The 288,358-nt window shown below is 40.4% G+C and overlaps 5 protein-coding genes across 13 annotated transcripts; 1 reads left to right on the top strand and 4 right to left on the bottom strand.

Moving 5' to 3' along the window:
- Positions 1-760: 760 nt before the first annotated feature.
- On the bottom strand, positions 761-143,675 carry epha3 (eph receptor A3). Of its 7 annotated transcripts, XM_037789169.1 has the most exons (20): positions 143,535-143,675; positions 138,878-138,986; positions 107,654-107,900; positions 99,912-99,976; positions 92,341-92,352; positions 90,875-91,535; positions 51,889-52,044; positions 47,409-47,768; positions 42,285-42,409; positions 35,753-35,915; positions 35,517-35,622; positions 34,983-35,047; positions 33,639-33,764; positions 27,155-27,340; positions 23,250-23,311; positions 19,770-19,979; positions 17,131-17,280; positions 16,699-16,892; positions 9,748-9,903; positions 761-3,923 (listed from the first exon to the last, which is right to left on the bottom strand). In XM_037789169.1, the coding sequence occupies exons 3-20, from the start codon at positions 107,745-107,747 to the stop codon at positions 3,818-3,820; spliced, it is 2,997 nt and encodes a 998-aa protein (XP_037645097.1). In that variant the 5' UTR covers positions 107,748-107,900; positions 138,878-138,986; positions 143,535-143,675; the 3' UTR covers positions 761-3,817. The 7 variants fall into 7 exon arrangements, with proteins under 7 accessions (XP_037645097.1, XP_037645101.1, XP_037645098.1 ...); XM_037789173.1 differs by lacking the exons at positions 138,878-138,986; positions 143,535-143,675 and adding an exon at positions 5,347-5,464 and having other exon boundaries at positions 107,654-108,171; XM_037789170.1 differs by lacking the exons at positions 138,878-138,986; positions 143,535-143,675 and having other exon boundaries at positions 35,517-35,619; positions 107,654-108,172.
- Positions 143,676-216,938: 73,263 nt separating this feature from the next.
- c13h3orf38 (chromosome 13 C3orf38 homolog) lies at positions 216,939-220,594 on the bottom strand. 2 transcript variants are annotated; one of them, XM_037789260.1, is made up of 4 exons: positions 220,328-220,594; positions 218,513-218,688; positions 218,072-218,298; positions 216,939-217,803 (listed from the first exon to the last, which is right to left on the bottom strand). In XM_037789260.1, the coding sequence occupies exons 1-4, from the start codon at positions 220,452-220,454 to the stop codon at positions 217,434-217,436; spliced, it is 900 nt and encodes a 299-aa protein (XP_037645188.1). In that variant the 5' UTR covers positions 220,455-220,594; the 3' UTR covers positions 216,939-217,433. The 2 variants fall into 2 exon arrangements, with proteins under 2 accessions (XP_037645188.1, XP_037645189.1); XM_037789261.1 differs by having other exon boundaries at positions 218,072-218,251; positions 218,526-218,688; positions 220,328-220,591.
- Positions 220,266-232,965, top strand: zgc:152951 (uncharacterized protein LOC569013 homolog). Of its 2 annotated transcripts, none has more exons than XM_037789259.1 (12): positions 220,266-220,318; positions 221,963-222,033; positions 224,511-224,750; positions 224,878-224,995; positions 226,156-226,308; positions 226,419-226,604; positions 227,713-227,786; positions 228,153-228,350; positions 228,636-228,773; positions 228,889-228,978; positions 229,087-229,230; positions 229,885-232,965. In XM_037789259.1, exons 3-12 carry the CDS (start codon positions 224,511-224,513, stop codon positions 230,011-230,013), a joined length of 1,470 nt encoding a protein of 489 aa, XP_037645187.1. In that variant the 5' UTR covers positions 220,266-220,318; positions 221,963-222,033; the 3' UTR covers positions 230,014-232,965. The 2 variants fall into 2 exon arrangements, with proteins under 2 accessions (XP_037645187.1, XP_037645186.1); XM_037789258.1 differs by lacking the exon at positions 220,266-220,318 and adding an exon at positions 221,797-221,880.
- A 153-nt stretch (positions 232,966-233,118) lies between these two features.
- On the bottom strand, positions 233,119-244,393 carry LOC119499945 (zinc finger protein 292-like). The gene is made up of 12 exons (XM_037789257.1): positions 244,220-244,393; positions 242,243-242,388; positions 241,744-241,825; positions 241,364-241,499; positions 240,475-240,677; positions 240,052-240,188; positions 239,642-239,783; positions 239,177-239,461; positions 237,904-239,073; positions 236,814-237,595; positions 235,143-236,206; positions 233,119-235,030 (listed from the first exon to the last, which is right to left on the bottom strand). Exons 1-12 carry the CDS (start codon positions 244,343-244,345, stop codon positions 235,026-235,028), a joined length of 4,278 nt encoding a protein of 1,425 aa, XP_037645185.1. The 5' UTR covers positions 244,346-244,393; the 3' UTR covers positions 233,119-235,025.
- A 4,457-nt stretch (positions 244,394-248,850) lies between these two features.
- htr1fa (5-hydroxytryptamine (serotonin) receptor 1Fa) lies at positions 248,851-270,942 on the bottom strand. Its single transcript, XM_037790905.1, has 3 exons — positions 270,791-270,942; positions 251,881-251,995; positions 248,851-251,412 (listed from the first exon to the last, which is right to left on the bottom strand). The coding sequence occupies exon 3, from the start codon at positions 251,409-251,411 to the stop codon at positions 250,209-250,211; it is 1,203 nt and encodes a 400-aa protein (XP_037646833.1). The 5' UTR covers position 251,412; positions 251,881-251,995; positions 270,791-270,942; the 3' UTR covers positions 248,851-250,208.
- Between the last annotated feature and the right edge of the window lie 17,416 nt (positions 270,943-288,358).

Genomic DNA, 288,358 nt, shown 5'->3' on the forward strand with positions numbered 1-288,358 from the left:
ATCAACATGGTTCGTCAACATCCCTTTTCAAAGTTTTCCTGTGCCAAACCCACTTATCTGCCCTATATATGTTGTGGCAGCACTACAATATCATCATTACATTTTCCATTTTTGTGTGAATGAAATTTTAATACAAATTTGAAAATCTAATCCTCATTTTTTGTGCTAGAAAATGCAATGTTTAATGACTTTTATGTCATTTTTGCCATACAAAATTAGATATCAGATAGATAGATATAGATATTTAACAGATTTATTTTTTTATTTTTACTGAGAATAAATTCTGATCTTCCTTTACTTTACTTTAAATGTTGTATGTGTCACTCACATGTATATTTATAGTCTTTTGTGAGTTATTGCTAAATTTGAATAAAATAATTGAGATATTTTTCTACTTGGATTGTATTTGCTGGTTCGTAGACTGTGGTCATGGCTGATGAAGGCCTTTCTTGGCTATGACCTTTCTATGGGCTCCGTCTCTGTTCATGTTGATTGCCCTGTGAACTCAGTGATTTGAAACACATGTCCTGTTCACTATATATGTCCGTCAGATGATTGCTGGCTTTTATCCTGAAGAAGACAAGATGTGCCAAAAGACTGATCTATGGAATGTTGAATAAAAAAGATGACATGTGAGTTATGAGGTTTTCACTTCCACTTGTGATCTGTTAAACATATGGAAATACGCTTGCTGTTAAAAGAAAAGCCAACATTACTTGTTGTACTGCGACATAATAGAATAAAAACACAGGAGCAGGTCTATCATCATCCATTTTTTGGAAAATATTTTGCGAATATTTATTATAAAAATATAAATGTTTCCACTACAAATCATTTTACATTAGTAGACAAGGCCATCTACATTTGCACACGTAAACTCTCACACAGACACACGGGTCAGTCTTGAGACAGAGAATGAGGGATCTGGATATCGGGTGCATAACAGTATTGCTCTCTCGGATGTCCCAGGTTTATAAAGTAAGTCAAAAACCAAAAACACAGATAGCACTGACACATAATTTACTGTATGCTACAAAAAAAACATCAACATTGCGTCGTATAATGTTAACAAATAAATAATAATGTAATCATAATTGCCTTTTTATTGTAGAAAAAAAAAAAAAGCAAACAAATATAATCCAAAATAAGATAAAATATAATACAGATGATTTTTGTCTCTTTTTTAATTAAAAATGTTGCACAATTTTTTATTTATTTCTTTTATACATACAAACATTTGTACAAAGAGGGATGGCCATGTACATATAGTGGGATCTGTAGCGCTAGTTGCTATCATTACGATGGTTTACATTATGTACATGCTAATTAGAACACATAGCAGCAACAGCAGCATCCACAGGTAGACCGAGTAACAGAGGACCGACTGACGCACTCAACAGAGATGGGTTTCCCAAAAGCACCAAAATCACCTTAGTCCATACCAAGGCAATAACATTTCTAAGGGTGCTCCGATCAAGATTTTTGGGGCCAATCACCGATCACAAGAAAACACATATTATACTTTGCGCGTCTGCGAGGGTACGCGTGACGTGAATTTCGTCATCAGAAGGTGTACGGATAGGCTCTGTGTGGACGTTCACATACCGGCAATTTGTTGTGACCGCATGTACCTGTCCGTGCAGCCAATACTCTACAATTGGTAGCGTAGCGATCTACTGTGCATGTGGGGAACGCGTCCTCCAAGCAGACAGTATAAACAGAACTACTCTTCGGCGATGGAGCAACACGGAATAACGGCGCAACAGTCCCGCCTTGAACAGTCTGCAAAAGGGGCTTTAGAGACACAACTTGCAACTCCGGTGAAGTCATTTTAGTGGCGCATATAAATTGTTTTGCATGTTTTGCGTCATCTGATCAGCCTTTATATAGACCACCAATGAAACTATTTAGAACGAATATCGGCCAATAACGATCGGTGGCCGACAGATCGGAGCACCTTTAAACATTTCCATTCAAAGTGCTCAAATATTGTCTACTAAGTGCTTGGAAGAAGCTTAAAGATAACACCCTCGTGGTTAAATATTACCCATCCAACAGCACAAAGTACCAAAGTGCCAGTTTAGAAATAACTGGGTATGTGTTGCACTGAGGGATTGACTGGGTGACATCAAAGCAGGAGACTAACATCTGTAAGGCTGTACTTCACAGTACAAAGATCATCTTAAATTCTAAGGTGCCTTCGGGAAATCCCATCCTGGACATATATTGTACTAGAAACTATCTCAGAAAGCAATCATTTATTGGAAGTGCTCCATCTCTTTCAGGGCATTTTCACACCTTGTTAGTTTAGGGCAGTGTTGAGAAAACCCCTTTGAGAACACAGAAAAAAGACTTTGTTGAAAATAAATGGAAACTGGAGCTTTTTGTTTGGTGATCCCACCCCGATCCAACCCAACTAGAGGAGGCACTCTACTTTTTGCATTAAACACACCAGGATTTCATGGATTAATTTCGTACTGGAACAACGTTCTCGTTTTACAGCAAATTTCAGATCCCGCATGGCTTTTTGTTGACAAGTTACGGACTTGGACTAAAACGAGACTACAACACCCTCAGTTTCGCAGTGTCGATCTCAACCTTCCGAACAAATCCCACTCCTTAGAAAGAAAATACCTGATGTTGTGTGGGATTGGTGATGCTAACCTGTCTTACCTGAAGAAGAAACTCAAACCCGCTTCTAGTTTCAAACACTTCCGCAACACAACAAGAATGTCTGAGGCCTGAATGACACCACTTCATCTCTTTTTCATTCTTTTTCCTCTCATAAATTTCTCTCTTACAGTTTCCCCCTTTTCTATCTTTCTTAACCTGCACTCTCAATTCCTGTCTCTACTCCCTCCGTCTGTTTCCCCTTGTTAGAACGAATAACGAATACATCCTGAGATTTCACACAAAGGGCGTTGGGTTGAGGGAACGGCACTATAACTGTACAATATCTGTTCATAAGCACATAGAACATAGATGTCACCATAAAGAAAAGTCTGTGTGTGAAGTGTGTTATGGCCCCCGTACCTTCAGAGCACAGCGTTCGATACATGTGACGGACTCATGGCTTCCATACAATGAGACTATTTAACTGATTATCATAATTATTGCTTTTATGTGACATGAATGCAAATGCTATATGTTAGAGCTACAGAAGTAAAATGGCTCGGTTAGGTGTGTCCATATACCAGCTCAGTTCTCTCATGGATAGAGACTGTAAATGTAGGTAGTTACAACAAAATATCACGCCGCAGACCTCATTAGTCCAGGAAGGGTCCAAATCCGGGTGAGCTGCTGCTGTCCGCCGTGCTCTTCCACGCAAGGCGTCTCAGCCGTTTCACCGCCTCGTTCCACAGGCGTGGTGGGAAGAGACTGTGAGCATTCCCGTTCCCTTTTTAGCCGTAAAGGGAAAGCTATGCTGTCAAGCTAAGCCAATATTGGAGAGCTCCGGCTTTATGTTAGTCCAGTCCTTGCCCTGTATCCCAGTCCAGTCCCAGTTTGTAACCCTGGGCAGGTCTCCTTGGCTTTCCTCTGTTCTCTCTACCCCCCTATTTGTCTGTAAGGCATCTCAACGTGGGCATGGAGGGACGGAGGGTTCGGAGAGTCAGCCGGTTCACTAGCTGAACTCTTTCCTGTTTCTCTGTCAGGACTTGACATCGTCTTTCAACGAAACAACGGAAGCCCTCGTTTGAATCACATCATATTTTTCCATCCGTTTCCAGTTTACATACGAAGCCACTGTGTTAGACTGTGATTAGCAACCACACCGACGGACAGGTCTCTGGTGTTTCTTACTCGTCGGGTTCATTTCTTAAACAGGTACTGGGCCATTCTTGGTGTGGGAATCTAGGGCTTTGAGGCTGCTCACGATCTTCTTCTGCGGTCCTACGATAGTCACTCCAACCTTTTTCAGATCCCTGGTTTGTGAAGGAGAGGGAGGTAGAGAGAGAGAGGGGGGAGGAGAGGTCGAAAACCCAGACACAATCAGGGAGGGAGACGTGATGGAGGGAAAGAAAAAAAGATGGAAAGTGTGCATTAGTGATGGAGGATGTGACACCCATGTGACATTTAATGACATGCTCCCAGTGCTGCTCCCTTCACTTTCCCCATGCATCTGTCCTTCACAAAGGACTGCATTTCCCAGAAGGCCACTGGGCTGCCACATCTCTGAAGGGGGTCTAGGGGTGGAGGGGGGGTGTTGCCACCACTTTCCATTACTAACAAACACGGAGGTGGGCCTGTGAGGCTACACTGACAGCTGCTATTATGACCCTGTCAGTGGAGGAAATGGCATGGGAGGACCACGTGGCATAAGAGACCCAGTTTCCCGCATCGCATTGAACCAGATTTCTTTGACAGGGTAGGTATAAGTATGTGGAGAGGAGCAGCACCGGTACATGTTCAGAATATTACACTGTGATTCAGATAAATCTGTTAACTTGTTAATACTCTTAAAGATTAGTTACATGCATCCAACTGTAAGAAAAGACCATTTGTATAGGAGCGTCAGGATCACGTTATGCATCATATACATCAAATAGACAAGTAGTTAGTCAGCTGAATTAAAACATCAAGCCCTTTTTGAAACATACAGTACAGTAAAACAACCTTAAACCACAGATAGAGCATTACACACAGATTATTGATATTATGGGTACAGAAGGAGTCACAGAGCATGTTAAGACTCATCTCTTTAACCCATCTAAGAGTAATAACAGTGGTATTATATTAGTAGAAGCAGAGAAGTGGTGGCATTACTACAACAAACACTTTTTGCTATTAAGACTTTTAGTGTTATTCAAACATGGTCACAATTTGTTACGTTGATGTGAAAGTTTGTATTATTCAGATGCAAGCAGAGCATTTAGTTCTTCAGAGCAGCCACAACAGCAGACATCAAGAAACATCTCGACCAGCCAGAAACTGAAAGTGACAAAAAATCACAAAATTGCTTCACTCTGTGCTACAATGTAAAGGGATAGTTCACTCAAATTAAGAAATGCTTTAAAGCTAAACTCCATGAAAATTACAATGAACAAAACCAAATGATTTGTTGCCTTTTGTTGCAGTAACAAGCAGCTCCAGTATGCCATAGAGTTGGTTTCCATCCATACACTAATAATGCATTATCTGTTTTTAGGGAGCCTGTTGTTAAATTTTGCAGCATTCCAAGTGTATTTTACTTTTGTTTGGAGTTACAGCTGGATGGAAACTATTGAGTTATTACTGAATATCAACTAACTATCCCTTTAAAAGTCAGACAAGTGAAAGCCCATCAGTGATTGTGGGGGAAGGTTAGTGCTCCCAGGTGGGGCCTGTAGGTTTTTGTCCTCCACCCACCATCCAGAGCCTGAGGAGGCGGAGAGGAGCTGGGCGTTAGAGAGTGGTGATTCCCATGGACGGCTCCCATTCTGGGCAAGTGGCCGGTGTGACGTGGACCTCCGTCAGAACCACTCTACTGAGAGACAGCCATGTCCGGCAACATTAACAACACATTAAACTGTATATCATCAACATGTTCTTTCTAGTCTAGAATTGTATCTAAAGCACATTTTAGTTGCAATATATCAGGCTGAGGCTCTACCTATACAATGCAAATCAAACATCTATGTCACAGTCAAGAAAGGAAAATACTTTAAGTAAGATGGACAGTAATTGTTTGTGAACATGGTAGCAAAAATGTTATGACCTCAAAATATACAGAAAATCCCATATGTATTGGTCACTTGTAGCATTTTAGCAAAAATAACAATTCTCAAATAAAAACTGTCAAATCTGACAAATAAAATAAAGCCCAAAAGCATAAATCAATATCTCTGCAAATACAATTGATATTAACTATATTTGTGGTTGGTTACATACGGAGGTCATAATTCAGCCTTATTTGATGAAACACTATTATGACCCTATGCTTTTGGGATATAACTATAAATCATTCAAAGATGTTAAATCGTGTTTTTAAACAATGGTGTAGGACCAAAAGGGTAAAGGGGCCTTCTAGTCTCATAGGCTGTCCAAAAGTGCAATGACATTTGCAAAGCAAACAAAATATAGGACACAGCATGAACTCATAATACAACAGTGTTATGTTACAACTCAATATAATTTCATAGGGAGATGAACTTAAAGTCACGTTCAGTAAAGTTGTTCTTTAACTCATATATAATATAATATTGTGTATACATTTGAAACACTAACACACTAAAATGTATCTCTGTTGTGCCTTAATCCTGTTCTACTGAGAGTCAAAGCAGTTGAGTTGTCATCTTCTCTTTGCATCAAAAAAGCTATTTGCATTTTTGAGCCAACGTGCTCGGCTCATAATTCGAGTTGCAATGAGAGTAAATGAACCTGTTCCTCATCTTAATCAGATGGGCCTGGAAAGCCACATGGATCATCTCAAGGAACAGACAGTGATGAAATAAGAACACATTGAACTACTGCGACATGAAACACATGCGGTATGGTTATAAATCTTATAGAAACTTAAAAAAAACACACACCATCACATGAAAAAGATTAACAGCTGAAAGTTTCTTTCTACAGCGTGTCACAGTGTTAACACAGTAAATTCCATCATCCCACAGTATAACCTCTGCAGGGTTTCATTTCTTAAGTGTAGTTGAACAGAAGACAACCATTTTTAACCATTGCATCACTTTACCAATACACATGGGCACAAGTCATTGTCTCATTTGTTGTGTCACGTTTTGAGTTGCTGAAAGAGAGTTGATGCTGGGTAAAGTTTCTTTATGGGTTGATGGGTCTATCCTGTTTGGCAGAGGAGCAAAACCCTGTGATTACACTATCATATGTGGTTGTACAAGAAAATGTCAGCGTCTTGTCTCTTCAGATTGCTTTCCTTTGTCTAGCAGTTTAGGTCAAGTTCATCACTTTCTCAATCCAATACCTGAACTGAACTTTGCATGCACTCTGTCTAGATGAAGAAAAAAAAAAGTCCGAATGATGCGGTATTTCCTCGTCAATCCATTCCATCCTGTCTCACAAAAAGGACTTCAATTACTCCAGCAGATGAGTCAGCACGCTGCAGCCAAGTATGATTACCGTTCCTCAGAGGTCAGAGCGTTGCCAAGCCTTGTGCTGAATATCAAGGACTAGATTAAGACTGTACAAATCAATAGAGCAATCTATACTGAGCAGTGCATAGTCTCAGTCAAGGCTGCTAGCCTTGTAGCTGAGCTAGCCTTGAGTGCCTTATAGCCTCAGCCTTCAGTGGATTAATACTGCAGTGATCCAATTTAGCATCTAGCTACAGAAAAGGCATCATGATTTCTTTAGTGGGAGGTTACAGTGAGGTTTATCTGAGATGTATTCTGTCAATACACAATGTGGATTTCCACCAAGGCTGCAGTGAAAGCTTTCTTTGTCTTGTAAGGTGTTGATTGAAGTGAACTTTTCATTGATTAAACATATTCATTAAATAAATGGCATGAGCAATGTCAAGAGAAAAATGTATCTGTTGTGTAGTAACCCTGAGAAAAGAGACAAGAGAAACAGAATGGAGCTACACCAGAGAAAAACAAGCTGAGAAGGAATGAGAAAGAAAATCAATATCAAAAAGTCTTATTATGATCATCCAAAAAATGCCTCTCTCCAACGAAAGCTGCACTTTGCCTCCTGTTGCTTTGGTGTCTCTGGTGTCAAGCACCACTTTTAATTGTAACCTCATGATATGATGAAGTTCTAATACATTTCAGTTAGGAGACATTGCAATTCATAGCTGCCAGTGCGGGACATTTTATTCTCCTCATGGTACTTTAAAGGGCCCCTACTGGCCAACTAGAGACTATCAACTCCACCATTCATCATTATTTAAAAGGGCACACATTACACACCGCTTCTTTCTAACATATTAAGCCCTAACACGGTTAATGACTATCTGGTTTGGTAAGTTATTGACAGCTAGGAGTTACAGCTCACCGCAGCACTGACCACCGCTCTCTTATCGCCCCCGCTGCTGCCATCACCACAGTGAATGGCCGCTTTGATCACAACGATTAGAAATGTCCAATTATTTACCCGGTCACATTCCACATCAATTAAAGCAGCAGCAGGCCAACAGAGCGAGGGACAAAGAGAAAGTCAGAGAAAAAGGGGACAGAACATTTCTGCACTCTGACTTGTATAAAACTAGCCAGCTGGCCTTCATTTTCTCCAAGTAGCTGCACTCTGACCTGTAACGTCTAAAGGTGGCTTGTTCATAATCTCTTATTATCACTGTGCTTGGGATTCATACTTCCTTTGAGTCTGCTAAGCACGGGCCTCTTGCCAGAACCTGATCCACTATCTCAGAAGCTTTTGTCAGCCTGAGGATCCTGTCAGCAGAGTCAGACCTATAATCTCTGTCTCTGGTGCTAACTCTCCTTCATCCAGGGGCATTGATTTACTGAACCCTGTGCTGTGACAAATACCCTCGGGAATCATTGCCCGAAAAGCTCCTCATACTACAAATACTGGATTACATTAATTTAAGGGCTGTCAATCGATTAACATATTGTATCACGATTATTTATATGATTGTCCATGATTAATCGCACATATTTTATTTGTTCAAAATGAACCTTAAAGGAAGAATTGTCAAGTATTTAATACCCTTATCAACATGGGAATGGGCAAATATGCTTTCTTTATGCAAATGTATGTTTATATTTATTATTGGAAATCAATTAGCAACACAAAACAATGACAAATATTGTCCGGAAACCCTCACAGGTTCTGCATTTAGCATAAAAAATATGCTCAAATCATAACATGGCAAACTGCAGCCCAACAGGCAACAACAGCTGTCAGTGTGTCAGTGTGCTGACTTGACTATGACTTGCCCAAAACTGCATGTGATTATCATAAAGTGGGCATGTCTGTAAAGGGGAGACTTGTGGGTACCCATAGAACCCATTTCAATTCACATATCTTTAAATCAGAGGTCAAGGGACACCTTTGAAAATGGCCGATTTAGTGCAAGTTTGGAGCGTTATTTAACCTCCTACCATCTGTAACACCATGCCTCATAACATGCTAAAATATCTGGGTTGTTACGTTTACTACAACAAGTATTTGCAGTTGCAAATAAGTTGTATATGAACATACTGTATATGTCAGAAGATATGACCACATATCTGTGAATAATGGAACAATGGCTGACCAGGCTTTGTCATAGAGTCAGTGTGACATAGATCGTCATACTCGACTACAGTGTGTGCTCTCCAAATGTGATTTCTCTACATGTGGCTTCCAAATCTGACAATCTTTGCTCTGCATTTTAATGCTTCACAGTATAGAGAGCGCCATGCATACCTATTTGACAGCTCTGCCTTTATTTGCTCTTTCAAAGGCCCCTCTCTCTACCTTTTATCTTGTCAAACCTCCCCTCTCATCCCCTCCCTCTGTAGTTTCTCTCTTATGCCCTCGCCCTTATGGAACTCACAACTCTTCTCCTCTCTCTTTCTTTTTAACGCTCTCACCTTCTCCCTCTGTGGTCATACTTGCAACACTGAGAGCGTGGCTAAAGGCCTGTCATTATGAATTACCGTGACTCTCATCTGGACACCTTTAGTAAGGGCTCTATAGCTTCCTTTACTTACTGAGAACAAGAGTATATGTGTGTGTGTGTGTGTGTGTGTGTAATTCCTAGGCCTTGCCACGGGTACTGGGGCCCTATAAACACTGCTGACATGAATGGGCAGTGAAGTGTGTGTGTGTGTGTGTGTGTGGTGGCCTTACTCGGTGGAGGTCTTGGCCAGGGTGTCACAGGAGCTGTAGCTGACCCCAGAGAAGGCCTCTTTGCAAGGCAAGGTCCTCATTCCGTCCATCCAGTCACCCAGCGTCCCCATCGAGGGAACCTCTGAACTGCTCCTGTCCAACAACAAGTTGGCCGGCCTGAGGGGACACGGGAGAAGGAGAAACATTAATGGACGATGAATAAACAAATTTCCCTGGGTAATGACCTGTAACATAATCAGATGAATAAAATGGAGTTTATAGCGTCATTTCAGAAACACAGAGGCATTAGCGGCGCCCAGATCATCAGCTCTGGTAGAGGGGGTTTATTATGATGTGAATACTAAGTATTTACACAGTTGGTGTTTGGAATATAAACTCTGATATTGTCACTCCCCACAAGTCAGCACAGACTGGAATGGGGAGTGACGATAAGAAACTTCCCCCCCCAGGGAACTCACAGCCTATAGGTGGACACTATGGGGGGGCACTGGGCAAAGCTCATGAACTGCTACGTGAGCAGCACAACCAAAGCGTAGGCAGCACTGTCAGCAAATAGACTGCCTCTCTATGTTTTGCAGATGGATACATATGTCATGTGTGAGTGTAGTGGTGCGAAATGGTTAGCAGGCTTTGCTCTGTTCACTGGCCAATGGACCACTCTCCATTGCATATCACCCAACCCCTGCCTTTACCCATGTTATTCTGTTTAAACCAACCATGTTGATTGCTTATCTCTGCCACTATTGCTACTAATGTAACTCGGCAGCATCCAGTGCTTAATTCCAAGCTGTGTGAACAGATCTGTCATCATCTAGTTGTTGTCATGTGTGCACTGATAACACTAAGTAGCAGTGGCATGATGGGCTCCAGGGTCGCACTGATCATACTCAGATTTAACCGCAACACTTATGCACATGACATACAACGTTTCTTGACTAGTGATGTTAGTTGTGTACAGTCGATGCTACCAAATATTTTACCATTGTCTTCATTGATCTTACAATTGCTGCTTGAAACCTTGATAATGTCCCTGATTTTTGGTATATGCACAGTCCTACTGGCTGAGTTGTTACTTTAATGGCAACACATGTTGCATATATCTGTTATAACCAGTGAAATTAAATAAGCAATGGTGATTGGAATGGAAGAAAATTAAAACATTAAACTTTTGAAAAATATATTATATAGCGTGTAATTATGTTTATACACTTGAACTAGATACTATTCTACATAGGAATGCACGATATCGAAAAAAAAATGATATAATTGTGATTTTTTTTTAGTGATACTGCAATTGGGATGTGATTTGCGATATTAGATGGAATGATAATTTTTACATCATTATTCTCGTTTTCATTGAAAAACCTTTGTGGTATCTTCTGCAGGGATCTGTACCAGACAAAGATGATTTCTTAAGCCTGCAGAATACAATGTGTAGGCCAAGACATCTCTGCAGCATCAACATATTCAATTTAAAATGGTATTGTGGCACATATTTTGCCTTTAACAAATATTGTGATTTTAACAAATACTACAATTCGAAAATTGCAGTATAGTAATTGCGCAGCCCTAATTCTCCACGTTCCGTGCTTGCATACCTATACAGAACTAATGTAAACCAGACCTCTAGGTCTGATTGAGCGGCGCTCATCAGGGAGCCACACACACACACACACACACATACACACACACACACAGGCCATATGTGTCTTTTGCATATAAAGTTAACCTACGCAGTGCCTTTGGGCTTTGAATACAGGGGGGAAATCAAACCGCCACCCAAAACATTTCCATAATGTATTTAACATATTCAAGAACAAGATTACTAACAAAAGCGGCATCAGTTTCTGTCCAATGTCATTACCGTTTCCCGCAGTACATGTACGGCGCTGCAAAATGCAACATTAGATTTGATTAGACTTGATGGTTTCAATTGGATCAAATCAAATTAAATGCTCCGCGTTGGGCTTTAGAGTGCTCAGTCAACAGTAGAGGGTGAAGGAATGGCTGCAGGCGCTGTTCTGACTCACTCTGATTGATGGTTGCCGAAGACGGGGGGGAAGAGGATGGACGAGAGAGGTAGAGAGACATGCAGAGAGAGAGAGAGAGAGAGGAAGAGAAGAGAGTGGAGGGGAAGCTGTCCAATCTCTGATCTCACTAGCTATGACTTATACAAAAGTGGTATACTTTGCTGTTGTGAAACCTGATCACATCAAGGCAGGACACAGGAAACCAGGTCAAACCACATTAGGTCAAACTGGGACTCAAAACACAATAATCAATAGATAAATAAGGGATCAGTTAGAGCACTGTGTGTTTGTGAGTGGCATTTAGAACTGGGTTGCAAAGGTACTCTTCTTTTATAAGGACACTGCATCTGTCTTGCAGAGTAGACAAAGGCACCTGTGTTAAGACACACACACATGCATGCACTGCACACACACACACACATACATGCACACATGGGAATAGAGTCTTGAGAACAAGGCAGGACAGGGCAGAAAGTAAAAAGGGTAGTTCTCCCACAAGGAATACTATTCATAGCCTTGTAAATAAACTCATTAGAATACCAGGAAGTCAACGTCCGCCTGACTGATTTGGATTGGCAGGGAGGTTTGGAGCCGCTGTGTGTGAGAATCTGGAAAATATTACCCAAGAATATAAGCTACCTTCAGGGAATTAGGGAGGTGTGATTCCATAAGGCAGGTAAAAAATATTTTGACTGAGAAGTAGCCTGTTTTGTCAAAGGAGCATTGGAATTCAAAGGAATGTATGTACATTTATGAATTTAAATAAATCAAAAATTCCTCAAATAGAGAGTGAGTTTTGCTTAAAAGTGGAGGAGGATGCATCTTAATGTGCCCTCTACATGACTCTTCAATTTAGTTGTAATTATTCTTACAAGGATAACTTGTTTTTCTGTTGTTTTCCCCGCCAGTTTGAGATGAGATGCGTCTTGTTGCACTAACAAGATGGAAATATTCTCTGTACCCTTCATGCTGATGAAATATATATCTATATTTTTATATTTAAAGAAGTACAATCAAAAGAATGCTACAATAGAAAATCATCAAGCTGCCATCAAGCAACATAGACAAAAAACACCATAATAAGCCGTATGGAGCGAGAAGAAAAGCGAGATGACAACTCAAACAGAGACAGAAAAAAAAGGGGGAGAAAAAAGATTCAGTGGAGTGGGTGTTGTTACAATGATTGAGTCTTTCCCTGCCAGATCAGAGGCCTGTCAAAATGCAGAGGGCCCCCCAGGACCCCCTGGAGAGACTGGTTTGTAGGAAAAGGAGGGAATAGGGGGCTCGAAAGTGGGGGTGGTTTGCATGAGGGGAAAAGAAGGAAGTGTGTGAATCTCAGTAGACAATTTTTCATGAGAAAAAGAAATGCAAAAACGCTTGTACTATTTTTTTTATGTAGCGTGAAAGAATTATTGTGATGGTTATGACTTTGTCCCAATATACATTTTCTGAAAAAAGTTGGGACAAAAAACGTGGTTATATCCAAAATGTCTTAGATTAACTTTTGGGCTGCCAGGATACGAATGTTCGGCTTTTTTTTGCAGGATTATTGATCCTCTCCTCTCCTCTCCTTTCCTGTACCACTTTTCTTCCTTTTCTCCTCTGATCTCATCCTCGCCTTCATCCTCGGCTTTCTCTCCCCATCTCCTGTACCCTCTGAGAGATAAACTGCAAATGACCTTGTTTCCCCACCCTTATCATTTTCTTTGTTTCCTTTGTTGTTACATTTTCAGCAACATCTCACGGCAGCTCGAGAGACAAGATGATTGGAGAGGAAACCGAGAAACAGAGGGATGCTATGAAGGGGAAAATAAAGAGAAAAGAAAGCATCTGTCTGACGGCAGAGGGAGGGGGTTTAAAACCCCTCCTGGACTTAACACCATATAAGAACGCAGAAAACAGAAGGAAGTATAAATACACCGGAGAGAGAATAAAGTCTACCCCCCTTCTCGTTTTCATTTCCCTTCCCCTTTTCTGCTCTATCTTTCATTCTTTTGACCTCTAAATAACCAGGGCTGTGTAGTGTCTTGTTTTTAGAGCTCTCCAGGGAGGAGCGAGGTGGATGAGGAGGAGAGCTTGAACAGATACATGTGGGCAGGACGGAGTGGGAGGAATCCACCTCTCGCTGTGTTACTGGGACAATTCCCAGGGTGTCTCTGGGAGGGGTTAGACCGATGTACTGCATAGGCCCAATATCAGGTGGTTGGAATTGAAATTTTGATATGTGGCCATTTGGTATCCTCTGCCTCAGTTGGGTGTGATGGATGTGATGTAGTTTTAATCAATACTGCTCAGGTGGTCTGAGGGAAGCTATTAACCTAAATTGATTCAAGTGTGACATTTTGATTTGATTCCAGTCAAGCATGCATGGCTCTTACTCTGAACTCTTAATTTGTATTACTAGCCAGCGTTTCAGAGTCGACTTTTAGTTAGTTTTAGTCTAGTTAGTTTTTAAATGAGCTCACATTTGAACACATTAAATGCAAATCTCATTTAACGGTATTGGTCTTCAATGCCCTGTATCTCCAATCTTGTATCCCCCATACGGTTTTCTATACTTCCCCACTTACTCAGCTTACACATTTGACATTTTTGATTTACTCAACTGATGGATGGTGTTGCCCTACTATCTGCCTTCAATTTCCACTCCAGTCTTTTCAAAATAAACTTCCATCTTCACAGGAAACAACTTTGTTAGGTTTAGGCGAGAAAACCACTTAGTTAGGTTTAGGAAAATATCAACTTGTTAAGGTTTAGGCTAGAAAACCACTTAGTTAGGTTTAGGAAAATATCAACTTTGTTAGGTTTAGGCGAGAAAACTACTTAGTTAGGTTTAGGAAAAAATCAACTTGGTTAGGTTTAGGCAAAGATCAACTTAGTTAGGTTTAGGAAAGATCATAATGAAGTTTCGCCACACTGGAAGTGGTTACATGACACCAGAAGTGGCGCTACTTAGGTATGGAAGTTACGTGACAAATAAATCAACATTGACATCTGGTTAAACACGAGGTATGAACACCGGTCTCCTTGTGTTTTTTGACCTACCCATCCACCCTAGCTTCCTCCCTATGCGGCTTTTGCCTTACTTTATCTTTATGGATTACATACAAATGGATTTTGTGGGATATATACAAATTACAGAGCATTTACTTTTCATAGGTATAGCTATGAGCGGTGTATGAAAACAGCCTGAATAGAAACCTTTTTTTTTTTCCATTTCCATTCCCAGTCCCAACCCTACAGGCCAAGATCCACACCAACATAGATCTCAGGTCTGTTCCATCTGCAGCCATGGCCCCTGGCCCCAGTCACTTTCTCCCAAGCCCCTCACCAGGGAACAGGTTGTTTCCAATCCAACCCCATTTCCAGTCCAGCACTAACTACTGAAAATGAACCAGAGATCCTTAATCTGCAGACAGCGTTTGTTTGAAAATGAATTACAGAGAGGAGTAATGCAATATATTTGATTTGTTGCTACAGGTTCACAGAGGCTTGTCATTATTCATTTTGCCTTGTATGGCTTGGGGAAAAAAGTTTATTATGTAAAAAGCCCAAACCAGCTACATGTGTAGCAGTGCATTACTGAGCAAAGCACATAATGTTGAATGACATGTATTTAGAAGGAGTAGTTGTATTCCAGCACTTTGGTTGCAGCCATTGTCATGTTTTGTTGAACATAAAGAGAGACATATATTTTAGTTTGAAGACAGGATAACCTGTGATCTCATATGTTTTAGAAAACCTAAGCCAATCGGAGAGACAGTGGCCTCCAACCCCGACTGGGCTCCTGTTGGCCCATAATTAGTCTCTGACGGCCAACCTTGGCCAACTGACCCCAGTTCCTCTCCATCCACATGCAGGGACAGTAAACTCTGACCAGGACCCACCCCTGAAGCCTCCAGATGCTCTACTCCGGTCCCAGGCTTTGCTCTGGGCTTTGAGGAGGAGGAGGAGGAGGAGGAGGAGAAGGAGGAGGAGCGGGGGGGTGCTCCATTAGCTAGCCAGGACAGCCCTGAGACAAACGAGGTGTGTGGAGCTGAGTGCAGCTGCTCCCGCTGTGCAACTGCCGCCACCACACACACACACACGCAGATACACACATCTAAACACACACACAGTTCTCATAAATCACCACAGCCGCCTCTGTCGGCCAGCCTGTGCTCGCCCGGTGTTAAAAGCCAATCAGGGAAATTACATGCAAACTCCAAGGGACCTATTTTCACTTTCTTAAGAAATCATTAGTCAATGTTATGAGCTTTGACGTCTCCATAATACCGCGGCCGTCTGCCGCAGACCCAGCGCCTGTCCCCCTCCCTGCATGCGCAGAATTGTCAACTTTACATGGGCTGCCCTGGTTACCCTACGGCCCCCTGGGAGAGAATGGTGGTCCCAACAAAGGAGCAAAGTATAAGGGAGGATAAAATGTAGCATAAGAACAAGAGAAAAAAGTAGATAGGAATATGACATTAAACTGTATGGCAAAGGGAAAGATGATATGTGATTAGTGATAATGTGTGATAAGCACTCTGCAAACACAGGAAGCAGAAAGGCAATGTTTGCATCCAGCTCATGGACTGCCTGGATCCAAAAAACAAACAGGCGTGCACCAGGGGGGGAAAGAAATTGAAATCTAATACAAAACTCGTTTTTTTACCAACTGCATATTTTTGTCTTTTGGTTGTCCAGGACATTATCATTACTGTCCCAATGCCCTTAGATCCCTTAGTGCATGGAAGGTATAATGGGAACTACTTCCAGTGTTTGAGTGCCTGGAGTTAATCAGGTACATGGGAACCAAAGCTGGAGAAAATAGCAGCCACATTCTGGGCTTTACCTGCTTCTTTTTTTCAATTTTGTGACTCAAAGTACCTCAACCTGCAGACAATGAAAACAAATAAAAGGTGCCAAATCCTTCTGATACCTGGATGTGGTGTTGGCCGTGATTTTGAGGCTGCCGGGGTTACGGATGAGTTTATCCAGGATGCTGACGATCTGTTCAAACTTGGGCCGGTTGTTCCTCTCTTTCTGCCAGCAGTCCAACATCAGCTGGTAGAGGGTGGCCGGGCAGTCCATGGGCGGGGGGAGGCGGTATCCTTCATCTACAGCCTTTATTACCTAGATTTAGGAAGGAAAAGACGAAGACGATGAGATATGTTCAACATAAAAACAACATCTAATATGCTCTAAAGTGTTCAACTACATCTGTGGGACAACATTCCCTTATTTCCCTCAAGGCTCTTCACACTACATATAAACCAGCGGTAGTTGCTGGTACCTTCACTCAGTAAAACTGGTCAAACGTGTAAAGCTGGCAGCACTGCTGCAGTGGTGGGTGCCACATGGCAGTACTCACATCCTGATTGGACATCTCCCAGTATGGCCGTTCGCCATATGACATCACTTCCCAGAGCACAATGCCATAACTCCAGGCATCACTGGCTGATGTAAACTTCCTGTAGGCGATAGCCTCTGGAGCTGTCCACCGTATGGGGATCTTACCTCCCTGAGAGACAGAGAGAAAGAGAAAGAGTCATCAGTCATTCAGTCAGTAAGAGTGGCACTGTGTGATATTACCACCATGTACTTTGGCTGATCAGGTTGTTCTTCAAATTCACTTTTGTGCATAAAAAAAGACCACAGATCAGAACTCACAAAATAATATCCTCAAAAATAGAAATGGATTGAAAGGACAACAATGTGTTAATGTCACTTCTATGTGTACATTTATTTGTATTAATATTACAAAAATTACTGCAAGTCACTATGCATATATGTAATATTGGGTGTATTACACGCCTACACGTAGGTTTGGGTCACATGCAAAGGCCTACATATCCTGAAACATTCAGGCAAATGTATGAGCTGTTCTGAAACCCTTTAACCCCGATGGGCTCTGTGGTTTGGACCGAAATAATTATCTGAAATATTATTATTATGTGGTGCGGAAGCATTTAAAGAAGATTTTTAATGTCACATTGATTAATTCGCCCTTCCACACTGTCAAGTATAAATATTTTGATAAAAATATAAGATATAGAAATATTTTTCAAACCATTCCGGATTCGAAAGTAATCATACAAAATGACATTGAACCTTATTGTAACAAGAAATGAATGGTCATATTCACTTTCAATCAAAAAGTGTCGGCATCAACCGTAGAGAAATAAAGAATAAAACGTATTAATCAAACCATAATGCAAAGTTTCCTGCATGACCTCTCACTGTAGTGTCTGCTGCATTTGTCATTCTAGCTGAGAAGCAGGACAAATGGAGAAAATGGAGCTGAGGAAAGGAGGCCGACGGCAGCCAAAGCTAACAAAGACATCGGCCAAGCTACTCAGCTCTCGCCTGGTTCTGTGCAGTCACACACACACACACACACACTGCCCACTCGAAAACACACTCTTATACTGCGTGATCCGTAAAGAAACACTGTGAGAAGGTATGAGACACCAAAAATAATACACAATCACACACGTGGTTGTACAAATGAACACAGGTATACACAGAAGCATACAATGCAAACACACTGCTCTTACACTCATACTGTACCCACCTGCTCCCCCGAGAGAACAAGATGTGTGAGCACTACACACACACCAGACTTACATGCACAGAAACACACAAACAAAGTAAAACTACATATTTTGCCTAAAAAATCGAGGCTAGAGAAGTAAAAAAAAAAAAAAAAAAAGAAGAAACTTCCTGAGGTGCTGGATGATGGAAATCTGCGTGCATGTGTGCAGCGTTGTCAGTTACTGTAACATGGGAGAGTTTATTATTCCGTCTTATTATTTTAGATTATGTATTTCTGGGAGAAAGGCAAACGGCACACTGACTGTTTATTTGACAAGCAATTCTCAGCCAGCAAATTACACTGTGTTTAAAAGGGGCTGCAGCATGACCGAGACCACAGGATCCCATGATGAAAATGACCACACACACACACATCCACACCAACACACACAAACACACACACACATCCACACCAACACACACAAACATGCAGCAAAAAGTATAGATGAAAGCCTGAAGTGTGGTGTGCCTACTGATAATGTTTCATTATGTGACATGTGCATCAAGTAAAATCTCTGTCATCTTTTCTTCCAAGATGTTGACACTTGTTTCTTGACAACAACTCACCTACTGGGCGACCAGCTTTGAGGTTTTATTCTTCAGGTATCTCTTAAGACGAACATGTATTTCCTTGCCTGAGCATTGTGTTGTAAGAAATATCCTGAGCAAATTTCTAACACTAAAGAGATTTCCCACAGTTTGGTAAAGTTGCTGTGGAAACACATTTTTCAGATGTTACAATGGCATCATCGGAAAAGTTGAGAGAATTGAGGCCAAGTGGTAAAGTAAAGTGATCTGAGAGCATCACGTAGGTTTGAAGCAATAAATATGGCAAGAGACAATGGGCATGAACATGTAAAAATAGGATTTTCCACGTCTCAAACTGTCTCCTTAGCACATACCATTTTTCAATTATAACAAACGCCTAAAAATGAGCTATGTTGTCATTAAAGGTAGGTGCATGCACTCCCTTATTAGCTTATGCTTAGGATATTTGTGCCACAAAACTTCACCAAATTCTGTAGGGTCGCAAAATGCATTTGACCATACAACTTCTTATCGATGTAATGCGTCCCTTCAGGGTACGTGGTGCTTGGAGTGGTCCTCTCCATGACCTCCCCAATCAGTGCATTTACTGTGATCAAGGGAGGCCAAGCTCTGTGGATTGATGTCGGTCATATCAAAATTCTGCTTTAATTTATGTGTTCTTGTCCCTTACCATGGTAGGAGAATGGAAGAGGGCATACAACATGTGTATGTGTATGTGTGTGAAACAGAGAGGAGGAGAGGATGGAGGTGTAAATGTGCAGCCCATTGCATAATACAAAAATAATTATGTGCCCCAGGACAGTGCCCAACAGTATTTGTTCATTGTGTCATTTCTGTCCTCAGATAGTGTGTTGTGCTCCAGCTCACCCTGGTGGTGTACGCAGCCTCCGGGTCGTCCTCCAGGACTCGGGACAAGCCGAAGTCTGACACTTTACACACCAGGTTGCTGTTGACCAGGATGTTTCGAGCTGCCAGGTCTCGGTGAACGTAGCCCATGTCTGACAGATACTTCATGCCAGAGGCGATGCCACGCAGCATGCCAACCAGCTGGATGCCAGTAAACTGGGCATCGTGTTTCTAAAAAAAAAAGGAAGAAAAAACAGACACACACTATTAAAGCCACATTTAATGTATATGATAGAAAACACAAAGGGAGTCTGACCTTTCTGACTATTTGTGTAAAATGAAAGTGTTCTGCATTAGTATCCACAGCATTTGCATTAACCTTTAAAAAGCACCTTTGACATTATGTACCTCATCTTCAGCTTAACTGTGAAATACCAAAGCAGAGACACAGTAATGTATGGAAATTACTGTAGGATTAGACCAATATATAACTGAAATGCTCTTTGTTTTTCAATGTGTCAAGTTACCGTTATCCACTACTGATATGGTATTTCATACCATATCCATTATACGATGGCCAATGTCATGACTAATGAGAGCCTTTTATCTTGAGTTGACTGACTCGATTTCTGTGACATTTTAGTTTGATTCTTCAAAAAACCCATGAATAAGTCCAATACAGTATTTCAATGCTATTGCTCTCTGACAAGTTTTTAGGTGGAACCCCGAGTGCTTAAAATGCTTAACTGAATACATAACACACAAAACATATATCAAAACAGTTCAGTTCAAAGGTATGAAATATGGACACGGTGGTATTTAGAGGCATATGGGTGTTGCTCTTCAGAAAGCCATATCAGAAAATCCTTAAGATCTCAAATTGGTGTTTAGAGCCCAACAAAATGTTTGCAAAGCAGCATTCAAACACAGACTGGACAAGATATAAACACAAAACATTCTTCTCTGTTTGCATTGGCAAGCCGGGGTGTTTGCACTAGTTTACAAAGACAAGTGTTTATGAGTAAATATGTCTGAATGGGAAAGAAATAGAAACAAAGAGTAAGCAGACAATAGCTGTGTTTCCATTCAATTGTTGAGAGGATTTTAAGCAAACTGTTGAAATGTCGGCAACAAAGAAATGCGAATTAGGTGTGTTTCCATCAATTGGTTTGGGGCGAATAAGCTCAGCTACAGCGTAGTTTGGTCAGAAGTTGGCGCTATAGGCTACGCATGGCTGTAATCGGCTAGTAAAAGAAGAAGTAGAGTAGAAGTAGAAGAAGAAGAGGTTGTGAACCGGAAACGAGACAAGTCGCGAGAAGGTCTTCAGAAAGTTGTTTTAATTGGGCAAGTCTTAATTGTTCTTTCATGTCAGCTTGTATTGGCCATGTTTCATTCTGTCCAGAGATGAAGACAAACATTCACGTTATGGAAATATCCGAGAAGAGGCCGACAGCAGAAACAGCTGATCGGTCACGTGAGTTAAATGTCAGATGTTAAATGTCGCTGCGTCAGAGTTTATTCAACAAAAGTGTTTCCATATCCCGTTTAGCTTATCAACTCTTTAATCAACGAGGGCAAAAAGCACCTCAAGCGAGCGTAAAAAACTTTTTTTTTCGCAATTGAGGACGGTTTATCGAGCTTTTCTAAGGTGATACGTGTGCATAAATATATGTGAATGGAAACGTGGCTAATGTTGAGCAACACAGTGTGTGTTCTTACCTATCACCTATAGCATGTGAGTGAGTAATTTGTCTGTCCACTTGCATTTCCATCCATTGCTCTTCACATGCACTGGTTCACTCTGTGTTTGTCAAAGACCGCGTCATTTGCGAGATGAGTGTAAGATGAGTGTGTTTTCCTTCGCCTGGGCCCACCCCACCTCCCATTTCGTCTGGAGCAATTAGTGGCCAGACCACCTGGCGTAGTCACTTCAAAGCTTTGCAGATTCAGAACACGGATTTAAGCTACAACGCAGAAGCTTCAGTATGTATCTGCATGTGTGTGTGACACATTTTCAATGAGGAAGAGCAGGCCTCTGCGAAAATGTCAGGAAACAACAGCTACTCATCTGCTCTTTAAGTGTCTGGATACTGAGCAGACACATGTGGAAAAGGGCTAAAACAGGCTTCAGGATACATGCTCTCATGCCAGTGTTGTGGTTTGGCTGATGTGCTTTGGCTAATTTCAGTGAGGCAGGTCAATTCCTCTCTAAGAGACAGAGGCATGGCAAGAATCAAATTCACTCCTGGCCAGACGTGCATAGGGGATACAGTTCATCAAACCTTGTCATTTGATTAGTCCTGTACGGAAAGTTTAGCTCAAACAGTCAGAACTGCTAAAATCAACCTGGTTCTCAGGTGCAGTATTTACTGGAATCTATAGAGAACCATTTTTTCTTTAAACAAGTGAGGAAATTTGCTGGTGGACCAATTGGGTTTCATTTATAATACTGTAATAATAATAATAACACTACAAATTCCAGTACTAGTACATTTGTATCAGGTCTTACTGTATAAATGATCTCTCTTCTTTAATGAAAACAAGACAGAATAAAAAATGTTTGCTGTGTGAAACTGCCATGACATGAGACTGTTTCACGCAATGTCTGTTAGCATTAGATTTAATCAACGCTGAAAAACATTATTTTCATTTTTTTTTAATATTATTTTATTCCCACTCTGATAACACTCTCTTACTCCATAGAGTCCACATACAGTCCTGCACTTGTAGGGTTGAAACACAGTCTCACAGCTGGTCACAACATTTTCAATAATGTATTTTTTGTGTATTTTCCTATGAATGTCCAGCAACACATGACGCATGTGTCAATTTCCGCTCCAGTATTTTCATAATATAACTACTTAGTTAGGTTTAGGAAAAGATTGTGGTTTGGGTTAAAATAACATCGGAAGTGGCACAAATTAAATACGGAAGTTATGTGCAAAAAACTACTCAGTTAGCTTTAGGAAAAGGCCGTGGTTTGGCTTAAACTAACTAACTGGTTTCTCACGGGACACAAACAGCTTTCTCCTGGGCAAAAGTCTGGTATTTTTTGATCCACCCATCCAATCCAACCTCCTCCCTACGCAGGGTTCACCGCTCTCTATACTTCCCGGTTCACAATTACATGGATTACATCAGAATAGATTTCATGCTTACCATCATGAAAAAAAAATGGGAAATTCATGTCTATGTACATAAATCAAAAAAGTTTGTAACACCTGTTTGAACCAAATGTCGCTGTTCAGCATTTGACAAATGTAGACAGATGTCATTCTTAAAATGGAAAAGCAAAGATTTACTGTGCTGCTGGACAGAGTGACCTGATGTTTGATGTAGACGGTGTTGTACAGGTGCGAGACCTTTTTTTCAACGCATTAAGGTCTTTCCTGGCGTGTATTTCTTAATCCTCAGATAGCTGTCAAGTATGTGTTCCATCATGATCCATTCTACGTGTGTGTGTGTGTGTGTGTGTGTGTGTTTGTCCGTGTTAATACTTACTCTCAAGAAACTGTCCAGGGATCCGTTCTCCATGTATTCTGTGACAATCATGACGGGTTTACCTGCGACAAAAAGGGGATGTTTCAGTCATTGGTCACATCATATCAGTTGTATCATGCACAAAGTGAGAGCAACGACTCCTGTTGAACTATCAGCCAAACACTCCACCAGACAAAAGACACTCATAGCCCAACATCATATTCATTTCAGATTTATTCTCTGAAACTGGCAAAGTCATAGGGAGTCAACAGGGAGGGCTGTAACTTGACTTAAAGCAGACGTACACGGGCCCTGATAGGGACCAGGTTGAGCTCTTTTCTGTCTGTCTGTCACACACACACACACACACACACACACACACACACACACACACACACGCGCACACACACACACACACACACACACACACTCAACAGAATAAAATGATCCTAGCCGTAGTTTAAGGGTCCCAGCAGGTCAGCTGTCAAAGTGTGACATCTTTATTTCTGTGGAGGATCTGGCTGTAAATCCACGCCGCCTGCTATCATCTGTACCTGATCAGACTACGGCCAGCACAAGGTTTATTACAGGAGGGGAAAAAAGAAAAAAAAAAAGCCTTTAAATCAGCCATTGTTAAATGAACAGCGTCGGTGTCAGGACTTGTTTGTGTCCCAGATGGCTTTGTTCTCCCCGCTTCACTCTTGACTTACCACCAGCCGTATGCTTCTTCTTCTCCCTTTTATTCTGATTAATGTGGCCTCCTCCCTCCTCCCCCTGCCCTCTTTCATTCCCGACCTACCTTCTCTCTCTATCATCCCTGCTGCCTCCCTTTTCCCCATCACATCACCCCATCCTTCCCTTTTCCTTCCTTCCCTCTTGCATGTATTAATGTGAACCCTCCCCACATCTGGCAAGACAGAGACTTTTTTTTTTTCTTTCAGGAATGACACAGGGCTGAGTGGAGAGCGTGATGGAATCGGTTGTTTAAAGAAACAAGTCTATCAAACTCATTGGAAAAAAACACAATTTCCCATTAGTAATGATGGAAGTTTGCTGGCTCAATGTCTTTAATTAAATCAAAGTAGATCTGGTCCGAATTACAATTCAAAATGCTCCCATGAGTCAATCAGACTCTCACAGAAAAAGTATTTTTTGGCACAACAAACAGCTGAAAGTAAATGAGCCAAGACAGAAAGTGTGCTTGAGTTAAATCAGGGTCGTAGAGATTAAAAAAATAAACTTCCAGTTTGTGATCATCATAAAGCATAGAGTACATACCCCAATTTAAACTAACTCTTTGCTTCTCGGTTCGATATATATGCTTTTGTGCTTTTTTGCCGCTGTAAAAGAAAAGAGATTCAACACCCCCAACAGCATGGATTGTCTCAATATAGTTGCAACACTTTCTCTTTCAATTACAGTAAAAAATCTCTCATCATCTAAACACAGTCGCAGCTACAATGAAACACCCTCCGCCCACACCCTCCCACCCCTAAAAGGCTGTGATGGATCGCTCCGTTTACCAGCGGACGGCTTTTATAGTCTCAGACGGGAACACACACACCCGGCCCTCCCTCCTGTCCTCCGCCCTCTTCCCTTCCCTCTTTCTCTCTATTCTCAACATTGGCAGCAAAGATAAAGGCCCCCGAGCCCCTTTATTCTGTGAACACAAGCGTGAGTGTGTGTGTGTGTGTGTGTGTGTGTGTGTGTGAGAGAAAAGAGTACATGCATGTGTGTGTGTGCGCGCCTACAAATATGCGGCCTGTGGATCAGCCAAAAGCAGCAGCAAGGTAAATGGGGTGTGAAAGTCTCAGGATTATTAAGAATTAACAGGAGCAGCTTAATAAATCACCCTACAGCAGTGTGTGTGTGTGTGTGTGTGTGTGTGTGTGTGTGTGTGTGTGTGTGTGTGTGTGTGAGAGCATATCAAATGGACCTCCTAAAACTATGCCCTGCACTCATGCTGCTTCAGCTCACGCACATGTGTTCAGGGTATCCCTCCAAATGTCATGTACATACACACACACACACACACACACACACACACACATACACACACACACTCGTAGTACTGAATATCGGGCTTCCCCTATTAGTCTAAAAGCAGCAAATGAAACCACAGTCATGTGTTATTGCAGCATTTTTCACCGGCTGGACATTAATAGGAAGAGTGGCGTATACTGTAAGATGTATTAGGCAAACAGTCTCAATGATGAAGGATCACACACACACACACACATAAACAGTCTTTCACTTTCAGCCTGTACGTTTTCAAGGCTGAATAACAAGGAGGTAGGAACAAAGCTGAGTTTGTCAGTGAATTTGCTTTCCTTACAAAAGTTATTTTTAATTTTTGGTCCTCTACAAAAAAAAATGTTTGATGATTTAGTGACAAGAAGTGATTTTTTTGCAAATAAAAAAATGTTTTCTAATGTAAAAATGATATACTGTGTCCAAAATCTCATTCTTTGCTATTTTTGGCTATTACCAAACATTTTCGCTTTGCTTCCCAGCATTTTTTCTGAGTCCCAGAAATCTCACAGAAAAAGTATGAGGTAACTTAAAAAAAAATCTGATTTTGTTCTATTTTTGTTAATGATTTAGTACTATTTAACCACTTTCATAACTTTATGGTCAAATTGTTTTTCACATTTTTATCATGAATAAATGACTGAAAAAATAACATAAAAAAACAAAACTAAATTAAATAATAATAAAAAGAAAAATTCAATAGCATGTAAATTTAATTTAAAATCCAACAATGCAGTGTTCATCTTTGCTCAAGAGAAGACATATGTAAATTATAATTGTGCAGCTTTATTCCGGTCAGTGGTGACTCAAAACAATGAATCATAAGTGTGTCTGAAATATCAATTTGCAGTTTTCATCCACTGGGGATTTTTTTTTGCAGTTGCCTGACATGTCTGTAAAAACTACCAGAGAAAGTAATAGAAAGAGGAAAAGAAGTAGCAATAAATAATTAACGCAAGATGGTTTGAATGTCATGCCTGTTGCTGTTTGTACATTACATTTTGATCCCTCTGCGATGCTGTTTTTCATTAGAAGTCGTCGTGCTGGTGAAGTCTCTGAATTCAAATGAGTGAAATTTAAGAGGCAGGGAGCAATTAAAGCACTGCGATTACACAAAAGAAGGGGAGATGAAGAAAAGAAGAACAAATGAGACAGAATAAGAGGAAGCCAAAATTGGGGACAATAAAGTGAGGGAAGTTCTCCATGTATTTTATTCTACTCTTTAGAATAACCACACTGGCAGAGCTGCTTAACAAGCCTGGTGCCGCAGGGAGAGATGGAGGCCAGGCCCGTTTCTCAGCGACAAAGTTCAGACTCATTATTTCCTTTTTTCTGCAGTCATTCCTTTTTAAAGAGGCCTTCTGTGTGCTAATGATAGTCTTATAAAGAGGCCCAGAGGGGAGCGACTCAGAGATATGGATTTATGGATTTATGCCCGCTTTGGACACAGGCTTTGATCAGAGCACATTGATCTGCAGAGATTTACACCACGGCAACTCAATAAAACTCCTGCGCTCTTTCACAGAAGTGTCGGCCACTTTAGAGCCATTTGTCAAAGACAATTGCAAATCCGGAATCGGTAAAAAGACTCTCTGGAGATGCCAAATCTGTGACGGCATGTGAATGCAAATCATATCTGTTCTCGCTTACTCGAACATATTTTATCTTACTCTAGCCTGTCCTGTTCTTGTGCTTAAACTTTATTTGTTAAGCATTGTTGCCAATTTACTAACAATCATAATTTATAATTTTTTTAACAGAATACAACGTAAATATGAAATCTTCCAAATAAAAAAATAACTTAGAGGACCTTGAAGTAAAACCTTATATAATTTGATTTTCAGAAAGCCCTCCCTTCAATGTGCCTTTAAATGATGAGTCATAGATGCACTTACTGCGTGTTACCACCCCCTCCAGCCTGATGATGTTGGGGTGGTCGAACTGTCCCATGATTGACGCTTCAGCCAGGAAGTCCCGCCTCTGCTTGTCTGTATATCCTCCTTTAAGAGTCTTGATGGCCACGCAGATCTCTTTCTTGCTGGGCAGCTTCAGGCGACCGCTGCACACCTCGCCGAACTCACCTACAGATGACATCATGGAAGATGTAACAAAATGAAGAGCTGCTGTATTTTTTCTTTTATCTCAAACACATACAGTACATGTCCCGATTTCACTTAGTAATATCAGAAACCCTGCTTATAAAACACAGTGGTTAGTATTTAATGCTATGAGTTTGTATTGTCTTATGATGATATAAACGTAGGTATAGATATAGAAATGGTCCAAATTTCAAAATCCATGAGAAATTAAGATGTATATGCTTAAAGGAAAGCGATAAGATATGAAGATTCATATGCTAATTCCCCATAGAACTATTTCCGTCTTTAATTAATTATTCATGGTTCAAACATGAACTGACTCAATCTGTAGAAAATGTAGCAAATGCTTTAAACTGTAAGGGAAATTCTGCTATTTTTCAACCCGGGTCTTATTCTCATAGGCTAACTGTGTCCTTTAAGACTAGGGTTCATGGTTACTGTACTCTTGCAACCTCCATTGTAGAGATGAGGTAAATACTATGACTAAACATGTAGGCCTACAGGATATTAGGATAAGCAGCTTTCCAAAAACCTTACATTTTACATAAATCATTTCAAACGCTTGTCTTTGAGTCCAACCAACAGGAAAAACAGAAATTAGCCCTTCACAGGGATCTACTTCAGGGCAACGTACTGGGTAACTAAACTAACCGCCTTGTCTGGAAAACTCAGAGTATATTTTTATATTGAGCCAAAAAGTTAAGTCAAATGTCATCCATCTTTTAAAGGATGTTTGAATTCACTTAAAGGTCCATTGTGTGGGATATGGTGGTATCTAACGATGAGGTGAGGAGATTGCAACCAACTGAAGCCTCTCCCGTGTGCAAATCGTATTGGAGAGCTACAGCGACCGATGCAAAAACCCGAATGGCCCTTTCTAGAGCCAGTTGGAGTAGAGCCAGTGCGTAAAGTGTGTGTGTGTGTACGTGGGAAGTGAGTGGTGAAGCAAGAGAGAGAGAGAGCGGCGGCGGCGACGGGAGCGAGTAACATTATTGACTCCGGCCCAAACAGGAAAAGTTAACAGAGTTTGGTTTGTCCGTTCTGGGCTACTGTTGAAACATGGTGGACTCCGTGAAAAGGACCCGCTCCCTATGTAGATATAAACGACTCATTCTAAGGTAACGAAAACACAACAGTTCTTATTATCAGGAGATTATACACTAAAGAAAACATACTTATTAATATTGTATTCAATTTCTGCTAATAAATCCCCGTAATTGTTACACACTGGTCCTTTAACCCGTGGCTATAGGTCGGTTTCACCATTGAGAGCATTGCTAACAAGCTTATAGGCAGAGGTTCTGTTTGTGCAGTTCTGAGAAAAGCTGTTGTTTGAGCTGCCACAATTTTAACAGATGCAACGATCAAAGAAGATCTCAATGATTACCCCTGTCATTACTTAACTCCCATTAATCAGGAAAAGCATTTATTGATTTTGGAGGGAGATCATTGCATAATGATGTGTTACGACCACTAATTATAGTAATGGCACCATGTGTAGTAATAAACTTTGAAACTGATCCGCCCGAATCCACAGTCCAAATAACAACTCAGAGAAGCAAAGTGCTCTTTCAATTTTCCTTCAGTGTCGTATTATTAAAACATCGCAGCGTGACTCAACATCCACTCTGGGAGAGATCAATTAGCATTCCTCGCTGGTGTGTTTACCTCAGCGCATGTGTTTCGTGAGATTCACCAGGTACTAAGCTCTGTAGGCAGGCTGGCCACTTCAAAGGCAGCCAGCCATGATACAGCTGGTGACGGGGATTTGGCTGGACTGTGGAAGATGAGTGGGATGTGTATATCTGTGTGTATGTACGTCTGAGTGTGTGTGTTTTACCCAATAATGTATATGCATATTGAATGTACTCATGCGAGGTGATGTCACAGCTAAGACATGTGCAGATCTCGCTCGGTCCAGTACAATCATTTCCCATAGCAGCTCCGGATCAGAGAGCATGGGTCAAACCTTGGACTTGAAGCGGTCTGGAAAAACTTAAGCCAGAATAATTACAACCTATCTAAATACCCAACGCACGCCTGTTCTTCTGGCCTTCGGCGGTGGACGGACAAGCCAGGCCAAGGCACCTTTTTAATGTGGTCACTCTGAGAAAGAAGATCTCGGTCTAACAAGGCTTGATTAGGGACGCTCCCTCCTTTCCTGCTCTGAGTAGAGCTACGTATCCCACTTTGATGTTAAAGTCTGACCCATGTAAGCAGAGCGGAGCATGTGTTCTGTCTTTTAACACACAATCACCGATTGGCAAGCAGATGAAAGTCTGGTTTTAATGGAGACATATGGGGATTGAGCCAGGGATGGAGAAAGAAGAGGTATGTTGTGTGTTGTTCAGAGTGCTTATATGGTTTCATAAAAATCACACAGGTGGGTGGTTGTATTCAAGCTGACGGACAGAACTGTTGACATCACCTCTAGTGTTCACTTTGCATTTACTTGTTTTACAATAGATTTAGAGTAGAGAGCTGAATATCCACTCCCTTTCCTATATAACCTGCGTTTCAAGAGCATCTATAACTCAATGGGGTTTTCTTATAGTAAGTCTCATAATAGCGCATTAACGCAAATTTGTTTTTAATGACACTAATTTCTTTAACGCATTAACACAACTTGAAACTTTTAGGTTGTAACAGGCTCAGTTTTAAAGCTAGATACTGGCATCATATAAACTAGAAAAACTGAAGGTATCCATTTGTACCAACCATGTCATACTAGCTTGACACGAAAGAGGCTAAAAGAAGCTCCAAACTTCCGCTAAATTTTCACAAGGAAAAACATGCATGGCCATTTTCAAAGGGGTCCCTTGACCTCTGACCTCAAGATATGTGAATGAAAATGGGTCCTATGGGTACCCACGAGTCTCCCCTTAACAGACATGCCCACTTTATGATAATCACATGCAGTTTGGGGCAAGTCATAGTCAAGTCAGCACACTGACACACTGACAGCTGTTGTTACCTGTTGGGCTTGAGTTTGCCATGTTATGATTTGAGCATATTTTTTATGCTAAATGCAGTACCTGTGAGGTTTTCTGGACAATATTTGTCATTTTTTATGTTGTTAATTGATTTCCAATAATAAATATATACATACATTTGCATAAAGCAGCATATTTTCCCAATCCCATGTTGTTAAGAGGATTAAATACTTGACAATTCTCCCATTAAGGTACATTTTGAACAGATAAAAATGTGTGATTATTTTGCGATTAATCGTGATTAACTACTGACACTCGTGATATTTTAATCGATTGACATCCCTAGATAAGATAGAACTTTATTAATACCAAAGGCAATTATTTTGCCAGAGATAGCTCAAAAATTACAACACATAAGAATAAAAATCACAACAGAGTAATAAATATAAAGTGTATAAGAAGTAATATCAACACCAGTGCCTGGTAGAATAACCATAAAAGTAAGATAAATCTAGTGAAATAAGTTAACTAAAATAGAAAAGTAATATTGCACATCGACATTCTGCCATTGTGTTACTTATGGATGCAATTTTGGTGAAAATAAATGATTCCCCTTTTTGCTGGGGACCCCCTGGAACCCCCTCAAGGACCCCTAGGGGTCCCCGGACCCCACTTTGAAAACCACTGTTCTAAGGTATGTTTTGTCTTCTACTGTACTGGTTGCTAAAACGTGATCATTTTGGTATTTGAATCACTGTAAAACTATTATTTCATTAGCACTCACATGTAGCAACAACACTGCATGTCCCAGAAGCAATTAGTGTGAAAGCCTTAAGGGAGCTGCAGTTGCTGAATGCTAACAAAATAATCATCATTTTGTGTTAAAGGTATAAATGAACAGAAGGTGTGATTCTTAAGCTAAGTGCAGCGTTGGACTATCCAAAGAGAGTTGGCCCCGAGTGGCTCCAATCATCTAACACCTACAGTTTGTTGTTGTAGAGTGAAAGCGAGGCAATTATTTGGCACTAAGTAAGATGTAATACCTCCTGAGCATGATTTCACAATTGCTTTCCAGCATACATAAAAATAGAAGTAAGTATGGAGACATACTAGAATAAATATTATTTTGTCTCGGCTATGCTCTGTGCACATTAAAAATGTATAGTGTACTAACTGTAGTGTAGCCTTCTTTGGTGTGAACTCAACTGCGTGTGATAGTATTAGAGTTCAACTGATATTGGTTTTAGAGGGATGATACACATACTGGTGTTAATTATCTATTGTATTATTAATACAATATTTTCCCTCATGTTTTCCTTTCATTATAATTTTTTTATCTTTTCTGCAGCATTGCTTTAAATCTAAATTTAATGCAACATGCATTGCACATGTCCCTGTAATTGGCCTGTAATTAATGCTTCATTGTGTGAAATCTAGGGGTGTCAGTCGCTTAAAGTATTTAATCACATATTTGTACCTTAAAGGAAGATTTGTCAAGTATTTAATACTCTTATCAACATGGGAGTGGGCAAATATGCTGCTTTATGCAAATGTATGTATATATTTATTATTGGAATTCAATTAACAACACAAAACAGTGACAAATATTGTCAAGGTACCCTCACAGGTACTGCATTTAGCATAAAAAAATGTGCTCAAATCATAACATGGCAATCTCAAGCCCAACAGGTAACAACAGATGTCAGTGTGCTGACTTGACTATGACCTGCCCCAAACTGCACGTGATTATCATAAAGAGGGAATGTCTGTAAAGGGGAGACTCGTGGGTACCCAGAGAACCCATTTTCATTCACATGTCTTGAGGTCAGAGGTCAAGTGACCCCTTTGAATACGACATGCCATTTTTTCCCCCACCAAAAATGTACCTTAAGTTTGGAGCGTAATTTAGCCGACTTTGTGACAAGCTAGTATAACATGGTTGGTATCAATGGATTCCTTAGGTTTTCTATTTATAGTATAGTATCTTCACTCTAGCTACAACCTAAAAAACCTAACTTTTAATGCGTTAATGTGTTATAGAGAATCAGTGTAATGTTGACAGATTCTAAAATGACTAAAAATACAAATACTTCATATCAGAAGTAGACACTGACCTGTCTGTATCTGATTTCAAATAAACAAGTGTGTATCATTGTAGCCCTATAGATATTTATATGCTATGTGCAAGCTATGTAGTATGAAAAATGCACTGTGGAGTGTATAGCGTAGTCCAGTGAGGAGTCAGGTATTAGACTCTCAGGCCGTCCTGACAGCTTTACAGTGTGGAGGGCTGCTGGGACTCTGGAGGCCGGCCTGCCGTTATGTGCTGTGTGCTTTAGTCTCCATCTATTCTGCCTGCACTCGACATGAATCACAATGCATTACCCTCCCGTCTGCACTCCTGCTCAAGTTATCAGGGAGTACACAAGGGGAGGAGAGGGGAGGAGAGGAGAGGAGAGGAGAGGAAGCTTGTTTCACTGTAGCGATCATCAGAATCATACAGCATCAGTGGGGAAATGTATAGAAGAGAATGAATAGAAAAAAGTAAGGAAAGAGGAAAGGTAGAAATGAACCAGCTGAAGTTGAGCAGAACAACTTGTAATTTCACCATCTCTCCCTCCATCATAGAGGAGGGCTGGATAGAAGGGACCTCAAGCTGGGGCATTAAATGCATTCTCATTCCCAGCTGTGCGGTATATGGCACACAGTTAAACTAGCCTGCTGCTACGAAAATGTAGATATATGGGAGCGCTACATGCGCCTCATTTTTTTTCTGTATGTGGTCGAGCACTTGGTGCGTCTTTGTCATTTAAATAGAGCGTGAACGAGTAAGAAAGTAAAGTTACTGTGAGGTGAGAGTGGGGAATGAAGAGGTCGGCGAGAGGAAGAAACCATTTCTTTCTCTTAGTCTACTTTCTATTTTTATACGTTTTGATGTGGAATGACTTTTCAGCATCTGCTTTCTGCACTGATAAACATTTCCTTTGATGACCCAATCAAACCAGTGATCTGTGCCCATGTATTACAATTTACGTCCCTACGTTACTCAGTGAGACAATAGTTAATTGCTAATACTTCAGAGAATTCAGTGATGATATTGAGGTAGTGAAAGTCTAACATAGTCTGCATTTTTCTAGGGTGTCACTGATACATTACGTCACAGACTGGCAGAAGTTGAGACCTTTTTCCAAAAAGCTTTTCAGAGGGTCAATGCTAGAAATGAAATAAACTGAATTTGTGATTTTGCAATGTAGCTTTAGTCTTAGTTTGACTTTGCCTGCCTGAAATAACCTGTATGGTTTCTGTGTATGCAGCAAAGTCAAGCATTGTCCTTTGTCCGTTCTCACCTGCTCCCACCACTTTGTCGATGGCGATGCAGGAGGCGTCCAGCTCCTTCGCAAACTCGTGCACAGCCTGGCTCGGGTCCTCGTACGTGTGGGGGTCCACGTAGGTCCTGATACCCGGCAGACGCACTGCAGCAGGAGAGAACAGGTTGCATCAGTTAAAAACACAGTGCCTCCTTATGTGTGTCCTTACATCCATATGTCCTCTGAACATTTTAATGACTTTGTAAGGACATATTGCCTGGCTAGTGCTCAGCTTTACTATTAAAAAAACAGCACTCAAAACAGATCGAACTCTGGGCAACAAAACCAAATCTTTGAAGATGATGTAGTCTTCATATAATTGAGTTTTGGTAAAGAATTTCCGAGCAAACAGGAGCCAGTAAACGCAGCGAATCTCGAGTTAGAATAACAGATGCTGCTAAGTTGAACAATATGGCGTACCTCCAAGCCATGACGCACACACGCTGGTCAATGTGCAGCTGATTTGTGATACACACAAATTAACTAACAAAGAACCACTCAACATTTTTGTGTGAGATATATGTTTTAAGACAGTCTTTAAAAAACACGTGAACCTACCCCTTTAAGCAATAAAGTTGTACTTTATTAGTCCCTGAGGGGAAATTCACGCTCTACATCTGACCTATCCAAACTATTCATGAAGCAGTGGACACACAGTTTGGTGCCTGGGGAGTTTGGGGCTGATACCTGGGTCAAGGTTAAAGGTAGGAGTACTCCTAATAAATAACACATCCTATTGGAATAAAGGAGAACAAGCAACAAAGGGGAAGCAAGAACATAGGAGTTCATTTTAAACATGTTGTCCCTTTGTGTTGGTCATGTTAGTTACCTTACACAATGGTCCAATCTCACACAGACAATTTCAACTTTACAAAAAGCCACGTGAGACTTTGTGTCACTGGTCAAAAATGTATCAATGGAAAGGACTTTTCTTTGGAGTAAACCCTATAATCAGAGACAGTTTAAACCCTGAGTCTCAGTACTCGCTGTAGCTGGCTAAGGGAACAGTCTCATCTTGTTCCTTATCCAAATGAAGCCTCCAGGATTGCTTCGCAAATGGACCGAGAAACCGTCATCTCAACATGGTCTCGGTCCGATTACTGTCTTCTCATATGACCAAATGAACCGAGGTAAAGGGGAAACCACTTCCAGCTTGGAAATAGGCCGCTCTGAAACAACCGCCGTCGGTAAAGATGCTCTGAGGAAAAACATCTCCTAGATGTAGCTATCAAACTATCGATACTGTATTTCTGCTGTGTGAATAGTACAGTGCAGAGAGGATAGATCGAAACAGGCCTCACAAAAGCAGGGTGCAGTACTTACAGTGGCCGTTGCCAAAGTGCAGTCTTTTCTCATCAGGATGTTTGGATTTGCTGTGGCAACAAAACCTGCCAATACAAACAGAGAAAGGTCATAAGTAGTGCCACATCTCCCAACAAGACTTCACCCGTTGGCCCAGCCTGAAGGCTATATAGTGAGAGTATGTGTATGTGTGTGTGTGTGTGTGTGTGTGTGTGTGTGTGTGTGTGTGTTTGTAATCCCAGCTCTTATAAACCAAGAGAGGATCAGTAAGTCTTATAATGAGCCGTGGATTTATACTCTCTCTGAACACTACTGACTGCCAATTTCAGCCACACACACACACACACACACACACACACACAAACATGCAATTCTTAGTTTCCTCTTATACATTATGAGGTATTTGGTGAAACATCAAAATACATAATATGCGCCCATTTTGAAAAATACAAATACAATCAACTTTCAGGCTTTGAAGGGAGAGAGCACAAGCATCTCTGTGATTGGAGGAATAAACACTCAGTGGGAATGGAGTCAAGTGAGCGGCGGACAGACCTGCCAATCAGGACGTAGAGAAGCACAGTGAGCAGGATGATGGCCACGGCGGAGGAGATGGCGATCAGAACGACCTGGCTGCTCTCACTGGAGATGGAGAAGGCTGCTGAAAGACGGAGAGCAAAAGGTAATGAGCAGTGTCAAACTTGGCTCCATAATCTCAGTATTCATCATCAGTTATTTCTCAGGACAGAACTGGCTCTCACTATAAAACTTGTATTCTGAGCTGAACTTACAGTCGGGGCTGGTCTCAAACTGGAAGCTGGGGCTGCTGGCTCCGTATCCGGCGGCTGTGCGAGCTCTGATCTGCAGCAGGTAGGCCGTGTTGGGCTTCAGACCGTTCAGAGTCACGTTACAACCACGAGCACGGAGAATGGTGTAGCTGGTCTCCTGCTCCTCCTGTAAAACAAGGCGGACAATGGAAGAGACAGAAAGGAAGTCAATATTTATGAGACAGTTATTTATTTATTTTTAAATACTACAATTTAGTCTGGGTTGGAACTATTAATGATAACAATATACAGTTCATATAATGCAACAGTTTATGCATTAAGTGCATGTACACACACCCACACAAACATCCCAGACAGTTTGGCAGCTTTCTTCCCAATCTGATGAATTATGTCCTTCTTATTTTATGACTTCTCTCCTACTGATCTCCACTGATAAAACAACAGGAGGATTTACACACCAGCGCTGCTTTCGGCACATTGTTTCCAGATGTGGAAGGAAGAAAAACGGTGGGGAAAAGATGAGAGGACAGGAGGTAGGTGGAGAAGAGAGAAGATAGAAAGTAGCTTTTTTTGTTTTGGCTCTGTGCAGTGATATTTCCACAGTGAGGTTAACAGGCGGAGGATGTTTATGTCTATTTTTCGTGCAGTAGTATACTCCATTATTGTCAGGTGTTACTTATATAGAAATATATAGACTTCATAGATGAAACAAAAACAATCTGTTACTAATAAAAAAAAATTGTGAAAAGAAAACGGACATTCACAAACAAAAATGTTCATGTATATTTAGTGAGTTGATGTGAAACAGAATCATGTTTCAGAAAAACAGTTTTGTCCCTTTTAGTTTCACCCCATTTCCTAATGTGCACCACACATTTTATAATGCATAAGTAATCCACAACATGCATAAAGCATTCTATATGCAGATTAGTATTTATTTTAGTTTTTTATGTGTGTAATATTATTAAAGAAAAATATATTAAGTGTGATTAAAATGCATTTTTTTTCAACCCTATGGCTTAAAACAAAGATGTGAAAGTAGAATACAACAGCAACTTTACATTTCCACTGGTGGATTTTTGAATTACCAGCATCAATTTCTGCTCCAGTCTTTTCAAAATAAACTTCACAGGAAACAACTTGGTTCAGTTTAGGCAAGAAAACTACTTTCAGCATCAGGACAGCATAACGTAACATAAATTCAGAACCAGTAACACACCAGTAACTTTTTTACTTTACTATAATTAAAGAAAAATGAATATGAATGAATCATTTCTTCAACAAAAATACACTTTATGTCAAATGTTGTGTTTGAATTGTTGAGCTGGGTGAAAATTGCTGAGCCAGTCCGTGCTGCAGAAACACTTCCAATCACATGATTACAGAACCAGTTTGATGCTCTGAAACAAACTGCTAAATAGGACGGAAAATAGGACGAGACCGATCTTAAATCTTAATGACAACCTATAACAGATGACTTCAACAATCCTGAAAATGAGCTACATGTTTTTGCAACGTGGCCAAGCTCATAAAAATCATCCAAGGCCAAATCGTGTTCAGGCATAGTCAAATCATTTTATAGACCCAGTTATAAAGAGGCGCTCATTGGTACGGGCAATAGCATAAACACAAGTCGACATTCACTCACACACACACGAGCAGCGTCCAAAAGAAACTTCAGTCCCATTAATGGAGTGGATCAGAGTTTTATGGTGCACAAAGCTTTTTAAACTGCTCGATGTGTGAGGAAGTAACTGATACACCAGACCTGCGCTGGGACAACTCTTCATCACAACTATAAATCTACTCGCAGCTTGTCACCGTTCCGCGTCCAGGACAGCATGTGATCCCCTGGAAAAATCACACACAGGTGTGTGTACAAGCATCTCTGTATGTGTGTGTGTGTGTGTGTGTGAGAGAAAGAGATACAAAGAGACAGAGAAAGAAACTCAGGTCTGACGCCTCTCTTTTATGGATTCTGCAGTCCGACAAGCTGTGTGATTTTGAGCTATTCACTTGTGTGTGTGTCACCAGAACTCTGCTAGAATTTAATACGGCCTCTGTGCTGCGTTCTACTTTGACAATCTAAACAAAGCTGTAGGAAATTATAGCTTGTATAACACACACACACACACACACACACATATAGATGCAAACTCATGCAGACCCCAAAACAGGAGATGTACAGCAGAAGTCTTGTAAATACAGCGTTTGAGCCAGCATTCCTTCCATCTAAGACTAAATAAACAGCCCAAATTAAAGTGGATCTGAAGCTCTCTCTCTCTCTCTGCTCTTTAGATTGCAGTGATAAAACATGCAAAAACAATCAGCCAAGTGTATTCCCACAAATTCTATTTTCACAAAGTGCACTTGGAAGTGCCTTATCGGCCGTAGAGCGCCCCAAAGCCGGTTAAAGCGTCGGGAAGATCGCACAGTTAGCCCGGGATTTCCAAAGATGAAACACCTCTCTTCTTCTGGGAAGTTTTCTGGTTGGGAATTCCCGAGAATATCACCAGATATTCCCTAAGAATTCCCATATATAGGATACACAGTTCGGGAACAGCCCTTGCACTTTTGGAAACTTGGGCCTCTGGTTTCCTGACCGTGTGACACAGTGGTATGTGTTGGCCGAAAGAGCGGTGTGGGCCAAGACGAAGGCAAAAGATGGTTAGGTTCATTCAAAATAAGTAACTGCAAAGGTTTTCTTGTCAGCTACTGATATAATGAAACTCTTCATGTCTTCACCTTTCTTAAGTGGTTTATATACCACCTAGCCATAACCTAAATTTGTTATTCATTACTATTTATATGTCATAAAAGCAATAGAAATGGATTACTTAGCAGGACTCCATGGGAAATGTATTACTTAATATTAATCTTACAGTAATCCAGGCTGTTCTCATACACTGTTCATAGCTATACCTATGAAAAGTACATGCACTCTAATTCATATGTATCCCAGAAAATACATTGTATGTAATCCACGTAATTGTGAACGAGGAAGTATAAAGAGCAGCGAACGCTGCGTAGGGAGGAGGTCGAGGTGGATGGGTTTCAGGGTAGATTTCGCCCAGGAGACAGGTGTTCGTACCCTGTGTGAAACTAGAAGTAAACGTTGATTTATTTGTCTCGTAACTTCCATATTTAAGTTTCGCCAACTCTGGTGTTATCTTAACCCAAACCACGATCTATTCCTAAACCTGACTAAGTCATTTTTGTCAAGTAACTTCTGCACTTAATTTACGCCACTTCCGGTGTGGTGTTACTTTACTACGATCTTTCCTAAACGTAACTGAGTAGGTTTCTTGCCTAAGCCTCACAAAGTTATAAATTAAAGCTGGACATTCGTAGGAAAAAACACGAAACATGAGGAATAACTTTTCGTATGTTATCATATGAACTGTTGTATGATAATATGTTGAGTAATTATATCATCATATCTGTCATATATCTTAAAATGTATCATACCATATAGTTGCAAATAGTTTGTTGTAGCTACTCAACAGTAAATGTATGATATTCTTCTCCCTTGGTATCAGTGTAATGTAGAGTCTGTCAGTGCATCAGTTCATTGTTTTTTCCTTTTAAGTATAAATTCCTTTCAAGCTAAAAATCCATCAGTAGAAATGTGATCATTCAGTCGTTCCCAGAGAAGTTTATATTTCATGTAACTTCGGAAACAACAGATGCCATGTGCATTGAAGGTTATTTATGCTACTGGAGCCTCCGATGACTCGACATAATTTATGTGCTACGGTAAATGATCCATTGGATGCACATGGACGATTATTAAGACCATGTTTCCATCAGTTGGCAGGAAACGTTACGAAACTGGTGCACCACTTTAAGTATGAGAAGTCCAATCAGCACTTTACAGGATTTACAGACTAAATGACTTGTGACGATTAATATTTGTGTTCTGCCTCGCACTATAGTGCTCTCACTGGAAAAGCCCCAAACTACATAAATGGAATAAATCAAGTTTTAAAATGCCCCTCTTTAACACTTTTCCTTGTCCTGGTCTTTGGTTTTTAAACCCCACAAAGAAAACATAACCGTAATGACTTCCCTTGTCGCCCATTGGTTTGACCCAGAAATCTATTGGTCCATCGAGTAATTCATCTGCTATACAGAAGTAGTTCTGCTTTGAAGGATGTTGTGTGGTTGTTGGCGAGATGTTCCCTTTTTCTACATTAAGGGAAGCCAGAGTCGTCGGTAAATTGCTATTGAATTACATGATAATGTACACTGTGTGTGTCTGTTTTAAACTTGTGTAAATAAAGACAGAGGAAACCACAAACAGAGAAGTTTGGCTTGATGCTGCAAATCTGAACATCTTCTTCTTGCTAAAAGCTCTCTTTTAATCTCTCGGTCTGTTTTTGTGCTCCGTTTCACCATCCTGTTTATGTGTGCATGCAATTATATCTGCGTGTGTGCGTCTCTAAAAGCCTCTTTCTGTCTCATAAGTGAGTCATGGTGTGGTCTTGGTGTGGGGAATTTGTGCTCCAACTCTTGTCCTCCTACGGCCTTGATCGTTGGCATGCTAGAGGCCCTCAGCGTCCCTCCGCCTGCCACACGGAGAGGCCTCTATCCTGGCATGTTACGGGAGGTCTCCCCTGGGTGTCCCAGTTTGCTCTTCTGCATGGAAGAGCCTTTTGTCTGGGGTTTGAAATCCCTGGGTATGTATGGCTGCTGTGGAGAATCCTCTGGGAACCGTATGTGTTTGTGTGTCTGTCCCTGAGTGTCTCCAGTAATTCCTGAGAGACGATGTGATTAACAAGGATCAGCGCAATAGCCAAGAGATTATTCATTACAAAACTCTGTCACACAGACTCTTCCTTATACCCCACCCTTTCATTCTTTCCCCTATCTTCTTATATGCATTTGTAATGTGTGAGCTGAGAATTAGACCTGCAGTGAGCTCTGACCCAGTATTAGTCATTAACTTTTCCTCTCGCTGTTCTCCGTTTTAACATCTTAGGTAAGGATGGCTGAGCAGGGAACAGAGTTTAGAGAGGAAACAGCTTCTGTCTGCCTACTAATCAAGAGATTAGGGGCCACTGCTGGCATTCAAGCAAACTGGGATCTGGGACACATACTCATACACACACATATACACGTTGAATCTGCCAGAGTGATTAAACTTGCATCCACGGCTAATTTCACCATCAAATGTCAGCCATAGCGCAGCATTGGTCCTGAAAGCCAGTGTAATTCGTTCTGCACTAATTTCCCTCACAGAGGAATGAGCGACCCCACAGACGCGTTTACTGTCTGCCATAAAACTTGTCTCCATTAAGGAGAGGAGAGGAGAGGAGAGGAGAGGAGAGGAGGACAGGATGAGACATAGAGGGAGAGATGAAAAGAGGAGATGAGAGGTAAACATTATGGGAGGAGTATAAAGCAGAAGAATGAAGACATAAAGACAAAAACGAAGAAGAGACGATAGAGGTAGTAGGAGAGGAGAAAGGTGTGGTGAGAAATGGATGACAGGATGCAGGACGAGAACACAACATGAGGATATTTTGGGCTTGTTATAGTAGCGACACTGGGCAAAATCAATTTCACGGCAAAGATTTGAACCCAAACCCCAAAACTTTTTGGGGTTAAGGGAAACATGATTTCAAAACTGTTTTTTGTAATGTGACTTTTGACTCCATACATATAACAAGACGGAAAAGATCGTAGATTAACGAAAGTAATCCAAGGAAACACTGCATTTAAAGCAATAGTTTGTCATTTTGGAAATCTTTTGGAAACGTATTCACTTTCTCGCGAAGAGTTTGATGAAACGATTGACACCATTCTCAAAAGTGCCTTTCCTTAACTTGCATGCCTGGAGGAGGACTTTAGTGTGCATGCTCTATAGGCCCAAACACGTGGAAACGTGAGGAAGCCTGCAGAGACTCTTTCAGAGTATGCCCACAGTAAGCACATTTCAAATGCAATCTTTGAAGTCGGTCTCCACTTCTCCTTAATATACTGCATCTATAGGCTCTGTCCAAAGGTAGAAAAATCCAACCACTAGCAACTCTAATGGCACCTACACACAATACAACTTCCAAAGTCATCAGATTGCTGTACTAATCTCATTACACGACTATCTTGGGGTATCATTTGTTGTTGTTGTGGTCTCCACATTACACGAGGGATTGACGACTGGGGGTCACACATTACAAGACGTTTCACAAGGAGGAATCCCCGACAAGTCTTTCTGGTCTCCAAACTACAATTAGTCAACAAAACATGTGAGAAGTGATACGGGAAAAGACGCAAGACCATGCATGAGACAGAAGTTCTTTCCTCCAAAAAGGATGTCCGTAAGAAGTTAGCTATCAAAATAGTTTGTGCAATAATTTGCAGCAAAAAACCAAGGAAGAAAAAGAAAAGAATATGTAGGAGAGAATGGTTGGGGAGACATGAGCAGCGAGGATTGTCTGTCTTGCAGAGAGATTTGCTGATATTCTGTTGAAGACCCGAATCTCCGAACACTGTCGACGAGTGGAAAATCAGGGCTGACAGATTCTGCACCAACCTTTTCGTAGTATTTGATCTCATAGTCGAGGATGATGCCGTTGGGTCTCTCTGGCTGCTGCCAGGACAGCGAGACGCTGTTTCGAGACGTCTTCTCCTTTCTGATCACTGCGACCGGGGATGGAGCTGCGGGAGAGACATGGACAGACAGACAGAGTGAGAGAGAAAGAGAGTGAGTTCCTTCGTAGTGAGGTTCAGTGGAAGTTCAGTCCTCCGGTGTTGCATCCTGGCAATTGTCTATGGTTCCTGTTAGCCTAATTCAGTTTGCTGCCCAGTGGGGCCGCATTAAAGGCTCTGGCCCAGGAACGAGACCATGTACACTGATGCAAATACTGGCTAGTGCATACAGTATACTCACACACACACACATACACTGGCTCAAAGACTTATAATACTGACATCAGTGCACTTCAACTATGTGAGAGTGATGCAGTAGATAGTGCTTATAGATTAGATGATTCATCTTTAACCCTTCAAAACAAAACGTTATACATTTTACTAATGAAGTTGCCATGAACCAATATGTTAGTGTTTTATAATACTGGTATAATGGCGGCATAAAACCGTGTCAGTGGTAGTCATATTGTCGCCTCCACACTCTTCTCCTTCAATATAAACTGAGAAACCTTTACAGATTTAACCCAACCTTGAACTATTGACATTTTCTTCTCACACGAACAAATAGCCTATTAATCTTTCTACTGTTGATAACCAGTCTTATAACTCAAGCAATTAAGTGAGTGAGTAAAAGCTTTGACATGTGTATATCTGAAAGGAATCACTGAGTAATGTCATCAAAATGAAGAAAACCACGCTAAGTGACTCTGGAGCTGGTGAGAATATCAAACTCCCATTGAGTCACATTAGTTCTTGTTTATGTTGCTTATACAACGCGGTACATTTGCATGTCCTTTAGCGTTTCATTGTAGCGTCTATTGTTCCTCTGCATTTCTCAGCAATGTGTTTTAATTTGAATATATATAAACCATCTCTTCCCCTTTCTCTCACTGCTGTCCCTTTTGGTGTGGCTCTTTCTCCCTCGCCAATCTTCCTCGCCAATCCTCTTCACCCATGCATCGCCTTGCCTCGGGGAGTTCACATGGTCCCAAGTAATTCAGCACGTCCCTCCCTCTATCAAGCCCTGCGCCCCTCCCTCCCTCCCTCCCTCATTCCTTCTCTCTCTCTCTCTCTCTCTTCACTCCCTTTCTCATTTCCCTTTTTTACTGCTCTCTAATTGCCAGGCAGCTCCGGGGCCAGCCCGGCATCTGAGGCATCGACTTTTAATTTTATTAGACCACAGGAAAAAACATGTTTGTCTTTGAAATGTTCGAGCCTTTCTTGATTGTGATTATATAGCAGAGTGTGTCTCCGTATGTGTGTGTGTGTGTGTGTGTGTGTTTGTGTCTATCCGTGCATATACTCGTGTGTATTTCCGCGGGAAGTTATTTTTTCTCTTGTAATGAATCCAGATGGGGAGAATCTGTTTCTATACCCCCTGCTCCTCCTCTCCTCCTCTCCCTCTGGTTCTGATAGCGGGGTGAGGCTGTGCTTTTTATTGGCTCTGTGGTTTATGGTGGTAATGATTTACTGTGTCTGGGCCGCTTGGAGGCAGCTTCAAGTTCCTCTCCTCCTCCTCCTACTCCTTCTCCTTGCTTCTCTCTCTCTCTCTGCATGTCTACTGCCAAGCACTTAATTTGCTGTCACTCTCTGTTTCTGTCTGTGGTATAACTGTAAAACCGATACAGGACACCAGGCCCATAATGGCCTTAAAAACTGGCCTTCAGCGTCATTCACCTGTGATGTGAGGGACACGGCACAGCTGCTGGAACACGTCTATTTATTCCGTCCAACACTGGTGGACTTATATTGGTAGCAACACTTTAGATTTCAATCAGAAGAGATGCTGTCCAATGACTTAAAAGCATTGCTAAGATCTGATATTGGCAGACTGAATCACAGACTAAACAATTCTTCTGTTCTTGTCTTTTGCAGAGAAGTTGTTTTCAAGAAGGTCATTTGAGTCGGTCCCCAATAAAAAGTTTTGACAAATTGTAGTTTTGTGTTTGATTTCTGTACTTCTTAACTCAGTTGCTTTTTTATTTAATAAACACAGCACGTCCCCTGGATGGTTAAACATCATTGGGCCATCATCGACATAACTGAATACAGCATTGATCAGTGGCCACAAGAGTTTATTTACCAATACCAAGTTTGTAGCCGTGATTGCTGAATGAAATCTGGTTTTGTTGCAGCAAGGACATTTAGTCTCTCCCACGATGATTGAGACTATGAATATGGGATCTCGTCTGTGATAGATAGATGCTAACGGTAAGAAAATGGTGACTGGTCAGTGTATTATTATTTTCTTTCTTAATCTCAACAAACAAAAGAAACCTCAGCTCAGATTTGTTGTTCACATTGTAGCATTTTCAGGGAAAACATAGAGTCTACTGCGTCCTTTCGGATTTTAACGCACCAGAGAAGCTTTTGTTTGCTTGTCATCTCTCTCTCTCTTCATTCCTGTCTTCTATTCACACCATTTTGTTTGTTCATTCTCTTGGACTGCACAGTTATTGATCCTTACCACCTTCAAACTTTGGAGGAATACATTATTGATATGTGAACACATACTGAGATGAAATATTAATAAGCCTGAAGCAATGTTCTCTCTCTATGTTCCATTGTGGTCACCAACAACCACATCATCATATCAACAAGCAGATGAGGAAGTTATTCGCCCAGGCATGTACAGTATATACTGTATATACTGTATGTGCCTGTGTTTTGTTCTTGTTAGAGCCACTAGAGCCAAGTTCAGCTGCAGTTCAGACTGTTGATATTAGACTACTTTAAATGTGGATCACAGTTACTCTGTTGTTTGCATAGTTATGACAATGAGTGGAGGGCAAAGGATGTGGAAGGAGGAGAGCTATCTGACAGCACCTTGACAGCGCAGCCAGGACACACAGCTCCTTCCCAGGGAAACACTTAATCCAGCTTTTAACAGCTTTGGCATCTGTACGTGTGTGTGTGAGTGTTTATGTGAGAGAAAGTGTACTGTAGACGGGTGGGGCTAGTGCACTGACATACCTAATCCTTGTAAACTCTCAGGGCTGATGGAGAGTGTGCAGCTGCAGGCGGAGATATATGTGGGTGTGTGGTACAAGGGAAGGTGGGTATGTTTGTGCTTCTATGTGCTTGATCTATGATATGGAAAGATTCATCTCTTCTGATGATCCCTCAAACATTAAAGATGTTTTTTAATATTCAGATCACACACATAACCCTCTTAGCGTTGATAAGTCCTCTTCAAATCTAATATGTATGCCGATCGCAGAGAGATTCCCCCTGACTAACCACGCAGATTATAACGGTTAATAATAAAAAAACTCATGCTAAACCTTTCTCTATTTTTCATTTCGAAGGTCTTTACTTCACATGTGTAGTTTTGAATCCCCTTTGCCCTTTCCCCCTCATAACAACATATGATTTGAGTCGTGACTTATCTGCAGCCTGGGCACGAGTGCACGTAGAGTATGTGAACACACACACACAAAATCTATATTTACCTCTCATCCCTGCCCTGTCACTTTAAAGACGTCATGTCTGGACCTTGTCACTTTTAATACAGCCAAGGTGTGACAACAACACAGAGCAAACGCAGCAGACGTCTCTCTGTGTATAGTGTGTACACACGACCTTTCGCATTTGCATATTCATCGCACCGACTCAGAGAGTTTACATATGTATGATTGAGTGTATCTATCCTTACAGTGTGTGTGTATGTGTATGTTTACCCTTGAGTCTTTCCCCAAGGAAGATATATGCTGTACGATTATCACACAGAAAGAGAAATCTTCTTAATTATGCCTTGCCTTGAGTTAAGAAAATGTGACATGTCCTGAGTCACTGCGTTGTCCTGCCTCACTGATTCGACCTGAATAATGCCTAAACACCAACAGTGACATGTAACTCAAAGCAACTCTTATGATCCTGAAATAAAGCAGGTACAAGGAGGTGCTATGTCGGCATTCAAATCAAAACAAACAACGGGCTGGAAGCACAATACTTCACGACATACCTAGACCAACCACTCTGTTGAAATTCACAGCTATTGCCATCTGCCTATCATCAACGACGTGATGTAGTGTCTGACCTCGCCGTATGACAACTTATGAGAGAAACCCCCATCTGTTCACTCTGCTCTAAAACCACCTTCCAAGTGCTAAATCACCTCACAAGGTTTGGGACCCAAAAGAAAAAAGGCCTACAGAGAGTTGTAGAAATGCGTAAAGAAGAAGAGAATAAGGGAGGGTGTGTGTTGAGTTTGGAAGGATCCTGTGTCCAGATGAAGAGAGAGATAATGACTGAGTGGAATAAAAACAATCGCTGAACTGCAGACACAAAAACATTACAGAACACAAAGGCAAACAGTGTAAGAGAACAGTGAAGGGAACGGGAATAGGGAACAGAATAAATCGATGCGCTATACGGCCAGACCTTTGCACATTCCTCGCTAGAGTCAGGGATTTCTGAGGTTTGGCGCTTTCTGCAGCAGCTAGATTTATTTTACTCTTGGAATTTCACAACACCGCTTCCTTTTGCCTTCATATTCATCTCAGGACTTGATGTGTGGAGAGATATTTGTATAAAAGATTGATGGGAGTTTTGGGTGCCCATCTTCACGTTAAAGGCGATCTGTTAAAAGGATGAGATATTTTCCTTTTATTTTTTGCGAAGGAGGAAGACATTCGATCTCTGTCGTTAAACAAGAGAACAGCGGCCTGGGATCGCCTTGTAAATGTCCAGGGCTGATGGTTGGAGTGCATATGTTTGGAGCACATAAACCATAGACTATATGATAGGGATATTTAGAGGGAGAGGGAGAAAAGGGGTGCAGCATAGAGAGAGGTATGTAGCTCTTCTTTTTTATTTATACACTTGCGGTTTTATCCACAGTAAAATTCAAATGATAGTTTTCTTCATGCATTAGAACCACACACCCATATACAGTTTATATATGGTGTCTGGACTCTTGTGGTTGTGTTGTAGTTAACCTCCTATATCTGTCTGATTATATGAGTGCATGCCTTTATCCATCTCCCCATCTGTTGTGACAACTCACCAGCTTGGTTGGTGGTGATGGTGACGGCGGCGTACTGCCTCATCTTGGGTGCCAGCGATGACACACCGTTCAGCGCCTCGATTTCAAAGGTGTAGTTGGTGTGGGCTAGCAGGTCGCCCACCGTCACCGTGGTGTTGTGGAGGCCCGCGGCCCTAGGCAGAAAGTGAACATTGCTCCGGCAGGGCTCGCAACGCAGGTTGCCGCCGTTGCTGCCGTTAGCGGCCTCGCCGCGGCAGCGCTTGCAGAGGACGGTAAAGGTGACGTCCCTGCGCCCGCCGGCGTCCTCCGGCCAGCTCCAGTCCAGGATAACGGAGGTCTCGTTGATGGAAGAGATCACGTTTCGAGGAGCTGAAGGGGGTCCTGGTAGAGAAGGAGAGGAAGTGGGATGGAGGTGAGTAAAGGAGGATGAGGTCATTAGATAAATAGGATGAGAGAGACGTTTGGATTGGGAAGAAAAAAGGTGGAAAGAAAGGTAATTAGTAGAAAGAGGCAAATAAAGGAGAGGTTGGAAATAGAATCAACTTCAAGCAGCACACTGATGTTAGATGGAATTAGATTTAGCAGCGGAGTCATTTGCCAAGTACAATACACACAGCATCTAAGATCTTCAAGAATTTAATAAAGACCATTATACACTATAAACTAATGGGGTTATTAAAAAAAAGAAAGGGGCAAGATTTGTCGAAAACATTGTGATGGATTTATCTGTTGCAGTGTGTATTAAATGTTTTCTGTTTTTCCAGGAAGTGAGTTTTCCAGTAAGAAACGAGCCATTTAATGAGGTCTTTAAAGTGCAAAAGTAGTGCACCTACTTGGTGATTTTCACTCAAGAAAAAATGTATTGAATGCTGCACAATGTAATTGTGGTTTAATCATGGTAATATCAGGGTTGAGATAATATGAGTCTGTGTATGTGCTGTAAATTGGATCTGTTTTCTGCTCTTTTTTGGATCAGTAAAAGAAGAAAAGGGCATAACAGCCTCTTCCACAAAAAAGCCTGTCAAACTCAGACTGACATATAAAAGTAAAAACGTCTTATTGCAAACAGATCCCTCTGAATATTTCCAGATTTGTATATCAAAGCTATGGCTGTAATTACATGGAGAACAAAACAAAACTGCCAAATAACTCTCTGTTGAGAAGTTGCAGGAGGAGGAGGGAAATGGGCTTAGCGGATCGTGTCTTGAGATAAAATGCTTTGTTTGGTTTGTTTGACTTGACAGGAATTTACTTCACTCCCAAACTATGCACAGCTCCTGTCTCGGTGATCTGCATTATAGACTTTGTGTTTGTGCACGAGAGAAATCAGAAGAAAGACACACCAAATGCTTTGGAATCAGAAAATGCCATCAGGGTATCTGAAAGGCTCACAAATCTAAATTGAAGACTTCTTAAGACATGTTTGATGTTGAGACGAATCTAACGGGACTGATGTTTAAGAGCAGTTTTGTTTCTCCTAGGTTGTATAATCTCTCTAATAGAGCTCAACGGTGACCGCCCACTTTTTGAACGGCGCTGTTCCAGAAGTGAATTTCCCATCCATTCAATCCATTGACATTTCAGAAAATCCTTATATAAAGAGTTTTAAGCATGAAGCCAAGTCAACCAGCTATGAGATGAATCATGGCCATAAAACATCTGATTCAGAGCAAAAAAATAAAATAAATTGAAAAATGGAAAAAAAAAATCAGAGGTACAAGGGAACTACTCATCCCATAAAGCATTAAGAATGGTGACTCGCCGTCTTTGGAAACTCCCGAAAAACTTTTAAACTAACCATTGTCGATCTAAAATGAAGAGAGATTCAGCAACTGCATGTATATTTCTCGTCTCAAATGTTTTCAGAAACACATTTCGGTGAACTATTTTCGTAACATAAGAGAAAGTTACAAAATGAGCCTCCATGTTGGTCCGGTTTGAAATCTGGGAGCAGATCATGTGCTGAACGTACGAGTGCGTACGAAACACGTACCCTCACTACCTGTTTGCGGTTGCGGTAAACATTTCTATGATAACAGCGAGTTCCACCAATCAGAGACGTCGCTGTTACACCTAGGATTGTGGGTAGTGTAGTACTTGTCCATGACATTGTGAATAAAACATGTTTTTTTTTAAAACAAGGTTGATATCATACAGACTTGTTGCTTCTACAGGAGCATATACCATTGTTTCACAATATCATTGCTCATGGTAAGTCTACCTTGGATGGTTACGACATTATAGCTAATAATCAAATCCACGATTCAGAATATGAATGAGATTTTCACTTTAAACTCACTGTTGAGCTCTATTGAAACCATAAAACTAAATGAGTTTAATGCACAATAAGGACACACTGAAGGGGCAAAATATGCTATTACATTAGGCATATAGTAAAAGAACACCGTTCATGGTTTTAAGTCTCCTCCTCAGCCTCAACAGAAATCACTCAATGCAAAGAATTTGACGTCCTGTTACTGTCATCAAAATTAAATCTGATTGGAAACATTTGATTCCAAGTGCGATCAGGCAGCACATCTCATAGCCTAATAATTGTGAAATCTTTCTCTACCACTGAGACCAGCGCTAACATTCAAGGGGCTCTCAGCCAACTCAAGTCAAGCAAAAAGCACAAAATAATTTGTCAAGACCTTACTGTCAAAACCATTACTCCTTTCACTAACGCAGCGAAAGCCTCCTCCGAGAAAACAGCTTATGACTGGATACTGTCGTCAACAGTATCCATTATTAAGAACGTATATATATCAACCTGCTCTGTGTGCTCTTAAAAGTGAGACTGTATTATTTTCTTTGATACTAATCTGACCCTGACAGTCCTCTGGCTCACCTATACAGCTCACTCCCCTGTCCACATCAAACTCCTAGACCTGTAATTCATACACGATATTACCTGCACAGGCATGCACACGCACACATGCAGGCAATCATGCACTAATTCGAGATGTCAAAATAATGCATTGACATCGAGATTAACATGTGACATGAATTATGGCGTGTAAGAACCGAGGATGTGTGCGTAATCTCCGATCCCTCACAAAGAGACGTATGTATTGGTAATTCTCTTTAGGCTCGTTCCAGCCTCCTACATACTGTATCACTGGAGATCACTTGATTTGGAAAAAGAAAGTGATTTGATGGTGATGATCAGCAGGACGGACCGGCACTTCTTGTGCATATTTGTGTTAATTTGGAGGAGATGCTGTGGGCTGTATGGTATGCATTGATGCATTTTTAAGTGGTGGAACTGAATTCTTGGAAATACATACTATACTTTATACACTGTTAGGACAGCTGTTACACAACCGTCCCACGTTGAATACAGCAGGAAATACCATACTGTTGGAAGAATATCTTTTTTAGTTTTTCTTTAGTTTCTCATTTTTCTGCCAACATTTTCAAAATTTCCAGACTCAGTTCTAAACAACCTCTATCCCACCGCTAACAGTATAATCAAGATCATTATCTCCTAACAACGTATCTATTCATTTGCAGCCCTCGCGCCGCTCAATCTGTCCCACCGAGGTGAAATTTGCCTAGTTGACAAGATGGCGTTGAGATAATCACGACGGGGACCTGCCGTGACTGTCTTTCTAATGAGGATCCTGTCTATGGCTGTGGGCATCGATTTGTATTTTCTACTTGCTCTCAACACGGTGCGAGACTTTTTTTTTTTTTTTCTTCCTAGCCCATTTAGTAGCAGATGTATCCATAACCTGACATCAGGGAATGCAGTGATTTATAGTTTTATGGGGAATGCATTTTGGAGGGCTCGCAGGAGGCATCAGCATCTGCAATCCATTTGCATCAGAGGGAGGCAAAAGAGAATCATGTAGGGAGCGGAAAAGGTGATAAAGAGTTCTTGGGCAACCGTGGCTTTGGTGACCTTTAAATAAATAAGGAATGTTAACGCTCTTTTGTCTATTAGTGAGCCATTTTGTACCGGTGAATCAATCTTTAACTCCATTATGTGTATCCAACTATAAATTAGATTCTGCTGACTAGAAAAATACACTGTAAACACTGTTAGACTGTTTACATGAGAAAAACAACAAGCTTCTGGATTAAATGTGCATGTATAGGTTTACAGTGTGTATCTTTTTCATCAAATATCTTTTTTTGTGTTGTACAAAAGTACGTCTATAACAATGTGGAGCACCGGACGAACATAGTTTTCAGCACAAATGATTTGTGTGAAACACATCTGAAAGCATTTTCACCATCATAGGACACTAAAACTCAGTGACAACCAAATGAATGGGTTTGAGCATCTCTTCAAGGCGAGGGTAAGACAGGTTTCATTGCATGTTTTATGGGCTAATGAGAAAAATCCTCCCACACCACATTGGAGGGCGTCTCTGGTCGGATACCTGATAGAAAAATAACATGCCGTGCAGAGGAGGGAACCTGCATCACATAAGGATGCCACTAAGATATATAGTCCCAAATGTAATGCTAAGTGTAATATTAAAAGCACACTTACGGGTACAGGCCATGGAGGCAGGGTCTCCCTCGGCACGGAAGTAGTTCTTCTCACAGCCGCAGTGCAGCGACCCCTCATGGTGAGAGAAACTGTGAGGCGGACACTTTGAACACTCCATGTTTCCCAGCGTAGATTTGTAGAAGCCGGCCCTGCACACTGGAGACAAAAGAACACAGACAGATGCATGAGTGTCATGCTGAAGCAGCACATCGATAGCTATCTAATACAAGTAAGAAATGAACTCACTACACATATAAACAAACTGCAAGAAGAGGAGTGAATGTAAATCTGCTGAACCCATTGACTGCTAGTAAAAAAACAAAAACAATAATTCTCTGAAATGTCTTTGTCTCTGTTTCTCGCTCGCTTCATCTCTCAGAAGGCACAACATGAATAATGCAAATTGTCCCCTCAGATAAAAGGACTGTTCTCTTTAAATATCAGTGGTGTTAAATCTGCACTCAGCAGCTCTTTTAACTCCTACTCACCACAAATCTGTTGCAATCTGTGCAAGTAGGGTGACACTCCACCTGTGCAAAATATATCACATGTGTATGTGTGTTTGTGTGTCTGTGTAGGAAGGAACATCAAACGTAACTTTCCTTTATGTTTTTCTCTCCTTTCTCTATCAATTTAGTTCCACTGCACTCTTGTATTCTCTTTTCTTCTTCTTTATTACATGGTGTCATCTTGATGATGGGATACAAAGCTTTTACTGCCCATAGACAGCAAGGTTTAACACCAAAAGTACTGATGTATTTCGACTGTCAGTACACAGTAACTGCAAATTCAAATAACACAGGTCACAGGACTAAAGCAGCATTCAGCCGGTATTTTACAAATATTGCAGGAATTCAATATCTTTAGAGGAGATCAAAAACTATTAAATGTTTTCACTAAATCTAAAGGTTAACAAACTCTTGCAATACTGGGAAAACATGGATTGCGTTTATGGCCTCATGCAACACATTCTCACTCCCAACTCGTCAAATACCACCATTTGATCAGCGCCCCTCGGCATCGGAGACCGACACACGGGGTACCCCTATTAAGTTACTTTTGAACTGGCATGTATTTCCATCAGTATAACGTTTGTATAAATGCATAGGTGACTAACCGTTTGTTCTACTTCTTGTATTTCTATGTTTCTTGAAAAGGTTCTTTCAGATACTCAGGTGCCCATGACAGATATACGGTTCCTAATAGCATTAAACAGACTACAAACCCATAGGCAAAACTGAAACACTGGTTTTTAGATAAGGTACTCCTGTAAAGACAGTAGGGAGGGTTGTATGTAGCTCATTTAATGGACCAGTTTGAGTATAATAGGAAGTGTGTATTTTAGCCTGTTTTCAGAATAATACCTGTTAATGCCTGATGTGAATATGTTCTGATTATTGATGTTTTGTTTGTGCTTTTATATGCCGCTTATGCAATATTCAACTATCTTCACATGCAGGTACACACACTCGCACACACCTCTATGACATCTAACTACAACAAAGACCACAAAGGAAATAAATCCTGTGACTTTTTGTGTTGTGCTTGATGTTCTTTTAATTGTGCATGTACAGTATTGGTGCTGCAACCATTTAAGTTACGAATTAATTAAACAAAGCATGGTAATTTTTATTAAAGAAATTGCAAAAAGTCTTCCCACAGACAAGTATGGTTTCATTATGCATTACATAATTAACCAATCACCTATTTTTTTTTTATCAATGTGCAAACATGGAACTTTTACAGTAATCTGATACTGTTGCAAACATACACAGACAAGAAAGCTCTCTCTCTCTATCTATCTCTCTCTCTCCCTCACACACACATGCACACACACACACACACACTAGATTAAAAAAATGGCCAGCACCAATAGCAGCGAGCCAGCAGAATGTGTGGGCTCAGCAGAACAGGTCTGACAGATCCCAGTGGTGGACAACATACTAAAGCAAAAGCCAACACTGCTGATACTACTGCCATATTCATCACTGACACTGGCACACCAAGGTCCCATGCTGCCTGAAACACTCCTCCAGCTCCCCTTTACAGTGTGCATGTGTGTGAGAGTAATAACATGTGAGTCGGGTTTAAACAGCCCAATATAATCCTACTGATGGAATGACAACCACAACACTTGCTGACACACACAAAACAGACCACCCCGATTGGAGGACGCGCCAGGAAATTAGACCTGACAGCCAGCGCCCCCGGCCAATCAGGTGAGAGGAGCAGCGAGATAGCCGCTGGGTCAGCAGAAAGGCACGAGGAACATAAAACAGGAGTGTGGATAAACAGACAGAAGTTAGAATGGATTAATCTCATAACGGTGGCAGACTGAGATCTGATCCCCTCGATCCATAAACAACCTTTGACGGAGTGCACATGCCCCCGAACACTTCACCTCTGGATAACACCAAACAAAGATCCCTTCACTATATACACGGGACAGTTAAAGCACCGCATGGCTCGAGTCCAACTAGATCTGGTTCCATTTATATATCGTCTGTGCGAACTCCTGGCATCGCTCTTACGGCGGATTAGAAACTAATCAATTATGGCGATATTCATATTCACAGGAAAGCTGTTGGCGAGATTTGATTTAGTTTTCATATTAAGATATTATTTAATATGATATCATTGTGGATTATATTTTTTTCTTTTTCTTGCACTGCTAGAATAACAGATTAAGACAAATGAGACGGATCAAGACACTTAATTTATCTCAAATTGTACAGCTATAGGCATTATGCATTTGGAGTTTCCAAATCTGTCTGTGGCTTTCGGCCCAAAGCCCATTGGTTCCTACTGAAGACTAACTCTTTTAAAATGGGTCACAAATATTGATTCATTTTGGAAAAAGGCTAAATAATTTCCTCTAACAGCTGGACATTTTAGTTTTTAGCAAACATTACTCACACAGGAGTGAATGGTGTGTTTGTTGGTGACCATTTTCAGCTGTGGATTATTATACATTTTGGGCGTTAGTGCATATTTGTGGTAGCGGGAGTTTGTTTGTTTAATGGTGTGGCTCACTGGTGTGGTTTTATTAGATTTGGGACAACAATAGAGGTAATAGTACAGAGGAATGTGCTGTATAATTCTTTAGCTACACCACAAATCCTTTCTAGTAGGATCAATTTGTCAATATTACGAAAAATATTGAATATCACTAGACTTTATCCTTTAAGCTCGGCGCTCTAAAACTGCTGGCAGAACTTAACATCTCACCAGACTTGGACGAAGGACTCTGGCAAGTCAACACTCCACAAACGTCAGAAAAACAGCTTCATTTCCACTTGGAAGTTAAAAATATACGGGGACTTTTTCAGTGCGCAACACAGCCGTGAAACTTATTAGGCACAGAGAGGATCCCATAAACTTGCAATGTAAAAATCAATAACCAAAGCTGCACTTAACAGTATGAGGTTTTCATATGACAGTATAGTGATATGTTGTATTTCCTCGACCGCAAACCCTAAAAATATTTTTTTATAACAGTTGGAAAAGGATAATAAAGGCCCCGTTTCTTCCCTGCATGTGTCTGCCAGGATAGAAAGTAGCTCTGACAGAGGCTGATGGTAAAATCAGATTCGGCTCGCAGGAGGTTAACTACTCATCTAGAGGAGAACCGAGTTGTGTTACACTGACATTCACCAGCAGTGTGTGTATAGTGGCATGAGTGGATAGCATGATACCGTGTGTGGTAGCATGTGAGTGTGTGTGTGTGTGTGTGCCCCAGGAGAGGAAACGCAGCACCTCTTCAGATGACAGAGTATGTGTGATTAATTAAAAGATGTGTGTGTGTGTGTGTGCGTGGATATAACATGTACAGAGACACACACACTTCAGAAGAGCATCACTTCCTTGACAAATAGAGAGAAAATGAAATATTTGCCGAAGAGAAAAATATGAAGGTTATCCCCCTGAATCATCTTTTATTTATTTTCAAATCAATAACAGCAGCAGGAACACCATGTAAGGAGTGTATCACTGTATCCCTGTAAGTAGTCCTTTGTGATACACGCACACATACACACACACACACACACACACACACACACACACACATCTCACACACACACAAACATGCATTCAAGTTGAAATTCTTGCAAATACTTACACGCCCACAGGGGTATAACACAATGTCTTGCTACTTTCGACATAATGACAGCTGAAACACAATCTCTTCATTCACTTTTAAAGAGCACTACACACTTTTACACGTTTACACACACACACACACGTGCACACAGACACATGTGCACACATGCAGCTCCAGCAGCCACATGATACGGTGGTTGTAAAATAACTGGGGCTGCAATTTGCTCAATCAATAGTCTAGGTCATGGGACACCCTCATCAATAATTAACGTGACTGCTTGATGGTCTAGTGGTCACATGCAGTCCCTCTTTTTTACTACGTGTTAGTGGACAACCTGACCTGACCTTGGTGATTTTGTTACTATGCATCTTTTGAATGGGACTTATTGTCTAAAGGCCTTTTCTGTGTGATTAATTTGCACCTTAATATATTTTTTTGAACTGTGAATACTTTCATACAGAACGGCAAAATTACACGGCAAAAGAGCGACCTATATTTTCAGAACAATGTTGATTTTTCTGAGCTTTTGCACTGTGAGTAAAGGCATCAACCAGTTGAGCCTATATTTCAGCCCAATCGCACAGCAGTTTGTGAAATAGTCCCGAAATTTGATGTATTGATTTTTGTAAATTAATTTCGTGATGGTCAGCACAAAATTAATTTGTATGTAATCCACGTAATTGCAAACCGGGAAGTATAAAGAGAAGCGAACGCCACGTAGGGAGGAGGTCGGGTTGGATGGCTGTGTTGAAAAACACAGGACTTTCGCACAGGAGAACAATGTGCGTGTCCCATGTGAAACCGCAAGTCAAAGTTCATTTATTTGTCATGTAACTTCCATAATGAAGTTACAGCACTTCCAGAGTTATTTTAACCCGCAAACTGTGCTATTTTCCTAAACCTACCTAAGTAGTTTTATTTTGAAAAGACTGGAGCGAAAATTAACACGTGCGTCACGTGTTGCTGGACATTCGTAGGAAAACACACAAAAAATGTTGTTAAAAGTCGTGCTGAGCGTCACGAAAAAAAGGGAAATTTGTGTCCATGTACACAAATCAAATACATTTAATTTTGTGACTATTTCACACACTGCCGTGAGACAGCGTTGGATTATAAAACAACAACACAGAGGCTCCAAGGTCCGACATAGAACTTTAACGACGAACAAACTTTATTACTCCTTTCAACCTTGACAAAGGCAGCGCAGACCACCTCTTCTGTTCTTTCTTTACACAGTAAAAGCCCTAGGCATATAATATTCACAGGCGAGTATGTCGCATCTTCGTGTCTATTTGTCACGTCCCCGGTGTGTAAAGGCCTTAAATTGTTGATTCTAAAGCAGTGATATTACACAATTGCATGTGGAATCTGTCTGTGATTGATAGCTTAAGCTGAATTATACAAAATGTTTTACATTCGCGGTACCTTAATCATTAGAAAAATGTGACCGAAGATAACACCCAGCTTGTTATTTCTCACATGACTTGTGTCCTCTTGACCTTGACCTCAATGGTTACTTGTAAATTGATTGGTGTCACGCGGGGAAAGTGGGAAAGTACCTTTTCCCTTGACCCCTATCTTCGTGTCAGCCTAACCCGAAGCTTCAGTTTGTTCTCCATCTCTCTTTCATTCTCTCTCTCACCCACTCCAAGGTTCAGTGTAGCTGCAGCCGGAGCAAAACGCCAACCCAACAATTGATTTCCTGTTTCCATACCACCTCCGCCTCTTTTCCTTTTCAATCCGACAACATCCCAATGACTTTCACTCCCTCTCTCCTCCCCTTCCATCTTCCTCCGTCTCCACCTCCCCCTGCCTTCATCCTGCCCACCCTCCTCCACTTCTTTTCTGTGGCTTTTGCCTTCTCTTTCTTTCCCCCCATCCTTCTTTCCTTAATTGGAATAGCTCTCTTTGAAATGGAAAAGTTATTTACTTTGACAGCTCAGGCATTTGGCTGGCGGTCTTATCCGGAGCCACTTGTAATGTTACTGGAAACATGGCAACAGTAAACATCTCGCCCCCTGCCATGAAATCCCCCTATAGGCCAACCAGTAACAAGCTACAGAAATCTGGAAAAGGTCAAAGTCTTTTATGAAACCATGGTGCATTTTGGTGGGAAATTTTCACTGCCTGATAATTATGTTATTGTTTCAAAATAGTGCTTCATGGTATGACACAGGCACAGTAATGAGAAAGTACATAAAAATGCAAGCGTAGCTATATTTTCAACAATGCAGTTATGATGTCTTATTACCATCCATCTGAGTATAAGTGGAGAGTTTAAGTGTTGAGGATTTAAGGCATATTTTCAGATTTCAAAGACCCTCAATTTTGGCACAAATTATTAGATATCTGCAGCTACAATACATAAATACTGTCAGCAAAATGACTTTCCTAAATCATGTAAGACTTAACCCAGAGATAGCTATAATAGCAGGCACATATGTCACAGAAAAATAAAGAGACATTGATATAATGAAGGCTCCGGTTCTCTCTAACAGACAAAGTGATACAGACATCCATTATGCTGAATTACTATCAATTTGTTAAAGCTAATATGTCCGTAACCCGATAAAATGAACTCATTTTTGTCAGAAATATAAATGAAAGCAATCATCAGAATTGATAGGTTGTGTCTTGGGGCAAATCGCTACGCATTCCATCTCTCTTATGTTCAATTATTGCGTCATTTACCATGATAATCGCATTGGGAACATATTGGAGTTTATTCATATGTCAGTATGGTGAACCAATGTGCTGTTGTTTGAATAGAGAAAGGATTCTGTACAGCTGCAAGTTTCCAGAGCCAGTATCCATCAACTGGAGGACACATTAACTGTCCAAACTAAACTTTTTAAGTCATTCTGATGAGAGCTGCCAGAGCTAATCAGAATATAACAAAAGCCTGTAATGGGCTCTCTGCTGATGATTTTATACTGTGGTTGTTTCAGTCTTGTGCTGGCAGTTAGAGGAAGGATCAGGTGGGATATAGCAGCAACATCTGCAGTATTTAGTGGTTTCTTTGTTGATTTGTTCGAGATGTGTATGTCTGTACAGTTCCCAGTAACTGCTCAAATGCATCACTCCTAACTGCACACTGCGTAGATGAAGGGTAATTGATAAAAGGAAACGTCTGTAATCTCAGACAAAACTTGCAGCGTTTCACAGAATGAGCTCATAACTGACGCATGAAAATGGAATTGCCTATTCAATATCTTGCCTGCTTTTAGGAAATATAATAGTGAATGCATATGGAGATTTTTTTAATTTCCGTTTCCATCCAAGAAAGCCAAAATCTATATAATGACATGGCTAAAAATGTAACAATAAGGTGACGTTTAAAGGCTCCTGGTTTATTCCAATACGATGCCTCACTAAAACTATAGCACTAAACCAGCTCTGTGGTAGGAACACAAGCAACAGTGTTTATCCGGCTTTCCCAGAGCTTCTAAAAATGGGCCACCGGATCAATTTCTGACCGTGATCAGTTCAGTTATATCACTGCCATGACCTCATAAGCTGCATTTTTAGCAGCCATAGAAACGAAGCAATTGGCTCCATCGGCTGCAGTGATGTGGAGGGCCAGATTGGAGTTTGTGATGCTAACTGCAGGCTAATGGCCTGGAGAGACCCCGCTATTCAAGTCTGTTTATCTATACACACTCAAAGAGACTCTTCTGCTGCTGCCTAGATGCACTGTGTGTGTGTGTGTGTGTGTTTGACTGAGTCCAGAATACTAATCATTATACCACACAACCACCAGCACTTTCTGTCTGTGTGAAAGAAAGTTACCATGTGTTGGTGTGTGTGAGCGGACGGGCATGTGAGCGGGCGTGCGTGTGAGCGCGCAAACTGGCGCGGTAAAGCTTAATTAAGTGATCTGATCCAACACTGATTTGCATAATAAAGCAGCCTGATGAGGAGGATAAGAGGAGGACGAAAGGAAGTAGAGGATGATGAAGGGAGGAGAGAGGAGGAGGATGTGAGGAGGTGAAATAGAGGTGGAGGAGGAGGAGGAAGGAGTGCAAGGTGAGGAAGGCCTACATTGTATTGTAGCAGACAGGAAAGCAGAAAGGAAACACGTGTTTGGAAGTAAAAAACACTGCAAGCCACACAAGCGCATTATCATAACAGACTAAATACTGTGTGTGTGTGGTTTGTGCGCTTCAATGTTTTATGATTTAAGCAACCCATGTTGTGTTTCAAATGATTCCCGTTTTATTGTTCAAAAACATAATTACTGTTCAACATTAAAAGCACAATTATTTCCGGTAGATGAGGAGTGTGTTAGTGATTCATATTATGTAATCATCAAACAAGCAGTTTAGCCAAAGCGTGCTGCCTGCACTAAATTAGATTTTAATAGTAGCAAATATTGGCTATCATATTTCATCCTAACCGTTGTGATAAAAAAGACTCCTCTCTTTTGTTTCCTCCCTCTCTCTTTTATATTCACAACAGCTCTGCTCAGTTCAAGGGGAATTTAGCCGAATCAACACATCAGATGTCTATTAGAGTATACGTGTTTGCTGAGCTGCTGCGCTGGTATCAGCCTGAGACCCTTTAAGTCTAATAAAAACACTGAGGTGCATGACTCAGTTAATGTCTCAAGATACTTTTCAATTGCAGATTCATGGGGATTTCAAAAACACCTTTATGAGTGCCTCTAATGATTCCATTACAATTTCCATCCATCCAATATCATGTAAAATGACAACAAGCTCAATGCAAGTCCAATTACAAAGTACCCCATGTCTCTATTTAATGGTCCAGAGTGTAACATTAGGGGGATCTATTGGCAGAAATTGAATATAACATGTATGTTTTCTTCCGTGTATAATCACCTGATAATAAGAGTTGTTGTCTTTTCATTACTTTAGAATGAGCCGTTTATATCTACATAGGGAGCGGGTCCTCTCTCCACGGAGTCCACCATGTTGCAACGCCATGTTTCTACAGTAGCCCAGAATGGACAAACCACACACAGTTACATTTCCTTTTTGGGCCGGAGTCGATAATCTTACTCGCTCCCGTCGCCGCTGTTCTCTCTCTCTCTCTTGCTTCACCACTCACTTCCCACGTATACACACACTCTAAGCAGTGTACTCTTACAACAACTAGCTCTAGAGAGGGCCATTCGCGTTTTTGCGTCAGCCACCATAGCAATCCTGCGCGCTTGGCACACGGGATGAGCTGTAATCTGCAACCTCACCACTAGATAACCGCCAGATCCTACACACTGTTCCTTTAATATATGGACTGTCATTGTGGCAGTGTGGAAGGATAGCACATGTGGTGCCCTTCCTTAGAACTAAATAAATGGAGCATGTGAGAGAAACAGCGATTTTATTATAATAGCATGTTTGTGTGTGCGTGTGCGTGTGTGTGTGTGTGTGTGTGTGTGTGTGTGTGTGTGTGTGTGCGCAACGCTGCTGTTGTGTGAAGGACAATAAACTGGGGCAAGTCAGGGCAAGTACTGTACAAACCCCACACACGCAGAGGCATGGATCAACTCCCTGCTGTATCCATCAAGGATGCAATAACTGTTTCCTACATCCTCCACACTCCGGAGATCAGCCAGGTCAGTAAGAAAATCCAGGACGAACCAGCACAAACACACTCTCCAAACACACACACACACACACACACTGATGTGATGCTAATTCCACTGCTATAGATGTGGGAATACTGAACTTTACCACACACATAAACACAAATGAATCTGTCCTCATTACATATTTGTTCAAGTTACATATTGATCACTTTGTTACACCAAACTGTGCGTGTGTTTTTGTGTGTGTGTTTGTGTGTGTGTTTGTTTGTGTAATAGATGAGGAGATGGAGAGGAAAGACAGGATGGAGGTTGAAAAGACGAGAGCATATTAGCACATTCCCACACTAACCATGCACACCCACTAACAATAAACCTTTGTCTTGGTCCCATCACACACATTACAACTACCACTGTTAGCATTCTCACGAAGCCAACCCACTAGTATGTGGGTGTATCTGTGTGTACATGCAGTCATTGTGTTGTGTTTGAAGATGGCACTGACCTCTTAATGCCCTCTCACTTGCTCAAACACACACATACACGCATACAAACGCACATTCCACTGTTACACTCCTTGGAAACACACACTGCACAACCTAACGGGCCTTAAACCCATTTGCCTCCGCTCATCCTTTACAGGACTATTGTGCTGCTTTGAATGCGGCTGATAACCAGCCATGTACACCAGGCACACAAACACACTCACTGTCGTCATCTCGGTGATTTAGAGCCAGGGCAGACCATTGTGCCATAATCCCACGTGTGACAATAGTAGCCGGTGGCAACCGTGTCACCATTGCCATGCTGATATGGGAAAGTTGGTGCGGGACTGGGATTTCCATCCTTTGCTTGGTTTTCCATCAGCAACTAGGGGATTTATTTATTTATTTAGTAAGTATTGTTACTGAAATAAAAATCTAAAGTGACGTTATTATATATAAGTAATCCCTTACGGTGCATTTGATTCATGTTATAAGTCCCATAACATTATCTCTCTACAGTGAAATCCAAATCAATCCAAATCGAGTGATTAATGGACAGATGCATAGATGGAGAGTTATGTAATGAATGGATAGATAGATGGATGAATGGATGGATGGATGGGAACACTGGAGTGAAAAGGTAAAGGGTAAAAAAAAGAGAGAGGAAAAACGGAAAGGGGGGGAGTAAACAAATGGAAGAAGAGCTCAACATAGTTATTCCAATTCCATATGCATCTTTAAACACGAGGAAATATGTGTCTATGTATGTGTGTGTGTATGTGTGCCAGGTCCTCTTTCTGTGCCCCAGGACAATTTTATTGACCAGTGCCAGAGAGGACACGCTCTCTACTTTAAGGGAAAATAGGCCATCTACAATGCTGCTGGACACACTCACACACACACACACACACACACACACACACACACACACACACACACACACTCACACACAGACACACAGAGAATGATGGTGACCCACTTCACTCAATGTGCTCAGTCGGCAAGACTTAAACAAAGCTACTGATGTTAGGAGCTTTTATAGTCACATTGATGCAGGACAGCTCAAAAACGCAAAGAACTACACTATTCTAATCTCTGATATTATTAAATATGTTTTAATACATACAGAATTTATTATAAAACTGATACAAATTGGAGATTCTTGACTGGAATTGAGTATAAAGCAACATTTTGTTGAGGTGCAAATTAATTTAAAGTAGGGCTGTCAGAGTTGACACATTAATAACGCATTAACGCAAATTTGCTTTAACGCTACTTATTTCTTTAATGCATTAACGCAATCGATCTTTCGGAGGTTGAAGTGGGCTCAGTTTTAAAGCTAGAGTGATACTGATATCATATACAAAACTTAAGGAATCCATTGATACCAACCATGTCATACTAGCTTGTTGCAAAGGAGGTTAGAAAACGCTTCAAATGTGCTCTAAATTTTGGCGAGGAAAAACTGTCAAGGCCATTTTCAAAGGGGTCCTTTGACCTCTGACCTCTGACCTCAAGATAAGTGAAAGAAAATGAATTCTCTGGGTACCTACAAGTCCTAGATAAGTCACCACACTAACAGCTGTTGTTGCCTGTTATGATTTGAGCATATTTGTTATGCTAAATGCAGTACCTGTGAGGGTTACTGGACAATATTTGTCAATGTTTTGTTTTCTTCATTGATTTCCAATAATAAATATATACATACATTTATATTAAGCAGCATATTTGCTCACTCCTGTGTTGATAAGAGTTTTAAATACATGACAAATCTCCCTTTAAGGTACATTTTAAACAAATAAATGTTAATTAATTTGTAATTAATCGTGATTAATCATGGACAATCATGTGATTGACAGCCCTACTGTAAAGTATTTTTAAATCATCATCTTGGATTTTATTGAGTTTTAGCGATGATGTAAATGCTATTTTCAGAAGCCTTTCAACCATTGTAGTAATATTTTTCAGCTTTTTTCAATTAAATGTTATTGCATGTGAGCATAAGCTACATTATGTTTAATCTACATCTTTTGCGAATAAACTCATCAAGTTTATCTCTTATAAACATGACTGCTGTGTTCTTACTCCAGTTTGAGGTCCCTATAGCGTCTAATGTAATTCACATGAATAGGTGTCCATATGGTTGCTGACATTGAGCCCCAGTCGGGGAGAAGCTACTCTGCCTGCTGAGGTCTGGGTGGAGAAGTGTAGTAAAGCCCTCTAGGGAAGACCACTTTCACTGCTGGAACACCTGAGGACGACTGAAGGACACACAAGCATATAAACACACACGTATATGCATACGCTGACAGGTAGCTGCACACAGGCCTCAGTACGTGGCTGCTGCCATATGCTAAAGAGCCCCCAGGCTCCTCTCACTTCAGACAACATGACATTCTGGCTTCCATATTGCCCACCGTGTTACTCTCACTGTCTGTACTATCCACTCTGGAGAATGGATGCTGGGATGAACTGAAAACTGAAGGAAAATAGAAACATTTAGTTCGAACTAATAACTCCTGGCTGTCGTTTTCTAGTCCTAGCATCATAATCGTTGGGGGATTATCGCAGGATGGAATTTCATGTGTCAGTTTTGCATGTTATTTCTCTCACTCACTCTCTCTGTGCTGTCTCTAATTCAAATCGGATAAACACACCTTATTGTTGGCTTTCTTGTCAAATATCGTGTGGCCTATAGATGATTTCATTCTGAAAGAAATACCGGCAACACTGGTGCTCTGCAGTCCGAAATTCCAACATCTGGTTTGCATCTGTTGCCATGGGAGACAACATAAACTATCGTAAAAACAGGGATATGATCCATAACGATTTTATCCACTTTTAGTTTCCACTGTTCCACTGAAGTTAAAACTATTTCTTCAGTTTTAAAGACTCTTAGTAAAGCCTTTGTTCAGTTCATCCATTCTAAAGGAATTATATAATATAAAGAAAATAAAACTGGTTCTTCAGCTAAAAGTGGTTTTCTAAAAATATTTTCACAACCCTATTATACCATGTTCCAAAATAGCACACCTTAATATATCTCATTACATCACACCAAACCAAATATTTCACATGTATCTCATTAGTTCTCACCTTGAAAGTGAACATCACCCTATGAATCTCTGACAGAAGCGGGAAGGTCAGAATCTATTAGCTAAGGTCTGAGAATTCCTCTGTGTAGCCGATGCCCGAGGTGGCTAATGGGATTCTCCTGCATGCCGCGGGGGATAAAATGAGAGGCAATTTGATCAAGGTTTCGTATAACAAAATAATAATCACATTCACAGCTTCATGCCAATGTCGCAGCCTCATCCACTCGCAGTGATGAGCATTCAAATTAGCTCTATCTCATTTGATGCCTTGTTATGTTCCCCGGCGACGCTCCCAACCTGTGACATTCTTTTGTGAGGACAAACAAAAGAGAGGTATTTTAAACAAGAGCAAGACACGGGAAGTTGCAGACGGGGATGTCCAAATTTGATCTTGATAGTTGTTTTTCTTTTGTTGCTGTTGTTTTTTTTCTTATCATTGAAATAATAATAAAAAACCTGAATCTCAAAAACATCCCTGACAGGAGCCTGAATGACACTTTCATCCAAATGAACATTTGTGAAAAATTAGTTGTTACTTTCTTTGGACTTCATACTTGGAACAGCAGCCACTACTTGTTTAAACACTGTCAGGAAAAAGCTCAACTGCTGGATGGAAAGAATTTAAACATGGAAGAGACTTCTTTTAGCTGCATAACAAAAAAAGATTAGAACACAATTTCCACTTTAAATATATTTTATAAGTTGTCATGGTGGCTCAATCATAAAATAAAATACAGAAAAACCCCACTTACTCACGCATCCTCAACTCAGTCTGGCCTGTTACAAAGTCTTTGCTCCACACATAACTGAAAGCAGCTTATTTTACAGTATTGACGGTCTATGAGATTTGCTTTGGCTACAGTGTGACGCCTACCGGGTCTATAATAGTTAATAATATGAGTTCTATGTTTTGGTTGGATTCTCATGAGAATGTGATCATGTGGTGTTGGTGGTGGTGAATGCTCAGGGGCGTTTCCCTCCCTTGAACCCGATGCATGTTGGGATAGCGTCCAGTCCCAGTATGCATCGGGTCCCTCTGGAAAGGATTAAGTGGGTAGAGAAAATTCAGGAATTCATAACTGAACTTCTTAGTTCGTGATCCACCGAGAGCTGGTATGCGCTGCTTTGCGGAAATGGCGAAACGGGGTCTCCTCAGGCAATATAGGGACTATTGGTGTATTAGGAGGGTATGGTGGGCTACTAGTGTGTGTCTGTCATGTGCACATGTACGAATGCATCGGTGGGTATCCGTAGAAATATGTGTGTGTGTGCAGCAGGATTCCTAGGGCAGGTGTCTCAGCAGTGGTTGGGGCAGAGCAGCACTAAATCACTCCTCAACTGACACACCTCACCACAGGGTGTCCCGCCATGTGTTACTGCTGAGAGAGAGGGGGGGTGCAGAGGGAGACCCAGGGGTAGCGGTTACTGGGTCACAGAGAAAGAGATGAACCTCTCTATAAATCAGCATCTTGTGATTTAGGTTTAATGTGTGTGTGTGACAGAGGGAGAGACAAAGAGAAAATACTATGCCCTTGGAAGTGTGTGTGTGTTACTGCATGCATGTGTGCACCCAGTGTGCCAGTGTGAATGCGTGTGTGTGTGTGTGTGTGTGTGACAGACCAGCGCAGGTGAACTACAGACAGAGCCAGACATCCTGGCACGATCCAAGCACACATCAACACTCTCGCCTTTCCTCCTCCTCCTCCTCGACTCTCGTCTAGCTCCTACTCTGCCTCTCCCATCATCCTCAGCTGCTGCAGCCATACACACACATGCAATCACACACACATGCAAGGGTGTAAACAACTCAGTGCTAATGTGTCATTAATTTCCCTTCACTTGTATGCTTTATATCAGAAGTAGTTTTGGATTTCACACTATGTGTTGTCGTATGTTACATATCATCCATATGTTCAGAGAAATGCAACCCAGATCAAACACACATGTACACACACACTACAGTATATTGTGTACAAACGCAGGCACAGAATCCCGCTGAGTGTGTAAACAACACTTTTGAGTGCATAGTGTGTGTGTGTATGTGTGGAGCGATGAGTCATCACTGACGAACCAAGCATGGATAGTATTCACATGGGTCCATTAAAAACAAACCTTCTGTACTAATCTTAGAACACACACACACTCACACACACACACACACACACACACACACACACACACACACACACACACCACGGAGGATGCTGTGGAGCATCCATTAGAGCTTTGTGAAACAGCGCATTAGAGGCCAATTAGAAACAACAAAAATAACTACAACAATTAAATATATGAAGATTATTTCTGATGAGAGACACTCCTGGGCAATTCTGATAGATAAAGAAAAGCTACAATGTAAATATGGTTTGAAATAGAAGTGCAGCAATTGGTAGCATCTCAGCACCATGGGAGCTGTGGATCAATTCACCAGTGTAGTGTTGTGGAGTGACCATGTGTTGTATTTCATCTTGAAATGTTGGATTAAGAGTTAGGGCTGTCAATCGATTAAAATATTGAATCACAATTAATCGTATTTTTGTCCATGATTAATCGGGATTAATCACAAACTAATCGTATAATCGTATAATCGTATAATCGTATAATAACGTATGAGGGTGTGCAAAATAAAAAGTAGAACAAACTTATATAATAATACAAATGTACAGTATGGTACACATGTATGAAAATAATTTGGTTTAGTTTTGGCATTGCAAAGTCAAAATAGAGCAAATGAAAAAATCCCCGGAGTATCACATTCCTGTATTACCTTTGCTCAGGAATGACTCAGTCATGACTTTCTAAACTTTCATTTCTGTGAGTTTGTGCCCTAGGGGGTGTGGTGGAGTGGTAGAGTGGGGGTTGGGGGTGTGGTGGAGTGGCTGTTTGGTGGTGGTGGGGTTGAGACACTTGGAGAAGTGCAGGTTCAGCAGAAGTGTATTTCCTGTGTGGAACCCTGCAGAGCTAACGTTAGTGGGAGTCTGTGGAGCCCCAGCTCATCGCAGTGGGAGACAAAAGTTAAATAACCAGATTCTGGTCGTCATCCTCCCAAAGCAATGTATACAGATTTCACAGGAGCTGCTGTTATGTGCAAATACAGCGTGCTCGGTCTTTCTTGCTCACACACACACACACACCCGCACACAAACTGTGCCCAAAATTGTATGCTCAAGCACTGTTGGCCTCACACATTGCCTTGTTCTATTATAACCACTCTTGGATGTTGTAAAACAGGATGTGTGTACTGGTTATACTGATACAGCTAGAGAGGTAAATACACAGCTTTCGGAGTGCATCTGTATCACATCAACATCAGTACGAATACAGTAAACACACACACATTCATGCACACACACACACACACACACACACACACATCTGACCATCAATCTGAGGAGCATTTCTTTGTGCAGCAGAAACCAAAGCCTGCTCTCATTGTCAAGAAGATATTGGCCTTTTAATAGAAATCAGATACTGGCCAGTCTTTGTCATCCAGAGCTTCCTCCCTGACCACAGCTAGTGAAACTGAACTCAACACTCTGTAAAACCCGCAATGAAACCGGCCTCACCCCTTCTTAAAAAGCGAGTAAAGAGTTATATAGTGTCTCGTGATGGTCTAAATGCTGCTTCAGAAGCTTTACCAGCTCCGGGAAGAGTCACATTGTGTGGAAACCCTTTCAAACCTTATTATGTTACTATTGAGTTATGCAAAAATGAATGCTTATTATTGCAGCATTTTAGACAAAATCTTTTCTTCCCACAGTCCGTTGAAAGGCTAACAGTCTATCTGGCAAACTGTCAACAAGAATGGAACACCTGCAAAACCAATCAATTAACTCTTGTTCAGGGAAATTATCCTTTCGTTTTAGCATCGCTGGTTAGCGTTACTGCAGGTTCATGTTATGAGGAATGGCGAGAGCAAGAAAGGCTCTCACTGCCGCCATTCATCAAGGGGGAAAGTGGACATTCATCATAGGGTTGCCAAAGAGTCCCGTAAAGAATGGACTGCCACGGCCCATTTAAGTCCGAACCCCAATTTGAAATGCCTTTGTGTATTATTTCAGAATTAAGGAGCATTATTAAGGAGCCAAGTATATTGTTTCTTTCTATTTGAGAAATTATATTCAATTAGTGTAATGGCGAATATTTGGAAAAACATTAAACTGGATCTCTCTTTCTCACACACACACACACACACACACACACACACACACACATACATGTACTTGTGGTGTCCCCCTTAATACTGGGGCCAGTGACAGGCTGAAAGGCGAGAGTGATGGATGGGCAGGGCTTAATCACCTTTAATCAGCTCCGTCCTTGAATAATGATGAACAGCCCCTTTTACACGCACATAATGCACAGAGAAAGAGGAAAAAGGAGGGAGAGAAGCTTTGAGAAAAAAAGATGCATACTCTTTGTTGAATTCATGAGTAGCGGCAGATGCCGACCCTCCTCCTCTGCTTTCATTCCACGCATCCACTTACTCAATGCAGCAGATTCACCTTCTACAAGGAACTGGCTACTGTGTTCCTCTGCTTGGCTCGCACACACTCATCCGTGTATCTTAACGTACAACAAAATAAAGTGACAACAGACGATGTCCTCATTTAGTTCGGCGAACGCTAGAAGGAGGTGTTGTTTTGTGACTGACACGTTACTATAGAAATTCTACGGAAAGCCAAGACGGAAATATACTGCGACTCTGAGTGCCAGGCGCTTTGCATGCTAAAACGTGCTCTCGGCTCTCCAGGTGTGAAAAGCACGCTGGCACTCAAAAGTGAAGCTCCTGTTGAACACAACAGCTAATCATTTTCAACCATTTCACAGTTGAATGCAACTGAGTACATCTTTTTCTCTGCTGCCAGGTTAAATGTTTCATCTTGAGCTTCTATTGGAAATGAATTGATGAACTGCACGGCACACTTCATATACAGTATGAGAAAACCAGCTTTCATCAGACGCTGGTGAAGGTGATATTTTACTGTATAAATAAAGTATTTTTTGGTAACTGAATGTTGAGTTAGCCCCAGCCCCAGCACCAGCCTCCTGACCCCTCCCATCAACCACCCCGGTCTCGGTGTGGCTGACAGGCAGCTGAAGGGCAGCGCTGTCAGGGAGGCCAAAGGCTGAAACGTGGGGGGCCTGGCGGGGCGGCTGAGCCCCAGGACAATGCCATTACAGTGGGGATGAGGACTGCATGAATGACCTGAGGAAATCATGGGGCCAGAAGGAATGTTCTCCTGCTGGGCGCACACATGGTATTTCACTCTGCGGCACAGTGATAACCCCCACTCTCCCCAATAACAGCCACCCAGAGCAGTCCATCATTAAAAAGAAACCCGGTGACGGGTCCTCATTTCTGGCAGATGCAGAATGCGGTGTGGTTACGTGCATGCAAACATATGAAAGAATCACAGAGCTCACAATCTTTACAGACTCTGCAGAGCTCATCAAACATGTACAGTACCTGCACACTTGACCTTGCTCTCTTTTTAGATGGCTGTCTCACTTTATATACATTGTAAACAACTTTTTTTTCACAATGATCTTGAGTCTTCCTTGAAAAGTCTTTGAAAACAGTTGAATACAAACACACACTGGCAGCTGAAACCCGTTGATGCATTTACTGAATACCTGTACAAACCGATTTGTTTATCTCGTTCCTCTCATCCTCTACTGCTCAAACACAGAGTAGCCAGCCTTCCATCACATCTGAAAACAGTGTGTGTGAGTGGCCTCCCAGCTGAGCTCCATGCAGCCTCATGTGGCCTCATGTTATAAGCCTCAAAGGAGCCAACAGCAGCACGTTACAACCCCATATAGACTAGTCTATAGTGTCTGTTACATACTCTTCATTGACAGCAGCCACAGGTCACTATAGTTCACCGGTTGAGAGGAGTCCTGCGGTCCAAAGTCCTTGAGGCTCAGTACTCTGAAGGACACACGGTGTAGGAAGGACAGGCCAATAGGCAACAGGTTATGGAGACAGATAGCTGCAGTCACTCACAGCAAAGTCATGAGTGATCAAACATAGCTAGCTGACAAGCCAACCCCACAAAAACAACATTGGTATATTAGTAGAATAAAGTATGTATGTAAAAGTGAGACAAACCATACCGTTATTTGGGTTTCCAATTGGATAACAAAGTAAAAGCTTCACTGATATAGAGCATTTATCTGCTCAGAGCTGAATTTTGTTCAACTTGAGACACTGAAATTCACAAAGAATGGATTGCGGCCGCTGATTGCACCATGAATTGTTCATCACTTGCAACGGCTATCTGCCCCGTCTCAAGGTCTGATCCACAAAAGATATTGTGCTAATGATATTACAGTTGTTGCCTTTGTGCCAAAAACACAGCAGGCAGAACAATGGCAGAAAGAAAAAAAAGAAAAATTCAGACCGTGAGCTACAAGTCCTGACCGACGAGGTGCAGAGGCTTTCTTCAAAACTTCAAGCAAGGAATTTAAATATGACAGAGAGAAACCGTATTTGGGATTTAATACTCCAGTCTGCCAGTATAAAAGCGCTTCAGTTACAACCAACTCTCTGAAGACACTAATAATTTCACTGCGTGTGGCTATTAGCGTTAATCATTGTGAATTGGACTGTTTTTGCAATGAGGCTCATTGCCATAGAAAGGGACCAATTTTGCACCAAACGTCTGCATATTACCTCATTTAAATACATGCAAATAGCACAGGAGCACCGAGACACTACTGTACTTGCTTGGCAGTGCAGTTAGGGGTGCATTTCACCTTTTGCAGGTGCTTTGAGAATTACAACGATTATTTTTGTCTTATTTGTGCAGGTTTAGCAGCTGCAAAAGCTGCACAATCTTGAATCCTCAATCTTGTGAATTCGCCTCTCAATACCCTGCTCCAAAAAGGTGACACATGCTGGGTGGATAAAACAAGAGGTGAAAAAACACATCTAGTGTGACTGTCACTTTAAGTAAGTAGCACATCTGATGAGACAGCAGTTCGGTCTCTCCACTTGTTAAAAGTCAGTCTGCATAGATTGGCTTAATTTCCACTTATGTTCCGAAACATAGGACGGACTATCTGTGATATGTCAAAGAACATACCGCATATATGAAAACATCTCACCAGATGTTAAGAATCTAGTGCAATTAACTGAAAGTGATGTGGTATGCTCCATCTAGCTCAACGGGCCTCCTCGTCTTTCCCATGCGCTGGAAGCGTCTGTCGTGCCAGTGGAACCCTTCTTCTCTTTCCTTATTGTTTTTATAGGCCCATAAATAGCAGGCTAAATTAATGAGGCCACAGAGACGGTGATGGAGGAGTTTGGGGATAAAGGAATGGAGAGATGAAGGGAGTGATAGATGGCATCATTATAACACAGCACATCTCACTTAAGAACTGTTGGCTTTGGAAGTTGCATGTTTTAGCATGGGCCAATTCTTGTCTCGCCTTGCTTGAATGTACAAACATACACACAGACACACACATCAATACGCATGAACATATACACAGACATACACACAAACATACAATATGCAAGCTGGACCAATGAGCTCCACCACATACTGTATTTACAAAAAACCTTCCCATGCACAACTCAGCTTGCACACACACACACACACACACACACACACACACACACACACATACACTCCACCATAATTAGCTCAACTGCAGCTATGTGAAATGAAGATAGCCTATTCTTTCCCCACCTGGGGACAATTTACTGAGTATCTCAGTTAAGCTGAGCACACTGGTAATTAACATGGAACCCCAGTCAGTTAGCTGGCTGATAGCAGAACTCTGCAGTACCACATTGTTTTAAGTAAAAAAGACTTTAAAGGGACCATTTTCTGCAAACCAGAATGAGCCATTCTTTGCAATGCTGCGGCATCCTCACACTAGAAGGAGAACTCAAAATTCACATGGAGTGAAAGACTAATTATTGCAAAACTCAAATGCATTTCAAGAGTGCAACACACTGAACAGTTCTCCAGCTCTCTGTTCGACGCAAACACATTATTCAGTTCCTCACTTCCCAGAGTCTCCAACTTTGGTTTTAAAGTAGTTTAAAGTTGGATTTGTGTGTGAAAACTTTCAAATGTCTGATAGAATATCAAATATTTGATTGTTCCTTAAAGGGGACCTATTATGCATTTGTGTAGTTTCCCTTTCCTTTAGTGTCTTACATAGTTTTTGTGAATGTAAAAGGTCTGTAAAACCCAAAGTCCAGGCCAAAGGGATTTAATCTCTTCCACAGAAACACTGAACTGCCTGAAACACTTCGCTTGAAGTCACGCCTTTTCTTCCGCAACGTGGTGATGTCACCAAGTAACACACTTTGCTTAGCGGCTAGTTTGGCACGCCCTAAAACAAAGCTAGAGCGGAGCTGTCCAAAGAGTTTGGTTTGGTTGACCAATTATAACAGTGTGCCAGCTGACCAATCAGAGCAGACTGGGCTTTTCAGGATGGCGGGACAAGAGCTCAAACAGAGCGTTTCAGACAGAGGGTGAAAAGAGATGCTACAGCACAGCCGGTATTAGAAAAGTAAAGCGTTTTCGAACAGTAAATTATTCAGGTAGAAACCCAAAATACAAGTATGAACCTGAAAATACGCATAATAGGTCCTCTTTAACTTAGGGCCTGTGTGCTACAAATTTCAACAGCACATCTAGTTTCTGAGACATAATGCTGGCAGACAAATACATGTACAAAATCATTAAAACAATGACCTATTTGGCCTCTGAGAATTTGCTGTTTCCCACACAAATGTACTACTATCAAGGAGGAAATGCAAGAGCAAGAAATAGATCATTATCTTTCTTAATATAGGAATTGAATGACAAATTAATGGACTAATTAAAGAAGTTAAAAAATAAAATGTAGAGATAATAGAAAAAACAATCCAGAACCACTGAAGTGCAGGGTTGTGGGAGGAGATTGACACACTGGATGAAAGATGTTTGCTTCGTAATTAAAAGGTGTGCACTCCCCTGGTTAATGTATGGCACCGTAATTAACACCTTATTTTTGCTGTTAATGAGATGCAGAGCAATTTATCAAGGATCAAGCAGTCGCGTCTCTCTCTCCCACACTTTTCTGTCTCTCAGCCCCTAAATTTCTGCATGTGTTGAGGGTGTCACTCAGCACGACATTAGCATGGTAAGTACATGCAGATGGCAGCCACAGCCAGTAACCTTTCAGGAGCCATTTACATGTAAATCGATGGATTAATTGGCTAAAGCTCATTAGAGTTGGGGTCTCATCAATACCGCATCCCTCAATTAACCCTTTAGCACTGAGCTGTCATCCTCAACCCATCCATACACACACACCGGCACACACACTTGAGAACCAGTGGTGTACATGAGGCCTCTTGATCAGGAACTTGCAATTGCCCAAAAACATATTATTTAAAGTTATTTTATCATACAGATTGTTACAAGTTATTCAGTTTAAACCAGATGAAACATGGCTACGTATTGTGTAGTGATTGAATAAATAAATATATCATATCAGCGGTGTAGAAACTGGTATCCAGGTTCACATCGGTATATCTGTTTGCAGCAACAGCAGGGAATCACGCAGGAGGTCTTTGCATTAATCAGTGAGATTCCTCTAACGCTCCTTGAGGCTTTGCACTTTGGCATCGCCTCCAGGTGCTGAAATTGAACACTTAATAGCAAAAGACCAGCAGAGCGGAAGAAATGGGAAAATTGGTCGGTTGTATCGCGAGGCGTGGGCCGCGCTACCTTCACCTTGACAAATGCCTGGTGCCATCCATTTGAACAGGGAGAGATGAAGGGAAATGAATCGGAGGAGGTGGGAAATCTGTGGATGATGAGTACAGTAATCTTGTTGGACACCGCTGTCTACCATTTCTCTCTGCTCGTCTTCAGACCGCTTCTAACCTTCCATGCATATTTGTGTGTGTATGTGTGTGTGAGAGAGAAAGAATGTGTGAGCGAGTGTGTGTAATTTGTAAGAAAGGTCAGTGCTCATCTCCACAGTATCCCCCAACCTTTAAAGGTTGGATCCTTTATCCTGGTATAAGTGACACTTTATTCCAGCCTCTTCAAGAGGAGAGCCTGGGACAAAGACAGAGAGAGAGGCCTCTGTAGCATGAAACATTTTTGGCACTCAAACACTTGTTGACACACAGTGTTGGTATTCATAAAGCCAATGTGGGGCTAAAACAGTGGGGCTTACTTAGAATCATTGAGCTTTCCCTTTACCAGAAACAACTCATTGATATCATGAACACAGCCTCTAACATTATAACTTTATTTCATACCAATTATTTTTAACATCACCATTGAGACCCAGCAGTCTCCAAACAAAACAAACCACATTTACTCAGGCCTTCAGCTCTGGGACGGAAGATAAAAAAAATAGGAAAGTAAGGAGCAACAGATTTGAAATACCGGCTCAATGATAAGGAGATGTTTCTCATTTGTAATTTACATTTATAAATCAACTTGCATGTTAATTAAATATGTAGAAACCTAAGGGAGGTATAGATGTAACTTATGTTAAAGCATCATATGTAACAAACAGATAAAGAAAACAACTCCTAAGAGGTTTGTATGTGAGAGAAAGACACAGACAATGCATAGATAAGGTTAATGCATTTTCCATCAGAATTAATTCAGAAATATGATTATAGATGCATAAAGATTTATAGAGAATTGTTCATAATGTATCTGTACATGTATAGTGCCCCCACCCCATATAAAGATCAGTTGAGGTGGCTTGGCACTGGAAAACTTTAAAAAGGGATGTTGAAGAACCAGGTTGATAAGCAGGAGTAGTGCAAACAATTGTTATTTATTAATAAAAAATGTCCTGAAACAAAGGACAAAATGAACCCGAGAATTCCAATTGAAAACTAAAGAAGAAGAACACCAAACAAAAGAAAGCTGCAGCCTCACAGCAAGATGCCAACTCCATTTCCCTCCTTCCACTGCACTCTAATGAATGGGTGTTTATCTTCTCAACTTCACCTAATTAGAACCACCTGCCCAGGTAAGTAAAGGGTGAGCTAAACTGAACAAGCATCCAAATTCACACAGAATAAAGAACATAACTTTAATACAAGACCCCTAAGTTACTGCTGACATCTCAGTATGGGACCCATCCATACCAATGAGCACACCAAACATTATAGAGGTAATGGGTGCTAAGAGGACATAATGAGGCAGGCATGTTAACACTCTCCTCGATTGAGCTGCTGAGCCGCTGGTCCAGCTTGTGTCATTAATACACCTTAATTGATAATGCATCAAATAAACTGAAACATTAGACTGAAATTAATAAGTAAACAGACACAAAAGTGCTGATCATTTTGGGGGAACAGGGGCTAATGAAAAAGGAGAAAGGCATCCTTTTCACAATGCTTCTTATTATGCTGACACATGATGTCTAATGATGTAAATCTTGTGTAAATTGCATTTTTTCTTGATATCAAATGCAAAGGAATTGCATTCTTTGAGTTGTAGAAATTGGATGATTTAAAGGAGTTTGGTTGACAATTAATAAAGAAAGCATTTGAAGCAGTACTGTATCACACAGTAAAAGTTTTGTATAGATGCTGGGAATTGGTATTGGCAGGTGGAAACTAGTCTATTCAATTCTTATCTAGATTGTTTGATATGGTCAAAGACAGGCAAACACAGAAGTGGGGAAAGACACACACACACACACACACACACAGCTGCAGAGCGTTAAGGTTGTCCGGTGTGGTCTAGCGGTGCAGTCTCCATGCTTGGCTGCTCTGGGCATGCTCTGTTGTGTTTGGCATTCAGAGTGCAGGGAGAGCTAAAGGCCTGATCACTGAGGCCTGACCGCTTTTAATCAGCGCACACAAACTGACACACACTCATATGCATACACAACAGAAGTACATATCTGGCACTCAAATGACCCTCTTCTCTCTCTCTCACAGATGCATACATTCACAGGCGTCCACTTTGCACACACCAGAGGGCATGTCATTCCCATCTGACACCATTTCTAAGTCAACCGCTGTGGCTGAAGGTAAAATGTCACCACTCTGCTTCTTGCTGGGGCGGCTAGGGGATAGCTGGAGTATGCAATAAATGAGTGCAGGGACCTTTTCCTTTATCTCTATCAAATGTGGGAGTAGGGAGAGTCAAGGATGCATGTAGTCTGAGTCTATGGATCATTTCAGAGAGACGGCACACTTCTACGGGGCCACAAGCAGAGAAATACTGTAAGTCCTCTTGAGATGGATTACTTCATTGAGTGTCTGTTCACATAACGGTGTGTGTGTGTGTATGTGTGTGTGTGTTTTAGCAATGAGTGAATGGAGTCCACTGACATCAGATTGCTTAATTTCTTTGCAGTTAAAGGAGGTACAGTCCTGCATAATTCATGAAAGATATATGTTTTTTGTCCAGTGCCTCCAAGCCAGCGGAGAGAAGCACAGTCTATACAGCTGATGTAGGTGTCCCAATAAACTTTGCAGTCAGATGTGTCTTGTGCCCATGAGCCATCTTTACTCCAGAGTTCACTTCACTGAGCTCCGTCACTGGGAGTGAAGCCAGCGACCACAAAAAGAAAGGTCACTCCAGCTACTCGTCTCCACTCCATGGCATCATTTTTCCAGGCACAAGTTAAGGCTGAGGTCACATTTGATGGTCACAACAAAAATTGACCTGCAACTCAAAGACCTTTAGTGGCTCAACTCTCTCCTTACAACAGCCTAAAATAGCCGGTGCAACAAACGGGTGCTCACATTGACCCTTGTAACCACAAAAGGTGAAACAGTCCGCCTTCTTTCCTGTAGAGAACTAAAATGTTTACCTCCATGACACCCTTCATTAAGCTGCAAAGTCCAGATCTGTAAAAGCCTCTGTATATCCTTACAGGTGTTTTCAGTTAATGTGAATGATGAGACGTCTTCTCAGGACTGTGTGGGCGTGTATAGACGACTTGAGGGACATCTTCCTGAGTCTCTTGTAAGCTTTGCTGAACCTGTTAGGGCGGAACAAATTATACCTTTCTCCTCCTTATTGGTGGATGAAGATTTGTGACCAAATAAATTCCCATCAGTGCTCCGGCCCACTTTCAACCTGAGCAGAGGTCTAATCAGCCTGAATAACTGAAAACACCTGGTTGGGTTTAAAATGAAAACAGAAGGTGCATCTTGGCCACAGGGAGTCTGACTCCCACCATAAACAAACCTGAATTAATGCCAATATACTTCTACTACTTTCACTGTATGAAGCCCAAATAGATCGGAGCAGCTAGTACCCCACACTGCCAGAGAGTCTCCTACAGGATGCAGTCAGTCATAGTGTGCATGAAAAGAGTGCAATAGAAATGTGACCACCTTAGGGCCTGTAACTGGACCTGAAAACTCAAGTGCAGCCTTTTCACAGCCTTTCATTCCAGTCCTTGAAAAGGCAGGATTTTTAAAACTCGCCTCTGACCAGGTTCCTTTGATCCATTCCAGCCTGCTCATGGGTCAAAAAGGGGAACACAGTTGACAGACAGCCAGTTCACCCCGAGGCTGTGCCAGAGCAAAACGTACATACAGTTTGGGAACTCTAGAAGTTGATGTCTTAATGGATAAATGGAGACAGGAGGACATTTGAATGTACGAGTGGTCGGTGGAGGATTGGTTTGACAAACGTAAGTGAACGCACAGAACGAGTTAAAGCACATTTCAGCATCATAATATGTGTGTGTGTGTGTGTGTGTGTGTGTGTGTGTGTGTGTGTGTCAGTGAGAAGCGGTTCCTGCTGTGGTAAGCACTTTATCTTCCTTTCCTCACCTCTGCTCACTTCTGGTTTTCTAATGACCTGTATATATTGACAGACATGTCTCTCACACTTATGTCGTGCACTTATTCTCTCCTTCCTTCTCTCTCACACACACACACACACACACACACACACACACACATGCAAACCCACACAGATCCCAGAGGAGCTCAGAAGCTTCACTTCCTGCAGACCTGATTAAGATGGAGGACGCAAAACAATAAAAACACCAAGGTTGCTAAAGCAAGGTCAACAACAGACACAGGTACAAGGGAATAAACATACTCCAAAAAATAAAAAGCAGCTGAGGTAAACCACGGATCAGTTGATTAGTTCCCAGCTTCCTCTTTTTTTAAGGTTTCTGGAGCTTGCTGAGACCTACAACCATAAATATACACCATACTGCACATTGATATTTTGTATATAGGGCAGATGCAGCATGAAAATGTATATGAATGAAACGATAATTTGCAAGACATTTAGCGTGCAATGAGAACACTCTTGCTTTTAGCGTGTAATTTGTACGACACGTAGTATTGACTGCAACGTATACACATCCGCGTAAATACGCTACGCTCAGAGCTAGTGATGTAGAATAAAAAAGTGAGAAAGACAGCTTATGATGGGCGAGAGAGGAGGTGGATGGGTACAAAAAACACAGGACTTTCAAACAGGAGACCGGTGTTTTATTTTGTAAGTTACGTTAGTGGCGTTAGTGACACGTTTTCCGTACTTATGTTACTTTGTTTCCATACATATTTTACTTAATTTACATACTTATTTTAAGCCCAACCATGCTGTTTTTGCTAAACCTAACTAAGTGGTTTTGTCGCCTAAAATTAAGTATGCACAAATGACGCACAGAAAGCCTAAAATATGTCCTTGTGACATGCGGAATGTCCTTGTAATGTCTTGCCATTCATACACCTTCCTGTGATGCCTGGTGTGAAGATGTGTTGCATAGTAAATTATGGAGCTAACTTTTGACAAAATAAAAATCTCAAGTGTCTTTGTACATCACTAACCAGTAATCTTAACTTATTTTGCACTCTGGGCTGCATTAGTGGCTGGTCAAAACAATAAGTGATGCCTTAGTATCACCAACACTATCTTCATCATTTAAAACGTAAAGGAATGTCAGACTTCAAATATAATATGAGCATGAAAAATCACCCTACAATACCCCAGCATGTTAAGTTTGTGGGTGACTGCTTGGACTTTGATTGATTTGTGTCAGATCATTTAGCATTAGAGCAAAGGGTCGGTGCTGTCAATGCAGAAATTGAATAGATAAAAAATCCCTCAAAAACACAGTGACAATTTTTGTTTCTTTCTACAGATGAGTGCAGCAGTTCTAACGTGTCACTGCATCAATGGTTGCTGTCTATGTGGTAACTGGCTAAGGCCTCGCTGCAGCATCGCCGCTAGACTTCCATGCTGTGCCCTGACTCTCAAAAGCGCTAAAACAGACATCGCTTTGCTTTGCTTGGCTGTCATTAAAGAGTGCAGTGTTTGTTGAGACGGAAAGGTTGTTATACGCTGACATCTGTGATGCAGCAGCACAGCGAGATCAGACAGCTGCTGGAAGACAGACATTTATGTGGCGACGCTTGGGTTTTTCAATCTGAAATGACACTGAACGCATCGCAGCCGTACAATGAGATGATGCTTGTGACAGCTACTCGCAATGTCACTATACATGCCTACAGGACGTGTTTAGATAAGTGAGACACTTGACAGCCGCAGCCCCTAGATGTGTCTGAGGTTACAGCTGAGGGCATCTTCAGCACCAAGGACAGCAGACATCACACACCATAGATTCACAGTAATAGGCCTGTTTTATATTATTCAAAGGGTTACACTGTATACTAGGGCTGTCAAGGTTAACGCGATAATAACGCGTTAACGCAAATTTGTTTTGACGCCACTAATTTCTTTAACGCATTAACGCAACTTGTGATATTTAGTTTGTACAGGACTCAGTTTTATAGCTAGAGTGAAGATACTGGCATCATATGAAACTAGGAAAACCTAAGGAGTTCATCGGTACCAACCATGTCATATTAGCTTGTCACAAAGGAGGTTAAAAAACCTCCAAACTTATGCTAAATTTTGGCGTTTGCCAAACAAGTTTGCCATGTTGTGATTTGAGCGTATTCATGCTAAGTGCAGTACCTGTGAGACTTTCTGGACAATATTTGTCATTGTTTTGTGTGTTGTTAATTGACTTCCAATAATACATATATTTGCATAAAGCAGTATATTTGGCCACGCCCGTGTTGATAAGAGTATTAAATATTTGACAAATCTCCCTTTAAGGCACATTTTGAACAGATACAAATGTGTTATTAATTTGCAATTAATCGTGATTAATTATGGACAATCATACGATGAATCACGATTAAATATTTTAATCGATTGACAGCCCTATTATATACAATGTAATATAAGCTTACATTGAATATATATATCTTATAGTAGTAGTAGTGAGTTGAGTAAGAGTAGTGTTATGATTAGGTTCTTTAAAAGGTTATGGCTGCATTCTATGGCCCTCCAACTACCTTTGTGTGCCGTCATTTAAACTCCATCCCCTGCTGAAGACATCAAAGCAATAATACAGGCTAGAGAGTTGTGAAATGAAACACTGATAGTAGAAAACGGCAGTAATAGAAAGTGAGGAGAAAAAAGGTAAAATGCAAATGAGCTGTTGATTATGATGTAGACCAGCCAGAGTCTCTAGAAGTAATTGCAAGAAATAACTGATGAAGCTGTTCGCCCTACAAAATAATGTTTTTAGAATCAATTATTCAAAAGCAGTTTTGTAATGTTTCATGTTTTCATCTGTTTTAATGTGAAATAAATGTAAAACTGGGAGGAATAAGCTCAACTGATGACTTAAAATCACTACTGCATTACAGTAACACTAAATATTTATATACTATTTATTTATTTCTGTAAATTATTATATACTATTTATATTTTATCTTGTGATTTGTGTCTTCAAGTTGTGGTGGAACATTTTCTTTTTTCCATCAGCCAACTTACTGGAACATTTAAGAGTAATGCACTCAGGAAAAGGATTAGCGGAGCACCGCTGACAAAAAAAAAAAGAATAAATAAAAAAACAGACATGTCAGCCTCTGCGGATGGTGAATTGATAGCGGTAACGTCACAAATCACAAAACAGGCACTCTGCGCCAGAGAGTTTTCAGCGGGGGTCTGTATCCCGGTGACAGCTCGCTTTCTTACTCTCTCCCCTCTCTCCTCTCTCCTCCCTCCTCCACCTCCCTCTCCAGCTTGCTCCCTCTCATCTATCAAGAATGATGGAGTGACTCCCCTGTCCTACTCCCCTGTTACATTACATGTGTATCCAAACATCCACCGTGTCTGTCAAACAGGACGTGTCCCGCGGTGTCCATCCCTCTGTCCTTCCCTGTCCACCGACACGCACGCGTTCACACACATGTACGCACACACTAGTGATGTCCCAAGGTGATCGTCCGTCAGTGTTAAGCTGCGCTAGTCAGCTGAATGTGTGGAAATGCACAGAAGCCCACAAACACATATACGTATAAATTATATATGTGTGTTCTTTTCTTTTTCTTATTTTTATTTTTTGCATACTGCATGCACACCATGTCTTTGTGTGCAGTACAAACCCTCGCAAGTACACACACATACACAAAGACTGACCACTGTGAAGTGGTCTTGTCAACTGGCAGGGGCCTCTCCAACAAATAAACACCCCATCTATCTATCCCCTCTCTTTCTGGCATCGGCCTGGCTGGGCGTGGGTGTGTGCGTGCATGTGGGTGTGTTTGTCTGTGTGTGTGTTAAGTTGAATTCCTGAGCCTGTGGTTACCAACAGCTTTGAAGTCCTAACAGCACCAGGGCCCCGGGGTGACGGGCTCACCCGCCACCCCCAGCCTGCGCTGGAAGGCCCATAAAGAGAAAAGCAAACAGGCCATAATACCCCGAATGAACAAACCTTTCCTGCATCTTTGGCCGCAGCCTCCTCCTTAGCCCTGCATGCCAGGAACACACACACACACACACACACAGGCACACACACACTGACACTGCATCAGAACACTACAGTATGAGATACAGAAGTACATGGTTTTAAGAAGGACTGAAATACAAACATACATACACTCATGCAGTCCTTCAATCTGCATGCACAGCAATGGATGGTCATATGAATACGCTCTCTCTATCCTCTTCCTCACTCTCTTGTGCATGAAGGTATACTCTCTCACACCAAGCTGTTCTCACACACTGTCCTAGCTATACCTATGAAAAGTAAATGCACTGTAATTCGTATACATCCTACAAAATCAATTCATATGTAATCCATGCAATTATGAAGGAGGAAAGAGTGGGGATCGCCATGTAGGGAGGAGGTCGGGTGGATGAGTGGCTTAAAAATCACAGGACTTTCACCCAGTAGACCGGCGCTCGTACCCCGTGTGAAACCAGAAGTCAATGTTGATTTATTTGTCACGTAACTTCCATACTTAAGTTACGCCAATTCCGTAGTTATTTTAACCCAAACCGCAATTTGTTTCCTAAGTAGTTTTTGTCGTGTAACTTCTGTACTGAAGTTACGCTACTTCCGGCGTGGCGTAACTTAACTACGAACTTTCCAAATCCCAACTAAGTAGTTTTCTTGCCTAAACCTAATTTAAGTCATTTTCTAAACTTAACTAAGTGGTTTCCTGTGAAGATACAAGTTTATTGGAGAAACTGGAGAGGAAGTTGACGCTGGACATACATAGGAAAATGCACAAAAAATGAGGAATAACTTTTTGTAAGATATCATACGAACTGTTGTATGAGGATATGTTGCCCACACATACAGACACACACACACATGCATACACTATACATATATGAGCATACAACATTATTGCTGAGTTGCCTTGCTTAGTGAGTAATTCCTGCCTTTGGACTACAGCTGAATGGTGTCTCTAATTATCTCTTTCTCTCTCTCTCTCTCTCTCTCTCGCTCTCACTCTCTCTCTCTCTCTCTCTCTCTCGCTCTCTCACTCTCTCTCTCTCTCTCCCTCTCTCCCTCTCTCCCTCTCTCTCTCTCCCTCCCTCCCTCCCTCCAGTCAGATTTCCCTCCCGGCTGCTGTGTTGTGTAGTGGGAGTCAGTGTGATTGCTGCAGGCATCTCGGCATGCTTTAATTAGCTCAGGTTTTTTTTCTTTTTGCACATCAAGGTTATGGAAGATCCTCAAAAAGTCAAACAGTACTAGGGGGACTGAAAATTCGGGCAACGGTGGAAACAGTATGAAATAAAAAAATGAACATAAATAGATCAGCTTGAACTGAGGATGCACTTCTAAACAGTAACTGCATGCACACCTTGAGTGCATGGATTCCCTTTTGCCCTAAAGTATGTTCAGCCACAACACGTTTGCTTACAAGTGAATAAAGGCGGGGTAACAGAGGGAGATCCAATGCAGCTTGACACATATGAGGTGAATGTCAGAGGTGGGGACTCCCCAAAAATCCCAAAGATATTCCCGAAGAGTTTAAACTTTCTCCAGAGAGAGCGCTCAGTTGCCGCTGCCAAAGAATTATGCGCCTCTGCTGTTTGAGATGGGACACTATGATTTCAGGAGTAAAAAAATTAAATAACGTCTGTACTTTTGCATTCAGCAAATGTTGTATGGTGTAGTGTTAACATCATAATTCAAGACCTTTCTCACTGGAGCACTCAATCCAGGCCTTGTGCTTTATTCTAGCCTCTCCTCTCCTTTTCAGCTCCAAAAAGGCGAGATGCCAGGCAGCACACAGCCAAAAGGCTGCGGCAGAGAAAGCCTCCACTCTAAGCTAAACTGACAACAGAGGAGGAGACTGATGCAATGGAACAGTAGTGTTAGAGCAGAGCCGGGTACAGTATAACACTTCATGCACCCAAACACACACACACACACACACACACACACACAGAGGACAGAATGAACTGATGTGATCGCCTGGATTGGCTATGAAAATGTGTGTGTGGCGGAAGTATGTATGAGTAAAACCGGCTCTCAACAACAACTATGGAGGTGAACTGAACGCCTAACAGTAACAAGCTATTGTTATACTCTGCTAGACTGTGCAGCTCCCATTGTGAATGTGTGCAACTTCGGTAGCTGTTGTGTAGCAGGGGGCCGCTGGAAAAAGAAACAATGGCTCAGAAGACTGGATAAATAAAGGCTACAATACACAAGTGCACACACTGAGAAACAAATATAATAATGCAAAAACATACATTATTTGGCAACAAAAAAAAAGGATCTGTGATGTACATTAGCCTGTTTCTGGATTAGAAATACTGTCATTGTAATGGAGAGGATGTGGTGTGTGTGTGTGCGTAGAGCTGACATGTTCTTGTGGAGAGCCCGGCAGTTATATAATGGCCAACACAAACAAACAGAGCTCTTCCAAGGGACCAGAGGAGAGCCAATAGCTCCATGAATTCACAGCACTCAGCCTCAACAGTCTGGCAGAACAAATATACAAAAAACAATGTGGGTGATGAGAAAAATAAGAAGGAAAAAGTAAGTAAGCATAGCCGTGGGGCTTCTACAGTGCTGCTGGATCTCCTCTGATTTTATTAATTGGCCTGAATGGGTATTTGATCAATGAATATTCCAAGCAGAAACCAAATCCAAAAAGTTTAGCATTGAGTTTCATTTGTCTGGAGAAAGAAGACAACATATGTGGCTCACAAAATGATTCGAATCCCAACTTGAATCCCTTAAAAATACATTAACTGTAAAAAACATGGGTGTATAATATTAATAATAATAATATTCATTAATAATATTCATTGGATAGCAGCAGTGTCTTTTAAAATAAACAGTAAGTTGCATTAAAGGGTCTCTGATCACTAGGGGGCAGATACCCCAAAACAATCTTACAAAAACATATCTAGCAGAAACAGAGCAACACTGGCATCCAGAGCTGTGTATTGGCAAGAATCTGGCGATATGATACATATCATGATAAAGGGGTAACGATTCAATATATTGCAATAGTGTAAGCAGGGCGTTATATTGCGATTTTTTAAATAGAATTTAGGAAAACTGTCATAGTATAAAGAACACCCAGAAATACACCATTTTAGAATAGGCTAAAACAACAAATGTATACTGCATGCAGAAAAATACATGTTTTTTGCCCCACACTGCATGGGATTAGCATAAACGGGGCATGTCTGTAAAGTAGAGACTCGTGGTTACCCGTAGAACACATTTTCATTCACATGTCTTGAGGTCAGAGGCCAAGGCACTCTTGTTAAAATCATCATGCCAGTTTTCCCTCGCCAAAATTTAGCGCAAGTTTGGAGCATCATTTAGCCTCATACAGTGTTTTGGAGAATCAATGCACTATAAAATAATATAATATCACAATACTCCTACCCTACTGGCATCCCTTAAGTTCAATATTTACTGGTATTGTAGCTCTGGTGTGGTCTGACCACTCCTTTTTTGCACAGCCTGCACTGGATTTCCATAATTCTTCCTCAACCCTAGGGACCAGCAGACCAAAACAATGAGATGAAATCGTGATAGAGACTCATTGGCAGTTTCAGCAAACCCCAATAACATTACAGGGAGACATTTATTTCATCGTTGAAGCTGAATACTGCTTTGCTTCAAATCAGAAGATAAAATGGATGCTGAATCATCCAAGAGACCTGGGCTTATAAGCATTTCATTGGTCAGGTCGACGTAGACTTGCGTGACAAAGCCAATGAAAGATGTATAATGTGTCTGCTTGAAAGCCAAGCATGTCTGCGCATGAGGGCAGCAGCTAAATCACTTAAGCGAGAGAGTGAAGAGTGATATAAAACATTCGACAGGAGATAGACGGCGGCGGGCTTTGAACCGGCGGCCAAGACCATCAGCGACGGGGGTGAGCGGAGAGAGAGAGAGCGAGAGAGAGAGAGAGAGAGAGAGGAAGGGAAGAAGGAGAGGAAGTAAACAAGGAGAGAAAGGCCATGCTATTTGGAAAATGCAATCATCATAAACAAATCATTTTAGAACGTGTATCATCAGTGCAAAATTGTCTATTAGAAATTAGAAATCTTTACGTTATAGTGTCTTAAAACTTGGCAAAATAGCATTTAATGTCTCTTCTTCTACTTATAATAAGATATGGTAACTAATCCAGCAACTCAGGCTTAAGTAGGCTTGAGTATATGTGTCGCTGCGTCTGTGTATATGGATTTACTGTATATGTGTCATTATAATAAGCATTATGGTACTGGCAAGTTTGAGGATTGTGTGTCTTGATAAATCCAGTAAGAATGTAAACCTGGGTCTCTCCGCGACGTACAGCAGAACAGCTGCCTGCATTTGCAAAGCACACACACACACACACACACACACTGAAACTCGACAGACAGACATCCGTTTGCTGTTTTAGGATCAAATTAGGGTTGCAGGAATTTCACACTGATGGTAGATAGGAGTTAGTTCACCTGCTCCAGTCCGTTCTAATGACAGATGAAAGACTGACTTAGCGAGATTAGATCTGGCCTCACATTCTCCATGGAAAGGCCGAAGCCCGCTCACAAAACATACAGTAATCCAGACGATGACGGACGCGTCCATTCGCCTGAAAAAACGCCACATCCACTCGCTGCGTTTCTCGCTGACAAAAGATCCGATGACATCTGCTCTGATATGGATGATGAAATATCCAAATATGCTCACAGCAATATACACTGCATCCTGTGAAATATGTAACGCAGCCACACACACCGACACACATGCAGACACACTCTCATAACAGCAGCTCACACACGGTGTCCCCATTGCCGAAGCCAGACAGAATTTGTGTGTTCTTTTGAAGGCGCCACTGAAAAAACATCCTTGCGTTCACAAACAATTCTGGCTATACACACAAACACACACACACACACAGAGCGAGATAATGACAGTCTAATACTAGAGTGTATTCTATTAAAGCCCTTAAACACACTTCGGAGTCTGTGTAAACAAAGGCAACTGCTCTCATACTCTCTCTCGCTTCCTCTCTCACTCACAGACACACACATACTCATAGAGCAGAGCCTTAGGTAAACGGAGGATGCTGCTCCGAGGTGTTCGGTCAAAGAAAACAAAGCATGAAATATTCAGTGAAGGCGCTCCATCCATATCTGATTTAGAACAGTCAAAGCCAGCGACACCCAGTCCAAACACCAAACTCTGGGTCTTAAATCGACCTAACTGACAGCCTGCATGTTTAATTACTACATTATTCATTAGCTGAAATTGATTGTGTCTGTTTATTTTAAAGCAACAACAATGTAGGGAAGAGTATGTACATTTTCTTTCCATGTACAGCCAATGTAATACTAAATCAACAACCTTCTCTATGGAGTCATGGGGTAAAATATGACCAAGTGGGTCTGGGGCCCAGTATGTATCTGTGACATGTAAATACTTGAGAAACCACAGTTGAGACATCTGTTTCATTCTGTTTTATCTGGCTGCAGCACTGTAAATATGTTTTCATCATTCTTGCTATCTGTCTGTTCGGTGACCAAGCCCGCTTGCACTCATCTATCTGTTAACACAGAGGGCCTGGAGAGCGAGCCGCGCGCTGGGGCCCCCCGACGGCTGCACGCGGGGGCTATGGGGGCCTGTTGGTGCAGCTGTCCCACTCCGGGGTAACACAAGACCTTATTAGAGTCCATTAGACCTCTCTGAAACTAATAAGAGATTGTCAAATACATCCAAACATTCACACAATTCACAGAGGGGCAGGAAGTGAAAGGAGGGTGGTACGAAGGGGCGACAGGGGTCTGCCATTTGTCCACCCATTCTTGTATCTACAACTGTTGTCCTATCAAATTTGGGGGAAAAGGCTATATTAGTGATTGAAGCTGCCAATAATTTGTATTAAATTATATGATAAAATTGTATTTTTTCCATTTAATTTATTCATATCATTTGGATAAATATTTTTGGTATGTAGACATTGGACACTTAGAATTAAGAGTTCTGTGTCTTCAACACATCTTTTCAAGGAAAAAATAAGGTTGCAAAGCAAATGGTATCAGTCCAATGTCTGTCCCAATCTGTTTGCAATTTCTGCTCTCATCTGGACAGTGAGACAGGCTCGTCTGCAGTCCACGGCCCCAGAAAAAGAGCTTCCCTTGGCCCTGACAGCAGGCTCCTGACCTGGGACACTGCCTTTGATCTTTAATTAACACTGGGCAGTGGGCATGGCTCTGGAGAGGACAGAGCTGACGAACATGGGAGCATTTAGGGCCAGCTACAACAGCTATAGGACTAAGAGAGCTAAACACAAACTGCTTCTTTCTCAAACTTCCAACACGATTTCTAACTTTAAAGTCATTGTGGAACAGCCGCAGTGCAGAGGTGGCTGCTTTCAAACAGATGCTGCGTCTGACTTCTAAAGCAGAGTGAGGAGCTCACTGAAACTGTGAAAAGAGTAGTTCGATATGGACCACAGAAAGCAGCCACAATAAAGAGAAGGTGGGGGATTCATGGCAAACGCAAGAGCCTCTGTCTCAGCAGTTTTCTCTTTTGCATGGACAAACACATAAATAAGTGGAGCATTATAAGCAAATATATATCTCTTCTATGGTAATTTTATTATAGGTATCATTGTATATAAATACAGCATGTACTTTTACAACATTTACTTGAAGCAATAGTTAAACTACACACAAATGCGGCACACTATGAAAACACTTTTATGGAGCTGCTACACAGGATGAAGTACTGTACAGATGCAAAACATCTTGTTGCAGAAACGCTGATGAAGTAACTGCAACTGTAATTGATGAAAGATGTTACACCGGCCGCAGAAGCCACACACAGGAAATTTAATTTTGCAAAGTTATCTAGTTATGTTATGTCTGTGTGCATATACATGCAACTCTTTATAAAGAAAAAAAGTCAAAAATAAAGATACTTTTGGGAAGTTTATAACCCATTACACTGTGGATTTTAAATCAATCAATCATGCAAGGCTTTTTGTGACACTTAACCTTTGAACCCACTGGTTGCATGATCCCAAAGGGGATATAAAAGTTGTTTATTAAATGTCTAAGTAGGGGGGGTGAAATAAAGTGAAATGAAGAAGAACAAGGACAGTCAAAGGACACTTGGAATCAATAAACAAGTTGTCTGGAAAAAAAGCTGCATCTGGTAGTAGAACCCTCAGGTAATGGGTGTTTCACAGAGCTAAGTGTCAGTCCACTTCTGGAGCACCAGGAGACCACACAAACATCTTTGAGACTTTTTCGATTCTTTCCAATAACCAACCGGCTACAACTCAAATCAATCCCCCTGCAAAGCATGTGTGATGATGATGATGTCGCAGACAGTCTGAAAATGAAAGGCAAAGCCAGGCAGCCAGACGTATACTTTTTGGGCTTTTCCAACCACCTTCAAGGCGACAACAGGCTTTGGGGTGAGATCGAGTATCTCCAGACTCCAACGTCTGCCCACTCATGACTCCGCCAACACCCGCAACCATCACCGCAAATATTCCATTATTCACCATCCACTCCAGCCCACTCCTTTCTTCTGGGTTATCAGTCCCATCCCTGCTACTCTGGTTAAGATCTTCCCATAGCTAATGATGTGTCACACAGAAGATTACTATTGAACTACTGCACGCTGGCTGCACCATGCAGCTCAAAGACCTGGAGAACACATCACACACATGCATGGGAATACACATGTACAACACTGTGGGAGTCTTGGCTTCTTTTGAAGGTATCCCACATACACACACAACCACACACACATGTAGGTTGGACATCTGACATTAAAGATTCTGGGCTGACAGATATGAAGTGTGCCGGTCTTCTCATCAAACACGTAGCACACTTTGCGGCCTTGCAAACTTTACATTACATCACACTGTATTTTAAACAAGGACAAAAGAAAGTATGAGAGAACTGAGATATAAAATGCATGAAATAAAGAAGTGCTGTCTTACTTTGGCAGGTGTTGCTTCTCTCCTCGTACCCAGCGTTACATAGACACTTCCCAATAGGCACGAGCCACTCCCCCTCTGTGCTGCAGTACATTCGCGGCGGCTCCTCCTCTTTGGAGTGATTGACACATGAGCCTTTGACCTCCACCAGCGACTGGGAGTCCATGGGCACCGTGTCAGGGAAAGAGGCTAGATTCTTCACAATGTGTGGGCATTTCTTGAAGTAAACCCTCACTGAAACTAACGCTACGCAGGCGCCCACGTCCTGGAACGCCAGGTAGAAGCCCTTCTTGGTCATGGGACCCACCTCGCGCACCTCAGTGTTGAGCTTGAGGATGCGATCCCCGAGGTCCATTTGGGTGAAGCTCTCATCGGCGGCGATGGTGTCGATCTTAGTAAACTGGTGTTCTCTGAAGTGGCTGCCCTGGTCGTCGTCCGTCTCCAGGTAGAGGAGGTTGAAGGTCTCCTTGCAGGTGCCCAACACCAGCGGGATGGAGTTGCAGTCCCTCAGGGTGAACTTCAGCTCCACGTAGATCTTCTGGGCCGACTGGCGGGCGATCCAGTTGGTGCGGAGCCAGTTGTTCTGGCTGTACTCCATCACGTTGCAGACCTGGAAGGTCCTGATGGGAGTGTAGTGCTCATCCACCCCGCTGATCTCCTCCCACTGAAAAAGATGGAGAGATGGAGAGGTGGAGGACAGAAACAGAGGGAGACGAGACCACGTGCAAGAGAAAAAAGGTGGCAAATTTAAGGTAAAAGGAGAAGGAGGGGGTAGTGGAGGAAGAAGGTATATAAAAAAGATGCAAAGATAGGAGGAACAATTAGGGAGACAGGGAGCAAGGGGATAGAGGAAAAATAGGATTTAGGGTCAATGAAAAAAAGACCCAAAACATTGGAGAATAGAAGAAGAGGAAGGGGAAGGAAAGAGGGAATTTGGAGTCAGAGAAGGAGGAAGAAAGAGGAAAGGAGGGGCAGATAGCAGAGAAAAAAAATAAAGTTATCTCCACCCTGTAAGCATTACAGATGAATTATTTAGATTCACATTCACTCTTGCTGAATACTAAGCATCTAATAAACACTTAAGGGTGAAAAATCACACTACCAGATCTCTTGTAAATTACTCAAATTAATTATAAGCAAACTTGCTGCCTTTGCCAAATTGTCTCGATTACAACGCTGTGAAAATATCTCAGAGTAAAAGTGTGATTTCCCATCTCAATCCTACTGAATTTGCGCGAAGCTGCTTAATTGCTGTTAAATATTGGCAAAAATCTAATAGTGTATTTTTTTCCACCCTTTTACTAACATGTTTTATGTTCTCTACAAGTGAGGACTTTCAAGCTGCTGGTTATTTGCATCACAGTACTACTGCTACTGAAGGAAACGTGCTGAATCCACTATGGAACAAAAGAAGCTACGGAGTATAGACAGATGTGAGTGTATACCAGGAACGTTCGTGTCTATCTTACATTTTCCCTCCACTGGGAGAAAGCAATGAGAGGAGAGGAGAAAAAAAGAAAGCGGGGTCATTCCTTTTGAATTCAACACAGCGGGAAGACTCATTGATCATGCGCTTTGGCTTCGCTGTCCAGGCAATCAACACTGAATCGGAGCGATGATGAATGGGCAAACACCTGAAACACTGGGCTCATTGTGGTTAAAATGACAGTCATTAGAACGAATGGGCCTAAATGTGTAAATGTGTTTTTGTTTTTTTTTTCAGTCCGTGAAAATTCAGAATGGATGTATGTCTGAATGAGCAGTGCTTTCTTCAGAGAGAGAGAGAGAGAGAGAAAAATGCTTTCTGGGTAAGTGGAAACTGAATTATCGCTCCTTTCACACAAGCATTAATGGAAACATAAACCCACACACACATATACATTCACATAAGGCTCATGTGAAGTGTTTAAAGTCCCATAGCAGGCGGACACAGCAGGTGCTTTCAGCCTGAACACAGGAATTAATGACGAGCTAAGAAAGTGGAGGTTCTCTATTACATGGTTTTGTGTGCCTGTGTGTGTGGGTGTAAAGCATATCTGTGAGTGTGTGGCGTTCAAGGAGCTCTCAGGCTGAAGGATGGCCACTTGCTTTTCATCTCACAGTAAAGTTAATGAAACACCCCTCAAAGAGAGAGAGAGAGAGAGAGAGAATAAAGAAGGGAAAGGTAGAGAAAGTAAAAGAGATAGAGCTGAGAAAAGCAATAGGAAGAAGGGAGGGAGATAAAGTGAGAAGAAAATTGAGGGGAGGGATTCCATTGGTGTTTAGTCTCCCCCGTCATGCTTTCCCTGGCGTCACCTCATTCATCAGAGTGTAGTCGGAGCTCTCTATAGGTCTAACAATAACAGGGGAAAGTAGACACTATTGAGTGGGGCTAAATATAAAGAGGTGAAGCTAAACTTAACATTTCACCTCGCTTTACCCTCGAGTTTAATAACTTCACTCCAAATACATGTAGGACTAATGATGTGGTGACATGCAAACAAGATTTGATGATAGACTTTGACACAACAGAGAGCAGAGAGCTGCCACGATGATTAGTGACCCTGTTGACGTTATGTTTGATAAGACGATGTGCTTACATGAAAGTAATGAAAAGAAAGCATCCTAATCTGCTTCAGCTTTATATTTATAGTCATAGTTAAACAATGTGTTTCTGCCAGGATTCAAAAGCAGCATAACTGGGAATCTAACTTTTTTTGTGCAGATGTGATGCGTCACTGCTGTTGGTTACAAATTTTACCTGCTAAAAATACTCAATACAGAAATATACTGATTTACATTCTGTCTGGAAATACATGAAAAGGGCAACACGTGTCAATGAAGGTGTTTATACTCTAACCGTGTCACACAAAGTTGAAATGTGTGTGCAGAACCAAGATGTACAGCATATATTTAGTTGCAACTCCGTCTCATGGATATTGCATTTATACACTACTAATTAACAGCAGAAAATAAGTTTGAAGAGAATCGTAATGTTGCACAAACTATGTTTTTAATGAGGAAACATTTTAATGAAAGTATCTGTAAATTCGCAAAACTTTTGTTTTCCCTGTATATATCTGTTTGCGGCATTGAAGCTTGAAGCATGCTTAACGTTTTTTATGGTTATGTTCAGGCACACAAAGCGCTTGGCTATGATTAGAGAAAGATCTGGATGTGTTTACTTGTTTCTGCATTTGCCCAAAACCACAATCTTTTTCTAACCTTAACCAAAGTTCCTCTGAACTTAACTAAATGTGGAACTCAGGATGCATACCAAAGTCTTGCACTTTTTACAAGACCATACTTTAAAAAAGAAAAAAAAACATCACCAGTGAACATAATCCAGGCAACAATTATGTTTCTTCCAAAATATATTTGGCCAAACAAATGAAATGTGATTTCTGGAAGACAGGGTTGTTCTTTGCCTCTTACGAAAATGTACAATTTGATTACAAGTTATGTTTTATAGTTGAAACACGATAATGGCAAATAGCAGCTTGGCCATGTAAAAATGTGTAATATTATATAGCTGAAAAAATGCAATTTGTATTCCATTATATATAAAGCACACAGCATATGTGCAGTTATTGGAGGACCGGCTCTTTCTACCTCTGTATGATCTGCCATCTAATGAAAAACTTAAGAGGACGGAGCAAATGTAAATTGAGCAGACTTATAAGTACATACTCTGAATTGTACCTCATCTCACACCCACATCTGTTTCAAGAGCTTCTCCACTTATTGAGAACATTATTGTTGCATTTCATTGTGCCACATTTGATTTTCCGTCACTCTGAAAAGTAAAGCTACTCTGGCTAAATTGGTTTCTAACAGCACAAGTGGCCTGAGGGTGGAGGGCACAGTGTGTGCATTACTGTATATGTGCCTGTATATATTGAATTTGAAAGTGTGTGTGGACATGAACCATGTTTCACTCGCTGTCCTGTGCATGTGCATGTTGTGTTTCTGCATGAATGTGTGTGTGTGCATAATACTCAGTCTTTGCAAGCAGATGCCTGTGAGAGCTGCAGGATTTATGTCTTATGTACTTTCATGTCCACCAATATGATGCAAAACTGGGCTAAATTAATCTAAAGCGACTGCGAGTGATTGCTGATCTGCTTCAAAGCTGTCTTTGGGAGAGGTCTGAAGTTGGCCGAACACAAACACAGGGTTTCAAAATCAAACCCAGGTGTGTGTACACGTCTGTATGTATGTGTGTGTGTGTTAGGCGTACTATATCCTATTCCAGAGAAGATGACTTGACTTGAGCAAGTCTCTGCCAAAGTAAATGAGACCTCTGCTCCGACTCTGGAGGATAGCATCTATTACATGGAGCTATATCCTCTTCCTCATCTCCAAACATTACATCATACGAATGAACACTCTTGAATCACTTCCCTGGGTTAGTTGGCTAAGGCTTGTCTTCTGTCCTTCACTCGACAAGGAAGAAGAGAAAGTGAGGAAATAAATAGAGAATGTCTCAACATAATTATCCAGATCCAGAAAGCCCTGTTGCATATTGCATTGTATTGAATGGGCAATTGGGCAAAACTTTTTGGGTTATTATTTTTTACATTTTACTCGCCCACCAGAGGCAACTCCCACAGTGAATGTGTGGAACTGTTTGTGTGTCAGCCAGGATAAATAAAGGTCTAGTAAAGTGAGCAGCCACCCCCTTGTTTCTCTCCAGGGGGCCGTAACTCCCCTCTCCCTGCCCTATAATTGATATACAACAACACCAGCACCCTACACCAGTCCTTGTGACCTCTGACCCCGACCCCTGATGGTCACAGTTTGGTGTGATCTCGCCCCTGGTTTCTCTGATCTGTGCTGTAGGTATGGTGAAGGAGCTAAAGGGACAGTAAAATGGAGTATGGTAACTTGATCTGCTCATGACATTACAACTACGGCAACAGGCACGTCTCAGAGTCACTGAGTCAGCACACCGGTTCACCCACTTCAAAGAAACGAGGGTCAATGGGAGGTAATGGACCAGTGTAGGGTAACAATGCATTTAAGACTAGATTGAGAACGAGTGTCCTCTACTCCAAGGTTTAACAATAATGACTTCTTTTTTTTTTAAGACAGTGTCAATGACGGGGTTTTGGTTACAACCTAATATTAAATATACTAAAATATATATATTATATATTCAGTCCTACCAGCGTCTATTCTAGTGATGTCTGTTAGCAATTCATTATGGATAGGAATGCTGGCCAAAGTGTGACAATAATTAGTAAAGTAAGTACATCCAGGTTTTTTTTTTATTTAATGATGGGGATTTATATCAACATATGATAGGCTATATGACATAATAATATGAACAAGTTAATATTTTAGATTGTTGTCCTTTTTGGACATGGAACTACTAAATGGGGCTTTATAATACAATGATTGGGAGTTCATATATAGTGTATTTACAATAGTCCATTATACTGCTTCAGCTGGAGAGGGTTAAATCTAAAAACTGGAGCGCCCACAACAACAAGTGCAGAGCTCTCGGGCTCCACAGAGGTCAGTGGGGTCACAGACACGACAACTGCAGCATATCAGTCAGAGCACATTTCATCAGCCGGTCTAACCAAAGGGAAACCTGAACACACACTTCATACCTTCTCTTCTCACTGGCTTTGAGCAGCTCCGAGCTAATACTTGTTAATGCTTTGCTCAAGGACACATCAGCAGCAATTGCTGAAGGAAGATTTTCAATCAATTCCAAAGAACCACGTCTGCAATACATTCATAATACTGTCGGGTGCAACGGTTTGTTTGTGCTTTTTAATTATGCCGAGGTCTAATATGTTATTTTATTGTTTTGGGGAATATTAATACATTTCTTGCACTAATGGGTGTATTTGATATAATTTTGAATATGTTGAATATGTCTTGCCTTGTGCATGCTGTCAGTCAGAGGGTTTGCATCAGCTGGAAAGTAACTACTAACACACTATATACTTCATCCTCTTCCTCCTCCTCCTCCTCCTCCTCCTCCTCATCTCTGGTCCCTTGCCCTCCCTGCTAATCCTCGTTTATGGACGGGCTTTCCTCTGTGCTCTCTTTCTTTCTGGGGGGCAGGGGGAGCGTTTTATGCTGGTCAGGCTGATTTCGCAGATGGAGTGGCAGCGGTGCACGGGGGGCTTTAAGAGCCCTTGGGTGACTAAAGAAGTTGAAACAGCAATCTGTACTCTGACAGCAAAAAAAAAAAAAATAGAAAGCTGGCCGACTGAAGTGGTGAACCTAGTCCAAGATAAAAAAAAAAAGCCATGCCATTATACTGTGCATGGCCCCCACCCCTCTTCCAGACCTGAGAGTTGGAATGTGAGATGTGAATGAGCCTGTGTGAGTTAAATATTTCTCATAATTGCTGACACTATATGCAGAGTTCACTGCTGGGTTGTTTTCTATAGATGTCAAGCATTCTCTTCACGATAGAAAAGCTCAGTCAACCCCATTGTTACTTAGCTTTTATAAAGGGTCTACAGTCCTTTGGACAGTCTAAACATGTAAAAACTGCACATACAGTACAATACAAATTCTACATTTTCTTCTTTTTTAAATATTTCTTATTCTTATTGGATCCTGATGTTCCGATAAGGAACCACGTTTTGTGCCATTTGACATATTTTATTCAAGCATAAAAAAAAATCTATTGTGGAAAATGTTGCAAAATAAGTAGCGTTTCGATGTGACTCGTTAGTAGAATTGAAGCAAATATAAGAGTTTCATTTACTTTATTTAACATTTAAAATATGTAATATTTCAGCATTTCAGTTGAACAAAATAAATCAAATTGTACACTGTAAATAATAACTAGCTAAATTAGTAATCCTAGCATATACGGCGATGCCGTTGTATCCCCTGTTGGTCCCTATAAAAAGAATGGACTTCACTTTGTATGTGCCCATTAATTCTATTTTGCATGCACAGCCAGCGTCTGGGGTGTTGGTTTGTTGCTGAAGAATGCTTTCATAGCACACAAGAATGTAATCTTTAACACTCTTTAGTCTTGTGAAGGGCTAAGCCCCCTGGACACTGCTCAGCAATCAGCCTGCCTCCCAGACAGATAACAGTATATCTGGATCACACGCACACTACACACACACACACACACTTGTCAGTCTAGCCGGTGGCTCCGGAGTGAACATCCTGGGGAGGCTAAGCTCTTAATTTGTTCTGACCGGAGCGCGGTGTGTCTCGGTAGGCCAATAGCCGCGGCCTCTCCATCAATGTGAATGAGTGTTTTTGTGTGCGTGTGTGTGCGTGTGTGTGTGTGTGTGAGGGCTCAGTGCCACTGCCACATTATGAGAAATCATTTGTGAGCAGCAGTCTCCCAGGGCAGGCTGCTTATCGGAGCGCAGTCAGTGGATGACGTGAGTAATTACAGATGATTCACCTTGAGGACTTGATCATCAGCAATATCTGTCTCTCTCTCATCCTTTGCTGTCCTTCCCTCTCTCTTTCTTCCTCTCTCTCGCTCTTCATCCCTTTTGCCTCTCTGTCTCTCTCCCTCTTTTTGATCCTCTGCCATCCCCTCTCTTCCTCTCTGGAGTCATTCTCATTTAAGAATGACATTGGCTTCCATTGCTGCAGCGTTTTTATGAACTGTATAACCACACGTCTTTCTTCTGAACTCATTCAAAGCAAATAACATTGAAATAAAGCAGAGCTCGCTGCGCACACTGTGTAACCTCTGTCACACATTCCAATGTCCAGTGCTGGATCAAGTCCCCCGTTATCGGAACGCATTTTCCTACACGTGAATAACTCCCATCAGCACAACATCAATCTCGCCCGTGACATGGTCACGCAATTGTCCTCTAGTCTGCAATTGTCTTTGGGCTAAATGCATTTTAAACAGCCTGCTGCACTTTTTCCTTTGGGTCATTTTTGCATTGTGGTTCAACCTCGTGAAGAAACTGAGCGTTCTGACGGTGCCAGCTCTGTATATACGGCCGAGGGAAACAAGGTTTGGCAGCTCCACGGAACAAATGACTGGATTACCTTAAGCCACTGCCAAGGAGTAATTCTAACACTTAATAAAGAAAAAAACGAGGAAGTGTGGTATGTGTGTGTGTGTCAGTGGGCCAGCCCCGAGGCACAGTAGTCTAACTAGCTAGACAAATAAACACTGAGTGGGAGCCCACTGGAGGGACTGTGGTAGCAAAGCGAGAGAGGCTGATAGATGAGGCTGCATGATTTTTTTTTTTTTCCCAGAAGTATGGAACTATATTGCTGCAACATTGCTGGTTGTTTTTTTTATTGAAGCTGTACAATTCTCCCATGTAATAGTATTGTTTTGTTGCGGTAGAAAAAGTTATAGAATTTCAGCACAAAAATGCATTTTTAAAATGATTGCTATACGTAGATTTTTGCAGTTACACAGTGAATAAAAGTAACAAAACAGAGACTAAATCAGAAGCTAAAACTTTGATTCATATTTCATTGTTTTCTTTTTTTTTTTATTAATGCATAACGCTCACAAACTTGAAACCTGTGTGTTAAAAGAACTGTGTTAAAGCATGTGTGACAGACAGAATGAGGTGGCGTGTGTTTTCATTGAAGAACAAATGGATTAACAAGTGAAATCTCAACAATGGAATTACAATGTTGACATGCAACAGCAGTAAAATGCTATGTCTGTTGTTGATGTAATATTTACTAAAAAAAGGAGCTTATCGACTATCGCGTGTGGATGCTTTAGTGTCTACAACCTAAAATCCTTTAATGCCTTAATCTTTCCTTAAACACATGCACACTCGGATACACAAACACCCACACGGTACATTTTCCCTTAAGCATCTTGACCATATGGCAAGCTCCGAATGCTTAACCTTTGACCTGAGAGACGGAGAATGGACAAAAAAACGTCTAAAGAAATGTGGGTTAATCTGCACTTGGCTCATTGGGTCAACATGACATAGTGAGAACCACGGGAGTCCTGATTTCATGTGGAGTGGAGATGAATCCAGTGCATGTTGGTGGATCTGCCCCCCCCCCAAATGTAAGCATATTGAGACATGATGTGGGTAAATGTATAGAGATAGAGGGTACTCACCCCATGCACTGGGTAGGAGATCCATCCTAACTCCCCTTGGCTTGCTTTAGAGTCTAACAGGTTGACTGTGGTGAGGAAGAGAAAGAGAGAGAGAAAACAAAGAGAACATACATGAGTGTCTAGTCCTTGTTAGCCCCAATTAGCCTTCATCTAATCCCACAGGAGGGATCGCCAACCTCAAGCACTGATCATGACTTTATTTACTCAGCTGCCACTCACACACACACACACACACACACACACACACACGCTACACATATCCTATGCTAACCAACAGTGAGAGTCTTGTCGTGTCGAGCCTTGTCTTGCTGTGTAAAGCATCAAAGCAGAAGTTGGCCAGGCAAACTGGCTACAACACAGATATCCTGAAGAGATATTGAACTAAAGTCGAGCCAACATTGAAAAGAAAAACATTTATTTTCCAAGTCTCATGCTTTTGACCCGTGTAACCCCCGTTCTACTCAGCCACACACACCTATGGTGATTGGAAGCAAAACCGCATCAAAAATTCAGATGCAATCGCCAGTTTCAGAGGCGGTCTGAAATGCAATTGGCCTCACCGGAAAACAAAATCCATTTATAATGAATGATAATACAATTTGATGTGCGTGTCCTGCCAACAATTCTTTCATATCAAACAGAAACCAAGAGGTGGAGAGGGAAATCCATGTCTGATAGATGGAATATGACAAATCAGACAAGGAGCTCCATTAGTGTGATGGTGAAAGTCAAGGCTTTGGGTTTCATGTGGTGAATGTTAATGGTGCCAAAGCTTCAGCCATGTCAGTACTTACAGTATGGGGCTTGGTGCCATGACTTTCTGGTGATTGCATGTCTATTGCCTAAATCCTCAGACCAAGAAATATACACAGTGCAAAGTGCAGGTCACTTTTATGCACACATAAACAGATTCTGCTTCTTTTATATGTTGGCTAAATCAACTCTAACATACAGCATATTACTCAAGCACAGAATATATTAACCACAACATTTTCTATTCTTAGGACACGCTCATGGCTGTGCTGTGAATTATTGTCATCGAACACAACTGTCAGTATGGACCATGCCATATGGAGTGGGGAATGTGAGGTCAGCCTCGTGCTGTATGGATTCCCCACTTCAGGCAAACTCACTGTGTTTTGACACCAGATTATGTTCAGGGTCAATCCAGAAACAATAGCTAAATACAGTTTGTGAGTACTTCCACTTCACATAAAATAACAGAAAACAACTATGTATGTAGCAACAATCAAACTGATGGTAATGAGTTGGCAATATTAATTTAAATCAATTACATTTTGAATTTATTTTTTATTCGATTTTATTCTGTTTCCCCAACAGCGAAAACTATATTTTACCGTGAGATGAAGACATAAACTTAGTGGGTGGAAGTGTGACAAATGGTGATACAATCATTGTTAACAAGACTCTTAACAAGAATTTGTGCAGATTTAAAGAGGGGTGTTCAAACCGACTTTTCTTTCTAAAATTGCCTTTTTGGGTACAAATCTTTAAAAGTATATTGGAGTAATTCATTTATGTTTACTGTTCCACATTTTGACTTAGTAATCTAAAAAAAACATGAATTGACATGTTGCTGTGATCCCTAGCATGTACAATAAGTGACCTATACGAGAGAGCAGAAGATGAATGATCAGCTATAAACAGATGGTAGAACAATAACGTTTTGATGGTCTCTTCCTTTAAGGTTGAACCTGAAACTGACTCAGCCTCTTCCTCATCCTGCTGAGAGCAAATCGGTCCACAAGTGTACACTTACACACACACACACACACTTACCCAAGCGAGCGCGCACACACACACAACAAAGTGAAGCAGCAGTGCAGTCAGGCCCTGCAGCTGTAACTCTATTCACTGTGAAAATATGAGGAGTACAATCTCCCTGTACTCCCCCATTCAAAGCTTCAGTAAGCAAGAGAGTACACATCTCCAAGGACAACCAAAAAGAGTATTTGTGGGTCACGAAGGACTGTGAAAACTATTTTAGTCAGGCAAAATGGAACCCTCACAAGCAGCATAAACTACATTTGCAGAGAAAAGTGATTCCGCCGCTGCATGAACTAATTGTTGTTTCACACTAGAATAAAGGTTGAGATGGAAATCATCATTTTCCTCAGGCAAGTCTGATAACTATCAGCCAGTGTGGCAAAAAAGAGCCTGGAAGCGGAGAAAGGAACACACACACACACACATAGGGAGACTTATTATCAAATTCTAGGCTCAAGCAGCTCCTGAATTGAGGCTCACCTGAGCTGTAACCGTGCTAAGCCACTCAGCCAGTTGAGTGGCAGTAGACACATTCCTATTAGAGTCTAATGAAGCTATCTGTTCATGTCAGATAATAGCAGCTCAGCATCCAGGGCCATTGCTTCCAATTTACATTTCTCAACGAGCCGAGCCCACCACTCAAATTGAGCCGAGCGGGGGAATTTGAGAGCAGAAAATTAGACGGCTCTCATATCGCAGGAGGGAAAAAAGCCCCCTCCAGCTGCACTTGGCTGGGGAAATCAGCACCCCCACACACACAAACACACTCACAAATGCATGCATAAACACTAGCACTGTTACGAAAAAGACAAAATCACACCAAAAGATGCACCTAGAGGAGTAAAACACACATCGAAACATGTGTATGTGTACTAAAGTGTAATAGAACACACATCCACACTCTAGATAAAAGCTTTACAAACACACACACCTGCATATTGCCCACCAAAAAAATGCACATTTTCCCACACATGCGTACTCAGGCACAAAATAAGAGCATACACAAACAGTCTTTCTCACTCTCGCTCCCTCTTACACACACACACACAGATAGCCTACGTGGTCGGTTAGCGAGCTAGCGTCAGCCAAGCATATAGCCCCTACCCCATCAGGGAGTGCCTCTGAACGGGAACTCGGAGTATTAATAGCAAACTGAGCCAGCCTGTCTGGGAGGGAGCACAACATCACAGAGGTAGAAACAGGTGAATCAATATATAAACACATACCTATAGGCCACACCAGCATCAAACAACACACACACACACACACATGAACTGACCCCAAACAAAACGGAAGTATGAGAAGACTCCACGCCACAGGCAACCAGAACATCCTGCGAGGTTCATAAACTGATGGGAATGCATGAATGGTGGTGTGTTTACTGTATCATCAAGCCAGTAAACCTGATGAGCACCTTGCAAATACAATCTGAGACTTGTCACGTAGCAATGATATTCTCATTTTTTTTTCACTTGCTAGTGACCTACTATCGCTTGGCATAGCATATGTTGAAATATTAACATGAAACATTGGAGCAAAGATCTACAGGGGGCCTATTTTGATGTCATAATTTAACAGCTAAGTTAACCATTACAGCTTAGCACTTCAATTCAACAGCCCCTCACTTCCAGTAAAATATGATGAAATGAAAACACAGCAAGTGGAAATGTAATCCTCAGCCACAGACACAACGAAAACGTTGGATGAGTGGAAGACGAAGCTGTCAGTGTCTAGATTCAACACATGGCTTGATCAGTAAAGCGGAGACACTTCCATCTGGACTGAGTCACACCAATCAGAATAGAATAAAAAGTGGCACGTTTGTGTAATATCTCCCCATCTAGCTGTGAACACAGCAGAGAGGGCTTTGTCTCTGCAGCCTGGCTCTGTGCATGTGAAGGTTGGCGGGCCGCAGTGCAGGCAAAGCAGGGCGACTTGTGTCTGTGTTAAAGGGTGAAGTGTTCACCTCCCATTATGAATTATTCAAGTGCAGAGTCGCTCTGTCTGATGTTGCTGCTGCTTGCCCAACCCCTCTGCCCCCATTCCTCTTTCTTTCTTTCTTTCTTTCCTTCTTTCTTTCCTTCTTTCTGTCTTTCTTTCTTTCCTTCTTTCCTTCTACACCTTCTGCCTCATTTGCCTTATATACACACATAGACTTAAAACACTCACAGCACCCCTACACACATAATCTCTATATAAACCTACACACACTCACACACAAAAACCTTATTTTTTTGTATCTCAATCTAAAGCCCAAAAACACATGCTGTTAAATTGAAGATGGCACTCTCCATCTCTATCTTCAACTCAATGTCTGGCCAACACATATACATAGGCCTATAGTATACAGTATATAGAGAGAAAGGGGGTTTATTTTTAAAGGAGGGGCACATGTGTAAGCACATTTCCAGCACCTCTGAAAGGTACCATCGCTCACAAACGCCCATCGGTCCCAGCGGGGCTGCAGCGCCGAGCTCCCCGGACCAAGCCTCCCCACCGCCGGCTAAAAATACCCGAGGCCTCCCGGCGCCCTGCGGAGGGCCAACATCACAGCACGCAGCCACGCAGAGGGAGACGCACCACCAGCAAAAAGGAACTTTATTTATGTATTGTTTCGATTAAATATGGAAAATATATTTTCAAACAATATCCGATATTTCATATCCGCCCAAAGTTGTATACCCAATAATATTCTCAGGGATTTCCTCCGTATTTCCCTCAACTTTTCCCAAAAGTTTTACACAAGATCATTCCGACCTAATGAAAAACAGAATGCTGTTCTATAATAAAACAATGTTGGTGGAGGCACGGAGCCGAGATGGGACAGACGATTACAAGAAATATAGACCGCTGGTTTCCTTAGAAATGGGGAGGAAAATAATAATAAATATGAATATAATAATAAAACAAGTTTGCTCTCATCTTGATCAAAGTTGAGGTTTGTTTTTTTCATGAAAATGTGTTTTTCTTTACTTTTTATCTAAGGCTAATGAATTAATTAATTTCATTAAAGTTCAATAGCAAGTTGGCAAAATGTCTTTAATTAATTTCCTAATTTCCTGATATAATATAAACTATATAAATCTGTCAGCTAATTTACAGCAGATCATTTTATGACGATGGATTTTCTAGTTTACTAACAGACGTCCTTTGTTAACTCTGAGAGCTCGCTCATAATCTGCTGCGCGCATGCAGGCTGTATATATGTGATCAGAGAAAATATCACTTTATTCTTCACTCGTGAACACTGACTTAGGTTTTGTGATTTGTCACTGTGAATTATTATAAAAATGAATATAATTTAGAAGTAAAATACATACTTCCCGGCACGTTTAGTGACTTTTACAAACTCTAGAATCTGGAAGGCTACTTTCGATAGTGAAAGTTCCAGAATCCAAATCTGGTAGTTCCAGTTCGAGTTCCAGAGATCCTCTGCTTTACTTTATTCCACGAGGAGAAACGAGGCTCAGGTCAGAGAGTTTATAACTTTGTGATGTTTTATTATCTGCTTTGTTACTCCACCTCGACCCTGTTTTTCAGATATAGCAGCTGCATGTGATTGAGGCTGGGAAGTGGAGAATAATCATATTGATAAAGCAAGACGTCCTGTTTGCACCAACATATAATGTTAAACATTTCAACTGGATAAGATAAGTTCTCTTCTTCTTTTCAAAGTGTGTTTTTTTCCTGTTTTTTGGGGGGTCATATAGCAGTCTGTATGGATTTCTATAGAATAATGAGACGGAGCAGCTCGATACTGACACTCTCTGGCAGATTTATGTCTTGGAAAGGTGAATTTAATCGCTCGATTTGTTTCTCGATTTGAAACTTTGCCCTTTTTTCTATTACTGCTAACTAGTCAACTGTTACAGGATTTAAATCCCTCTCTTTTTTTTAAACTTATAACACTTTTTAAGTCTCTCTCTCTCACTCTCTCTCTCTCACACACACACACACACACACACACAAAACACACACTCTCTAACCAGCACACTATTGTATATTTTCTCAGGGTTGATGTGTATTTTATGTGGTTTGCTGCTAATAACTATCCGTCAGCTTTCTACCTCATTAAACTAATTAAATCTTAACTTGTATATAATAAGTGTTAAAAAATAAAACTTTTAGGTGTCAGAAGCAGTTCACAGATTCACAGAACAGATTTGCTGTATAGGCCTAGTTGACCTTGACACAGACACTTTTACTGAAGTGCACTTTCCCCCCCAGATTTCCAATTCGTCCACTCATGTTTCCATGTCAAGTACCATACATGAAACCTAAACTAATCTATTCCATTACAGAGAGCAGGACTGAGATATTGGCTTGATACATGACATTGCGCACGAAACGACAAAAAATTGCACATTTTCGCGGAGAAGATTCATTTTGATTTTAGGTTCAAACTTTCTTAAAGAGTTGTGTTTGACAAAGAAACCTCCAAGTTTAGGAGGAAATCATGGATTAGAAATTAAACACACAGTTGATGGTTTATTAGGTATTTTTTTTTTGGTGCAACTTTCCCTTTAGACTTTGTCTATTAGATAAGGACTGCTCTTCTGACCTATAGACCAAACACTTCACCAAACTCATCCTGGATCAGCGACTTTCCTACAGTTCTCTCTCCATGGGCGGCAGAAGGATCAGGACCATGGTCTGTATCTGATCATTTAATTACCCTAGAGTCGATTACGTCTATCAAAGGCTAATTCCGGTTCAATTAATGACTTTATTGGTATTAAGGTTTTAAATCACTCAAATCTGTGTTGATAGCTTCCTTCACGTGAAACACCATTTCAGAATAAGAGCATCCCTACAATCAGTATTTTATTTATTTCTCATAAGGAATAACTGTAATTGTGAGTTCAGTCCCTTTAGACAGTTTGATCCAAATGTATGTTTTCCCTCCCTGTGGGCAGTTTGAACCTTTACAGAACTCAGAGCACCTTTTCCTTTTTTACTTTGACCCATGACAAGTATTTACTACACGGGGCGTGAAAGTGGCGAAGCTTTAAAAAAAAAAAAAAACGGGTAAGAAAGTTGCAAAGAAAGTGAGTAAATGTTGAGGTAAAGGAGAGATATTCACTTGTTTCCACGGTGGTTTGACATGTTAGGAGAAGCGACTTGCTAGAAGTGGAGCGGTCTGTTTTATTCTAACATATCGCCGCATGCTTATTATGATCGCTATAAGAAGTGGCCGAAACTCGCAACTGGAATTAAGTGAAATTAAATCGTCATTTTTCACCGTTTTAAATGAAACGTCGGATTTAAATATAATTTCAGTCATTACATGACTTCATAAGAGAGAGAGGAGGTTTACATAGCAGCCCAAGCGCAATTCAACTGTTTTGGATGTATTCAGGTCAGAGCCATAAAAACAAGACATCCACGTTTTTACGCACAATCGCAATTTGCGCTCATCTTCTATGTATTGCCTTTAAATCAGCGTTATAACTGGGGGCTTCCACAACCAAATGGATTCTTGGATTAAAAACGGAACCTCAGATGGAAACACGGACACCGGAGGAGTTTTCTTTCCATGTCTTCTTCGTCCTGTAATAGAACTCATCGATGGGGCGCTTTGGAGGAGCTGCATGTCTCCATCGCTCAGTTCACTCATCTCCCTTTAAATAACTGTTTAACGCGAGATGATCCGAAATGAGGCTACACTGTCTGGCTCTATACTTCCAAGTTTATTGTCTAATTATTGTCTGCTCGCGCTCGTGTCCTCGGTGTCACCACCACACGCGCTTTAGTTCATCTTGTTATTGTTATCATCAGAATGTTATGTTCGAATGTTATGTTCGAATGTTATGTTCGAATGTTATGTTAGAATGTTATCAATTGTTATCAGAACAGAATGTAGAATGTGCCGTAGAGCGCTCCATTCGCACACACACACACACATTACCAGTCATGTCGGCAGACTGAGAGAGAGAGAGAGAGAGTTCACTCACCTTCGTTGGGGGGGTAGATGACGGGAAACGCAGGAACAACGCAGGAGAATAAAAGAGGTAAAATGAAAAGGAGTGATCGCGGATTGCAATCCATGGCGGCGGATCAGAGGTACATAACTCCATGAAGCCACTGACTGATCTGAGAGCGTCTTCTCTTCTCTCCACTCAGCTCTCTCTCTCTCTCTCTCTCTCTCTCTCGCTCCGTCTCCCTCCGGCTGGAGCACTTTTCCGCTGGGTCCTACAGAGTCTGACAGACAGACAGCACAAACACAGCGCTCAAGTTCACCACAGGTCACTTTAGATGCATCAACGTCTTTCTTGACGTGGAAGACAAATTCAGCTATTCAGCATATTCTTTACAGACTGAGTCGATGTAAAGATGTGATTACATTCAGTCAAATTGTGAGCAGGGACTGAGATGATTATTATTATTTTCATGGTTTATTTCATAGGGACCAATACAATGTACATAGACAACTTAAAAACAGCTATCTGATGCCAGTATCATAGTGCTTATAGCGGATGCTAATTTGCAACACCTGTCCCTAGAAGGGCTTTTTGTGAAAATACGAGATTAAAACAGGAATGGGTACAGGAAAAATAAATAAATACAATAAAGCACACATTTAAAAACATTACATGAAAAACCAGACATGAGTACAGGTTGTGTAATTTAGGAATAGGAATCTATCTGGGAACAAAAGGGGTAACAGTGTGACCTATAACTCAAATCACATTTACCAAATCTATACAGTGTTTCTTTTCTTCTGCTTTATTCAAACAGGAAGTTACATCAAAAATACAATTTGATTTGAACAGAAAATATGTGACCTATTATCACATCAGAGTATCACTTTATATGGCAAAAATTACAATGACAGCAGCTCGGTCCAGGATCCACAAGCCTTTATTAGAGAGTGTAAATCAAATTTACTTTACTGCCAATAAGAATTTATTTTTTTAAAACAAGACCATGGGACAGTCAAGAGGAACCTGATGTTTTCAATACAACAGCCAAAGGTGGCCTGTGTTTTTTTGAATGTTACACAAAGAACATCTTGGTTTTAATTTAGACTGCGGAGCAAACCAATATGCTCACTTGTTTTGCATCAAGAAATTGGAACAGCCAACAGGATTCCCGTCATTTTTAATCCAGACTCTGACATGGCCATGAGGGACATGCTTTTTTACCCTTATTTAAGTAAAATAGAACCCAGTTGGCTGTTTTATTGTCACAGGGGAAGTGATGCAGATTATACGAACAGTGAGTTTTTTTTTGTTTTTTTTTTTAAATGAATGTAAGCCATTGTTTTTTGTTCATATTACAGCAGCTGTGCCTTATGAAAATCACACATTGTAGTCATAATTAACTTGTTTTTATGTTTAAATACTTCAGTTTTGTTATGACTCTACTCACATGCATGATACATTTAAGGTATAATTGTAACTAATATGTGAAAAAAGCAACATACATCTTTATCTATACTGTTCCCATGTTTCCACAGTTGCATTACTCATTGTTTAGAGACACAGACAGCACAATGCACATACTAGACCCAAATACAAGCACATACTATTAGTTGTATTTGGGTCTGGTGTGTGCATGTTTCTGTGAGGGCCATTAGGGCCCCCTGACACCACAATACTTGATCCGCAGTGAAAGGCTGGGGTGGCGGTGTAACGTCAGGGCCCTCGCTGAGACGCCAGCTGTTGTGGTGGGGGGTTGCAGGCTGGAGGCTGGGAAGGCATCTGACGTATGGGAAACGTTAAAGAACTCAGCACACGCAAGCCAGCGACGCAGCTACACTTGGATTTGGAGAAACTGCTACCAAATTATAATTACTTTATAATTTACTATGAATGTGTTTTATACTGTGGGCTGCAGCAGGAGGTCTCACTCAGAGATAAAAGACATGTCTGAATACATTCCTCTTGCATTGAATAAGACAAGATATTTTCTGTTATGAAAAAACTAATTTATTGAGCATAATTCAATGGTTGGGATTTTTTCCAAATCTGAAAAAAACTGCAGGGGATGCCAAAAGTCACAGGAATGCTAATGTTATGCTCCTACTGAATGAACTTAATGAACTTTCTTCTAGAAGAACCAATGCGACACGGTAGAAAACATTGCTAAATTTGTGGAAACGTGTCTAAGCCTTTGCAAATTACATACTGCACTTTGAAAAATGGCTACATGTGTGGAGCATTACTTTCACACGCTGCTGCATTTTCAGGAGGAAAATCTTTTTTTGATTTTATTATTTGTCTTGCTCAGTATATTAAGTAACTGGCGGTGTGTTCAAAAGTCCTTTAAAATTAACTGGGGCATTTTACAATGTAGATATTTTAGAACAAATGACTTAACAGCAAACTCAGAGCAGCGTCCTACTCGGAGAGATTTATTAGTCTCAGGTTGTCGATGGATACAGTGAAGAATGATGCCGGGAGGTCTCTGGCCACATTATTAAGAGGCTGTGGCATGTGGATTTACAGCAGGTTTTAGACGGGCCAGCCTTCGTCATACATCATCTGCTACATCCCACTAATTCACTTATTACACAGTGAAAGAGATTAATACGAGAGGCCCCACAGCTAACAATCAATTCAAAGGCTGCTCCTTCTGGGCTTACAGTTTACACATATGTAGAGGTTTCAGAGAAAACAACTGCATTTACAGTATTTTCAAATACTACATATTCATGGGAAATTGTCAGAATTATAAATAGACTAGAAGTTATAAAAGAAAAAAAAAATTATGAGCATAATTTGAACAATATTACACTTTACATGCATTTTTCTATAAGTTTAAAGTACTCAAAAAAGTAGCTAATTAACTTTAAAATAAATGTTAACAACAGAACAGGTCAACTTAAAAATATTTGCACCAATACAGTAAAAAAATAACGAGTGATAGTCAACAAAGAAAAAGTGATCACAAGCATTCTTCATATTAAAGTATTAATACATATGATTATATTGTGCCATATGAAGGACCTTGTGACAGTCATCAAACGTGATCAGTAGTAATCGGTTGCATTTGGTTGTGTGGAGGGCGCTGTCACTGTGTTTTTAGTTGATAAACCTGCAAGTTGGTTCAGACTAATTGTTGGAAATCTGTTTCTGATTGTGGTGAATTGGAAAAATGTGATGGGTCCCTCCCGTCTGTCCGCTCCAACATTTTTTCCCTCTTCTTCTCAATGAGCGCTTGCTTGTCCATTCTTGAACTCTTGCCAGTGGAACAATCCAGTATGAGATGGAGGGAAATATTGATTTAGAGCCGCAATTGGAAGTCATGATGTGTCCTGACATGGCTGTATGGGGCCGCAAACTCACAGAACAGATGTTGTTTAGGGGCCGCTCTGAAGCCGCCAAGGCCCGGCTGCCTAGCACAGTAACATACAAACAAACAAACAGATAGGCTGCCTGTGTTTACTGCTTGCTGTCAGTACCCTCTTCCTCCCTGTGGTTCTCAGGCGGCACATTCCTCCATACTCGCAGCGTTCAGAAGGAGGAGAAGCCAGCGGGCTGCTGGCATGTAACACTATCCCCCCACACCAAACATCATACCATGGACGCCAGCACCACCGCTCTTCGCCCTTTTATTTTGTTGCAGCCCTACAGGGGATACTAAAACTGAAGAAAATTGCAATGGCCTGGTTATTGTTCTAAATAAAGCACAATTATAGTTTCTTTTATGTATATTATACCCATGTGCATTCTAACAATACAACATACTGTATGTGCCCAGTCAAGAGGGATAATGATAATTCTTATAATAATAATACTACTAACAATATTTTTTGTGAGACAGCACCATTTATTTCATGTCCCCAGACAATATATATTTATTAAAAGGATGTACAAACTACCAGCCAACATGTACTGGGTACCATTTAGTAGAGACGGTACTCCAAGAATTCAGTAATATTGTCACATAGATCAAAATCAGAGAAAGCCAGTTCCTATGATTACAATTTCTGCATGTTTCACACAGTTGCAACCAATTTCCAGTGGAAGCAAGTTTGTGATTTGGCATCAGGCCTTGCGTTTGAAACATGTTAATGTCAGCGTTCATTCTTATCTTATGATGAATGTGTCTAGTTGAGCGTGTCGAGATGTTTACACAAAGAAATCAAGTGCCCCCCTCCCCTCTATTTCCTGTATTTGCACCCATGATTAATTGGGTCATGGTTCATGTGGCAAATTCTCCTCGTCACCCTCAGAGAGAGAGAGACGGCTCTGATAGGACTGACCGAGCTGCCATAACAGGGTCCTGCATGTGAGATGGAGCTGGGCCTCCTTCCCACTACAAACTACTCTCTCCCTCTCTCTCTATGTTTCCATATCCAGTCACAGTAATGACCCATCCAACAGTGCTGACAGGGATGAGAGTATAATGGAAGCAGATTTATAGATTTGGTTATATTATTATTTTTTTTTAAATACGAGATAGGATTGAAGATAGGATTATTGATTTACTGATTGTTAAAGAAAGGACTGCCCCCCATTTAATTTTTTTTTTTTAAATATAATAATAAGGGAAGTCATTCTCTAAAACCTGGGAAAAAAGTTGCAGTAGGCCATAGTTTTCCATGATTTATGGTCTATAAAATTCTTGTTTCTGCCATGGTAAGAACATTGATCAGATCTATGGTCACACAAGCAGTGTGTTGTGTTATTCCTTGAGTAAAGCAACAACATGACAGAACAGAACCCAGCGCTGAAAGCAGTACTCAAGTTCTTTACTGAAGTAAAAATAGCATTACTACTGTAAAATACTTCATTACAATACTATACTCAAAATGTCGGCCAAATATCAGTGCATAAAAGTGTTCATGGTAAAGAAGAGAGTTTGGTTTGGCTGACTGGTGAATAACAGGATTTGAATGATTCCAAATCAGCTACTAGTCAGGAAGCCTAAAGAACAGAAGGAAAGGAAAAAGAAAGAAAAGGTAAACTACTGTAGAAAGAGAGGAAGGGAAGGACGGACAGAAACAAAGATGTGATGTGAATGTAATATCTGAATGTGAAACCAGTCACCAGACAAGTGTACTGGAAAAAAAAAGAAACAATTCACCTCTCTGAAAAAGAGGAAAGGTAGAAAATCTCCCAAAATTGGACTCAAGTACTATAACTGAGTTAAGGTACGTTGTTACTTTCCAACTCAGAGACATTGTTGCTTTGATTATGCTCCAATGAACTGGCCATGTACCAAAACTTTTTAATAATCTTCTTGAGAAAAGAAATACCTCACAACAATGACGTCCAACAGAAGGATTCTGTTTGGTTTGTAAAACGTACTGTATCTGCCTGAGAGTGGTAAACTCCCTCCATCTGGGTGCTATTTGGTGTTTTTGTGCTACACCAGTCAGTTAAACGTTGCGGAGGACACGGTTACTCTTTTTCCTGTGGAAGTAGCTGGAATTTCTGTTAATGGTGCTGTGTTCTTTGTCTGTTCAGGGTGGATATTGTTGCTCATCCAAACCGACCAGATCAAACCAATTAACTAGTAAACTGTGGGACACATAACTTCCCTCATTCCTGAGGGTTTTTTTTTTGTTCTTTTCGGGAGCGACTGACCAGAAGAGCAAAGCCTTCACAAACCGGCTATAGGTTACATCACTGCTTACTCTCTCTAATCTACAGTTTATGTTGGAGATAGAGAGCAGTACAACAGACGCTTAACTTGATGTGAATGCAAAATGCCCTGAAACAAAACAGTCTGACATGAGGGTTTATTTACTAGAGGACTGCTAAACAAGGCTAAACCATAAGTGCTGGTAATTAGAGAGGGAGGAAACAACATTGGGTCTCCTTGATGGCATTGAGGTTTTGTTACAAGGAGACACACAAAAATACAAACAAGCAGATAGAAACTCCCTCTCTCTCTCTCACACACAGCAGTAATCAAATCATGAAATCAGCTGTAATTTTGGATCTTGAAATGTGAAAAATGTATCATTTTAATTGAGGAAAAAAAACAACAGTAGCAGAATACTAAATCACTAATTTGTCTGTCATAATAATAAACCCATTTCATGGTGTTGCAACAGAACAGTCATGGCCAAGTACTGCCTGAGATAATTAGCTAAAGTGAGAGGAAGTGTTTTGTTTTCTGGGAAAGAGTTCTGTCCTAAAACAAAAAGACATCCGTCACAGAATCCGCTCTCATCAATCTTTGAAGGACAGCGTCGTCTTAACCCCCATCTCACTCCCTCTGCTGTCCCTCTGCCAGTATTGTCTTGGATATTATTCCTCCTCCATCTGCCGTAGGATTAGATTCACGCACATGCATGCACACACACACACACACACATGCAGACCAACACACACACACGGTAACTCAGGCTTTAGAAAAAATAAGACCCCGGCAGCAATGCACTTGACTTCTAAAAAAAACTACAGTGACACAAATGCAATTTTTGCATTTTTCTTCATAAAATCAACTTTCAAAATATATTCACAAACAATGAGGAGAATGGATGGATGGGACATATCAACACAACATATAAATAATCAATGTTCAAAACCTCACAGTTTAGTAACTAAATCAGCAGTGGGTAGATTTGGAGCAAATATGATTAAAAAAAGTTATTTCTGTAAAGTCACTATATCCTGACAACACTGCATGAGACAGGTAAGCTGAAAAAAATCATGTGCCTCTGTGTCCTCCAGTGCTCCTAATGGCATCTTCTAGATTTCACAGACCGGAGGAAAACAACCAGTCAGAGCCGAGCTGGAGCCTGCTGTCTATGAGCAGCTGTCAATCACTCGCAAACTCTGATCAAACGGTCAAACTAGGCAGCGCTGATCAAATATGAATCAATATTCTGTTAATATAAAGCCTATTTCTCACCTCAAATGTTATCAGAAACATCTTGTAGTGTACTGTTTAGCTGTAAAATGAGAAAGTTTGTGACCCAGCAGCCATGTTGAGATCTGTTACCAAGCACCGCCCACAAGCCGGAGCACAGCCAATAGGAACGCTCAATAGGAACACCCTCTCTGAAATGACCTGTGATTGGCCAAAGTCTCCCATCACGGGCCAGATCTTTTAAAGACTGAAACAGAGCCATGAGGAGGTGCAGATGTCTAGTTTTCTCTCAGTACACTTGAATTACAACATGCTGAAAGGTTATTATGGGATTTTTGGCCAATGATGCAACAAATTTACTGCCTACTTAAGTTTTAAAGGCACATTTAGTGGATTATTTGCTTTGGAGTGTCTTCAGCTGTGATTATTTATTTTGTGTGTTATTAAAGAATTAAAAGACAATAATAGTTCCAAATGTGAGAACAGGAAGTTCTGCACATCACATCAGAAGTCATAAAGGCGATATTATATGAGGCGCTGTAATAGTGTGTGTGTGTGCATGTCTGTATGCTTTCTAATGGCCCCGCTGTCGGAGCAGCAGTCTTCATCAGGAAGACAGTCTGGTCTGTTGCTGTGCTGTTGCAGAGACATTTAACTAAAATATTCAGGAGAAAAGCACCTTAATTATACAGATGATGGAGTACAGGCCCTGAAGTCGCGTGTGTGTGTGTGTGTGTGTGTGTGTGTGTGTGTGTGTGTGTGTGTGTGTGTGTGTGTGTGAGTGAGTGTGTCAGTATCACACAGCTTCCATAATAGCATCTAATTGGCCTATGGCTCCGCAGATCTCTCACTCTCATTGGGTGAATCTGCGTTGTCTACGCTGTTGCTGTACTTTTTTTCCTGAAGAGACACATTTTACATGTTGCAGATACACACACACACACACACACATATGTATGCATGCATCTTTGCACAACATACATATGCAACACACACATACACACATAGACAAGCGTGCACATTCACTCACTACGCACGTCCACACAAGCAACGTGAGGCGTGTTGTGACAGACGTTTGTGTTTACTTCTGGTGCTGCGGGAGAGGAAGACGAGACAAAATGGAAGACACTTTGGAGTCAGGAAGCACAAACACACACACACACACACACACACACACACACACACACACACACTCGCACACACACACTTGTTGCCTGCTTCCTGCCAAAGCTACTAAATGAGGTGTTCCTTTTTCATTAATCATGGCTGTTGTTAAGGTTACCTGAGCGACACACCGTCAAGCAGTTGGGGGGGAAAAAAGGCAGCTGGAGCACTGAGTGACACTGAACAGCCTCGTATACGCTCTAATTAAATTACATTAATGTGATTATTTCAACACCTACTCATTAAATTACACTCTCTCAGCCTACACAGAGCATTTCCACCAAGGGTATATGGTTTATTTATTTGTGAAGGAAACCATATACGACTTTGACACAGAAGCATAAAATAACATGAGGATTAATGAGCTCTGCAGATGTAAAACAAATACAGTCTTACTGTAAGCGAAAGCTAAAACAGGACAGGATGTAATGCAAACGTCTTAATAGTAATGTCTTTGTCTATTGTAAACCACCCTTATGTGGATTTCTGTGTTTCTGTCATCTGCTCCCAGTCTCGCCTGTGGAGCCATGAACAGTTGGCAAGCATGGTGCAAACCAAGGCTATGGGTGTGGTGCACATCTACAAATGTAATCCCAACTGTGTTAGCAAAACTTTATGTTGCAAAACCTGGCTAAATCCTTACTGGGAGCCTCCCTGGGATGTGTTTGTTGCAACAGCTCTTAACTGTGCTACGATGCGTAATATGCAGATTACAAGCCCACTGGAAACGTAGCTAAACATTTCTAACAATATACTGTAGCTATTCATTAGTCAAACATAACGAGACAAACCTTTCAACCAAAAGGCATTTTAACCACCGTGAACTGTAAAGTGGTGCCAAGAAATGCTTTCCTTGATGTGTAATGTGTTTAGAAGAAGATTAGAAGTCCATTAGAAGCAGAGATAAACTTTTCTCATGATCATCTAACAACTGCAATATAAGTTACTTTAGATTTATTATCATCTTTATACCGTCAGCCAAAAGAGTCTCAAACCTCCACTTTTTACATGTTGGGAGCTGTTTTGAGTGCAGTAATAAACGGGTATTTACAAGCAGCTTATGGAGCATTAAAAAGCTTTATAGAAACTGTTAGAAAGTGCAGTTGACTCTGTTCGTGGATAAGCAAACCAAACTCTGTCTAAGAGCTCAAGTAAAATGGCTGAAGAAAGTGAGGCTGAGTTGCCGAAGTGAGCAAGTGAACAATTGTGTGCGCTTCTTGGACTGGGATTGATTATATTTGCTCAGTTGAAAATAATCGCGTTGACTCATAATAAGAGGTTGTCACATTAGTGATTATACAGTGCTGACGATGCTCAAATTGCTTGCTCATCAAATAAACTTGCACACGAGGACAAACCTCCATGTATGAAAAACAAGAAATTGTATCAACTTGTTATTACCCTCAGTGAGTCTGCTGGATGTGTTTCATCTTTTCCAGCCACACTTCGCCATACAAACTGTGACAATAACACTTGATAGATGTCCAGCACAACCGGAGAAAGCCATAACATATACACAAATATAACTAACCTAACTAATATGTAGACAGTGGTGTGTTTGGGCAGACAAAATAGTGGGGCAACAGCTACATTGGACAGATGCAAAATCAGAAAATTATACAATTTTACAAGTTGACATAATGCACTATTTCACATTCCCCACACAGTTAACACATACCTGTTCTCCTCAACTTTATGTTCTGTCAGATTGAATAGCTATGTTTGCTCTGCCGAGCAAAGCCCAATTTCACTGCGTTTCATGTTTGGTGATCCTCTCAGATAGATGCTTGAGATCCTAAAAGTCTGTTCTTGACCAGCTACCATCCCCTCTGAATAACATACACTGGAAGCAAAAAAGCATCTTTTCTGACAAGCTGTTAGCCATTTTTCCTGGAGAACCACTGCACATTAAATCTGATTATGTTTACCAGCGGTTTGGTTTATAACAATATACAGGGATGGTGGGCACCGATGTGTTTAATCTCAAGTTTTTCTTCAAAAGGCAGACTTTCAAATTTGTGCTGTGGAAAATATAGCTCATGGTGACCACAGCTACTATCTTCTTTAAAATAAATACTAACTTCTGATAACTATGAGCAACTGATGACAACAGTAGGCTTATCTGGCAAATGGACAATCAAATTGCAGTGAGGCTACAGGCAATCAGTCCCACGTGACATCAAATTTGTGCCACCTGCTTTATTTAAAAGGCTCTGGATGGGCATGAGTATTGATGTTTTCCCACAATCTGGGTACTTGTCATTGTGAGCATGGGGCTACCCAAAAATAGCAGCCTCTTGAGCCAATTGCACTTAAAACATCATTTTAAAACTGATGTTATGTTTTACGTCACACATCAGTCTAGAATCATATTGATTTCTAAAACCACATTTTTTTCTGCTTTGCCCCACTTGCCCCAAACGACCCGCCGTCCCTGTATGTGGATATACCTTAATCTAAATAACTGTTTATAAATGAATGAAAGCAACGGTACAGGTCAAAACGAACCAATGACTCCATCATTGCTCATCATTACCAACCCCGTTCCTGTAAAAACCGCACCGGCACTTCATCATGGATCAGGTATGTTGGCATCCATTATCCCATTATTTGTCGGGGCAGTCTAAGTATGTATATCCTCCGGCACACATGGTTACCATCAGCACGACTCTCACCACAAAACCACAGTGTTAGTCTAATCTCTAAATACCGTGTGTAATGGGCCCGTGTCATTATGTTGCTCCGCTTTATGACACACACACAGTCAGTCGGCTGAACGGCGCAGCGATGAGTGTGTGTTCCTACCACATCCAACCCGAAAACACTGTAATACTGAATGACAAAACCCTCGTCAGTCGTCACGGCGGCGGTCTTTCATGTGAAGAGTGTCTGATGCTCTTCCTGTCTTGTTTCAGACGTTTTAAATGCAAGCACACGGTCTGAACTCCGCGATCCTCGGTGCTTTTGTGTCGGCCTTATATCTGTGTGGGCTGATGGAAGGTCTAAAAAGTAGAGACATTTGGGTAAACTTATATCATCCTCTGTCTGTCTTTAACTGCCACTATCTCTCTCTCTTTCTCTGCTACTAAGACTCATCCTGAGAACAGAGAGATTACCTCCATTTGTCTTCATTAGCATATTAGCTAACAGGCCCTTTGCTGGAGCCCGTGGGAAACTGCTGTAATTGCTAAGATAGCCGTAGACTAAACCACTGAAGGAATCTGAAGAGCTGCGTGCGCGCGTGTTTCAGTAATAGAAGGATTTCAAAGATGAACTTCACCTTGACTCTGGTGTCTCATGCTCCTCTCTTCTCTGTGCAAAAAGCGGAAAGCGGCGAGGAAACAACAGCCCAAATGACTGAGCAGCCAGCTGTTTCTGAACCTCATCATCGGAATTTATCAACAAGTATACTTCTGGCACCGACCTCCTACGGCGATACAAACATTTCCCTGAAAGGAATCATCATCACACAACTTTAGCTAGCTGCTTATGAGGGGTATTTTTGAGTTTCCAATTCATTCGAATGAATGCAGAAATGAATTGCATATCTGAACTACTAGGGAGGAGAGGTTGTTTGATCCATTCTAATATATGGATGATTGCAATACACTGCGATTAAAATTATGAAGCGTGCACTCATCCTCAAAAACAGCCTATACAGTCCAACTGGCAGCTGAAATGCTCCTAATTGCAAGGCACAAACAAACACGAAAATTACAGCAACTGTGCCCAATTAGGGGGGTATTTTTGCGTTGCTTTCTGTGGTTCGGTGGTTGATTAGCTGCCTGTTCAGGTAAGCAGTTACCATTGAGTACATCTGAAGTTCATGGAGTTCAGGTCAGAAGCGTCTGTAGCTCCACATTTTGCTGTGAATATAATGGATTTTGCAGGAGTTGTATCAATATAGTAAGCTTAGAGTGTTTGTGATTATATGAATTCAATAGATAGCTGAGATTTGAAAGCTGCCCCATCTATGTGTACCAGTGAAAAGTTTTTATATAGTGCTGTTTATTATGGCATTCAAGGAGGATGGGGATAGGAAACTCACAATGGAAGATGACCAAGAACCTTGCCTACATATAGTATACATTGTTTGCATCAACATACATTATGAATCTTAGTGCAACATTGCATCATTGCCAACACAGAGGGTATCAAAAGGGCAAGCACAAACACACACTACATTGTACAATTATTATGCATATGGAAGCACACACTACTAGTTTGGCCTGGGGGTGCCTGGCTTGCGTGTGCAATCCAACCACTATATACACGCATGCTTGTGACACAGGCCCGGTGGCACAATTCCACTGACTCACATGCTGAGCATCACGCCATCTCTTACCTCCAAATAACCATTCTTTTTCTGAACTCTACTGTTACAGCAGACAGCAATATACTGTGCAGTAGAGAAACCTCATGACGCCCAGCCTGGTGAAATGCTTTCAGTGTGATTCATAACTTGGAAAAAGACAAACACATTTATTTTAAGTCCTGCTGTCAACGATTGTTCATTCCTTTTTTTTCACAATCTGTACAACAATGCACAGAACTATTGCTGCCTTTCTCAAGTGATTATCTCAGGTCAGTGGAGTGTCTAACCAGGGATGGCATTCACACATAAAGACACTTACAGTTTCGCTCATTTCAGCAGATCTGTCACAGCAGAAAAAGATGCTGTGTTACAGCGTTGCCACTTCTTAGCACGAGATCCTTTCCTTCCCTGACCTAGACAAGCAAATAATGCATCAGATACCTTCTTTCATGGTACTGTCATTTCTGAGACATATTTACTAAAGCTTGTCTGCAACTAATATTTTTATGCTGCGAAGACCTTCTCATTGAGAAACCATCTCAAGGAAAAAATAGGCTACAGACACCAATGAAAAACACCAAAGTAGACCTGGTTATAAATCTATAATCATATGCTTTTCAGGTAGAAAAACACTTGTTTTAAATAAGGAAAATTACATGATGATGTCTCCGACAGAGTTGCATATAAGAAAATGTAAATATTCTACTAAAGTGAAGAGATTTAAAGAGTATCTGTCTTGAGTGAGTGAAGGAGGTTGTGGTAGAAACATTTCACCCATTTCAGTTGTGGCTGCTGACAATTTTGTCCTTGGATATATAACACAGGACTTTCACCCAGGAGGCCGCTGTTTGTGTTCCGTGTGAAACCAGGTGATTTTGTTAAGTAACATAACGTAAGAAAGTCCGCTAAGGGCAGTTGTTATTTATTTACGGTAATTACGTTGTTAAGTTACGTTGTTAATGTTACGCTGTTACGTTACGTTAAGTTCCATTGTTATTTTACGTTGTTATGTTATGTTGTTACGTTACGTTGTTACATTATGTGGTTATGTTATGTTCTTACGTAACATTGTTACATTATTATTTTAACAAAAAACATCATCTGTTTTGTAACCTTTTGTTGCCTAAACCTAACCAAACATTTCACGATGTTAGTGACATGGCATTGTGCGTTTCTACAAGCGTGATACAAGGCTGATATGAAATTTATTTTTGGATGAGAAATCTTGACATTCAATGTAGAAATGTTTTCTGCCGACTGAATTGAAACAGCATTACGATCAAGTATCAGGTCAGATATGTCTAACATTACCATTTTTTATTCTTCAGTCAAAACCAGTGATATATGAGCAAGCTAACAGTCGTGGCAGTTATGACAGTTAGGCTACACCTAGCAGTTATAGGTCTCTCTAATAACATCCAATCTCTATGCAAGAACAAGTTTGTGTAGTACAACCATTTTAACTTGGAGATGTGCAAATGTTCTCTTATTAAAACCTTGTGTTATAACTTGGCAAAGTTTGAGCTCATGAACAACTGGTGCATCTCGTGGTATGGCACACCCTGACTGAATGAGCTGAAATAGATGATAGAAGGTGAGAGACTGGTGGAGGTTGGCAGTGAGCTTGGCTGGGGCCTTCTATGCAGGATTGATTGAATGTGATCAGAGGTGCCATGCTGTCTGCCAGGGTGCTCCGGCACCACTTAGATTCTGCTCACTTTGCCAACCCACCCAGCTTACACATCCACCGTCCTCCCAACTCTCTCCTCTCCTCCTCTTCATCCATCTATCCATAGCAGAGAGTTTGCCAGGGGCAGAACCACATGGTCAATTCCAGGGAGAACAGCATTATAATTGTGTTGACTGAAACAGTGCTCGATTGACTGGCCTGTTTTAAATGAAGAAGGGCAATACCGCCTTCCTTCTTCCACACATGATCTCTCCGGTCTGTCTTTCCATCCCTCCCTCACTGCTGTCTATACTTCAGAGCCAAGGCCATTCCAGGCCCTGCCAGGTTGGAGAACTCAGCCGCATGTCAGACATCTCACTCTGACACACTATCCCTCCCTTTCTTCTCTCTCTGCCAACCCCCCCACCTCATTCTCCCATAGGCTTTCATGGAAAGTTGCCCTCTTTTGTCGTGCCAGAAGCTGCATCTTACCACTCCTCCATCCCTCCCCCTCTCAATCATACCACTCCTCCATCCCTCCCCCTTTCAATCATACCAAACAGAGGTAGCAGAAGTATTCAAGGATGGATTATTTTTACTCCTTACTAAAGCAATACATCATATGTTGGACCATCCAGGGCAGTACAGTTCTCTCTTGTGATGTTAAGTAACAGCAATCAACCGGTTACACAAACACATGCAGGCAGACTGCCAGAACGGTGAGCCAAAAGTTCGACAGCTTTCTGCAAGGTACACCCAGACTCCCACCTTCACACCTCATGGCCATTTATGTTCTGTTTGTTTGTCTCTGTGATCACCTATAGATTTACAGCGGACCACCTGCAAGACTCACAAACCAAGCGCAGACACGCATCCACACACACGGTATACAACCAGCTGGCAGACAGCAGAGATCCAGTAAAAAGAGGCCATGATTGATGTCTAAACAGACAGAGGAACAAATGAAACCAATCAAAACTAATCAGGAATGGCAGCTCAATACAACGGAGGCTGGGCAAACATAAGGAATATGTCCGCGGGTTGACAAGGATGCAGCTACATCCTCTGATTACAATAGCGGCCTGCCATACTGTATACAATCTGTTTCACTGTTAGTCTCACTCCAGTGTGCAAATGTTTACCTTGAGCAGCGGATGATGAACAATGACTTTCATGGGAAATAGATGAACAATGTTTTACTGACATTGAAAACATTCACTGGGTACATTCACATGGTGTTTTGACTGGAGATAGAGCAGAAGCACCCAGCTTCTCATCATTTTGTCCTCACAGTGTAAATTACACCAAGCATGTCTAAAATGTGGATGTCAATATCAACTGTTTTGAAGCACTGGCCAAAATATACACTCTGTTGCCAGTTTATGACACTAGGTACACCTAGCTAAAACAAATACAGTCTAATACAACAGTCCCAGGCTGTTCTCATTCCCAGGGTGTCAAATACTGACGCTTTGTCACAGCTGTCAGCGTTCAGTACCGCCGCACAAGGCACACTTTATCGCACCGGGCGTTCCATTAACTATACTGTAAACCCATGTGCAGCAACAGTAAACGCTCAGATGTGCCGGGAGTGTGGTGACGTAGTTTAAAGACTGAAAGTGGGTTCAACAAACACAAGACTTTCATCCAGGAGGCCATTGTTCGTGTCCCGTGCATCAGTTACAATCAGCTGTTCGTTCGTGTCCTGTGTTCACATCGTTCAGTGTAATTTTCACTGTATAAACATAGTAGTTTGAAATTCAACCATGTATTTCTTTCTTAATCCTATAGTGGTTTCATTGCCTAATCCTAAAGTACGCGTTGACAGTCCAGCAATAAGCCCAACCTTCATGGCGGTTATATGTTCAGTTGTGGAAACTAGATAACTGTTGATTTGATCAACTTTATGGTCATTCTGGAGGATGTGGTTTGCAGTGCTGTTTGCAATTTAGCCTACAGAGAGTTGTTTCTGTTATTGAGCCTACCCTAACTGATATTCTTGGGTGGACAAAATAATAGTTCATAATTGTCTCCAAGTGTTGTTTGACACAAAAAAAGCTCTCTAATAACCTCGACACAAAAAGAAAGCAATTGTTTTTGGGAGAACGAAAAACCTTTTGTTGGAGAAAAGCAGGCTTCCGAGAAAACAGGCCTGAATTAGTTGCATCGAGCTGTGGGTTATAGCTGTAAAGGGGTTGACGAAATAACACTTCAGGAAAGAGGATTTAGCGAAGGTCAAATACTGCAGCATTTCTCAGTTAGAAAAATACAGCTGGCAATCATAACTTTTATTGGTGAGTTTTCCAAATTACTAGCAGGAGGATTTGATTAAAATTACAATGAAATTATTTTATGTGTCAAGTCAAGAAAAAGCATGCCCAGTAAAGAGAAGCAGCAGCCTTTACTGTTGGAGAGTAGTATTTTTTTTGTCTCTGCTTGACTGATGTTTTCCATCTATCGGTGAAGATGAGTTTGGACATTTCATTTGCAAAAAGCAGATATGCCTGTCTGTTTCAGAAAGTAAAAACAAAGTAAATAAATTAGGCATTGCAGACCTATTGTCTGTCTGATGATCGGAAAGGACTTTTTAATCACTTCACGACTGTCCTAACAGCACTTCCCAGAGAGTATACTGTATATTGGCTGGTTTAGGAAGTTAGAAATAAAACAGGGTGGGAACCTATTAATGGTTTGGAAGTAGTTAGCACAATATAGTAATTAAGTATTGGCAGAATTACAGTATGGGTGTATACTTTCTTCTAGTTATAGTTACGCTGCGGTCTGCTGTTTATCCTGTAGAGCTGGGGGCGTTGGTTGAGACAGTTGATTTAAGCAGGAACCGTAAATTGCAGCAGTATGAATGACTTTCTTTAATCTGAAGGTTATTCATTAAGCCTTTTTTCATTGTTAATGTGCTCCAAACATGTTGACAACAGATGTCTTACTGGCATCACAAACTGCTGGTAATAAAATAAAGTCACAGTAACTGTACCATTAAGCATATCTCTGCGGTGAACCTACTCACCCCTCGCAACACACACACATGCAAACACAAGCATAAAAACACATTAACACATCGTGGCGGTGCCGTTACTCACTCTTCATAAAGCAGCAATGTTTTCTTAAGCAACCGCACAAGGGAAATTAACTTTGTGAGTGTCTCCCTCACAAACACAACCACATACAAACACACATAATACACACATTCAAAAACACAAATCATTTCGGTGTTTGTTTTAGAATTACAACAAAGAATCCTAAAGAGAACACATGAAAGATGACACAAGATTTAGGGAGGCAACAGCTCACTGTCACACAAATGTTCAGGTCTAGCATCAGTTTAGGATGTGTCAGGGATGGCGTGTCAAAATATACTCATTAACATGCATAGTGTCTTTTCAAAATAAACTTCCATCTTCACAGGAAGTTAGATTTAGGCAGCAGCCACTTAGGTAGGGTTAGGATAAGATTGTGGTTGATGTTAACTTGACTGATTAACGAGTCACGTGACTAACGAGTCACATGACAAACAATTGAAAATAAATAAGTCAATGTTGACTATTACTTTTACACGGGACACGAACAGTGCATGCTCTCCTGGTTGAAAGTCATGTCTTTGTTTGTCCCAGCCACCCTAAGCGGACAATTGCACACTTTATACCAGTCAGTTGCTCTGAGTGTCGTATACAGACAAAGGTGGGTTTACATTAGAGCTAGTTGAACGCCTGGTGCATCCCATACAGATGCTAAACCTGTGCGTCGGTATAAGACGCCGAGGGGCACTGACCAAGCGTCTGTATTTGACAAGTTGGGATTGAGAACGGGTTGTCAGGTCACAAGAAGTTGGCTGAGCGAGATTGGGCAACAACTTGGCGACAACGGGGCGACAACGTGGCGACAACGTGGCGACAACGTGGCGACAACGTGGCGACAACGTGGCGACAACGTGGCGACAACGTGGCGACAACGTGGCGACAACGTGGCGACAACGTGGCGACCCTCCCCTAATAAACTAGTACAATTTGCCTCACCTAACTGTTTTTGGCCATGTTTCAACTAACAATAGCTCCATAATGCAAGGGCTGCGTTAGTATGGCCGTTTTGCTACAGGTCCCAAGAGAAGATGGACTACAAACCCCAGCTCTTGCAAAGTAAACAGAACTTGATGCTACAGTTTGACATGCACAGGACTAAATCACGACCTCCACCATGGGCAAACTTCATCAAAGAAGTAATTAATGCTTGGCATTATTATTGCTGCACTTTCTAAGATATTACTTTTGGAGTTATTACAAGAGAAGGTGAGCGAAAAATGACACCCAGTAGGCTAATAAATGTCATGTGGGCAAACCAGAACTAAAGCAATATGTTATATAAAGTAATAGGAAAGAGCTGATTGAGGCGTTCAATGTTGGTCATGCTGGGCAATGATGTGTGGTGTGGTCACATGGAGCCAAATAGAGGCATATCCCTTTTTAATTGTCTGCTTGTGTGTGTGTGTGTGTGTGTGTGTGTGTGTGTGTGTGCGTGTGTGTGTGTGTGTAACAACACGTCTCCAGCCAGACAGGCTACAAAGCTATCGAGTATGGAGAGCTTTTCTATGAAAGACAAGTCTCACTAGAAATGCGAAGGGTGTTTCAGGTTCATGTCTTCATTACTGTCCCTGGTCTGTATTCATGATTATTGAAGTACAGGATTATTTCATACAGCTACTATAATGATCCATTTGAATTGACATACTACTTTCTGTGCAATATAAAATACTTGTTGAAGTGATGGGTAATTCTACTGTTTTCCTGCAGTAAATAGAAGGTCAGAGGTCAACTTTTTGAAGTATAGGACTGAAGGATGCCATAGTAACATGCTGAGCTACCGAAAAAAAACATCTGTCTGGGTTTTACTGGAGAGGTTGCTTACCATGATATTTAAAATGTTGTCAGAGGCTTTTTCAGCCCGCCAAGAGTAAAATTATCAAAGACAAGGAAAATAATTTTAAAAAAAATCCATATCATATAACTTAAAATCCAAACCAGAAAAATGTTACATGAAATATAATGAATGGTGGAGCTATACTCTTTTTAGGCGCAGCCCAGCTGGAGTCATTGAGGCCACATACCATCAGTGAACCACCTTGGAAAGGAGTACATCCTGTTTTCCAGACAATCACAGTATTGAGTTGTTCTCCCAAAAGGCCTTTCCTCTGCTGCAGCCAGCTTAAGTCATTACACAGTGTGAGGACGATGATGTCTCCCCTGGAGATGGTCAAGAGGTAAATTGGAATTGAAGTGAAGGGTTCTGTGTCCACTGTGCAGCGCAGGGCCCAGACGAACCCCGGGGTCTTCAGGCCCCTCGTTAGCAGACCGGCCTACATGTTTTCATTTGCTGGCAAACTGCAGGAGGTCAATTGCTGCTAAATTACCAGCTTTGGCTGGGAAAACAGCGTGCAGATAATTAGTTCACTCTGCCTGTCCACACGATTGAGTTTTCTGAAAAACAGTCTAAGAGACGATTCAGGGCTCCAGTGCTGCAATTAGACCAACATTAGTCCAGCATATGTGTATCTGTGTTTGAGAGGCAAGCGGGAAGCATGAGAGGAAAATGCTGGTCAGTGTTTAGCAGACAAAAAACATTGCGTGACAAATTTCAACTCCTTAGAAAATCCGTCCATCTTCTGCTCTCATTAAAGCTACTTTACAATAAATAAACACTGTTGAAATTACTCATAATTTCTCCACTTTCATGCGCATATCAGCAGTGGCATTTTTTCTCTTGCTCAAAAGTAGCAACAGTAAATATCATTCAGTGCAGCTGGAGTGAAAAAGCACTATTTGTGCATGACTAAGTCATTCAAAACTGTCCTGTTTTGAATAACGGTCCCCAAAAGAGATTCTTCATCCATTTACCAGACAAAGAAAAAAAACGGTAGGACTCTCGGGCTGAAGATTAAACTTGATGTACGACAAATACAGCCACACTTTGAGATAGAGGTGTGGAAGAGAAGAGGGATTGATCTTTCTTTTGAGACATGCCCATAACATTAGCTGACAAAACAGATACAGCCTGAACTGAATAGTGTGTGCTCTTGTGTTGTGATTTGAATGACGGACTGTTCTCAGCTTGTCAAGATACCGCAAAGCAATAAACCTCATCCTGGGACACTTAAGAAGACAACCGAACCAAAAGTTGGACAAACTGCGGAGGTGAATATTTGAAGATATCCGATGCTTTAACACGAATCAAGAACAAGTGTAATGGCTTCCAGTAATCCATTTTCTATACCTCCCCTTAAATGTATTAAGAGTGACAGAGGCCGGAGCATGTCCCAGCTCGCATCATGTGAAAGCCAAGGGAAATACCAGCAAAGGTCATCAGTCAAACACCAAGAAATTGTCAACAAATCATTGATTGAGGTCACTCCCTGTCCTCCCCCCCCCCATTTGATGAGTGGAGGTTGAGTCGTGGCAGTTTTTCCCAAAGTTTGACCCAGGTTCTAGTGTGCAGACTAGTTTTGTAATGCCTTGATATTTGACATGTGGTTATCTGCAGCCTCCTAATGGTGCTCTAATGATTGAGTATTCATGATGCACTCGTTGTTTAACTTTGTAATTGCACTGCTCATTTAGCCACTGGGTAGGGAGAGCATTTTCAAGCTTTCCACTGTGTAACGCTATTGCTGTATTAGGCACTTTGTGTTGTGGGTTAACACACAGTTATTATTACAAGTGTGCATACTTTGTAGAAAACACTTGAACACTGGAGACATGGAATACTGATGTGCAACATCATGACTTTAGGCTTCCCTTGTGTCGGACTACAGCGCACTGAAGACAAAAGAAGTTTTAGGTCATGAGGCCCACTGTGAGCCCTGCAGACCTGAGAGGATTGAGCTCTGGACCCGATCTTTCCTCTGTGTTTCATAAGCAACCTGAGGAATTCTGAGACAATTAGATCCTCAGAATTTGGCCTACTTCTGTGGTTATTGCAGTACACGTGGTCCTGAGCTCACTGGCATCTGAACAGAAGAGGAAAACATATGCACATTGCACATGAAATACAAATAATTATAATCATACATTTTAGGTGTGAAAAAAACCTATACACACAGGGTCAGGAGCTTAAGACAATCTATGTTCAAAGAGTGGGGTGGCTTTAACTTAATTCAATGGGGGGGGAATGGAAATATAATTCATGAGAAGTGAGCTTGCCTTTTCATGGCCTTATTTAAATAATTAACGATGGGACATATTTTACAAAACTAAAATAGCTGCTGAATATGCCTCTTTCTTCTTTAAGAGTCCAACATTTTTGAATTACACAACAGCAATGTATGCTCTCTGTGCACTGACACACAAAGAGCATTGACATGAGAACAATAGAGAGAGGCTCACCAGCCAGACAACATACAAATGGATAATGTATGTTTACTGTAATTCAGTAACAAAATGCACTGTATGTCAAACTTCATTTCTGTGATAGTAGTTTGTCTTTTTTTTGCAAATAAGAACTTTTTGCTCCATTGTTTTGAATTTACCCCACACCCCCCTCTCCACTAGTCTTCACTTTCACACTGATTTCACTCTACCTCTTTAACTGGAAGTTGTAGCCTATATTATTTCCCGTGTGTCTCTGACTTGACTGTCTGCCACTATAGACACAACAGATGCACTTATCTCACTACACAGTGCATAAATTATGTATCATATCAGGCATATGTAGTAGGTCAAGCCAAAGAGAAATCTGAAAAGCATATTGTATAAATGAGTACAACTGTTTCCTTTTAATGAAAACATGTACATTAGATTTTCAGACACTGCACCTAAAATTGAAAATAAATATTTAAAATCATCTGTTTACAATTCTGTTGGTCATTTTTAAATGTGCCAAGTCTTTTACGAGGTCTTTTCGTCTAAGGCGAAAAACAAATGTTGACGTTTGAAATGGAATGGATAATGGAATAAAGGCCAGGTGGAGGCAACACTGACAGACCTCCTAAGCAACCCTGTTATCTCCAATTATCCGGAGTATATAATCCATGGGTAAATAGAATGTAATATTTGGTCTGTGGACGCAAGGAAATCCTCCTGATGTGCGGAGACAGAGATGCAAACACCGTTATCTGCCGCACATGCACCTAGCCGCCGGCAAACTACTCAGCTTTTAATGCTGGACTGACCATTACCCATGATGCACACACGGGCCAACAGACAGCGCAAACACACCCAGCGCACGGATGCATGCACAAAATGCCTGCGTGCATGCTCCCAGTATGCAAACACGTTGAATGGGGGGATTCATGCGTGTGTGCGGGCCAGGCGCACAACACACAACATATATATTGTTATTCTATTATCTCACTTTCTCCGTGCTATCTTCATCATACAGGCCCCCTGTGACCCCGAGGGTCAAAGCTCAGTGTGCGTCCTCCCCCACAATGACCTTTGTTGAGGTTAGCAGGGGAGACCCCCGGGGAGGATCTCCAGTGGGGACAGAGCGACACACACACACACACACACACACAACACTAACACTCAAATAACTCTGAAATAAATGTATATGCAGTCACAAACACATCCGTCCCCCTCAAGAGTCACATTGATTGTGTTTATCATGCTGAGTACCTGCATCCTATTAAACTGAATCACCCGTTAATAGCTGAACATTGTCAAACTGCATCACTCCCCTATACATCTACATCTACAAGCGATGTCATGAGAGGAATAAATGTGGTTTATTATTGAGCAGTATGTTCAACAACAATGAACACAGTCATCCCAATGGATGACGACCCAGCTGTTACCTGGGTAACCAAACAGGTGTTCCATTGTCAAAACTGAATGCTGCTCTGTTAGTGGACAACATAAAATCCCTGCCTCATTCATTCCTTCTCTATTGCCTACATAATAAACACTTAATGGTTCATTCTATTCAGTAGTGAGCAGTAAATTTAGATTTCAACCACTTATAAATTGTCATTTATTATTTTACATCATTATGATGCACAGTGTTGCATAACTGTCATTTTCACATCTGTCATATGTGCGTCATTGCATTTAGCAAAATGGAGTTTACATGCTATGGACAATAGAGAAGGAGAAGGGAGACATTATGGACATAGCCACACACAAAGAGATGCTACATATGCCCATACTGCATGGGTAAAAGCAGTGGGTGCGTTCCAAATCACATACTTTTTCTTTTTACCTTTAGTTAGAACTAGACAATTAATCAGTTTGGCCGATTCATTGGTGGCGATAGCACGTTTTACAAACTATCGTTATCAGCGGAACTGGGATCTGATAGTGGTGGGGACGTACATCACCGTTTTGCATTGGTGCTTTATACACCAAGGTCAAGGTAGAGGAGGAGAAAAAAAGTTTTCTCTCGAATATACAACGCAACACGATCAGCTCTTTGTCCAAAAAATCCAGCCACATAACCATCCATTCATGAAATTAAATTACACACTTAAGGATCCTCCTTACCCCGAGAACATGCACAGACATTAATGGTTTGCAAGAGAGGCATTTAACAGTGTACGAGATGCACAACAGAAGTAATCCTGGCCAGTCATACTGTAAGGCCCAAAACAGCACATCCCTCATTGCAAATAAATAGAAAATGTCCAATGATGTAATCCACTAAATTACACTTCAGGATATTCTCTTACAAATTATTAATATCAGACTGACAAAAAACTGATTTATTAAAAACGGCATATGCAACAGCAGCCGACTGGACTGCTACCGAAGTAAAGAAGATATCAGCTAATTAATCGGCTATGGCTTTTTCCTGCTCCAAACTATCGTTATTATGTCGGCCACTACTGGTCCACTACTGGTCGACTTCTACTTTTAGTACATACTGCTGCAGCTGCCCTTACAAAGTACGTACTCTTGCTTGCAGTAAGCATACAATTGAGACATACTACTTGGTCATAACATTGTGCCTTGAACTTTGACCCTCTTGCTTATATATCCGCTGCGCAGACGATTGTGGGTCAGAACAGCCAGAAAAGCATACTTACATACTTAAAAAGGACATACTGTAGGACATCCTGGTATTTTTGGCATACTGCATTTTACATACTATGTATCGAGGCATACTTAATCTTTTTTTGGCATACTAAATAGTATGGAAGTTTGGGTATTGGAACACACATCAGTTGGTAAATGATTAATTTTGTAGTATTTAAAAAATAACAAATTATTTCAATATTTTTTTTTTTAAAAAAAAACTTTCAACTGTGAGATTCAATTGAGAGCTCCAAAAGGTAGAAAGTAAGAGGACATTTGAGTTTTGAGAAATATCTTGTGACATAAACTCCAAATGAAGACTTTCCTCCAGTCTGCAGGACACAATGACTTCTATTCTCTCCCGTGAAAATCTGTGGGACATTATTGGCCAAATCTCCTCCCCATCGAGGATTGGCTCCCAGTTAATCCACCTATTGTTATTCATTAGGTCTCTCTCTTATCGCAGCCTCATCTGTGACCTTTGACTCCTCTGTCGCGATGGATTAGCTCATTGACTCTGATTAGGACATCATCTGCCCCACCTCGGGGGTCAAGTTCATTATGCGCCGTCCTAATTGCAGATTTACCTTGTTTAATTGGATTCGTTTGGTTGAGCTAACAAGGGTCACCTGAAGACAGATTAAAGATTCAAATAAAGAAATCTGAACAAATTAAGGGAAATTCATGAAAGAGATCATATAGGTCAGTATAACTTTAGTATGGTGTGCTGAGAGGATGACATTTCAGCTTGCAACAAGTAAGTCTTTACAGAGCACTACTGGGACTAAATGAGCGTCATTGTGAAACATTTCCTGAGACCAATCATCAAAATAATTGGACCTTTCATCCAAGTGCACTTCAGCCTGGTTCTCCCATCTATTTCCAATTCATTTGGAGTTGGTAGATGTGAGTGTAGGCTATAACTCCCGGAGATGGAGTGAGAGGGAGAAGAAAAGGAAAGGAGAGGGGCCCCGGCGCTTATGAACAGCATAGTGAAATATACACCTGACGTTCAAAAAGGACCATTTCTTTTTCTCAATCTAGCTGGTAGAAATGGAATATATAATGAGGCTATATTTAGGGCTTGATAACATGACTGCATGGAGTAATGAAAAGCGAAGGTGGAGATTCATTACCTGCCGCATTATGATTTAATCAAACTGAACAAAATCATATTAATTTTTGTCAGACAAAGGGCTCCTTCTTATCTGGCCTTTCCCCCTTGAGTCTCCATGGGGTTATGGCTAAAGGTCTGTATCAGGAAGAAGAGGGATCTTTTATTGGATGTGGTGGTGAAAATGGGAGGATTGAATTTTACCATCCAAAGCCTTGTTACACCAATATTAGTTTGCCTAATCAGTGTCAGCCTTTTATTACAAAATCAGACATCATCCTGTGGCTTTACATAATTTATTCTACAATATTGAAATATTGAATGAATAAATAAAGTGGTGTATAGGAAGACCTTAACCTCGATTTTGATCTGATTCCATACAAGCATGTAAGAAAGAAAGACCTCTCCACCCTTCTACAACTGCTACCAATGTTCAAAACCCAGTATTGGTCAAAGATCTGCTGTTTCTCAGCCTACATTGTGTAAACCACGTCTGCTTTGTTTTAAATCTTTTACACAGACATGCATTAGATATGTATAGACATGAACATGAACCTAGCTAGCCGGTAGCTCTTTGCACAGGTCAGCGGGGCAAACGGAGGGAAATAGCTGGAAAATTGGTCTCACCTGTGCTTAAGGATTTCATTTTTACACAGTTTCTGTGACTGCTTCCTTTGACTTTAACTTGACAGTAGATGTTGCGGATATAAATGACAAGAAGTAGAATTAGCCTGATAATCACACTGAATGACAATTTCTGATGTGACGTCTCTGTCGACAGGATGTCTGAGCCTTCCAAAACTATTAAAAATCACTGTTGGAAAAATCAGTCAACTTTATTATCTGACGATGCTAAGGTTTGGTTAGGTTTAGGCACAAAAACAACACTTTTTATAAGGAAAGATCATGGTTTGGGTTCAAATAAGTGCTTTGTTAAGATTAGGGAACATTTGTCGTCATGGTTACTATAATAACCACTTACGTCAAGGAATTACCACGGCAATGCATGGTTGTGTCTAGAAGGTAACCCGCCAGTTGGGGGAACGTTCGCAAATTGATTAAGGTAAGGCACTGATCTTGAATTAAGGTTAGGATAGGTTGTCGGGCAGCGAGTCTCGAGAGAGTTTTTGCAAGTTTTTGTAGATTTAAGATCAGATTTTGCAACTTCCGGGTTACCTTCTAGACACGACCGCAGTGCATGGTTAAAAAAAAACAATTGACTGTCGGTAAAGAACAAGAAATCAACAGCGGTCTCCTGACCGGTCTCCTCCCAGACTTTGTGGATAACATTACCCACCTTCCCTTAGAGGGCTTTATCAATATATCTTTTTTTTTTTTTTTAAAGTTATTTTTTTGGGGGCATTTTTCCATTTTTATGACAGGACAGTGGATAGAGTCTTGAAAGGGGGGAGAGAGAGAGTGGATGCGGAAAGGGCCACAGGCCGGATTCGAACCCGGGCCGCCGCGGTCAGAACCAAGCCTTGATACATGGACGCCCGCTCTACCAACTGAGCTAACCCAGGCGCCGTATCAATATATCTTTTTTGGGAATTTTCATTCTCTTAATATGGATACAGTAAAACACAGCAAAAGTCTATGTCTATGTTCAAACGTATTGCTGGTTCCCAACTGTCCTCAATCATTTCTAGGCTCAGCGATCTTATTAAAACAATTAACTAACGGGACAGCTGATGACACTCATGGCTTGAACCAGCTTTCTCGGCTCTTGAGAATCTACCACACCAGTAGCTGAGAGCAGTGTTCATCATGTCACTCCAACTTTATGGTATAACTGCCACCTTCCACATAAAAAAATACAAAAGTACTTTGCTAAAACTAAGAAAAACTTCATCTCCTGATGAAGATAATGTGATGCAATCAAAAGTTCCAGAACTGCCACTAAATGGACCTTGAAGTAAGATTGTTTTGTCAACTACTACTACAATATATAGCGTATGACTGCTTCCTCCTTCTATCATGGATACTTATATTGAAATATGCTCTGTGTTTCGGAACAAAATAACACCACGGTGTCATATCATGAGTAACCCATTGACTCCCAGCATTGTTTTTGTATATCAGCATATATCTTTTGTGCCAAGTAAAGTGATCTGCCAAAGAAGATTGTTTGTTAAATGCCACTGACCCTGTTATGCTTGCTGCCACTGCAATACCTCATTGAGATGCACACTTTGCAAGGTAAACAGCATTTTAAAGGATCCTAAATGAGGTAATCCAAACGCGGCCTCTCCTCCTCTTGCCTCAGGCAGGCTTTTGAATGCGAGAACTGTTACACACCCTCTTTTATGTTAATCTGCTCCTCTGGCTGCAAAATAAGAACCACATGTCTGGCAGAAAAGTGCTGCTGAGTGCACTGACAGACTGGTCTTTCATGGAGTGGATGCTGTAGGACCTGGCAGGGACACCATCAGACTGTCTGAAAGGCCGAGGCAGACAATCTTACTTTGAGAGATCTTGTATTGAAAGATATGGTTATTTAATAAACTTGACATTTGGCAATCTTGTTTAAGAGGGATGTAGAGATCAAAGCAAATCTATGAGAACTGAGTGCTACCTCTCACACAGACAGACACTCACTTTCTCTGTCTGACTCTCTGCCCTCGTTGCATTTTATTGAATCAAAAGTAACACACCTATACTTTGATTTGATACACACACTTTGGTAATGTCCAGACTAAGTCTATAGAAGTGGTGTGAATGAGCTGGACAGTGGGTGAAGGCCTACTATTAAAGTATTCCACACATCATGTTGAAGATGGAGAAATAAAAAATGGAAAGAAAATGGTGCTGATAAAATTCTGATTAACAAGACTAAGAATCTACAGTCAAGTTAGCAGCTCATAGGCACAATGGTGCTTTGAGCTAAATGCTAAAGTCAGCCTAATAACATACTCAAAATAATAATGCTAGCACACTGATGTTTAGCAGGTAATGTTACCAACTAACAAGGCTGATTCAGAGCAGGTGTGTAGATGGGCAAAGGAGGGAAAGGCAGTACAGCAACGCAGGAGGAAAGACACAGCACAGAATATCCAAAACACAGAAAACAGCTCAGTTCAGTCTGCAAAAAGTCTGAGGACATCTGGACACAGTGCCAAACTGTGACAACCCAAAATGATTACAAATCATCCTGAAGGGGACATCAAATTCATGAATAACCATGCAATGGTTGTCGAAACATGTTACTCTGAACCAAAAATGTCAACTTCATTGTGGCACTAGAGGAAAAGTCAGACGATCACCAAAGTCAGTAAGCGTCATCCTCTGTAGACCATGAATGGCTGTATAGATATTTATGCCAATCCATCAGGAAAATGTTGAGATAAGTCATCAACGAAGTCATTCAAATTCATCCTCTGGACATCATGGTTATTTATGTGCCAAATTGCATGGCAATCCATCAAAAAATTGTGAACATAGCCTCTTAAAAAGCAAATTCTCATTGTAGTGCTATAGAGGAAAAGTCAGAGGATCATCAAAGTCAGTAGGATTAACTGATCTAGTTGTTGGGATATTTCAGTTTGGACCCTACTAGATCATAGACCATTGCCTTCCCTAGAGTCACGTCGAAAGCACAATTTTTTTGTTTAATCATCAGGCCACATTTGACTTTGACTCTCAGGTTGAATGTCCCACACCACCCATGATCTAGATCAATGTTCTATCTACAGCTCAGTTAGTCATCACTTATATAACTAACACTATTGTGTCACAGAAATCTATTGGATGTGGACATTTGAATGCGGTGCAATGATGTTAGATACAGCTCCTTTAAGTGCAACCCTGACTCGGACTCTTTGACCAGTTTCAATAAATCCGCCTCTCTCCTTCCTCTCTCCCTCCATCTCACTTTGTCTCTCAGCGCTTTTATACAAACCAGCTCGTCCTTCTGATCAAAGCATCGATTAGCCGTCCACCTGTCCGTAACGACGCAACCTTGTTCAAGCAGCTATAAGCTCCCAGATGTGTTATTTTAATTAAATCTATAGGTGTAGTTTACTTCTCTGACAGCCCCTTCTCTAAGTTATCCATCTTGCCTTAGAAACAGAGGGATATTCACTCTGTGTAATTGAAAGATTTCCCTGGAAGTGCTCCAGGCTTTAATGTGTCTGGTATTTGCAGCTCAGGGCTGTTTGCCTATTTCTTTTGCACTTCTAATACATTAGCCATCTTGTTGTGATTCATAGCAGCAGTAGATCTTTCAAAAGGCCAAACAATTGGCCATTACAGTTATTGTTTCATTGAATGCTGTGCACTTTCTGTATCCACTTAATGACTAAAAAAAGTGAAACCAACTGCTGTTTTCTCTAATGTGTGTTCTTAAAGTGGCACATTACTAGCTGCTAATGCAAATAACTGTTTTCAAGGTAAAATTATACAGTTTCCTGTTGTATCAATTTCTCTTCATTGGGTAGGAGCAGTATTTTTACTTCATCTATTAGCTATGTTTCTTTCAAAACATATCTTTAACAGAAATGTAATTTCTGATCCTCATCAACCACTTTTACAAATTCCTACAGCTAATCGCTGGCTGTATTGTGAACCATTGACCGATTGTGTCAAACAGAAGTGTGAAAAACTCCTCTCCAAGTAATTATGAGACATTTATACAGTGTCCTATATCTCAGTTAAAACAGCACCTAACCACTCAGGGATGCACAAGGGAGGGCAAGGCAGCGCAACCTGATCCCTACTGTAGGTTTACTTAACCAGCGCTATAAGCACAGTGCAATTATACCTATTTTCATGTGATAATACCATCTGTAACGCTCATACTGGCCCACTGTTTCCCCAGTCCTCTCACCTAAAATTATTACCAGACCAAATCGACAAATTCAAGGAAGAAAGGCAATACTGTTTGTTTAGCTCGTGACCAACTCTCTGTGCACCGAGCACGGAGCCACATGAGAAAGGAGTGGGAGCTAATGGAGAAAGGAATCGCCGATGTGAGAGGGCAGCGCTGGGCTGAGTATACATGTGTAACCCATTTCACAGAGCCACACCATGGGAAATATCTACCTTACTCTCAGCTCCTATTTCCATAAGATTAATTCAGGGAGAAATAATAACAAAACTGCAGCACTTGTTAATTGGGTCATATTTCAACACTTACACAAACCCGTCCATTAATGATATTAAAACACACAAGAGTGATATGTTTTTTCTTACAGCTCGCCAAAGTATGGGTTTCCCCATGTGCACTAAGACAAAAAAAGAACCTCAGGGTGGAAACAGATTGTCTTGGGTCCAAAATAACCTGCTCAAGCTTTACACACGCCTAAAGCCAGCCCACAGAGAAGTTTGGAAAAGTCTTTACATCTTTGTGGGAATTTACAGTAGAAGGTGGAGTGGATCACTTGCTCATTTCCTCTTCCTGTTTCTTTTCCTCAGGTGCATGTGTGTCAGACTGCGTCCCTGCCTGAGCGCTGGGCAGCGGTCATTAACAACGGAGGGCGTTATTGAACAGCTCAGTGGTCATTTCCCTTCCTAATACCAGCATTTACCACATGAGCCTTTAATTTCCACTCCTTAGCCAAATATACACTGACTCACACACACACACAGTCACACAAAGAAAACTACCTGTATGACAATGCAACCACTTTTTTGTCAATGTTACTGAAAATGGACTTATACAGTAAATATATGAACCACCAAAGCATTAAAATGATATACTATATACTGTATATATACACTACACTGACATGCTAATTATTACATTAATCGCCAACTATTTTGATAATCAATTCGATAATTTTACAATTATTTTTAAGGACAAAAATTGAAAATTCATCTGATTCCAGCATCTTAAATGTGAATATTTTCTGTATTATTTACTCCTCTACGACAGTAAACTGAATATCTTTGAGTTGTGGACAAAATGAGACATTTGAGGACGTCATCTTGAGCTTTGAGAAACACTGATCGACATTTTTCACAATTTTCTGACATTTTATAGACCAAGCAACTAAGACAGATCGACAGATTAATCAACATTGAAAAAAATCATTAGTTGCAGCCCTATTAGCCAATCATTATGATCACTAAGTACATGATTTCACACACTTTTTAAATAGAAAATTTCAAGAGAAAAATTATGTTTTCACTCACTGGTTGCTGAGCAGGATGGTGATTTCTCAAGGATGGTTTGATGGATGTGATAACAGCAGTGATTGGACTCCAGCAATCCAATCAGCAATGCAAATGTCACTCCTGCCACCTATAAATTGCAAAGTTAAAGTTATAATCCTGAAGATTTTCACCATATCAACCCTAATTTCTGATACTATAGGTTGGCCTTTATTCATCTATAGCCATTATATATTTAATATTTACACTCATTTATTACCTCTCTATGTAGTAGTTTGCATTGTCAGTGGCAGACTCCTGCAGTGGATTCAAATGGCGGGCACATGCACAAGGGATTCACAGGACACGCAGCACATACTGGATGAAATTTGGAGGACAAGAGGATCCTCTGCCATTAACGTCTTCACATTTACACTGGTGCTACTGTACCGTACTTGTTATGCTGGTGCTAAGTTTGAAGTTGTGGAATCCAAGGGTCAGCGCCATGTGAAGCCCCCTTGCAAAAACAACAGCCCTAAACTCCCATTAGCTATGCAAATCCAATATGTGAGTGTTGATTGTTTAAAGAAGAGAAAGAAGCTGGAAGTCTTAACCAGGATCCAGTTCACCCCTTACCCTTTCTTTGCCTCTCTCTCTCTCTCTCTCTCCCCCTCTCTGTCTCCCTGTGTTGCTCATCTCCTACATCGCAAGCGTCTCTGTGCATGTCTCCCCTCACTGTAGCCTGCTTTAACCGAACACATTGTCCTGGCTCCTTAAGTAATTTCTCTCCCTGCCACAGTCACACAATGCCCCTGTACCAACAACTGTGTTACGGCTGCTCAACTGTACAGGCGCTGCTATGCCAGCACAGATTGAGACCATGCTACAGGAATTAGGCACACACACACACACACATAAACACACAACAACGGGTGCCACATGCAAGATGCACAACATATACACACACAAAGAAAAGCGCACTCTTGCTGCCAAGTGAATCGTCGGATTTGCATCTCATTTCACCGGTGTGTGTGCATTAGTTTTAGTGTGTGTGTGATTTTTTTTATAGCTCTTTGAATACCTTGGTGGCACAAAGGCCTTCTCTCTCTCACTCTCTCTCTCTGGATAGGCCTGTACCCATTGCAATAGGGAACAGATTTAGATGCGCAGTGACAGCTTAATAAACTGGATGTCTTTGAATGCCTCCATCTGCAGGGGGGCTGGGGGGGGGGTGTCTGGGTGGCTCGGGGAGCTGCTCAAGATGCATCAATAGGAGGAGGATCTTTCTCTGGTGGTGCTAAGGCCTGCACAAAGCCCACAGTGGCTGACCTACAAAATGGTGGTCAAGATGGGGCTTTATGTTTAAGGGCTGAAAGGGAGGAGAGGTCTGATTAGTAGGTTAGGGAGAGTTCAGTGGCTCTGTAAGGCTCTGGAAGACCTGCCGACTGGGGTTTGAATAGGCCTGGTGGCATGGTAAACAGGCTGAATGGGAATCCAAGGCGAGGGGAGTGGAGCAATAGCGCTAGGTGGGAGGGGAAACACTTGTCTGGGTTCAGGGCACCCTCACAGGAGCTGTGTAGGGGGCACTGGCCCTAAGTCTAGGAGCCATTGAGGCTGGCGCTCTGCATGGCATGGTGTTAAAACAATCCCACTTCACAGCTAACCTCCCATTTATTCATCATCAAAGCGGGAGAAGGGTGCATGATCATAAGAGCTTTGGAGCAAACTCATTTTTATTACAGTAAGTACTTACAACAAGGGAGGCCCTCCGTATCAAATTCGAACACCTTGTCACACCACTATTGTTCGGTGCCAATCCGATTGCCAAATTCTCCTGAATGAAACTTCCTTTTCTCTCCCCTTTTATTCCTCCATCTGCGTATACAATTCATCAGTACTGTACACATCTCTGGTTTTGTTTTTGCCATTGTCCAACAAAATTGGTTGGGGACTCTCTGGGGTCCTATTTGAGTCCAATGCAATGTAGTGTTTTCTCCTCTTTCATTAAATTCAAAATAGGACCCATCCCAGGAGGAGAGGAGGAGGAGGGTAGAAGGAGGGAGGGAGAGAGAGACTGCTTCCAACTATTGTGCTCAGCCACATTATGTAAGTGGAGATCTCTCTCTCGCTCTCTCTCTCTGTCTCTCTGTCTCTCTGTCTCTCTGTCTGTCTGTCAAGCATTGTGATACTGGGAGGGTCAGATTTGTTGTACAGCATCTTTATTAGGGTAATTATGAGTAGCGGACATGTGGTTGTTCTCTACAGTTGCCCTATTCATTTGCTTTCCTTGCTCATTTTAATCCAACACTAAATTATAGAAGTGGTCATTCACTGCAGTTCAGTCTAACCCGGTGCTGCCGTTCCTCATCCATGCAGTTCTGTATCCTCTCTAACTGCTTCACCAAGAGATCCATCCATCCTCTTTCCCCCAATCCCAAGGCAATTCATGGAGTTCAGCACCAGTCCTCCCAGCTCAATCAGCACGAATTAGGTGAGCCGGAATGGGGATTGCTCAGTACCTTCTGCTGTGCTCCGGTGTCCAGCAATTATGCTAATGCTAAGCGGTGGCCCTGTATGGGTAGCCCCGGGGCAGAGCAAGTGGACCACTCCCCATTCAGGCGCTTAACCCCAATCTAATGCTCCATTAGTGCCACAATACTATAGCTCTCAGTTTGAATGCTAACTGGCTGCTTCTTTTTCTGCAGACAGGCCATAAGCACACAGAGAAGTCTGTTCGTAATCCACTCGCTTAGTCTCAACATGTGTTTATTCAATGGGTTTCCATCAAACAAGAATGAACAATAGAACGGTCGCCATTTGCATTTTAGTTATATGCAAATGAGGACATATTGAACAAGGAAAGTGGTTTCTGATATGTTTTTGTCTGGAAAAAAAACGTGTCTATTGGGAAAGAAATCCTTCACAGAGTGTAAAAGTACCTATATCCTTTGACCATGTGTGTGTGTGTGTGTTTGTTTGTGCCAATGTGCTGGTCTGTGAGTTTGGTGAGAATAAAGCTGTCTGTTCTGCATTAAAGGCGTCATTCCTTGCTGACTATTCTTTGTTGTTGGAGGGAGCCTGGTTGGCTTCTCACTCTTTACTGGAACAACTGAATCAGTCAAAACACTTCAATGTCATAGAAAAAAAATAACTCTGCTCCCTTCAATACAGAACATCCATTATTCAAGTGAAATCTTAGCCGAGCTGCTTGCGTATTAGCATTGTCATGAATCTAATATCTCAGCCTGTGTGGACATCTCCTAATGAGTCTGTCTGGGCCTGTTTTCCCATAATATCCCTGGATGCTACCTAACACTGTGACAACACCAGTCTGGAGCCCGAGCTTTTTTTTTTCTTCTACGGTGCAAGACAGAGTGGAAACCGTTATTAAATTCCAACAGAGATCCTCATTCTGAGGCAGACTTAGCTCATTAAATTAAAATGATGAGGATCTTTGTTTGCTGCAACAACAGAAGAGCCCGCTAATTGCCTTTTTGATATGGGGAGCTCTCGACTCCAAAATAAATCAATCCAACTTTTTAAATAAGCAACGGGAGCTGAGAGACACTGATTCTGAACACAGTACGCGTGAACTTGCACCCACATAGAAGAGTAAATTGATTGTTGATGTTCAGCTTGAAAAAAAAAGAGGCTGACTCTGCCCTGTGTTCGTGTGAAAGGTCCTCACCAGTGCAAGTCTGATATTATTCAGAAGCTCAGAGAAGAAAAAAGAGATGTTTAACATTTGATAAAGAAAGAAAAAGGGTCAAAGATACTACTTGATTTATCACTAGTGGAATATGTAAGTCTGATCAAGCCTGTTAAAAACCTTTCCCCTGCATGGCCTTCCTCGTTTGTTTTGGACGAGCCGGAGTTCACTGTGGTTAAGCCGAACCCGCTAGCCCACATCTCTTGGCTCGCAGGGCGCTCCTGTGTGTGTATGTGTGTGTGTGCGTGCAAACAGGATTTATCTAGCATGTCGCACACAAGGCTGTGGTGACTGGCAATCTGGATGACCACAGTGGGAAACTAAGCCTCACAATATAGAGTAAACTCTCTCTGCACACACACACACAGACACACACACAAAAGACAGTGAGAGAAAGATGCTAGAAAATCCTATTTGCTTTGTGCTTGGACATGGTATCCTAGACCCAAACAAACACACCGATAAAAACACTGAGCCAAGGCCTTCTCGTTCTGTCGTACACACACAGTAATCGTCAACGTACACACATCCGTATACACTATGTTGGGTCTTGTTCAACAGCTCTAAACCACTGTGATTATACGGTTAGCACCAGTGATAATGTGACAATGAGAGGACGTATAAGTATATATAATGAAACATTAAAGGGCCTAAAAAGTTACACCTGTTTCTCCCATTTGGCATAATTAAGGTGAAAAGCTGAATGCATTTCTTAATTTGGATATTTTAACTGCATAATATTTGTCTGGACAGGAAAGAACAACGTGCACATAACTAATGAGTTCCTAATTATTTCTTTTCTTTTTGGACGAATTTTGACCAACATCCCCGACTCCGCTTCGACTTAGAAACTTTTCAATTATCTGCTCTAAACTCACTTGAGTGCTGGATGGAAACACTCTCACTCTGTCTGTCTACACCCTTAGTTCTCTGTTTCTCTGTTCCATGCCGTGTTTATAAGAGCAGCTCAAATCAACAGTCATCAATTACCACTTCAGTCTTGCCTCTCCTCCCTCGCTGTCTCGCCCTTCAGTCAGCTATCTCACACACGCGGTTTTGGCCAACGCAAGCAGAAACACACCTCTCCACAAGGACAAAGTAGTTGTTTTCCACCCTTTCCTGCTCCAGTCAGCAGCAAAAAATTAATATTCTCTCACGTCAAGCTGCACTTGAGGAACACGTGAAAGGAGAGGGGTGTATTTATAGAGACTGCTTTGACATGCAACCTTTTCTTTCAGCTCCTTCCTAGTAGCTGTATCCATACTCCATTGTCTTTTAATCCAACTCTGTTTCAGATTATCTATCCATCTATTATCTATCTATCTATCTATCTATCTATCTATCATATAGAAAGCCTTCCCCCCAGGGGTCAATTTTGATTTAGGGATGCTGTTTGCCAGCTTCTATAGACCTTTTTTTCACAGCAGACATTTTGACATGTCATATGGTGCCTTCAAATGAAACTCGTGAGTTTGTGTTTACAACATCGTGGAAGTCGTGTACCAGATAATGCGGCAATATTAAACAGCAATATTAATGTTACTGACGGTGTCTAGAAGCCACAGGGGCTAACAGTTTAGCAAGCTAGTAAGCGGGTAACACATAATGTAGTAAATGCAAAGGCATAACGTCAGAGGCAAAAGATGAGGCCGTTGGGAATATCAACATTTTCCTCTGACCTATTAGAAAATTATGAAGAAAAACAATAATGGCTAAAATAACAATATATTTACTTAATATGCACCAAAAGATTAACTTCCATGGCCTCCGCCAACTTACCACATGAGGTCGTGAACACCACAAGAGGGGTGCGTTGATATGGACTCTTCACACGAGCCCATTTGAAGGCACCAATAGTCAGAAAAGCACAGGTGTAATGAATAACATTAACGATAGCTGTATAGGGGAGGCCCTGGTGTTGTGCATGCTGCCTCACTGGAGTAGCTCACAGGAGCCATCCTTAATTACTGATCAATGTCACCTGTGCTTCTCCTGCTAGGGCAGGTCAAAGTGTCTGCTGTTAAAATAGATCCATTGTTTTGGGGAACTGTTTTTTTGTTTTGTTGATGACCTCTCTCTTGCTTCTTCTCATACTATCAGTAGTTTTAAGTGTTGTGTTAGTCAGAAGGGAAATAATTACATCTGCAGGTGTGTGCAATACACCTGAATTCAGATAACCCATATAGACAAACAAACAGCTGCAAGGAAAACAATTCAAAAAGCTAGTGTCTCTCTAATGTAATCATATGGATACTCATTGTTAAGCTCAATTTGATGATAAAGACAATTATGAGCATGAACACAGACATGAGGTGTCAAATTCAGATGACACTAATGCACAGTGGAAATGACAAACTTTTACAGAACAGAAAGACTAGACAGCTAGCAGCTCTGTGAGGCTGTACTTATACTGGCACAGTGGTGATTTAGGTTAAATGCTAACTTCAGGATATTAACATACAATGACAATGTTAACATGCTTAAGAAGCTCTAATGTGTTCAATAGCTCAGTTTAGAACTCTACTAAAACACAATCATATAGCCTGCAGGTAGAGGCAATTAAGGTACTATAGCATCACTTTAACCCTTAGTGCAATTGTTGAAAACAATATATATATACTCCTTGCTACGTCATATCTGGAGACACATAACGTACAAGATACAGTGTGACTTACCCTTTCCGAGGATATCATTACCTCTGATGTCCGTCGCTAATAAAGGTGCATAAATCCGTTTAGAAATAATAGAAAAAGACGTTTTTTTTCTTCAGTTTCAAAGTACTCCAGTGATAGAAGTCTGTATAATGCAAACAGGAACTGCTAGTAGATAATTCAGCATACTTTTAATGGTGCCAATGTGCCAAAATGTTAACAAATATAGGCTAAAAATAAAGCTGGACTCAAGCTGTAACCCAGTCCATACACTGAATCCACAGAAACATCTACTTCCTGTTTACATCCTCCAAAGCATTTTGGGGGATGTATGTCTGGAAGTAGACAGAGAATAATAATAGGAATGACAAGATTCATTAATATCAACTTTTTTTCACGTTTGTTGCTAGATAAAAAAAAAAAGTTTATTTATTTATTTATTTATTTATTTATTTATTTATTTATCAATCTATTTATTTATTTATATTTATCTAGAGTCCAGCTTTATTTTTCCTTATTCAAAACCAGGGTCAAAGGACAGAGGATGTTGTTGCTGTACAGCCCCTTGAGGCAAATTTGTGATTTGTGATATTGGGCTATATAAATAATATTGACTCGACTTGACTTGTCTTGACAGTGTCAGACTTTTTTTTTTTTTCATTCCATGAAAGCAATTCCATTGCTAGAGGAAAAGTCAGGGAAACACTAAAGTCAATAGGAGTCTTCGTCTGGGGACCATGAATGTGTGTACCATTTTTTCTTTCTCTATCTAGAAGGTGTTGAACACTTTACAGGATATGAGAACTCTGAACTGATGATGGCATTAGATGAAACGTTCGAGGATCACCAAAGACAGTAGAATTCATCCTCTGGGGTAGATGGATATCTGTACTAGATACATTCTCATAGAGCCGACGGCGCTAACGTGGCTACTCTGGGAATATACATGAAACGTTCCTTTCCTCTCAAACCTCTGGGTGGGGGTGTGTTGGTGTGTTTGATTGACAGTACAGCCGACAGCCTGAGACCTGGTAGATGTACAGAGACTAAATAAACAATTTGCACTGGTAACTGTAACCTGCAATTTAATTTCCGTTAGATTTTAAACAAATTACAAATGTTATGGCAGTTAAAGTCAAAACCACTGCCACAACAAAGCCAGAGCTGGTCAACTTTTGGCATTTTGCACAGGCTTTTGGGGCCATATTTTTATAACAGCATATGGCATAGGGTTTAACTGCTGAAGTGGTATTTTTGTTAGGAACACACGTTTTTGCCTTTTGTATGTGCCTATTTTGGGGAATCTGGAAGAGTAGTTTGGTGAGTAGTACTGAATCATTTGAAGAAATTATTGATGTGTGTTTTTATTTCTAGTACAATTTTAACCTTCCAGTAAGCCCCAACCCAGTCATGGGTTTTATTGCAGCCCCTCCCATGCATTTTAAAATAATGCATGACTTATAACTCTGTTCCAACTTAGGAAGAAAATACATAGCTTTAACTACCATGACATGTTACCAACTGATGAAAAATATGGTGAAAAATAAACTGAAATGTTATTCAATCCAATGATAAACCCTTCAGGATAAATGAGACTGTTGAGCTGAATGCTGGCTTGTGTTCGGGAATGTGAATGGAATGTAGTTGCATCTAAAACAGACAGAGGAAAAACAGAAAAAAAGAAAAGATTTACGCAGGAAGCACACAACTGTTGGTCGCAATTTGCATTCATTGTTCAGTCTTCAAAGTGAATCATGTCTGTTGTGCCCTTGCCTTGCTCCTTACAGCCTATATAGAGATGGAGACACAGCGAACCAAAGAAAACATTTCTCTTTCTCCATTTCTCACCCTCCATTTATTCCTCCCCTCCCTCGTTGTTACAAAGGATGGGACCATTACAGATGTCACGTTGACAGCTGGGAACTATTCATCACTCTATTAGAGCTCCGGTTTGTGGGATTTGCACCCACCCAATTCACAGCACTGCTAAAGTGTGGGTGGGCTAAACAAGCAGCACAATTCATCCAACTAGTGGCAAAGACCACAAACGTGTACACAAATGCAGACGTAAAAGTTGTATTCAAGAACCACTTTCAAGACAAGTATTTTGCTTAAATTTTACTTGAAGCAAGTAGAAGTAAAATTACAGATCTAAAATATAGGTTAGTTAATTTAGAGTTTAAATATTAGCGTGTTTGTAATCTCATTTTAAAAAGGCTAATACTGTACATCTAACAAATATGTTATTTTAGTTGTACTCAAAGAAAAGAAAGCATTATTATATTTGTCTGTAACAATTAAAAGATAATTTTTTTACAGCTTGGATCTTAACTTTTGTAAGTTTGGACATTGTGTTACTGTACCAGTGGGCAACCTCTGGGTCTGAAAAGTGAAGCCAATGCTGAAAAGCCTTAAACTTGCCTCTTTCTAATTGCCAGCAGGGGGCAAAAAGAAGTCTGATTGTATAGACTTCTATGAGAAAATGACCCTACTTCTCACTTGATTTATTACCTCAGTAAACATTGTAAATATATAAATTTATGGTCTGAATTGCTAGTTTCAAGTCTTCTTCAAAACAGCATGATGTTCATCTAGTAAATTACGGTCCCATTTAGAGTCAAATAAACCATAAAGCAGGGTATGCTTTAGGGCGTGGCTACCTTGTGATTGACAGTTTGCTACCACGGCCGGTCTGGGAGTTGTCCATGTTTTTGACATAGAACTGTAACCCTTTCACAGTGTGTTTTCAGTTCAACAAAGTTAATTATAACCTTTCTGGTTGCCTGAAATCTGTCAGCGTTCTGTTGTACTTAGCTCCAGCCTTTTGTGACACTTCTGGTTGCAAAAAAACAACATAGTAATGGCAAAAACAAAGATTGCGACGGCCAAAATGCTAAACTCGAGGCTTCAAAACGGCAGTCAACAGACCAATGAGTGACATCACAGTGACTATGTCCACTTCTTATATACAGTCTATGCACTGTACTCATCAATAAAACAAAATCCGACTCAGGACACGACCTCAATCATTCAGGAGTCAGACAGGTTGTGAATAAAGCAGCAGTTTATCCATATTATCTACCACTTCCACTATTTGGAAATGAAACCAAAACCAAGTGCACCTGTAATTTGGCAGTAATCTCTAATTACTCAGGAGAACTGTGTGTATGCGTGCCAATGGCAGAGCATCAGGGGATGCGGGGGATGCTGCCGAACCTGGGCTCCGAGCCTAGATGGGCGGTTTGTGTGCAGTACAAAAAATTCACAACAATGCAGTAAAATTAAGAAACACAAAAATATGGGCTATGGATACAAAATATGTCTTGCAAGCAACTTAAAACACAGAGTCAAATATTGGTTAATGACAGCCAATGCAGATAAGAAACTGACTGGCAGGCATTCTTTTTTTTTTTTTTTTTACAATAGACAATATTGCCTTGATTTATGAATCCAGCTTAATTCCTACCGCACCGCTCCTCTCATATAAGAGGTAAGAGAGATCGGTACTCAAGGTCACAATGGTCTGATTAAAACCAGGCGACGAGAAAGGGCACACTGATGAAAGCTAAATGGCTCTGCATGATGGAGTGAGCAAAAACAAACAGCAAGAGATGGTCAACTAACTGAGCGCTAATGAAACTCTCTGCGGTCTAGGTCATTAGGAACTGTTGAGGTCTGCAGAAAAAAAAACATCTCAATATGCATAATTCATGATTTATAAACTGTCACACAAATTTGCACAAATCTACATATGCACACACATAGAGTACACACGTCCCAGTGGAGCTGTTTGTTTGTTGTCATTTACCTTGTTTGGAAAGTGTTGAGCTTTGTCCAGCTCATCTTTTCTGTGTTTGCGTGTGCATGTGTCTACTTACTTATTAAAAATACCCACCAACTACTCTAGGGAGCTAAAATTGAGTACTGACAGAATGTTCGGTACTGTGACTGACAAAGAACATGAAGAGGAGGTCCCCAGATATCAAATATCTCCACAGTCTCAATGTTCAGCCTTGACAAAGAAACATGCTCAAATGTACTTTGTTTTGTTAAAAAAAAAATAGTTCATACATTCACATTCATTCAAAATAATTTCCTGATATCTTGAGAGACAATACATTAATGCTAATAGTGCTTTCAAGCCTTACTCATCTCCTCGGTGGAGGTGTATAAGGTCATCTGGAGCACCAAGGTGTGGTGGATGAGATTCAAGATGCTGAAGAACTGAGGTTGATGTGGCTGACGTGACTGATGGGTTAGGTTGGGTGTGAGTCAGAAGTGTTCTCTGTTGCATCTATAACCACACCCAACAGTGATGTCACAGGGTCCTGGATTACACCTGTACATCACTGTAGCAAGTTAAACCATTGCAGGCGAACAAAAACAAGATTTCTAGAGGTGTTAAGGTACTCCAGTTAGTGGGATACCACATTACTCAGCCTTAATGGTATACATCTTTCTTCCATTTTTTTCTCTTAGAGCTTGCCCTTCTCCAAATAAAGTATCTAAGGATTTACTGTGTCTGTACAGATGTAAAGCCCTCTAAGACAAACTTTGGACGGGATTTTGGACCATATAAATAATACTGAGTTGACTTGAGACTTCGGTTGATTGTTGAAGCTCAGATTCAGGTGGAACAATGTGGATTCTGTCTGCCAGCTATTCAACCCTAGCAAGAATATTGGAGCCGTCATGTGAGTTTGGGCCTTTGCTCCCAGCCGTCTGGTCCTTGTATAACTGGAGCGAAAGTTGAGTCTACAAAATCTGAGCTTGGTCACCAATTGTATTTGTGATTTCCATGGACAGGATCTCAAGACACAGCAAAGGAGTGTCTGTCGATGAGGTCTGCTTGATGCTGGGATCTCCATACCACACTGAAGTGGTTTGTAGCCCAGTTTGAACAGCTTGAGATGAGGATCAGCTTCCCTGTCTGAGCCTATGATACTCTACCAGAAAATGGTAGAAATGATTACCCCTGGTTATTCATAAGACAAAGCATGAGGTTGGCCAGCAGATCAAACAGTTTGCACAGGATTAAAAGGGGAAAGGGTTGCAAAAGAGGATGAACCTGAAGGCGAAGCTCCCAATTTATCACTTGATACATTCCAGCTCTTGTAGTCATTAGCATTGGATAGTGAATAGAAGAGGAAGATCACAGATACAAGTAGCCAAAAGGAGTTTTCTTTGCAGGGTGTCTTGGCTCACCCTCAGGGCTCAGAGTAGAACTGGTACTCCTTCATGGTCGGTGTCAGTTGGTCGAGGCATCTGATCAGGATCCCTGAGTGAGTAAAGCCTGAAAAGTGGAGAGGTGTGCATGTACGTATCTCATTCAGACTGCCAATGCTTTGGTAATGAGGGTTTAACAGCTACCCAGAGAAAGAAATTAAATATGCAGGAGGTCGGGCTTTTCCTTCATTTTATACGGTGTCTGCCCCATCCAACTTCTCCTCTATCCTTCATTCACTTCCTTTTTCCTTCTCATTTTCTTATTTCCTTCTTTTCCACACAACTTTTCATTCAGCTTTTTCATTATTTTCAGAAGTAATACACATTTTAGATTGTATCTACAGCTATTGGGAATTCAATATTCATTATGCACTATTCGATTTCTTGGAATCAAATTAGTTTTTCTCTTTTTTTCTTTCTATTTGAGGTTGGTTCCCTCTGATGAAGATCATAGTTCACCCACCTTTTTATATACTGTCTCCTCTTCATCAAGGCAAATCCAATTGATCTCAGTCTTAACCACCACACCTGCTTTCTACTGCATGTCGTGGCCCAGCTGGCAAACACAGGGTCACTTCGGGGTCTCGTTTCCAGGGATGTGATTCTTCACTACAGACGAGAATCACTAAGCTTCCCTCTGGAGGCCGAGACAACACAGAGGAAAGGGCACGGGGAGATTGGAAGGTAATGAGTCTATTAATTAAAAGGTTTTTCAAAACCGTCTGCAGTCGCAGCCAGACACACACTAAAAAAAACACAGTCCCTAAGGTTTGCACATGCAACGCAGGCGACCGGTCAATTCCTGCTCACCTCTCCCCATTAAGCATCTGATTGGTGACCTCTGATTTAGATGAGGTGCATGGATTAAATTATCCTCGTCTATGTGCAGATAAATAAAACGCACATTCCCTCTAGAGGCAGGTGTTATATGTAATCTGGTCCTCAGCTCCCCACTCCAGGATGGAAATTGAACACCAGCAGCAGCAGCAGCTACATTATCATGCTGGACTGCACATGAGCCTCATTAGACTTTTGATCTCAGCGTGGAAACCAGTGGTGTCCATCCACCCTTACACACACACACACATATACATCATGGTCCCTATGGCTTATAGATTTAGCAGAGGTGACCTGCCATTTCCAGTTCTTCTCTCTTTGTTAAGTATCTGATCAGTGAGCTTCGATTTATCTGCCACTGATGTAAAGTGTGTGTTTATGTGTGTGTGTTTATTCTTCGGGTAATAACGGAATAGACAGCCAGGCTCTGTAGTCATTGATTAGGCCCAATCAGACCTCTTTTAACCAGCAACCAGAAAAACCAGCAAGGTGGCTCCATTGATGTGTCACACACACACACACACACACACACACTCCATCGATCAGCATGACATACACCAAAGATGACAGATACACTGACAGTAATCAGCGCTGAATGTGAAGAGAGACTTTCTGGAGAGCAAACCAATTTATTACTGACTGTGACTGAGTGATAGACAGATGGACACGCTGATGCATGAAGACAGGTGAAAAGATGAAAGGATAGTTGGGGGTAGAAGAGAAAGATCAGAGGAGCCAAACGGAGACATGTACGACGAACCGGCAGAGCCGAGACAGAAAGGAGGAAGAAAATGATGCATGCTGGAGGTCAGACAGGAGCATTTCCCCCGATTGGTGGCCTCTATCTGGGGTATAGGGTTACACACACACACACACACACACACAGTACCTCCACAAGGAGACAGAGATTGGATTATTGATCGCATCGAGACAGACGGATCTCAAAGGACAGCAGAGGTCTCTTTATAGAGGGACTTGCCTAGTGACAGTCACTGCTAACAGGAAAACAATAGGTGACCTTAACTCAAGAGTCATCAAATCTACTCTCACCTCAGTGACAGTCATACAAGAACTACAAGAACAAATACGGGTATCACACATGCTGTTTTTACTACATTTTTATTGGTCATTGATTGTTGAATGCTAAAAACAGTAGCAACTTAACTTGTATTTTGTAATTGAGAATTTATTCCATATGAATGACAGTTAGACAGTCATGATAACTCACTCAATGTTATATCACTTCTGAAAAATCAATTCTTAACCCGGAATTGGATCTTGAATCCCCAAAATCATGTAATATGAATAGAAATAGTTATGATTACTTAAATTTGAAGATCATGAATTCCTGAAACAAAACATTTTGAAAGATGCAGATAGTGGATCATTTCTTTTATGAAGAAAATCAATATTTTTTTGTAAAATTATGAATTTTTTTGTAATGATTTCTTTTCAAAGTCGTATGGTTAAATGATTCAAACTAGAAGTGCAACAAGGCTATCTGCATTTGTTATGAATTTTACTAGAATCCACTTATATACCATTATTATAAACACAAAGTAATATTTTAAGACGATCAATTTGTATTCATATATCTATCTTCTGATATAACAACAGAAACTAAAAAATATATACTATATATAATACAAAATTATAAAATATGCAGCCTCAAAGAAGCCATGTCTCCCACATATTATGCCCTGAGGCTGCTGGGTTATGAGGAGTGGTCAGCCATATCATGTAACACACGTACGCAAACATGGAGAGCAGAAGCAGACAGATAGTCTTCACCACCGGCTACCACTGAGACCTGGAGACTAACCTCTGTGATCCACAACCAATTGAGAAAGATTACTGAGTTCTGAGAAAGATAAGATGGAACTTCCCTGAGGGGAAAGTTGATCTTTTCAGCTGCATAATAGGATACAACAAAGAGAAAAAGGGCTTGGCAAAGTGAGTACTGTATAAAGAAACCACTGTCAGCTTCACCAGAAAGTGCTCATGTGCAATGTGAGAATGAAAACAAGTGAATTAACAACATACCGTGTGCAGGTTGGGCAAGAAAGTGCTGCATTAACATAAACAAAGAAACAAATTGCTCAATGCCTTCTTCTGAATCCTTTAATCGCCAGCATTAACGCTCACATTTGAGTGCATCTTATCCATAATAAACAGAGACATTCCATGAGGATAAAGTGGTGCGACGCTGATACCTTGGCAACAGGAGGTCTCCATTTAGACATTTCAAGGTGAGTTAAAGCTTCTGACCTCGGCTGCTTTCCCATGAAGAGGCCTTAATGGCTCTTCTGAAATCTTGCTAGCCAGGATCTCTTGTCCTTCACTCAACAGGCTCTAGAAAGTATGGAATGATAGGAATAAGCGGTACAATAAGCTACATTGATTGTTGCAATTATGGTATTACCTCACATTACAATGACCATAAAGCCCTCTCCCCTTTGTTAAGTTTGCCATGGCAGTCAGGCTTTGTATGGGACCTAGAGTATGCAGTTTACAGTGTTAAAGATGTCAGATTTGTCACTTGAAATGTTTTGTATATTTGAAGCAATGGGCCTTTGGAAGAGAAGTTAAGAAGACTGACCTACAGTTTGTGCCTGGCTTAAATGACTGTTGACCAATTTGTATCAGTGCAAGCTAGCTTATTAATGTTGATTAACTCTGTGAGTTGGTTGAAAACACTGGTTGGCTTAATGTTTCCAGCGGATTTGTTTGAAAATAATTGTGCAAAAGGCTGCTAAATATGCATTTGAAGGCTACAAATGAATCAGGACCACAAGAATACAAAAATAGTCTAAAGCAAATTGACCCAGGCAAAAAGCCAGCATCTACCAGTACATAATCCATGTGAAATAATATACAAGAATTAAAGTTACAGTGCAGTGTAAGAAATATATAATTATTTGATTTCATAAAAGGCAGCAGCAAACAGAAAAGTCTTCAACCTTGATTTAAAAGAAGCGGACCTGCGGCAATCTAAGAGTTTGTTCCAGATATATGGAGCATAAAAACTGAACACTGCTTGTGTAGTTCTGACTCTGGGAACAGAAAGCAGACCTGTCCCAGATGACCTGAGAGGTCTGGATGGTTCATAAATGTGGCAGGAGATCAGAAATGTATTTTGGCCCTAAACCATTCAGTGCTTTATAAACCAGCAGTAGGCCAGTGTAAAGACCTCAGAACTGGAGTGACATGATCCACGTTCTTGGTCTTAGTGGACTTGAGCAGCGTTCTGAATCAGCTGCAGCTCTTTTTTAAGAGAGACCTGTAAAGACACTGTTACACTATGCACTGAAGATAAATGCACATGCATGCATCCACGTAGAAATATGTTGGATGACGGGGTTCTAGTAAATCTGTGTGGGCCAGTCCTCCATCTAGTTGGTATTAATGGCTATATACAGTGCATACAATTAAGCATAGTACATATGACATGTGCTCCAAAGAAAGAAAATCAGCATTGACTTTCATGAACCTATAGTTGGTGATTTTCTCAGAATTTTAGACTTTGAAAGTTTAGCTTTGTAAAAGCATTAATTATACCTTTTACGTGTATTACCAGTTGAATTCTGCTTGTTTACTTTATCAGGTTCCTTTAATAGATGAATAATTTAGTCCTAGTCAGCAAGGTCAACAGAGTCTGTCCCTGTCATTTGTTTTAGCCTGGAGGAGTCTTCCTAACCCTTTGAGGACTTGACCCGGCATCATACTCCAGCAACCCCCAGACAAAAACAAACCAGCATGGAGATCATCTGATGGTAATGGGGCCATTCATCATCATTTACTAGCTGTGATGCACTGTCATTTATCAGTATGTCAAAATGTCTTTCTTTTGGTCTCCTAACAAACCAGATGCTATCTACAGAACACCATATTACCTCTGGGATCTGTTTCAAATCACTGTATTATACATGCGGGTCCATAAAGATGCAGAGAAGGATGTGGAGATGCAAAGGAATCGGACATGCATTCCTGGGTCGAAGCCGCGGCAGGTCTGTACAAACATGCTCCATGTGGTAGGAATGATCATCCTGTGAGAGGTCACTGTTTGCCTCTTATCCCGCTGTTTGGACAGGACTCCAACAATCACACAGATCTCAGCTCACCAGGACATTGAAACAAGTGCACTGCATGACAAAGAGGCAACCCACATTTGTTAGGTATTAACTCGCCATGCAACGATTCCCAACCCTGTGCTGTCTAAATATTTAGGAGAGCTTTACGATAACTGGTGATCTCAGGGAACATACTGGATGAGTTTGAGAGTGTGTATTTTGTTTAGAACGTATTGACCAGAGATCATGGAAAGGCTAATGCTCGGGAGTCTGAAAGACAGCCGTTATTAGATTCTGATCACCGAATCATTCTCTGATCTACATGGAAAATTAGCAAGAGAGGCCATGCTTTTCAGCATTTTTTTTAAGGTTTGTTCAAGCTGAAACATGATGAAAACCAGGGCCTCACTTGGAAACATGCTCATTTTACCTAAATTTCTGTTTTTTTAACTGACTTATTCCAGAGGGTTATACAACTGTGCCACCGGATGGCATTTTAAAGAGGACCTATTATGTTTATTTAGGTGAATACTTGTATTTTGGGTTTCTAATAGGACATGTTTATATGCTTTAATGTCAAAAAAACACTTTAATTTCTCATACCGGCTATGAGCTGCTCTGATTGGTCAGCTGTCCCCCTGTTGTGATTGGTCAAACGAACCAAACTCTTCAGACTCCGCTCCAGCTCCGCTCAAACTATCTTTGTTTGAGGACGTGCCAAACTAGCTGCTAGGCAGGTATTATACAAATGTGTTACTTGGTGACATCACCACGTTACAGAAGAAAAGGCGGCACTTCAATCAAGGTGTTACAGGCAGTTCAGGAGCAGTGTTTCTGTGGGGGAGAGTAACTCCCTTTGACATTTTATATGCACAAACAAATAATAAAACACTAAAGGAAAGGGAAAAAGCACAAAAGCATAATAGGTCCCCTTTAAAATCTGGATTAATCCCAGTTTATTCTATTAGATATATATTGAAGTATTGCAGTAGTCATTATGCGGAGCCCTTTCCATAAATTGAGTCCACTACGACAATTGCAGTTAGATTCCACACAAATATATTTTATCGCTGAAGAGGAATTTTCTAGTCATTTTCATATTTATGGAGGATCTAAGCACAAAACTTGCCAACACAAAAATATCTCTTGTCTTTAGCTCCAATGTAGTTTTAATGGTGTTTTACTTCAAAAGCCTATCTTAGTCAAACCTTAACAGAAAAATATACACAGAGGTCATGAGCTCATAAGGTGAGGGTTAAGGTTAGTCAGCCATTTAAACTAGCTCTACAAACACTGGCCCTAATACTTTACCAACTCTCTCTCCACTGTTTACTATTACAATTTTCCTCCCTCTCTTTCTCCCATTGCTCATCTAACACTGATGTGTGTGGCGGCGAGTCTGTCTGCTCTCGGCCAATCGCAGTCCTCGCTGGGTGCCAGGCGCTGGCACAGTGTCTGCTAAGCTATTGGAAGGGAAAGCTCATGAATCTATTTCAGTGTTTCCATCCACTGACAAAAAGGCGGGGGTGAGCAGAGGGGGATCGGGAACCCTCCGAGTGTCCTTATTCAGCCATTCATCTGTCCCCAGCATCGCCAACCTGCACCTCTCACTGATTATGTCCAAGGAGAAAATCCCCTCGTAAAGGAGCAGATGAAAAAGTGGAATATCCTCCTCTGCTACAGACACCGTGACATCAGTGTTTGTGTGGCAGGATGGAAAAACACCAAAATGAAAAGCGGCTAGAGAGCAAATTGAGAATAAGATTGTCAGGAAGTGGAATGCAGCCGTTTTTGGCCAAAGTGGAGGGAGGAATCTTTAATTAGAATGTGTTGAGAGATCATAGTTTCCCTTAGAGCTATCGGGCCTTTTCATGTTTATATAATGCATATGCATGGGCTAGAGCAATCATCTGAAACCAGATACCCAATTCCACATAGTGCAGCTCCAAAGGTTCAGTGCATTTTTGGACCTGAGACTTTGCGCTGAAAGGTAAAGGTTGAGGTTTGAGACAAACATGTGGTCAGCATATGAGCTTTGAGACATGCAATATCTATAAAATATGAACAACGCATCTTATAAATCATTTCCCCTCAGAACACTGAGATCACAGGAAATCATCAAGTCATGGCAGAATGCATTATGGGACGTGGGTAATTCACACAACTGTGCATCGTCTTCTGAAAGCCGAGCGAATACTGTACCGCTGGTGTGAAAGCATGCCGTCTCACGGCCCCGAGCCTGAGAGCTTTGACGTCTGCCAGCATCGTCAGAATCAGAGCAGATCCCCGAAGACGATCCGACAGCAATCACAGCGCATAACTCCCCCACCCTCTCTCCTCGTCTGAACCAGCAATAATATGATGCTGGATTAATTTTTGTTCCTTTTGGTAAGCTACGAAGGAGGAGAAGAAAAAAAAAATGCTTAGTGTCCAAAATAATGAAACATTCCATGACACGTCCTTATCAGCCAAATGAAAAAATCACATTATCTTCAAAAGGGGTTTTATATGCCCACCCGCCCGTTAGCTCGCTACCTCGAGCTGCACGGGGAATATCAACTGAGAGACAGTAATTCGCTCAAGCGCTTAATATTCAGTTCTCAGCTATGTAATATGCAAATTCACGGGGGTCATGCAGGAGTCACATTGAAAAAAAAAAAAAGCCTTAAACTTAATTTGAGAGGCAGTTTGAGGTTTTTCTAAGAAAATCAGTCAGTTATGGATAGGGTTCAGTAAAAGTCAAACTGGCAGCCTTCTCTAGGGAGCGCAGAGGTCCCTGCAGCCCTGACACAAGTTGATCTCTTCAGATTTACTGTGCCTGCACTCTTTTAAACCCCACAGCTACCACATTAACACTGAGCATCTCCACTAGTTCCCCATAGGAATCTAGTGCAGCAGTGGAGGGCTTGTCCTACAAATGAGATGCTCCAGCCTGTGAAGCCTGTAGGAAGAAAACACATACAATTCATATTTACTTGCACTAGACAGATTACAGCATCCTCAAACACAAAAAACACAAAACACAAAACTCAACCAGCCACTGGAGAACCAGCCACTGGAGAAATCATCATCCACATCGTATTGATCTGCAGTATATCAACATAAATCCATGCAACTAAATCAAATTCACACGCATGCATTTAAGCTTGTTGTATGAGATCACATCTGACTACAAAGCTGTCAACTGAAAGAAATGTCATTGTTTAGCAGCTTTGCAAAAGTGATCTGTTGGCTGTTAAAAAAGAACAGGCCCTTTACAAACCCGATATCTCTGAGAATGGGATAACGATCCATCTCCAGCGGCTCCAGATGTGTCATTTTGTTGTGTCTGCACACTTTGTAAAATCTATTCCGGTCTGATATCGCATGTCTGGTAACAACCGGGGATTGTTGTCCTGATGATGGCCCGGCTGATGGCGAAAAAGGGACGGAGGAGGCTGCGCCACAGGCCCCGCTAATCGCTGCCAGAGAGGAAGAATTAGCCATTTGAAGATGGGCAGGACTGATAGAGGGATCATGAAGCTATTAACCTCTAAACAAGCTGCTGAGAGCCCAGCAGATGGCGGGGCTGATGGTGAGCGTGCTGCCAGATTGGGCTGTGAGCAGAACGACAGCCCAGACTTGACTCATGGATGCTGATGGAGTGGTCCTCCCGGGCGACACAGCATGTGTTCGCACAATGTGTGTATGCATGTAGCCTATGTGTGAATGAGTGCAAATATGTAAAGGGTCTGTGCTATGTCTGCATGGATAAATAGTTGAAAAGCCAGTGTCGTGTTTGTCACACTCTGTCTTTAAGACCTTGGACCACTATTGGTCATAAAGACATAATGGCCATTTCTAAACTTATATTATTGAGCTGACAACATTACTCATGATGCAGTTTTTGCAATATATTTTTTACTCTTCTATGGAAAGCACTGAATGTATTGCAGAAATTCCACAGCCTGTTCACATCCATGAGAAAACCATTAATGTAACAGGGGGCTCACAACTGCCCGACTTCCACCATAGATAATAGAATTTGAAACCACATACAACTATGGAATCTGTGCACACCACAAACTAGACCATAACACATCTATTATCACTCTACTCCAACTTTGTTGTGTTTGTATGATTGTGTTTGACGTCTGCCAGCCATTTGTTTACTCTTCATGACGGAAAAAATTGACTCAAGTTGACAACGGTAAACCGACAACCAAAGAGGACTGAAAGCTCAAAGTCAAAGTCTGAGTGGAGGACAATTTCTCCCAAATGAAGACGTCAGGGTGGACAGCTGCACATGCATGTCTTGAGTCTGGAGCGCTGTGCTAACAGGCGTTGGTTGTAGAGGCTCTGACGTTAGTTGACAGAATTGTAAGGCACAGTGATGGGATTGGGTCGCACCACTGAATATGAGGGTGGGAATCATGTTTGATGTCGGACAAAGAGTTGAGGCTGAGAACAAGTGAGTCAACACACACAGTCTTCATGTTAGCCACCAATACTATGTTTACATAGAGCAATGTGTTTCAGGTACTGACTGCACGAAAAAATTTATAAATACACATGCATATTAACTCTAATCCTAATAACATTAACCCAAGGGTATGAATGCATTCAATAGTACTTTCTGTTGAGTATAATCATCCTCTTATCCAGTGGTTCCAAGTAGGCTATGGGGGGGAGGGGAGGTCGGGACCACCCAAGGGGTCGCAAGATAATGCTATTAGGATTATTATTAAAATGAAACAATCCATGTAGCAAGCATCACTCTCAAGTTGAACTACTCATAGCTGTTTGGGAATCACTTAATTCTTAATTTGATTTAAACCCAGAATTAGCAGTTCCAAGTAAAATGTCCTCTACATCGGAAAAAAACTCCTCATTATTTCTGTGCTTGTGAGGACGAGAACACCCACATGGTCCTGAATTGCGATTTAACATCTGTGCAATATCTTTGCATGACTCCTAAATGACTTCACACATTGATTGCCAATCCTTTTTCAACTGAGACGGGTGTGATCTGTCATCATCTATGTATGTATGTGTATATATGTGCAATATGGTCATTTGGGTGGTCATACAATCACATTTTTATGTGAGTTAAGACTGCAGCAAAGACTAAATGGGCTTGCATTTATATAGCGTCTTTCTACACCATATGTCAGCATTCACTGACTAGAACAAACGTATCTTCATGACTTCTTATAATTTATTACACAGCTTTGTTGATTACTTGATTCTGATTGGTCAATCACGGCGTTCTACAGTCTGTTATTTCTTTATAGCAGACCATTGTTATGTATAACAGAACGTTGCTATGGGCGCAATTCTGATGTCGGACTCTGGCGGACCGTTTTTGTGTCAAATTATTGATTTCTTAAGTTAGTAGTCGTGTAATGAGGAGGATAATGTACAGCTAGCGGGTCATTGTTGGGAAATAAACCCCTGTCTGGGTTTATTTCACAACAATGACTCGCTGTACATTATCCCTTACATGCTTAAGTGTGTTGGAGCTGGAATTTCTTACAGATACAAAGTGAAAAACAGTGATTAATGCAATTGTAAAAAAGGAAATTCCCTGCTACCCTAGTCTTAGATTGGTTCATGTATACAAATACACACAAATCCATGAAAATTATACAATTTCTTATTTGTTTTCTTTTTTATTTGACAAGAAAAGTGGACTCAGGATGCACATTATATATTAGGGAGAATGTATCATTGGTGTGACTATGTACTGTAGCTGACCTAAAGGAAATATGCTATTTAATCCATATTCAACTTGGTTTTAAGATCAAAACAAAAAAGAAATAAAAAGAAAAATGTGGCCCCAAAAACAAAAATGCAGATTCAACTCCAACACCAAAATGTTATTCATGAAACCACTGAGGTGTCTCAAGCATGAACATCTGATCACACAGAAGGTTGCAAATGTAATAGTTGTTCATTATTAGAGATCTTGCAACTCTTACAGAGTTTACGGTACAGTGTTCAGCACCATTCACGTCCCCTGCTCTTGCAACAGAGTGAGAACTCATTTCTATCAACGGCTGATGAAACATTCCAGCTGAATGCCACATCCATGTACTGTACTGGAGGGGATTTTCACACAGTCTTATAATCTTGCTCGTGTCATGTTTTATTCAAATGTGCTTAACAAGAGGCCTCTGTTAAAACTGCTATTGCTTTGACAAAAAAAATAGCAAAGGTGAGGCCATGTTTTAAAATGCTAAAATGTAGGTTAAGATTTCAACAAGAGCCACAGTCGTAAGGTGAAAGCAGAAACCAAAGTGAGGTTAGGGGGGGGAAACAAGTCTAGTGGGAGACATTGGAGGGATTCTCCATGAACATCATGATTTTACTGGAGTTCCTAGAGGCTGCAGCCGATAGCTACGCCTCCAGGTAGGAACAGGAAGTTAAAGAAATGAATACAGATCGGCGCTTTTTAAATGGCACACGTGCTTTGGGGACCGGTGCAGGTCAGCGGGATGGGAAAAGGTCACAGAGTTTGTGGATGAGTCGGGAGGGGAGAAGTGAGTTAATTAGCTCATACTTCCATAAAGACATGTGGTGCTCTTATCCCATATAGATCCCCAAAGCTCTGCTCAAAGCTCTGGGTATAGCACATGTAATCCTCACAGCCGAGAAGCCAGTCATCACTTATATACAAGTACACACACACACAGACACACACACACAATTTGTTTTGTGACCCCAGGGACGACTTCATGTTTACTACTTATTCTATAACCTCCTAACCCTTGCTACTTGTTTGGGCATGGTGAAAACAATGTGAAAAAAAAGGTGTTATTCAATTTATTTGAACTTTGAGCACTGATTACAGCAAATACCTCATTTGTATTATATGTTTGATTAAAAAAACATTATGGATATCATATGTAATGCTAGATCGTCTTAAATTCACAAAACTGCTATTGCAGACCCAAAAGAATGTCAGACTACATGTACAGCCGTCATATACTGCAAAGCTTCGACATCAGTATAATATTGTTTTTTTTTCTTTTTCAAATTGAAATATGTGATGAAAAGTTCCTTTAAGCACAAATTATATTTTTATCTTTATTTTTATTTTTATTTTTATTTTTATTTTTATTTTTATTTTTATTTTTATTTTTATTTTTATTTTTATTTTTATTTAAATAATTGCAAATTATATTTAGCTATAAATGCTATGGTATATGTGTCATTCAGTGTATGATTACATACATGTAAGTTTGCTTTCCTCATGTCAACAGCCAGTTCATAATTTCTGCACCTTTAACCTGCAATGACAGCAAGCCTCTAACGTCTTTATCATCCCACAGCCTGCTTTTCTCTCTGTGCCCTGGAGTTGTCCTCAGTGTTTCCCGCCTTTCACCATCACCTCACCTGCATACCTGCTTCCAATCCTGTCATCAGCTCCTAAGTATATATACCAGAGGCTGCTATATATACTTATTATTATACCAGCCCCTTATTGTACTCCGCCAGAGCAACCCAGCCTCAGCATTCCCCTGTCCTTGTTCCTGCCTGCTTATTTCTCTGTTTGTGTGCTATTTTATAGAAAAGTACTATAAACAACACATAACATGATTATTATTTTACACATTATAATCCCTTAAATATTTAATCACATTCAACCTATCCATCTCAATCTTCTCAAGGGAAAAGTTCTGACACAGGAAATAACTTTGTTCCTGTTCCTATTCCACCCAACAAGCCCTTGTCTACTTCAAACACAGGCAGCATCACTGACAGTAATGTAGGACAACTGAACAAACACCGTCATTGCTGGCCCCGGTGTCTCTTTGTGGCCACACAGACACACATAAAATGCACATAAGTGGGTCCTATAGCATAGGAAATGAGAGTGTGTTTGGGGTCCGGCATGCTGTTAACAAGGTAAACAGTGCTGCGGGTCACTGTGGGGTAATAGTGCTGTTTATCAGGGGGGACCAAGCAGTTTGGCTATTGACATCTGTAATGAGATTAAGACAGATGGGAGGAGAGGGTGGAAAAGATAAAGCAAGTTGGAGGAGGGGGAAGAGTTTGCCTCAACAAGGAGGTTAATCTTGAAATACGGAGACAAAACAATAGAGGATGATTTTTACAAGGCAGAGGGGAAAAAATGTTAGTTGGACAAATCATTCCTATTGCTCTTACTCTGATCTTTTTCTGTTTCATTTTCTCATTCTTCACACTGAAATGATCGCTCTGTGGGCGTCTTGGCATGTCAGAGCAGGAAACGCACATGTGGAACATTAATGGTGACTGCATCAGATTGAAGGGAGCCAACATGCTCCATACCAGATACCTGGAACTGGCACACCATAATAGAATGCAGCTATTTTAATGCTATTAATTGTCAAAATGTCTGCACGAAAAAAAAACTTTTCACATTTGACGGATTTTTAATGGGGGTGACATAAAGGTCAATGCTGCAAACTCTACAGTCTTTCTGAGTGCAGTTTGCATGTTCTCTGTGCTTTTACATGACATGGATATGCAAGCCAGGTAAACTGGAAGCTCTAAATTGCTGGGAGATAACTTTAAATAGAAATGAACACCTAGTGTTCCTCTAGTGCTAGTTTTACCTGCATTAATTGTGATGAGAATGTTAATGTTTGCCTTAAACTAGACTGCTGCAACGTTGTTGGTTATGATCAAAATGGTGCAAAAACATATTCATCAGCACTTACATTCAATGTTAGTTATTCTCCATTTCTGCCAGATTGACCAGTGTTTAGCTTTTTAGGGTTTGAAGTCTCCAAACTGCACAACCTGCATAACCTTCCACAGGATGCAGAAGCATTTAACCTCACATTGAGTTAGAAGCAGATAGAAATAGCAACATTAATAAGACTAAATGTGTCCTTAAATGTTCACATTGTTCAAAAACTATGAGGGTGAAAAATGTGCTTGCAAATTTTAAATTGAAACACAAAATAACAGAAACTCCAGCATTGAATTGAACGTTAAGGCATGTTATAAATGAAAGTGAACCTCAAACCATTTGATGCACATTAATTCATTGAAAATAGTTTCATACTTTCGATGAAGTTTATTGAAATGAAACCAATATTGCATGCACACAAAACAGTATATGTTTTGCCTTTTCAGAAAGACCAATAAAAGAAATGCTCCAAGAGAAAATACTTGCGGTGAAGGCTACTGGAAGAGAAAGTGGCCCAAGGACCGTGGTTCTTTGTTTGTCCATGTACTGTCTTCTGAGCCTGTAAATAAGGGCAGACCTTACAGTTCCTCTTGCACAGCACATTCACCCTGTGGTGGTAATAAAAGTTTTATAGAGTATTATATTGAAACGTTTACAATGGAGAATGATCAACACAAACAACCCTCCTTGTTAAAGTGCAATCCATTAATAACTATGTTGTGTCATGCCAAGTCTTAATGAATTGTGTGTCAAATTAATCAACACCTCATAAAGTTGTAGGACGGAAATAACAATGGACAAAGTGTTATTGGGTTTGTGTGAGGAAGCAGGGATGCTTATCTAACGGGGCCTAATTTTCCAGTGTCATGGCTTGAGATCAAACAGAGTTCTGTTGCCATGAAAAAGATGATCTACTTATGTAAATATGACTGGTTTTGGATCAGATCACTCCTTTCTGGTGGAGAGACAAGCATCAAAACACGCTGAAGAATCAGTTGTCAGAAATCAGTTTTCCTCTTTGTATCCTCTCTATCTTCATTTCCTTTAACTCTCCATCAGTCACCCTCTCTCTCTTTTATCCTTTGCGGTCTCTGTTTCATTTTATTTCATTATCTTTACCCTCACAATGCCTTTTTCATTCTTTCCTTGTTTCCCCCTCCTTTTCACTCAGCCTCAATCTTTTTGCGCATCCTTTCTACCCTTTCCTGTTTCCGCCTGCAGCGTAGTGTATGTTAATCTGTTGGAGGAGGAGAGCAAGGTGTGTTGGGTTTAATCATCCTGAGGGCTGGCTAGGTGGCTTCTGGAAGCTCGTCTGCTGGGACTAATTGGAACAAAACACTCCCTTGTTCTCAGAGAGACAGAGAGGGATAAAGACAGAATCATGTCTGCAGCTGCAGGTAATTGGAGGAGCGTGCAACAGTAAGAGGAGCAAGAGATGCAAAAGAGAGTATCAGTGTGTGTGTATTTGCATACATACACTTCTAGCTTAGAAAGGATGAGTCTGAGTGTGATAAACTGAAATGATTGAGTCTGTGTGTCCAATTATGTGTGTTTATATCTGTTTTTGTGTGTGTGTGTGTGTGTGTGTGTTGTCAGCACGTAGCCTTTACCTGTGTGTGCAGCAGCGCGTGTCCAACGGTGACACATTAGCAAGCTCCCAGCTGGTAGAGTGATTAAAGGAGAGGTGTAATTCTCTTCTCTTTTACCCTTTCTCTAACTCTATCAGTGCCACAGTAACAACTGCAGCTTGTAATGTCCCTCCAGTGTCACTTTCTCCTTTAAGACGCCGCTAAGTGGATTTTGATGCAGTGAAACACAACACGGAGGCCAGTTCTCACCTTGCTAATGGAATCAGTGTGTTGTGGAAAACAGTGAAGGGCAAATGATCCCGACCCCAAAGCTTACCGGTGGTAAGACTTTAGTGTTGTGCTAACATGAAGTTCAACAAAGCAACATATTCCTGGATACACTCTTACAGCGTTTCCAAACCTATAGTTGGTTTGCTCTCATCCAAATCAATGGTTGAGTTGGTGAATTTTAAAATGGCCAAATTAAAGTGAACCAAAATGCATCACCAAATGAACCATGTGAACGGTCACTCTGCCCATTGGTTACATGTGTCTGGTGTGGGAGCGGGATAATAAACAAAGGAAGAAGGTCCTTTCTGCTCAAATATCAAAAAGGCAACTTACTGTGTTGCTATAGTCCAGGTCAGACCTTAACTCAGCAACTGTTGATTTCGCTCATCCACATCCCAGTATGCAAAGTGAAACTGGCTACGGGCGGAGCCGTTCAGCTCTACATTGCAGAGTGTGCCTTTTAGTTATAGATCAGACAAAGGTTGGATCACATTCCCACCACAGAATTAGCTTATGACCTGATCGAAAGGTCTTCCTCTGAAGGTGAGGTTGTTTTGGTCCACACCTAAATACGATGCTGTGTTCAGATCTGCCCAAAGGAAACGGTGCGATTCAACCAAACTAAACATTGGATGTTGAATAATGCCCTTAGAAGGTGCGACAAACAGTAGAGTCAGAGAAGTAGTGTTAATGAAACAGTCTACATGCCCACAGAGTCCTGAGAAGAGGTCTAATCATTCAAATCATGTGGTGTTAGATGAGAAGATCAATACCACTGTCATATTTGTCCATTACATATAAGTTTGTCAAAGCATCTTGAGTGGTAGAGCACACTTCTCCTAAAGTTTTGAGCGTGAGAGTATTTGTGTTCCATTTAGTAATCCATTACACAACGCAATATCTGGGCTAGACTGGTATAAAGCAGTTAATATAAACTGGGGGAAAACAGCTATCCGTAATCATAGGCAAAGCTGTCATGGTGATCCTCTCATCTTTCCTCCTCTGTATATAACTCCACTGTTTAATTCCTGTTGCATCCTTTCCCTTGTTCTTCTAGACCTGCTCACCAGTTGTCTCCATAGAGTGCCCACCTCACCCCATCACCTAAGCCACTCACCTGTACTGACAGCTGCTCCATAATCCCCAATCGACCTCTGTTCATATACTTCTTCACCAGGGTTTGCCAACACAAAGCCAGCAGGTGAGAAAAGGTGTGGTGGAACTTCTCCTGGAAGTTGTTTGAATTTCCTCAAACACCTCCTTAATCCATTTCTCACTAGGGCACAGAAATGGATATGACTGGTGAAGGTATAACCTGGCTACAGTTACACATATTACTGCACATCTATCAAAACTAATACACCAGGTCCATATCAAGCCTTGAATTGATTGCGGCATGATTGCTAGGGAAAAGGATGTACAAATAAAGATACATACTGGTTAAACAAGAGTGAAGCCGTATTTGCAATAAACAGTTCAAGCAGCATCACATCCAAATCCACCTGCACGAGAGCACCTTGAATACTGACGTGATGACACGACAGTGAACTGTGTCACATCCTCTCACTGCTCATAATTGCTCTCCACTTGCCTTTAATTAAAAGACATAATCCCATTAACAAGCAGAAATAGGATTAATACTGCCTCAGACTCCAGCTGCTGCTCTGTAATGACTGTGTGTGCGTGTGTGTGAATGTGTCTGGTCCCCTGACTCAGAGATATCACCAGTACCACATGGGTGATGTGGGTGAGAGGAAGCCAGTAAGACAGAAGAAAGGACAGAGAGAGGAAAAGAGAGTCTGGAAAGAGAGTCATATGTAGATCTGAGCAGGTCATTGAAAGATCACAAACCAATCTACCATCCAGTGGATGCGTGGCTTTTGAATGATTTGCATACATGGTTATTTCAAAGCAATAATACAGCTGGTTTCAGTATTGTTTGGATGTATAAATGGTTCTTTGTTAGATATTTTCCATCCACTTGGGAACAAATGTTCTGTTATAAACACTCCTGACACTAATGCATCCTAAATTTGAAATCTGAAGAGGGCGAAGGATTCAAACAAAGAGAAGTGATTTAATGACAAACCGATGTGACGAGAGGTCACAGTCTTTTCCACGGAGACATCCTCCCTAGCCGCCGAGCTAAAGGTGAGAAACAATGACCGTGAAAGGATGACATGCCAGCACAACGCCACTATTGTAGAAATAACAAAGGCTGCTGCTGAGCCACAAGGATAAGAGGACACGCTAACAGGGGAGCGTTCAGTGTTCCTGAGTCGATTATGTTGTTGTTGCCTCGTAGCAACGCCTTCCTACATCGGCCCTGTCCTCTAATGCACCTCTCACAAGACAACGCCATCGTTTTTCTCACGTCTACTCTGTCATTATCGCATTTTCTGCACCGCTATACCCCCCATTGTTGTTGTCAGTTGGGAATATTAACATGTGACTCTTGCCATGTCTTGCGCTCCGTGAGTCCAGATAGGAATGTATGCTTTTATCATTGTAACGGAGAGTAATAATCAAGTTTAAGACTCTAACGCAGGGCTAAGACATCACTAAGGATTTCAAGGTCAATGGAATTAATCTATTTGTTTGAATGTTGAGCTATTACAAGACAAGATCAAATGTTGTCTTATCTCTTCCCAAAGTTGGAGATACAGGGTTTTTACAGCGATAATATGACGTGAGTAAACCAGTTATGATAATTATGTGTTGACCCAGAGCTATGGATTAGTGGCTGAAAAAAATAATATAGTTTAGTCAATCATTCAGTTTCAGTTCTGCTAGCTTTACAATGCCACACAGTGTGCTTGGAGCGATAGCAAAAAGTTAGTGACCTTGTGTATCATTTCCCATGGTCATCTACTGGTCAGTATTCCAACAGCCAACTCTGTCAGTCTGTCAAGTGTGTGTGTGTGTGCTTGATGTGTCAGGGTTTGAACCAGTGAGCGGTAGAGTTCAGAGGGCTTGTCTGTGCTCTCTCTGTGGGCTTCTCTCTGACATGACAGTAAAGTGACAGCGCCAAAGCACAGACACATCTCTGACAACTAAGGTTAGACTGATAAATGGGGCCAAAAGTGGCCTTTTTACTTTAAAACCGCATATACCTGTCAGTGCCATCCTCCATTAATATGATAGATGAGATGCAGTTTGATTAATTGCATACTTGGTGTAGACTTAATAAATACTACACTAGTCCTTGAGAAACCCCTAACATGAGCTGTTTGTAATGTGTCATTAGTGTGAAACTGGAACTATTTTGGCATGAAAGTGGTGAGTTATGTGAGTACAGACACATACACGCACACACATACATATATACAGTATATACTGACTAAAAACAGCTGCAGTCCAAACATCTCGGTATCAAACCCCAGGCTCCACAACATCAGTGAGCCAAGAGAACCCTGGGCGTCACAGAGCGATCAAACCGTCCTGACTTCTATCCTCACGGAGTCTTAAAGCAGAGAGATCAGTGGTTGCTGCAGAAACCACATCTAACGCACCAAATACTCGATCTGAGGGCGGCAGTATGTCAGAACTGCTTGTGGGACGGCTGAATAGCTTCAGAAACTCTCGTCTTTCCTCACCTTTTCTGATGCCGACCGAAACGGACTGGCCGGCTTTTCACCCTCCTTCGAGTCAAAACACTTTTGCCTTCTGACGTGGTCCTACAACAGGTTGTATGAACTAGTTATTTTCTAGTCCTTACTGTAGACTAACTCAGTTTTGTGTGTCTTTATGTGTGAGGATGTAGCTTTGGAAATCAAATGTAATGTAAAAGGTACCCTGTGGAGCTGTTGCCCATTTTAATGTATTGAACAAAGCCGGGACTATTTTACTTTGCAGTTGCTTGTGCACCTGAGAGGCGCGTATGGATCTATGTAAAACTCAGTGTGCTCAGTTCTAGTTCCGCACTAAAGTATGACTGCAATAGTCCCTCCATCTCCGACTGTTTCTTAAGTTATGTAGTTGTGTAAGTTAATAATGAGGTAACGAACACAACACCCATTTTTTCGACAAGGTATAAGGAAGTAAATGCACACCATGACTGCAGAGAAATATCGTAACAAGCCGATCAGAGTCTCATATCAGGTCTTAAAATCTTTCCATAAAACAAGACAACAATCTGTTTATAATCCTGCTCTGAAACAAAATTTAAAGACAAACTGGTGAATTAAATGACAAGATTCAAGACATTTGCAATGGAAATAGCTCGGCTTCATAGAAGAAAAGTTCCAGAGAGATACAGTACAGTGTGACTCACATAGGGTCACATAGGTCAATGTAACTCCATACAAATCTCTGCAAGAAATAACAACCAGCAGTATAAAAAGTTATGAAAATGGAAATTTGGCCACAGTAGTCTGGGATCACATGCCACCACTGATGTGGAATAAAGATTAATAAAAAGTTGGATTATCTACTTTATGATTTAAAGTCTGCGATTTTAAAACCCTTACAACCACATAGTGCTTTATGAAAATGATGAATCATTATTCCTCAGAAAGATCAAATAACTTTCATCACAACACTGGTATTGGCTACTGTACAGCTGTGTGCTATGAATATGAATGATTGTGTAAGTTAAGTGTGTGTCAGTTGACTTGAGGTTGGATTGCCCTTCTTTCATGCCACTTAAGCTTACGTCTCTGCTGTGAGTGACATGATGGAATATATATCAGTTTATGTCAATGCAAAGCCTGGAATAAGAAATGGAAAAATGCCTATGCTGTCTGCATAGAAATGGAGCCACACTGTACGGCTTTGACACAGAGATTGCATAACAGCTCATGCATTAAACATTAAGCTATGCATATGCAATGCACACACAGGCAGGCGGGCATATGGTGTAACCTACTATTTCCTTTTTTCTGCCCGGCCAAGGAACCACAAGTCCATCATGGAGCTGAGTGAGTGTACTGTATGTGCATTCTTGCCCTCATGTCCACATGTCGGACAATGTGCCCTTCTTGGAGAGCTGCTTAATTGGGAAGTTTTCCTCTCCCCCACTCTCTTTCTCAATCTTCCTCCCTCACACGTTTCCTCTCCACCTCATCCTCTCTCCGGACCAAAGAGGAAGCCCACAGAGTCGGTTCAGCACATGTTCATCAAGTCGAGGTTTGCAGAGGACTCATAGGAGAGAGGATTAGGATTTAGTAGGCTGCAGTCCGAAGGCGATAGCAGGGAGGGTGGGGGCGAAGACGCAACCAGGATCATGTTTGCTATTAGCACGACACATGTGAGCTGATTAAAAAAAGGGGAGGAAAAAAAGTTGAACATTAAAGGCAGCAAGACTTTCCTTCAAGTGTTTTTTGTAAGTCACTTTGGTGTCTTCTTCGAAAACCAGATAATGATTGCATACAAAAAGGCCATGAGAGGACTTTAAAACTCCAGGCCATTCAAGTTTGGGGTGGGAGGATGTACAAAAAAAGAGCTTGACAATCATTAAAAGTGGGAGAAACTTCAAAGTGAAAGTTTAAAAAAAAAAAAAACTGGAGATAGTTTCAGGGATAATTATGAAACTTGAAATTTGTCCCATTTTTTTCCACGTGCCCAAGATCCAGAATCTTCCTCCTCCGCCTCCCTGTCCTCGAGTTCACCTCTCCCGGCTTGTTTTTCCCAAGCTGTCCTCCTCGTTACCTAGCTAATCCCAGCCACTGTCAAGATTTAAATGCTGCTTTCAGCGTGTGCCATATTTTCAGCATTCAGCATCATTTCCCTGAGCCCGTCAGACAAGGGGAGGGAGGCAGAGAGAGAGAGAGAGAGAGGAGGGAAGGAACTAGAGGGGAGATAAAGAGACACACTCCATGGATTACACACGCACGTACACACATAAATATGCATATACACATGCAGGAACACATTGTATGCGCCTCTGTTTAATTAGCCCGGCGGTTTATCAGGGTGATCAGGAGTTCAACACAGTAAAGTTTCCTGTAGATAAAACAGTGTTTGGGGAAGCCGGGCCTAATGAATGCTGAGCAGCACAGAGGAGGAGGAGGAGGAGGAGAAAGAAGTGAAGGAGATGAGGAGAGGATGACAAGAGGGCGCCTTAGTTTAATTGCTTACCTGATACTTTCCTTTCCTCCTTATCATCCTCTCCTCATCTATTAGAGCGGATGAGAAAATTGCTTCTGACAGATGCATCCGACACTGAAATGCTTTCTTGTATTTGCCAGGAAAGAGTTGAAGGTTTATGACGACAGTTTAACTGCGATAGTAACTGACGGTGCCTGCTTCCGCCATCAGGACATCCAAGAGCTTTGTGTACTGAGGCAGTATCGACCAGTACAAGTTGATTGAAGCAGCTGGTTATTATATTTTCTACTGATATAGTCAGCACTTTTAACTTGAGCTTCAAATAACATTTTCACAACTGTAATACATTTTATCATGTTTTTCAAGCCGTTGTTGACGCTAACGAAATATACCGTTATTGCTGTCTTGTTAGCGGGACGTCTTTGTGCTACACCGTGGCTGTGGTAGAATATTCCCAACTGCTAAATATCTTTCCCTTTATTTGAAGAACAGATAGGAAACACACAGTGAGGTGGCATGATAAAATAGACGTCAGGAGGATGGACTACTCTGTTCTGATTATGAGCGTTTAAATAGATTCTTGAACAGAAATTTGTGCTACACGTTGGGAATACTGAATGCTCAAATTCAGTAACATCTTGTCCAACAATGTCGAGCATGAATGTGTTTGTTTGATTCTAGCTTAGCTATCTTGGGTTTTAGTTTCATAACTCATCAGTTCTTTCAGTTATGAATGATGCCACTACTCACCAAAATAACTGCTGTCGTCTCAGACTGAGGCAGCATCTATAAAAATAGGTCCAACGGGGCAACAAAACATGTCAAGACAGTCTGACAGCTTTTGTTGCCCCGTTGGGGGAAGACAGACATGTTGTAAACAGGCTAGCCAAATTCATTTGGAATAGAAAAAAAAGGTCAAAACACAACAACAATGACAACCATACATGCCATAGTTATAGGGTAAAGTTTTCCAGTGTAATTGGGGACATTATGTGTGCATTCACTTCTGATTTTACCTCCAAATGAAGTTTACAACCCATGAACATCTGATTGCTTGTGTTTGTTCTCCCGTTGGACCTATTTTTAGGGATGTCACCATGTTCCAAGATCTCAACAATTACTTTGGTGAGTATCCTGCAAACGAAACCTACAGTGTACTGAACTGAAGTTTGTAGATCTATTTAGGATTAGGTACCTTCTGATGTTTGGAACATTTTAACAGGTATTAACTACAAAGCACTTAGTAGCCTCCAGCTAGTACCGGATGCTGCTGCTAGACCTTTAACAAAAACAAGGAAAGATATTATAAGAATCGACTAATTCCACCATTTGAAACCCGCTTTTATTGGATTGTAAATTGCAGAAAAGTGAACAAAAGGTGCCTCTTTGGTATTTGTAGCATATGTTGCTTACTTTTGAAGTCATTTTGGCCAGTCGCTATAGTGCCACCATCCAGAGAATACATTATGTACAACATGTATTGTTCTGGACCAGACAGAACAACAAGGTTTTGTGGATTTGCCAACATACAGAAACAGCTGGTCTGCTTATAGACTCTGGCACCTAATTAATGAGTAGCCTGCCCGTGGATGCTGCTTCATCAGAACCGAATTCCTTTAAGGTAAGCGCCAGCCTCATATTTTGTTGTATTCTTTTATTTGCGAGGAGCAAATTATCCCACCCACTGTCACGACTGTGTCCAAACAGTGCAGTGATGCTACTTGATGAGCGACTTTGTGTCTCTGCCAACTTTTATTCAAAGAAAATTAATTCAATAAGAGGTAATTTGTGGTGGAACAAGCACCCGGATTCACCCCTGCCAGCGAGTGGGATCATTCCCTCCCAGTTATAATGTAATCACATCCAATTAGGGGAATGACAAAGCGGTCTTCAGCGTTTCGACGGGAGGGGAAGTGTCATCTTACCGCCTCTGTGTTCATGGGAATAAGCTAGTTCCATCGTTCCCTATCGTCCTGTTTTCCTTTTTACCCCCCCAAAACATTTTACTCTCCAATTTTCCACTGGCTGTCTGGCCAAATCATCAGAGAGCCCAGCAAGGGAGGAAAAACTCAACCATATTGATGATCCTTCTGCTGTAGAGGAACACTGGGATTGTGATCCAGAGGAGGGCACCAAGGCCTTGGAGGGGGCATGGATCTCTATTTATAAAAACAAGGTTGGGCATTTTTTAGTTTTTATCATTATCGTGGGGAGCCATTGTCAGGAAAATGGGAAAAAATATATCGTCATATCATGGAATCATTTGTCCAAAATGTTCCACAATCCAACAATTTAATTACATTATCATGTTAAATCATTCAAAACTGCCAACAGCCATATCAAATTTTTGTCCTCAGAGTTTTCCTTTACTCTTTAAATATGACTTCATATGTTTGTTTGAAGGTTTTCATGATAAATAATAAGTTGCTGGAACTTCCTCAGAGAAATCTAACAAATGTGTAGTCCATCCCTCAAGGGTTTCCATGAAGGTCAATCTGGTTTTCCCTTTATGCCTGAAGGTTTCGGCACAATGCAAAGGCAGCACAAAGCTCTTAAAGATAAAAGAGAACAAAGTATGAAAAAGAAGGCCAGTTATGGAAATCAATCATAATGGTCAATTTAAATCAATCTGTTACCTCCTTCTCATTTGCATTGGAGCATATACATATGATTTAAATAATGAGGAGAGAGAGAGAGCCACAGAACTACGACCAGAAGATCTCATCCAAAGTAAAAAGTGGGATATTGACTTCAAAAACAGCAGTATAGCGTTTGCGGAGGCTTTGATGAGTGGTTCACAAAAAGAGCCTTGAAAGCCTGAGATTCCTTTCAGACGGAGAACTGGCGCACAGAGAAGGGAGAGAGAGGCAGCCAACATACACCGTCTGGTTCCAGCGCCGGGTAGCAATGAGCACACACACAAATGGTCAGGAAAGCACAACAAAAGAGGAATGTGGATTATTCATGAGTCTACAATATTACTGAACAGCTGGATTGAAGTATATCGACCAGAACACACACACACGCAGCGTGGACCTGGCGAGTCGTGTTACTGGTGTCATTCATTGTTCTCCTCTCAGCACCACTACCCAATGAACAACCCCGGCCAATAGGGGTGCTGGTGGTGAGACTTTAGTGACCCCATCTGGCAGGGTATTGGTCAAAACTTTGAGCCAAACAGAGAGGAGTATGAGAAGAGACAGGCCACCCACCAACAACAGCAGTTCCGATTGGATAATCCACCGCTCGGTCCAATTGTTAGTCATTTTCCTGAGTCAAAGAAGTTGGAGCTTTGTTGTTGAAGAGTGTCTCGGCAATGTGTGGGCTTAAGCGTGCGGCAAGGAGGAAATTGAAAATTGCTGATCTCTGTCTGGCGAATAAAGAGCAGCAGCCCACAGCGGGCTGTCAGCTTGGTTATGCCACCCACTCTGACAGCTCTGCCTCTTCAATGGAGCGCAGGAGTTTCACTGAGACGGAGTTTGAGGCCTTCGGCTGGATCTGACGTAAGATTTCTGCCTGTTTTGGTGCGTAGTCACATGCGGACGAGAATGCTTGTGAAGAAGTGGGACGTGTACTGTATGTGCTTGTTTACATTCATATACATATGCAAATGTGTGCTTATGTAAATTGATCCTCTTCAGTGGCTCTTTAGTTTGGAGAGAGCTATGAGAGAGCATTACTCACAAAGTTGTCTGACTTCTAAGATAAAATGCAAATGAAAACAACTGCAATATCAACACAAATAACCCATGTCATGCTGAAGAAGCAAGTTCTGCTTATTTAGAATATTTCATACATTATTAAATGTTTTCCATAGCTCATAAATCCCTATGTAGAACCATTCTAGCTCAGCGTTCCCAAACCCGATAACCCCTCAAATGGTCCCAAGATAAATCTGAAGATTGTACCAAACTAATTAAAGAATGGGAAAGAAGAAAAAAAATGAAGTTCTCTGCAACACAAAATCATATTTAAATGATGTCTTTCTATATGTTATTTTAAACTTGTGAAATAGCAGTTTAATGTACTTACATTATAATTTTCGTTATGATTAATAATTATTTACTGCAACAAAAAGGCTTGTTCCCATACAATCCCAAAGAACCATTTACTCATACTGTACAAAACTTGTTTTAGACTGTACTGTATTTCTGCGTGGTCATGTGCTGTTACTTGTATGTTTAAGTGTTTTAGACGTGTACATACTCTCAAGTACATGCACACTCATGTATGTATATATGTATGTGTGTGTGAGGGTGAGTGGTATGGACCATCCTGCCAGTGCAGTTAGCTGCACAGTGACTCAGCTGTGGATCAGGAAAGGTTGTCTGAAGGTAGAGGAAGGATTAGAGCACTTCAAAGCGATGCTCACTTCTAAGCTGGCTGATGCAAAATCCGCTTTGTGTAAATGGACAGCCGGCACTCCCAAAAAAAAAAAAAAAATCCAAGCCCGGAGCCGAGGACGACTCGACTGTACTCTCAATACACTGATATTACTTGAAACAGACTCAACTTAAACTCTTCTCGAGAGGATGAGTGAGTGTATGCTCTCCAACTTCAGATGAACAAACTCTCACAGAATTGATATGAAATTATTATATCATGATGACATTCACACACAGGTTTTTACTGATAGTTTCTTAATTATAATACGGATTTTATAGGATAAAAATGTAGCTATTATTCCATACTATGTACAGCATCTTTACATGTCAAACTTACACTTAAATTGTGTTTGCTTGTTGCAAAGAAGCTTCGGAAATATCATGGGACACCATACAGAATGCAAGATGGTTGGTTTATGCACCAAAATGAAAAATATTGTTTCAAACAAACTGCATTATATTCATCAAATCAGACTGGACTGAGATTCAGATTCATCAGTATTGCTGATAAAACACACACACAAAGAGAGAAAGAGATACAGAGGAATAGGCTGAGCCCCTGCTGTCTGTGTAGTGATATTAAGACTAGGAGGTGGGAGGGTGATGGAATGGCTGTGGTCAGAGTACAGCGGCTAGCAGGGCCACTTCGGTAACTCCTAAATCACCAGGAAACCAGACCGTCACTGTGATGGATGTGCGTGGCACGCCCCGGATCAGGAAACCTCCAATCCGTCTCTTAAGAAGAAATGTTTCAATACGGACACACTGGGCTGGGTCGTACACTAACTCTCCACACAAACAACACAAAAAAACACACATGCAAATAAACATGAACAGAAAACCACACGGAGTGACGCACACGTAGTAAAAAGAGCCAGCAGAGCAGTCCAATGGATTTATGTGAGCAGAGGTGCTGTGGTCAGGTGAATAGATTGGTTAGCTGGCAAGGTGGGTGGGTTGTCTAGCCTCAGTGGCCAACACAAACCGTCTAATCATACGTATAGGCCGGCTGATTTATGCTGATAAATTATATCTGGAGGGAAACATCCACCCGCAATAACAGTTCTGCCCAACCAGAAGAGATCCACAGTGAGGTTTCAAATCTTCTTACAGGAAAAGGAAGAATAAGTGGACCGCAAGAAGTCGTTTTTATGTCAAAGAGAAATCATAGTTTCCATCAGATTGGTTGGATTTGCATTCGAGTGCGAAGGAAGACTGTCTCAGCTTACGTTACCTCATTCATCTGTCAATTTGTATCCATTTTTTTCTGAACAAATATTAAAATACAGGAAAATACTGCTAATATACTTACAGAAAAAAAAAAAAAAAAAGTAAACAGTAAAAATTATTATATTCTTATTTTTTTCTTCATTGAACTTTAATTGATTTATCAAAAACATCCTAGGTGCAATTTCTACTGTTAAAAAACAGGAATAGCTAATAAATTATATTAAACTAATAAGTTGTTGAAACTCTAAAAAAATAATTATTAAAAGTATAATATTTTCCAGATGCTTTTTGAAGATAATAAACCACAAAAACAACAAAAATGAGAGCTTACTGATTTTAAGACTGGCCTTAACTGTGTTTTTTTTCTGTAGTCTTTGTGGCAACATTTATTTGGACATTTCTTTGCTAAAGCCTTTGTTGCAACTCACTTGATGTGGTATAAAAGGAATGTGTCTCTAAACATGCAGTCAGCTGTTTCTGAATGTTAAAGATGAGGCCCGAACAAGCTGGATGTTGACCAGGCCCTCGAAAACCCGTGTTATTTCGTAGACTATGGAGTCGCTTGGCGTTGTCCATATACTGGGTGCATGTTATGTTTATCCAAACAGCTTAGATTTCTGCCAGAGGATCCGTGCCAGCTCCTCTGCTCTTATTCCACACTTTGCTTTTTCAGCCACAATAACTGGAAACGTCTTTGTGCAGTAAACTATCCCATCCGGCTCAGGAAAGCTCCCATAATTAGTGTAGAGCCACAACAAAAAAGGTTCTCCATTGCACCAGAAAATGATTCTTTAGGTCTGTTCCATAAATGAATCATCGTTGTTAACCCTTCTCTACAGCAACTATTTTGGTGATGAGTAAATACATGGAATTAAACATTTCTAAACTAGCTTTTTCTTAATTCTAAAGAACCATTGACAAACTTTAACTCTCCCACATCTGGTGGTTAGTGTGAAAACACTATGATTAAATATGTACATGTAAATATATACCATGACTCAACAACTATTAATTATAAAAAGAAAAGGAATTTATTTCTAAATAATGATTTTGCAAAAGCAAACAAAACTCTTTGAGTGATATGCAGCTTGTGAAGAGCAGACATGCCGAGTCCGACCATAGTGGCCTGAGCAGGGCAGAACCCAACAGCTGACCGAAAAGAGAGAAATGATGTCGGACTTATCACTCAACAATAACATCACAATATAGAAGATGACCACATCAACTTTCAATTAGTGGGGTTAGCTTTTACAATGGACCGTTATGTTGGCCTAATCTGTGTTTAGCCCTGATGAATGATTCGTACAAGAGGAATGAAATGAACATGTGTGTATGCAAGAGTTTGGCAGACAGAGTTTGAAAACAGGCCATTGGAAGCACTTTTCTCCAGTCTTATAAAAATGTTATTATTCCCATAATCAGGGATGTAATAGATCCAATTTAAACCCAATTATTTCCTCAGCATTTTCATTGGCAGGAATATTTTTGACTCTGGATTCATCAACTTTTATTTTCACTGTAAATTTAATTGATTTCAGATTGTTTTTGAGGTTGTTTGCCTGTGATAATAGAAATCACAGTAAATCCTCTCTAAACTTCTAAAGTTTGTTGCTCTGCTGTTTTTCTAAAAGTGCGTGTCTGGTCGGACTCGGAGAGCCTTTCTGTCCCACCAGTCTGAACTGTCTGAGACAGCTGGAGACTCTGAAGCAATCTGAGAGATCACTGGGCGTGTCGTCCTATTTCTCTTCATGTCAGGCCGCAGAATGAAGAAATCCATGGGATTAGGGCATGGTTTGTATTCGCTGACAGACTGGTGACAGGCCAGATCGAGAGGCAGGGTTTCATATTCAGTGTACCACGCCCGGCAGACATGTGCACTATATTTGGTCCTTTAAAGCGTTAACAACTGCATATTCAAGGAATACACTTTAAAACTTACTGGATTTTCTTGCCCAGAATGATTAGAAACCCCATAATTCTGAGTTATTATGAGTTTTTCATGACCAGATGGCTGGAGAGCTACAGTATGACAGCATTGTATGAGTTGGGGGCTAAGTTAATGGAGTTGTGAGTAACCAAACATCACAGACTGTCACTGAATAATTCAAGTTTGATTTATTCTATTTTTATTTTTTTTTTTATTGGCAATTTGAGATTTTGTTCTGTAATGGATAGTTTGAGTTTTTGATTATTTTTTAAAGGTTTTTTTTGGCATTTGGGGCCTGGATAGTTTGATGATGAAAATACAGGCAGGAGAAAGGGGTATGACACGCAACAAAGGTCCCCTGCTGAAATCAAACGTAGGACATTTTGGTCATATGGAAGGCATCTTGACCACTAAAGAAACATGACTGCTCTCTGGTCGCAGGGAGATTTATCGGCCTTCAGGCCCTGCTTGGAACTTTCCAGTTTGTATTTGCCTTTTCTCATTGCTAAGTAATATTTAGATCTATAAGTTTACAATAAGTAGGGCTGTAAATGTGTGCACATACAGTATGTACTGGAACATATACATACGCTGAGCACGGATACATTTTCCTATAGGTTTATTTTTCTCCCTTTAAAATCCTTTGTGGTGCAGGGAACCACTTAAAACGCATTTCTGAAATGCCGCATGTCACGTTGATGACAACATATCAAAGAGCAATTACACTAAATGTGATTTTAAATGGTTGCAGATGTCACTTTGTATGATATTGATCCGCGGTGCCGCTCGGTGCTCTCGGTCTCTGCCAGCAGGTAGGCACCACCAACCTTTCTCCGAGTAAGCGTGTGCATGGCTGCATTGATTAGGTGTGACTACTCGGGTCAGGGGCCAATTCGGGGTCGCCAGAGGGTCAAGCGTGTTGCCCAATAAAACAGCGGGACCTCCAGACTGGATCCGGCCAGTATCCAGGCAACAGGCGCCGCCCCCCTCCCCGTACCCTGAGAGCACCCGTCCGGTGGTGATTGAGACTGCAGGGCTCCATTCTCTTTTCATCAGCTTCAATTCATCTGTTCCTACACTTGGCCCAGATGAATTAACCTGAACAATAGGAACAGGGGGTCAGTAAAGCGTTCTCCATTGTCAACACGCAGAGCAATTAAACACAATGTTCAGTTTGCACCGTTTTGGGGTGAAAACAATTTGAATGCCAAATCATTTGCGACCGCACTGTGCAGAGAAAGCAATGGGGAGTTTGGTCTTTTCTTTATACTTGAATATTCCAATATGAATGTAAAACTATGTGTACATAAAGTATACTGTAGAGTATATTAAATACTGTACATTCATATTTTCTTTGCAACAAGGAAATATTAGCACGACCTAATAAGCACATCCACCTTGGCGTGTGTGTGCGTTTGTTTGTGCGTGTCTGTAATTTATTACTTAAATGTCACTGAACTTAACGTGACCTTATTGCATCACAGGCCAGCACACTCACAGATAGGAATACTAAGAAAATCCAATGTAGCACCATCAAAACGTCCCGCTGATACGTTTTCAAGCTATTCAAATAAGTCATTATATTAGAATAACATATGCCTTGGTATCTAATTATGTCAAGTGAATTACAAAGTGATTTTCAATGAAGAGGAGTCAGCGATTCCAGGATTACATGCTTAGTTGGGTTCAATAAGGCGGTGTATACTGTAATAGGAAACCACAGAAAAATCCATACTTACCACATCATCTGATAAAAATGTCTGCTCGCTGCTCTGCAGGACTCTGTTAAATCTATTAAAAACACTTTGTTCTCCTGCTAATTTCAAAATAATATGCTGATTACAAAAGAGCAATAACAGACAACAGTGGTAAATCATCTCGCGCCAATCAAATAGTTATTAAAAACACCATGAACTGCGGATCATAAACATTGTGTGTCCGTAGGAACGAAATATGAGGAACAGACTGAGGAGCAAATGTATTTGTTTCAACGATCTTTCCATACAGAAGGTTGTTAAAGTCAGAGGGAGAGAAATTTAGGCCTTCAATGTCACACACATTTGAAGAAAAAAATTCTCGTCTTTTCTGGCGCTCTAGAGATCTGTGGAAACTCAGAGAAAATTAGCTGCAGTGCAGTGTTACCTACCCATTGCCTTTAACATATTTAACAATTTTCAAACTGATAATATTACACCCATTTATGCCATTTATGTCTTCTTCTGGTATTTTGTTTCTGTTTATTTTATATTTCTTTTATTACAGATTTATTGTTTAAACTTTTAATATTACATTCCTGATGGATACAATTTTATCAAATATTTTATTTCAGGTAAAAATAAGTGTTGATCATTCCAGGCAATGTCTGCTTAACTCCTCAGAAGCAACTTGGAGTTATTTTTGGAAACACTCAACACAACTCTGAAAAGTGCTGTTTGTGCAGTATGCAATATAGTTTACATGAAGTCAGCATATTTTATATACAGTCTATTGCAGTGATTGCCAGCCTGGGGGTCGGGGAACCCAAAGGTGTCACAAGATATGTCTGAAGGGTCACAAAATGACCCATTAGAGGACACAAAATCATATTAATTTTATAAGATATTTTTTTTCTGAATAATTTTACATCCTCAGGCCTGAAAAAAAATATTAAAATTAAATATGGGGGAAATAATCACTATTTCTAAAGGGTTACAAGGCAAATTTGGTGGCAACTATTGGTCTATTGGGCCAGTTTACTTACTGTAAATTAGTATATTTTTTTATGAACTAATACATACACTTTTCTACATTAATTCAATATGAAATTTAAATTTTTAAATTAATTACTTTCAATTTATTTACACTGTACATTTTGTCAAGTCAAGTTAACTACCAGCAATTTTATTAAATACACCAGTTGATCAATTAGCCTACTGTAGTTTGATTAAAACTAATCAACAATCTGTCCATTCAGCTACATTATTCAGTCTTGACAAAAATAATAAAACATTTTTTATAAAAAACGTTATCACAAGGAAAACCAAGACAATCGGCGTGAATTAAGAAAAATAGCTTAATAGACAAAACTTATGACAAAATGTATTGAAATACAAATAAAAATGCCATTACAGCTATGGACAGTCAATGTCATCATTCTTCAGTATGCACATAGCAGTGCCATTATTTACTCTCTCAAACAACACAGATCAACAGTAAAAGTCCGTAGAGGATGATAAAAGATGAAAAGAAAAAAATATAAATTTATTTTACTTTAATTAGAATGGACATTACTTCAGAGAAGAGAAAGTGATCAAACCAGTCGCGTGTTTGTTGGATGACGCAGCTTTCTGGAGCTCCTGATGAGACCCAACGCTTTACAATTGGAGCCGAGCATTTTTACTCTACAACACAATGGCGCCCATAGTTGAGTTGAGGTAATGGAAATGTGTCATTGACTGGCATATGATGCCATGATGATTTGTGGTTTTGAATGGTCTCCAAAGCAATAATCATCAATGGGCCCACAGTAGTAGGTAGTAAACATGGAAGTGCGGCACTTGGGAACAACATTTTTGCTTTTTTGTCAATTGATATATTCCCCATTTGTATTTATTTTCTTCTTTAAACGAAATGCCAGCAATGCAACAATATCTTTACTTGAGTAAAGCACGTTGTACCTGGCAGCATGTCAAGTGTACAAGCCTCCCCTACAGTTGTCCCTGCTCCGTGGCAGCTTGCTTAACACAGACAGTCCTAAGAGAGCACTTCCAGGACACCTACAGAGACCCCTAGTGAGGGGCCCCGACCGAGCACCAGGCCTCGCCTCTGGAGAGTCATGACCAGCATCATCCATCCTCTGGATCATGACACTAATGACTGTAATGTGTGCCAAGTGGTTTACACAGCGGCGACTGCATCCTATTCAGCCCGTCCCTTCTTCCCAAACACCTCCACGGCTGTAAGTAAGGCCGTGGTGGTCGTCCCTGGTGTCCACTTGAGGTGTGTGTGTGCACGATAGCTGGAAGAGTTACTATATCCGCATAAAAACTGTGATTTGCACTTCTGTATTCCAAATATTTGCTCTCCATGCATCTGATAATGAAGATTATGTTCTCTCAGTTTTCCCAGATTGAGAATAGATGTGCGTGACAGTGTGTAACATGTGTGTGTGTGTGTGTGTGTGTCTATGTTAGCCTCAGTAATTGGGCCAGCTCTGCTCTCCCTCGGAGCCCCTGGAGGTAGAAAAACTCAACGTGCCATTACATCCTCCTCCTCGCTCCCTTCATTTAATTTGTCACACACCTCCTCTTCTCCCTGCAAGTGTTTGCACCTACGTTTGTGTGCATGCATGTAAAAGTGTGTGTACGGTTATAAGTTTGTCGAGGCTGGTATATCCTCATGCATGGAGTGTGTGTGTGTTTGTTATGAGTGTGTGGGTCTCATAATGAAGCCATATGGCCTGTCTGTTAGTATGCGAGCTGCCAGCACTGGGAGCTGTGACGCTGGCAGAGAGCGCTGAGATGAGACGTGAGTGGCATACCCCTTTCTTCTTCTCTTTCTCTCCTCTCATCTCCTTTCTTCCTCTTCTCTGTCCGTTGTTTTCTTCTCCTCTCTGCTCCTCCTCCTTCCTCCTGTTGTCTTCTGCCCATCCCTCTGTCCTCGCCTCGCCTCTCCTCCCCTTTCTTCTCGTCTCCCCATATGTACTTTCTTTTCTCTTCTGCCCATCTGCCAACCTCTTTTTTACTCCTTGCTTTCCTCTCTACTTCTCTTATTTTGTTATTACACCCACTACTCAGTCCTTTTCCTCCTCTCCTCTCCTCTATTCTCCTCTCCTCTCTCTCGTCCTCCACATTGGTCTCCGTTGTTTTTCGCTTTTTCTCCTCCCTCTCTCCCAATAAGATTAAGTAGTGTGAAACAATCCATTTCCACATTTTCCTGTGAAGCCCTGAGTGGGAAGACTGTGGCCTGACCTAAATTTACATGTTAGTGAGGGAATCTAGATGACAGCACACGGAGGAGGGAGAGTGAGAAAGAGCGAGAGATGAGGAGGGGGCGTCAGGGACTTTCTTTGGACAGTAAGAAAAATATTCATCTATGTTTTTGTTCAGATGGACAACTTCAAAAGTCAAAATTATGATTCCCAATTATGGCTGTTATTTAATTGATAAATTAAAAATAACTCTGATCCGCTGCCTGTATTATATTTGGGTTTAACAATGTAGATGGTTAACAAAGTTAACAAACATTATTAAAGAAATATTTTTATATTTTTAGTATTTATTAAGATTGGTTGCTGTCTAAATAAATTATTAAATCATGAAACTATTAGTTTATAAATTATAATATAACTAAATGCATATTTTTTTATAAAGGGTGCACAAAATTAAATATTTCAAATAAGTAACAATGATTTATTGTACAGAATATTGTACGAAACATTGGGAGATGATGACCTGTAATTTTTAAAGTAGACAAAGTAAACACAAAAAATATTTTATTATTTGCATTCATTATTTTATTTTCAAAAACATAAATCACTTTCACAAAGTAGTTTTGAGATGTTGGAAATGTGTCTTGTGTATTTTATTTGATGTTATTTGTTTAAACAATTTGTCATTTTAACACATTTATAGTGCAACACAGAGTTGGAAAAGCAGAATATTTTTTTAAAGAAATATTCCATAATAAAGGGACGAGGAAACTTAAGAGTGAGAATTTTGCAACGGGACAACTGCATGTAACTCTGACACAAACCATTTCTGTTGTTAGGTTGTCAGGTTTTTATCATTCCTTTGTGATTATTATGTTGTTATTTAATTACACAGTATTGCTTTCAATTATAAAACTATATGAATAAACATGTGACTTAAATAAAGTTTTTCTTTTAATTCTCATTGACTTTTTTTTTTCTTGAGTTTGGTGTGGCCACATAATGCTTAATGACTATTTACATAATGGTTATCACACATCAACTACTTTATGAACCGAAACACTTTAAAAAAGTACAAATAATATGGAGAGTAGTGCAGTTTTAACATCATATTTTGATATAATGCATTTTCTTTATTATTTGTAATATTATTACAGTTTTTCTCGATTGTTTACACACATTTTCTGAAAGCATGCCTCATACTCTCAGAACTCTACACACAAATCAAAAAACACACACACAATGGGCAAAACCCCTCAATTCTCCTGCAAAATGAAACTTTACATTCAAAACAATGTTATTTCTTCTCAAAATGGTATTTTGTTTTCAAATGACACACACAAACCATCATATGAATAGACATTTATAAGAACCAGTTGAACACTGATGTGCTCAATGTAAAACACTATGATGAATGGAAAACACTTCTTCTCCATTCATCATAATGACTTAGGCCTTTTTTTTGTTCAGTGTTACACTTACTACAGACAGTACATACATAAGTGTGTTGTAAAATATTTTAGAATATTGTTTTTATACTCAGAATACACAAATACACGGTAACAAATATATTTTATTTTCCCCACAAAAACAATGTACACAGTGTACATCCCAACCAACACAAAGTTGCACATACAGTGGTCTACATACAAAACAACAGAAGAATTTACTGTATACAGTTACAGTAAAAAAAACGAAAAAAAAAACTATGCTGCATCCTCTCTTCTGTTTCGGTCTGGCCACAGCACCTCATCCACATCACAAGCAATGTTTTCCCTGGCCAAGCAGCGGGGGAAATATCGCTTAGCATGTCGAATCCAGCCATGAAAAGCATCAACTGCTATATCTCCACATGCGTCTTCCATAGCTTGGAGAAGGGGTATACGCGTTTGTGGATTTCGGTCATACACTTTCCATGATTGCTAATTGTTACACTGTGTGACAGGTGTTTGTCCATGTGATGAGTCAGTGTGCATAGTAGGGCAATTGACTTTAGAATTTTGAATGACAGTGTGTTCCTTGTGAAAACGAGATTTTCTTCATGAAAATTGTGCCAAATGCAGAGAATTGTGTGTAGTGTTTTGAAAAAAGTGTGTTTTAGAACTGCAATTTGAGTGTAAAGCAGGAATTGTGCTTGTAGTTTAGCAGAATTGGTTCAGGGGGTTGGTGCATGAGTTACATGTTGTGGTCATTGTGTGTCAAGTACCAGTATTTGTGTGTAAACAATTGAGAAAAACTGTATTATTATCATTATTATTTTATTTTATTTTTTATTATTATTATTTTCATTATTCTTAGAGATTTATACATTTAAGATTACACAGTGATGCATTGCATGTCTCAATCAAAATGGCAAAATAGCCACTGAATGTTTAAAATGTTAGAGAATAACTTATGTTAGAAATTGTTCAGCTGGTGAGGAAAAAGAACAATAACTTTTAATCAAATCATACAGTCCTTTTAGCTTTTTTCTAATTGTGTGCTCACCCTGTTGGAGACACAATTTGGATCGGAAAGATTGTAAGTCTCACATTTAACACACAATTAACAGGAGCTGTCAGAAATGAATCAGCCTGGATTCAACCTCCTTTAACCAGTAATCGAAAGAACATTTTTAAAATCATACCCACATATTATACATATTTAATACTACATATGTTAATGGATGAATTCTGATCAGGTGACAAATGAATTGACTGAAAAAACTAATCCTCTACCATACAGGAAGTAATTTCCAGGCACTTCCTGCTATATGCATATGAAATCCCATATAAGAGTTGAAGGTTAAATGTACCATTTTATACAGTAAAGTGTAGGGGTTGCAATGCTAATGAATGTATATGTTGTTGTTTTTTTTATATAGTGTGAGATACTGTTGTCCGAAGAGAGAGAATAATTCAGTAGTAGAACTTTATCCAGGAACTATCTCTGTGTTTTCTTAATCTGTTCGACTCGGGCTCTCCCTCTTCCTCCTATTTCTGTCTGCCATGTGTCCTCCGCAGGGAGCAGTCGAGGTAGACTGCTTCCGCATGCATGGGTGTGAGAGGAAGATTCAACACCCCTTCTTGCTGAGACACACATGAATTGCTCAGCTTGGTGTGTGTTTGTGTGAAAAACACTCACGCAATGGCACCACATAGTTTGTCTCTTAGTCTTAGCTGAAGGGAGTGGGCCTTCCACTCTCTGTGTGTGTGTGTGTGTGTGTGTGTGTTTGTGTGTTGACTATTTGTTGGTATGACACTGTGCCTGTGTGTCTGTGTGCATGTGTGTTTCTGTTCCAGCTAGGTGGCATGAGTTAGGCCTCTGTGTTTGCCAGTGTTCCCGTATGTGGGATAGCAGCAGCTTGCGTGATCAGAACAAAGCAAGAGAGCATGACAGAAAATCCCTCAATACCCGGCCTTTAAAAAATGCAGGAGGCCAACGCACGCAGAAGCAAGTAAGGTAAATGTATAAATTATGGAACAAAAAAGTCTGCTTCAAAAAGAGGGAGAGATCCCCCACATGAGGCAGCAAACTTTATTGCATGTGAAGAGCGAGCGGCTGCTGCAGCTGCTGAGTGTTTGCTGGAGTCCCTTCACTCCGTCTTGCTAAATAATGAGCCAGCACCTTTCTAATAAATGGAGCGTGCAGAGCTCCGCGGCCACATATTTGGCATTAGGCCAGAATGGGTCGCGTTCAGGTTGGCTTGCAAAAAAAAAGCTGTAATGATAAAAGTTTATTTAGAAATATATCAAGCAGATTTAGAGGTTTTGTGTAATGATATTTCATGTATTATTTTCTGTTTTTGACCTAAAATAACACTGCAAATTTACACGTCATACTAAATGACAGTTGTAAAGTAAAATAATAAATAATTTTATATACAGGGAATTATTTACAATAAACATAAAATAAAATAAAAGCAAAATAAGATATGAAAAAAATATGCATACCCACATATCTCAGGCAATGACAAATAAATATAAAAAATACATTTAGGCTATTTCATGAATTGAAGCAAAAAATGTGTTTTATCTTTTAAATCTGATTTTATTTTATTATACTCACATTGAAATAAGTGAGAGTAGTTTTAATGCTAAAATGAAAAGTACCAGTCCTTTTGATTATCTTGTTGGTAATTTATTTTCTTACTTTTATTTCTCTCTCTTTACTGAGAAAGATCAACGTAACAAAACAAAGTTATATTTAAACAGAAGAAATGGAAAAAGTGGCATTGAGAGATTTTAATTAGTTTAAGACTAATGCAAGCTTTGCAATTCATTATTTGAATGTATATCACTTGTATTAATTATTTTCCACCAAAGACAGTGAACAGCAATATAAAATAATTTCATTTTTCAGTTTCACTTTTTTTAATATGTTAGCAGCATTTAAAAATATTTTCAGCTTTATGTACAGACTTGGTTGACTATTCTATTATATAGCTATGCTAACATGTAAGTTATCACCTTGTAGTTTAATTTTATTATACATAACTAAACTAACATATATGACTATGTATATAAATAAAACGATTTTTTTTCCATAAAAGATTATATCCTGAAATCATCACTACAACTTTTCTGGACTTCCATAAATCTAACTGACTGTATGACTAAAACCACAAATGTACCAGGACCAGTTCTTTTATGGAACTGTTTATACTAAATATACAAAATAAAGTTTTTGATGTGTGTTATACAAATACCTTGTCTCCAACTCTAAGCACCAGTACAGGAAAAACTATCTAGTTTCACTGAAGGTCCAAAGAGACAACAGGACAATTTTTTAATTTTTTTTTTTTTATCATAATCAAGACGAGTGATTTTTTTTTGCAAATTTATGTCAAATTTAAATATGTTTTAACTACAAAAGTTAAGAATTTCCATTAGCTTTTTAGGGGCATACCATTAATTGTGTCAACCATCATGTTTTAGCTTACAGTGGGACACACAATTTAAAAGCAAAGTCATGAATTAAACAGAGGACGTTAATATGATAGAATGAGACACATGTTATTTTCTTTAATTTGGAACATGTCATTGTTCATTTTTACAAATGCTGACCTGATTCTGAGGTGCTATTTTTTAATGCTGCTATTTAACACTGTTAATGGATTCTGTAACTGTACAATGAAACTGTTCTGAAGTCACCTCATAGAAACACATGACCAAGGGTTCCTGTCAGACTACCAAATGATGCAGCCGCTTTCCTTTTAAGCACTCAGCGGCCGCCTGTGTTCTTTTGTGCAAGCAAACGTGCAAAAACTGTGTGTTTTCCGTGTGTGTGTGTGTGTGTGTGTGTGTGTGTGAGAACTGCGCATGCGCATTCGACCGGCTTCCTGGAGTCCTCTTTAAACTGTGCATCAAAGCATGACTAACAAGTCAGCACACGAGTCGGTCCCTGCCCGCCATGACATCGCGGCGGCGTCGCTGGGATTTAGACGCCGCCTATCATCACTCGGGCAGGCAGGGACTGAAAATCTTCAGCATAGTAACACACTGTAGCAATGCACTTTAGGTGGTAGAGACATGTCATTAGTCCTGGTGGGGATGAGATGCTGCATCACGTCAGCTGGTCAACCCAAGTCTAGTTATGTGTCTTACTTCCAAATAATAAGAATGCTTTACATTAAAATCAACTGATGAATCACAGTGCATACAAAAGTAATTCAAACAACCAATATGAACACTTTAAACAGATGAAAAATGTATGTAAGTTGTGAAGAGATTTTAAATGTATTGCATGGACGTTACAATGCAATATGAAAAAGAGACAATTAAATATCACGTGGAGAAACAATGCATTCTATCTACATACAGGCACATGGGCTGCCATGTAACTTGACGGAGCTCTCTGGAGTCAACATTAGAGAAGTATAGCATATCACCACACTGATATTATACAGTGTATAGTGTACATTAAGGAGAGAATGGAAGTTCTGTGTGAGGGCATGACTCAGCACAGTGATGTTCACACTACTACCTGAAGCTGGACAGAGGATTCAGATCATAAACATAAACATAAACACTTCAGCCCAACGTCGCCTTCCTTTGGACTAACTACAGTATGGTACAGCAGCCCTCCCCTCACTTATCTGTAGGTGCAAGTTGCAAAAATATTTGTTTGATACGGAAGGCGGTGAATTATTCAGGGATCATTTAATAATGCAGAGAAGTGAGGGGGAGAATCAAAACCATGGCAGTGAAAACTGCTCAGCCCGGCTGCCTGGAAGCTCCTGCCACACATACAGAACACGCCATATGCACTCACTGCCCTGTTTTTGTTTGTAATTGGCAGCCATACCTCGTCCTATCAGACGCACCACCTTCATTTTGCGCTTGTGCAGTCCCTTACATGTATCCCATTACTGAGCAAAGTAGAGGAAATGCAAATTTGCTCATTTGCTTTTTGCATAAGCTGGAAGTCCCCTGGATGCACCCAGAATAGCACATAACTCAGTGACACTAAGTGCACAGATTGTGTTCGAGTGTGTGTATGTAAGGAAGTGTGTGTGTGTGTGTGTGTGTGTGTGTGTGTGTGTGTGTGTGTGTGTTTGCATTAATCTGGGAGTCCTGCAGATACCTCTTTGACGCACAGACAAGTGCTATCGTTTGAAAACAGCTGCACTTGTCACCAAACAGAGAAGGCAAAGTAGAACTAAAGCCGAGATGATATAACATCCTCAAACACACACACACACACACACACACACACACACACCCACACACACATACAGAGTATACTGGGCTGATCTGTTTAGATGAGTCACCACTTCTTAAAGAAGCAGTGGGTGGTTATGGCACCGGCTTTAAATAGACAGCATACAGCACCGAGTCGATCTGTAGAGTAACTGAGACTGACTGAGAGAGAGAGAGAGAGAGAGAGAGAGAGAGAGAATGAGAGAGAGAGAGAGAGAGATGGAGAATAAGTCGGGGGAACACAGGAATATGAGAGAGAGATTGGGAGAGTGTATTTGAGTTGTGCTGAGTGTGTCGTGCTGAGCTGGAGGGCTAGGAATCATCTCACATCCGTCATGGAGGCTGGTTGCAGGGTCAAACTCAGTGCTGTGGCGAATGGCCCTGTTATCACACAGCTTTACATTCGCTGCGCTGCCTTTACTCTAAGGCAGCAAAACAGGGCTGGAAGACAACCAAAAATAGAGACGCCCAATTAGAACTGCTCCCAAAGCTTTGATGGAATTAAGCAGTGAAAGGGGGCTTGCATAACCCACCCTCCCAGAAAACAACAAAATGTGCAGACAGCATATGCAACGCTTGTCCTATTTACTGGAAATGAGTCCTGGGTCAATTTTCTGGTGCCGTGAAGAGAAAAAACATACATAAACAAACTGTGCAGAAGGTAACTTCCTCTTTCTTGTAGTCAATTTTATGTACCACAGATTTTTGCCTAATGTTACATTAAGTGTGGCCCTGTGAGAAATGGTCCAGGGGTTGGTATGTAGCCTACAGATATGAATATATGCATCCCGGTGTATATCCTCCACATCGGCAGCAGCAGCAGCAGCAGCAGCAGCAGCCTGCCTGCCTCAGGCTCTCACACTGCAGAAGGGAGAAGCTTACTTTATATATACTGTGCACCACATTTTCTTAGGTCGCCTACTGCCAAACACTAGCACGCAACGCAAGACACCACCAGCATTTCAATTAAGTAACACTTTGTAGAAATCCGATTTATAAATATTGAAAATAAATATTGAAAGAGCATATTGAAGTGATGATGAATGCCTTTAAATTTTCAGGCTTTGCGCAAATAAGGAGGTCTTTGTAAAAGAGTTTAAATCAAAACTGACTATAACTATGAATTTGACCAAAGTAACCTCATGTATTTTAAAATAATAAAACATGTTCAACTTTTATCAAAGAGCTTTTTGAATAGATGAAACAAGCCACTGACATGACATCCTTAGAAAATAAAGATGGTATTGTCAGCAGCCGTGAAGTTGACTATTTCAGAACGGCTGTTTACAAGTTTGTCTGCATTTTTGTAAAGGTTTTTTCCTTTGTTTTATAATTATACATTTCTTAGTACACAAAAGGAAAAGATTTTCTTTCATGAGGTGACCCGCTGTAAGTATAGCATTCTTCTGGCTTAGTACACAGACAGTGTCGGTGTGGAGACGGTCTGTCCCCGGGGGTTTTATCGCAGCCCGGCAGCCGATAGCTCAGCTGCTGACTGGACCGGAGTGTCAACAGCAGAAACACATCGGCAATCCTGGAAAACAACAAACAGGCCGACAGTATATCACGGCTTTGAACATTCCAGGACTTCATCTTTGCCTCTTCATACAGAGTCATCATGTTCTTAGAGAATCTAGTCTGACTTGAGTATAAAACATTCGAATGATCACTTTCTTGTTGCCTTACCAATAATGAATCAGAAACAATGCTAGAATTAATATTTTACATTATCGCTTACAATTTTATTGCCTAGCAGCAGGAGGTTTGAAAAGCTGATAGTGCTTAAAGACTTCACACTTCACTTTAAGTTCCAAATAAAACAAGATTTTTAATCCACGGATATTAATATCAGTCATTTCAACCTATCGTCAATTTTGTAAAAATTAAAAATATATAAATTATTGGTGTTCAGAGGTTTTGAGATTATCAGTTATGGGACTTATGTGGAGCATAATGAAAGAACAAGTCACACACAACCAAACACACCATGGCCAGTCCGTCAGTAGTCTGTATGCTTTTGATAATTTTTAGATTATTTTTTTTTTGCATGAAAAGATCCAATAACTGTTTAACCAAAAAAAAAATATATTTATATTTGATTGTGACCATTTTCATGCAGTACAGTTTGACTATCATGGGATATTGACCAAGCTTAATTTAGGTGCATTAACAGCTCATTAAAGGATATATGATTCGATATTTTTCTTATTGTCAACAAACCAAAACCAACAATGAACTGATGCTACTGGTCCTCTGTCTTCCTTTGTCCATAGCACCATTGTTGTTCTGAAGGTAATAAAAGCATCATTACGCTCAACATGGGCGCTGTAGCTTATTTGGAGTCCATCCCAAATACACCATCCCGCGCACGTTAAAACAATACTGCACCGTTTGTTAATCCACAGTAGTCCCCAACAAATTAAATCAGGCAGGGTTAATTGCAGGTTTTACAGATTGTTACATAAAATCATCTCAGAAGACACTTAAATGATTTCCCTGGTCAGATATTTTGTGTTAAAATAATCAGACATTTCAAAAAACGTGGTCAAGACAAACTCATTAAAGAGGCTAATATGCTAAAATGATATATCAGTCTTACCCTCCTTATACTGGGACTTGGCATGGTGAGGTAAAGACTGGACAGGCCCAAGCAAAGGCCGGAGATAGATAGACAGAATGAGGGGGAAAAGAGAGAAACGATGGTAGTTAATGGGTTAAGCTTATGGAGCAACTCCCCTTCTGCCCCCTACCCGAGCAGACAGAGAGAGAATGAGGCTGGTGATTGTTGGGAGCTTCGTCCTCCTCCTCTCACTAAGTAAGAAGTCGGAGGAGGGCGGTGGGGGTTGAGCGAGTCGGGAGTGGGGGGGGGAGGACGGAAAAACGCCGCCGAGCGTACCTAATCGGACAGGACAGTTCCTGCTTATTATAGAACCAAGCACGGATAATAAAATCTGAATCAAACTGCCAGCTGAGAGCCACGAGAGGACCTCCTCCTCTTCAATTTTTAAAGTTATGGAAGCGCTTGACACTGAGGTGGATCAAATAACACCAGTTTGCGTGCAAATACTTACTTAGCGAGCCAGCGCGGCCCAAATCTGCGCAGCCGACACGCAGGTGAGCGGCACTGCAGCTCCAGCTAATTTCACCACAGCCCCACTACTACCCCCGGCCCTCACCCACCCCAATCCCCCCCCCACCACTCCCACTCCCACGCCCCGCCAACTCTCCAACTGTCACAATCGCCCCCTAGAGTGGGCACAGTTCATTTCTTACCATTAGTTTTCATGAGAGTGGTGAGCGCAGCAATGACAAATTCATGTTTTGGCTGCTGAGAACTGCAGCAATCATGGAAACACCAAAACAACCAAACATACAGAGACAGGGGCAGCCAAGGAGAGGCTGGCATCTCTGAGCGAGCTGCAGGCCAACCTTTATCTCTTACAAATTACGCTCATATGCGGCTGATTTGCATTAGCAAAATACATGGGGGAAATATAATGCTGCCTGGATTAAGTTTTTCTTCTGCTTATCAGGCAGAATGTTAATATTGAATATATCTGCCAAGTTTTTACACAAACTAAATTGTTTTTGCCAACTCAAGTGGGTTATGATGTGTTTTAAAGTTGAGTTAAAGTTGATTAAATATTAAAAAAAGAAGTCAGTGCCAACTAATAACCCAAACTTGGGTTGTCAGTGTTGAAGCCATCCACTTCTCCCATCCATCAGCCACTATTCCACACCTATACTTTTTACTGGTCACTGGTAGCATACTTGCAACATATTGCTACTGTTGGAGCACGTGGTAGTTCACTGCTGCCAGTCCATATGGCCTCCATTTCATTGGTTTCCTTCAGTTTCCTGACGTTATGTCTGTTGCACATGGTGGTCAGTCAAGAATGACCACTACCTAACCCCCCTAAAAGAAAAACAGCAACAACAAAAACACCATATCCTCATACAACGGTTTGTAAGATATGTTACAAAAAGTTATTCCTAATTTCTCGTACGTTTTTCTACGAATGTCGACCGTCAATTTATGCTCCAGTCTTTTCAAAATAAACTTCCATTTTCAACAACTTCGTTATAGGATTAGGCAAAGAAACTACTTAGTTAAGTTTAGGAAAAGATCAACTTGGTTAGGTTTGTGGTTATGTAACACCAGAAGTGGTGGTTAGTTTCATACAGGACACCGGTCTCCTGGGTGAAAATCTGGTGTTTTTTGACCTTTCCTTCCACTCTGACCTCCTCCCTATGCGGCATACGCCACTCTTTATACTTCCTTGTTTACAATTAAGTGGATTACATATGAATTGATTTTGTGGGATATATAGAAATTACAGTGCATTCATTTTTTGTCGGTATAGCTACGAACAGTGAATGTGACCAGCCTGAAAAAAATGACTCTTTGCTGACTTGGAGTAGTTTCATTTCTCTCTTTGCTGCTGTGATGTACAACATCTTTATTGGGTGTGGTTACAGGTGCAACAAAGGACCCTTCTGACCGAGCCCATCAGTGATGCTGGTTGTTCAGAGGTGAAACAGACTTGCAACTTCCAACCAGAGAAGGAAAACAAACACTGCTTTTCAGCCTGGCGTTAAGTTACTCTCTACTTATGCAGCATTCATGTCATATCAGAGTTATAGTAATTACCAGTTTCCAACTTGTAAATAGCATTTGCATCAACATCAAGGTCATTATTTACAACTTCTTTTTGAGAGCTCCGACTTATCTAACTCGGTGCGTAATTAGTTCAGAAGTGTTTGAGAATCCAAATAAACAGACGCCTTACATCAGCCAGTGTCTGTCATTCTCTGCAAACGTATAGTGGTCTGATGATGTTAATACATGCAGGTCATGAACATGTGACTTGAAAACAACATTAGCGTGTTAGATGTTTGATTATTTCCACCGATGACAATTGCAGTCAAAATAAGATTCACATGGTCAACAAGTGAAAGAAGAAGGGAATGTAGGCTACAGCAGTGCCTGTGGAGTAAGAAGTAAAACACAGTTGTACTGCAGTAGTGGTGTACCAGTAGTAGTTTCTATGGAGTCCAGTAGGTGTCATGGAGAAACAAAAATATTTTTCAGTTTTGAATATCTCGTATTTTTAATTTGTGTGCATGAATTAATTTGTTGATGGTTTAACATACAGCGTGTTGAAGATATGAGCACTACAGTTCAGCAGGCAAACAGGATAAATCCAAAGTATATATGCACATACGTATCTCTGTCCAAAATCAAATACAACTGCATTTACAGTATATAAGTGGCATTTGTATTAAATTTCCCACGGTATCACAACTTTCACTGTTTATTTTGCACAGCATTAGGTTACACAGGCTTCGTGCAGCTAACTGAATGTGATAGGCCAAGGATAATAATATGAAGGAATTAATTCAGCACTTTAAGGCACCTGAATAGCAAAATGCAGCTAACTAGTGGCAAACACTCCTCCCTAACTGGTCAATGTCTGAAAAATGTTGGAATAAAAGTTTGAAATATGTCCGAAAAAAAGGTCTGAAAAATGTTAGAGAAAAAAAAAGTCTGAAAAAAAAGTCTGAAAAAAATAGTTTGAAAAATGTTGGAAAAAATGTCTAAACAATGTCTGAAAAATGTAAAAAAAAAAAAAAGTCTGAAAAATGTAAAAAAAAAAAAATCTGAAAAATGTCCCCAAAAAAATGTCCCCCAAAAAAAGTCTGAAAAAAAAAAGTGTGAAAAATGTGTGAAAGAAATGTCTAAAGAAAAGTTTGAAAATGTAAAAAAAAAAGTCTGAACAATGTCGGAAAAATGTTGGAATAAAAGTTTGAAATATGTCCGAAAAAAAAGATCTGAAAAATGTCCCCAAAAGAAAGTCTGGAAAAAATGTCTGAAAAAAAAAGTTTGAAAAATTTTGGAAAAAAAAGTCTAAACAATGTCTGAAAAATGTTGGAATAAAAGTTTGAAATATGTCCGAAAAAAAGATCTGAAAAATGTCCCAAAAACAAAGTCTGCAAAAAATGTCTGAAAAAAAAAGTTTGAAAAATTTTGGAAAAAAAGTCTAAACTTTGTTTAGACTTTTTTCTAGTCTTAAAAAAAAAAAAAAAAAAAAAACGAAGAACAAAACAGTCTGAAAAATGTCCCCAAAAAAATGTCCCCAAAAAAAGGTCTGAAAAAAAAAGTCTGAAAAAAAAAGTTTGAAAAATGTGTGAAAGAAATGTCTAAAAAAAAGTTTGAAAATGTAAAAAAAAAAGTCTGAACAATGTCAGAAAAATGTTGGAATAAAAGTTTGAAATATGTCCGAAAAAAAGATCTGAAAAATGTCCCCAAAAGAAAGTCTGGAAAAAATGTCTGAAAAAAAAAGTTTGAAAAAGTTTGGAAAAAAAGTCTAAACAATGTCTGAAAAAGGTAAAAAAAAAAAAAAAAAAAAAAGAAGAAAATGTTGGAAAAAATGTCAAAACAATGTCTGAAAAATGTCAAAAAAAAAAATCTGAAAAATGTCCCCAAAAAAAAGTCTGGAAAAAATGTCTGAAAAAAAAAGTTTGAAAAATTTTGGAAAAAAAGTCAAAACAATGTCTGAAAAAGGTAAAAAAAAAAAGAAGAAAAAAAAAGTCTGAAAAATGTCCCCCAAAAAAAGTCTGAAAAAAAGTCTGAAAAAAAAGTCTGAAAAAAAAAAGTTTGAAAAATGTGTGAAAAAAATGTCTAAAAAAATGTTTGAAAATGTAAAAAAAAAAAGTCTGAACAATGTCTGAAAAATGTTGGAATAAAAGTTTGAAATATGTCCGAAAAAAAGATCTGAAAAATGTCCCCAAAAAAAAGTCTGAAAAATGTCTGAAAAAAAAGTTTGAAAAATGTTGGAGAAAAAAAGTCTGAAAAATGTGTGAAAAAAATGCCTAAAAAATAGTTTTGAAAAATGTTGGAAAGAAATGTCGAAAAAAAAGTTTGAAAAATGTTAGAAAAAAAACTCTAAACAATGTCTGAAAAATGTTGGACTAAAAGTTTGAAATATGTCCAAAAAAAAAAGGTCTGAACACAACAACCTGTAGCCTAACTTCATTCAAAAGTTAAACTAAAGTTTTTATTTCTTTACTATCTAAAATGTCAATACTTTATGCTATGTTCTTTTTGCATGCTCAAAATGAATGAATCATTCATTTGTTTGCACAAATTAGTTTCCCTTTCAACGACATCCAGCTGCCTCCATAGCATTCAAACACCCTGTACTGTATTTGATGGTCAACCTTTTCCTACCTGACAGTAGGTGTACCATCTGTGCTTGCATCCTCCATCTGTAGTGCTTAGTAAGCCCCAAACCATATGTTTTGGTCATCGCTCTGTGTCTTTTTACCTCATCTGCGTCCACTGACTCCACTGCTTGTCTACTGGTGTATGTCTGATGCCTGTAAAAAGCCAAAAAGCACATAATCATTATTTATTCAGGGAAGTTTCACAGAGAGCCAGGCGCTCTTTTGCAGGAATGGCCTGTTCACACTCACACAACACAGAACTACAAGCAGATAAGGCTTTCCTACATCAGCGACGTGTAGTCCAGTTAAGTGAAAAGTGTGTCTTCCTGTCCTTTGTACATTTGACAACACATTACTGAGTAATTCATCAGTAGAGTATAGTTAAGACTCTGGAGGAAAGTTGTATAAAGAAATGAAGTTCCTGGAAGAGAAATGTTGTATTTAAGTACACTGAAAATGCGTATTTTGTGCATTTAAATGGCAGCACAATAAAACAATTCCAAAAATGGGTTTCTGGTCAGTGTGAACACACTTTTGGGTTTCATTTCATCAAGTCAAAGTACAGTTTGGAGCATAAATTGTTGAATGGTTTCCCTGATCATTCAACACAAAAGCAGAAAGGTCATCATTTTTGGGTGGATGACATCACAAATCTGAGCTCTGAGGGAGTTTTTATTTAACACAATGATATTAGTTTATTGTTTATTTGGTTCCCTAGTTGTTACCGTGACAACAACGGTTCCTCCTGGATAGCTGATGAGTAGGTGATGAGTACCACATTTCTTTCTCATTAGTAACATGACCACCACTTTACTGTGTTTACTGTAAGCTCCTAACTCAAAGCCTTTTGTTCATGGTCACATTACTGCAAAGAGCATAATGCAAGCCAGTTCTTCATATCATGTGCCCCGGTCCAAGCCCAGAGCCTTGTGGGATTCGCTTGGGAAATCCACACAGCTGTGGTGTGTTTTGAAAAGTTTGTCACAGGGAGGATAAGAAGAGCGATGACTCACAATATGGTATCATTAGCTTTGTGATGTTTGTGATACTAATGAATTTAAAATGTACTCATCCCTTTGGGGGGACCTCCCTTTTCTGGTTCCTTGCAAAGGTCAAGAGCTGCTCCATGTCAGTATTCCCAGCACCGGGTGCAGAGGCTTCAATGTAAATCCCCTTTAAAGGACCAGTATATCATATATTTACTGTAATAAATCATAAAATGATCAAGATATGTCATCAGAGATTAGGGAAACATGCAAAGTTGAAATACTGGCTTCTCTGACAACTACGCTACAGCCAGTATGTTCTCCTTTGAATTTTCCATTCTGGTCCGGAACGTCTGTTTTTGTTTTGGATCTGTGTGATGCCGTACACTGCACATTTCAACACCCTGTTGCCACACATGACAGAAATTGTCATACAAGCACAGCCTTCTGCAGCCATGGAAGTAAGCAAACCAACTGGATCAACAGAGATAACGTTAACATTAGATTCCTCCGACCTAAAAAGCCTCGGCACATTGCTCTGTGGTCCGAGCACAGCTGGGTTATCAAGGCAGCGAGTATTTGAGATACACAACCGGTGGAGTGAGTCTGACTACTGCTGGCCAGATGTTAACGTTGTGATGCTAACACACTATAACTGCTATCAGCCATAATGTTAATGAATTTGGATCGCATTACCCATTTTAAAATGCTAGCTTTGAGGGCTAAATATTGAACCTTTAACCATTTGGGGTTACATTTTTGCAAACAAATATGGCCTTTAATACAAGCCATTCAGTCAAACCTCAAGTGTATACTGTATTGAAGAGTCTACTCACACATGAGTCACTAAAAAGCTGATCTGAAAAAAATGGTGAACAAGTGTTTTTATACCAAATGAAAAATAAGAGCAAAAATGTAATATTGATGTAAATTATAACACTAGTTCACTGTATGCAAAAGAGCTCTTGGTATTGTAATAGTAAGATATAGTTTATTTGCAAAGTAAACAAAAAGGTTACATATTATGAAGATGCACAATCTGCACCAATTAATATTCATGCATTATAATTCATGAGAATTTGCATAATATAACTGATTCAGCAGGCCTTGAGACCTTGAAGACCCTGAGAAAGTTTCAAATTCAAACTAAGTTGATCCCGTTGACAGCAGGCGCTGTGCACAAACATGATAATGTAATGCATACAAACACACACACACACAGGGACGTATGAACACACGCTCACATTGTGTCATCTGCTCTCAGCAGTAATTTAGCCGTCGGTGATGGGATCTGGCAGGCCGACATGACAGGATAATCACTAGGCTGACAAGTATGAGCAGTACAAGAAACAGAAATGGTTAAAAAAAAAGAGGATGATTTTGAATCTTCCCAGTGTGTGTGTGCGTGTGTGCGTGTCGGGCGGACAGAGGAGGATGTTAATTACTGTGATAGAGAGAGAGAGAAGGCTTGTCACGTTAGCCCCCAGGTGGCATTGACAATAGAAGGTGATTTACATGACGGATATGATGGAAGGATATGCAGCGCTCATCAGGTAGAAAGAGATGATTATGCCTTTAAAGGTTGTGTGTGTGGGTGTGTGTGGGTGTGTGTGTGTGTGTGTCTATACATTCTCTGTTATTGTCCCTTGCTGTTAACTTGTTTTTTTTAACTTTATTATGAAAGACACAGAATAAATCTGCTTGCATTTGAATTTGAAATGTTATCCATCAAAACCATGAAACTAAATCAAAATACACAGAGAGCCGGTCCAAGAATTTTAATAAGATGAGTGATGCAAACGTTATTTAGAGAAAGTTTGTAAGGTCTGACTGACTGAAAGTCTCCATATGCAGCGTTTTCTGCGTGGTTGTAAGATATATGTCCATGTGTTTATGTCAACGCACTGAAAAGGATTCCTTTCGTGACATGTTACCCAAGATGTAGGAGAAGTAATAGAAAAGAGAAAGAACTGATGTAAGAGCAAACACAAGACAAGAAATTAGATAACAGAAGGCAAGAGAGATGATGAGACATTTAGAAAATGTGGTGAAATGAGCTGACAGACAAAATAAAATCTGAATAGATGATTTAAAGGAAGGTAAAGATGTAAAAGATTGCATCAAAAGAGAGGACAAATGAGATGGGTGGCTGGTGGCTTTGTCGTCTAAAGTGCACCTCTACTGGGACCTTTTTTTTTTTGCATAAAATTTGTTTGAAAATGAAATATGATGAAACAGCAAAAAGGTGACCTGTCCATTAGGATGTAGCCCTTGTCTTTGCTTTCCTCTGACATCTTACGAATGAAACAAGATTTGAGGACGCAAAGGGGTCAAAAAACAAATTCAAGTCAACACAAAATGAGATAAGATGAGAGGAGACAACTCAAGACCAGATGAAACAGCAGAAGGACGTGTTGATGTGCAGACTCTTACAAGTTCACCGATCCCTTAATAAATGAGATGAGACCAGACAAGCCAATGAGACAAAATGAGAAATGACACAAATGAAACAAGATTAACGAAGGTGAGATAAAGAGAGACAGATAACAAAAAGAAGACACCGTGTTGAGTCTTTTCGGTTTCCTATTAAGCGAACAGAGCCTCCAAGAAGCCGCAGATCCTTATCAGCAAATCGCGTCCTGTCCCACTAATCACTGCAGATGTGATTACTGAATTATCCGTCTCCTCTGATCTTTCCATCTGATAGAAAAACTACACTTCCTTCTCTCCGGGGCACAATTCAACTCCAGTGAACTGCCACCGTTTCCCAGCCTCGCATCTGCACCCCAGCTCTGATCATATCTCTGCGGTTCAGCAGGAGGAACAGGGGAGATCACACAGAGTCAATTGCCTGTCATGATACATTGGTTAAGAGCCAGCCTTGAAGGCCGACGGTTGTAATGTATGTCATGGCTCATAAGCAGCACACATTTGAATCGGAGCACCACAGTGGGAAATGGTCATAGGAGATCTAAGCGGTAGTCAAGAAAGGCATAAACACTTAAGATCATCCATGTAAGATTTGTACTTGAATAAATAAAAACCACAACCACAGATCATGTATGAAAACACTGGAAATATTCACTTTTTTTCTTTTTTGCTTTACAAATAAAATGATACAGAATCATTTTACATTACATTTGACAGAGATATTTGTACGATGGAGTATGACGACGGGCCTTTGGGGAAAAAGTCAGAGATTTCAGGAATAAAGTGAAAAATGTACAAGAAAAAGTCAAAATATTTTGAGGAAACACTTGAAGGCCGAATATCATGAGATAATACGTAATAAACAGGTGAGAGCAGTCTGTAAGCTGTGTGAGTGGATTACCTGAGGATACAGGTTTCATCAATAAACACCTTATTATCAAATATGTTAGGATATTAAATTAAGAAAATGAAACCATTTACACGAGGAGCTCAGCGGGGACTTTGTTTCCTACAGCTAAACCAAGGAGTGCAGTCATGGCATCATAAAGTGATTAAAGCTCAGTGGGCTTTATGAAAAGATATGAAAGGCAACCACCTGTGGCATACTGTGCTTTGCATTACGTTATTGCTCCGCACTATGTTGGTATATCATCTAGTTCCATTTGGGACCATCTCTGGATGAGACAGAGTTTAGAGAGCTGCTGTGTCCTACTCTTTTTATGTTTGAAAATGTTGTTAAGATTGTGATCCTAATCAAACCTTCTGTTTCCTTCCACTGTGCCTTTGACTCTGAACACTGTCCCAAAACTGTGAAGCTATATTACTGCAATACTCTATATTAGGGCTGTCAAACGATTTAAATATCTTATTACGATTTAGATATCTAATTACGATTAATCGCATGATTGTCCATAATTAATTATGATTAAATTGCAAATTAATCACACATTTTTTTATCCGTTCAAAATGTACCTTAAAGGGAGATTTGTCAAATATTTAATACTTATCAACATTGAAGTGGGCAAATATGCTTGCTTTATGCAAATGTATGTATATATTTATTATTGGAAATCAATTAACAACACAAAACAATGACAAATATTGTCCAGAAACCCTCACAGGTACTGCATGTAGCATAAAAGATATGCTCATATCATAACATGGCAAACTCAAACCCAACAGGCAACAACAGCTGTCAGTGTGTCAGTGTGCTGACTTGATTATGACTTGCCCCAAACTGCATGTGATTATCATAAAGTGGGCATGTCTGTAAAGGGGAGACTCGTGGGTACCCATAGGACCCATTTTCATTCACATATCTTGAGGTCAGAGGTCAAGGGACCCCTTTGAAAATGGCTAGTTGACAGTTTTAGTAAGTTTGTAGCGTTATTTAGTCTCTTTCGCAACTAGCTAGTATGACATGGGAACAATTTTCTGTCGCGATGCTGTGATGAAGAGCGTACATCTTGTGCCTGACATGCAGCCTTTCAAAATACTGGGACTCGCTGACCTGCTTTGAGGTCCAAAAGTTTGCTTTATTGAATGTTATTCTGCTCAGCTTGATAAAACAGAAATGCCATTGTTGTGTTTCAGGAAAATTGATTATTGCCACATAGCCCTCCACCTTCCTCATCCTCTTCAAAAGAGAGATGCAAAATGATAACAGATAGCCAGTTAATGAAGCATGAATGATTAAAGAGCCCCGCAGGGAGGGGTTGTCAAACACTGCAGACAGTTTTTTTTTATTTGTGTCATCCTCTGTTCACTTTCAGCTGGGGGCAGGAGATGCACAGAGAGAAGAAAGAACGGTAGGGAGATGTTGAGCCACAGGGTGAACTTGAAGGAGACCAGACACATTTGCAAAGATGTAAGAGACAGGATAAAAGAAAGGCTTATCTCACCATGAAAGAGCTCTAAAGTCTGAGGTTTGGAGAAGAATCATTAATCGTAGAGGCATATTTAAAAGACCCTGACAGATGACCTGCACTAATATGAAATCAGAATGGCATGAAAAACCAAAACATTATAATCTTCTCAGTTTAATGCAGGCCATTAGACCGCCACATTAAACCATATTAACCCCACCGCAGCACACCTCAGACTCACCTACAGTGACTCAGCTTTGCAACTCTGCAACTCCCTTTGTACTTCATCACGTCTCTCCCTGCGACCCTCCATCTCTCCCTCCTTCCTTTGATCAGGAACCCTCAGTAAACACAGGCAGGATTTACATCAGTGGAGGCAAGCTGCTCTCATCACTTTGCTGTGCCAAAGCTTTTTTCTTTTTTTCAGCAGAGCATTTGAGGCACCCAACATGGAGGAGAATTACATCAGCTCTTAGGGTGCAGCTTTTCTGTCAGCGAGATGCGACTGTGTCTCAGAGCTAGTAAATAATCCCTAAGTGCTCCTTATTTGACCTCAGATTGATTCGCTGGAAGTAAATCTCATTGCCGTGTGCGTGAAAAGGAAAGCGCTCTAATGAAAGTGTGAAAACAGTCTGTTGTTCAGTAAATTAGTTTGCGCCAACTAATCAAACATTAAGAAAACAATAAATCACTAAAACCTGCTTTGTAAATGGTGTTTATATAAATGAATGCAATCCCCCAGTGATATGGAGAATTGTAAATAACATTTCTCTCATGCTGTAGATCAAACTGTTTATGCAGCATGTTATGTGGCTGTAATTTAAAGCCTCTTTAATTTCCTCCCCATATAGGATCTTATTCACTTTGAAAATTCATCAAATATCCAGATTGCTCTCGGTCTTCATAAGCCAAAGCTTGTGATGTATCTTTGTAAACAAGTTTCTCTTCTTTGAAAAAAAAAAATGCTTCTCATTTTTAACTGTAAGTGTTTAACCTTTTCATCAGATTTTGTAAGGCTTTAACTTATATAATAGAAAATAAATATCCATCCATCTTTTCATTGTATTAACCTCTTATCTTGTTTAGGGTCAGAGTGGGCAGACACACTTCTTTGCGGAGAGTTAGATGAGGAGGTCGATGTGTACGGTAAAAATAAAGCCATCTAACTTAAACTTAAGAAAAGAAAACTTAAACTTTATTACAATCGTCATATACATACAGGTACATACATGAAATTTGACCTCTGCCTTTAATCCATTCTAAGCATTTTAGGAGCAACTTGGAGTTCAGTGTCTCGCTCAAGGACACTTTGACATGCAGACAGTAGGAGTCGGGGATCGAACAGTCAACTTTGTGGTTAAAGGTCGACCCACTCTACCCCCCGAGCCGCAGTCGCCTAAGCTTATAATAAAGACTGGAAACAGGGGAAACAGCCTGGCTCTGTAAAAGGTAACTAATCCCACCAGAACCTCTTAAACTCACATTAACACATTATAGCTGGTTTGTTTAATCAGTACAAAAATAACAATTTGCCGTTTTACAGGGGCTATGAGGGGCAATTTGAGATGGCTAATTCAAACAAACAAGAGTCTGCAGGGAGAGGGAGGCAATGTGCAGGAATAGTTACAGATTTCAGCTTAAAGATTTATTTTCCAAATTACATTTTGTGTGTGAAAGTGACACTTTTGATGGTGCCCATGTAATCAGTGCTCACTGCAGGACTTTTAAATCCTCATGATGACAACGTGAAAGGCAGCAGAGGGATGAAGAAAATAAGCAAATAAAAAAAGTAATGAGAACTTTGCATAAAAAAAGAAATCCAAACCCAGTCCCCAGTACAGTATATTATCTTAATGATATCCTAAAAAGAGGATTTTTTTTGGCTATTCCTCTGCATTGCTGATCCAAGCGCCTCTAACACAGATGTGCCCCATTAATGTACAATGTTTAAACAGACTTTCACATAATGGGGGTCTCCTAATATAAATACAGTAAGTGAACTACCCGTGCTATATAAAGAATGATCAGAATGTGTTCTTAGCAGAGCAGATGGTTGCAATTCTGCCAGCGCTAACTAGCGCCGAGCGATTATGTGCGATGATAAGTTGCCTCTCAGTTGAAAGCCTATCATTAGGGCTTTAATTAAAGCAGTAGCCAGGGCGGGTGACACTGTCTGCCATAGATTCCTTATACCCATGGGGTGGCGTGTAGAGAGGGGGGGCGTCTCACAGTCGTTCTCTTTCTGTCAGAGCCACGTGGTGCACATGTGTGCCACATGAATCTCTTTTTCCTTTCGTGTAAGTGGCTTGGTATACACAGACCCGGCAGCACGCACACACATGGCAGTGTCTTAGACTGGGGGGCAACCAGTGTCGCCTTGTGTGGTCGAGCGTCTAGACTAAGTGGATGGCCGATGGCATTTATGAAGGGGACGGCTGAGGAGAGGGCGATGGAGAGTCTTATGAATTAAAGCAGCCTTTCACTGTTGTTTGGACACAAGAGCCTGTCAAACTCACTGCAAACTATTTTGCTCATTACTGTCCGAAACGGCAAGTGCATAGTCATATTGATAGAATGTGAACAGCAGACACATTCAGCCAAATAGTGTGCGTCTGCAGCCCATTCTTGGCTGCTCTGTGTCCCCCTGATAGGCAGCTCTCATTACAAAAATGACAGAAGCACTGCTGTGCATTTGACCCGAGTAAAAACAGAAAATAACAATAATGCCATCTGTACAAAGGACAAGTGGATAGTCTGGGCTCTGTGTGACTGGCCTAGTTTTTGAGGATGCAGATGGATTAATAAAACATGGCTGGGAATAGATGACTTGATTGGAGAGTCAGAGGAGGACAAAGTCGCCTTTCAACACTTTGAATGTTTTGCCACAGGATTTATAGGTACCATAGAGCCCTACACCATCCAATGTAAACATAAACTTAGAGCACCCTGGCTCATCATTTGAAAGACTTATTCAAATATATAATAATAATTACTGTAGTTTTGTATCAAGCACATTATAATTCACATGATGCTGATGACCAAACTGAAGGCAGAAAGTCCCTGAAGATATGAAGGCCTGGCAGGGAAGATACCGTGTGTTTGATGATGTCTGTTGGTTGTAGACTTTATCAAGGACTTTAATAATTGCAAAGAGGAATTAGGTTATCTTCCAGTAAAGTCAATTATATAAATTTCATCTGATGAATATAACACCATCAAATTAAAGCTGACAGTAAGCACTTCAACCTCCTAGCCATCATTTCATTACAAACCTAATGTCCTGGAGTACAGAGCCAAATGATAAAAATGTGTCACTGTCCGATCACAGTGTTCACCCAGCCAAGTGAAAAAAAAAGCCAGTATAGCCTATATGTTAAAATAATTGCTTTAGAGAAAGCACATCACTTAATTCTGACCTTCTTTGTGCCTCCCTCCCTTTCTCCGCAACTCACTGTCTCTTAAAGAGCACTTTGAAAGCACCAGGCATCTGGCAGCACCCTTATTAAAAGAATATACAGTTAAATTGAATGCCATCAATATCACTAAACTGCAGGAGCCGTATAAAATGTCAATCAGCGTCCTTGAGAGGGCCGACCATCGACTGCAGCCGGAACGAGCTGATTTGAATGCTCCTTCACTTTGTTAGTGTATTGGGATTTATGGAGGCAGGAAGGACAGTTGACTTCAGACAAACTGAAAGAAAAAAACTTTGCAAATAACGATTCATCTCTTCTAAAGACTCCATTATACAAGTGTCATTTTTTCAGAACATCGAGTGCAGTCGGAGACCTTTTCGCTCAGTAACTGCCAGCAAAACTCACATTGTTGTGATTGTTATTTGTAGCTGACCTTGCTAATGCAGACTGCAAAATCACTCATAACATTGTAGCTGTAAAATATATATAAAAAGTTGATTTCTTTGACTTTCTTGTATTCCCTGCTCTATACATATATGTTGATTATTTAGGATGTCCTACAGGTTAGTGCAGTTCAAAGTTTACTTTACAATTAAATGCAAATTTCAATGACAAAAGAACCTAAAATAAAATGAAAAATGGCAAATAGATGTAGGGGAATGTATAAACACTGTAAAATAGGAACCAAATTCCCTGTTTTGCCAAAGTATATTTGCCTGATGTTTTTGATGGTTTCTCTGGAGTCATATTTTGTGACTGAAAGAATGTGATCCCTGAGAGTTCAGTTACAGTACGTGATAACACGAAGTTAACCTGATCCTTTATTGAAACAAAGTTTGACTGATGGATGTCATTTCAGACAGTTTGGGTGCGTTTAGTCGGATGGAGCGAGCTATCCAAACACCTCGAGCTGTTTGAATTAATGCCGTACAGCACAGTAACCACCAGCAGAAAATGAAGATGGATGACCCGGCTATGAAAAACATTCCTCGGGTCAAAGGTCGCACATCACCTCACATGCTCTCACAACCCATAGACTCAATACAAACACAATCCCATACAAGTAAATGTTGGAAAGTGGCTTTGAAGAGTGTTCAAACATGCACATATTCAATGCACATCTTGTTTTAAAGCCAGTGGAGCTTTATTCATTGACATCTCAGGGGAAGTAAACAAAATATCTCAAATGTTTTAAATCCAATTGCATGTAATGCAGCCGTGATCATCATCTCTGCCATTACCGCTGCCGCTCCCGAAATGAAATCTCAGAGTAATCTCGTCCCCTATTAGCTGTGCATTACGTTACAGTCTAGGGAATGTCAAGGCAACATGTGTAGACTTGTCCTGCTCTCCTCCTTGACACGCAGAATTAACAATACCTGCTGCAAAGTTGCAATATCCTGTAATTTACTAGGAAGTGACATTCTGCTCGGGACTCTGTAGGGAGAAGCCTTGTGCCCTCTCCTCTTTCTTTATTTGTCCCTTTATTCCCCTGTCACTTTCTCTGTGACCCTCGCTAAACGCAGTATAGACATTAACCGTCTCAAGCCTGATGATATGAAGCCCAGAAATGTCCCACTGAGTATGATTCTGTTCTCCAAATGGCCATGATATTACTGGGATTTCCTGGCTTTTAGCAAAGTGCTTCATATTTACAGTGCACTTTCTGCTCTAAATGAATAAATATGGTTAAATTCTGCATGATAATGTTGCGGACTATTATTGCAAATCGCAGTAGCTTGCTGTGGAGGACGGATGGTGACATTAAAAAGAACAGTTATTGTATAGTAAGAACATTGTTCACTTGTTTCTGTTCGGAAGTGTATGTGCTAGACGCTTCTATTCCTCCATACAGGCTTTTCTTACAGCTTTTTTATGAACACTATCTTTTCTATAGCAAAGAAGAGACTTGCAAAGTATTTCTTTATGGCCAGAGCTTCACATTTTCCCTTGTAGCTCCGCACACAGAGATTAAACTAAATAATTCATATGCTACATTTGTACTGAAGGTGTATCATCCTATGAAACGCTCGGTTTGTTCTCCAAACTGGCTAAAATTGTGTTGTCAGCACAGCCACATTGGACCAGAAGTGCTTACGTCTGCTGCTTACTGTGTATACGGCTCCACCCGACTATGAGTCCCCCTCTTGCGCAAAACAAACGCTCCCCCATGTGTCCGTTCATCATCACAAATACCTCTCCGTCACAGGAATGGGAAGCACATCATGGGCTGCTTGAGTTATGACCCTTCCCGTGAATACAGAGGAGAAGTGTGTGTCCTGCGATGGATATTCAGTGGGAAGAAATAATAATAAAATGGAGACTGTTTTTGCTGACACATCTGCAGCGGGTTACTACGCCGCCAACTGGCAGCTATGACGATGATGACATATTGACAGAGGCTCCACGGGGACACTCCCGACTCCATCGCTTTGCTGGGCTTGGGGCAAGAGATTTCTGCTTTGGGGTTTCGTCGGGGGAAATCTAGACGGGGTTGATGACGCCTGCGGGCCTCTTGGATGAGGATGGATGAGGACATTTGGCTGTCAGCAGTGAGGAGGCCTATCTGGTTCTGTCAGGAGCCCACAAGGGACGGAGAAGACACAAGGGGCCTGGTCTCAATAGGCAAATGCAGCCTTCCTCCCATGCATTCCTCATCATCCTCATCTTTCACAGGCTGGAATGCGTGGTATTTTTGTCTCTGAGTTGCTTTCTAATGCCGGGATGTTTTTATTTTTGAGATGAATGATTCTTTCTTCAGTCATCGATTGCTTTAGTGCAGAGGGTGCTTCCTCCCTGAATTCTAGTGTCTTTAACAAATCGCGCTGTTTTTTCAGTGGAGGTTTGGTGCAAGTAGGTACCGAGGGAGCCACTTTAGATGATTTGGAAGAACGTATGAGAGCCCAGTGTGAGACGGTCATTGATTTCACTGTCTTTCTCTGCCTGTCTGTGTTGTTCAGGGCCTTCGGGGCAGCAGTCGGGTATCCCACAACAAACACACTATGGGGGGTGAGCAATCCACAGCCCAATCCACGGGGTGCTTTATCAATCAATATGACCTTCTGCTAGAGCACTGATTCTCCCCTTCGTCTGAAGCCTTCAGCATCTTTAGCCCCACAGCCTACACTGCCCACTGGGTAACGTGGGCTTTCAGCACCCACAGAGCTGAGGCACTCTCATTATCTGGGATAGCAGTGGGTTAACATAACGATGTGAGGTACTCTAGCTTGTCGGCAGGATTCAGCGCAGCCAGGAGTGTAGTATATTTGCAGCCCACTGGCATGACATTGAATTGTTGAGTCACTCCTTGGTGGACCATTAAAATCAGTCCTAGAAAATCTCAGGAAGAGGGTGAAACAAGAAATGGATTTAATAAACGACTACGGCCGTCTTGGGAGTTTGAGTCCGGAATGTTTTCATTTTCTCCGACTGAGGACTGGTTCGCTAATTGGGTTACGTGGGCTCAGCGAGGAAGTTGTCAGGCTTCAGGGGTTTTTATTTGTGCCTGGCCATCAAATCACAGCCCAGGGCAGTGACCCCTCGGGGTGACGCCCCCACGAGGCCCTTTAAGGTACAGCTGTCTGATGAGTCAGTCCAGAAGCCCCGCTTTCCCAGAAAATCCCAGGTTCTGAGGTGATAGGGTGACAGGAGGCGAGAGGCCACACAGCTTTGTATTATGGGAGGGTTTTACTGGCCCTGAGGTCGGCTTAGCGGCTGCTGAGGAGGAGTAGCAGCCACACTCAGTGCGTCACTCTCAACTTTAAAGGACAAAATAACACAAGCTGATGATAGTACAGTGGATGATCCACTCTGTGGACATCAGTGTGTGTACAGAAACACCTGCATGCAGCCTGGATGTGACTTTAATGTGTTATCTTGGATCAAGTGCTGGTGGTCCTGTTTTAAATGTTTAAATTGCTCGATATTTTTTGTGTATTTGAGATAAACAGACACAGTTAGTTTCATGTTTGTTCATTAAGGACAGGTTTTCTCTCACCAGTATTGCCACTAAGCTGCTTCACTTTAGCTGATTATGCTACATCTGCTCTGAGGAAAGTGTTTGCGTATGAGCTTGAAAATTTAATGAGTCAAAGGTAATAATGTGGTGTGACATTGATTTTTCCTAAAGCAATTTTGAGTAAAGTCTGTAGCCGCTTTAATTACTAGGCCACCCTGCCGGCCCAGATGTTGGGAGTTTACCAGATGTGGTCCACCTGCTGGGATGAGGACGATGACTTATGACCAGCAGGTCAGAACAACTTTCTTCTCGTCCCCTCTCTTACGGACTACAGACACAGCTCACAGCTGCTGATGGCATACAAACATGCGACACAGAGGGCGTGTATGCATCTGTGCATATGATCACGGGAAACTGAAACTAATGGTAGTCAATATTATGCTCATATCATGACTCTCCTGCACATAAATCATCATTTATGATTAATAATCTAGCATTAGTAATTGAAAAATAACTAGAGCTCTGCTCAAACACACTTTCCCACCCACCCAAATGTAATTATTCCATAGCTGTCTCCCACTTATTTGAACCATTATTGCAGTATTACTGTATGTGGGTCTGCCAGATGAGGAGAACATGCCAAGACAAAGAAATCAATTTAAAGAATGTTGAATATTTCACACCGTGCTTGAAATGCAAGGTTGTGTCCGTACAAATATGCATTTATGCCTGTCCATGCATGTATGTGGGAGTGAGTGTGTGTGTGTGTGTGTGTGTGTGTGTGTGTGCTACGGTGGTGGTGGCTTCCTGGGGAATTGAAATTAATGAGTGTAATCAGAAGCAAACAGCGAGCCAGGCAAGGGCAATTAATACAAGCAAGGCGAGCAGAGCTGCTGGTTTGCTCGGCCAGGCATGGCTGCAGCCGAAGAGATGGAGGATTAAGATGCAACCGCAGACAAACTGCACAGCTTTTCCACACACAGCAGATGTCCACGGAGGGAAAGCGCTGGGAGCCTGGCATCGACACGCATCCGCCAACCGGCCACTCGGTCAGCCCGGCCCAATACGAGCTGACAACCTCCTGGCAGCGGTCTGATAACACCATTTTCTCTGTTTAGTTGGAGAGCCAAGGGAAGGCCCTCAACGGGGCCCCTGCACTGCATACGAAAGGGACTCAGTGCAAAGCTGCACAGTGGAGCCACTATGTGTGAGAGAGGCAGAGAGACATAAAGAGATAAAGAGAGAGATGGGAAGGAGGGCATTGTGTGCAAGCTCAACTCAAGTACATCTCAATGTGAGGGACATGTTTGTTACCCCGGTGTTCCCTCCATGTTTTTCTGATTGAAACATCCTCGGCTGCCTGCAGTCCCTCAAACATACATATTTGCTTCAGTATAAATAAACACATTGGACCCAGCTGGCTTCAGAAAGGGCCCTGCTTGTTGTTTTCTCTAATTGACGCTAAACGAGAGTGTCACCGCCCAGGATCTTTTCACTCAGCCGCTTGCTTTGTTGCCTTGAATGGCGTTCGTTCCCCCGGCGGTCTCGCATTTCCACTGTTTACGTGAGATAATGATGCATGTGTAAGGATACACCGCCAGGCCAAGAGAGGGGCTGATATGAACTGTGACGGCTGCCTCGTCGGTCCAAACCAATTTGCGTTGAAACGGAACAATGATGTCAGCTCAGACATCGGGGAGTGTAATGAAGAGTGATGCTACGGGGGCGATCTGTGATGCACACAGAAAGTAAAGGCGCCAAACGCAATCCACAACAAGAGCTTAAAGGTCACGTAAGGTCAAACAAACACGAGGCCAAGCCTGAGTCTACAGATGCCGCAATGTTGTTGAACTCATTCCCTCTTTGCGTAATGTCCATAAAATGTAAATTGTATTGCTTTGCTTCAGTCTAAGTAGACCTTTCCAGGAAATTACCACTACTTTGTGGCAAGAAGTGACCGAACAAGATGATGTGATGTAATGGTATAAATAAAATTGATGTGGCGACACTCAAAACATCAGTATTGTTTTTAAGATCAACTTAAAATGTAAGGGTAATTAAGTTTTGTAGAAGTACAACAGTAGAGCAATTCATATGTCAATAAAATCCTTAAGGGCCACAGCAGTTTGTCAACTCCATAACCCCAAACAAAAAGTGAAAACGTAACCTCTCCTCAGCAAACGATAAAGTGTTAGGTTGAAAAAATGTGGATTGTGACCTCATTCCCTCCTCCTCGGGTTATGTGGTTGTTTCTGTGTGTACTGGTTTATGAAACACTGCTGGGTTGGAGGGCAAGTCCAACAAAATGACAAAACAACTCCGTCGAACTTTGATTGAATTCTCCTCCAACATGTTTTGTCAGCAGGAGAAATATCATCGCCTATTGATTGAGTCCCTTCCTATTCATAAATCCCGCTCTTTATAGCCCAGAGAGTGCAGGCTGCAGAGAGTATTGTGTTAAAATTGTCTCTGACACCTTCACGGGTGACGATAAATTACTGACACTTCAATAACTTGTGAAATACGTGCTCTTGTGCCTGTGAAAGGCAACAGTTTAACGTGTCTCTCTTTTAGAAGACCATTACTTTAATGGAGGACAATTCAAACTCGAAGAATTTACAGTTTTCCTCATGGCGGTGGCCAGATAGAAATTGCCTGGTAACATCAGCTCACTCAGATTGCTCTGAGGAATTGATGAGTTTCCTCACGTAATAGTGTTAAACGGATTTCTAGCCCCCACTCTTCTTCTCTTGGCCAGGGATCAAAATCTTTCTTCTGTCTGGTGCAGCTTGTCTGCCCTCTCCTGGCCTCATGCTGTCATGGGGTCAAATCATACTGACGCATCACTGAGCAAAAGGAAAAGCAATATTAATATTAACATGGCATTTTTTCAATTAATGTGTTATTATAAACGCACATGGGCAAATGTATGATAGTATTAAATTAATAAACACTATAAATATTAGACTCATTACTCATTTTTTAATAAAATCACATCAAGGACTCCTTGAACTCCCTGAGAGAAGCCTGGGTGTCCCTGGGCCCCACTTAAAGAATTACTGCTGTAGACATTTAAAAAAAAATACACTTTGGCATTAATGGATCTGTAAAGCCATCAGATTGTCAGAGAGTGAAAAATGGCTATTGCATGAAGTGTTTAATAAAGTAATCTTTGATAACTAATGAGTCTTTTTCTAAGAGCAGACCTAACATCCAATCAGTCACAAAGTAAAAGGTGGAAAAAAATGGATTGATAATTAAAGCAGCAGTCTCCATGGTTCACCACCCATAAGCTATTTCAAAGAAGCTTTAGCATGTTTCCTTATGAGAAACACACTTCCCTATTAGAGGAGGGGAACGAAAAAAGAAGAAAAAAAAGCTCTCGGAGTCAAAACCATCACCAGACGCCACTGCAGCGGTATTTTTGAACCCGTGCGTCAGAGCTGCGCCCGTGGCCAAACCGCTTATTAAAATGCAGGGAAGCCAAGTGCCATAAAGACAGAAGGCGAGCAGCTTGTTATTATTCTTTCTGAGAGGTGAACAGGCTGAGATCAATGGCTGCAGTGGTTTTCCCCTCACCACAACTATGGCTCAGTAAAGCACAAAGGGCCACGCGGCTCCGACCCATACAGTCACAGATATTAACTATTCCAGAGGCCTTTGAAAACAGCTGCCAAGAATAATTTCCCACATGTAACATTTCCCACCAAAGCCACAGAGTCATACTGGCATACTCTGTGCCCCACCAGACCCTGAGTGGCCTGTCTAGGATGACAGAGTAAAGTCAATGGAAAACCAGATCCACTTCATGAATAAGGAGTCAATTTGGAGCTTGTGAAATGTAGATACCTATTTAGTTTTGTCCAATTAATAGGCATGCACTGAATATCATATCAGTGAAAATGCTGTATTGTGCAGGTGGAAAAGCTGCTATGGGGATAAATCCTTTATTTTCAAAGCTGGTGGTCTTTTAAGGCTTCCCATCATCCGTCGCTCAGCTGTTTTATAGTACACTGAGGTCCTGTGTTACTGATGGAGAGGCTGGATCCTCTCCTGCCTCCTCATCACTCTGATCTTTCTGATATTTGTCCTGTGGGGCAGATGAGGATGAATCTCCTGTATTGCTCTCAGGCATGCAGACCTGCTGTTGTTTTCACTTCTAACAGCAAAATGCAGAATTTAGAAAACAAAAAATATGCCATTTTAGCGAGTAAATAATCAAATATCAAATATGTTGGAGGTTTTCTGACAACTAGTTTAATTGTTTATTTTATGTCAGATGTCTGACCTCCCAGAGAAATCATTCGTGGGAGGCTTTCAGTCTGTAATGACACCTGCAATCAAACCTGTCTAGTGAGCATGGAGACGGTCAAACCTTACGGATATTGAATTCTTGCACAAAATATTAGCTCCTTCATACATTTTGAGAGCAACTGACATAGCTGCAAGGCTATGGTATATGTATACAATGTACACATGCTTGCCCTCTGCTGGTGTATGAAGTCCCAAACATTAAATGTGAAATTCTACTCACATATTCTGACTATGAAAATCAGAAAAAAACATCTCTCTTTGCAGTGAAATACCACGATGAACAGAGCGTCACATCTGTGAGGAAAGCTTTGTGAGGAAGAAAGAGGGATCTGTTCATCTCGACAGTACTTTAGTGAATGATGTGATTATACCGATTTTCTTGGGCCTTCAAATGGAGCATCAGCTCTGAGCCGCGGTGGGACTGCACAGCATCTGGCCTCCGTATGAACAAGTGGAGTAATTTAAAGTAATCCTTGTTCTGTTTTGGTGGAGACCAAATGAGACTTGCATCCATCTCGCTAATTTTGTGCCAAATTACACTGAGCCCCAGGATGAATAGAACACACAGGAAACAAACAAGCACTTAACAACTAGGCTGTCATTCTCCCCACAGCTGTGCACTATGCCATCAAAATGGAAAATGTTAAGAGAGTGAGGCGGCTATTCTACATCACTGCTGGGAATCACAGGATAACTCACTGTACGTTCATGTCGCAATATTTTGCCCACAATAATGGCAATGCCACAACACAAGTGATTCATCAAAATGCAATAGACTGCAACAGAATCCTAGTTAAGGAAAGAAAATAATCACAAAATTGTCTGTGTAACTAAAGAGATAAATAAAATGGTAAATGTGTAAAGCACTATTAAATTAATCACAGAATATATTTCATTAAGAGCTGTCAATTTTGAGTGTACTGCATCACACAGGTTTGAGCCTTTTTAATGCAACTACATGTTTTACCCCCAGCATTTAAATGCATGACTATAAACTGGTATGAAACAACAATGAGAGAAAGAACTCAAATACTGTTGTATAGAAAGGATATCACATCTGAGATATTTTGATACATACATTTTAAACATTGAGATATATCCATAACCGACCTTTGTGCGATTATGGGATTGTTTGACATAATACTAATCAATTACATCTGTAAGTATTACAGACTGACCTTTACTCCTCCCATGAAAGAACAACAGTCTCAGATTATGTTCAAAATCAATTTTAATTGACCATGTAGAGCCATTTGAACACACACACACAATATTTCTTCTGTTTGCAAGTAGTGACCTACCTGTCATTACAGAGCATAAAGTGTACCCAAGTGTTAATATAACCTTTATATATATATGATACATATTTACAAAAGCACATCCATTTGCATTTTATCGTACGAAAGGCACGGATGCCAAAGTCAAACTTTGCATCAATGTACAGTATATTTTAATAAAAAAAAGAATTCCACAAAAAGATGCAGCAGAAACCAATAAGGGAACCTTCTCTCAAGCTTTGTCGTGTCTTTATGTTACATCAATGATGTGCCAAGTAGATTTAGATGCAACAGTGTCCACCTACCTGTACATACTGACATGCTAAACAAAAAGGCAGGAGAGAGGTTTGTCAAGTACAGGTCGCTGGGTTCCAATCTCTGAAAACAAACTGCCTGGACATTATAGGATAAAGAATATGAAAGAAAGAGTGTCATGAGCGGCAGAGGAGCTGCATTTCAGTGGTGGAGCTGTAACTCAAAGCAGGCGCTACTATCTCTTTCCCACCCAGAGCATCCTGCCCTTTGATCTTCAGGTGGACAGACTTGATTTTCCAGCTGTTGTTCTCCAGCGGGGAGCGGATGAGGCCAAATATTTTCTCAAAGATGCCCAGACAGACTCCGTTTCTATGGATGGTGCCGGCTACAGCCACCAGTACCAGGCCGTGGGGGGAGGCCAGCGTCCTGAGGCCGAGAGGCTCCAGGTTGGGACTGAGGAGGAGGTGCTCTTGCTTAGTCAAGGCTTGGAGACGACGGCTAACCAGATCAGCACCATGGAAATCCTCCATCTGTACGCTGCCAGCTCTGAGAAAGAGAGACAGCTCTGTCATCACAACATCTCCGGGTTATTTTCCCCAAAACACAGGTCAAGTTCAAGCCCCTATGTGTAGATTTTTTCTGTTCTTATCCCATCTTTCAAATTACTATGAAGGCATTTTTGTTTGCAGAAAAATTAAACAATTAGTGCAGCCAAGTCCTGCCCAAAATGCATAACTGCCATGAACACAGAGAAGCTAACAAACCACACATCACCAGCAGCTTTAATTTCAATTCCCTTTAATGGCATTCTTACCTGGCGAGGAGGCATAGCTTTGCATCTGGCCAGAAGTGTTGTGGTCCCCAGTCCTGAGGCGGCTGGCCCAGCGAGGGGTTGTGACTGTTTAAGAGTTGGAAGAACCACTGGCAGAACTGATGGCCGAGGGCCAGTGGGTCAAAGCCCACCTCGACATTCACGTGTGTGGACGTCGGTCTCTGTCTGGTCTCATCTGTCTGTCTTGGAAGACTTTGGTCAACCACGGCCTTAAAGAAATTAGATGTTATTGGTAAACTCAAATACATTGCCATGTTGTGCCTGGATTACTTGTTAGTAGGCATGTTCGAATAACACATGCGGTCAACAGCTAATTATTGACACCCTATGAAGTATCACCATCTTACCTAAACAATACCTCCATATGTTCAACCATGTTAACATATCAGGGCTGGTCAACCTGACCTCATGTCCCTAACTTACCTTCCCAGACGACCAGAGCTCCAGTGCCCTTTTCGCCAGCTGGTGTTTCTCGCTGTTCGGGGGAATTATCACACCCTCTTTGGCCAGATACTTGAATATGAGGTCGCGTTGAACCTTCTTCCTTTTCAGGAACTCCTCAGCATCTTTAGTGAAGGAGAGGATTGTTTCCATGGCCTCTAAATGAACAGATAAACATAATATTTTAATTGTAAATTTGTGAGCCCGGTTTGATAGCTCAGGGCTTTTGCCCTTTTCTATCCATAGGCAATCATTGGAGGGAGGAGAGAGGAGAAGGAGGAGCCCAGTTGGTGTTGAGGCAGCATGGCCCAGTTGAGGATCTTTATTTATTTTTTTATATTTATATTTATATATTTATATATATATTTATTTTTTTCCTTTTTATCTTTCTTTTCATCATAATAAAATAAAATAAAATAAAATAAAATATGGATAATCACAAAATGGAGAGAAAAATAAATTTAAAAAATAAAAATAAAATAAAGAAAGAAAGAAAGAAAACTTTAAAAAAGCCAACATAACTGGGCAAGATCAATATCATGTGACTGTGTGTGTGCGCTTGAGAGGGGTCGGGGTGGCTGGCTGCTGGTTGCTATAAACATAATACATCCTTTAGGCAGAAGAGAAATAGCATCAGCAACACGGTTTTGGTGTCTCCATGGTGTCATCTCATGTCAATATCCCTTTTGAAAAGGTAATTCATTAGTTCTTTAATGGTGAACTTGTGCAACACGTATCTTAGTTCATGGCTGAGGCATTGTCTATATATATAACGTTAGCTATAGTTTCACTTTCTCACAACGTTAACTTACCTGTCAGGTTTTCCACAGCAATCATCTTATTCGTGACTGTGTCACAAAGTGACAGTAAGCCGTCTTTTGACATTTACTTCATGGTTGTTGTTTTGTTTTTTTACATTTATCCTTTGATATTACAATATATTGTTATTAATTGTTTTTTATTTGTTTGTTTGTTTGTTTTATTGACACAACAAACATTAAATATTTCTTTATTGTTTTCTTCCATTTAAATGCATGTTCTTTTTAAATATCTATATATTGTAATTTGCTTAATGAATTGTATATATGAAAGAAACCAACCTGGGACAGACAGTATCGAGATAGAACTGAGTAGTTAGGGTAGTTCGTGTGTATTTCAACCTATAGGACACCAATGATTCCTATAACATTATGTATATATGTATATATGTTTTTGTTTTTATTTTGTTCTTTTTTTTATTTGTATTTATTATTGAATTGACGCGTTGGCAATATTGTTCACCTGACAGTCATGACCAATAAAGCAAATTGAATTGAATTGCAAAAATGTAGTTTCACTTTCTTATAACTTATAAATGTCATTGTATGTAAATACTACTTATTTCTGACTGTCCACGTGTTCATTCTTTTTCTTTCTTTCTTTCTTTCTTTTTTTTTTTTTTTTGTATTCTAAATTCTAAATTCTAAATTCTAAATTCTAAATTCTAAATTCTAAAAGTTTGAAATACATTTTTGACATGAAAAAAAAAAAAAAAAATGAAAAAAGAACTATATATATAACACCAGCTATAGTTTCACTTTCGTTTAACTTCCGTGTTATAGTGTTAGTTCACGACCACAAGCGTCTGTTTTGGACAACAGTGCCGTCCGTACTCCTATAGTCTGTAATATGAAATGTATATTTTTGACATTAACTTGTTTGGCTTGTTAAACACGATAAAGTTAACTATAATCAGCTAAGGTTAATAGTATCATAGTTAACTTATCTGGTACAGATTGAGAGTATGAGGTGAGTTACCTGTCAGGTTTTCCACAACGATCATCTTGTTGGTGACGGTGTCACACAGAGACAGTACGTCACCTTTTGGCATTAACGCCAGTATCTTTGCACATCCAGCTCGCTCTACGTTTGACAGTCCAGGCATCTTCAACACCGCAAAACAAAAATATTAGGCTCCTCTGCTCTTTGCTTTGCGTCCATTTGTGTCCAATTAGAAATGTGTCCGTGTAGAAACATGTATTAGTGGAGAAAGAAACGTTCCGCACAAAGCCACGGTTGCTACGGTAGGTCATATGGGTAGGACCAAGAAGATGCATTTAATGTTATAGGAATCTTTGGAGTCCTCGGTTGAAAAAACAACCCTAACTACTCAGTTCTATATGATGATATGAAATACATGACTGGCTTTTCCCAAAAGTTTCTCATCTGGGAAACTTCTCTCAAAAGGACATTGTTTATGGACTTGTCATGGACAATAACAAAGATGACTTTCTGGTGAATAACATTCTCATTCTTGGAAAATGTTATTTGCACAAATCCAATTATATTAAAGTGAAACATATAGGTTTAATGTGTTTCATTCTGAGTTTCTTTTTTACATAAAAGCCCTTAAAGTCATGAAAAACAAAAATGCATTGAAACTTCTCAGTATAATAGAAGAATATGAATTACAGGTACAGCCCTTAATTTAATTTATTATTATTTCCATGTATAATTTTACTTATTTTATCTGTTCTTGTTCTGTATGCACCTTGTCCTTTTACTCTAATGCAATGATCTATGAGCCATGTTGTTTGGACATTTTAATTTGTTCAGTAAAAAAAAAAAAACTCAGTTCTAACTCGATACTGTCTGTCCCAGGTTTTTTTTTTTTTTTTACCTATATGGCATTAAATGTGTGTAACCAATACATTATTTGTAATGGAACAAGCTACACATGTTTATTGCCACATTTTAAGCCAACAGAGAGTCTCTAATATTATTATTATTACTATAATAATAATAATAATAATTATTATTATTATTATTATTATTAAATATCTCTCCAAGTTGTAACTGTTGGCAGAGGTCCAGGGCTGACACTAGGGCAACACACAAACATAATAAATACACCGATGTGTCACACCTTCTGCTGTGTCTTAAACTGGATAAACTGGTATTGACAACTGACAAGATTTAAAGTTCAGAATCAAGAATCAGAATCAAGTTTATTGGTGTGTGTAGAGGTATACACTAGGAATTTGCTTTGGAATTTGCGAATAAGCAGTATAATAACAAGAATAGATAAAAACATTAGAATAAAATAAGAATAAAAAAAAATGAATACACAATTCTGTATGTTTGTATTGGCCATATTAAAAAGGAATACAAATTTCATCCAGGACTAAAAGGCAGAAGGGAGTTTCACAGGGGGGAAACAATCTCATGTAATGGTAATTGAGATTATGGGTGTTGATGATTAATAGTAATGCGCGTTTACGAGGAGCGCCTGAAGGCATCATAACACAACATAGCTAGCTAGCTTAACCAGAGCAGCTCATATGATGATGTCCTGCAGTCAGAGCAGACTGGTAACCTACCTGCAAGATAAGAGACCTCTGAACTGGCTGTGTACACAACATTATGCATTAACTAATATGTTTTAATTAACAGGACTAAAGGGAGCAGCTGTGCGATTTAAAACTCTACTGCTGAATAAAGCAAGAGGAGTCAACCACTGAAAGGTAACCCTTATTATTCACTAATATAATAATAGCTTGTTAACACCATGCAGCTTGTTCACTGTTATATACTCATATGTCACTAAACGAGTTGTGTAATTGGTGATGTTGCTGTGCAGTTATTGAAACAAGCAGATGTAACCCCATAACAAAATGACTATCACATATAACTTGGCTTACAGGAGGATGTGTTAATAGAGTTGCATGAGGAAAACAGCACTAAACCAATGCTGGAATTAGAAAATTGTGAAGTGCACTGCTCAGGAAATGTGAATTGCAAGGCTAAATTACTGAGAGACCTGCAACTTTGTTTTTTTCAGCCACTGAAAGGTAATATTATAAAGTATTATTTGCTAATATAACATATTAGTGTTGTGTAATTGGTGTTGTGGGTTCAGTTATTGAAACAAACAGATGTAGCCCCATAACAAACTTTGTGAATTTAATATAATGTTAGCCTTGCTTGTTGGTTTATCTGTAGTCATCTTCCATCAATCAGTTACTATCACATATAACTGATTTACAAGGCAAGGCAGCTTTATTTGTAGAGCACATTTCAGCAACAGGGCAATTTAAAATGCTTTACATAAACATTCAAGAACATTGCGACAAAGTGCAAAAGAACATTAGGACATAATTAAAACAGTTATAAGAACATGAAATATTAGAAAATAAAACAAGCTAAAATAGAGTATAACACACACGAGTAAAAGCTCTAGTGCAGTATAAGATCATTATCTGGTTTAATAAAAGGCAGCAGCAAACAAAAACGTTTTAAGCTTTGATTTAAAAGAACTCAGAGTTGGAGCTGGTCCTGCAGGTTTCTGGGAGCTTGTTCCAAATATTTGGTGCATAAAAACTGAACGCTGCTTCTGCATGTTTAGTTGTGACTCTGGGGACACTAAGCAGACCTGATCCAGATGACCTGAGAGGTCTGGATGGTTCATAACATAGCAGAAGATCAGAAATGTATTTTGGCCCTAAACCATTTAGGGGGGGATGTGTTAATAGAACGGTACTAAACCGATGCTAAAATTAGAAAATTGTGTTGTGAAAGTACACTGCTCAATTACTGAGAAACCAGCAACGTTGTACCTTGAACTATTTGTACAAACATGAACATGAGGTGTGGTTTGATCCAGCACTTGATAAGCCTAGATTAATATTGAACTGACTGCTGCCAGTAAAGCTGTGTCATGATGAAATGAGGAACTGTTTCATAGAAAACCAGTTTTGACATAGCTGAAATACACATCACACCACTGGCCTGCTTTCAACTGCAGATATTCAGAAATGAGCTGAGAGGAAATTGCACCAGTCATTTCCCAAGTCAGGCAAAACAAGTTCCTCAACTCCTCCTAATCGCCTCTCTAAAACTTATAAAGGATGGTGAGATTGCTTGTTTAATAATAATAATAATAATAAATTGGACTTATATATCGCCTTTCAGAAACCCAAGGACGCTTTACAAAGGAGGCACACAAAATCATACTAATAAATAACACAGAGGAGAAACTATAGCTAAGTAATTGAAGAGTGATGTGTAGGAAGAGTCAGCTGAGGTCAAAGGCCTTGATGAACAGGTGACGCTTGAGGTGTTTTTTGAAAGTGTCCAGGGATGAAGCATTTCTTATTTCAGGAGGGAGAGAGTTCCAGAGGTCGGGGGCTGTGACCCTGGAGGCTCTGTCGCCGAATGTTCTCAGCTGGGTGTGGGGGGGGATGGTGAGCAGACCGGTGTCAGAGGATCCTAGTTTCCAGGGTGGAGAAGGTCGGTTAGGCGCTGAGGGGGAAGGGCATGGAGGGATTTGTATGTGTGAATGAGGAGTTTATAGTTGATGCAGGACTTGATTGGAAGCCATTGAAGGTGGTTTGAATCCCTCGACTGGCTGGGAGGACACCACTCTAAAAGTACAGAATGTAGGACAAGAACTTGATTCCTTCAGTATTGTGCAAAAGCTTTTTATTTGGAGAACTGTATCCTTCCTCAGGGAACACATAGCACAATTGGACCAAATCCATGACCCTTACACATAACTGGCACCGGTCAATCTCAATCAGACAAACAGATTCTCCATTGTGTGTGTAGGAGAGAGGAAAGAGTTCCTCTTTTCAGGTAGAGGTAGACCAGATATGTAAGCATCCAACATGTGCCAGATCTCATCAAAGGAGGGCGTTACAATGAATCTCAAATTTGAAACCTCAGATTTTACTATCAAATTTCTCCTCTTACAAAGAAAAATGTTTTGTGTGTGTACACAAAAGCAATCTCACATATTTACATAAACTCATGTGTATGCATGCATGAATATAGGCTACAACACATACAGTATGTAAAGCACCTACTGATGAAATGTTTTGTGTAAATTTGCACACATTCAAAACACAACATTGATGGGAAAAACATGGAGCTCAGCCAATATTCTCTGGAAAAGCTAAAGTTTAAAACTCTTTGCCCTCTTGTCTTTCTGTTATTGCTGCAGATGGAGGAGCTTGAGAGCAGCGCTCTGGGCCGGGTAACAGTGTACTCCATGCCGGGCTGCCCACACTGTATGCGGGCTAAAGCCACCCTGGGACGTTTGGGAGTACCAGTAGTTGACGTGGATATGGGAAGGCATCCAGAGCTAATAGCCAGGGTGAAGGCACTGACAGGACGCACCTCAGTCCCTCAGATCTTCTTTAACAATATTCATGTTGGGGGCAACGATGACCTGCAGAAATTGGTGAGAAGGAGTTGAACACTAGTGAACTTAGTGTAATGTTTATTTCCTAAAATCCTAATTGTGTCTACTATTATTCAAAATTGTGTTTAAACTTGTATGGATGTGTGGATCTGCTTCACTCCCTCAGGCTCCTGACGAGCTCCAGAGGTTGGTGAATCTGGTCAAGAAAGAGCCTCTTCCAGCAGATGCTCCACCACTACCAGAGGAGAACCCACCAGAGGACATGTCTGGGGAGACTGATGGAGGTGAGGGATTTATTGGTCTTTTTCCAGATCATTTTGTTGCCTTCACATGTGGGAACAGCCAACTATATAATCGGTGAATTTGGTGCAAAAAAAGAAATGAATCCTGCAGTCCTTAATACCTTAACCTTTTCTAATGCACAGTTCATGGTGTGTTTAACTGTTATTGTACAGTGTGTCCCTGGTGGATTAATTGCTTAATGGATTAGGATTAGTTTGAAAACGAGATCAGTTTCAGATTGGTTTAGTTTGCTCAGAAATGGGTTGTCAACTGGTGAAATGAACCACACTGAGGGGGAAACTTCCTTAATGTGAGGCATTGGCTCGACTATAGTTTACAGCTAGTGCTGACATGGGCACGCTGGTACGTTCCGGTAATAGCAGGTGTGTGTGCGTGTGTGTGTGTGTGTGCTCATCTCCTGTCACGATTGCCAACACAGACAGTTGATACAGGAAACTTGACACTTTGGATGAGCCCCAGCAGCACCAGGCTGCCTCACAGTACCTCATTATACAGTATGTGATTATTAAGCTCCCTACTGTGTATACAAAGTCTGTCCAAAGGGGTGCTTACACAGCCTTTTGTAGAGAAAGATCTTTTTGTTCTAATCCATATTTATATCATTATGTTAAAGCTTTCATTCCATTAGCCCCCTCAATAGTCTTGATTATGTCGTTTGGACATTGTTTCAGCAATACTGGCCGGCTTTGGCTGATCTAAGGTGCATATAAGCCACTGTAGCCCTACGTTAATAGTAGTAGTTGTCAATCTAAATGACCCACTTGGATTCAATGCTGTTTTGTCTGGATTTTGGATTGAAATAGATGGACATACTACAGATTTTGCCATGTTGAACAACATTTGTATTAGATTGCATGTTAAAATGTGCACGTTATCTTCTGTTAATTTGTCCTCATGAATTATTAATTTAAGAAGACACATAAGTTTTTTTGTGTGCAATATTTAGTCTTCTTTTCTCCATCATATCTGCCGGGCTTACATGTAAAAATTATATTTTCTGTAACATTCAGGTTGCTTCCTTTTCCACCATGTTTTGTGCGCCCATGCTGGACTGCTCATATTCTTTCACACATGTGGGTATGAACATGTGCATTTTTGTGTGTTTGTACATGTGTGGCTTGGCATATTCCTGCCCTCACAGAGTTTATGTGTGAGAAAGATGAGTTTGCGGACCTGGTACAAGACCTCAAACATGGCAGTGTGATTGGCAGTCTTAGGAGGGGACTGACAGTGTACAAAAAGAGCTTCTCAGGTGATCAACTGGTTGACTGGCTGCAGAAAGAGAAGGGCATGGGTAAGTAAGGCTGTAGACCTGCAGCAAAACAGGCTTTCAGTGTTGTGTCAGTTTTGATTTTGTTGTTTCGGATATCTGGAAACTCACTGAATTGGCCATGTGTGTGCTAGCCAGGGGTGAGGCCTGTAATACTGGCCAAGCATTGTTGCAGAAGAAGTACATGGTGAGTGTGCGTGGCAGTGGGCAGCAGGATGGCAGTTTTGGAGAAGGGAAAGACGCACTGTTCAGGCTGCTGGAGGATGACCCTCATTCAGCCCTCAACGCAGGACAGACGGCAGCCTGCAGTCCCATCCCGGGTAGGTCAGGACCGGATCGGGCTTTGGGGCTTCACACATTCCAGTTTCACGCTGACTGGTGACCCCCAGTGCTCTTTAACCTCTGTCCTTTCTCTGCTGCTGGCTTGGTATATGACCCTTTTGGTTCGCTTGGGTCTGTGTATTATGTCAGTGAGCTTTGTGGTGGGAAGAACTGAAGTAGGGCTTAATGATATATCTGATATACGGCCTCTCATAAAAAATGCATATCATTCCATCAGTGACTTCCACCTCCTGTAGGATGGCTATGATGCAGTGTGAGCATGAAAGTCTATGCTCGACCTTCAAATTACCTAAACAAAAAAAAGACTGCAGTGTGTTTGATAATATATTCTTAATATTTTGGTAAATTCAGTCCAATAATTCAGTTATTCTGTAACGCTAACCTGAGAACTCCTGCATTGATTCTGATAGCAGCTGAAGGAAAAAGGAAAATGGCCTGAAAACATATATATCATCGAAGCCCTATTTCAAAACCATGTTTGCTTTTCTGCAGGTTTGGTGTCATCTTTTGACAGAGGTTATAATTTCTTCTCAGACGTTTCTTGTTCTGTGGTGGTAAGACATATTGCTCGGCTCTGTATTGTATCTCTACCTGAATGTTGCACACCTCTAGAGGCTAATTAACAAAGCTAATCCATGCTGTACAACGCAGAGGTGATTAGAATCACTGCTTTTGTGAGTGTTAGTGTTATTATGCTTGGCTGTTTTTTTTCCTCTTGGATTTATCTGCAATGCTCTCTTTTCTCACAGGTAATGTTTTTTAATAATAATCTATTTTGTACAACATCAAGGTTACCCTGGTCTTTATGCAGTTTGTTCATTATTTTTTTTCCATGGCATTATTTCACAGCTATGTTAAATATACACCTACTGATGTTCTAGACATCTGGCGATGAACTGTGTTGATTTTACATTACAACACAATTGAGTATGTCTTTTAAAAAGATCCAATAATTGTCAAGGTTCTGGGGCTATGCTAACAGAGTTGCCCTTACCATTCAGATATTGGTTTCGTTCAGCTCACCAGAAAATGCTATTGAACTTATCAAACATTAATCATCTTTCTCTCTCTCTCTCTGTCTCTCAGCTGCTGAGCTCTCTTTGCTTGTACGGGAGTTGATTCTGAAATTGTTCTCCGAGCATCTCTCTGCCGATGGCAAGGTAATGTCCTCATTAACTCTGGGCTTCTGACTCAGAGATTTGAATGTTTGCTTACTTTTAATGCAAAGTTATGATTTTGTGGCATACACTGCTTTCTGTTGCATTGCGCAAGTTGTTTCCTGAAGTTGCATGTGCATAGATGGAGCGAAGTGCTGCATTCACAGGTTTACCTTGTGGGCTTTAGTCTTGAGGCCTTTTCATGAGACATGTTCATTTTTCTTAAGACATTTTACTGCATGATTTTAGCGTACATTTGTATGACCTAAACCAAATGACAAAATCGGTCACATATAAGTGATTCTGTGGTTGCTTTACCCGTGCTTATTTGGAAAAACATGGCTGTATGTGTTGTCCTCGCTCCCACAGTCTGTGGACTACAAGGGCATGTCAGTGAACCCGGCCTTTGAGCGTTACTGTGAGCTCGCCATTCAGCTGCAGAGGGTGGAGCTGCTTTCGCTGAGTCGGGAGGAGAAGCTGGCCTTCTTCATCAACATCTACAATGCCTTGGTCATCCATGGGTACCTACGCCTGGGGGCCCCCACCAACATGTGGCAAAGATACAGAGTAGGCTGCACTCATCCCCAGTCTTTACCACATCTCACAGAGTCACTATAGAGTTTCCTGACGGGTGTTCCTGGAACCCCTAAAGCCTATCAACAGCATTTCCTGGTATCTTTATGTACAGCAGTTTTGGTGCTGATCTACACTAATATATAAAGATAAAACATTCATACTGAGTGGCATGAATAGATGTGTTATCTTAACTTTTTGTTGTAAGTAAGATGTTCTTAATGTTTGATTCAATTCACATGTACTTAAGCAAAATATGTTTTCCTGTCCCATTTACAGTTCTTCAACTATGTGAGCTACCTGATTGGAGGAGAAGTGTTCACATTACAGGACATTGAGAACGGCATTCTGAGAGGGAACAGGAAAGGTGTCGCACAGCTTCTACGGCCCTTCTCCAAAACAGACCCACGACTCCAAGTATTCAGACATCCTGTTAAATCACAGCTGAACATTTCACTGATTTACAACAATGACACTTTTATGAGGAATAACTAATGTAATGTTGACTTCCATTTCCCATCTTGTCCACTAGGTGGCGCTTCCAGATGCTGAGCCCCTCATTCATTTTGCCTTGAACTGTGGCTCAAAGGGCTGCCCACCAATTAAAACATACACTCCACAGGTAAGCAGATATACTTGAATATACTTCTGGGGTATAATGGGTATGTAAAATATATCTGGTAAATATTAAGAGCTCGATGGTTAATTCTGATCTACTCGACCCTATCAGGACATTGACAGCCAGCTCCGCACAGCAGCTGAGGCCTTCTTGGAGAACGACGACGCATGTATTGTGGATTCTGGGAAAAAAGAAGTGCGACTCAGTCAGATATTCAAGTGGTACAAAGCTGACTTTGGAGGAACGGATGAAAAGGTAATTTTGAGTCCCAACTACCTACCTTGTGGTCGTATTCACAGACATAACGGCAGTGGTGGAGAAGTAGATATTTTACTTAAGTAAAAGTAGCAATACTATGTTGTAAAACTACTCTGTTACAAGTAAAAGTCCTGCAGTTTATAAAAATACTAGTACCAAAAGTAAAAGTACTCATTATACAGAATCAGAATCATATATATATTATATTACTGGATTATAATTAGTGATGCATTAATGTGTACATCACTTTAATGTTGCAGCTGGTAAAGGTGGAGCTAATTGTATTACTTAATATACAACCTATCATTATTTATTTTTTTGATTAAAATGTTTTATTAATAATCAAAATATGCCAGTAACTAAAGCTATCATACAAATGTAGTGGAGTAAAAAGTATAATATTTGCCTCCAAAATGTAGTGGAGTAGAAGTAGAAATAAAAATAAATGAAAATACATAAGTAAAGTACCCCAAAAATATACTTAAGTAAGTACTTGAGTAAATATACTTCATGTCACAATCCTTGGTTAAAATAACTATACACTGGTGCAAAGAGATGATATGATATAAAAATACTAATATCAGCCCAATGACCGTCAACCCACTGTGAACCTCGCCGTGTGTTTTCTCTCCCACCTCGTCTCTCTTGTAGTTGCTGAAGTGGGTGGTGGAGCACATGAGTGACTCTCCAAAGAAGACCAGCCTGCAGGGTGTCCTTTCTGCTGGGAAGACCAAAGTCAGCTTCCTCCCTTACGACTGGAGCAGCAACAGTACCCACTGAGCAACACGCACACACAAATGCATTCACGTCCAGCTATATGCTACGTCTCTTTACATCTCTCCGCTTTCTACTGAGCTGCATCTACTTAAACGACCAGAAGGTTGGTCACGATGACGTGCTTGCCAAACGCAATCCACTGGTCCTCAACCATGCAAATGGTTCTTTATGCAAAACAAACTGTAAATCCAAGTGGTGAGAGGGGCGCATTTGCACTGTACCATCGAATTATACTTTTCTTGTAGGCTTATCCTAGCTTTAAGGTCTTACTGTAAGCTCCTACACCCTTTGTTTGGAAGATATATACTGTGTATGAGTTGTACATTCAACCTTTATTGGTTTGAAGTAACAGAGAGCCTATTTTAGAAATCAAGTTGCACACAGAAACTTTGTACTGCAGCAGAATAAGTCCTATATAAAATGTCAAAGTCTGAATATTTCAAAAGTTGCAAAAAAAATCCTGCACACTGTCAAACTTGCAAAAGTAAATTTTAAATGCAACGTTTCAGAACGTAACTTGAAAAGGTACATTTAGTCGCCCTAATATACTTTTACAAGTCAGTGTGCAAGATTTTTCTTGCAACTACTACTACTACTACTACTACTTTGAACTATTCGTCTCTCTCCTACGAACCTGTCTCATGAAATAGATGTGCGACGTGTTCTTCTGATCAAAACCTGAACATTTCCCAAATTATTTTTAGTAAATTAACACATAGAAAACTTAATAAAAGCATACTGCATAATAATAATAATAACAATATGGCATCCATGCTCTCCAGTCCTAGTCTTTAAACACCTTGTCAACAACTCAGGAGTCATAGATTATCATGATCTTCTCAGTCACTACATCACTCGTTGGGCTATTTATGCTGAGCATTTTAATCAGAGCAGATTGAGATGATACAAACACGCTGCCTTGATAAGCCATATCAAAACCCTCTGAACTTACAAACCGACTTATTCATGTTTGGTGGGCTGCAGATTCTCCACAAAGCTGGTTCCGTCATTATAACCTGCAGATGTAAACAAGTTGATGTTGTTTTCTACAGGGAAAGAAAGTGATAGCTCTTGAAGTTTTAACACTTCATTGAAATGGATCATTCGTGTATCATCCTACCCCGCTGACATTAAATACTAAAATCTAAACACAACTTTGCCTGTGGCTGTAAAACACCAGATGTTAGCCTTTTAAGGATTTTTAAAGAAATGTATGATCATTTATTTCCTTTTCTAAACATCTATATCAAGCTCTTTTTTTCATTGGACAAACACAATCTGGTTAGATGATGCTACTGTCACTTATCTTGCCAATCGATTGGCACAGTTGGACTGGAACTGTAGTGTGGTGCAGTGGCTATGAGGGGCTGTATCCTCTCAAGTCCCCATCTTTGTGGTTAATATCCTTTATAGGATCTAGTCTCTGAGTTAAAAAAAAAAAACAGTTAGTTGCTTACAGCGCTCAGACTTTTGCATGTCTTGATCAGTTTTGATTTCTAACCCCTAGTGGTACTTTCTTCCTTCCTTCACATGAACCTGTGTGGTTGTCCACCCCTCTTTTTGATCCAGGTCTTCCATTTCAAATTGGAAAAGTGCTACTGCTGTGTTTTTAGCAGAGTTATTTGGTAAAAGATATATAGTAATATTTTTAATTATAGAAATATTTATCAAAACGACACCCCTTCGGGATGCACTCTGACACTTTGCATGTTTGTCACCAACTCTGAATGCTGTTCAGACATATTTGTACTTTTTTTTTTTCACAAAGAAAACTGTTCATTGTTGGTTAGTATGAGAGTAATGGGCTGTGTATCCAGCTATTTCCAGGGTGTCTGCGGGAAGTGGAAACAATAGTCATGAATAAAATGAAATGTAGCAGTTTAAGTGTTGATTAGAGTGTGTAGATTGTCGGTATGTCGAGTTTTCTGCCTATAAAACTGTACAGGATCCTTTTCATCTCTTTTTCATGAACATTGAAATTCAACTTCCGTTAGTTTTCCATTTTACCTGGCCTTAAACATTTGTAAGACTTCTTCATTTTTAACATAAATCTTCCAGTGCGAAGCCCACACATTAATATAATTACTGTATATGTTTATGAAAGAGTGTGTGGCTTAGAAAAACCTCTATTTAAGGGCCTTTCTCTGTTTCCATAATTGAAGGATTTTCTTATCTCAGGTCAAAGGAAAATGTAAGTGGAAACAATATTAAGTTTGATGTCATCAATGCTCTGTATCATGCATGTTGTGTATAACAATTTCAGCTCAGTCTGCACAGTCCATATTCCTTTGAAAAGACATCGTCATGCACATTATTATAACTGTTTGTCCTTAAGCTATAAGCAGCACCAAAGCATATGGTTGAATTAGCATGTGTTAAAACTGGAATGCATTTGCTGCACGAGATTCTGGGGATACTCTTCAATCTTGAATGCTGGCCTGTAGCAGGAGTCGCTGCCTCTCTCACTGCTGTGTTTCTAGCCTGTAAGCTCAGCCATAAGAAATAGTTTGACCTTAATTCTTACCCTTATTAACCCCCCAATTAGACAAATAAAGTGTCAGTCAGACTATAATATTGGAATACAATATGTGCAATAGATTTAAAACATCACCTCAGTCTGGAAAATAGACTGCACTTTTTCTGCAAATACATATTCAGTGATAAGTGCACTCTTGGCTTTACTACACTTAACTCAATTTTTGAGTGACTGATAGTAAAAAAAGACACTTTGTGTGATAAAATGGACAGAAGGGGTTTTATTTACGTATATTGGTAATCCCTGTACTTTCTCAAAATTACCTCATGTATCAGGAAAATGTGATGCAAAAAGTTTTTTAAACAAGCAATTCTGATATAATCATATTTTCCTCTTTCCTGGGGTGAACAATAAAGCAATATGTTTATGAATAGTAAATATGCAATGCCGAACTAAAAAATAAATAAAATATGTAATGAGTTTGTCTGCCGTCTCTTTTACTGTATAATCTCATTGCATGTAACTATCTACTTAGAAGCAGATGACACTAAAGGGGATGAAAAATGATATACATGAATGTGCAACAAAAATATTATAAACCATTAACACAAGTATCATCCACGACAACGAACTTAGTTTCATTTGTTTTATTCAAACAAATTGAATCACTTTCTTTAAGAAAAATAGATGGGGAATCGTCAATACCTTTACAAATTCAATATATTAACATTTGTACATATAAATAAGCAGGTTTAAGTGCACAGTCCCATAAAAACATTACATTAAAAAGTTATTAAACAGATCAACCATCTCAAAAGTATGTACATAACAGAAGACCAATGTGAAATATTCTACATAGCGACAGACATGGTCATGGAGCAAACTGGTACTGTATTACTGATTTTAATGTTTATCTTTACCTAGAGTCTTAACACTGTGATTCAGTCTTGGCACCAACACAATTGTGAATAATTTGTATACTGTACAGAATAATAGTGTGACAGTATGAAGGCAGATTTACATGGTTTCACACATTTTGGTCACGGCTTTAATGAGTAAGTTATTCCTGTTGTCATACCATGACCAGAAGACTAGTTAACAAAGGCAAACCCAGTCCTGACTATGCTGAACACACGTTCTCTTACAGTTTGAAAGCTTGCTGTATGTGACAACGGTTCGGAGGGTTTATTTAGAATCAAAATAAATGTTAACAGTATAGAGATGTGGAAAGAGGATGCAACCAACCACCACATATCCAATGTTATTATTTCTAGTGAGACATCCTCTACGGAGACCAAAGCTCAGAGTTGTGCATGATTCATTTGGAAGACTACAATAATAAAACAATCATGCTAACCAGAGAGGGCAACACACGTTGAGCTCATCTTTCCACCAATTAACATGATTTTTCACAATATTTCATTCAGTTGCAAACACTGCTTATGATATACTGCATGTAAATCCATACTCTAAAGGACAAAATAGGATAGATCTTTCAAATGATAAGCTGAAACCAAATTAATGGCATCATTTTGAACACCACAGGTGGGAAAGCCAAATGTGCAAGGAGTCCCATATGGGAGTATGATAGGACACCTTCTGCCACTTAGTGTTGCCAGCAAGGCATGAGGAGAAAAAAAAGCCAGATTCTTAATGCCAACCCATTTCATTTGTCAATAATCGTCGTAAAAATTACAATATAAGAGATGTAAAATTATTTAAATCCACTTGATCCTAAACGGCTTAGTGAAGCCAGAAAAAAGAAAAGCTGTAGTTCAAATTGAATGTCAATTTTTAAATGGTGATTAAAAATAACATTCATTCAGGCGCACTTTACCTGACAGTTAAAGGCTTCAGTATATGACCCAGATGGGCATGTACTTGATAGTGTCAAAAATAAATAAAATACATCTTTCAGTTACATATAACACCATGTGTTACTAAAACTTCACCACGGTTTAGTGAGTGCAGCAAAGTTTTGTCATTAAAACACTGGCATTCTGTGGTCTAAAATAGGAATACTGAGATTTCAAGTTATTTTAAGGCGGTATGTAACCGAGTATTTGAACACAAATATTGTGTTTATTTATTCTAGGGAGGTTGTCTTGGGCAATATTTGCTTTGTCAGTTCCCAGACATTTTTTAGTGTTACATTTAGATCTGCTGAGAAAACTACATTTCTTTTATAGCCAATATTGTTCGAAAAGGCAAGTTAATATCAATTTATCATAGAAATGTTTGTTTTACCTACTTGACAAAGTGCACACTGATGATGTTTTGAGGAAAAACAATGCGTTCAAAACTAGTTTTAGCTGTCAAAATTATATCTTCAAAAAAGGTTCTATCAATTAAATTAAGAGACAAAAAAAATCCTCCAATTAACCATTTTGGCACATATGTCCCCTTTGTTTCCCATCTGGTATTCAGTACTGTATCTGAGTATTAGGAAAGGGTTCCAGTGTTCCTTTATCTTGAGTGCTTGCCCTGAGCCAGGTGGCAGAGTACAGTAGTCACCCTAGTTGCAGCTCCTCTCTCACCACTAACCTGAAAAATAAAACCAAAAACAGATTGATTATCCAGTTGTTCAAGTGGGTTAGAAATATCCTCACAATAATGGCTTGATCCACTTTATAATCAGTGCAACAAGGATACTTACTTTCATCGTCGGAATCGAAGCCAAAGAGCGCAGAGCAGGTGTTAAGGGCTTGGTGTTTCTGTAATTCTTCTAAGCTGCTGAAAGAGGAAAGGCATTTGTCACAGCGATGCCTGATCTTGTGCACAGGAGCCACATTTTCCACCTGCTTCTGCTGCTCTTCAGGGACAGGATCCTTATTTTTCTTATAATTGCCCCAGTAAATATTTTTCCTTGGAGCAACCACATCAGTGGCCCTCCTCTTGCGCATTGAGAGCAGAGATTCATCCAGGTAGGTGGAGGGTGGCGGCCGGATGAAGGGGGCTTTGACAAAAGTGGCATATGCTGGATCTTCAGGTTTGAAGGTTTTGTGCTCAGTGATGTGTGGCTCTCCCAGAGTCTGCTGGACTCCCTCCGACAAAGTGGACAAATCCTCAAGGTCTCGGACATTCAAGGGGTCCCACTCGATGGGCGTTTTTCTTCTCCTACTTGAAGCCGCTGCAGCAGCACCAGTGCGAGAAGTGGAGATCTTTCGCTCTGACGCTTGGTTTCTTGTCTTATCCTCGTGTCCATTGACGGCGGCTTTGCTGTCGTCCGTGGGTTCATGACTGTCTGTGTTATCTGAACAATTATCAGGTTTAGACAGGTCTTCAGAGACCTTTATTTCGCAAGACTGATCTTCAGTTTTGATCATTTCCTCAAGATTAGAGGCCTGAACATGATCGAGGGTCGGACTCGACCTTTTTTTACTCTGCAGCCACACCTCCTCAACCTTCACTCTCTGCTTCCATGGAGCTTCAGGATTTTGCTTCTTCTGTCGGTTTAGTCCCAACTCTAGCTCCTCTCTTTGAGGCGCTGGGATGTAGTGTCTCCATTCATGGTCATAGAGACCTTGAGAGCTTGAAAATAGCTTCTCACAGTCTGTGACTGGACATTGAGGTCTGAAGGGCTGGTGAGTTTTGACATGGTCCTTTGTTTCCTGCAGTGTCGTGAAGCGCTGGTTACACTCCAGATGGTAGCAGAAGTGCTGGAGAGCAGCATCGTGGAGCTTCATGTGGGCCTTATATTGCTGGAGAAACTGTATCTGCCTGTTGGAGGAAAGCAGAGTCAGCACGATAAGCTCTCCTCAAAAACATAGTTTGCAATAAAGGATCTTTAGCCAGACTGAATAAGCGAAAATAAAAGTAACTTCTTTTGAATGTAGAAAAAAATGGTGAAATTTGAAAACAATTCATTGCAAATAAGGAGTTGTGATCTCGATTTGCATTATGTGAACTTTGCCAGTTTACGAAGATGAACCACTGGCTAGTCTTTAAAACTCTGGAATCCAAGAAAGTACTGAAACTTGTATTTCAGATAGGAAGGTGCATTAAATCCTTCTGGTGTCTCATCATCCTCCATGTTTGACATTATCTGTCTCAGAAGGAGAACTATGTGTTGTTGGTTGACTCAGAACTCAACTCTATTTCCACCATTCCTGATTTAGATTGGCACTAGATGTATAATTGTGAAAACTGTATTAAGATGGCCAGCTATACATTCATACAATGGATGCTGTGATGTACAAGCCATCCAATTTCCTGACTTTTAATTGTACCCTACAGTCAAAGATTGTTTTAAATAATAGAGCAGATAAATGTGTGACGATGGTCACGTTAAACGTTACATAGGGAAGTCTGTGATGCACGATCTTACCTGAGGCATATTGTGCACTTGTGTTTGGCCCACACAAAAGTCTTCTCTAGCACCTTCTCTTCGTTAATATGGCATTTGATGGCATGCTTTATTAGTGTGCTGCTGACCCTCAAGAATACTCTATCACAGGACTCTGAGGGGCACAAGTGATATGTGATGTCCACGCCGAAGCCATTTTCTCCTGCTGGCTTCTCCTCCCCCTCTTCTCCCACCTTCACAATCACAGTTGGATCTCTTACAATCACCAGGTCGTCGTTAATGACTACCTGCTCATCCTTGAAGTCGACCTGCTTGAATATATTTGCATTAGGGTTCTTGCACTTTTTGTGAAGCACAGACGTCTTTTTGATGAGGGTGCGGATGTTCCTGATGATTCGATCTTCTCTCTTGAGTTTTGACAATTTACTTTTGCTTCCGGATTTCTGTTCAGGAGTTTCTTCACCGGGAATGGAAGTCTTATTTTCATCCTGAGGCTGATTTTTCACATTATCTGCTATTCCATTAGGAGCTGGAGTGTCCTCAGTGCATGGCTCCTTATCAGGGGGTTTCTGCTTGGACATTTCATCAATGTGGTCCATAATGTGCTTTTTGGCAAAGGGGAGCTGTTTAAAGCGTTTTCCGCAGAGTATACATTTTAGTTTCCTACTCTTTAGGTGTGAGAGAGCATGCCTCATAACATTCAAGCCTTTATAGTCTTTCTGGCAGGGGGTGCAGTGGTACATCAAGTGGGCATATTGTTGAGTACGGAGTACTCTGTCCTTCCACGTTCTCTTGGCTTTCACCTGGAGAAAAGACAACAAACCACAGAAATAAGTGCTACTGTATGAGTTCAACAGAAAAAGTCAGCAGATTATCAAATAAAATTCCAAACAAAAGACACTAGAACCCCCTCATGTCTTAATATTTCCTTATTTATATGCGATGTCCGTGCATGTCAGAGTATTCTGTGTGTAAACACACATTCCACTGCAGTATAGTTTATTCAAAGCAAAATGCTGCTATTGCATCATCTAACAAGATAAAGATAAATTCATTTGGAATACATGTGCCCAGTAATTATGAACTTAATTATTACAGACAAACAACTGACCTCAGGTTTTGACGCTTCTGTTTCCACTGTGGGTTGGAGCTCCTGTCCTGTGTCGCCATTAACCTCATCTGGCGCCGAGGATTCTAGATGTTGCAGTTTCTCACCATCAGGCTTTTTGGATTGAAGAGAGTAGCTGTGTAACAGTTCTATTGGACAATCCAATAACTCTAAGGGTGGACCATCAAGCTCAGGATCAGCTTCGACAGCAGGAATGGCAGCTTGAGGCTCACCAGGAAGACCTGTTTGAGATTCGTTTTGGGTTTGTTCATTGAGACTGCTACTACAGACCAGGTCAGGATGTCCGATTTCCTTCTCGAGATCATCCATCTGCTCAAACTGATTCTCTTTGTGTTCACTCTTTTGTTCAAGTTCATTCTCCAGGTGAGGCATTTCCGGCTCTTTGTCTTCTGTGTCAGTTATCTCCTCAAAACCAGACTCCTCCTCTGTAAGGGATATTTCATTATCAGGGTAAGAGAGTTCCATTTTCTGTGAAGGCTTCCGACCCCGTTTTTTCCCTTTAACTTTGACCTTCTTCTCTTTAACTTTGACCTTCTTCTCTTTAACTGTCTGCACCTGCTCCAGCCTTGGAAGACCCTGCAACCATCTTTTCTTCTGACCCTTCCTTTTCAAAATTTGGCTCTTCACACACCTAGACAAGTGTTCTCTGTTGCGATTTAGGGGGACTTTTACAGAAGCTGAATTGTCCATGTTAGTGTGATTGCGTCTTAGTGAATACACAGGCTTATTGCCTAAAGAGGTGGCTTTGATATTGTATTTGAACTCGGGATCATCACCATGGTCGACCTCATCGTCGGACACAGCTTGGTTTCTCCTTCGCAGACTTTTCCTCCATTTTCTCCTCTTCAGTAGAGCATTATTTGATGAGGCAACACACTTTGCTGTCTCTCCATCCACAGTCTGCTCCTCTGGGAGGTCTTGGTTCGCAAATGCAGCCTCAAAGCACTGGCAGGAATTGAAACCTTGAGTGCATGACTCATTAATACACGTATTTATTAACAGCTCTTCACTGTATTCCTTCTCCTCTTCCTCCTTCATCTCATTGAGAACAGTAGCCTTCATGACCTTGTCACTCATCAGCTCCAAGCAATGGGTCCTGAGAGTCAGGAGGTTCCAAAACTCAGGGTCAAAACACAGGCGCTCCTTGAGCATCTGGAAAACAAAGATGCAAAGATTTTAGACACAAATCATAATGCTAATATAACCAATTTATCATTACATCAGATAACATATTCCCCTCTTCACCCTCTCTGACCTGCAGAATATGGAAGCGAACGTTGGTCCGGACTGGGCTGTTTTGGGGATGCGGCTCCTGGTCAGGATGCATGTAAAGCAGGCAGACAGTTCGGTAAGCTTCCAGGCTGCGTTCCTGGCAGAAGACCAGCAGGGCACACGCTCGACAGATCTCCAGGTCATGAGGTAGCAGGAAGGCGATGGTCTTGCAGACAAGGGACTGGGTCACACTGTCAGCCTGCATGTCACCCAGCTGTAGGGCCCTGGCACAAAGCTCCACACAGACCTGGACTCCTTCAATCCCCAGCTGTCCAGAAACAAACAAGTGATTAAAACAAGGTACAATGGTGGATAGGAGAATCAAATGATAAGGGCCAAGATGAGAAAAAAACAAATTTGTTCAATTTGACTCAATGACACAAAACTGAAGCCGTGTGAAAAAAAACACAACATGAAAAAAAAACTGCTGCTGTGATGTCAGTCGCACCTCTGTGGTGACCAGTTTGATGAAGGGGAAGATGGCTCTGACGTTAGTAGCAGAAGAAGCCAACTGCAAGCACTCGGCCAGGAAGCCATGTCTGGAAGGATGGGCCCTAAGATGCAACCTGCTCCAGATGAAGACCAGGTCCCTGCAGGAGGCAGCAGATGACAAGCCAAAGATATCAGTTATATGTTAATATGCAACAACTGTTCTAATTCCTAAGTAAACAGAGGGGGTACTGAACCAAATCAAAAATATCAAACTGTGCATCCCGACAACAGCTCCCCTTACTACAAGATTTATCATACACATATTGAGCAAACGCTGAGTAAATTACAGAACCTGAAAGTAATGTCAGCTATGAACACTGAGGAGAATAGTCTGATGTAGTATTAGTGTCTGAAGGTCATTCTTACCAGATGTAGTACATGTCTCCATTGTGTAGCTGCTGGGTAAGGAAAGCTTTACACAGCGACAATAGAAGCTCATCTTTTTCAACGCTCTCTGTGTTGCAGATGATCTCCACTGCATCACGGCCATCTATCTCAGCCATCTGAGGACGAAGATATGTAGAAGTGCATACATGCATAAAAAAAATACACCAAATACAAAATAAATCAAAATGCATTAAAGTCAATGAGGGATACCAGGAATACAAGAATCATCTGTTTAACTGGTTCCAGTTGTTTTCCAGCTTCCATTCACCTGAATTACACGGCTTTGACAAATTGCAATTTTATTTTACTGATAATCTATTTTTCTAAAGGAGTAAAATATATTCATCTACACAGCCCCATAATGCCTCCCATCCTTTCCCTTTATCACACTATGTCTCTTACCTCCTTGTGAAGGTGTTCATGTAGTGAGGCCTTGTAGAGGCAGGTCAGGTAGGCTTGATGGAAGTACAGATGCTTTCCAACCTCTCGATTTTCCAGGCAGATTTTAGCCAGGGCCATAGCCTCTTGCATCCGTTCACAGGCCCGCAGATAGCGAATCCGCAGCTCAAAGAATACTGGTAACTCTGAGCTTAAGTAGTCCTCAACTGCACGAGAGGGAATTACATGAGTTAATGTATCTGATATGGGGGTATTTACATACAGGTGTAGGATCAGGTAATGTCAAATACAGTAACACTGATGTCGGTTTCATTAGAATTCTTTACTGGCCTTTGAGCTTTGTTGATATCTGATATGATGGCGAAGGGTTTGATGTATTGGTAAATCTTAGGTATATTAGTATTTAATCATTACATAAACAACATTTTAAGAAATGCTTACAATCAGCTACTAGTTTTGCTTAAACATCTTGTCAGCTGTTGAGATTAATACATTTTAGGAGAAACTGGACTTAGCATTGAAAGTTACTGTAAATTTGACCAAATATTGTAAATGACACATGACATTCAGCCATGACAGCCTGCAAGCAAAATGCTGTTGAACATAGAAAACAGCAGAAGCTGAACTGTGTGTGTGGATTGGCAGTGTGATAATGATTAGTGAATGATAGACAGGAAGGGGAGACTATAACACAACCTGTCATGCTTCCTATCAATCAGCACTGCTGCTCCACAACGCTGTGTGCACACCTCTCCTCTTCTACCAGTATCTCTCTATTTAACTGTTCATGTTTGCTGATGCACACAACCTCAGTGGGTCTTATCAATAGCAAGTCACGCAGTGTTCTCTGTGTGTATACCATATCAGCGAATAAATATGACCATGAGCCTACCCTCTTTTGGTGGCAAGTCTGCCTCTTTCAGGATTCCTTGCAGCACTGGATTCTCCCATGGGCCTCCTGCTTTGATGATCAGCTTCACATGCTGAAGGTAGATGTTCCTGTGCCTCAGGAGCTGAGAGTGGCACTCCTGCAAAGAATAGTAAAAAACTGGTTAATTCAAATTTTCTTTAAAAACACACAACCTTTTTTGTGAGATGACCAATCATAACAATGACTTTTAAGATATGTTTTTAGATATGTTGGCTAGGTGCTGGTAATTTTTACTTAACACTCACAACTAACTCATGGCAGGTACGGCAGCTGGGTCTTGTGAAAGTGTATTGTGTGAATAACAAAACTAAGGATTGAGACAGTGTGTCAGTTTTTGTCACCTGGAAGGAATCAAGGATGTCTTTTAAAGGCTCTTCCACAAATTCTTCTTTACTGAAAAACAGCATCAGTTCGAAGAAGCTCCTGCAAGACAATGAGAGAAACATTAGTGTGCCAAAAAACATCTCACAGTAAGTGAAACATCTTAATCAGTGAATTCAGCTCATCAAACCCTTAGCAGTTATTTTCCATACATGTGCTACTGTCGAAGAGAAGTAAACAATAATGACCACATTTCCATGCCACTACTTAGCAGCTGATCCACACAAATAGCTTTTTAGCTGTAGCTCTACTGGTTTGCAAAAATGTGCAGAAAAAATACCATTAGTATGCTATTGCTGTGGGACTCCAGCATTTCTCTTAACAACAAGCAAACAAGCTGGTATGGTCACTACGGTGTATGGTTGTTTTAGTTTTAGATTACCAGTATGCATATTCAAAGTGTAGGCTAAGAATTCCTCAGTTAAAAAAAAACAAGTTTACATGTAACAAACCACTTACAAGGCCATACTGCTGAGAACATAGTGGATGTGCTGACAGTCATCAGGGAAGGCAGCAGTGGCTTTGGTGAAACTGCAGAGAGCAGTCCGCAGCACCTTCAGCTGAGGGAGAGGAACTTGCCATTGCCCCGTGTACTCCTCAACCAACTGTGCAGGAAGAACACAGACATGTAGAAATATGAAACACTTGGGTCATTTCTGATCACCACAAATACTTAATATAAAATATACATTTATCAGTTAAATATTGCATTTAAAAAACTCAGCCCATTCAAACATAGTTTGCTTCAATGTGCTTGAACATGTGGATAAACCTGTGGATAAGGAGGCACTATTTGTGTTGACCATAACAGTCTAATGTGATGAGCCAATGTTATGGCCATGGAAACTGAACACCAACCATCCATCCAAATGTTTAACCTTTTTTAACACTACAGCACACCGAATAAAGTGCTGCCTTCAAAATTAATAAAAGTTAAAGAGTATTCAAAGTTAAAGAATTGGTTAGGGACATTTGAATGTGATGTGCACAAAACTGCAGATAATCACTTGGGTGTGAGTGATACATCAAAAGCACCTGCCTAATAACAATACAGAGTTAGAAATGCAAAATCTACGGGATGAATCATGGCAATATATAACGTTATATAACGTTATATAGAGAATAGGTATTCAATACTATGTCCATACAAAATGTTTGTCTTTTATAACACTGTTATAATATTCTCTGTACACAACAAAAAACTACCACATACCTAACACTGTCTCAAACAGTCTTAATCACTGTTTGCAAACTGTAGAGCTTTCTTGAGTACACTGTGGTGTAATATCTTGTAATGTTTCACAGTTCAGTTATCATGGTATACACCATGATGTAATATCTTGTAATATTTCAAAGTTCAGTTATCATGGTATACACTGTGGTGTAATATCTTGTAATGTTTCACAGTTCAGTTATCATGGTATACACCATGATGTAATATCTTGTAATATTTCAAAGTTCAGTTATCATGGTATACACTGTGGTGTAATATCTTGTAATGTTTCACAGTTCAGTTATCATGGTATACACCATGATGTAATATCTTGTAATATTTCAAAGTTCAGTTATCATGGTATACACTGTGGTGTAATATCTTGTAATGTTTCACAGTTCAGTTATCATGGTATACACCATGATGTAATATCTTGTAATATTTCAAAGTTCAGTTATCATGGTATACACTGTGGTGTTATATCTTGTAATGTTTCACAGTTCAGTTATCATGGTATACACTGTGGTGTTATATCTTGTAATGTTTCACAGTTCAGTTATCATGATGTAATATATACATCTCCATGGTAACAGAACATCTGTGGAAAGGTGGGCCAAACTATGATTGTGGATGGTGAAGTAATTCAGATGGAATAAGGGAATTTGCTATATCGTATAAACAAGGCTGACATCAGAAAGCTAACTTTACTGCTGATAAATGATTGCGAAAGATCAAGTTGTTGGTTTTGTAGTGCTGACACAGCTCTGTGGAGATAGACAGGTCTGGCTATGAGAGACTATTTACCCAACCTAGCATTTCATCTCAACTACAGGCATTGCAGAACAGGCTAAACCATATTTTAAACTAATAATAACCAACAGTTTGGTGAAACACAGCTTGCTAGAAGACCTATATTAACCTCACACTGTTAATAAGGTTAACTTAACTGCCTGTAAGTTAGCTATAAAGCTAGCTAAGCATTATCAAAACATCAGGCCTATATCTAGAAACACTAGTATCCTACTGCATGAAGTTACAGTACATCTATCTACATGTTGTTAACCATTAAAGTGTGTTTCTGATGAACTATAGCCTCAGTGTTTAGCTACACAATAAACACAGCTAGCCTGGAGGCTAACGTTAGCTAAGCAGAGCTAGTAGCATTAGCATATAAACAGACGCAGACTGTGGAGATAAGTTCATAAATAAGAGTCCTAACATACCTCACAGAACTCAGAGCAGTAGCTTTTACTCTTCAGAGTCGAGTGCTCGCTGCAGTGTCTCTCACACAAAGTGTCCAGAGCTGATTCAAGTCCGTCTGTCTCCAGATCACTCTCGCTGTCCGCCATACTGTCTGCTGTCTCCAGCGCATCGTCAGTGTTGCCAGGTTTGTAAGGTAGCCTCCTCCTTCCACGACAAACACACTACCAACCTGGCAACCCTGTAATTACAATAATTTCATTTCATTTCAAAACAATAAGAAAACAATAATTAATGTTTGTTGTGTTAATAAAACAAACAAACAAATAAAAAAAACAATATATTGAAATATGAATGAATGAAATACTTTATGAATGAAAGACTTTATTTCGAACATATAATAAATAAAAACAGATACAAAATAATACCAAACAAAACAAGAATTATAGTGTCCGAAAAGGAGTAGGTAGAAGAAAAACTTATATTACCCTACCCCTTTCTCACTTCTCCTCTATTAACTCATATATCATAGAATAATATAATATAATATAAAAACTATCCCAGATTTATTTACATCCCAAGTTGAATATATGAACAGCATCCCAAGTTTATTTACAACCCACAAATACATCCGGAGTTAAAAAGTATATAACCAGCCTTTAACACAACTCTTCCTCAACCATATACCTCCCAAAAATATCTTTCTTGTATAGCTTTTTAAATTGATTTATATTTGTGCTCCCCTTCAACCCATCACCTAACCCATTCCACAAATCCACACCACAGACTGAAATACACATACTCTTCTTTTTTGTACGAACACAATGCTTTTTAAAATTAAATTTTCCTCTTAAATTATAACCCACAAAACATTTTTTGAATATTGCCCGGAAGTGAATTATGTCTTGCTTTAAACATAATTATTGCGGTTTTAAATTTGACCAAATCCATAAATTTCAATGCATGTGACTTTAAAAACAGTGTGTTCATGTGTTCCCTATACCCCACATTATTTACTATCCTGATTGCTCTCTTCTGTAGTATGCATAATGGTTGTAAGTTGCTTTTATAAGTGTTACCCCAAACTTCTACACAGTAATTCAGATATGGTGATACAAGTGAAGAATACAGAATGTGTAGTGATTTATGGTCCAGTATGTGTCTTGTTTTCCCTAAGACTGCTACGCTCTTTGCCAGCTTTGTTCTTACATAATTTATATCAAAGGATACATGTAAAAAAAAAAAAAAAAAACGTGAAGTAGAGGAGTAAATAAAAGGTAGAGTGTGAGTTACATCGATTATGTGTTGTTGTTGTTGTTGTGGTTGTCTCTCAGGCTGTGACATGCACCTCTCATAATTATTCTAACTATAATTATTACCTTTAATCTGTGTCATTTAGAAATATAAATTAATTACTGATATAATTATCCTTATCAAAGTATAAATTTGTTATCAATCCAAAATACCAATTCATTACTTATAATATAACTTAATCACAATACCAATTCATTACTTACATATTTATCTTAATCATATTGACTATATGTTATCTTTTCTTTTATGCACAAATTATTATTTATAATATACAATTTATAATATACAATATGCACATGCAATACAACCCACAATATATACATACATACACATATTCATATATATATACATAATATATATATATATATATACTATAATAATAATAACGTTTTTTAAGGTCATTAACAATACACAACAAGCAATCATCTCTAACCATTTTAAATGCCTCTTATAGTTTAAAAACACAGATTTAAATATTATTATTCAACAAGTGAGCCCATTGACAGAATGACATCAAGAAAATGTTTGTGTGTATCTGTTGGCCCCTGTATAGGAGGTGAACTTCAAATTCATTGAATGAAGGTGGAAATTTATGTGAATATGTGGTAGGTTGTGGTAAGTTAGTATAAATTGCTTTATTAGTTAGTACTGCTTTATAAGTTAGTATAAATTGCTTTATTAGATAAGTAGTTTTTTGTTGTGTACAGAGCATATTATGTGTTACAATGGACAATACTTTTGAATAGGCTTCTGCATCTGTATGGACATAGTATTAAATACTTATTCTCTATATAACGATATAGCATCCTCCTGTCCCCCACGACATAACACTACCAACCTGGCAACCCTGTAATTACAATAATAATAACGTTTTTTTTAAGGTTATTAACAATACACAACAAGCAATTATCTCTAACCATTTTAACAGTCTCGCCTGCACTATATTCACTTTTATAATAGTCATGTATCACAGCTGTTACCCTGCACTATATTCAGTTTTAACAGTTTTCTTCATCTCCTTGTATTTTTATGTCTGGTATATTCTTATGTACTTTGTACTTTGTACTACTAACTTTGTTACTGCCTTTTTACTAACATGTTTTGCACTATGGAACTGTGATGCTGGAAACTTGAATTTCCCTCAGGATCAATAAAGTTACTATCTATCTATATATCTATCTTTCTATCTATCGAAATGCCTCTTATAGTTTAAAAACACAGATTTAAATATTTTTATTTGACAAGTGAGCCCATTGACAGAATGACATCAAGAAAATGTTTGTGTGTATATGTTGGCCCCTGTATAGGAGGTGAACTTCAAATTCACTGAATTAAGGCGGAAATTAATGTGAATATCTTGACTATTCATTGTCAAGGAAAAAAAAGTGTAAATGCTGTGTGAACAAATCAACTTGCTGAGACTTGAGGCTTGCTTGAGATACAGTGAAGACAGCGTATACCGTCTACTTTTAACTCTTGTTTTTCAAATGTATTTATTTACTTATTTATTATTCAAACTGTTATAGCACTACAAACAGGACATAACGATTGAGATTGATGAGACTAGACCATTGTGCAAACTTTAGTTCCTTTTTATTTATGGCTTGGCAGTTCAAATTTCAGAAGAAACAGTTGACATAATAGTATCCTTACAAATTATCTGTCTGTGAAAGTGATTTCTTGGTCATCAGAGCAGGCTATTGTCATAAGAGGCTTATTATCATATTAAGGAAAGTCTTTCCAGTATCATTTACAATCAGGCATTTTTGAGTACAGGCTCAAATTTAGATAACTTTCAAAAACAAGTAGTTCATTACATGTTCAAGTAGAAGGTGTACAGCAATTCTGGCAAAACTTGAACAAATATATTGAAGATGTTTGACTAAGTTTTGCATATTGTTCTTCTGTGAAAGAGGCTTTTTGCCTTATGTTTTCAAATCCCCTATAGTTGTGTAAACTCTTTACCCTTGAGAACATCAACTGCTTTTTTTAGGGCTTGGATGATTCAGCGAGAGACATCCTGTTCTCCTCACCGTGTTGGAGAAAGAGAGAAAGCTTCACCTCCTGCTTGATTCCTGCCCTGATGGGTGCACTGCTATATGCTGCTGTAGCTGTTTGTGTGCTATGGAGATGGGCAACCCCTTGCATAACAGATGTGGGCTCAGTGGGTTTGTGAAAGCACTCCAAAAGCTTGTGTGTATTCACATAGACCATCTGCTATTATAGCCTGTATGTTTTATATTTCAAACTTTTGAAACAAATTGCACACTTTAGTTTGCACCACAATGGGTGGTGCGGTGAAAACACCACTGCTGAGACCCAGGCTCTATTCCTGATAGTGGTAACTCTGTGGCAGCCGTGTGCTCCAGTGAACACAGCTGGCAGGAATCAAGAAAAGCCCCCTGTTTTCGTCCTCATTGCCCAACGGTTGCACAGTTTTCCTGCACAGAGTGCCTTAATGAAGGAGGGATAGTGTGGACTTATACTTTTACAGCCTCTTAAGCTACTGACTGCCAGGTAAAACAGAAGCGGCTGGCCACACCATGTGCATCAAAGGAAGCACTTTCCTTCCACCTGCTCCACAACAACGGTGTGTGGAATTGGGAATTACAAACTAGTGGGTAAAACTGGGAATAAAAGTGATATTTTTCTTCCTTCATTTTTAAAATAGACAACAGCATTTGAACATGATCCTCATAACAATAAGTTTGACAAGACAGAGGAAAAAGAATGTCTGTGTTACTGAAGGCTAACTGGCTTTGATGGGAGTGTTGGGTAAGATGTGGATACAACAGAAAAGATTCACTTTCACACATGGGTCGAGTGAATTTAGGCATTTAGTTTATGTTTTGATGTCTTTTAGAATATTTTTGTGCATTTTTTTAAATAAGCAAACATATATTTTCCATAAGACGTGGCCTATGTGACCGAGAGGATTTACACATTAATGCATTATTTTTAATTTTCTTTTTTTTTCTTTTTTTACTTTTACTTGTTTGATTGATGAGGCAAAATGAACAATTCGATATTTCCAGATTCATGAATTCAAATGTAGAAACTGTGAGAAAGAGTGATGCAGTTCTGGAAAGTCTATAGTCTTTCTGCTAGCCACAAGGGGGCGTCAACACACCTTGTCTGTTCACATCTAACAGTCAGCAGATCGACATATGGGTTGCAGTATATCCTATTAACATTCATTTACATATAAATATTATCAGTGAATTATCATTTATGTTATTCCTGCTATCATTCCATCCATACACATACTGTACTCCTATCACTCACAGACCAAATCTTCACTCAGAAAATGATCATTAACTCAGAGAAGAACGGGGGCACATCATTCATATGTGGGCTGTTTATTATTGATTATTGAGACAGTGAGAGACAAAGAAAGAAACAGCATACAAATACTGGTCATACTGTCAGATGTACAGTATGTGCGTGTATGACACAATTTATCTCTCTGGCATACAGTACACCCTCACAAATGACTCATCCACAATATTTCCATCAACATATCGTGTGCCCTCTTGGAGGCAGTAAAGAAATAGTAGGTCTATTCCAAGTACTTGAGTGGGATTCATGTAATGAGGATTTCTGCACCGGGCGTTCTCACATTCATTGACCTAAGCTGGCTATGGCGTGGGAGTGAGATGGGATGGGGTGTTTAATGGCTCCAGGATAGATAAATAAATAAATAAATAAATAAATACATAATTACCCCAAGAAATAACTTAAAGGAACATAAAAGTTTGTGCAAAACATCACAAATCATTAAAGTGGCAGTGTCTTATAGAACCTGTAACCCCTTTTGTATTGAACAACAAGCTCAATTTCTATATTGGTCCCCAAGTTGTTTTTCTTTTATAATTTGGAATGTGTTATTAATGGTATGATTTGGTCCTAGATCATAAAACATTTTATTCACATTGAAGGCATTCTTAGCTGTTTATCCTAAACATTTAAAACATGGTATGTTAAGTTCAGCGGTGTGAGATTTATGAAAGGCAGACAATAACTTCCCGCTTTCGTACTGTCAAATGAATGAAGCCTGTATCATTGCCATTGCCTGACAAAAAGCACACATTACAAATTTATAATTCATATTTGTTGGAGTTGGAGTGTTTTGCTGAATACATATCACATTCAACAACAATTTCTGTTAACAATCAGTGCAACAGTCAATCAGATGAAAGTCCCCTTCTTTAATGTCATGGCCACAGGAAATCACAATTTGGTATGCTGTGGTATTTTACACATGTTAGCCAGCGGCTTGGACTAGATAGAAGGGAGGTCATTAAATGGAGAAGCCTTAATGGTCAGCTATTTCAAGGCCCTTTAATGGGGCTGATCACTAATGCTCAGAGCTCAGACCTAAAAAAGGTCAGTGATGGCCCATTTTCTAAAAACCAACATGTCAGTGTCCTTTCAAACACACCAATTAACATCAAGGAAATCTCAGGCTGTTCTATTAATAGCAAAGCGTGGAACTTTGCTGCAAAGCTCATTGCTGAGCTGGTGCCATTTAGGCTTTTGGAGTGCCTGATGGAGCATCTGGAAATGGGTGTCAATCCATAGTCTCTCAGGTACGTTGAGTCAGTATTCAGTCAGTACTCTCTGACATCCAGCCTTTAGTTTGTCCCCTCCTGGTTACATGTGGCGGTGTATGGGTATCATCATGCATTATTGTAGCCATCAGAGGTAATGACTGCACCTTACAAGTCTTTGGAAAGCTTTTTTGAAGTCTTCATTAAAGATGGTGTAGATGAGGGGGTTGATTAGCGAGTTGAGATAGCCCAACCATGTCAGAAAGTCAGCCATCTCCATCGAAGTACTGCAGGAGCCGCAGGTGTTGACGATCACCTCCTTCACAAAAAATGGCAACCAACAGATGACAAAGGCCCCTATTATCAACCCCAACGTTGATGCCGCTTTGCGCTCCCGTGAGCCTGAGATCCGTGGCCCTTGGTAGAACTGGCTCCGACGTGACTCACTGCGTGACTCACTACGTGACTCATGCCGGCGCGACTTGCTCTGGAAGGCCTTTACCGATGCACGCACCCGTTCACGTGGTGGAGGCTCCTCAGTTGAGGGTTCAGATAAAGACTTTTCTGGTGGGCTTACAGGATCCGGACTTCGAGGTCCCCCATCGTCTTCGCCATCTCGGGATGACGGGATCATGCTGCCATTGGTCATACATGAGTGACGGCTAGCTCGGCTGGCCTCCCTGCGCATATACAGGTTCTGAGCAGCCCGGTAGATTTTGTAATAGAGAATGAGGATGAGCATCAGGGGGATGTAGAACGCTCCGAGGGTGGAGTACAAGGTGAAGGCCATGTGATGGTGCATCATGATGCACTGGTCTTCCTGCTCTGTATCCCCGTTGTAGTGCCGCCAGATTAGAGGAGGAAGGGAAATGAGGATGGACAAGAGCCACACCATTACCACCATCACCCCAGCCCTGGCCCCCGTGCGTTTGCGAGAGTACTCCACTGCATCAACAATGGCCCTGTAACGGTCGATGGCGATGGCAGCGAGGTGCAGGATGGAGCATGTGCAACAGGTGATATCCACACTTAACCAGATGGTACACACCGGCTGGCCGATGAGCCAGGTCTCTTTCTGGATGTACATAATACTGAAGGGCATGACCAGCACAGCCACCAGCAGATCGGTCACTGCTAATGAGCAGATGAGGTAGTTGGCTGGGTGATGCAACTTTTGCGTGACTGCGATAGCGGTGATCACCAGGCAGTTGAAGAATGTAGTCAGGACAGCCAATACAGACAGAGTCAGCGTAAGCGGGATCTTACTGGGAGGGAGTTTTGTGGTCTCCAGTGAGTCATTACCACTGCTACCTGTGGCAAACACCCCGTCAGTGCAATTGGAGAAATCCATTCTGTAAGCAGAATGGAAAGGGAGTTGTGTATTAGACAAAAAGGGAGCTTAGGGAAATTGTATTTTCAAAAATTCCCATTCAGAAGACAACAAATCATTTGGAGTCAATAATGTTTTTGACTGCTGTTTAGTTGTTATTCAATCTAGTCATAATGTGGCGTGGAATTTAATCAGTCAGTCAGCATTTTAGCTCTATGAAATGATTGGAAGAATTGTACTTTCTTTGCCCTCTTCTTTTTTCAAACATTTATAACCAATAATTTTGCTTTCTGCACTTCATACATAAAACATGCCCAAGTGGATAAGAAGAAAGTTTTCATTTAAAATGTGCTTTTAAAGATAATGGACTGTAAAGACTGTGCCCAAGTTCATGAAACATTTATGGGTGGCAATACTTGGAAAATCTTTACTTTAACTTGCCCACTTAAGTTTGACAAAACTCTAAAAGTAAAAATCTAGCCAACCCTACCTGTCTAGGCTCTAACGTGTTGCATCCAGTTGGTTCAGTGTGCAGCAGACCGTCTGCTCAGATCTGTCCTGCCCGCTAGCTCTGCCATCACATCACCTCTGTCACTCATCAACACCTGTGAGAGAGAGACGGAACAAAAGAGAAAAGTTGTGAGAAAGAGAGGGGGAGAGAGAGGAATAGGCAGGAGAGACTGACGAGAGAACGACAAAGTAAAGCTACAGCCAAGGACGAGTACACCTACACAGCAGATGCAGTGAATGGTTTCTTAGAAGCTAATGTTTGCATGTCTGTTTGAATTTAAAAAAATAAATAATAAAATAACTTAATTCATGTGAACCGCTTTCTGGACCATTGCCTTTTATTATAAGCTGATCGATTGAGTATTCATCCATGCATTCTGCTCTTCTAATTAGGGCCAGTCTATCATAGCTCATTGGCTTGATTATTAATATGATTATACTGAGTTCTTTTCATAATAACATCACAGTCTAAATGCTGTTTCAGAGGCTTTTCAAACTTAATAAGATTCAAATTTGGTGGAAAACTTTTTGGGAATTATTGGCATGAACATACTTACATTTAAAGTCATTCAACATCAGACACAACTATTCAGTGTCTGCTTCAATCCAAAAATATCACTCTTTGTATTTAGGGAATAAATATACATATTTGTTGATATTAATTAACCAACAGCCACTATACGATTAAATAAAAATTCTCAGGTATGACTGTCACTGCAGATCTCCTTCACTCTCCGCATTGCACGGTATCCTGAAGACATGAGTGGGAACGGTTGCTATAGAAACAACAAGAAGTACAGTACTTTTACTTAATGTGACGATGGAGCAAAGGCAGCCAAACTCTGACTGTCTCTGCGGAGTCTGTTGGATTCCCAGAGTAGGTCCAGGGGGTTGGAGGGTGAGCGGCATGGCAAGGCTACATGACAGGTGAATGAGATAAGATATTTTACTTCACTTAGCCCCCTAACAGATGGCAAAGTGCCAGCTAATATCATTTACCAGGAAAACTTTCAAAGCCCCTTCTTGACCAAAAGGGTTCTATATAGTGCCAAAAATATATTTTTATTGTTGAAACATAGCTAACCCTTACTGCTACGACCCTTTTATAAAAGGCTCCAGAAATTGTGGTGTATCATTCTTATCATCATTGCGCCTTGTACAGTTTAAATGTGAAGTAGCAGTGCAGAGGCATACGATGAGTATTGTTTCACTACTTCATTCAAGGTGTGGGCACTGGCCATCCCTTCGCCAGCCTGAGTCACCTGGTGCTCTTTGCTTAGTGTGATGGTTTTATTGTATAAAAAAAAACACAGTTTATAAAGCATACTGTCACGAAAAACCCTTTAGATTAACTGCAATTTGTGTTTACGTCGTATTTTTCCTGCACACACAATTTATGGGAGATAAAATTATTGTTCGCTCTCCCAGCTCACTGTTAACAGTGCTAGTGTGGAAAAAAGCAGCTCTGGCCTGTTAGCGAAGGTTTACAAATTGATTTTCAGGGTCGGTGCAAGAAAATTACTTCCTAAAGTGCAGTTTCACCAAACACTTTAATAAAGCTCTTTGCTGAGACGAGTCGGCCACAGTTCATTATGCTACATTTGCTGCAAAATATATCCAAAATCCAAATGGTTTCAAAGCTATTCTAGAACAAATTGCTTTGCTTTGGACCAACGACGAGTATTTGCTTGAGTATTTACTTCTTTACACCTGAGTCTTGAGACAACAAAACTGTTTCCCTTTGTGTTATGATGCAATTATGCACTCCTTCCCATTTACCCTCGAATGAATTTGGAAGAAAACCTAGCAATACTTGATATGCAGATTACTTTGCACAGATAGATAGATGATAATTACTGCTGCACTTCTGTTGCGCTCTGTGTCACTGCACTGATGTATTCTCAGCTGTACATCTGAAAACAGTTATTTTTTTTCCAGTATTTGTGCACAAACGTATATTTAGAGTATATAGTGGGGCGTGTTTTTTAGTAGTGTGCGTCTGAGCATGCAAGTATGTATAAGCGATGTGATTGACAGTATGCGCTTACAGTGTCAGCCTGTCATTATGTGCAACAAAGAAAATCATCTGCTTTTGTCTGGAAGTGTTCTAAAACACAGGCTTTCTGTTCAAGGCCATCTGAAGATAAGCTCCAGTGAGCCAGAGTGAGGCTGCTCTCTGCTTTGTTCAGAACAAAACCCAGTGCCCTTGCATGAATTCTGCAAACAGGGAAAACAGCTTCATTCACTGACTGATGGCCACATTGTTTTTAAATTATACAGTAACTTTCAATTTTGTTTTTTTATGGTGCTGCTACAGTACATTATGTTCTTCATTAATTATCTACTCGTTATTGAGAGGGTGATGAGAGATAAGAACCAGCACAGTCTGATACTGCTCAGTAACTTTTAATAAGCTCCGTGATCTGCGATATTGGCAGATTTATTCAGCACTCAAATAACAACTGTCTGCATTTTCAAAAATCTTTCAAAAAAGAGTTGCTTATTATGTGACTGTAATCAAACTACAGCAATATGTATAATGATGCTTCTACAGTCTGCAAGTAACAGATTCAGGTTGTGCAGATAACGAGGAGGCTGACAAAGCAGAAGCATGTTGAAAATATTCCCTCCACATTCAGAGATGAAGATGTAGAGATATAGTTTAATCCAGTGTTTCTCACTCACAGCTCAAACACATGCAAGCACCCTTAAGACATATACTGTAAACACAGATACACATATGCACACATATACATACACCTACTACCCTCTAATTTCAAAAGGTTTGCAGTCACCGAAAAGAATGCCAACCTTCTGACATTCAGTCTCTCCCTCTCTCTCTCTCTCTCTCTCTCTCTCCTCTTACAAGAACAGGGAAGCTGCATCCGTCACATGGAGTACAATCTCTGAAACACAAACAGTTTGGCCCAGGCAGGACATCAAGCTGCCAAGTGTTGTTGTGAAGGAGGAGAGTTGTGAAAACGCTGACTGACAGCTCACGAAAGATGCAAAATAGATGACTAACTGCGGCACCATAAGACGGCACAGCAACTCTCATTCATTTGCCGGTCTGTCTCCTCATCTCTTTTCATCTGCTGTCTATTTAATTTGGTGGTCGAGGTAAATGACAAATTTGGCAAGAAGTAATACGGCAAAGGGCTCCCTCTAAAGCGATGGAATAGTGTTTTTGTTTACTCTTGAGATTAAAGTGGAAAGAAATGTCATACATAACTGAAGGTGAATTCTGCTCTTCTGGTACAGAAAAGCACTCTACGATAAAACATGATCAAGTAACATAATGAACTTTATTTTTTATGGAACGGTAATGGCATGGGATGATATGAATAAGTGAAGGGCTCTGTATAGGGCTGAGTACTTGTATTAAACAATCCCCTAATAATCCAATATTATTATTCCCATTCAACTGTCATTTGTAATCACATTTTGACAGACCACTTCCAAGCAAATATAGCTCCACATCAAGGATTACTAAAAAAAACAAAAAAACTTACTGGTATTTGGGATTATAATGACAAGTGACTAAAAGACAATATGTGCTAATTGCTAATGTCTATTTCTTTGTGACTCATACTCTGTCCCGCATTTTCACAAAAGGGTTGATGTCATTCATTCCCAGCATTACCCTGAGTGGGCTAAACTGCTGTCATGTCCACTTTACAGCAGTCACTGTTCTCACTCATTGACCTGTGTCCTTGTTTCAAGCCTGACTGGATCACTTCATGCGTGTCACAGCTGGGGTTTCACTGCACAAGCGGATACACACCATGTCAACGCCAGCCCTCTCTACCTGTTTCATGCAGATAGAAGTATTAACTGGTGAGATTCCCCTCCCGCCCCCCGAGTACTGAATCCAATGGAACTGGTTCAAGCGCTCACCAGATCCAAATGAGGCAGAGGTGGTGCATGTTTTGTAATGTTGGGTAGTTAGTATATACAGGTGACATAACATAGATTATTTTGTTGCTGTAAGTGTGGAGTTTGAGTTATTTTAACCAGCTTTAATTGCTATAGACAATACAGTATGTATGCTGTTTTGTCAACAGCGTCGCTTTCAGTGATATCCAGTGTTGGATGATATGTTTTTAAGACACATCAGCGCATCAAATCAAATGATAATTTGACCTCATCTTTTGCATTTTATGTTGTGCTGTGTAAATATTTGGTATTCAACTGTAATGGTTCTTAAAATCATCTGCAGCATTATCAGTGTATGTGCACTGGATGCTTCCAGTTACATATTGGACCATGATTGGCCCAACTAGGTGTAATGTCACAAAATCATGCATGTGTGCACACGTGTTGCACACATATTAAGGTGAGAAATTGTCCTTCTAGTGTCAAAGTCTGCACATAAATCATTCTGCTCAGTGAAACATCCAAATTAAGGAACAAATAAGCAAAACATATTTTTGAGTGGAGAGGGACTTTAAGTGATGTTGTGTTGGCTGAAAGTTTTATTGTATCCTACAGCGCTAAAAAGGATCTTTTGGTTCTTCTTGTTTAACATTTGTGGGTCTATATGTTTGGTTTGCCCCTACACTCAACCTCGGACGTGAATGAACTTTTAAGACGGAGGCTCCCTTGAATTTGATGCAGTACTGACTTGAACTTCACTATTGTGTTTTGGGCTGAGACTGATATTCACACATATGCTTTAACTGACTCATTAGAATGAAGGCTGTACAAGTCAGCCATTACAAATATCTACACCATGAATGACTGATATAATGCTTCTGGGAAGTTGATGATGTATGGCAACACAGCTAATTTACAGAAACTATAATCTTGTAATCACCTGTACACAGCATGCAATCTTGACAAAGCACTCCGTCAAAGCACTTGCATGTAGACGTAAAAAATGATGGCAGAATTATCCTGTAAAAGATGCTGGTGAGATTACCTCAATCACTGCTATGCAGATTGAGACTGGTTTTGCCCAGTTCTGCACCACCAACACAGGGAGCACCGAAAAGTATTGTATCACACTGCAAAATGCTAATACGACTGATTTCCTTATTGAGTAATGGGGACAGTATTCTCATTAAAACTTTAAAGTAATACCTTTACAAAGTAACTTCCCCAACATTGCTCACACTGGCAAGCACACACACATGTGGTACAGCAATTAGATAATGTGAAAACCCACTCTGATTAAACATTCTCCATAATTATGGGAAAAAGCATCCGCACAAGCCTTTATCTAGAGAGCAGTGAATAAGAGAGATTCTAAAACCAGTACACATATTTGGATCCACGTTAACAATACAGGTTTAGTGTGACTAGAAATACCTGCCAAGAGCAGTCTGCACTGAGTTTAAAATCAATGGGTAATTGTTACTGGTGTCTGTCATCAACAGTTTCTTTTAGACTCGTGAAGGCATTCCCTTTCAGCTGATTGAGTCCCTTTGAAGCCAGCATGACTGGTGGTATGTTTGATCTGCGCTCTTTAATTGGAAAGCGCTGCATCAAAGTCCACCGCCATTAAGCAGGCTGATCCACTGTTTACCTTGATTAAAGCCCCTATAGGATTTTAACAGCTTTGACATTGTGACAGATAGCAATACGCACTATATAAGGGTCTTTAAATCAAGTTACAGCAAAACAATAACAAACGTGTGCATCTGCACTCATAATACTAGTCAGTTAATACTCTGTATTCTCTGAGTTTCTACACTGCAAACTGTCATTGGGGGATAGTGACATTTTAGGGAGGCACTAGACACACACAGTTGCATGAAAAATTACTTCCCTCTCTACATCACTGAACATCCTGACAACACTACTGCCCAGTCCCACCAATCATCTCTCTGTGACCTCATCCAAGTCGCCAGGTTACTGAAACAGCTGTGTGCCATCATCGACTTCTCCTAGATAGACTTCTGCTGCCATCCATGTATAATGGAGATGAATGGAGACCTATTGGGCCTATTTTAATGTAGTATTCTTCATCTCAATCTCACAAAGACTTAAAAATACCTTTTGATTGTTTGTAGATAAGTTTGTAAAAATGCTTGGTTTTATTAATTTCAGAAAACTTCCTTAGTTAACATTACACAGCCTCCTAGTCAGGTCAAATTAATTGCCCTTTCTGTCTGTTTAAACTTTTGTTTCTTTTCTTTTTTGTGTGTGCATTCAGTAGAACAAGGGAGCAGTCTTTTCAATGTTTTTAATTATTTTTTTATTATGTGAATGCACAATAGCAGACACCTGATGTTTTCCAAGTGGGGGAAGGGCCTTCAATGTCATCATGTCACCTAACTCTTTTGTGCCTGTTCTGGATTTGTCAACCATAAAGCTGGTGCACTTGGATACATCCTCATTGTCCTTGTGCACATGCCCAAGCTGGTAGCTGTTGTGATTGTGCCTATTAAATTAACTGTCACTGGGAAAATCTGTCACTATGAAATGAAAAAATACTGTAAAAGCAAAAGCTGCAGCTTGCTATAATGAGATGAAAATAAACTCCAATACAACTGTGACAAATATGAATTAATATGTATTTGTTTAGCATAACAGCTGAAATTATTTATTATTTCTAAATTATTTATCAAATTATTTAAAAACGAAAAAAGGGGCATTTATATATTCTTTACTCTGCTTATTCATATTGCATGAAGCAGAATGATGTGTTATTTATTTAATTGTGGCCCACATAGATCATAAATGGTGTTTTAACAATCAATATCAATCAATGCATAGGTTTTGCGTTTATCACATAATGCAAATTAAGAGGATTTCTCCTAAAACCTAGATCCTACACTTCACTAGTAGCCTATAGGATGTGAGTCTTTACAAAGACAACACAGTATTTAGAGTACAGCCTTTTCAGGTGGTATAATACATTTTCCTCAGAATAGTGTTATAATGTGTCATATTATTACTAACAGCCTCTAAATTGTATATAATTTGGAGATACAAATGTGGGTTGTCAAAAGACTTATCTTGTCAGAAGGCTGAAACTGGAGTCTGACATATCTGTGCTATTTACTTCAAAGACATGTGTTTGCCTACAGTAGCTGCCAGGAAAGAGCAGATGTTATTATCTCTCACCAAATTAGGGTTAAAAAGCCACAGGATATTTTGAGTATTTCTTTAAATATTTAACATACCGTGTAGTTTGATATAAGTAAGGCCTGATACCGAAATGTTACAGCTATTAGGGTCACTAATCATGTTCAGGTGGAAAGGTATGGTCCTAATGAATTAAAAGTGTAACTCTCCTGGAGAAGAAGCAAGATTAGAAAACTCCTGAAGAAAAAATATCAGCAGCCAAAAATATTAAATGATGAAATTGTTTGCCTCTCTAGATTGCATGGCCCTTTAACACTGAGAAACATCAACACAAGCTGCCAGATACACAGCAACCACACATCACCAGCCAATGAAGCTGTTTTGGCTCATGTGTTGGCAAAATATACCTACACACATTATCACCTTATCACCATTTGGAGCTGCGTTGTGGCTACCTGAATACTGAGGTGTGATAATCACCTTCTTTTAGTTCTGTTTTGGTCCGATCAGCTCTTAAGAAAAATATCTGCTCAAACATTTAGCTGCAAGCAACCCCATTGCCCTCTTACAATTATGTACATACAGTATATACAATTAATTTGCTATAGCAATATGTTTGCAGAATGGATTTAGTTTTTTATCTGCAAAGTATTCAAATTTAAATACGAATAATTTTTATTGGCATGAATGTTCAGGTTACATTATTGCCAAAGCTAAATTACATATTAATGAATAATTACATTTCACAATAAATAATCACAAAATAATCAATAATCAGTGTTCACTGTCAATACTATTTCCTCTGTTTTCTTACAACATTCAGTTTTGGCATCTAAAGCATAGTGAACAATTTTATTGTTTAAATGACTTCTAGATGGTACTTGTGGTCTTATAAAAAGTATACGAATAATAAAAGATGCTTAATAGAATAATAAAACGTGCTTTGTTTTTGAATCCCACCTTCAAAATAAGAAAACGTCTGAAATACTCCCTTGGACATTAGCATGCATTCACTTGACAGTCCCTATAGCTTCAGCCAATCAGCTCCCTTCTACTGTCAAGTCATGCACAGTGTCAGGTTTCAATATCTCTGATCATGAGGTAAAAATAACATCTGTGGAACATCAGTCAAGTTTTTTTTCCTGCAGTGCACTCATGGGCACATCTGCATCATGGAAAGTCATGCTGCTTTGGCTACTATAGCCCCGTACAGACAACAATCACCGGGATTATGCTGGTGGTGTGGGGAGAATATTACTGCGAGATTTGGATGTTTTTCATATCTGTTCAGAGCGTGCATGGGCATGCCCTCATTTTCAATGATCAGTCACATGAACGAGTCAAATGATGTGACCAATTTAATAAGGAAGTGAAATATGATGGCAAGTTGCCATTAAGGGTGTTATAAATAAATAGAAACTAATGCCTGTCACGTTTTACTGCTAGAGATGCCCACCCAACCTTTGCATACAAGATGCAATGATGAGTAGAATAACTGTCACTGGCAATAAATCAAAGTAATATCACAAATACTCATTAATGCAGCTTTAAGTTAGTGTATAAATCAATATGTTAAGTATCAACCTGATATTATTTCTCAAACATAAACAATGACTTTTGCACAAAGTTTGTCTTTAAACATCAAACAGTGAGTTTGTACAGCAGCCGTTCTCTCAGTCGGAGGAATACACTGTGGATGCATGTTAAACTCAATCATGTGTGAGGATAACAAAAGAATTGTCACACATTTATATGCACATACTAAACATTTTGCTTCATATAAAAATGCCTTATGCGTTATGTGAAAGTAACAACCCCCAAGCGTGCACACACCCATGCACACACACAGGACATTACTTTGACTTGCATTCATTTCCTGGAGACTTACAGTAACTCGATAACCGCTTGCCTAATCCTAACCCTCACCCTAACCTTGACCTCAGCCTAACCTTACCCGAACCTTAAACCAAGTCTTCACCTAAAAATTTAATGATTTACATTATGGGGACGTGCATTTTGTCCCCAAAAGGAAGGCGAGTCCCCACAACATGACTGTGTAAACAGATTCATGTCCCCACAACATGAGTAATACATTCCCACACACACAAACACACAATGAGCCTAAATACTGACATAATCAGTGCACTTCATGCATAGTTCCTCAAACCAGCAGGAGCTAATATCCTCTGCCAATGTTCAATTATTTCCACAAGAGTTACCTTGTAATGAGGGCACCTTAGTGTAAATGCTCTGGGTGGAGGCGATGAAGCAAATGGCTAAACTGAAGGGAGGTCCATGTAAAAAAAAACATAATTCATGTGGAAATGCAATTTTTAATATCCTTTAATGGCATTTAAGAGGCTGTAAAGTGGGCTCAGTCTTAAAGCTAAAATAAATGCCCACCGTGAGCTTTTCTTTTAGGTGGCTGAAATACGTTTTGCTGCTGCTCCCGTCCACAGCAGCACATTGCTTTGCTCCCATGTCGGTGCTCTTGTCTGTTTCTCCAATCTGGAGGCGTGCCGACCGTCATCTACTGTAGGTAATACACTGACTATGGATAAGTACCTCATACAACCCCACTTAATAACATCTGAATTATCCCTTTAAGGCACGGTCACACATGCGTGAATGCAGACGAGTGACCATCGCCTGCCTAGGCAATATTCACACTGAAAGTTCACCAAAGATGAACACCACGCAAATGCGATGATGCGAATGTGCTTAACCACCGAAAGTGAATGTTTTTTTTTTCCCCTTCGCTTGCATAGAATGGAAGTGAGAGTGAATGTTGATTTAGTTTCATGTGTGCCTTTATCCTACTATTGCCTTCTTGTTCTGTTTTATAGCGACATAAAACACCTTCAACACTATGAGAAAGATAATGTGAATTTAGATGTTTCTTGAATTAAAAAGGTTAGTGTTCAACAGCAAAATCTGATGTCTCAGAAGTCAGATTGTCCTTGAATAAATCAAAAGCACTGCCATCAATGACAGAACTTTGTCACATAAATAGTGCAGGGGTACTGTTCACTTTACTGCATCAGTTTGCTTGGAAACGGACCCATCTATTCAGTAAGTCTCCTTGCAGTTGTTTGGTACAGATCAAGGTTATACTGGCATATTGTCATTCTGGTAATAAATGTTCTAATGTACTAATGCAGGATTGAAACTAGGTGATAAAAGATCAAATAAGTAGTTTCTTGGCACACTCGCTGTATTTGATTGTTCAAGGTGGATCTGTGTGTGTGAGAGGAGTCGTAAGGAGAACTTGATGTGCGGGGATTTTTTCTTTATAGCATGAATCAGTCACTTGTTCAAGTTCAAGAAATTCTAAAACCCTTCTGAACAGGTAAATTACATTACTGAATTCTCTTCTGTTATGCTGCTGAGTCAAGCTGCATGCTCTCCACTGTTGGAAACAGATGAGTGATTAAAACCTGCAAGGTGAGAGAAAAGGCTTTGAGTGCAGCAGCATGCAGCTTTATAATTTAAATATGCTTGAGAATGACTTTAACATAGCTGCCTGCAGGGTTTGAATACATTACAAATTACCAATTGAATTATGTTATCAAGTGTTGAGATTAAGGGCTTTCAAAGCTATATTTTCAGCAGGCCCATTAGCCTTTACTCAGTTCACCACTGTCGGCTAATAATATACATTGAAAACGTTCTTACATAGATGAAAAGCAATGGTCAGGCAGAGGGGCTCTTTCATTATACTATTACACACATACAGATTCATGATGCACTGTATGTTTTTTACAAATACTGATTTCAGAAGGAAGGGTTTTGATTTGGGTTTTTTTCACATTGAAAGACCAGAATAAAAGCTGTGGTTGATAAATTTAAGACAGCAAAAATGTCTTTTAGTCAGTCAGGTATATACATTTTTTCCTTGTAGTCCCTCATCTTGGAGTGGTGGATTTCAAAGTTACTTTTATGATCCTCAAAGCTTGGGTGAAATATATCTATAAATTAAGGGCCTGCACATATAAACAACGTGATGCAACGATTCCTTCTTCTTCAAATTCAGCTCGAACACTAACACCATGCAATTGTAAATTGTGAAAGTTTCGCTTTAACATAAAATGTATAAATGTAAGTTAAGTTTAAAAGAAGCAGTTATTGAATTGATTAACACAATTAAGAGAGTAGAAAAGAGAAGCTTGTATTGATTCCAAGCGCATTACTGCAGTGCACGACACAGGCCAAAGAGGAAGTACAGATGAGAAACAATATGCTAAATCAAATGTGCATATGTGCTTATGCATGAAAACAATTATTTCCAGTGTGCAATTCTGTAAAATAACCAATTAAGGTAGTAGTGACTGTCATTGCTCACTGACTTGGTAGTGACCTGAAGTGGGGTTACTATACCTTAACAGCTTGTGATTTTAATCCAGTCATAGTTTACACACTGCAAAGAAATCCACCTAAAATGATTCAGTTTTGTTGTTGTATTATCACTGTGGGACACAGGCTCTCAAAAGCTAAAATATCTTGTCAGATAACTGATAAGTAATGGCGTTTGTATGTTTTTAACAACATAGAAGTAAACAACAGGATAGCAGGAGCATGCAAGAAGTGTTACTGTATTTTATCAGCCCATGTTGTGGTTTGGATATGCAGTATAGGAAACTTGTTATATTTTATATCCCTGTCATTTATTGACCTCACTCTATTGTTTATGTATTAAATTGAAGTGTGTTAGTCACAGTTGCTTGTGGGCTTCCATACTTAAAACCTTGCTTAAGTGTTTGAACTTCGGAAGAGCATTTCTCAATGCTCCACTCAGTTATAATATATGCCAATAACAGATTCCTCTGAAATGATTGTGGCAATTATATTAGATTAGATTAACTGTAAATACGACAAACTGGAAGTCATTTAATGGACGCTTCTTGTAAACCCCACCTTGACCAACGCAATCCTTTGTGGTCAGAAATTAAATTTCCTAATTGTTAAATGTCAGGCGGAAAGCTCACAAAACATAATAGATATGGAAATGCTCACTAAGACATAACTTTGTCCCTAATCTAATGCTATCTAATCTAGTTTAAACATTAACTCAAACCAAACCATTATTACCAAATTCTTGGTCAAGAAGTGGCCGCAGTGCCTTGGATTTTCTGTTAATGACGTCTGGGTCAGAGTACTTCAGATGTGCTGTAGTTCCTCAGCAGATAGCAAAAACATTTATTCAAAGATGTGTACAATTGAAAGTCTCTTGCTATTACGAACCTACCAGAACAACATCCAGAGGATTTGCTATCGAGCCAATGGGTTTCCAAACCACTTATGAGGCTGTGACTACTTTCCAGTATAGATTAGGAGAGCAATAAAATTGGGCCTATAAAGCAGGGAACACTTCACAGGACATATACTTTGGCAGAAAACAAAACAGATATCTCTTTGGGGAACTCAACAGCATCACTAGTTGGAGGTACTCAATTTTTATCTATATCATTATCACCCATCCCCTCAAAAACAAGCGTATCATGCTTTTAGATAATACTTTTGCAGTAAATCAATTACAAGTAGAAAGAGAGTGATGTGGTGCACATTGTAATATAATCACAGTTAACACAAACCCTCACACCAGCATTATCCTGCCTGCATCTACAACCCTCCCACACACACAAAGTTTTGAAAGTAACTGGAATGAGTCGTTGAGGTCGTTGCAAATCCTCATGGGATGAATAATGGACAAGTACTGCACAGTCGGTTTTTTGAAACACTCTTACTCGTGCAAATCAGTTGAGGCACTAAAAATTGGGCGCAACGCTTTTGCAACATGAGATCAAGTACTGCACATTTATTAAGCATTCAGAATTTATTCAATGCTTTTCACCCTCACTGGTTGATGAAGAACTGGTGAACTTACACATAACTCGTGTGCCAGTCCCCAGCTGGAACTGAGCTGAAATTGGACTACAAGAAAAAGGAAATTAATAATTGGAAGTCCTTCGTAACCCAAACTGCAGAGAGCCACTGGGAAATTTGCATTCACACCTGTTGGCCCTTGTTTGCATCGCTTACAGTATCGACCATTCAAAGCGGGGCTTGCTACAATGTGCCCGAGTGCTGTCTGGATCCCAAATTCACCAAGCAATAACCTAACATATTAGCTTTGATCTCTGACTTGTCCCACACATTCAGATAATAAGCGTTCAATGTTGTTTGGTTGTGGAAATGGCCCTGCTTTCTCAAAAATCACCACAAACATAAAAGTAATCAAAGTCACACAAAGAAGAGAAAATATACCTTTTCATCTCTTTGAAGCATCAGGTTAATATCTGAGATGGGAAAATGAGTACAGGCAGTTTTGTGTTTAACAATGAAAGCAAAGAGGTGGAATTTCAACCATCAGCTTTCACAGATGTCAAGTTTGTGATAATGGCAGACGCTCTGTGATGAGTCCTTTGTGTGGATCCTATTTTAATAGCTATTTCACATAAAAGCATATACTGCATGTAGGCAGAGCGAATGATAATTCCATTCTGACAACTTAATTTTTTTGCCACCCCAGCAATTCAGCTTAAGGAAGGTTATGTTGGTTCGTCAGTCTGTGTGTCCTTCTAACGCTGCAGAGAATAGCATCCAAAGCCACTTTGTGGTTTTTGTTTGGTTCTGGTGATGATCTATTTTTAATAAATATATCAGAACTTGACAGATGGGAAAGCATTTGCAGGATGTAAATAACTCCGCTGTTTTTCGTTGCTAGCAGCTTGGACATGTTGTTAATCACGGGGTGTTACATTGAAAATCAATGGATTGAGACATGAGCTGTATAAGGCTGTGGATGCACAGACAATCCTGATTAGTGGGTTTAATTAAAAGCACAATGAGTAGGATTGTATATACTCATAGCGAAAGAATCCCTCTCAATCATCACTAATAAGTGTGTGGTGGTGTCTGTATCTGCAGAGACCATGCCCTCTGCCTGTATTATTTTACTGTATTTGGGACATTTCTGGGCATCACCCGCTAAAAAAAACCAAGCGGACAAAACTTGTTTCAAAACACGGGTTAATCTAGGGCTGGCTTTCACCCGCTGGCAAGCACCCTAAACCCCTCGTTGAGCCAGGGAGGAGGGCCAACTTGGAATCAACAAATTCAATTTATTCTGCCTTTATTGTCACAGGATTGTTGATAATAATAAAGAGAGATAGCCTTATGTAACTGGAATGAGACTTCCCAAGAAGAAAGAAAGTATTAGCCATAACAGCAAAACCTTACCTGTGACAAAGTGACAAAAGTGACAAAGTCCATGTGAGGATGTCAGGGTGGATAGATGGGTCAATAAAATATTGTTCAACATGGGACACGGCAGTTCGAGTTCAAGTTGGGACAGACAGTCAACGTGTTTTGTATATGAGGTCCCCGCCCTAACTTTGACGAAGTAGTCATTTTAACCCAAACGACAACACAACAATATTTCCCTAATCCTAACCAGGTTGTTTCTGTGCCTAAACCTGACCAAATCTTTAGAAGTCACAAATAAATGATGTCGTCCTACCAACAAATTAGACTTGTCGACTGGAATTATTTGACTTTACGAGTTGATGAGGAGCAATTAAATACACTTTTAGTTTTGGTAATGATAGATCAGTAACTTACTTGGGAACATAAAACAAATAGATGGATGGATGGATAGATGGATGGATATAAATAACCAAATGGTTTTCCCTCCATTCCACCCTCAAGGATATTTTGTATCTTTAGAATGTAAGACGAATAAAATGTAAGTACAATATGTTGCTCATCCCATCCAACACTCTTGTTTTGTGAAATTGAATGGGCATTGCAGCCATAGGCGGTGCTAGTGGGGCTTTAGGCTTTTACTCTTGTTCCATTAGGAGTCAATTTCCTGTACGAGGCCATGGGCAGAGACCATCTCTCAGACAGCGGCCACTCTATTAGATGTAGCCCCTACAGGTTCGTCAAAGTTAGTAGTTCATCTTTACAAAGTCAGTTATTATATGATCCCACAATTCATTTCTGCTAACAAGACAACAGCAGGCAAATAGGTGCTCTCTCCATCTGGCCCTCATTATTTTTGCTGTGCGTGGTACCTCACAAACACATGGACACACAAACAAGAATCCCTATGGCACAGCCGGGATGTTCGCTCTATGCTGTCTTGGTTTTGAAGACCCCTCAAATGTCTTCAAAGGTCCATGAAAAAAAATATGAGAGCTGTCTAGCATTTGCATACTAACGTTGGCATAAGAACCTCTAATTTGAATTCTCATCTGTCATGGATTGGTGACAATTAATTACACATTGATTCCTGAAGGCTATGGGCCTTTAAAGGTAGCTGAGATGCAGTTACTTTCACAATAAGCAGTGCCAGCAGACACATTAGGGAAAGAGAGAGCTCAAAAAGGGCTGTTTTCATTGTCTGACATGAATAGGTAAGATGTGTACAGACAGATTTGTATTGAGGCTCTCGCCTCTGTGCCAAGTTAGTGGAAAGCTGCACATCAGATATCTGTCTGGGCTTTGTTAGTAGCCAGGGGAAAATACAAAGACACCAAGAGCGTACCTAAAATCTCCACAAGCCAAGAACAAGCCAAGAAAAAAAAAGTACTCATCTCATCAATCTAATTTACGTGGTAGGACTATAAGGACATTTCAGCTACACAAACTGCTTTCGTCCTAATGAAATTACATGAGGTACAGACAGTATGAGGTAAAGACAGCTCCGTCACAGGAAAGGACAAACTTAAATTTAAGAGTAAACACCAGCAAACAAACACTCAGTCAAAGAACATAAGGCCATCTACTTTGAGGTTGGTTACTGTACAGTCTTTGATATTAGTGCAAATAGCTCACAGCGGTATGAGCAAAACTGGCGCTATAAAAACAGAAATAGTAGGCTTAATTAAAAATATGGAGCTGTGTAGGTTGTCCAAGTACTGGCCATATACACTACAGATATTATAAACCTTTTGCTTTTATTTCAGATCAATAAACATTCAGTTCACCACTTAGAGCCACAAGGCTAAAAACAAAATAAGTGTACCCGAGTGCTCCACTCCAGCGCAAAATAAACAGAGGGGAAACACTTACTTAGTATCACTCAAGCATCCATGTCCTCTACACTTTCAAATTGGCTCAGCTACTGTATTTTGTTTGCCAGCTGGCTGTCACAGGTTATAATTCAACAGTCAAAGTTTGTGAAATCTTCATAGCACAATTTCACAACACGCAGTTGACAGGAGAGTCGGTAGATGCATAGTTTTTTTGTCTCTCTCTTGTCCCTTTATCATATATTGTAAAAAAGCATGCTGTGTAAAGTTGACTAAAATCAACACTCAGGATTTCTCAAATTCACATTTTTCAGCTATGTCTCATGCTTAGGGTCAATGATGTGCAAATATTGATGTCATATGCAGATTTACATAAAGTTGTAAGAATCCTTTATCTTTTCTTATACCTGGACGACCACAATGCACTCTGGGAGAATTTTGTGAGGGAGGTTATGTGGATGCTTGACACGTGTTTCTGTTTTCACTGTTGCACCCTTGCTTATTTATGTTTTCCATTTGCTGTTGCCAAACTGTCTTTTATTCTCCTCGTGTTTCATGATTGTTGTGATTGCTTCTCTTTGCTTTTGCCTCTATTTTTTTTTATTACAATGTTTTTTTCTTGTAAAGCACTTTCAAACATTTTTAAGGAATAGTCTATGTAAATAAAGCTTGTTACTAAAAAATTTGCTAAATTTTAAATCCAGAGCATTAATATAGCAGCAACCAACTATTTGCTGTGTAAGGATGTAATAAATTAATGTCTACATGAGCAGAGAATGAAGTCACACTCCCTCTGCGTGTGTTGTAATCCGGGCTTCTGTGCTTACATAGCCTAGCCGGCCGTGCATTTCTTTTAGTGCATGTGAGTCCCTGTGTGTGTGCCTCACTGGCTAGTTGAGCCACGTTGAAAGCTGTATGGAGGCAATCCCTCAAACATAGACATGCTCTGAATTTCGAATCTAGCACCTTTAAAGCTGTAAAGGCAGAGCAGTTACGTTATGCAAGATTTAAGCTTGCAAATTCCCCTCTATGAAATGGCCACTATTGTTTCATTACTTGGCTAACTGGCTGACGTCAAATGTGTCAGCTTAAGAGATATTAAAGTTTTGTGAGCCCCTAAGGGAAATAAGGTGCTTGCAGAAGCAAATAAGAGCACACACAAAGAATACAAGGACATTTGAATGCAAATGAGAATAATGCAAACAAGGTTCATTTATCATAATAGCCTATGGGTGCATGCATGTACTCTACACTGATCTCCACATGTGTCTTGAATAAAAATGATGCATTGCGTTAAGAAGTTGTGCATAGCTACAGTCTCATCATCAGTATCAGAGCGAAAGTGGGATTGGTGGATCCCCATATAAACGCCCACTTGGCAGAGTGCTACAGAGCTACGCTGAATGCTCGCTCCTCCATGGCCTCATATCATCATCAGCCACAACGTGTCCTTGGTCTGACTCTGCTACCCATCACTTGTGTCCAGTCTTTTCTTTCCAAGAAAACTCCCCACGGTAATTAAGTAGCAAATGTGTCTCCTCAGCCAAAGAGAGCCCAATGTGGAGACCTTCTTCAGTATCTCAAGTAATTAAATAAAAGGGTCATCAGCAACATGTCCTCCACTGCAATCAAATCGCTGACTTTATTGTAAATGCATTTGCATAACTTTGTATTGTGCACATGCAAGGTCCAGCCCTTACATCTATTATGTTACATCAATATCAGAGTGCAATGCAGGATGGTGTTTCCTTTATGTAGTGAGGTAGAAACGGTTGGGGTGGAGGATGGGCGTGTAGCGTGTCCAACTTTAAGGCAAAAGACCAGAGTTTGCATCCCGACCTCCGATGTACAGTCATGAGAATCTACATGAAAAAGCCTGCAAGTCACTCACCCCTGAGATTCCCTCATCATCCCTCACTATCTCTTCATACCACCAACCCAGTCCGCCTGTATCTTGCACAAATGCTGCAACACACACACACACACACACTCCCCTCAAGTGCAATGCGCTCCCTTTCTCATATTATCTCCACGACACACACCATCCTTCTTGATCACACTTCATATAATGTTGTGGGTTTGATCCTCCATGGGTTGGTCCAGGAAAGCTCCCTACGTGGACCTCCTGCTGGTCAAACAACCATTGCATTGCAGCAAAACAGATTCCCAGATGAACTCCAGCGGGTCTTACGTTTGCTTACTTTTAATAAAGTCGGATATGAAGTTAATTTTGAGCAGATACAGTATACATACTGGACATTCTCACACACACACACACACACACACATGCAGCCTTTACTTTCAGATCAACCCTCCAGAAGAAGAGGAATCTCCTCATCATTACTCCCTCTTGCTGAGGCAGGTCTGGTAAAGATGCTTGCAACAGTCAGTCATACATGTATTTTTTTTTCTCTTACATAATTCAAAATCTCCCTCTCTGATTATCATGCACAGTAATCAAGAAAAAAAAGTGATTGGATTGGACACATTGGCAGAAATTCTAGAAAGACAGAGATGCATATATGCATCATGCTAAAGTCTATGGGATCACCCAGCCCTGACTTATTACATGCATTACAATAGTTGCTCAGCACAGAGGTGGAGGCAAAGTGAGTGCTCTGCTTAGATTTATAAATGTACAGAGACAACGTTGATGAGTGCAATATTTAAAAGAAAATTGGAGATGACAGCTGCACATTTATGTCATATCAATTAAACCTAATGTGCAACTATACTTCCCAATTTCGGTCCATGAATTCAGAAACTGCATGACAGCTTGTCTGTTAAATAAATGTGCAACCTGTAAAAAAAAAAAGAACTTACCTGGCTTCCGCTGCAGAGATTAAATGGCAGAAGAAAGCAGGCGGTGGGAGAAGAACATTACATTCCCTATTAATGTCCATTCCCAGCTCAGCGACGTTCACGCCGACACCCGGTTGCTGTCAGGCGACGGAGGGGGGCGCGCGCAGACGGGCGCGCGCTTTCTTGGCCATAGACAGAGCTCAGAGAGGTGCGTCAGTGAGGAGGAGGAGGTGTGAAGACAAGATAAGAGTAATAACAGCCCTCCAGCAACCAAGGCTAATAAGAAGACAAGCATTTTCTCTAGCAAGTCAATATGACATTTTCTCTAATATTTCATATGAGACACCATAAAGGTCGCATATGTGTCAGTGGCTCATTGTGACTTTATTCTAATCTCACTATATATTGTTCGTGAAGCCTAATTTGGGACCCAATTTGGTGGAAATTGGCTTAAAAGATTTGTCAGAAAAGAAAATGTTTTGCACAGTTTCATATCTGTAATCACACACAAATATTAATATAATTTTTGATCAAACTATTGAACACAAAACACTTTGTTTCCTTTTCCAGATCATGTTTTCATCATTCTTAATGTAGATAATTTTTCTTTGTAATAAATCAATTTAGTATTTAAAGGGACTGTTTGTAACTTTTTAAGCGTATAAATGTACCGGGTCGGATCTCATGCGCGCTCGCATATGCAGCTAACATTACTGCCAAGCAGGTGAAATATAGAGTGATATTGTGGTTTTATCTGACGTGTGTCGCCTCGCTGTTTTGAGCGAGCAAGCGCAAGCCCGACGCTGACTTTCGTTGAGTTAACGGCCACAGGTGTTGCTGTTAACAAGCTATTCTGAAAGTTACAAATAGTCCTTTAAATATGGAGATTATTAATCACAAGAGTACATTATGTTATAGTAGGCTGTAAGCAATACGGTGTCTTTTTATGAGGGTGATTACCTCAGGATCATACTGAAACATTTCTGAGGATTATTCAAGCCACTCTTTCATAATGTGTTACCATGGAGAGGGGAATTAAATACTCCAAACCTTTACCAAGTGTTCCACTCGGTTTCACAAGATCTGTTGACAAACCCCTGAATGTCCTCGTCTGATATCAATGTGTAGAAGGTCAGGTGGGATGCAGGAAGGTTTTGGACCTACATTTGTATGGAACATAAGAGGGGAACATGAAATGCCCTATAGAAGAGGCTGTGTGAATTTATAGCAATAGTGCACAATGTGGAAAATGTGCACCTTGCCCACATTAACAAGTTAGTTCACAGTATCACAGTAACACATTCCTTTATCCCACAGAGAAAGTGTGAAATCTGTGCAGGTTTCATGCAGAGGCAACAAAATGTTAAAGAGTTGAAACAGTATGAAGGCACCAGAAAATCCTTTAATGTAAAAGGAGCTGGTTGATGTAATTTGGGTTATATTAGGGGTTTGGATGATGGTCATAATTAGGGGCTGCTTATAAAATGAGCTGGCTCCTGTTTTCGAGTTGGAGGTGTTGTGTTACATTTTCCATCAATCTCTCAACTCACCTCCCCCTGAGCGCTGCAGCTCTCTGCTGTTTATTTAGCTGGGTGTTATGTAAATGTGTAGTCACTTTGTTTCATGTAAGAAATCACTGATTGATGTTCAAAATTCCCTTGACTGACTGTTGGGATGTAGATTTGGTTTTAGCGTGCTGTGGAGATAAAACATGTGGACAGTTGGGTGTGATGTGTGGGCTGATGTGCGTTGAGGATTGACAAGAGAGAGTCCAAAAACTAATCCAGCAGACAATAACTGCTTCATAGTGTGGTAGATAAAAACCTCCATTTATCCTTGGCGAAATCAGAATTTTTCTTGACATTCTTTGCAACGTGAAATGTAAACCTTGATGGGAAATCTTCTCACCTTGTGAGATTTTTGCCCTGTTTAATAGAATAACAACATAACATTTCAAGGCTGAAAAAAAGGTTATTAAGCCCGGCATTTTCTGCATTGCAGTCGCTTATCTTGGCTAGGGTGATGAAGCAGTATGATGGCTGCTGCCTACAACAACACTTCAGTGAAGCTCAAGCTCATATTAGTCACTGAGAACAAAATGTCTGCTGCCAAATGATAAAAACCTCAATTGACAGAGTGAAAGATCGTACCAGGATATGGAGTGACTTTGGACAAATGTTCAATTTCCTTAGAGATAAGAGTGTGAGTGGCTCTTTGAGGACTGTGGTTGTAGATACAACATTCAAAACAAAGTTAGAGAAGTCTTAAAGCCGAATTTCTAGAAATGACAAGGACTGTCTCTCAAAACAAATGCCTGCAGCCACACAACAGCATTACAGCAGTAGGTACAGCTCCTAACAAACCACAGTTAAGAAGAAAAACAAACATGAGTCCTCCTTCCTAAAATAAATCTGCTACAGTTGCTCTCGGGCTCCTCGTCTAGTAGCTGTACAGTGGGCGGTAAGAGCCCTTATGTTCCCCAGGAGGATCGTGCTTGAGTAACTCTGGGAAGTCACAACACAACCATGAGGGAAATTTCCTTTTTCTTTATGAAATGATGAGAGCCCCACAGAAAGAAGATTAATTCAACCATTGTTTTAATAAGATCACAGACAATGAAACTTAAATGATCCTGTGGGAAAAGCCATGTGCGAGATGTGCTTTTTTCTTGTATGTATTACAGCACTATCTGTCAGCAAATGCAGTGTTCTGTAAGTGGTTTTAATGCATGATTATATTGTTTTCGTAGTAAATGCTTACACTCATAAATAAATCATGTTTCTAATATGGCAGTCACAGCTAGGAAATTAGAAAATTGCATCATTATGCCTCCTGTGTTTTAAGTGCATTTCAAAGCTTTAGGATTTATCGTCACTGCCAAATAATCCCTCCAGAAATGTGTCGCCTTAAAAATGTTCTTGTCACATCTACATCTTCTTAATAAATACATTTCTTGTTTGCTGGGGTAGCAATTATTTCATTCATTTGATTCCAATAATGCAGTTCAAACGTGACAAACAGCAAGTAAATGCTAAAAATGGCATTTCTGATAATATATAAAGTAGGTAATGTATATAACTGTAATAAGTCTTCTTTAAATTTAATTTTGCATTGTAAAGTTAGTATAAAGAAGATAACATCTTTAAACACATCAACATGAAGTAGCAGCTCAGTCTTCTCATATGCATTAGTGGGACTCTGCTCATGAAGCACAGAGAAGAATAAAGGTGGAGAGTGGACGGAAATGTTACTATTTTTAACCAAATAGTTTTAGTTTTCTACTTGTATCCATTAAGACAACTGACAACAATAATAGCCTTCAATCTATAACTTTATGCATACTCAAACTGATGAAAAAATGTCATCAACCAACCAGGCATATGCATTTTCATCAACCACAACCTCTAGAGGAGTATTTAGAGCAATGTATCATTATGCGTTCTCCTTACTCCGACATACAGGTAGATATAATAACAATATAATTGTAAAAAATGTTCAGCTTTCACTTTTGTTTAGATGTTATAGGATCATGGTGGGTCGATAAAAACGTTCAGCATAATAATGAGGTGCGGTAAAAGTCTGAACAGTACGAAAGATTCATGTGCTGTCAGGATTTGTGGATATAACTTTCCCACAAGGACGTATAACTGCATGTCTCTCCCTGTTGGCTGATAAAGTGATGAAGAAATCCCCCTTACCAAAAAAGAAGTTTATTCAAGTGTGTTATTAGTATACTTCTCTTAAACTTAAAATAAGAGAGTATACTTTCAGTTTACTTTTTATGTACTTATCAGATATATACCTAACAAAAGTATACATAAGTATACTTGGCTCATACTGACAAGTATACAGACAAGTCCATGTATCCTTGGCTTATAGGCCTTAATTTTTTTTCAACGAGATTTACTTAAGAAAAGTATAATTAAGTATTCTTGCCTTATAGGCCTACAGAAAGGTAAACTGTACTCGGCTTGTAGTTGTTCTTACTTTTTGATACAGTAGCCTATTAAAGTGTATGAGATAGTAGGGGGTTGTCAAACTGTTTTAAAAATGCCTTGATAACTAAAAAAAATATTAAATTGATCAAAATGTGCTGTAAACCGTAACTAGTGCGTGTCTGTACCCTCTCCTCTCAGGTCTTGAACATGAAGTTGTCAAAAGTAAACAATAACGTCATGCTTCAAGAGCTCATGAAATGGAAAGAGAGACGTTTTGCACAGTCAGTGCCTGTTTGAACTCCCTGCTAGTCTCTTTGGAGAGGGATCTTGATCCATCATCGTATTCATGACAAGTCTTACAGATTTCCTGTCACCTCAAAAACTGCAGCTCCATCCTTCACGGCAGAGTAGCAAAACTCGTCACCTTATGTCTCCAAACTCTCCTTCTAATCATCTTCACATCTTTATTGCTTCATTGTTATGATATTCTAAAGCTTCATACTCACACCAAGGTTTCATTCTGTAATACAAAGAGACATAATTAGGATCCGTTAATAGAGAATGACAGTCACCCTTGTTGTTGCTAATTAGCAATGACTGTTTTTTTCTTATCATGTCACTTTCGAAGATGAAACAGACAAATTAATTATGATCACAGTTTAGTCATGCGTGTGTGTGCTTGTCACTGCCTTGAACCCCATAATGAGCCAGTTTAATGGTGTCTTGCTTATTAACAATTATACATTGCATGTAACACAGAAGACCGTTTCAGTATTCATGTGTTTCCTTCAACAAAATATACATTGTAATAGGATAGAAAGCAGCAGAAACAAGGCTTCCAATTATTTCAAGCTTGCAACCGCAAAATAAAAATACAGGATTTGTTTGTCTACTCCTACACCTGTACATCCTATTTTACCCACTCCTCTATACCGTCATGCAAGTTACATAACATGTTCAGCAGATGTGCCACCAACTCTGCAGGTATGGTATAGAACCAGTGGGTTGTCTGCTGTTCATTTAGCTAAGACAGCATTTCTAGAAAACTCAGAATAACAGGGGAGGTTACATCAGTATGGCCTTCTCACTGAGAATCTTATGTTTTATTCAGTGCTGTTTTTGTGACCACACAATGTGTTTGTCTTGTTGCAAAGATTTGAAACAGGGGGAGAGAAAAAAAAAAAAAACCAGAGGGATTGTCTCAAGCTGCAAAGCTATTTAGCACAATAGCGATTATTGGGAACATTTTGGGTAATTAAGCTGGAATTACAAAATACCCGCTTTTATAAGAGATAACAAAAGTCCCCAATGGCAAGCCTTCCTGTATGCAAGTAAAACACATTCTTATCTACTCCCATTTCCAACGGAGAGACCAGCACTTTGCATTCACCACACTTTGGAGGTTGGATAGCAACCAAACTGAAAATATAAGCATGTAATGGTCTCATATAGCACCTAAATTCTCCATTCCTTATGCTGAGATGACAATTTGTTTTCAGCACACATGACTTACACTATTTTAGACAACAGGAGAACAAACTTGCAAAGAGAGCTTAAACTGCATTCACAAGGGATCAGGAGGAACATTTCAATGTCACACTTCTCACACATGTAGAGTTTAAGCAAACTCTAAGAAAAGCTGAGAGCACTAAGTGAGGATGCTCTCTGTTTGCCATCCCTTTCATCAAAGTGTTGATATCTCTTTCATTCTTCTGGCTTTGTAGGTATTTGATGCAAAGCAAGAGTTGGGTGGATGCATAGTATCAGATCAGTAAAAGATGCTTAAGTTGTGATGACACCCCTGCAGAGATGCCAGCCTCTCGTGTGTCACAACACAGCTCTAGTGGTGATTAGGGCTCATTTGAATCATCAGAGGGTGTCTGCGAGTGTGTGCCTTGTGTCAAAGCTGATCCACATGTTGATTTAAAAGAGCCTGAGGGACACCCATTCTCTGAACTTGAGTTCTTTCAACTCTTTATTTCTTTTGTAGACACACTCTTAAACTCATACTGTGTAGCTTCAATAACTGCGATTCCTCCACAAGAGCAATAAATTGGAGGTTTGAGGATGAAAGATCACTTGGTAAGAGAACATTCAAATATCATTTTTTCAGTTTAACTGAACTGCAGTCCATTATTTCCAAAACAAATCAGCTATTTCACCACCTACACAATTGCAAATCAAGAGCAACACAAATAATTTGAACCAAATGTTCCATCCAGAGAGTGGGAACAATAGTGAAGGTAGACTGTGCAACGCAACCTCGGGTCACACTTGTATAACATGAGAGTACTGCGTTCTCCACCAGCAGCTATTAGTCATTAAGAGAGGCAGATGGGTGGCACGGCTTCTTTAATGCCATCACGACATAATCATTACCTAATGATTTCCAGCCCTCTAGTTTGCGGTAAAACAGGCATTGTTAGAGCTGGGCGAGGCAACGATGACACATGACACACTCTGAAGGCTGGCAGCTGGATTCTCGCGATGCCACGAGATCTCGCAGGAATCGCAGGATCATATATCACACGGATATCCATCTTGTCAGGCTTCAAGTAGGCCTAATGTGTCTGGCAAGCCAGTGCACAGACCAATCTGGTCTGGCAGCTATAGGCTGTGGCTTAGGTTTGTGTGACGCAATGACACGGAGAGGCGGCTGTTCGTTCTAAACAACAATGGCTTTTCTCGATGATCTTCTCCCAACTGGCTTTGGCAAGAGTTTGACTGAAAGAAGATATTTCCAATCACATGCCAAGTATTTTTTGAAAGTGCCTGGCCTTTTCCAAACAGTTTCCAGTGACAGCTTCTCAGATGGTTCTGTGTAACAAACCATCTGGCGGGTCGGGTTAACAAAAGACGCAATACTCTGCACTATCTTTCTTTTGTTGAAGCTTTCAAAGCAGAACAACCTGCACCACCAGTATGTTGTTGTTCCCTGGCAATCGTTGATGTTTCAGGTATTGGTCTGGTAACTTGCCTTTTATCAGAGAGACTGAGGGAATATGGAGATATGCACATATAGATATACGCACACACAGGAATGTACACAGAAATGAGCAGATCATTTCAAAAACAATTTTTTTTTACATTTTTAATGAAGCCAGTTCCTCTTATTTCTGCCTCAGGTTTTGATAGAATTGGTGGAGAAGAAGTAGAAGTATATATAAATAAATCACTTTGTTTTGATCACTGGTGAATATCTTTACATCTAATTCACAGGTGATGTTGTAGTGTAACTATATATAGGCTACTGTTCGCTTGAAGCAATGCAGCTGTGGTATGAAATATTTGACACAAGAATGCTCTTTCGTGAACAGGCTTCATTCTCAGGAACACCTTACACAACACCACCGCCACAAACTACAGCTTCAAAAATCACCAACAAGCTGAATCACTACCACTCTGTATCAGTCTCGACAAAAATCAAACATTAAAGGCTCCATAGTGCAGGGCAATTGGATTTCAATCGCATTATACTATGCAGGCATTCACAGATGCCACATTTTCTACAGTACTGTAGCTGGATGAAGAGAGACTGTCTTATATACTTGGTGTAAAACAGCCCTTATTTGCTCTCTTTTGCTCAGACTTGTAATTAGTGTTTGCTTAGGGTAAGCATTGTCAGTCATAGACATGGAGAGCGTGGATATTCTTATTGCTGAGACACATAAAACGGCCAGTAAAGTAACCCTTAAATGCGCTCATTTAAACGCCATCTGCCTTCATTCAACATTGTTACAAGACTATAAGTGTCAACAGCCACTGTGAGGCTGTACTTAGGCACAGTGGTGCTTTGAGCATGGCTGTCACAATATCTGATTTTCACTACATGATTATTGTGGCCAAATTAATTCACAATAACAATATTATTGCAATATCTAGGAAAAAAAGTAATGCTATCTGTCAAATTCATCTTTAACTTTGTTTATTGTGCATTTTGTCTCTGTTTTGGAAATTGAATTACACTTAAAAACGAGTGAGGTAGAGAGAGAGCCTGTATACAGTATATAAAATGATTTAAGAGGCGCTTGATTATTTACACAATGTTTTGTATTAATAATGATATAAATATTTAATTTTTAAATATTAGGGTTATCATCAGTACCGGTAGGCCTATATGCCAACACCCCTAATGCTAATGTTGAGAATGTTTGCTATGTTCAACATCTTAGTCAAGGCTGTTGTCATGCCAACATTAGCTAATTAGCAGTAAACATACAGCTGAGGCTGATAGTAATGCAATCAGTTTAGCTGGTATTAAGTCAGAAACCATATTGGGAAAATTTAAATTTTGACCTGATGATGGCGCTAGATGAAAAGTTTAGGGATCACCAAAGTTGATACAATTCATCCTGAGAGGGCCGTGAATGTCTGGTCCAAATTTCATGGTAATCTATCCAATAAATGCAGTTATAGCACAGCTATAAACCTTATTTTATACATAATACTAGGCTGGAAAACGATCCAAGCTAAGCCAACAGCTCACTGGCAGGGGAAGGTAAGAATAGCTGTTTTGAGCATTTTGTTCAGTGACAATGCCAAGACTCACTTTGCATTTATCACACATGTTGGCGGACTGTCCAGCCTTTGTGTGAACAGATACTGTACATGCAGTGCCTCAAATGCAGCCTTCAAATAATTTATCCTCTAAATAACAGTTTGAATTTTGTTCTCACTAACTACCAACTAACTGTGTGGGAGGTTTTAATGAAACCTGTGTCAGTCTGCCTTATGGAGCTGCAAAACCCATGTAAGTGTCTGCCTTCATTAGTCTGGCTTTCACTGGCATGTTTAAGTGTCCTTTGATCGTCCAAAAGCTGTTTCGGAGGCCTTTTTTAAACTGCTCGTGCATCCTTGTGTAAATTGTCAAACCCTTAAGTATACTGTGTGTCCGCACAAAAATCCTGGCAGTATCAGTCTAAAAATTGACATGGGTATCCGGCATCTAAAAGCACTTATCAGTCAGACCCTAAAGGTCCATGCCAGTCGACACATTACCGCAGATTGCAGTGGCTCTGGCTTCCACTCAGTGCTCCCTGAGTCCAGCCAAACAACACGAAAGGTAGAAAGTGTCACATCTAATGGTGGGTTCACAAATAGCTGCCACACACTAAAAAGACCACACACATGCAAACACATACGCACAAAAGCCAGTTTGTACACAACCACAAATACGCGTCTAGTTCAGTTGAGAGGAGATGAGTCAATCTTTGAATAGCAGTCACTCTCACATGCATGCAGAATAACAGCGTCAGATACAGATAATACCGGCCCAATCTGATGAACGACAATGACACACTCTCTCACTGAATGGAGAAACGAGGACATCTTCCAGCATTGATGTTTTATAATGGGCACGGGAACACACAGCATTGATTGGAGATGATAGTTCCTGAGAGAGGTGGGTGTTTTTTTTCTGCAGGAGAAATAATTATTTGTCAAGCCTTAAAGCCATTTAGTACCACCTGGCTTTCTTTGTTTCTAAATTTGGCCATTGGCTCGAGTGGTTTTTATTCCCACCAGCTCCATGTCCTTTAGGTCTTAGCCAAACTTCAATAGGCTTTTGGGCACAGTCTCTCTCAGTAGCAGATAGATCAAGTTGTTCATTGGAGCCTGTCATTGAATTAGGAAAAGTTAATCTTCTTTTTTAGTCAAACTCAATACGCTGACAATTTAGAGGCAATCACTGACTGGCAATTGCTCACAATGTGTTTTGTATTACCTTAACATTCCTTTGAGTTACTCCACTCACTCTTTTCAGTGAAGTGTTACCTTAAAGGTTAAAGGGGTGTAACAATATCATCGCACAATATTTGGCAATTAAGCGACACATGGCAATATGCATCCCGAGGCAGAAAAATAAATGAGGGGAATTTTCAGCTTGCTGGAGTGTTTTTTTCCAGTCTGTGTCTTTTGGCCAAAAGCAGTCAATAGATTTCCCTGACTGGCGTTTGCTGTGACAACAAGCGGCAGCTCTGTGTGACTGCTCAAACACACTGATTTCCAAACATGCAGCTCCAGTTTCTTTTATTTTCCTCCAGGAACTCTTCTTTCTGTCCCCAATGTCTGTTCAATCATGCAATTCAGATGATAAATGGTGATTCCAAAACTACATGCAAGCTACATACAGAGGCGACATCAAACAAAAATAACACATGATAGAAAGTATTCAATTAAAGACCATGGGTAAGTCTATTTCATGGTCAGATTAGTGTTGTGGAGGTGATTCATCTGTCATGGAGGAGAAGGGGAGAGAGAGATGCTCAGCATTATTGCACAACAGAAATGATGAGAAAGCAGTTGCTGAACTAAAAGCTCTGTCAGGAGGTTTGCTCCAGTGGCCAACACTTCACGGACAGGTCGTTGAGAATCGCTGATTTGACACCAAATCCATGCTGTCATATAATTAATTACTAAATGTTATCCATCAGATTTTTGAGAACCCCCAAAACTCAGATGTGCTGCTTCTGGGAAATAGGACTCTTGCTGAGAGTTCGATGTGAAAATTGATGCCACTCTCATATCTGTCTGTTAAAAATAAAAAGTATGTCCAGTAGACAGTCAGCTTAGTTTAGCACAAAGACTGGGAACAGGGAAACAGCTAGCCAGGTTCTGTCCAAAGGTAGAAATCTGCCTTTTAGCACCTTTAAAGCTCACTAATGAATGATTATGTTGTTTAATCAGTACAAAAAGTAAAGTGTTAAAACACCAACTTGTAGTTTTACATGGAGTTATGCGCCGGACAGCAAAGAAATGTATTTTCCAAACTATTCCTTTAAAGTTCAATTATGATTGAACAAATTAATGCTTAGAGAAAATCTAAATGAGGTTTGTTCTTCACTCACTTTAGTGCTCTGTTTACAGATGGGATCGCCCCAGCATGGTTTTGATTCTCTAATGAGGCATCTGCTTATCTTGTACCTTCGCCTGTCTGCACTGATCTGTAAACAGCGGCTGGGTCACCGCGAAATTGCACCAAAATCATATTCGCTGTCCACTTTCTTTTAGATCTTATGCTATCAAATAATGGAGGCACAGATAATGCCTGGTAAGGAGCAGACCTGGGGGCTGGCAGGTAATATGTTTGCTTTGTTCATTTGAAGCTGCCTTCCTCTCTGATGCACACTCTAATAAAATTCTTTGCACTTCTGTCAGAACCCTTTACAATGCCATAAAGCATGGTAATGACACATTTATATGTCATTGACCTCATATAGGATTTATATTGTATAATTAAATTTGTCTGAAAGCTCAAGTTTAATGTCATGGTCATCTTTATTTATATATTTTTATAGTTAAAGCAGATTATTTTAAGTTCAATTTAGATGTCCCTGATCACAAAGAGCGTTTTTTTTAAAATTGTTTTCAATGAGAGTGAAGCGTTTTGCTTGCTGCTTTTGCATTGCTGAGCACTTCATGTTTTTTCCGCTCTGCGCACGTCGCAGGAGCGCCCTGAATGCCTTGATGTTGAATAAACTTCAACTGAGAGAGGAAAAGCACCCAACGTCATTTTTCCCATTGTCCAATCTTACCCTACCCAAAACTCTGGAGCAACCCTTCTTCCTGATGAGCCACCCATTCAGCTGTTCTGTGGTGGTTTCTAGTAAGTGGACATTCAGTAGCATTTCTCCAATTTCCCTGATCAGCCAAATCAAGAGTGGCAGCTGCACTAGGCTTTTATCACATGCATAATTATTGAGGGATCGCTGCTAAGTTTGTGAAATAATTGGTTTTTGAAGAACACAAATACAGCCAAAGGCCAGGGGAGAGAATGACTCCAGTTCTGAATGTTACACTTTGAAAAAAAACAGCTGGCAAGCAATGCTAGAATAAATTAATTGTATACTGTTATTATCAGCCACTCTCTTTACTGTTCCCAAGCAATGTTCTGCTATAAAATCAATGTAATTGAAACTTGTATTAAAGACATTTTCTTTCAATCCACTAATCTATTAATCGTTGCAGTTACAGTATAATGTCTCAAAAAAGTGACAAATGGAATCAAAAGTCACTGAATTAAAAAGTTTGGTTGTGGTAAAACTTTTAAACGCTTTTGATTAAATTATTGCTATTGAACAATGTTACAGGCATATATAATACATATTTAACTGGCTGCTTCAGTCATATTTTACTAGACCTGCTGCGAACCATTAAAAGTGAGGAAAAACACAAAGCAAAGGAGAATTGTTTTCAGCGACAAAGTCTGCATTCATCTGCCAGCTATGGCGGCCCTGACAGCTCAATACACATGCAAATAGACAAAGCAAAGGCAAATTAAGAAAACATCAATTTGACAACACATGTGCAGCGTTTGGAAAAAAAAAGAATGCGCTGTAAATAGACAAAACACAAGCAAAAACACAATCATGCTGCAAGTCGCACACAACACAATGGAAACTGTTTCCAGGGGACTGAAGTTGTGCTGTTGGAAAATGGAAGTTTTTGGTTTTATTTTAACATTGTGATTGCATGATTCAATTAGTATTGCACATATCTGCTGTTATCCGTTACGTTAGCCTTCTACTGATTTTTAGCCTGCAATTCAATTAATGTTGTTAGTGTGTTCTTTTAAGGGAAGGTATCCACTGGAGTTTTGAGCGAGCAGCTGGAGATGAAGAAAGTGTCTTGCCAAGTGAGTCAGAGCCTACTGTTAAGACAGCCGAGGGTGTGAAAGAATACCTGAAGATGTGAATAAAATGTCCCACTGAAGGTGACACCATGGCACTGCATTAACAAGTTAGATTAATCCATTGTGGACGAATTAGTCATTCGAGGTTGTGGACAAGATGTTAAGAAGAGAAAACACATAATGTTTCAGATTGAGGTCCAGTTGAAATTGTTGGCTGAAGCCTCTCTCTGCCATCTTGATTATTATTATTATTATTATTATTATTATTATTATTATCATCATCATTATCATCATCATTATCATTATTATTAATAACACTAATGTCAGTTTTCAGTAAGTAAACTTAGCCAAGGAGTCGTTTTTGGGGGTGTTTCTACACTACACTTGAGATCTCTCATGTATTGTGATGTCTTTTTTCTTTTCTCACTCTTTTCTCTGTCTAATCATGCATGATGTCTATCACTACTCAAGCTAAGCTAAGTGCCCAGCTCTCAAACTATATGCAGGGGGGATTGAGTCTGTCACAATTTATGGTCACGTAGGATGTTTTCTATCCTGCCTCAGTGGGAGACGACTCTTCAATTACTGTCAGACTGTCCTATGAGTGAAAACCACATGTTGTCAAATTAACCTCCTATAAAAGAAACACATGACAGCCTCTTTATGGAAGAGCAGACAAATGCCTCCGAGGAAGTGCTAAAAAGCAGCATGTACATACAAGTGAACACTGTTTGATAAACTTCAATATTGCCTTGAAAACCTCTTCTTTGTTGGAGGGTTAAGAATCCAGAAAGGGACAGGAGATGAAAACGGTGATCATTCCTCCACTGTAAGATGTCTGGGGATATACTGAGCTCTGATTATCTGTGTGTGCCCAAACTGAGAGTGAGAGTGTATTTCTTCATTCACGCTGTTGCAGGATTATCTCTGCCTGAGTGACTTCCTGCTCCAGTCTCACCTCAATAGGACCGTATTCATTTCCACAGTGCCTATTACCCAGAAAGGGAATGAAACAAGTAGCAATTACAGAAAAAAAAGCTTCAAAGCCCAGAGGAGCAACTTTCTTTAAGAAATGGAATATTTCTTTTACTTTTATCCAGGGAAATTCAACTGGGCACCATTACACTTTTTCATCAAAAAGTGGCTACAGTCCATTCCAGTGCATTCGTAGTCCGGTTGGGCACTCGCTTCCCCTACAGTAAATGTTGCACCAATAGTAGTAGCTTAGTTGTTATGCCACTAAAGGAGTGACAGCATTTCTTGCAAAGAGCTGCACTCTGGGAGTTTCCAATGCCCTGAGGAGGATTGAGGCAAGGCGTGTGTGTGTGTGTTGTGTGTTATTAGGATCAAGCTCTTTTATCAGATCTTATCAGTCCTTCAATAACAGAGGCGGATACACGTATAGGCTCCATTCTCCAGTCTGCAGTTAGTCTAAATGTCAAGTGAGAGGCGCAGATGTAGGGTGGTATTTCATGATGTCTGGATGCTGAGGGGAAAGAAGGTAGACATACAAATTTCAATCATTGGAGAATCAATTTAGCGTTTTGCACTCGGCATCACAGTCTAGCACACATTCAAACCACGATAGCAGCATTTTAAAATTAGCGCACGTCTTTACGCATCATTATTGCACCGCGATAGGGCAGGTAAAAGTGTACGTGTGTGTGTGTTATTTGTCTGTTTTTCCCCGAGAGGCAGTAGGAGACAAAAAAACAGAATGGTTTCCGTTTCTACACAGAATACACTTTCTCTAATTGGCCAAACACGCTGAGTGTTGCAGCAGCGAGCATGAGCAATAGCTGTGGTGACTCGTTGTTAGCTCCAACACTCCGCTGAGCTCATTAGAAAGCCACAGTGCAGAATATTCCAGGCAAACTAAATCAAATACCAACAGTCGCCTCACAGCTGAGCATTTTCAAGTGTCAGGCTCAGTCTCCCAAAACTTGTCTTTGATCAAAACTTTTTGATAGATATAGCAATATTGGCTGATTTCCTTAACTTTGAAGCAGTCACAGTGATGAACCTATATGGAGAATTGTCACCCAAATCTGCAGCTCCCCTTGGCTTTGTGGAGCTTCATACCGAGTTTCTGCTCATTGTTTGGCCCTCCGGCCAGCAACTTTACGGTATTGGTTCAGTATTCCCCCGTTCTGGTAATATGGTCGCAACAGGCAGCTGTTTTCAGTGAAAAAGCTCTTAAAACCCAGTGTACGTTACCTGTTCAGCACCAAATGGCAGACAGACACAGTTAGCTCGTGAACACAGTGCAGCGAGTCAGATATTTCTTTCAGGAGTTGGTAGAGACCAAAAATTGAGCTTAAATAAAAATGTAACGTTATCACTATCATCCTATACATACATGAAATTTGACCTCTGCATTTAACCCATCCTAAGCATTCAGTGGGCTGCTGTAAAGCACCCAGGGAGCAACTTGAGGTTCAGTGTCTCTTTCAAGGGTACTTTGACATGCAGATAGTAAGAGCAAAGGATCGAACCACCAGCCCTGTGGTTAAAGGACAACCGGCTCTATCCACTGAACTGCAGCTGCTCCTTTACCCTTAAGTGCTAAACTAACGATTTTGCATCGGGATCACACTAGCCATGATGCCAAATTGGGCCAGGGGCGTAACGTGTGTGTGTGTGTGTGGGCAATGGCCCCTTCCCCACTTCCTACCCCCCTTTCTCGGACCACATCCATCTTAGAACTCAGCCTAAGTACAGTTAATAAAATGTGTTTTAAAATAGCAGACGTAGGTTGAAGCAAACCCTGTGTTTGCATTGCAAGACAGCTGGTGATGGGTCACACACTGCTATGCACTGCTCTATAGCTATATACCTTGATTGGCAAACATGATTAAATATGAATATAAATATTTTGTTTACATAAATGACTAATTCATAGAATTGCCTCACTCATCTTGAAGCAAGATACCTACAGTGCACATTTCATTGTGTGGTCACAGGTTTGAAGTGGTAAAACAGAGTGCTCAATTCATCAATTATCTATTGTAAAACAAAGGCACCAGCACTCACAAAGATACTAGGTAGACCTTCATTTTAACGTTCTTTCTAGAGTTTACAATACAAGGACAGTTTTCTGAACACCACTCCATTCTTTTATTTCACTCTGCTCCTCCAAAAGTAACCTTGGAAACCTCATTTATAAAGTTCTTAAAATCACTATGTGCTTTTGCATTTAAATGCAACATTTTGTTTCTGAGACACTTGCCTGTAGCCTTTTAAATAAAAGTTGTAGAGAACTGAGAAGCTTTAAATGGCTGCAGTATATCACCCCTTTTGTCCATTTTGCACTCGGGAAGATGAAGTCAAAAACTCAAATCACAGAAGCAAAAAAGAAGATGGAAAAGAAAAATGTTAGCTGTGAACACCCGTCGCAAGCTTGTTAAGAACCAAACTCGTCTGGTTGTTATAGGAGACAAATGAACTCCAGTTGACTTGCTGAGTGATGTTGCTCATTGTGACTGCACCCTTGGGAATGAGGTCAAGCTGTAAAGGATTTTATATTACCTAACTATTTTATGAACTGCCAATATCTGTACCATCTAAGACAGCAGTTTCAATAAAATTACAGAGTGTATTTGGTGGAGGTCTTAGTTGGTCTCGTACAGTCTGGTCTTTGTTGCACTGATGTTCAACACCACAGTCCTTAGAGAAAACCCTTTATTTTGTTTTCTCACATTGGACGAGTTGGTGAATCTGCTGCTTGAAAAAATGTAATCAGGCACAGAGCAGCAGCTTGCTGTCACAGAAAGTCAGCACCACTCTGACCCGATGTGGTATTTTGATCTAATACTCTATGGGCTGATTGCTATTTCTAACTAACTGTGACACTGTAAGATGCAAATGACACATATGGACTAAAGATGCACAGAACGAGCAGTCGGGTCTGAGGCTGTGCTGCTTGTGAAAACCCTGTGGAAGCTTGTTGCCATGGATTTGTAGCCTCATGCACCACCAGTTTACTCAGGGAGTTTGGGGATTCATGGTCGGGATTACACCTTCTGAGGCAGCCAACAAAAACAGTTGGTAGCCCCGGCTTTAAAGAAAGGACACGTGGAATTGGAAACATGCAAATATAGTTCATGACAACAAACTGAAGTTATACATTATGAAACACAAAGGGGTAGTTACAGTACACATGTCCTATTTACTGTGTGTAGAGAACTGTGATTTTTACACTTTAGTGTCACATAAATAATCAGAATCTCCCAGAAGGCGCTGGCTTCAAAACCCCATTTTCCCAGTCTTTTCTGGCTCGTGACCTATTTCAGCCCTCAAAAATCTCATTTCCCCAGCATTCAGAAAGTTGTGGATTGTACAGATACATTTCAAACCGGGTTAACTCATTTTATAATGCACATAAATCAGTCAAGCATCATAATATCAGCAGTAGAATTGATTTGTAACTAGGTATAAATAGACCCAATGTAGGGTCTTGAGAAATGTAAATATACGGATGACACATCAGAGAGAGAAAATCTGAAACCTGCTGCAATACGTGGTATCTAGACCATATGTTACATGATCATATCTCATAAATACACCAGATGCCATTATTTATTTAAATATTTCTAATCCCTGATGCAACATAAACTGAGTCATATCTACATAACAACATTAATATGACTAAAATATCTTCATTTCATACTCTGTTGTCCTTCTACAACTACAACGCACTATTGACAACAGCTCAATATCACAATTTGTACAAAGGCTATCAATATTACAAAAGGTCACAATGAATTGTGCAGGTTTACTTGATGCAATGTAATGTAATGTAGCTGGTATGAAGGCTTGTGCTTTGTGGGACACCAGAACTTACTCTTGGCCTGTTTTCGCTGTCACAGCAGTGAAGGGAGGCACCCACCTGATAAAGTAATCATCGGACAGATGGTATCACGAGATTAACTTAACTTTCAATCCAAAGCACAGCGGTGCAAATCCCCAAGTTTCCAAAGATACCAACTATTTTGGATGAATTGTAGTGAAAATGTGTATGAA

This window comes from Sebastes umbrosus, chromosome 13 (genome assembly GCF_015220745.1).
Source record: "Sebastes umbrosus isolate fSebUmb1 chromosome 13, fSebUmb1.pri, whole genome shotgun sequence".
Taxonomy (NCBI): domain Eukaryota; kingdom Metazoa; phylum Chordata; class Actinopteri; order Perciformes; family Sebastidae; genus Sebastes; species Sebastes umbrosus.

Excerpts from the sequence above, each read along its gene's own strand:
- epha3 (XM_037789169.1), bottom strand. The coding sequence starts at position 107,747 with ATGGATTGCAATCCGCGATCACTCCTTTTCATTTTACCTCTTTTATTC. Across the intron at positions 35,048-35,516 it reads CTCTACGTCCTGATTGGCAG|GTTTTGTTGCCACAGCAAAT; the intron begins GTCTGTCCGCCG and ends TTGTATTGGCAG. Across the intron at positions 3,924-9,747 it reads CTGGCCAAGACCTCCACCGA|GGATCTGAAAAAGGTTGGAG; the intron begins GTAAGGCCACCA and ends TTCACAAACCAG.
- c13h3orf38 (XM_037789260.1), bottom strand. The coding sequence starts at position 220,454 with ATGCCTGGACTGTCAAACGTAGAGCGAGCTGGATGTGCAAAGATACTG. Across the intron at positions 218,689-220,327 it reads CGTTGTGGAAAACCTGACAG|AGGCCATGGAAACAATCCTC; the intron begins GTAACTCACCTC and ends CTGTTCATTTAG. Across the intron at positions 217,804-218,071 it reads AAGCTATGCCTCCTCGCCAG|AGCTGGCAGCGTACAGATGG; the intron begins GTAAGAATGCCA and ends TCTCTTTCTCAG.
- zgc:152951 (XM_037789259.1), top strand. The coding sequence starts at position 224,511 with ATGGAGGAGCTTGAGAGCAGCGCTCTGGGCCGGGTAACAGTGTACTCC. Across the intron at positions 224,996-226,155 it reads GTCTGGGGAGACTGATGGAG|AGTTTATGTGTGAGAAAGAT; the intron begins GTGAGGGATTTA and ends CTGCCCTCACAG. Across the intron at positions 228,774-228,888 it reads AAACAGACCCACGACTCCAA|GTGGCGCTTCCAGATGCTGA; the intron begins GTATTCAGACAT and ends CTTGTCCACTAG.
- LOC119499945 (XM_037789257.1), bottom strand. The coding sequence starts at position 244,345 with ATGGCGGACAGCGAGAGTGATCTGGAGACAGACGGACTTGAATCAGCT. Across the intron at positions 237,596-237,903 it reads CAGAAGCGTCAAAACCTGAG|GTGAAAGCCAAGAGAACGTG; the intron begins GTCAGTTGTTTG and ends TCTTTTCTCCAG. Across the intron at positions 236,207-236,813 it reads AAGTGCACAATATGCCTCAG|GCAGATACAGTTTCTCCAGC; the intron begins GTAAGATCGTGC and ends TTCCTCCAACAG.
- htr1fa (XM_037790905.1), bottom strand. The coding sequence starts at position 251,411 with ATGGATTTCTCCAATTGCACTGACGGGGTGTTTGCCACAGGTAGCAGT.